The 288,358-nt window shown below is 39.4% G+C and overlaps 2 protein-coding genes, 1 long non-coding RNA gene and 1 pseudogene across 3 annotated transcripts; 1 reads left to right on the plus strand and 3 right to left on the minus strand.

The window, feature by feature from the left end:
- Positions 1–34,883: 34,883 nt before the first annotated feature.
- Positions 34,884–38,495, minus strand: ZIC3 (Zic family zinc finger 3). The gene is made up of 3 exons (XM_089684981.1): positions 37,339–38,495; positions 36,150–36,313; positions 34,884–35,631 (listed from the first exon to the last, which is right to left on the minus strand). Exons 1-3 carry the CDS (start codon positions 38,309–38,311, stop codon positions 35,443–35,445), a joined length of 1,326 nt encoding a protein of 441 aa, XP_089541107.1. The 5' UTR covers positions 38,312–38,495; the 3' UTR covers positions 34,884–35,442.
- A 783-nt stretch (positions 38,496–39,278) lies between these two features.
- On the plus strand, positions 39,279–227,114 carry LOC149456531 (uncharacterized). The gene is made up of 4 exons (XM_089684983.1): positions 39,279–39,977; positions 129,541–129,664; positions 219,465–219,521; positions 221,756–227,114. Exons 1-4 carry the CDS (start codon positions 39,907–39,909, stop codon positions 221,837–221,839), a joined length of 336 nt encoding a protein of 111 aa, XP_089541109.1. The 5' UTR covers positions 39,279–39,906; the 3' UTR covers positions 221,840–227,114.
- LOC149456532 (U2 spliceosomal RNA) lies at positions 55,623–55,784 on the minus strand (annotated as a pseudogene).
- Positions 159,669–230,583, minus strand: LOC149456533 (uncharacterized). Its single transcript, XR_016313874.1, has 2 exons — positions 230,305–230,583; positions 159,669–162,365 (listed from the first exon to the last, which is right to left on the minus strand). It is a non-coding gene; the product is annotated as an uncharacterized LOC149456533 (long non-coding RNA).
- Positions 230,584–288,358: the final 57,775 nt, after the last annotated feature.

Below are 288,358 nucleotides of genomic sequence, written 5' to 3' on the forward strand. Positions count from 1 at the left end.
ATGTGGCTTTGCTTGCTCATTAATGGTAAAGTGGTTTGAAAGGCAGAAGTTTGTTACCTTAATGTATTCTATGCATAAAGGTAAAAAAACTTTCTGCAAGCACCTCCTCCCAAATACTTACCTGAGCCCGATCTCGATCCAGTGATGTGCATGAGAGCAGAGGCTCTCTCGGCTCTCTCTCTCCATTGGCTCCCACAGCTGTCAATCACAAAAATGAGGGAGCTGGATGTGGGGCTGAACCATGCTCTTATGAACAGAGTCAGCTTGGGAGAAGGAGGCACAAGTGCTCCATATGGGGGCAATCTACAAGGGGGAGGAGCCAGAAGCATTGCGGGGTGACCCGAGAAAAAGAGGATCATGGATTCTCTGTGGAAAATTCTTGCACAGAGTGGGTAATAATAACATGTTTTTTATTTAAAAAAAAAAAAACACTGTGCCTTTACAATCACTTTAAATGGAATTTGTCATCATATGTCATCAGTGCACTTTTTCTTGTGCTTGAGTGCAGCATGGAAAGAGAGCGCGAGCCTGAGATTTAGCAGCTGGCTGGATCACAGGACCAAGTAGGGTGTTTTGGAGTGGTGGTACATGCAGAGATTGCCTTAGATCCAATGGTGTAATTTACTAAAGGAGTTGAGAACCTCAACTGAATAAACTAACTGTGTACACCTCATTCACAAAAGCAGCATATAACTGCATTATCGTAAAATGGTAATGAATACGGCTGGACATGGTTAACAACTTATGCCTTTACATGCAATGTGTTTTCCCACTGTATACAAAAAAACAAGTATGTGCACCTTAACCACTTGCACTCCTGAGGATTTACCCCCCTTAATGACCAGGCCTCATTTTGCTACTCGACGCTCCACTAATTTAACTGATAATTGCGCGGTCATGCAATGCTGCATCCATACGAAATTTACGTCCTTTTTTCACACAAATAGAGCTTTCTTTCGGTGGTATTTGATCACCTGTGCGCTTTTTATTTTTCACGCTATAAACAAAAAGAGACCAAAAAGTTTGAAGAAAAACAATATTTTTTTACTTTCAGCTAGAAAAAATATATAGTAAACTCAAAGTTAGTTATAAATTTAGGCCAAAATGTATTCTGCTACATGTTTTTGTTAAAAAAAATCCCAATAAGTGTATATTGATTGCTTTGTGTGAAAGTTATAACGTCTACAAACTATGGTATAGATACTGCAATTTATGCCATTTTTTTGCTATACAGCCCTGCACTAGTTTAATGGACAATTGCGCGGTCATGCAATACGGTACATAAATTAAATTTATGTCTTTTTTTCACAAAAATAGAGCTTTATTTTGGTGGTATTTGATCACCTGTGCACTTTTTATTTTTGGCGCTATAAACAAAAACATTTTTGAAGAAAAAAAAATATTAAAAAAAAACAATATTTTCTCATTTCGTTCAAAAAAGATCCAAAAAAAACTAAAATGTTGTCATAAATTTAGGCCAAAATGTATTCTGCTACATATTTTTGGTTAAAAAAATCCCAGTAAGTGTATATTGATTGCTTTGTGTGAAAGTTATAGCGTCAACAAACTATGGTATAGATCAGGGGTCCTCAAACTTTTTAAACAGGGGACCAGTTCACTGTCCCTCAGACCGTTGGAGGGCTGGACTACAGTTTTAAAAAAAAAATCTATGGTCATCTCCTGTACTGTGTCCGCATTTGTTCAGAGACTGCAGACATACAACGGCGGTGGGAATACTGGGCCGGCCGCTCTATAAGACGCACAGACATTTCCCCCCAAGTGTGTCTTATGGAGTGAAATAGTGTCCCATCATTGGTGTCAGTGGGAGGAATAGTGTCCCATCATTGGTGTCAGTGGGAGGAATAATGCCCCACCATTGGTGTCAGTGGGAAGAATAGTGCCACATCACTGGTGTCAGTGGGAGGAATAGTGCCCCATCACTGGTGTCAGTGGGAGGAATAGTGCTCCATCATTGGTGTCAGTTGCAAGAATCGTGCTCCATCATTGGTGTCAGTGGGAAGAATCGTGCCCCATCATTGGTGTCAGTGGGAGGAATAGTGCCTCATCATTGGTGTCAGTGGGAGGAATAGTGCCCTATCATTGGTGTCATTGGGAGGAATAGTGTCCCATCATTGGTATCAGTGGGAGGAATAGTGCCCCATCATTGGTGTCAGTGGGAGGAATAGTACGTCATTGGTGCCAGTGGGGGGGTGGAATAGTGCCCCATCGTTGGTGTCAGTGGGGGGAGGAATAGTGCCCCATCATTGGTATCAGTGGGAGGAATAGTGCCCCATCATTGGTGTCATTGGGAGGAATAGTGCCCCATCATTGGTGTCAGTGGGAGGAATAGTGCCCCATCAATGGTGTCAGTGTGAGGAATAGTGTCCCATCATTGGTGTCAGTGTGAGGAATAGTGTCCCATCATTGGTATCAGTGGGAGGAATAGTGCCCCATCATTGGTATCAGTGAGAGGAATAGTGTCCAGTCATTGGTATCAGCAGGAGGAATAGTGCCCCATCATTGGTGTCAATGGGAGGAATAGTGCCCCATCATTGGTATCAGTGGGAGGAATAGTGCCCCATCATTGGTGTCAGTGGGAAGAATTGTGCCCCATCATTGGTGTCATTGGGAGGAATAGTGTCCCATCATTGGTGTCAGTGTGAGCAATAGTGTCCCATCTTTGGTATTAGTGGGAGGAATAGTGCCCCATCATTGGTGTCAGTGGGAGGAATAGTGTCCCATAATTGGTATCAGTGGGAGGAATAGTGTCCAGTCATTGGTATCAGCGGGAGGAATAATGCCCCATCACTGGTATTAGTGGGAGGAATAGTGCCCCCTCATTGGTGTCATTGGGATGAATAGTGCCCCATCATTGGTGTCAGTGGGAGGAATAGTGTCCCATCATTGGTGTCAGTGGGAGGAATAGTGCCCATCATTGGTGTCAGTGGGAGGAATAGTATGTCATTGGTGCCAGTGGGGGGGGGGTTGGAATAGTGCCCCATCGTTGGTGTCAGTGCGGGGAGGAATAGTGCCCCATCGTTGGTGTCAGTGGGGGGAGGAATAGTGCCCCATCGTTGGTGTCAGTGGGGGGAGGAATAGTGCCCCATCGTTGGTGTCAGTGGGGGGAGGAATAGTGCCCCATCGTTGGTGTCAGTGGGGGGAGGAATAGTGCCCCATCGTTGGTGTCAGTGGGGGGAGGAATAGTGCCCCATCATTGGTGTCAGTGGGAGGAATAGTGCCCCATCACTGGTGTCAGTGAGAGTAATAGTGCCCCATCATTGGTGTCAGTGGGGGGGAGGAATTGTGCCCCATCGTTGATGTCAGTGGGGGGAGGAATAGTGCCCCATCATTGGTGTCAGTGGGAGGAATAATGCCCCATCATTATTATCAGTGACACCAATGATGGGGCACTATTCCTCCCACTGACAACAATGACACTTAATTAGCCGACCCTGTTCCAGCATGGTGCTGCTGCAGCCAGCATACCTGGTTGCAGCAGTACCATCTGCATGGCACACTTACCAGGCGGTCAGCTGTCCTCCTTCCTTCACTTCAACCTCTCCCTCCCTTGATTTTTGCGGGGCCGCTCGGCTCCGCCTCCTCATCGGTGATTGGCCACCTGTGTGCCTTTCCTGAGCTACAGTACTGGCGCCCAATCACCGGTGAGGAGGCGGAGCCGAGCGGCAGCTCGGACATCGAGTGAGGGAGCGGCCGGAGTGAAGGAGCTGCGCATCCTGGACTGGATCATCTTGGGACTGGAGCCAGGTAAGAGACAGCAGCCCTATATTTAGTGTCCCCTGCCGGCGGGCCGGATGAATGTGCTCGGCGGGCCGCATGTGGCCCGCGGGCCGTAGTTTGAGGACCCCTGGTATAGATAATGAAATTTACACAGCTTTTACTTTCTGACTGCTCATCACATTTCTTGAGGTGCTAAAATACCAGGATAGTACAAACACCCTCAAATGACCCCTTTTTGGAAAGTAGACACTCTAAGCTATCTGCTGAGAGGCATATTGAGTCCATGTAAGATTTATTTTTTTCCACAAGTTTCTGGAAAATGGCAAAAACATTTTCTTTTACACAAAGTTGTCATTTAAATGATTTATTTCTCACACAAGCCATGGGTATATGTGGGATTACACCCCAAAATACATTCTGCTACTTCTACCGAGTATGGGGATACCACATGTGTGAGACTTTTTGGGAGCCTAGCCACATGCAGGAGCCTGAAATCCAATGACCACTTTGAAAGCCTGAAGGTGCGTAACTTCCTCATTTCACTTCCTCAATACCTATCACAGTTTCTAAGGCCCTGACATTCCAGGATAGCACCAACCCCCCCCCCCCCCAAATGACCCCTTTCTGGAAAGTAGACACCCCAAGGAATTTAAAAAGAGGCATGGTGAGTATTTTGCAGATCTAATTTTTTCTTACAAGGTTTTGAAATATAAAAAAAGAATAGAAAAAATATGTTTTGGTTTTTTTCTTCATTTTCCAAAAACTTGTGGCAACAAATGAAATCTGCAAAATACTTACCATGCTTCTTTCCAGAAAGGGGTCATTTGGGGGATTAGGTGCTATCCTGGCATTTCAGGGCTTCCAAAACTGTGATAGGTAATCTGTAAGTGTAATGAGGAAATAAACCCCTTTAAAAGCCTGAAGGTGCTTATTGGATTTTGGGGTCTTGTACTTGGCTACACTGCCAAAACGTCTCTCACATGTGGTACCCCCATACTCAGGAGTAGTAGCAGAATGTATTTTGGGGAGTAATTCCACATATAGCCATGGCATGTGTGAGCAGTAAATAATTTAAGTGACAATTTTGTGTAGAAAAAAAAAATGTTATTTTCCAAAAACTTGTGGTAAAAAAATAAATTCTTCTATTGATTCAACATGCCTCTCAGCAAAAAGTTTGGTGTGTCTACTTTCCAAAAATGGGTCATTTGGGGGGGGGGGGGGCGTTTTATGCCCAGCATTAGAAGTTTATGCCACACATCACTCATTCTTCTAACCACCTGAAGATCAAGCCTTTTCTGACACTTTCTGTTCACATGAAAAAAATCTGTATTTTTTGCTAGGAAATTAATTTAAACCTCCAAACATTATATATTTTTTTTAAAGCAGACACCCTAGTGAATAAAATGGTGGGTACTACAATTTTTTATGGCACATAGTACTCACACAGCGATTTTTCAAAAGCAATTTTTACATTAAAAAAAATACACTTTTTTTACTTTTAATGCACAAAAACACAATATATTGGCCAATTATTTGGTAAGATATAAAAGATGATGGTATGCCGAGTAAATAGATACCAAACTTGTCATGATTTAAAACTGCGCATGCCCCGTGCAATGGCGACAAACTGCATACATTTTTAATATCCATAGGCAACACTTTAAAAGCCTTTAAAAGCTACCATTTTAGATTTACAGAGGTGGTCTAATGTTAGAATTACTGCCCTTGATCTGATGTTCACGGCGACACCTCACACCAGCACAGGGTCAATGCTTGTGCACACAGGTGTGCGTGCATGGGAGGGGCGAGTTTTTTTTTTTAAGTTATTTTGATTTTTTTAATTATTTTTACACTGTACCCTTCATTAATTTTTTTTAGCACTTTTAATGCTATCACAGGAAATGCAAATATTCCCTATAACTTCAATGGGCATTGTCATATATTCTTTTTTGAGAAATTTGGGCTCTATCAGGCTCTAGATATCTCCTCTGCCCTTACATTATCCAATCAAACCAAAAGCGGTGTGATCAGATGCTTTCCCAATTTACAAATGGCACTGTTTATATCCTGCAAAACTGAAGTGATGAAATGCTTGAAGCTTTCGAATTCTTAGACTATAGAGATGATTGGCACCACTCTGGTCTCCAATCAGCTCTATTGGTCAGCTGGCAGAAACACAGGCTGCATTCCCAGGTTCCCCCAATGGCACGGGACTGCCCGAGAAGGCCGTAGAAGGCAGCGGGGGAGGGGGGAGCATCATATCCTGCTGCTTTGAAAAGCAATCCTGCAGCTAATTGGCCACTAGGATTGCTTTTACATGAAAGCTGATCGCCGGCTGATAAAAACGATACCAGGATAATGCCTGCAGCTGTAGGCATCATCCTGGTATAACCATTCAAAGTCCAGTGATGTACCAGTACGTCGCTGGTCCTTGTTGGGTGTATATGCTATGTTCTTTTTTTTTTTTGTATGCAGCCTGTGGACTGAATGAAAAAAAGAGAAGAAATCTCTGCCAGAAAAATTGTGTGGTATGCCCACCATTAGAATATACCACCCTGCATCCACCCACTTCTAATGGCGGGCACACATTAGGTCACACTTTGCCACATGCACCAGTTCCAAGATTGTACAAATGTCTAAATAGTGGCACACTTGAATAAAAATTGACCACGTATAAGTGGTACCCCATATGGAAAAAGGATGACACCAAGTCCCAAACTATCTTGCCACTGCTCCCCATGTAGTCTGGGCATCTGGGGGGCTCCACGTGACTATCCTGCTTACGCTGCATTTTTGGGGACGCTCTACTAATGTGAACGCTGGTATAGTGCTGATCTGATCAAAGATATTGATACGTTCAGACACTATACTAGCAATGGAGATTTATTGTGCATGAGCGTCTTCCTGGCAATCAAGGGGTTAAACGTGATGACTGGTGTACTGAGGGGCAATCTGACGCTATCTGGGAGGGGCGTGAAAACCAGGGTAGCGCAAATCATGTATATATATGTGTGATTTTGTGCACCCATGCCGCCCTGTAGCAGTATTTCTGCTATAGGGCGGTCAGGAAGCCGTTACAGAAGCGGTTTGTGTTACGGAGCTGCATTACATTAACTGACAATTGCACCGTCATGCAACACTGCACCCAAATTAAATGTATGTCCTTTTTTTCTCATGAATTGAGCTTTCTTTTGGTGGTATTTGATCGCCTGTCCGTTTCTTATTTTTTGCACTGTAAAAAAAAAGGCTGACAATTTTGAGAAAAAAACAATATTTTGGATTTTATGCTATAAAACATGTCCAGTAAAAAAATGTAAACATCACATTTCCTCATAAATTTTGGCCAAAATGTATTCTGCTTTATGTCTTTGCTAAAAAAATCCCAATACGTGTAAATTAATTGGTTTACGTGAAAGTAGTGTCTACAAATGGCGGGAAAGATACTGGGATTTTTTTTTTTATACTAATAATGGCATCGATCAGCGACTTATGGTGGTGATCAGTGATTTATGACAGTGATCAGAGACTTATGGCGGGACTGCGGAGGACATTTTGACACTGGGGGGGAAATGACTTGGGGTCACTGACATCCCCAATGACACCAATACAGTGATCAGTGCAAAAAACATTTAACATTTTCATTCAATCAAAGGGTTAACTGTGTGAGGGAAATGTTTTACTAGTGGGTGGGGGGTGTGTACTTCACAGGAACACACTGATCCCGAGAGCTAAACTCTGCTCTCAGGAACAGTGTGTTGTGAACTGACAGGGAGCAGAGCTGCATTGTAAACAATGCAGCTGTGCTCTGTGTCACTGTTTGCCGGCAGTTGCCGGGACCCGGCGGGTAATGACCAGCCGGGACCCGGTGATTGACACCCACGGCTGCGATCGGCGGCACGGGTAGGGCGGTCACTCGCCCCTACTTGTTTTGCAATATCACGTTTTAAAATGTGATTTTGACCAGCGGTGCCACCTTGTGGCCGTTTTTCCACAGTGGCTGGACGGCAAGCAGTTAACCCCTTCACGCCTAAGGGTAAAACAAATCTAAATGCCTAAGCACAATTCTGCAACGTTGACGTGTTAGTAAAACCGTACATATCGTCACAACTACTTTGTACATCCAGGTGGATTATACCTTGTTTTTTTCAGGACAAATTGGGCTTTCATTTGGTGGTAAATGGTCATGGATAGCTCCTAATTTTTTTTTATTATTAAAGGAAAACTGGGCCAAAATAGTAAAAAAAATCATTTTTTTAAATTTAACTGTGTGTTTCTTGTTACGACCATAACCTACCACCAAAGAACAACTCAAAATACATTCTCCAGTTCTTGACGATCGCAGCGATACCATATATGTGTATGTTATTTGTTGTTTGTACCCGTAGTACAGTCCAGAAACAACAGTGCGCATTTTGTTTTTGTCTTTTTTTTTAAATATAAAACACACTGTCACTGACATTGACATTAACACTAACTGACACTGATACCAAATTTTTTTTTTAAATCCTGACCTTTGACCCTGACCTTTGCCCTTGACCCTGACATTTGACCCTGACCTTGACCCAAACACTAACCCTGGTACTGAACTAGATCAAACCTTGATCTAGGTATTTTTCTTTATTTTTTCTTTTATTTTTTAATATTTATTTATCTTTTTTTTTTTTTTTTTTTTTTACAAACTTTTTTTTCTCTCTCTGTGTCAGGAGTTCGAGAGATACAATGTATCTCTCTTCTCCATTCATAGAGAGAGAGAAAACAAGGGGGCCGGGCTGCACAGTGATTGATCACTGTGATAGCCAATCAGAGGCTATCACAGCGATCACGTGACCCGGAATCGGGAGTCCCGGGTCCCGATCGTTAGAACGGGACCCGGGGCTCTCAGTGACACCGCGGTCTTGGTGCTGGGAGCGCGCCGAGCGGCGCGCTCCCAGCACAAAGACAGGTACGCAAATATGCGGCCCCACGGAAAAAAGCCCAGGTCCGTGAGGCCGCATATTTGTGTTACGTCGGCGTCAAGGGGTTAAGTTACTTTACTTCTTATTGAAATGCATGTTACCTGAAGCTGACAGATGCTGAAGCATATAATGCATGCAAAAAAATAGAAAATAAAAATCAGAATGAAGGTTAAAAAAATGCAAAAATATTGGAAAAACACCATCTTTCAACTCGCTTTTACATGGTGCTATAAAGATCCACCATGTCCTATTTGTATGCAAGGCATTGCAAATGTAAATACAAATCAAAGTGAACACTGTTCTGTACAATTCAATGAAAAATTCAAACATTTCCATCACAGAAACAAAATACTAACCTTTTTGCTGCCAGGTCCATTTTTGCTTTTTTGCCTAGATGTTAAAAAGCACATTGTAGGCCTGAAGATTACTTAAACCCACCAAAATATTTTATATATTTCTGGAAGCAGAGATCCTGAACAATAAAATTATGCAGTTTTAATTTTGTATGTCACACAATATTAGCAACAGGTTATCAAACCCATATTTTCATTTAGAAAAATTACACTAAATATAATTGTATTGCACACAAATACAATATATCAGACTTTGTTTGTAAAGTATAAAAGAAAGCTGCATCAAGTAAACAAATGCCAAACATGTAAAGCCTAAAATTCTGTGTGTCTCTGAAACAGTGGCCAACTACGTTACCCAAGGTCATGCTTTAGAGTTAAAGCTGAACTCCAGGCAAAAAACGTTTTACCTTACAGTGGGGCTGTGCCCACATTGCAAGGGTTAATTGCTCATATTTGTTCAGGGAAATGATGAAGGGAGATATACTTACCTGATCCTCCCAGCACAAGACTGTTCCCTATAGCTCTTGCACCCCTGTATTCTAGCAGTCTTGAGTCCTGGCATCATGAATCCCAGAGCTGGCTCCATAAACCTGTACTGGACGTGAGAATACTAGGAAAGGTCCATCACTAGATCATAGGGGAGTGCCAATTACCGGTGGAGTGGAAGATCAGGTGAATATAAGGCTTTGTTCTCTCCCCTGGACAAAATGAGCACTTAACCTTTGCAGACACAGCCCCACTGCAAAGAATTTTTTTTTATTTTGGCAAGAGTTTGGCTTTAACCGTAAATGATGATTCATGAATAAATGCTCTCACTTCTGCATGTAGGGAAATGCCCAATATGTCTGGTACAATTTTTTTGAATTTTTGAATTGATTTTATTTAACTTTCATTTTTAATTTTTTAGCATTTTATTTCACTTACTTTTACTGCTGTCACAAGGGGGCTGACAAGCACATTATGTGGTAGCATGGAGCAGGTAACAGATTCATAGACATCAGAGATATATTATACCTCTAATGTTACCTCTGAACTTCATTGAAGCTAATGAAGCTCAGATTGTGCATCATTACCTTCTTCTATGTCCACAGTGACTGGAGAATGACAAGTGATGAAATTCTTAGGTATTATCAGCTGACACCTGCTGACAGCTGCCATGGATGTCCCCTGTGTCTCTTGTGCCATGGAGAAACAATGGAGCCTAAGATACAAAGCGGGGGGTGGGGGTAGGGCCACTACATCACTCATGGAAGTGATCGTGCAGCAGCCATTAGAAAGCAACAAGCCTACTGGAGAAAAGTAAGCTAACTTTGCATCACTGACAATGAAAGCATTAAGCAGAACTAAAGATAAAAATAAAAAAGCTCTAGTAGGCAGAGGTTTTTTTTTTGTTAGAAGATACTTTATACATTTCTTTTGCCAAAAAAAATCCTGATTTAAATATTGCGTTGACAGGCTTTTGTTCACATCAAATTAGTTTGCATTCTCATAGAAGCCTTTGGAAATGAAAAACTGGCTTGAAATAGGTCAAATGCAGATAAGAAGGAGGTCAACTGCAGGTCAAATTTACTTGTCAATTAAATTTAAATAATCTCAGAAGATCCCAAAGCTGATTCCATTTACATAAGCCCAAAACCTGTCAACACTGGTCATTACCCATCGTGCTATAGTTTTTTTTTTCTGTGTACACATTTTATGTACACTTCTGGCTCATTCCTGGCATCTGCAAGATGCCAAGAATGAAGCATGTGCCAGAAAGATGTAACTTAAACATGCATGTACAGGAGTTTCATCATCAGTGACCTCCCAATGGCAGAAATAAAAAGACACTAGACCCTGAAGAAGATACGGAGAAGATAGCCAGGTTGATAGAGTGATGAGGGGACAGACCTCAATTCATGGAGGAAGGCATAGTATGAGCAGGGTCACCATTAGAAATCATACAGCTTTGTATAGGGCCACCCTAGCAATACAGTCGAAAGGATGAGTGGAGAGAGGAGGTGCCAAGCTACTGACTGAACTCTCCTTTCTGAACAAAGCAGGAAGAGAATTATCATACAGAGATAAAATGTTCAATTGGCCTGATTTACTAAAGGAGTTGAGAAGCTTCAATCAAAAATTGTGTGAAGTTAGTTATTAAATCATGTGAACAGCATATGCACATGTGGATGTACTCATTATTAAGGGGTTTGGGTAATCCTCACTTGAACACAATGCTTTTGGATCTTGTAGTTATCTGGATGTTTCTGGGCCGAGCTTCTGCATATGAAGTCAAGAATCAATATGTGGCATGAAGGAGAAATATTCTGGATCTGAGGATGAAGGTGAAGTAGATCTTTAAAGAAACATAAAGAAGCATTTATAGTTTTAGTATTAATTATATTAAATACATTATAAATATATATTACTTATAGAAAAGTTACCTCTATTCTTTCCTTCTCAAGATACGGTGCAGTGAGTAGCCCACTGTGAGTGCAATGGTCCAGTCAGTCCATGTCCATTATTTAACTTAAAGTGGCTGTAAACCTAAAAAGCACAAATCAATTTAATCCTAGAACTGAATAGATTTTACCTTTACTAAGCATTTGAGATTAGTTTGGTATCTTGAAGCAATCCCCTTCTCCAGAAATCCTCCCTGCTCTTCTGAACAGAATAAATCCGACACAAGCAAAAAAATGGTGTCGCCACTCCTCTTCTTCTGTGAGTGACAGGCTGTGCTGAAGACGAGACCAGCATGAGCCTCCATGTAATACACTGCAAAGGGGCGGGGGAGTGGGTGTCCTCTCCCGACTGGTCTCTGCCTTCACAAGATCAAGAACTCATCACCGGTGATTGTTCTTGAGCTGAGGCTGGAGGGTATGTGTAACTGAGGGATTGTGTGACATCACATCTCTGCCTACTATTCTCTGGTCCTAAGCCACGCCCACAGACCAGCAGTTTTTGGAGGGGTGAGATAAGCTAAGGGAGTATTTTTCTGAGGTACACTCACAGCTGTATGTATGTTTACATTTAAAATATATTCAATTATGGCAAAAAGTATTTTTTTTTTATATTTGCATTTACAACCACTTTAAAGTAGTTGATGCTATTATGACAGGAAGGCAATTATGTTAGTTTGGAAATCAGAAAGGCCTCCTTCTTTAGACTGTTGGAAGAAACTAGTTAACTAGGTGATGCCTTTGTGAAAAATGACATATTTTTTCGTGAATGTCCTAAGAAATTTCATAATGTATGGGATTTGGGATGTTCTATGGGATTTCATAAAGCATGGGATTTATGGCCTGGGTCCCCCTCTATCACTAAAACTAGATTAAATACTGATAACACTGTTGTACCTTGACTGGGCTTGTTTTCTAGGGAAATGGTGGTGTGTGGGTGGTCCTCATTGGTCCTTCGCACACCTCTATCCCACCTACCTCTCTTCTCTTTCTCCTGTATGGGAATATATTTTGCACTTTACCATTAGCTGGCTTGTTTCTGATAACTGCTTATAGTGCCAATGTACTTACTTGAGCAGTTCTACTGTGATTGCTTCTCTAGCTGCTACATGTGCATATTTCTATATTGATTACTTTGACCTTGAGGTGTACCTGAGCTACTGTTGTTGGAATGTTTTGTTAACTGTTTATGTTGAGCCAGGGAATGCCCAGAGCCTCTGTTTTGTAACTTCTCATACAAACTTTGATAACCACAATTTGTAAAAAAAAAAAAATAGTTGGTGCTGTAGAAATTCTTTCTGAATAAATTAGATGTCTTCAAGTGCTACTGAAAGACTGGCAGACTGAATATTGCCATTGGTAGTTTAAACCAGCTATTTTCAGCTAGGATTCCATGCAACCCCAAGGTTACTGCAGCGGTAACTAGGGGTTCTTTGAGTTGTGGCTAATTGACTTCCACCTTTTGGCAGAGCTAGCTGCATGAAACTATTGATCTTTTTAGTGGTTTGTAAGGGGACCATCATTGTAAGGGGGCCCTCTTCCCACTAGCCACCGATGTACGGTACATTTTCCAACAATGAAACGTGTCAGAGGGCCAAATGCATCACTAGTCGGACACTCTGCCATCACTTTGGGCCATACCTATGGCTTTATAGGCTTTTTCATGTACTTCATTTTGTGAGTATTTTTTTTGTCTTTTTACATTTTTAAATAAACCTTGGATAATGTGCTAGGTGTTTGCACCACCTGTGTGCTTCTTTTACATTTTCCAACAGCCCCCCAAAGAATTGGTTTTTGCAGGGGTTCCCTGAAAACTGAGTTATTTAAGAGATCTGATGAGAAAGTCTGGTCTAAACTAACCTTTTTTGCCAGGAAGTTTTATCCACTGAATAACAATTATATTGTTTAAACTGTTATTGGGATTGTGTTATATAGCAAGTATAGACAAAAAACTGTGCTTAGCAGAGTTTCTTTTTAATTTTTTCATTATCAGTCAAAATATTTATGTCATCCCACAAATTGCTCTAACCACAACATTTTGAATATATCTCCCCTAAGACAGATTACCTTTTCTGTTTCATTTGTGATATATTTTTTATGTACCTAGCTATACACTAGACTGCTCATACACTTCATATGTGGTTATGGCTGATATACACTTTTGTTAGATCAAAAGCTCCTAATAATACCTCCTATTCCCAAATCCACTAGTATACAATCACAGTTGTTATAATAGAAGTTTGCCAGATTCTTGTGGTGGGAATGGTCTGACATGTGTCGAAGTACCTTCACGGACTGGAAGTAAATTTCGACCAAATGACATTAATACTTATCAGCCACAAAGAAAATGTAAAACCACATTCCCAGTGATGCAGTCCTTGTACCTGCCAAGGTGGCCAATCAGTGACACATACACACCACAAGGACCACAGAGATGGGCATTTATGGAGGGGTCACTCTGATGTAATGATGTCAAATGTCATTCACCTAGAATCATAATCCTGCCTCAAGACCCTCTCAAAGGAGTCAAATTGACATGACTAAAAAAATCCCACTTTTTTGTTTTTTATTTCCTGAAAGCAATAAATGGGTCAAATGTGAGCTGCTTGCACACAAAACTCTTAGACAGGTCAGTTGGTAGCTTCCAATACATATGATGTTTTCCAGCAGAGATGACCCAAATCAATCTTTCTTGATAATCTGGATATGTGTTGCACCTTAGCAAAAGAGTATAATGGCTTAGTATTTGGTTTGCAGCACAAGGGGCTTAGTTTGATCCCCTTTAGGGTACAGGAGGTTTAGGGTCCTCTCCTCATTTTTGTTCTATATCAATTTTATAACATATTAGTAAATTATTTCTACTTGTAAAGGACATCAGTGAGCATGTAACTGTTACAGAGATACCGGATGCTTTACTGCACTGACCACTGATACCAATACTTGTGCTTATTCTTTGCATTCTGCATAATATGTCTGCACTACATAAACAAACAAATGTGTGTACTCTTCATAAAATCAACCGTTAATTAAACATTGTATATCTATATGGTACAGTATATAAAATATACTGTATGTGGGCTCTATGCAGCATGCATGCCATTTTACTACATATTTATGTATGTATGTTTACACAGAACCAAGGCAGTTTCTACTCATTGTACTGTTTGAAGCAATACTGAAAAGCCACACCTCCAGCTCCCAGAGTAGGCCTCACCTTTTAATGCTCATCTACATTTCCAGACATTCCTAACACTATGTACATGGCCAGAACCATATAGAAATTCAGAGTCTACATTCCTGTGCTCTCTCTCCTTAGTGTCTACAGAAAGAGACCAAAATGAGAGGTAAAAACATTGTACTAAGCCAGCCTTAGACAGCTCTTCATGAGACATTCCCACCTTGCCTTATGAAAATCACTAATGAGTGTTCCACAGTACAGCCTTGTATGTTTGCCCACAACTCCATTTAGCACTATGTGATTGGAGTTCATTTGATGCCACATGTAGGGTTCATGGAGCCTTTGATGGAGCATGGTCGTAGAGCATATTGGTCATATCCTCATAAATCCCAAACTGTTGGGCTCTGTAACAAATAAACTCAATTCAAACCAGCCAATAAAATAAACTGATTGCAAAAGTGCAAAAATGTGTAGAATAACACAGTCAGAATATACAAAATAAACACCACGCTTTAGAGTTAAACAATGGTAATAAGTCCATTAATGCAACCTCTCATCTGAAGTGCAACCAGTGAATCCCTTCACCACTTCACACACAGCCTCTTTCCAGAAAGAAGACACCAAGTTGTAGGTGGTCTATACAAGCTCAGAGGTGTGTGGACCTTGCTGCAATGGATCTTCCAATCTGGAGAGCCACAGAGTGCACCAACAGGAGATATATCTCTGATGGTGATAAGCCGGCAAACAAAACAGATGACAGCCTCCAATAGTGTAAAACTGCTTACTTTATTTGGTGAAAAACTGTGTATCTACTTACAATATGTCCAACATAATGCGCAAGTCAATTAAGCATACAGCGCCACTAGTTCCAGCTCCAGTGCACTCGATGATGTCAGCACACTCTGGCGTATATAGGTTTTAATACAAGATGCAAATCATAAGGGTCCATATGAGACTAATAGATCATGCAAGAAGCACCAGTTCAGCTCTGTTTGCACTGAATAGAATGCATATAAAATCAAAATGACATGAACACATAGCAGAACTAATTTGTATACGTACCGTTCATTTGTTATTATTAATTTGATTCTTTAAGCAGCATTAACAAATACAGTCATTTTTTTCTACTAATTAAAATCAGGAAATAGTTGTAAAACTGGTTTCAATTAATGTTTTAAATAGTTGTTCTAATTCATTAAACTAGAGAAAAGGAAGAGAAAGGTTCTCAGCAAAGGAGATTGGTAAGTTCCCAGGTAGCTAAATCACACAATAGTTCCATCATTAGCAAAGACTCAAAGAAAGAGAATGTGCCTGGAGGGCATACAAGGCAATTTCTTGTGTTTTGTGTACAGGAACAATCATGATTTAGTATAAGCATTTGTAACTAGCCAACTAAGTGCCATTTAAATTGCTAACATCATTGTTACTGAACATTGAAAATTTCAGTTACATGTTCTTTAAATATGTGTTAGACATTTTTCACTTATTCCTAAGCATCCTTATTTTTGGAGCCTAATACTTGAACCAAACTTGGTCGCTGGTTGTCTTGTAGGCATTTGTAGTCAGCTAGAGTCTGCAACAGCCTCAAGTTGGCACAGTTTTGCAATCTAACAAAAATAAAGGAACAATCCAGATGTTTTGTTACTCTTATGATGCAATTAAATATCCGGTTTTGAACGTACAGCATTCTGGAAAATTCACAGTTTGAACAGGTTTCAATAACTTGAAAATATAAGAGTGTGCAAATTAATATACATAATTCATGAGGTTGAAATGGGTACAGCATCTGCATGTGTAAAAGTGTATTTTAAACCTCTTTTTCCGTGTTTTTATTGTGTGAGGAGTGGTTATAACCCTCATTTTTTTTGTTTGTTTTTTGTTTTTTTGTATTGCTATTAATGTCCCCTTTAGAAGATTCATTCTCTTTATTTGTCCTATTGACAATTGTTACCCAGTACTGAGATTGAGGGAAAAACAAACATTTGGAGTTGCCACCAGTACAAGAACGTAGGGAAATTTTCTATTATAGACACTTATTCCAGTGATAACTGTCTAAAAGGACATTTCTCTTTCTTTGGAGGTATTTCCTCTCAATTCCTGTTGTCTCTCTGAGATAGTGAATTAAATAAATTCCTCCAAATGGCATACACACAATCTAACACAAAAAAAAAAAGTTTTGGAAAGCTAATAGTGATTGTTTACTACTTTATAGGAAAGCTTGGATGGAGATTAAAGGCATTATTTTGTGAAGTATATAGAATTACAAAAAAGTTTACACAGTACAGAGTTATAATATGAAGGTAACCTTCATACCTCATACCTGATAACTGAAATATTTGGTGTTTTCACCTACAAAATTTTATAGTTGAAGCTTATGGGAATCGCTGGAGAGAGCCAGATATGAAAATGCAGGCTATTCCTATTTAATACTACATAGGGTAGCAAGTTTATGATGTTCTTTCCACAGCAACTCATCTGCTCTCTCAACTACCCATTGTTCTTTATTAAGACTGCCTGATACCATTTTGACCTAAACTATCATATCATCAATACACCAAAATCTGCAGTTTCAAATCTTGTAGTTGTATTATGCAATGATGCATCTTGGCATTAAGTGGATTGAAAGTGAATGATATTTCTGCTGTGACATTCTTTCCTAATGTCTATCCACCACTCAGTACATGTGGACAGGTTTATGACTGCAGAGTTGGTCACGTGTACACTCAGGTCAAACAGTTTAAGCATTTAATTTCACTCAAGGGACATAGCCTTCCTTAAGCTAGCTGCACATGTGTGGATTTCTCTCATTCAGCCAACAGTCACTACTGACAATTTTCCACCCAGTTCCTTTTGTAGAGCAACATGGTACCGACAGGGCCACTCATGGCTCAAATTTCAGCCAATTCAGCCGGATTTAGACAAAACTGAATTTAGTTGTAAGGGTATGAAAAAAATTCTTATTGAATGAAAATTTAATGGACATACTGAATTTAATGTAATGTAGTTTTCTAGACAGCATTAAAGTGATACTATTATTATTATTTTTTTTTTAAATAACGAACATGTTATACTTGCTTGCTCTGTGTGATGGTTTTGCACAGAGCAGCCCGATCCTCCTCCTCTCCAGCATTCCTGGCCCCTGTCTCCTGCCAAGTGCCCCCAGAGCAAGCAGCTTGCTATGGGGGCACCTAAGCAGGCTAGTTCCTAATCCACTGCTCTGATGGCCATTCATACACAGAGCCGCGGCTTGGTCCGACCCTGCCCCCTCTCTCCTTTCATTGGCACACTAGCAGTGATTGACAGCAGTGGAAGCAAATGGCTCCCGCTGCTCTCTCAGCCAATGAGGAGGTAAAGTCCCTGAAGAGACGAAACTCACCATCACTATGGTACACAATGGGTAAGTTTTAGGGGGCTGGGGGGGCAGCTGCACACAGGTTTTTTACCTTCATGCATAGAACGCATGAGGGTAAAAAACCTTGAGTCTTTACAACCACTTGATTATAGCCAGCCTAATAACCTTTTCAAACACAAGCTTAAAGCCTATTTGTAGGCTATCAACAAAAATGTGTTGCTTTAAGGTTTCTTCTATATTTAAATCATGTTATCCTGGGGAAGGGTAGTAAAGTTGCCCTATGTCCCAGGGTTGTGATGTAGCCAACCATCTCCTTTATTGTACTACAGAATTCTTACCACTGGCTCCCTATTGGAAGCAGTTATCAGGGTTGAGATTAGGGCAACGATGATGAATTACAGCCTCCCTTCACTGCCCAGAGGGTGTTACTGGGTAGAGGTCTTTAATACCTTACTTTTCTAACATCTGTTGCTGGAATGATGTATGTCTCGATTCAAAACCTTTATGCTTGACATACAAGGGGTGGGCTGCTGACCAGACTGGCTATTCTAAGGCTGCCACACCAAAAAAAGTCACCTGGGTGGAAGAACCCTTAAAATAATATCATCCTTGGAATAATAAAGTATGAACTAATGCAAAAGTGGGATCAAAGTATCTTACAGTGCTTCTACAGAAGTATGGATTCTGAAAAGATTAAACTCTTACTTTTATATTTTACTTTTATAAATTTCATGAAAATGGTAAGGAATAAATGGTAGCCTCCCTAGCGGTCTGATTATGTCAGTATTTCTGTGCTCAAAGCGGTACATTTTTTTGCATGGAAATATGTATTTTTTTTTATTGTAGGCCTGTAATTTTTAGGAATAACTCACTGAAATCTGTCCAAACAAGAGTCTAGTAAACATCCCGGGTATGTTAAAATTTGAAACACAAAATCATAAATTATAATTTAATAAATAATCCTAAAAAATAATAATATAATAAATGTAATTCAATAAAATAATCAAACCAAAAACACTGAAATTTGAAATATAGCGCCAAGTTTGCTCATCACTGAGCAAAGGCGCAAAATCGTTTCCAGTGTCTGATGACAAATTTCCCCACGAATCATTATCACTCAATTCTGCAAGTAGTTCTAATTTACTATCTCTGTTTTCTAGCTGGTTTAAATCCGCTTTTGACCTAAAGGGACGCTTTTTGGACGTCATGGACATTTCTCAGTTTCCAGGCAGAAAGAACAGTAAATATGTAGGCAGGGCACAGGACAAAGCACTAGGGACAAAATGTATGTGAAATGGTTTGATACAGTAATGTTTTACTATGTGATTTTAGTGCATTTAGTGAATGTCACTTTTTGACATTTTTAAATTTCCCGCCAGTTCCATCCCCGTACGTCCTGACTTCGCAGGGAATGGAACCCGGAAGACAGAAGCCGGCATCGGCCGGAGGACATTGCCGGGGATGCTGCAGTGGGGACATCACGGGAGCGAAGGACAAGGTAAGTGCAGAAGGAATCCTGGAGCAACGCTGCAGGATATTCCCGAGTGTAGCTCAGGGTTACCACTTGTGGTGCTGAAACTTTACCCCGAGCTACACTTGGGAATACCTCCAGGGAGGTTAAATGTTAGCCCAACATTTCATATTCCTTATATGTGCCTACTGGACCAGGTACTTGTATGAAAAAAGTATCCTGTTCTCTTTGCATTGCTTCATTTGTGTGAAATACCTGATGATCCTGTCAGTCCCTCTGCTTTCCTGACCACACTAGGACTGACAGCACAATGTGGTCAGTTTTCTGAGCTGGAACTCAGCCTGCTCTCCTCCAATGATTCAATTTGTGCTGATACCCCCATCCTTTGCACAGCCATTCACTGGGAAGACCAGTGTGCTGCTGTTTCTCCTCCCCCAGCTCTCTGAGCTCCTTATACAGCTGACAACAGAGAGTATGTGATCACTTAAAGTGGTTGTAAAGACACCAGGTTTTTTACCGTCATGCATTTTATGCATGAAGGTAAAGAAACCTTCTTTGTGCAGCTCCCCAGTGATGTGCACAAGAGCTTTGGCTGTCTAGGGAATTTCCTTCCTCATTGGCTGAGACAGCAGTGGAAGCCATTGACTCCTGCTGCTGCCAATCACAGCCAGTGAGCTAATGAGGAGAGAGAGGGGGCAGGTACAAGCCACGGCTCTATGTGTGAATGGACACGCAGAGCAGTGGCTCAGAAGCAAGCCTGATTGGCAACATGCTTGCTCTGAGGGCACTTGGAAGAAGGAGGGGCAAGGAGCAATCGGGGCTGCTCTGTGTAAAACCACTACAAAGAGCATTTAAGTATGACATGTTTTTGTTTGTTTTTTTTTTAAAGATTGCCATTAATATCACTTTAAGAAAAGGAAAATAGAAGTGTTGTTTTAATATGTATACACAAATGTTACCTTCTATTTTAAACTGGATTTTTTTTTTGTACAAGGTGACAGTTCACATATACTTTAACTATTCATATGTAGGACTTTTTTATTGACCACGTCTATATTTTTAGGATCTGTAACCTTGACAATTTTCAGTAACCTCATACTGCGCTCCTACTGTTGCCTTACTAAAATAATCTGTTAAAGAGAAACCAAAAACACTCAAGGCTTGGAAAATATATGTTGCTTTCTGGTGAACCCTGTCTGTGTCTTCATGCTGAGCAATAGTGGAACTTGGAGTAAGGGACTTTGTGTAGGCATTAGCCTCAAGGTTGGTTACGATGCCTTTTTTGACAAGCCAGTGTTTTTAGAGTGCCTACTGCTACTTTACTGGGGAAGTTCTTTGGTCTTTCTGTAAACAAAAGGGACAAAATGAGACTTAGTGATAAAAGAGCCCTTAAAGACGATCATTGTATTAGGGATACTGATTTCACGTGACTTGCACACCCATTAAACAGTTTGATGCTGAGTACATTTCACCGTAGCTGGTATGCTCTAAAGTAATGTGGAGTGTCTATTTTTAAATGTGGACTGGATAACTGAAGATAGTGTAGCCAGTATTGCTTCATTGTTAATTCAGCCGTTGCCAGTTTTGCAAATTTTACTTGCCTATCAATATATATATATATATATATATATATGTATATATTGGCTTGCAAGTGGTTTACCGGGGTTATGGCTGAATCTATCAGCCATAACCCTAGTATTTTTTTTTATACTGCGATTGTTTATCATGGTGTTTCTCAAAATTTTTCAGTTGGGGCACCCTTTAAAATTATGGACAATCTCAATGCACCCTTTAAAATTCTGCACAATCTTGAGGCACCCCATTCTTAAATGTAAAAAACTTGTTTACTAGTTTCACGTATTGCAGCAACATCCGCACACATAGTACACCCAATGTTAGCGGTGATTTATTCTTCCAAAGCATATATATCTTTGCACACTGATACTGACTAGTATTTCAATGTTTCTCAATTTCTCTCCCTCACTCAGCGTATGTGACCCCAGTGCTGATGGAGAGGGGCAGGGGAGGGAAAAAAAAGGATGCTGTGCAGGCACCCAACATACTTCTTATCAACTGATGATATCTTTGGGTGTTAGGATGACGGCTGTCAGAAGGTCATAAAAGTGCACAATGAAAACCTGTGGCTTTGTGTCCTTAAAGGCAGGCTTGATCCACCTGCTGGCTTGTATACAATTTTTAGGCAATTTTTAGGCATATTGTCAAGGCACTCCTGAAGAAGCCTAAAGGCACCCCAGGGTGCCTGGGCACCCTAGCTGAAAAATGCTGGTCTACAACATGAAAGCAGTCTCAGCAGCTAATTAGTAGCTTGATCACTTTCAAAAGTAGCAGGAGTGGTTGTCCCACCTCGCCAGTGTTTCTGGGGCTTACTGCTTTTACGTGCGAGCCAGAGAATCAATCTGACTGTTCTCAGGCAGGTGATCAGAGACCAGATCATTCTTATAGAACCCCAGATCTCTCCATAAAGAGGACCTGCCATCCCTTATTTAGAAATAAGGGATGGCAGGTCTTCTTTAGATTACAAAGGATGTTTACATTCCTTGTAATAATAATAATAATACATTTTTTTTACAGCACCTCATCTGTCTGTGCTTGCATGCAGAATGAAGTGGTACACACATATGTGAATGGTGTTCACACCACATATGTGAGGTATAGCCGCGAACGTTGGAGCAAGAGCAATATTTCTAGCACCAATATTTGTAATACATTGCCTATAGATTTTTTTAAGTATTGCAGTTTTCCACCATTCCACAAGAGTGCACAATTTTAAAGTGTGACATGTTAGGTATTTATTTAATCAGCATTAGATCATCTTTCATATTTTACAAATAATTTGGGTTAGCTATTGTTTTTTTTTAATACATTAACCACTTAAGGACTGCCCTATAGCAGATATACTGCTACAGGGCAGCCCATGTGCGCAAAGTCACATATATAAACGTCAATTTGCATTTCTGGGTAGGGGGCATGCATGCAAAACATGAGCGCCCTAGCCGTGCTGCCATTTGCGGCCGCGGGTGTCAATCACCGGGTACCGGCCAGTGATTACCCACCGGCACCCGGTGGTTACCGGCGATCACCGACAGGGAGGGGGGCTGCTTTGTTTAACAACAGTCCTCCCCCCTGTCAGTTTGGGCACACTGCTCTGGATGGCTGAGCAGAGCCATCCAGAGCAGAGTACTTACAGTAAAACACACACCCCTAGTAAAACACTCCCATCACACAGTTACCCTTTGATTGCCCCTCATTGTTAACCTCTTCCTGCCCAGTGCCATTAGTACAGTGTCAGTTTTTTTAGCACTGATCACTGTATTGGTGACACTGGGGATGTCAGTGCCACCAAGTCAGTTCCCCTAGTGTCAGAATGCCCACCGCAGTCCTGCTATAAGTCGCTGATCACCGCCATAAGTCGCTGATTGCCGCCATTATTAGTATAAAAAATATCCAGTATCTATACCACCATTTGCAAACGCTATAACTTTCACGTAAACCAATTAATTTACATGTGCTGGGATTTTTTCTCAAAAATTTTTTCTTTATAGCGCAAAAAATAAAAAATGCACAGGTGATCAAATACCACCAAAAAAAAGCTCAATTTGTGGGAAAAAAAGGACACAAATTTTATTTGGGTGTAGCGCTGCATGGCCGTGCAATTTTTAATTAATATAACGCAGCACCGTAATGCAAACGGCTTCTTTAACTGCTTGCTGACCGCTCTATAGCAGATATACTGCTACAGGGAGGCACGGATGCGCAAAATCAAGTATATATACGTTATTCTCGCTCCTGTGGTTTTCAGGTCCCTCCCAGATAGCGTCAGATTGCCGATCAGTACACCAGTAATCACATTTAACCCCTGATTGCCAGGAACACACTCATACACAATAAACCTCCACTGCTAGTATAGTGTCTGAACGAATCAATATCTTTGATCAGGTCAGTACTATACCAGCATTCACATTAGTATAGTGTCCCCAAAAACACAGCATTAGCAGGATCAGCCCTGACACCTGCCAGCACCTGTGTTTAGCCCCTATGCTTACCCCCCCTTCTCAACCAGCAAGTGCAGTGTCAGTATGTCACTGTCACTTGATACATTGCACACAAAACCGCAGTGTTGGCAGAATCAGGCCTGATCTCTGCTAGCACTTGCGGTAAATTTTGATGACTCTCATATACAGCAGAGTGCCAGTATTAGTGTTGCTCTACCTTTTGGTGAACTGGCGAGCACCAGAGGACTAATACATCCTGGTCTTTCACATACCAGCACTGCAGTATCACCTGGAATTCAGGTGGAAACAGCAAATTTAACAACTCCCCTTGATTTTTTTTTACGCTGTTTTTCACGGTTAACCACTTGCCCACAAGAGGATTTACCCCCCTTCCTGACCAGGCCATTTTTCGCGATACGGCACTGAGTTATTTTAACTGACAATTGCACGGTCATGCAACTCTGCACCCAAATAAAATTATGTCCTTTTTTCACACAAATAGAGCTTTCTTTCTGTGGTATTTGATCACCTGTGAGTTTTTTATTTTTTCTGCTATAAAAAAAAAGCAATTTTTAGAAAAAAACTATATTTTTGACTTTTTGCTATTAAACATATCCAGTAAAAAAAATTAAAAATCAAATTTTGTCATAAATGTATGCCAAAATGTATTCTGCCACATGTGTTTGCTGAAAAAAAAAATCTAAATTCATGTAAATTAATTGGTTTGTTAAAAGTTATAGCATTTACAAATGGCAGTATATATACTGGAAATTTTTTTTTTTCTAGTAATGAAGGCAATCAGCAACTTATAGCGGGACTGTGGTGGGCACTGTGGGGAACTGACTTGGTGTAATTTTTTACTTTTTGCTATTAAACATGTCCAGTAAAAAATTTTAAATTAAACTTTTGTCAAAAATTTAGGCCAAACTGTATTCTGTGACATGTCTTTGCTAAAAAAATCCCAGCATGTGTAAATTAATTGGTTTACGTGAAAGTTATAGCGTTTACAAATGGTGGTATAGATACTGGATTTTTTTATACTAATAATGGTGGCAATCAGTGACTTATGGCTGCGATCAGCGACTTATAGCGGGACTGCGGTGGGCATTCTGACACTAGGGAAACTGACTTGGTGGCACTGACATCCCCCTAGACATCAATACAGTGATCAATGCTAATCAAAAGCACTGATACTGTATTAATGACACTGGGCAGGAAGGGGTTAACATCTGAGGCGATCAAAGGGTTAACAGTGTGCTGTGTATGACTTGTGATTTTGGGCACGTGTGCCCAAAATCTGCTATAGGGCAGCGCAGAAAATGGTTAAAGTGTATTTTTTATAAAAAATTGCGTCTAAAAACCGCTACACAAATATCGTATGACATAAATAATTGCAACAATCTCCATTTTCTCTCTCTCTCTTTCTCTTCAAGTTGTTAAGTTTTGAATTATGTTTTGGATAAGACATGGAACAAAAATATAGGAATTATCTGAAACTTTACAAACAGCCTAACTGAGGTCCTTGTTGCTTGTGGTGGGTTATCTGTTGTAACTGTCCTGTTTCCATGCACAGGCAGACTGTAAAAGAATGGCTTTCAAATCTTGTATGTTCTTGCTCAATTGCAATCCTGGCTCCTATCATCTCTCTAAAGTGATTTTTGCTAATGAGCAGTATCAACCAATCTGAATTCTAAAATCACATAACCAAATGCCAAAGCCCTAGGTCACATAACTAACTGCAGTGGGATACAGAAGAAGCTGTTTCTACAGTATAGCTATAGGTATCTCAGGTCTACTTTTCCCTGTTTGCACTCTCAGGGAGGTATCATTGACAATGCTTCTGCTTTAAGGATGTAGCACTTATTATATTTAAATCAGATTTATAGCGTTTATATATATATACATTGCAGTTAGCAAGTGGTTTACTAGGGTTATGGCTATAGATATCAGCCATAACCCCAATTATTTTTTTCAACCGGTGGATGGCTTTCTGCTTAAAGTGGTCCAAGTAGCTCATTAGCCACTGAATTGCATTCAGCAGCATGGGAGGGGGCACCCCCCCCTCCCGCCACTTGTTGGTGTTTCTCGGACTTACCATTTTAACCGGCGCATCTGAGAAATAATCCAATGGTGCCGGCGGCTGGTTACAAAGGCGATGAGATACTCTATCATCTCTGATAACCTCTATGGCCTTGGAGGACCAGATCGACATCATGACTTCACATCCGGTCCGTGGCAATTTTTTAAGCATTTAAGATTTTTTTTTATTTTTTGCTTTGAAAGGTAAAAGAGAGATTTGGGGTTCTTTTGAACCCAGATCTCTACTTACAGAGAACCTGTCATCCCTTATTTCTATTACAAGGGATGCTTACATTTCTTGTAATAGGAATAAAAGTAAAAAAAAGGGACAGTGTAAAAATAAAAAATAAAATAAATAAGGGGAAAAAAATGAAAGTGTCCCTATCTCTCCATGCTCCTGCGCAGAAGTGAATGCATACATAAATCGCATGCGCATATGTAAATGGTGTTTGCAGCACAGGTGAGGTATCACCATGAACATTAGAGCAAAAGCAATAATTCTACTGCCAGACCTCCTCTGTAACTCTAAACAGGTAACCTGTTAAAATTATTAAAGCATCGCCTATGGACATTTTTAAGTACCATAGTTTTTCACCATTCCATGAGTGTGCGTAATTTTAAAGTATGACATGTTAGGTATCTATTTAATCACCGTAACATCCTATTTAATATTTTACAAAAAATGGGGTATATATTGTGGGGTTTTTTTATTAATTCATTAATTAAAGTGTATTTTTCCCCCAAAAAATTGTGTTTTAAAAACCACTGCGCAAATATCATGTGACATAAAAAATTGCTATTGCCATTTTATTTCCTAGGGTCTTTTCTAAAAAATATATAATGTTTGGGGGTTATAAGTAATTTTCTAGCAAAACATACTGATTTAAACTTGTGAACACAAAATGCCAGAAAATGCTTGGTCTTCAAGTGGTTAGGTAAATGAAGAAGTACGCTATATAAATGATTTTGGCTGAAAACTGCTTATCAGTTGTATCCAATTACAGCACAAAGTTCTGTGTTTACAAACACACAGAACTCTGTGTACATAGAACAGCGATCTGGCTGTTTCTACTCCCTGAAAAGCAAAGAGTAAAAACCAAATCTGTGAGTAAAAGCAGCACACGTTACACATTTTACACGTTAGGCACACAGTTAACCCCTTGATTGCCCCTTGATTTTAACCCCTTTCCAGCCAGTGTCATTATTACAGTTTACAGTATTATATCTGATAACTGTATTAGTGTCACTAGTGGTGTCATTGTCAGTTAATCAGTTAGTGTCCCTCCTAGATAGTGTCTGCCCACCACACTATCACAGTCCCACTATACGTTGCTGATCACCATCATCACCGGTATAGCATCATAGCTGCATAAATTCCAGTATATATACCATAGTTTGAAGACTCTTCTTTCACACACAAACCTTTTAATACACACAAACCAACTATCTTTCACACAAACCAATTAATATACATCTATTTTGATTTTTTGTTACCAAAGACATGTAGCAGAATACATTTGGCCCTAAATTTTTGAAGAAAAATAATATTTTGATATTTTTTATTGAATGTTTTATAACAGAAAGTAGAAAATATTGTTTTTTTTCTGTATTTTTTCCATTTATATAATAAAAAAATATTAAAAACCCAGTGGTGACCAAATAACACCAAAAGAAATCTCTATTTGTGTGAAAAAATTATATAAATTTAACTTGGGTACAGTGTTGCATGATGAATTGCCAGTTAAAGTAATATAGTACTGAACAACTAAAACAAAAAGCCCTGGTCATGAAGGGGGTAAAAACTTCTGGAGGTCAGATGGTTAAAACTAAATAATCAGCAATTAGCTTCTATTTCAGAGATGCAGGTAGGATCAATAATCTACTGATATAAATCTTTACCGCCTTTGAATACAGGACAATAACATATCTTTAGGTTCTCAGTGAAACACATTAAGATATGTCAAACCAACCCAGTATAGTTAGATGTGTCAGATAACAGTATACATTACATTTTTTACTTGACGCATGCAACAACAGTGTGTATATATACATACAGATATCATGCGTCCACTTCACTAGTCTGAATTAAATAGCTACAAGCTGATAACTGATTGGTTGTTACTTGTTATGGGCTACTGCAGACATGACTGTGTACAAATCTATGAGCAAAAGTTCATATATCGTTAAGGATACATTATTCACAAAATTGAGAACACCTATAGTGATTAAAACCCCACATTCAGTATGTTTATGTATTACATAGGGGTGAGGAATATACTGTACTGCAAGATCCCTTTTTCTTTTTTTTTACCGTATTAAATATTTCTATAAGCAACTGATGCTCTCACTCATATGTTTAGTAATTCTTTAAATGCCATCAAGGATAGGCCTAAAGCCCATACAGATTATCTGCTGGAAATGTATGTAGACTGCAGTTGGTTTTCATTTTAGCACAACATTGAACTGGGCAGGGGTATTATATTTGTAAGCCAGATTTACTGATGACCATCACACAGTACTGATTTGGCTCAGATCACGTAATATTTTCTGTTGCGTTCTAGCACTGTACCATTATTTCAGACAGTAGTGTAACAATAGCCATAGCAGCCCACGCAGCTGCTCTGGGGCCTGGGGGTGAACGAGTGCCTCATTAGGGGGGCTGTTGAAGTATTTTAAACATAGAAGAGCTGTGTGCATGCGAAGATAACCCGTATCCATCACTGTGTTTCCAAGGATTGCAGTGTTTGCTGTTGACACTGACCCTGTACCCCCTGTGACATATCCAGTCAAGAAAAACTGATATCAGATAGACTCCTTTGCAAGCCTTGAAGTAAGGAGCATTTTCTAGCTGCTTTAGTAGTGTAGATATATTGTCCTCAGAGCTTTTGTCATTTTGGACTGCACTGAAATTAACTTAAAAATCTCAGCATGCACCATCAGCTAAAAAAAATTCACATTGCAAAAGAAAATTTTAAAAAAACTATATTATTGCTTGCACATGGTTTGATTATGGAAGCCAGCAGGGCTTCACCTCATTGACTAAGCTAGAGGAAAATTCCCTTGAACAACCTATTTGCCATTAGTAAAACAACCCTTTGTTTGTATGTGGGACTACTAACAATTACGCCATAAAATAAAAATACTGTGCCAGTTATTATTGATACTACAATTCTCGATTTGTTCTTTATATTTCACCGCCTCTTTCAGCACTTGCTTGCTGAGACCCTGAGATCTGAGATGCTAAAAAATACTGAGTTACTGAAAACAGAGTGGTTAGTTGGAGATTAATGTTAAAAGTTAATTTCCTGCACTGATGCCTCCCTCTTCCCTAAAAATGTCACACCACATCTTTGGTCCATAGAAATGAATGCCTATGCTGACAGCTCTCCTGCTACTTGGTCTTGATTTTAATATAGTTTATCTGAAGATCAGTAACAGTAGGAAGGTAGCAAGAAAGAGCCTGTTCACAATTTTGCTATGAGGCCCCAGGATCTGCAGGTATATCCCTGATTTTAGCTGCCTCCACAATACCATTCTAAAGATATCCGCAACTGTGATTACCAACCCTGTTATTTCAACGCAGGCCAAAACATTGTGAACGTCTTTTATTCTTCTGTACTCTAAATACATTATAGTGCAAAACTGCCTTTCCACTACGAGTCCCACATTCAGTGCACTAGAAATCAAGTCACTTACTTACTCAAATTACCTTCTACAAAACATATAGTACACCCAGAATTCTTATAATACTGCAAAATAGATCTTTAGCTAAGTGTGTACGTGTGTGTGTGTGTGTGTGTGTGTACATTGGCTGTCAATCAACAGGGATGTTTTTGCTCCTGTTTTGTGCTCGTAATCCTAATGCTTCATAATTGCTTTTAGCTAGTCCTGTACATATTAATATAATTATATTTTAAAGAAATAGGAAAGTCAAAAATGTTATCTCTATTGTCCATAATTATTTTATCTGTATATACACACATGCATATGAACATGCACACATATGACAGAGCCTTCATTCATACTCGTGCTGTATCTGTCTAAAGAAAACATTTTCAATTACCTGACCTGATTTACTAGAAGAATAAACTTTACATTGGTCGAAACAACCTGTTTAGTTTAATGATCAAATCATGTGCAGCTGAATTTCCATGTTTTTAAAATTCTGCTGACATTGACTAAGTGATTGAAATGAATACTGGAACCAGTGTAAAGGTGGTTCGTTAGTAAATCAATCTCAATATCTTTAAATTAATAAATATAAATTGCTATTAATTCTGACAAATCATCCCAGAGAAGCAAAAAATGACCTTTTTACAATAGTTTCACATTAAGAACATCTGCTCTTACGTGGGGCATATTCATAAACATAGACATTTGAAAGGTTTACTGAGAAAAAGAAATAATATTTCTGCTTTGCAGAAGTTATGGATTTCAAATAAAAGAGGAATACTAAGATCATAACCAAGTTTGAAAACTGTACTAAAATCTTTGGAGACAGGAAAATAAGAGCCAATCGCATTTCCCTTCCGGTGCTGTGGAGATAAAAGGGTTCTGTGCAGTTTAAGCGTATTCAGAAGCAGGGAGGAGAGAGGCCCAGCGCCGCTATGAATCATCATGCTACGCAGCAACAGGGCGTGAGAGGAGCCTTTGAATGACAGCAGTATCAAGCAGATATTTAGGCCTGTTTGTAATATAAAAGCATCTAGCTGGAAAATGACCTTAACATAGCCCCAACCTGCAATATATTGTTATTGTCATTAATCTAGATTATTATATGTTCATATACAACATGTGCAAAGTTTTACATTTGAAAGTTTCATGTCACGATATCACTTTAGTTATATATAATTATAGACATGTTCTATTTCACAAAATGTAAACATTTCTAGCAATAAATGCACCTATCAGTAACTCCTACTATCTATCTATCTATCTATCTATCTATCTATCTATCTATCTATCTATTTTTCTATTGCTCTACGTATTTTTGTCTATAGAGGCAAACTTCCAAAAGCAAAGTATATTGTGCTTAATATACAAAGCTAAATATCCTTGTTTTAAATGACAGTTATTTTCAGTGGAGTCCAAAATTATGGTCACATTGCTGAAATTTGAGTTCTGTAGACTGGTGTTAAAGCTTTGAGATTTGAGTCTATTGTCAAATAATAATTGCCTTATTGTCCACTGACTAAACACTTATTTACTAATGTAGATATGAATATTTTTTATTCCAATAATTTTTCAAAGTATAAGCTCATGAAAGACTAAAAAACAGTAATGTAAAAGCAACAATATTCCTCCTCTTACTTCCCAAAACATCAAAAAGCATGGAACCATTGTGATCTTTTCATAGTTAGAACCCTGCTGTTCTTTGGAGCCACTATAGTCTTTATGTGTTAATGAGCCAATCATTTGAAATTTGCAACAATCTGGGAAAAATTAGAAAGTGAAATACAATTGTGTAAATGGGCATGTTTGATATACAGTTGTGACCAAAATTATTCAACCCCCAATGCTGTAAAGGGGTTTAGGGACTATAGTGTACATTTGGAATTGTATTCAGAATCAAATCCTACAAGGACGTTGTAACTACCCAAATGCAACTAAAATGACATCAATTGTTTATGTAATACAGTAGTAAATGGTTCTTATGTGGTTTCTTCATTGCCACAATTATTCAACCCCTTAAAGACTACCACTCTGAAGAACAGAGGTTCATACAGGTGCTTTCCATCAGGTATTGAAAACACCTGTGGATGTCACCGAGCAGCAATCAAGCATAATAAGCACCAATTAGGCAGCTTTAAAATGACTGTGATACTCAGCTCCTTCTAGACATTTACTGGTGTGGTTACAAACATGGTGAAGGCAAGAGAATGGTCCAGGAAGACAAGAGAAGAGGTGATTTCTCTTCACAGGAAGGGCAATGGCTATAAGAAGATTGCAAAGATGTTAAACATACCAAGAGACACCTTAGGAAGCATCATTCGCAAATTCAAGGCAAAGGGCACTGTTGAAACGCTACCTGGTCGTGGCAGAAAGAAGATGCTGACTTCGACTGCTGTGCGCTACCTGAAGCGTAGAGTGGAGAGAAGTCCCCGTGTGACTGCTGAGGAACTGAGAAAAGATTTGTCAGATGTGGGTACAGAAGTTTCAGCCCAGACAATAAGACGCACACTGCGTAATGAAGGCCTCCGTGCCAGAACTCCCAGGCGTACCCCCTTGCTGTCTCCAAAGAATAAGAAGAGTCGACTGCAGTATGCCAAAAGCCATGTGGACAAACCACAAAAGTTGTGGGATAGTGTTCTGTGGACTGATGAAACAAAATTAGAACTGTTTGGGCCCATGGATCAACGCTATGTTTGGAGGAGGAAGAACAAGGCCTATGATGAAAAGAACACCTTGCCTACTGTGAAGCATGGTGGAGGGTCAATCATGCTTTGGGGCTGTTTTGCTTCTGCAGGTACAGGGAAGCTTCAGCGTGTGCAAGGTACCATGAATTCTCTTCAGTACCAGGAGATATTGGATGGAAACGTGATGCAGTCCGTCACACACCTGAGGCTTGGGAGACGTTGGACCTTTCAACAGGACAATGATCCCAAGCATACCTCCAAGTCCACTAGAGCATGGTTGCAGAGGAAAGGCTGGAACATTTTGGAGTGGCCATCGCAGTCACCAGACTTAAATCCGATTGAGAACCTCTGGTGGGACTTAAAGAAAGCAGTTGCAGTGCGCAAGCCTAAGAATGTGACTGAACTGGAGGCCTTTGCCCATGAAGAATGGGCGAAGATACCCGTAGATCGCTGCAAGACACTTGTGTCAAGCTATGCTTCACGTTTAAAAGCTGTTATAACTGTAAAAGGATGCTGTACTAAGTACTAAGATTGAATGTCACTTGGGGGTTGAATAAAACTGATAATGCTGTGAGCACAGAAAAGACATTTGTGGTTATTTCATTATAACTGTTATGTTATATTTGTCTGACCTACAAGTGCCTCTTTAATGTAAATGTAAGCAAGATGACTGAATGATCAAAAGCAATGTCAAACTGGCCAAAACACTCAATTTCAGTGGGGGTTGAATAATTTTGGTCACAACTGTATTCCATGTATTCAGTTTAATTTACTGTAGGAATGAAATTTGAATTTTTTTTTCAAAATTTCTCTTGTGGCATACTTAATGGAGAGAAGAGAGTGAGAACAAGTATATATACGTATGTGTACATATATACACATGCACCTATATACACATACTGAATTTCAACCAGCCCCATACATTTGTGTTCAAATGTTCAATTTAGTTCTGGAAATAAACAGGTTTATTTAAAGCTGACTCTGAAAAATGTAGCTTCTGTATACGTATAGGTTTTGTTTAATTATATATTCACTTCAAATCAATTATATTCAGGGGTATTTGAAAGAATTATAAAATTCTCTTGCACACCATTTAATGTTGAATGAAGCAAGCACGGGTTCATTGGGCAAACATAAATTAAATAGTTTACCCCAAAGCTAGATTAACACCAATATTGTTGCAAAAAAAGCCCCATTAATCTAACTTTATGTACAGCAAGGAAAACCTTACTGCAAGACTGCACTTAAAGTTCCAGCAAAAGTAGCATTCATTTTTTTTCTGCTTCTCTGTTGAGAAAGCTAGACTCTAGCAGTTTTTTATATTATTTTCTATCTGCCTTTTTATTACACTTATGCAAAAGAGCTAGATATTTACAGAAACTACACATGGAACTACACATGGTAGCTCTCACATCTCTTTGAGTCTACTGGCTACTGGCTACTTACTTTTGTTTATAGTCATTTTGCTTATTTTTATCCATGTTTCCAGCACAGGATTGCTGTACCATTATACATAGCAGAAAAAAGATAGCCACCATCTTTCCAGATTACACGTGTTTTAAAAAAGATTCTGTTTTTTTGTCATGCCTTGTTTTGCACTAGTTCCAATTAAAACCATGCATACTGTTTGTTTACGTATAATCTCCATCTCTCCTGATATAGCAGTGTAAAGAGGTGGAGCCATGTGATGGCACGCACAGAAGCACAAGAATTACAGTTCAACGGCAAGACAAAGGTTAACATTTTACATGAGCAACAAATCAGAAGTGCCAATAACTGACCACTTACAAAAATCTGATCAGTGAATGTCAATGATGAGCCTACTTGATTTACTAAATCTCAAGAGTGCGAAATCTGGTGCAGGTCTGCACAGAAACCAATCAGCTTCCTTGTTTTTTTCGTCAAAGCTTATTTGAAGAAGCTGAAGTTAGAAGCTGATTGGCTACCATACACAGCTGCACCAGATTTTGCAGTTTCCAGCTTTAGTAAATCAAGCCCATAGTATTCTTATTTAAAAGCTAAGACATAGTTTGGCAAAGTAGCAATCTTCATCCTACCCTGTGATACTTTCAAATTAGGTGGTGGGAAATTATTACAAAAAAAACCCAAAACTTTTCCTGAACCAGCTCAGCATAAGTGAGAAAAACAATTACTCCATTAACCCAGTATATTTGAGAATGGTATATATTCCAGGATATAGTAATATAGTAAATTGGAAAACATGTATGTTTCACAGTTGTTTTAACCAGTGTCTCTTTTTATATATCAAAATGCTATGCAGCAAAAAAGCGTCTGAACAGCTTTTCAGAAAACATTCACCTGAAATTAATTATCTAACTACTGCTGTGATACAAGTTTTAAGATTTTCTTCAGAAAATAAATCTCTTTGCTTGAAGTGTTAAGGGCCTTTAATGTTAATGACATAACTAGCATTACTTCAAGTTTATTAAGACAGGCACAACTAGCATTCTTATGCAGGCAAGGTACAGAATATTTTGTTTAAGAAAAATGCTGAACCTATCAAACCTGCAGTATTTTGTTCTAGAGAATGGCAGCATGCACTTATTTGTTCTTTGATGCATCAGATAGAGATGTCATGGTGCCCAAGTGAATTGATTAGAAATGTTTGATTTTCCTGAAAGATTGTGAAGGGTAAATTTATTACACCTACCACTTAAAATACATTTTAGCTACCCTGACATATCTTTGATAAATATTTGAGTTGCCTAAACAGCTACAAAAAATAATATTAGTAATTTTTAAAGGAGCACCCTTAAGTAACATTTTTCACAACAATAGAAAAGAAGATTTTTTTTTTTTCAAAACAATAAATTTTAATGCTAAAGCAGTTATAACCAAAAGCTATACAGAGTTTTGTTAGAAAACTTTTTCATAAATATTGTTCAGTTCCCGGCACTTGTATCAATAATTAAATTACAAACGATAAATATGGCATCATGGATATATTTACAAAAGTTCTTACAAAAGGCAACTGTATACTAAATGGTCACAATCTGTGAATGAACACACATCCCATCCTGAAAATATACCCAACAACAGCTTTGACCCTATCAGACAAGGAATACATTCACAAGTGTAATGCTTTGAGAAAGTTCAAGACATAACAAGACTTTGGCACTGTTTAAGAATGTGAGATTATAACAATCACCATAAAGGTGTAAAGATTTTTTTTTTAGCTGTTAAATACACCATTTAAGAAACTTTCTATAGTTTATTTAAGAAAATAAAAATGTAATGTTGTTAAAATGAAAGAAAAGAGATAAGGAATGTAAATGCCAAAATATGTTTTCAGATCCTGAGAATAGGACAGAATTAGTCCACAGCCTTCTTTAGGAATAAAACAAATCTTCCAGGGTAAATTCAAATTACAAAACAAAGCCCTATACTGTTGTTTGTGTCGTAAATGTCATTACCATCCTGGAAGCTTGGTCACTAAGTTTGATTTGGTCCTTTTATTGAGCATGATTGTGCCTTTGTAAAAAATGTTTTCAGACATACCACTCGTTAAAATTAGGTGGAAGTAATCCTGGATTGTGAGTGTTGCTGTTAGTCTGAATTACTGCTGAAGTAGTTTTGGAAGTTTCCTCACTACTGGCTGATACCATTGCTGGTGGGGTGGCAGATTCATAACCTGAGCTGGCAGCTGGCGATGAATCAGACCCTTGAGATTCATGTACCTAAACAGAAACAAGAAAAAAATGATTACACTCATAATTCCTTTGAAGGTGTCAAAATGTTGTGGCCTAGTTAAAAAGAATTTACATAAATGTATACACAGTAAGGCCTTAGTATCAATTTGAGACCAGTACTGTTGAATTCATAACATAAGGTTGAGAGCTACTGTCAATAATGAGGAGAAGTTTTCCACAAACTCTTTTACTATTTGTATACGATATTAAATCATTTGTTAAAGTTTTATCATAAAATAACTAAGTAATATATTTTAAAGATTGTCAAAATAAAATATGCAGTATATGTAAAAATGCCCAAAGACCAAAATTTTATAATTTAAAAAAAATGTAGCTATGCTATTTTTTTTTTAGATTTTGCCAAATATATATTATATATCATTTTTCAAAAGCATATTTTAAAAATAATTAACGAGCAATCACTAAGTGAGAGATATAATTATATTATTATTAATAATAATAATAATAATTCATGTTAGTAATAATAATAACATCAATAATATTACCTTCATGTGTTTCCTTAGAGAGCTGGGATGTGTGTAGGACTTATCACATACTTTGCAGATGTATGGTTTGTCTGATGTATGCACATGCATATGCTTTTTCCTGTCACTGCTGTTTGCAAACCGTCGATCGCATCCTTCAAACTCACACTTGAAGGGCTTCTCACCTGATGGAAGGATATAGTGAATGTTATGTAGCTGTAGTTGCAGAATATAATTCCAGTCATCGCTGGTCTACATTTTACAGTTTCGCCCCTTTGGATTCCCCTTAATGAAATTCACATTGCTGGCCCAGACTGGACAATTTCCTTGCTAAATATTCCCATACGTTATCTGCATATCATGTTGAAATATTTAACAAGCCAAGCTGATGTTTAATAGGATGCAAAAAATAACATTGCAAGTATACAATTTTATATTTTAGCTTTATACAATAAAGCTAAACTACCATCTTTCAGCTATATTGAATGATCTTTACATAACAGCAGTTTAAGCAGGACGTATTAAGAATACAGTTACCCATAGTTTCTAGTCAAACCACATTGTCTATTAGGAAATAGAATCAGTTTTCAAAAGTCTAGGCAAGTATTTTCTTCCAGACATGTTATATGAAGGCAGAAATGGATGTTATTCTGCACTACCTAAACTCACTTTGCTTGCAAAGAGTTTAATTAAACACAGGATTCCAAATAAAAATACTTTGACAAAAGTATCACTGCTTTAATTAGGAGATGTGCCAATCAAGAGTAAAAAAAGAGCGGAAGTAAGTGAAAATGAGATTTAATTAGCATTTCTATAGTTTACTTAACAGTATGCAAGGAACCAAACTGCTTTGGAAGTGAATCATCACTCAACAAACTCTTATTTGTTCATTGCATGCAAGAGACAAGACAACAAAGAAGGAATAAATGCTAATAATATTGTCTTAAACTAATCAAGTCAGTGTTTATTGTCAAGGTTTGATTTTAAACAGCAGACCTTCACATTTAAATAACAATAAGAAAAGAAAGTATCAGTTTCAGTGTAAAAATCATAATGTTATACTGATTCACAGATGCAGGCCTAAAGCAAAAACACGTAAAAAATATATATAAATGTACACACAGGCACACACACTCAAACACATATATATGCTGCATATATTACACATAAATATTCTATAAATATATATGTATATATCTCAATCCCTTACCTGTGTGAGTTCTTTTGTGGATCTTTAGATTTTCAGATCGTGCAAATATTTTCCCACATCCAGGAAAGGGACATGGAAAAGGTTTTTCTCCAGTGTGAACCCTTATGTGATTAACCAGTTTGTACTTTGCCTTAAAGGATTTTCCTCCCCTAGGACATTCCTCCCAGTAGCAAATGTGATTAGTTTGTTCTGGTCCCCCAACATGTTCCATTGTCATATGTGTAACCAGCTCATGCATGCTGCTGAATGTCCTGTCGCAGGCTTTCTGCGGTCGGTTCATTGGTGATTCCTCTAGCCACTTACATGATAATTCTTGTTTGATAGGTTGCCTCATATATCTAAAAAATGCCCCTGGGCCATGATGAGCTGCTACATTCATGCCCATATTCATGTGGTTGTAGTTGTGGAACTGGGCAGCAGCATAATGATCTGTCCTGGGACTAGGCACAGCTCTGTAAGGATCTGGACGTCCAAAAATGTCTCCTCTAAGACCTAAATGCATTTGTCCATTTACCACATGTCCATTAGGTGAAGTGTGGCTGGAGCTTTGTTCGTGGAGTCCTGGAAAGATCAGGTGTCCTGGAGGTTCAGTGATTGCAGGGGGTCCATGGCTGGCAAAAAGTCCATGCTGACCCCCTGGTGAGGCAGCATCTCCAATTCCAGAATTCCGATTTCGGAAAAGAAAATCTCTAGTGGAGTTAAAGGCAGCACCTCCGTAAGATGGCACCTGCCCAGCATGGTGCCCGAGCGCGTTGGCATATCCAGATGCCTGCGGGGTAAAAGCTGAGCTCTGGCTTGAGGAGAGATCATGACTGGCTGGACTAAGCTTGAAAGCCGCAGCATGTGAAGGTTCAGCAAATGGATTAAGCCCCATGCCAGCATCTCGGCTGGACATTTCATGATGGCGAGATGTCCCAAACCCTCCAACTCCCAGGGTGGGAAATTGAGGTCCTCCATCTAGAAGCATTGTCATGAATGAGCCTGAGCAATGCAGACTTTCTGAATGGTCAACACAAGATGCAGTTCATGCAGAAGCACTGATAAGAAAAAAAAAAGTTTTGCTTTTATTCCTTTTGCTTGTAGAAATCCAGGAAACAGTTCACCCTCTCCAACAGAGTAATGTCCTTGGACTGATAAAGTCAATCACTCACTCCTCACACATAAACCAACTCAGGAGGCAGTCTGAACTGCACCAATAGAAACTCAGCTGGGGGAGTGTCATGCGAGCCCAGCCCCAGGCACCCATTTGCCTGTGAACTCTTGATTGACAGAGTTTAGCATTGAATATGGCAGCTTCACTAATATCTGTGCCCTGATTGGTCTGCTCAGGTTTAGTATTTGCAGGTAAGCTTAACCCTTCTGCTGCTGCAAGTGATATATGTATATATTTAGAAAATATATATGTGGCAGGCTTCTCCAGCACGGCATGTGTTAAAAGATTAGGAAATGCCCAAATATTTGTCTGCAAGATTCCTAATTTAAGGATGTCGCTAACCATCTTTCTAAGCATCACAAACGTGTGATCAGTCTGTAAACTGTTTCCTTTCAGTGATCCTGCTTAAGACACTCTGAAGCCACTCACTAGAAAAAATAACAGATACAAAATTATTTTTCATGATTTTGTATCTTGGAGTTTTTTCATGATTTTGTTTTCCTTGTACTGCAGCTTTCAAGGCTTATGTGCATTGTGTGTAGCTTATGTTATAACTGTCCTACTGCTTAAAATCGCATTCATAGCTGGAGAACTAAGGGGAAGTTTCTTCTTCTAATTATTATTATTATATGGTATTGTAATTTAAACTAAAATTACCTCATGCCATATTAATAATAGTATTTTATAGAAATGCAAAGCTAAATGTCCTTTGTTTTAATTTATTATTATTATTTTTATTATTATTATTATTTAAGAAATACATAGCGAAAGATTTGGTTTGATTTGCTGTTTATGACTCCTAATTTTTCCCTAGTGACAAAAAAAGAGTAAAGAGTTAACTGCCTGCTGAAGACAAAGAAGAGTGTGAGGATCCCTGTTGTGTTTGTTTTCTGAGTTAGGATTTTAAAACTTCACAGACCAGTTTTATGAGGGAAAAATGCATATGATCACACAATACCTTCATCATATAACCAGCACTAAGACACAGAGAAAAGGTTTTTTTAAAAAAAATACAGCATTTGTCTAGCAATGCTTATAAGCTTTAGACAGCTCTATAAATTCCATCCTTTTCTGTATGGGAAAGCATTTGCAAAGAACTATAGGGAGTAAGATTGAGAATAAAAGAGAGAGAGAAAGATGGCCGTAATTGTAATATCCTGAGATTTGCTGAGCCCAAAAGTCTGTCTATTGAGCCACTTTCACAGGATTGTCGCTGTCTCTCTGCAGGAAACATAAAATCTGATCAAGTTCAGAGACGCATTGAGAGACTGCTTCAAGCAGTGCTTTATAACTGCAGTCTTTTCACATCCTTCCCCCCAATCAGCCCCAGGAAAGAGTTCACATTCTTTATTTTAGAGTTTTGCAAAAAAAAAAAAGAAAAAACTCCACCCCTATAAAAATCAGCCTCACTACTAATGCCATGTCTCATCAAAACCAATCAAAATTCATGCTACACATCCAACAAGAACACACTAAAAGTTGAAAGGTGAGTCCCTCTTGTCTTAAATCATTGCATCTTAAACTGTGTTTAAGCCTAGTTTACTGTATGTTTGTTAGTCTTGGTGGTGGTATAGCATGTCTTCAAGGATGATGTAGAGATCTTATTTTTTGGACTGCACGAGAACCTGCATTTGTAGCTGGAATGCCTGGGAACTTGTTTTTTTTTTTTTTTTGATGGACGCAAAGCTTATCCCAATGCAGTTCTAGGCTTTGATGTTCCTTTGGTGAATGCAGTACATTTCAAATGCCCCCCTAGTCACAGAGACTCCTATAGAAAGCCGCAAAGGTTTATGGTGATTCTCTTGTTCTTTCATAGGTGTCAGCAAAGTTTTTCAAACATATCCCCTTTCAGTAGTTTATTGGCCTGTTCCAAAGCAAATTGCTGTTTTTTGTTACCTGTTTATGTGACTGAGTACACACTCAACATTGTTTTGATGAGATAATTCATTAGGTTAGGCATATGTTGTCTTGATTCTGTGACAGAAAAAGGACATAATTTAATTAGACCATCAAGTGAAAATGTATTGTCAAGGGTCTGTGAAGTTCTCCTCTTGCAACCAGTATGGATAAATGACCTTTACTGTTTTCGAAGCCTGAGTAGTAGTCCTAATGTCTCCTTCTTCGATTTTTGACACTCCATAATAGTATACTTTACTTTCAAGTTAAACAGAAAAAAAAACTGCAGCTGAATATGGTGGTATTTTGTGACACTGGTTTTACGTTCCAGTGTCTTCCCTTTCTGGGAGGTAAATTTATCCAGATGTGTGAAGACATTTTCTGTGAAAATAAACACTTGTTTAAATATAAAATGCATGCTCTGTCAATTAAGCTTTTATAAGATCTTTAAAGAGGTGCATTGCATATTCAGGAGCACCCACAGTGCTATAAACACTGCTACTAATGTAGATAGCTTTACGTTTTATATATATATATATATATATATATATATATGTGTGTGTGTGTGTGTGTGTGTGTGTGTGTGTGTGTGTGTATGCATGTGTGCAAGCTGCGTGTGGTATATATAGGTGTGTATTTGTGTGTGTGAGTTGTGTGTGTATGTGTGCAACTTTACTATAAAATAAGGGTTAAGTGATAAATCTAAACAAATGGATTACATGCTCTATCACCCATTCATGTAAATTCATATTATTATATCATACATACTGTAATGTGAAATGCCACCATTTATTCATAAAAAGTCACTACACTGCAATAACTTTACAGATGTAATATTATTTTTATGGTATATGATCTTATATTGTATGTATACATTTACAATGAATCATCAGGAAAGAATTACATGTAGCTAAATACATACATACATACATACAGACACCTATGTAATGTAGATGGTCACAATCAGATAGTCACAACATATGGAAGACACAAGTATATTATATTAAATTATATGTATCAGCTGTCTTTTTTTTCTTAACATGTTTAAAAAATAATGTTGACATGCCAAACATTGCAATGCAAACTCGGCCATGTATGTAAGCAGGGCCATAAAATGTCTATAACGTGTTTCCCCTACTCCAAAAAAAATAAAATAAATATATATATATATATATATATATATATATACACACATACACATGCATTCATTATATATATATATATATATATATATATATATATATATATATATATATATATATTTTAGCTTCATTATTATATTGTGTGTTATACTTTACATGACAATATTTATGGTTTATGTTAGCTATGTAGATGTTACCTTGTCGTCCTTCATAATTTTTTCTACTCATGATCCACATTAAAAGTTACTTCATATTTATTTATTCTAATGACTTATGTGTATATGACTTGTTCATCTGTATATGTATTGTAATTGTGAAATAATTTAAGGGAAACTAGAAGCAAATTAGACATTTTCATTGTTAGTGTCAATCAGTTCAGTCTAATCACATGTACACTTGAACTTCGAAGGGACATATTGAAGTAAACAGGGCCTTGGGTGACAAGAGAAAGTGAGAGGAATGACTGTTGACAAAAACTTTGTCTTACAAAGAAATCAGGACTTCCTAACAGAATCTAGACACTTACTCTTGATGCTTAACATTCACTCACTGTCTATGGGTCAATCTATAAAGAGAGAAGAGAAAGGCAGACATAGAAAAAAGTGAGAGAGGCAGAGGAGAGGTATTAGTCAACCACGAGACGAGCTCCAAAAAGGAAAGCCTGAGAAATGTCCATGTAAAACCACAGGATCTTTCAAGTAAAATAAATAACACTGATAAATATGTCAGTCAGTATAGCTGATCATTACATCCTTTGTGGTTGGTGCACTGTTGAGGTAAAAATGAGACAACCTCTTAGGCCTACTATAATGTACATGTATCAAATACCTGGTATTGTTTCTGAAAAAACACTGAGACATGACTGATGTACAATATATCTTATGAGTCAAACTTTAAAAGTGAAAAAAAATCTGCTTTGGTGAAAAAAACATGTAGGTAATTGAACATTATGGAAGAATGAATCTGATGGATTATGTAAAATCTTCAATCATAAGGTCGTCCATTGACGCTAAAAGGCTTACGTCAAATCCATGGCTAACATCTGGTGTGTGTTATGTAGTTATTTTGAAATATTATATCTGTATTCAAAGTACACAGGAAATGCGCATTGACTAATAAATACATGTATTGCCACAGAAAATAAACATTGCCTAGTACGTTTCGGTATTTTATTTTATTGATCTCTCTCAAACTCTTTTCTACCCAGTGTTGGTAATGGATACTAAGGTAGTATCTGAGTAAACAGCAGAGTCATTGGAAAATTAGCTGGAATATTAAAGGCTTACACTGATGTGCTAAACATTTTAAATCCATCTAATGTGCTTTGTCTTTTAGGCAGACAACAGTCTTCCTGTCTCAAAGCACATTCTATTCTTCATCTATATGAGTATGTTTCCAACATGCGACAGTGTCATAATCAGACACATTTTCTAATACCTTTAAAAGCATACAATATGGTCTGTAAACTGGTTGAAGCACTGACTGTTGATATCTGTGGTGCAGTTCTAAAACTGACATGGCTTCCGCTCACTCTCTTCCACACGTAAGCCCTGGCTCTAAGACTGGTCTGCTCTTGTTTAGGTGTTTCTTGTGTGTGGTATGTTTAGCAGAGAATAAAAGAAAGTTGAGAATATCTCAATCAGTGATGAGGTGACCTGTGACCTAGAGGGTGCTTTTTATTGTGCTAGTTCTTTTGAGGGGGACACACAGTTTATTGACCCTTTCAGTGGATGTTTGCCCTGAGGGGAATCCACAAGCACCAAGTTACTTATACATAGGACAGCTAAGCTTGCCGCCTGTACACCCACAGTATTTAGCGTTAGCAACAAACACTCTTCACAATATGGTGCATGTAAATGTGTGTGTGTGTGTATATATACATATATATATTATATCTAAACATTACATTTTAACATTATAATGATTATAAGAGCATGTAACCTTTTTCAATATCCATGCTCACATTACTTTAAATCAAGCATACAAACAGATTTCGAATTATATTTTTTCCTTAAAATATAATTTTCTTGAGGAAATAAACATGACTTTGCTAAAAAGTCATAAATCCCCTCCATCTTTTAACAAACAAGTCCATCAGTCTTTTTGATTTGTTACATTTATTACTCATGTGTTTTTATTTTTTTACTTAATATTCTATGTAAAATCTTTACAAACCATAGATATATAAATATGAGGATAAGTACGCATTTATAATTACATGTATATGTATCATATGTACTTCTAAGTGCTGAATCATGGGTGGATATCCCAAAAGTGTATAATCACTTGTAATAATCTTTCTGTACTCTAAACTTATACCATGATATATGTATTTATTTATGTGCATGTGGCACTACAATTGTGTGCCACATGAATGACTACATGCATATGTTTATAATACTGCATCGAATGTTTTCATAATTCATAAAAACACTTTTTTATTTAAAAATTAGGGTTCAAGAGAAATGAATAGGGCAGTAGATGCAAAATATTGTGCAAGTAAATTATATGTGCAAGAAGAGCTTGGCAACAATGCAACAGTTTAATTGTGCTCACGGTCCCTTTGCTCTTCTGCAGCTTACAGTTTAATAGTGACCATACACAGCCTTATATTTGCAAGCAACGGGACAGGACAAATTCGAGAAATGCTTGTGAGAGTTGGGGGCCTATTGACCCATGCACTGGTTACCTTAAAGAAGCAGGAACTATCGCACATAGATGTTTTCCAACACATCGTTTGTGAGTTCCATCCTATAAACAACTCTAGGCAGTCTAGGTGCTATTAAACATGTGAGTGCAATATTTAGATACGTACTAAATGTTAAATCTCTATGCAGCTGGATGGCAATCAATCCCTTTTCCACAGAGAAAAGAGAAAGATGTTTTCACTACATATGTGCCACATCAACATATTGGCTGAGATAGAGAAGATCACTGCTAGTCCCAGCAATGCACCTAAGGAAATCCAGATGTCTCAGTTTCCCATCACCTTACAGCTTGAAAAGGAAAGCAATATTAAAGAATAGGACATCACTTGTGACAGTCGGGTTATGTAGGAGGTTATAAACATTAAAGTACTTTTAGGAAAACTGCGGAACTTGCTATTGCTCCCAGAGATTTAAAGTACGCAGGTAAATCCTTACAACCTATGTCTTTCATTTCTTTATAGAAAGGCATCATGGATGATACCATGCATGTATTGCATTTATATATCAGCTGAGTCCAGGAGGAAGACTGTGGCAGATCCTGGCAGCCCAGAATCTAAGCAGTGACTGACAATTCACTCACTGCTTATCATACTTGATATGAGGTCTAACTGTTTATGGCCAACCAACATGGACACAACTGATTTTTTTAGGGGCCTATTCACACCATATGTCTGTACCAGGCAGTTTGAACAATGCAGTTTGAACATATAGACAAGGTAGTTTTCCTTGAGTCTTATGAGTTCAAAGCATTATACTGCAGTGGTGTGTGCTGATCACAAATGGACATGCATTACTGTTTTTCATCGTAGTGTTGCAACCAAAGGTTTAAAACTAGAAGAATGAAATGTTACCTTGTGACATTTCGATAAAATTAGTAAAAAAAAAAGTAAACAGTGGAATGTGTCACTTTTGACACATGGGCACCGCTCCCATCAGATCTCATGCTAGTGGTTGTGGTATTACATGGCTGCTGGTTTGAATAAGCCCTAACGGCCAAGAAGGAAACAAACAAGTTTCATTTTGTGGCTGTGTGTTATCTTTTTGCTTCTTTACAAAAGTAAGTAAAACTAAATAAAAGATTTAAGCTATGTAAAACTATGACATAAAGAACTAAATAAAAGAATAGCTCCATCACAACAGATTTATTTAACTCTTGCAGCTATGGCATGTGGAACAAACCTGATCCTAGAGCTGGGCCAGACTAAGTACAACAGTCAGGAATATAGTTTATTTTGAACTTCCTATAAGGCTGTACCATTATGTAACAACCATATAATTTGCTTCAAAACAACTTTTGTCATTCTTAGTGTTTTTTATAACACTTTTTTAGGCCAGCAAACAGGTCCACTTCAAACAGTGAAACAAGTTTTGAATTGAAACAAGAATGGTTGATAAGATGTACCTATAGCAAATCACCCCTTAAACATTTACATCTTGAGAAAAAAAAATTAACAATTTAAATATTGTGGCCAGTGTCTAATGTATTGCAAATATGTATTTCCATGTTACACATATGACACAAATTGATTTTTTACAGCCGTACACTGAGAGGCCACATGTATCTCTAAATTGAAGAGCTTGTAATCTTAATAAAGGTAAATAATTATGAGATTTAATCTTATAAAACATAACAACACATGTAGAAACATATATCCCTGTATATATGTATATATATTACACAAAGCCTAAATAAAGTGCAGTGTAGTGTATTTAGTCCTTGTCACTGTAGAGCATACAGTATAATGTCCCTACTACACTGTTACACATAGTTTAGATTGAAATCATTCGATATATCAACACAGGATCTGTGTGGCTGTGACAAGTGCAGCCAAAGATACCTATGCAAACACGGAGGAATATAAAAACAATATCATATTAGTGCCCTGGTTGGAACTGAAGGTATAGCTCCGATACTGCAAACAAGCAGTGTCAGACATTCCTACCCTGCGTAAATGTATATTCTGCAAGACTTCACAAAGCCCCAAGCTTAGTCCCTCCCCTTAACGGAAGTTGCAGTCCGGGAGCAATAAGACCCCTAAACATAAACATGCACGTAAAATTCATATATAAAATGACTGCAAGTGCAGCTGTGTTAATCGTTGCCATAGTTAGATTTGCGTCAAAAATAATTTTTTCATTGTATCATGTTAGATAAGCAAATATAAACCTATCAAACACCAAATTAGACAACCTTGTATTTATTTCTGGCATTGGAGCTGTTGAATTTTGCCGTAAAAATACATTTAAAATAGATTAGGGGAATTAATGCAATCAATCATAGTACCACCCACCTTCATAATCTAAGCATCCAGACATTGAAATAAGATTATACAACATATGGTATGTACCTTGTTGATCATACTTATGCCTACAGTTTTGATGTTTGCACTCATTTATTACAAATTCTTATGGTAATGGAAAAAACCAATAGGTGGTTTAATACAACAGCTATTTGTTTCTTCCATTACCATAAAAAGAATTATATTAAAAGAGAGGTGTAAGCTTCTCGAAACAAGAATGTGGAGAGTTTGGCATGCACAAATATTTTAATTTTTAACTTTAATGACCAAACACTGTAACAAAGCATAAAAATTAAATTAAAAAAGAAGACATATAAATCTGGAAAGAGAGAGGGTCAGACAGACAGGGAGGCAGAAAGTCTGATTTACAATACCTGCAGCAAGACAACCAGAACAAATATGCTTCTGAATACTCACCCATCAGATTTTGCATATCAGCCATAGAGTAATAAAGTGGGATAACAAGACAGAGAAAGACTTGAAGAGGAAAATAACAGTAGGGAAAACAAGAGGAGAAGGCACATTGGAAAGGAAAAAATATAAGGGAGGGAAGGAAGAAAGGAAAGGAAGGGAGGGGAAGAGAAGGGAAGGGAATAGAAGGGAAAGGAAAGGAAGGAAGGAAGGAAGGAAGGAAGGAAGGAAGGAAGGAAGAGAAGAAAGGGAGCTTATCTACTGACTATATACTTCGTGACTCACTGTAGTGCTTGTAATCACTTATATTCTGTCACAAAGATTTTTTGAATCAGACCAAACAATTAAAAAAACTGGTATGTTTGTTAAACAGAGTAATGCTTTCTAGCCAAAATATGTCAACTTAGATAGTAATTTTCCACTGTTGCAGCTCACTTCCACTTCATATGACCTGGGTTCTGGTAGAAAATTACACAGTCTCGTACATAAGCAATCAAAAGGGTCCCTTGAGCAATTGAGGTCTTCTTTGGACCATGTGGTAAGCCGCCTGATTGTGCGCATGAAAGGTTGAAATCCCCCAGGAAAACAGGCTAAGTCTCTCCATCAAGAGAAGTACAAGACTTGTGCCAGAGTCTTGGCTTTTGTGCTAGTAAAATCGGCGCTGTTCTTTCATGGGTGTGGAGATCCCCTAGGTCCATTGTCAGTTAAGAAACTTGTTTGTGTTCAAAAAAATTTAAGGAAGCCAGTAGGCAGATTAATCTAGTGTGCTATTCATTACTTGCCAACATTCTTTCTGAATACAACAAGGTTACACATTTTAGTGAAAATATTTCTGCATTTTCCTGTCTTCAGTCTCCTGTCTACTTGAAATTTCCAAAATCATTCTTGCCAAAAGCATACGTTTTTGTACATGTATAAAGGGTGTCCTTGTTGATATGTTGTAGTGCAGGTGTGCATCTATGTGTGTGCGAGTATAATCATTGTAGATATGAAGTTTAAATCTTTATCATTAGATAGAAATCCCTCTATCTAATATAGTTTCAAAGGAGAGGAATAATGGATGGATGAATTAATTTACTATAAGGATATTGCTATGTATGTCAACAAATTTATATTTCCTTTCAACAGCCAGTTAGGGAGAAATTTCAGGGTAAAAAAACATTATTAAGGTAAAAAAATGGTTTATGGTCTATTTAAACTTTTGCACTAAGTGCTCTCTACTACACTTTAAACTGTACCTGTAGTACAACAAGATATGCATACCATTCTCCTATGCATGTTTGTGCTACATTTCTAGCAAATCCTCCTTGTTGCACTTTAGCATGTTAGTTGTTTCCAGCAAGTGTATCTTCCGGAGGGATGAATGGCTTCATATGTAAAATGCGCTAAAGATGCTTTTAATGCATACAGCTACAAACAAAATGCAGAGAGTTCCCTCACCTTTGGATAATACATACAGAAATGTATATTAAAGTACACACAAAAACATATCACAAATTATAAAAAGAGTAATAAAATAGTCCTTCTATTTATTATAAAATGTAAACATTTCATCAGATCATCTCCTAATAAACACATACTCTACATATTTACATATTTTTAATTTCAGTTCATAACCTATTTTTTATTACCATAAAAGGCAATAAACTGAATATGCTATTTTCGCATACTTAAAATTAATAAAATTAGAAAACTCTTTTAGAATGTCTCTATATATTCTGGTATGTGAATAAAAAAAAAAAAAAAATATATATATATATATATATATATATATATACATATACACACATATATATATATATATATATATATATAATTATTTTTTTACACTGAAAATTAAAAGTGATTGTCAATATTTTATTTCTTTTAAAAATTATACTCAGTGTCAGGTAAATGTAAATACATAAAAACTATAAAAAAAATAAACATGGTACAACTATATTCTGTGGAAAAGCATACTATCCAAGCTTACTTCTTTAAGAAAACTTTTTTTTTTATACTGGTTGACTGACACCTTTGCCCTCTCCTAAATCAGAACAAAAGAAAACCAGCAAAGTGGGTAACAGCAGGTAGCTTCTGGAAACCACTGCATATAAATGAACCTACCTTGCTATTAGATTGTATACCTATTTAACCATTTGAAAGCTAACAATTCACCTTTTGACTGTGAATGCCTTGATGAGAACAAATTTAGTTAAGTCGTTAACATATGTTTATCTACCATGAAAGATACCTTTTCACATTTAAAGTTGCCTTAAGTTTTAATTAAAGTCCTAGCTATCAATCATGAACCTCTAATACACAAAGATTGCATTTTATAGCTGGAATTGTAATGCATTTGGCTACTAAACTCTAATAATGCTTGTTGAGTATTTTTATGCTATCCATATCATAAGTTTTTTTTTTTTTTTTTTACTTTTTAGTGGCAGTCATTAAACATGAATCCTTACAAAAAAAGCTGAAGTTGAAGGGCTTTAATTAGTCGCAACTCACAATGACAACACTGGTCAATTAGTATTTGTCTGACTTTAATCCTGTTAGTCCCGTTATTCTGTTGTTTAAATTTAGCCCAGATCATAAAACCTATTTCCTTTCAACACCTAAGACACTCTGACCTTCGCCTTGACCCAATGACCCCTTTAAAGAGATAGGGTGACATATTGGAAACTATCTTAGTACATCTGACATTTCTTTGTTTTTTTTTCATAATTTTTTTTAAAGCTTGCATTCAGTCTGCTGATTTCCCTCTCTTGTAAAAATTAACCTGATCACACTGTAAAACATTTTTTTCTATAATTTCTTAATTAAAAATTAAACAACTTATTATATCTAAAAATAACCACCACACATTTGAATTGATAATTTTATTGTATTGTGTTATTTTTTATTATTTTACACAAAATTGCTTTTACAAGTCACATGACCAGCAGCCTGTTCTGATGCAGAATAAAAATGGAGTAACAGAGTATGTGTGTTTATGTGTATTTGCAAGAAAACTGACAATGCACACATGTTTTTGGCAGAAAAATGAAATACTGTACTGATAAAAAATCATAATAATTGAAGACACACTTCTTTCCTTCATTCTCAAAGTAAACATAGCACATTTCTCTACAATATTCGACTCCAAGGATTAGCCAACAAGAAGAATCATTACTCTGAATTGGCTTCAAAGTTTCCCCTGAGATGGATTTTTGCAATATGTGCCTTATGCGAAAAATCCATTTTTTTAATGCATGACATTTTTTTGTAAAAATATTTATAAAAAAAAAAGGTAATTATTGCTATTTTTTGAAAATAACTATTTTTTTCTTCATTTAGTTTTGCCTTAATTTCAAGGGATAACAACAATTGATAAAGCAGGCTGTTGAATGTTATTTTCTTCTATCGTGCAGCACTTTTCAAAGGATAGTGTGATATATTTTAGAAAAGAGATCAAGCTGTGAAGGTTTGCGTGTCTTCCCTAAACTAAACTAAGCTCTTGTCAATCAAGAAAGCCCCAGTCCAATCATGGTGCCCCTTTCCTGAAAGCACATCATCCTGCTGTGCTTTTATACATCACACTGAAGCATGTTTTGATGCATTTTTGCTATCACTTTTAGGACTGTGAACTAGAAGAACATAATGCAGCAAACCATTCTCTCGAACAGTTTCTTGCTGAAATCTTGTCTGTGATTTTGCATGCATTGCTTCTAATACGTCCACTCCAAGTACAAACACTGACAAAAAATAAACATGTCAAAAATAAGTGAATTTGCTTTGAGTAATCTTACCTGGGTTTTGCCTTCTCCTGTTTTAGTGTGCACCCTGGTGGTGACAGGTATGAGTGCTCTGTTATCTTTTACTTACATTGTGTTCTTTGCAAACCCACTCATTTCACCATAAGGGCAAAGTGATTCACTTCTTTATTTGAATTTGCAGTGTATGCTTGTAAGATACTGTAACCAGCAAATCATAAATAAGTTAACTAAAAATCAGTTGCTTTCCATTGACACATTCTGCTGATGTTGCTATTCACTTTTCCAGTGCAGTTATTTCCCTCTCTGGCAAAAATTTCTTGTTGCATAGTGAGATGATCATGCACAAATATTTTGAGAAATATCAAATATTTGCTCCAAGGAATCAATGAGCAGCACATCGAGACAGAAAGGTACGTTCTCCATCTGCCACCATTTTCACAACTTTCATAAACAAAAACAGACATTTTCACTAAGGGAATGCAAAGTGCAGAAGCAACCAATCTGATCATTAATTTCAGGTTTGTTGCCATGAGTTACTGCTCATTAATCATTCTCATAGCTCTTTTCTTTTCTTTTTAATAGGGCTCAAAGTCTTAAACGTTAGTCATATCTAGACAGAAATTGTTGATTGATATGAACAAGTACTGTATGTTCCTTACACATGGTGGGAAAAAAATCACATCAGTACACATTGTCTTCATTACAAGAGAACAAATGGGTTGGAAAATATTGTCAAATGTTCCATTTATCTGTGCTGTTAAAGCTGAAATGAACAGAGTAAATCTGATGCCAAGTGTTATTGCTGCAGAGGCAATATTAGGGAAATATATAGATGCTGGGTGAACAGGGGTTGTGAGTGTCCCTAACCATTCACATTTCCAACTTTAAATTGATTGTAAAGTGTTACAGTTTTTTCTTTAAAATAACAAACTTGACATACTTACCTGCTCTGTGCAATGGTTTTGCACAGATCAACCCTGATCCTCCTTATCTGGGGTTCCCAGAAGCACTCCTGGCTCCTCCCCTCTGCAGAGTACCCTCATAGGAAGCTGCTTCCTATGGGGACAGTCATGCGTGCTTGATCCTGATCCGGGCTATTTACGCCTATTCAGACACACAGCCTGGTTCGGCCCCTGCTCATAGGCTTTGACTGACAACAGCATGAGCCGATGGCTCCTGCTGCTTTCAACCAAGCCTGTGAGACATGGAAGAGGGAATGTGCAGATGTGCACAGTGCTGGATCAAGATCAGGCTCAAGTGAGGATTTAGGTGGTGCTGCGAGGGGAGCTACTATCAAAAGATTTTTTACCTTAATGCAGAGGATGCAATTTAGGTAAAACACATTTTATTTTTTTAACCACTTGGGCTTGGCCTTGGGCTTTTGATACATGATGTGCATAGTTGCCACCACCTAAAAAGATGCCAAATAAATGTTTGATTCTAAAAATGAAGGCCGCTACATGAATAATTGTCACTATAAAAGATCATTAGCTCTACATATCCAATAAATATTAAATGTTTATGAAACTGAACTCATTGGTGTAGGAATATGGATTGCAGCAGCTGCAATGGCTATTGGGCCTTTGTTCTAGGGGGAGACCAATACTATTTACTGCCCATGCATCCACAGTTTCTTGTATCAGAGGAAGAAATGTACTGGCGATATAATCCAGACAAGAACTGGACAGGGAAACAGTGTTGAGATAGATAGAACAATGATATCTCCAATGTGTGCTTTTTGCGTTGTAAAGTTACTTGTGATGTCACATGACCAGGTTTAGAGGAGACACTGGACATCATGTCTGCATTGTGAACAAGCCCAATGCTGTTTTCCTCCGTAACTCTGTTCTTTATTATGTCATTGCAACTTCTCTGCTTGACACACTGATCATTACAAGTGAGGATAGATGTGACAGACAGCAAAGGTGTAATGGGTGCAAACTGGGAGTGACAATGAACAGGGCCTACCCCAAAACCTTCTTTGAGGGCTGCACCTCTGAGACTGCATCACTGTTTGAAATAAAAGCACTTTCACCTTTAAAACCCAGGTTATATAACGTGAATTCATCTAAAATGCAAAAAGGTATTTTCCCATTCTGAATGCTGAAGCCCAAAGGCGTTTCCAAGGACAACTCTCCAAAACTGTTTAAGAAACAAAGAAATCAGGGCCAGTGAAAAATTATGGACTTAGCCCACCAAAGAGGTTTAAAACAGACAAGTGACGTCCGACACACAAATTGGCCATTGTTTCAACAGGGATATGTGCAGCTGGGAATCAAGGTGTTTGCAGACAGCTGCAGCTAGGAAACCTGTACAAGTCAATGATGGGCTCAGTGGAGTTACAGCTCTCTGCCGCTGTAAACAAGTATCTACATATCAAGCACGTGTATGCGATTAGGGACAGATGATCTTCCCTGGATGCCAAAAGATTGTGTCCAGGTCCTATCACCTGTCCCTAACTACATGTAAATGCTCTATGTGCAGATATATGCATATACATGCTTACAGTGGCAGACAGCCGCAGCTTTTGTCAGCCTGTCATTAGCTTGTACAGGCTTTCTAGTCTCAGCTCTCCACAAACACTGGGGCTCCCATCCACAGATATTTGCAGTATACTTGCTGCACCATGGATGATTTGGCCATGTAAATGAAACCTTAGTTTCAAATATGTTTTCGCTTACCAAATAAAAGTTGTTTCTCTTCAATAATCTATTCACTGCATATAGGTTAACAGTGAAAAAAAATCAGCAATAAGTCAAGGATAACTTTGTAGCATGTTTGCTTAGGTGACAATAGATCATGGTTTGACGTTGTCACAATTGACTATACAATACCTCTGTTGGTATACTGATGCAATAGTAAAATTCAGCTTCTGGGGCTTTTTGTAAATGTGGTATTTATGTACACTTAGGCTCAATTTTGTATACGTAATCTCAGCCCAGCTTCTGCGAGGAAAACAAGTTTTCGAAACCCAAATAGAGTAAAACATTAATAGCAGAAGGGAGACCTTGCCACAGAGCAGTTATACAAATATCGAGTCTATATTTTACATTTGTTTGGGACCAAATTATTTGGATGTTCTTCTCTGCCCCACTGCTTCTGAAGACACATTTCTGGAAAGAAGGAAAGTTTAATAGTACTTGCATGAAATATAATCCCTAAAATAATAGGTTCTATTGATCTTGGAAATTGCCTGCTGCCTCCTGCTAACACGTTGTTATCATTCTTCTTAAATATTCGATCGCATCACTTGCTGTTTTGTGGGCAATTCGGTTTCTATACCAGGAGGGGAGGGAGGAAAAACAATTGAAGTTTGACTTCACTTGCTGAAATAGGAGATTTGCCAACAGTGATTACAGGGGAGAAAGCTGCAGCTCGCATGCTCTGAATCCTCAAACCATGCATTTGCAAACGGAAAAGACGGTGGCGACATATGCAACCTGCGGCCATCAGACAGTGACTAAATGTACATGCTTCTGCAAATATATAGCTCTGTATCTTTTCTGGTCTCTGGTTTTCCATTTTTCTTCTTAAAGAACAAAGAGAATAAAAACTAGTATCACTTGGTGTAAAATAAACCTTGGCCTGCAGGACTGATTTATGAATATTGCAGCAAAGAAAACTGGAGCAAAAACAAGGATGTTAGCCCACATATCTAACCAGGTTTTCTTTTTTCAAGTTCTGGGAAAATTGTGCAATAAGTCAAATGGAATTGGATAACCTTCTTTCTTACATTTAAAAAAATTAGCTCCAGTTCCTAGGGGTCCTGACAACTGAAAATGTTGATTTATTTAAAATTCGCCCAGTCAGGCCAACAAACCCATGTCCGTTTCAAAGAGCCAATCAGGTAAATAGGAACTTTCTATTTTTTTTCTTTTAAACCACCTTTGAAAAATCTGCATAACAGCCCATAAATAGAAATGGCCAGCGCACAAATTTCCGTTAGGGGTGAATTACCTAGTTAAAAATAGATAGAGAAGTATTTATTTTCCATGTAACTGCTGAAGACCATAAGGAGACAACAATGCATCCCCCCCCCAATATACTCATCATGACTAATGATTTAACCCTTGAATGTTGCTGCTGCTATGTGATTGCTGCTGCTGTTGCTAATGGTTCTGCAGCTTGTACCAGTCTTTTTTTTTAAGTCCACAAACATGCGAATAACAAAAAAACCCGTAAGTGAATCACAAAAAAAGTGCAAGTGTAAAACACCACACGAAAAAGTGCACTTAGGGGTGTGCTTTGTCCTTCCCCCGAAGGGGATGGACCTCTACCCTGATCCACCGGGGCACGAAGCTCCTGACAGGGACAAGGTTCCCATTTGGTCCACCTAGCCAAAAGGCCTGGAGGACCACCGTTCCTTGTGGCCAGCCGAAGCCAGCCACTCAGTACTTGACCAGGGGGTTCTCCCAAAGAGAAAACCCCCTAGGGACAGGGGAGGAAGGAACCAAAAGGCCACACATCCTCCCCCTAGACTTCAGGGCAGGCCCGAGGACCCACACCCTCCATCCTGTGAGGAAATAAAACACACACATAAGAGTGAAAGTGACAAAACGTGGGAGAGTAAAATAAATTAAATAAATAAATAAAAAATAAAAAAGTGGTCGTGCCAAATTGTGCACAGACCAGGCCCTGAGGCCTGTAGCAAAAATTGCCCCAAACTTAGCCAAAAGGCCTGGTCCTGAGGGCGCTGTGCAGAAAAAGTGGTAAACACAGTGGCCATGTGCCTTTTCACACTGTGGGGTCCCACACCCAGGTGTTACTAAGAGCACCCCTGAGGCAACCACTCAGGGGGCACTGGTTTGCGGACTCTCTGCCTTCCCGGCCTCTGGCCAGACAAGGTAGATCCGCTCAAATCAGGAGGTACTGGGCCCCTCTGGCGTTCCAAAGGGGAATTACTCCCGGGCCCCAACTCCAATGGGCACCACGGTTTCTGTTCCCCCCGTATTAACCATCAGGACCCCCATCATACCAGCAGGGGTACTATACAACCAGTCATTCCCGCAAAGCTAGAATGACCGTGGAGCACCCCTGCTGGACACTGATAAGAACAGATACTACACTTGATCTTAGCCAAAAGTCCGAGAAGCTTCCAGAGTTAATCTCAAAGTATGCAGCAAAAAACCCCACAACTTTCAGGAGTTTTGATCTCTATGGCCTACTGCAGCCCTTGCTCGTTCCTCCTCCACCTCACTGCTGTCTCCTCTAATGATGTGTCAATCAGCAGAAGGAACCATCAAGAGCTACAGAAGGTCCCTCAATACTCCCTGAGGTTTTGGTTTTCATTTGGACTTCATGGGAAAATTTCTCAGGATGAGAGTGGCAGTAGGAACCATGGCCAGTGAAAAAGGTGGGTAAGTATACTGTTCTTTATAGGTACGTCTGAAAGAAATGCACAAAACTAGTGAGAAGTTACACCCATGCACCTAGGCACCATGACCACTTTACTGAATTGCTAGAGCATACTCTCATGTTCATTGCATACAGCTTTGTACCAGTTTGCAGTGTACATAAAACATTCAAATAACTCTGCTTTTGTACTTTATATTCTAATAAAGTGAACTAAGGAATTTGCATAATTAAGACAGGCCATAGATGATGGAATTTTCTTTACCTCCACCACAGGTGGGAGGATAGAAAATTGTTCGATTCCCTCATCAACACAGCCAGCCTTGATGGGGCAATCCCTCCAGCAGCACTATTGTGTTCTGCCAGAAGGGAGCCTTCCCAGCAACACTAATCATTCACAAAACACCTGACAGGCTGGTTGTTCACACGTTTTTCAATAGATCCACTTGTGTACAACCAGGGTGCCCATGCATGTATCACAAATTCAGCTGGCCCCTGCTGAACCAGATAAATTTTGATCCATGCATGGCTGGTGTTAGCCCCACTTAAAGTTGCTGTCAAATTTACTTATAACCTGGCAAAGAATACTCAATCTTGTGAAAGAAAAATAAAAAAAAAACTAGATCTTTGCTTGCACAAGATTGGCTGATTACAGTCAGCATATGGTCATCTAATTCACTAAACTAAGTGAACATTCACTTTGCAAAGAGATAATTCACTTAGCTTAGTAAATGAGGTGTAGCGGTGCTACCTTAAATAATCCAATCATGTGCAGCAAAAAATCTAGTTTTTTTATTTTCCTTGTGCATGATTTTGTGTTTGTTTCAAAGTGTTTTTTTATTGTTTTCCCGCCTCATTTACTAAGATAAGTGGAAATTCACTTTGAAATGTACTCCTTTAGTAAATCATCCTGATTGATGCAACAACTTACACACATTTAGTTTAGTAAATCAGGCTGTAACAGGCATTGATAAAATGATTCATATGAATTATACCTAATATTCAATTACTTTCCAAATCAGAATGCGTGATGAAGGGAAAAAAAACCCTAAAGTCATGTCAATAAATTTATTCCAAATACTCTCCTGAATCTTTAATTGCTTCGGTCCTTTTTAAACCTTGTTACTCCCTTCAAATGTTTCTTTAAAAAAAAGGTTACAATAGTTCAATGGTTCAGTGAAACCAGAATTTAAAACTGATAACAATACATGACATAACAATGCTAATGGCCAGATAGAGCTCACAGAATAAAGCCCACATTGCTTGGCTATGCCCATGAAAATGCAGATTTTGGCAGACTTTGGTCTTGGTTTTCCCTTCCGTACATTGATTGGTCATGTTCAAGTTGGGTGCAATTCCCCTCTGCGGATGTTTAGTTGACTTTAACCCTGTCATGTCTGAATGTAAATCAAAACTTAATGCCTGAACCCAGTTTTGCAACTTTTGCATATATTAGTAAAACTGTAGTTATCACTGCAACTAATTAGTGTATCCAGTATCTAGTTGAATTATACCTTGATTTTTTTTCAGGAGAAATTGAGTCTGCATGAAGAATAATTGATTCTTCATGAAGGTGATAATGTACGTTCGGTTGTTTTCTTAGTTTTTTTTAATATCAACAGAGAACTGGGTCGAAATAGTTAAAAAAAAGTTTCTAAAATGTAGCTGTATATTTTTTGCAATTACTATAACTTACCACCAAAAAAATCTCTGAAATATATTCTTCCACCCCTGACGTCTCAGGCAATACCACATATGTGTATATTATTTGTTGTTTGTACCCATCATAAAGCAAAGAAATACTAGTGCACATTGTGCCTTATTATGCTACCCAAACACATTGATATCTAAAAAATCCTCTGGAAATGACATTTGACCCTGACTATAACCCTAAAACCAACTGTGATCAAACACTGACCTAATATATATAATTTTATCTTTATTATTTTTGGGGGCACACTTTTCTGCTTACATTGTTCCCCTCTGACTAGGAGAAAAAGATACAAAGAGGGGAATTTAGCAAAAATGGAGCAGCTAGAATCTGGAGCAACTGCGCATGGCAATCAGTCAGCTTCTATCTTTCATTTTAAGGTTTACTGAACAAGCTGAAGATAGAAGCTAGTTGGTTACAATGTCCAATTGTGGCAGATTGTTTCTTATCCAATTTTGATAAAGTCCTCTCAATTTATCTTTTTCACCATTCAGAGGAGAAAGAGAGTACAGAGGTGCATGTTAAGTGATCCCTGTGATAGCCATTCATAGGCTATCTCAGGGTTTATGTGATCAAGAGCTGATCCTCCTGGCTCCCAATAATTAGTATAAGACCAGGAGCTGTCTATCACAGCTCAGTCTCCATGTTAGGGCACACTATGAGTCAGTTTTCAGCACAAACACTGGAGTATATGCCTTGCCTCGAAAAAGGCCTAGAAAAAATCCACAACCCCAAATACACGTGTGAGCTCAGCATAAACTGGTTAAAATGAACCAAATATAATCAATGACTATGCTTTGCTTCACTTCTTCAATGTAAAAAGGATGTGCTTTCCTAAACTCAGCCACTGGCAGCTGATTAGAGATGTGTGCAACATTCTGTGGCCCTTTTGAAAAGGTGACCAGATTCTTCAGTTAGGCAAATGGCAGCAAAAATTACAGCATTCCCCCAATAATGACAGTTTCATTAAAACTCAGGGTAAAGGGTGCTTTAGCCCAGGTCCCTTATACCTTACTGGACACGGGAAGAACTGCATACCCTGCACCCATTGTAGTTCTAGCAATGGATAATGGGTATTTTTATAGATAATAACCAATAGTGAAGCCAAATTCCAAAGGAAAGACAAAAGCGTAAAACCCATAGTGTATTATACTGAGCAGAAAGCATTTATTGAATAAATAAAATAAACTCACAAAGATAGCATATGCTAGGCATAACAGTGTGGGTCAACTGGAACACAGACCGTCCAATGTAGCAGATGTTCACATGCACAGTAGGATACAGGGACATGTTTCCAAGCTTCAAGCTTCTACCTCAGCCCCTATTTTGGGATTGTGCATCGGTGACAAGGTTCCTCCAGTATCAGCAGCTTTATTCCATCACAAGCACATTCTCATCCCTTGCTGATGGCCAAGGCAGGGGTTCTGTTCTACACTCCATCACTCTTCCATCACAATGCTTTCTGTTCAATATACTGCACTATGGGGTTTGCGCTCTTGTCTTTCCTTTCGTTTTTCAGTGATTGAAGAGAGCACCCACTCTGGTCCACCCTCATAGCTAGATCATTGCAGATTCTTTTTTGGGCTACCCACATTACTTTCTTTTATTCTAGTGCTAGATCCTCAATTCATTAATCAATTAACCTCAGGATCTTGAGTAGCATATGGCAGTTATTGTCTTCTTTTATCATTGTGATTATTATTTTTAGTATAATCATTGATATTTTCTTTTAATCTACTTTATTTTTCTTGGTTTGGTCAGTTGCTGTGAGCTTTTGGATGCATTAGGAGCAGAGTAAATTAGACTGGTGTTGTGAGTTGTGGTTTTTTGGGGTCCTCTGTAGCCCAATTAATCCAGTTATAGTGAAGTTTGTTAATGATTCACCCTTTTTGACACTTTGAGCTGATTTGTAGGGGATGGAAATTTACTTTAAATTGGACACTTTTGTAATCTGAGAATTTATAAACTGGTTCTTTAAATGGAAACTGAAGAAACAAAGTTTCTTACTGACATCCCACACGTTTCAGTCTTTGTACTTGAATGCTTGCTTCATTTAATTGTTTTTCTGAGGTAGTAATTTTTTAGTGCATTTTTTTGGAATAATTGTTCAGTGTTACGTTAAGATTCAGTTCAGTGGTAACATATTTTAATTGTATGAGTTACAGTCCCTTTTGAGGTGAAAAACTATTGGTATTATTAGCAAAGGTTTAAAACGTAGCTAGCCAATAGTCATCTTTATGTTTACTAGGCATCACGCACTATAAACAAGCAAACATGCAGCTTGCCATGCGTTCCATGTGTCAGCACCTGTGGTAGTGAGCCCTTGTAGATAGTCAAATTGGGGTTCCCAAGGGCACGGAGTCTAAGCCCCAGCCTGTTTCTTCACCAGAGCCCCTGATGGTGGGGATGGACTTGCAGCAAGCTAGGACCAGGTCGGGGCTCCCGGGTACGCCCAGCTGAGGATGAGGAGACCGCTCGCAGTACAATGGGAGGAGACAAACGGAAATCCAATAGACTAGCCAAGGTCAGGACAGGCAGAAAACAAGCACAGTCAGAGAACGAAGCCAGGCTCTGTACATGAGTAGTCAATGCAGGATACAGGAGATAGTAACACACAGGAGCTCAGACAACTAGGAAGTTTCTCAGGCAAACTGGCCTAGTCTGAGTATGTCTTATATAGGCAGGCAAACAAGGAGGTGGGCCAGGAAGTGATGGAAGGGAAGGAAATAAAACCCAGAGAACAGCTGACGACGCCCTTAGGTGAGCACAGACAAACACACATGTGAAAGGGATCAGGAGCAGCACTGCAGCAAGAAGGTAAGAATACACAAAAAGAAACTACAGGCTAACATGTGACACCATGTTGTTCAAGCCGGAATACATCACTACTTTCTCCTCCATCCTCCACTGAAATCCTCCATTATCATTGGCCGAATATTTGTTAGCCAGGAATTTAGCCTTAATCACAAGCTGCTATGGTCATATTTCCCCTGCCTTAATGAAACATATTCCAGTTCCAAATAGCAACACAGTAGTAAGACACATCCTGAAACAGGTTTTCCTTGAGTTGTAGCATTAAAGTCTACATGTTACATGTTCCAGCAGCTACAGCCTCTCCCCCTCTCCCCCCTTCCCCCATGTCAGTGAGCAGGTGTTCTTCTCCCCGCACTTACTGTGTCTATATAACATGGGTGTGCGAGGCTCCGCCCACACAGCTGTGTCATCCATTCACAGTTTCCTGTGAATGCACAAACTACAACTACCGTCAGTCCTTGCGGCTGATGGCTTGTAGTTCTGAATGGACTGCAGGGCCACTGATGAGCTGCCTCATAGTTCATTCACAAGCCCTGCAGCTTGTAAACAGTCAGCCTGTGTGAAGGTAAGAGCTGAAAGCTGATTGATGAATCACGGTGCCATTCTACCACTTTGTGCATTACTTATATGTTTAATTACCTGCTTGATGGACTATCATTACGTGAAATCTATGAATATTGACCTGTGAAAGTTTTTGCAAGCCGAGTATAAGATCTAATAAAATGTGCAGATGAGACACACACACACACACACACACACACACACACACACACACACACCATCCATTTATAAGCCTAGTCATTTTTTTAAACCTTATTCACACCACTAAATTTAAAGCGTATGTATAGGCAAAATGTCTTTTTTGTTTTGGATAGATTAGGGAAAGATTAGAACTCCTATTAAGTTTGTTTCCACTATTCTGGTGACCATTTTCAAAAAAATTTAAATTGATGGGACATCCAAAATTTTGAATTTTTACTAGAACAGCAATCAAAGAGAAATATACCATTGGGAAAACTTGTTACAGTGACAACTATCTAAAGGGGGACTTATACCCACTTTAGAGAAATTTTCTTCCCTATCCTGTTGTGTCGACAGGACAAGAATGTGAAGGGAACTTTCCCTAACACAGGTAGCACAAAACAAACCAACAGGGGTTATAACCCTTCCTTACAACTTTTTTTATCTATACATTCTATTTAAGGCATGAACTATGCTTGTGCCATTTTCACCATATTTAGTGCAGTGATGATGTCTAGCTATGCCCAGTTGCAACTCTTTGGGTAAAAAATTGGCTGGAGTGTTGTTGATGTATGAATGCCAGAAACTCAACCTGTGTGTGACTTATTTCTCACGAGATGATAAGGTGCGATTTGGCATGGCTGCAATTCACTTTACTAATGAGAAGGAAAAGTGTTGTTGCCGATGGAGAAGATGAGCACTCCTCCCATAAGATAGTAAAATAGAACGGATGCCTGACATAAGAGTTTGTTTGGGTCATCAGTAGCAATGTTGCAAGATCCACTGTCATTGTTAACATAATAATGACTATTTATTAAAGGAATAGAAGCTATTCACCAAACAAAATAAAGGTCTATTTTGGAAATTGCAAGTTCACCTTGCAAAGTGAATGGTAGTAAATAAGGTGAAACTGTGTTCACTTTGAATACCCAGCAAGTGTTGACATATCTTTAATTTCACAAAGGGCCATTTCTCACCAAACTCAATTTTAAGTTAATGATGTTTCTTTTTTGTTTGTTTGTTTTCTGTGCTTTACTTTTATATAAATGTCCATTGGTAAGAGCATATCTGATTGACTAATAATATCACTACAGGAATAACCTTTTGTTCCTTTGTAGTCTAATATTTAGTGCATTTAGTACAAATAAAAAATAGTAAAATGATCTTTAGTGTCCAGGTTTATTGAATCACATAGAAGATGACCATAAAATTATTCCTGTTTATTTTTGCTTCCCTTTTCACTCTTTACTCCAACCCTTATGCCCCCTTAAATAAGTGTGTGTGTGTGTTTGTAAATGGTCTTGTCAAAACACTCAAGTCAATAAAAGAAATGAGTAGAAATGGTAGGAATCAGGAATGAGAATGAGCATTTTGGCTAGTGATGAGTGTACTGCTTTGTGAGCACCCAGAAAATGTTAAATGTATGGGCAGAAGGAAAGGCATAGGTAAGACCAACAGTAAAAAATTCACAAATATTCACCAAGGTCAAACTTGAAAACAGGCAAATTCAACTCTTTAAATATTAAAAATTTACATATGAAGTATGAATTGAAAAAACCATTCCAACCACCCTTTTAAGGTTTGATGACTATTCTTGTACCTTATGTTGTTACAAGTTATTGCAAGAAAATACATTATGCATTGATTTTTTTATAGTTTAAATGATGCATAAGACACCAGGATCAGTAAGGTTTTCAAGCCTAGGGTAGTAAATTTACAAAGAAGGGCATTTTGAGCTTTACTTCAATACCTTTAATATATGTTATTAGATACAGAAGACTCCATCTAGTCAATAAGGAGTTTGCAGGAGGAGAACAGGTGAATCTGTGTGTTAGAGACAACTCAGTAAGTAGTTTCCGTTTATTCCAGTAGCCATACCACCCTCAGTAGACATGTAGACCTATTCAGTGACCTATGCAGTTTGGGATTAGAGAGAAAGAGGATATTTGTGAGAAATGTGAGCCAATAGTCTGTTGCATCCAGCAAGTGGAAGCCAGCTACCAACACGTACTGTACATAGAAAGGTTATGTCTGATTTGAGCTGAGAAGCACTCTCCTGAGGAAGTGGAAGTTTAGGCCATGCAAAGAAGCTCAGGAAAAAGAGAGACTGGAAATAGACAAGAAAGGCAAACACTTATCACCTGAGCATAGATGTTAGATCACAGATGTTATACCACCCAGAGCACTTGATCCCTGATGTCTGTGAAAAAATGCTTGTGCTAAATGCACTTGAGGGGCACTGGAATTAGCATGTGTCAAAGGAGAAAGACCTCACCCTTCAAGCATGAAAGGGTGATGGGAGAAGAGGCAAAAACAGAAAATCACATCCAAAAAGTGGTGAACTATATAAAAGTCACCCTTCCTTTGATTCACCAGATACTCTTCATTGGGGTTTAGTTTTCTAACCCATGGGCATTCTTTCTCCCAGATATTTCTTTTTTTTATCATAATTAAAATGTGCCCCTCCTCCCACTGATACAAGTAAACTCTTGTTTATTTATTTCAACTGTAGTTGACCAGATAACTGAAGTGATTCTTCAGAATCATCACTCTTTTTTAATTTTCTCTAGAGCAAGGGGAGAGGTAAATCTTCCATTGGGGCACGCTCCTTACTTTGGGAAGATTTCAATTTGATTTCTGTCGCATTTCTGACACATTCCTCTTGCTACTGCTTGTCTGTGGAAAATGTTCAAAGCTGAGAAAAGCTGCACTTATGAACCATATAAAAATGTATCTTCACCAGAACACCTTGGTATATTGAAATATTGCTCTTTATTCACATATAGCAAGTATCACAGGCCTAAATTTCAGAGATCCTGTCAGTCTGTGATGCCTGTTGGGTTATGTGAATAAAGAACAAGATTATTTTCCTATGATTGCATGAGGGCACCATCCACTAGTTCACTGCAGCACCCTACACGAACTGCTGGTGAGCCTGTAAGGATGAAATACAACTTAACTGATGAATCAGCCATCTCCTTCAAAGCTGTTGTCAGATCAACTGCAGCAGGAGTGGAGGGTGCAAGTTAGACCTCATAATTATGGCTAGAAAGCACTTAGCAACATGGCACAAAGTACTTTGTGCCATAGGGGGGCAGGACTGTAACAAAAAAATCTAATGATAGATCTTCTTTAAGTGCAATATTTGATACTCTATTTCCTAATGAATTAATTATGTGATTAAGAATGACAGAGTGGGAATTGGAGCATGGAAATCTGCCAGAAACCCACCCTGCAGTTGCTACAATGATTCTCATGAGATTCATTTAATGCCAAAGATTAACCATGAGTCTCTACTAAAGAACATCATTCAACCCCCAGACACAAGATGGTTTTCTCCCCAAACCTTTTTTTTCTTTACTCAATAGGTTTCCTGGTGCTGAACAAGCATGGCAGAAGATGCATTTTGTTAAATTGTTTGTAATTATTTTTCAATATTTGCAAAACAGATAAGCAGCCCCTTACCAGGTCACTGAAGAGTGAGTAGCTACTCATATTGGGGAGCAAAAAAAAAGATCCCAGTGGCATCAGCCCCAAGCAGGCAATTTGAGAGGGTAACACTATTCTTGAAGGAGCTATCCAAACTGCTAGGTGTACAAGCCAGTATGAACACATCAGCAGCGAGGAATTATACAGTCATGTTACCATGGTGATACCAATTTGAAATCCATTTGTTATGGCTGATATTATTAGGGGAGAGTGACTATACTGTATATTAAAAAAAAAACATCAGACAGAATTAGGGCAGCACAGTGGCTAAATGGTTAGCACTTCCGCCTGGCAGTACTAGGGTCGTCGGTTGAAATCCCAGCCATGGCACCACCTGCCTGGAGTTTTCATGTTCTCCCTGTGCCTGCGTGGGTTTCCTCTGGGTACTCCAGTTTCCTCCTCACACTCCAAAGACATGCTGGTAGGTGAATTGGATCCTGTCTAAATTGGCCCTAGTATGTGTATGTATGAATGTGAGTTAGGGACCTTAGATTGTAGACCCCTTGAGGGTTAGGGACTGATGTGAATGTACAATATATATGTAAAGCGCTGCACAAATTGACAGAGCTATATAAGTACCTGAAATAAAAAATAAAACAAAATTCAATTGAACATTGAAATGGTCTAAAATAATTTTCTGAAATCCACCAAACACAAATAATATTCCAGTGTGGTCATCAGTCCTAGTAAATTTTCCCAAATTCACAATGCTGTGCTTGAGTTGTAATAAGTTGCTGTTTCTGTGCAATTTCTAATATTAGTAAAGTATTGTTTCCCAATATGTCCTAAAGGTTTCCAAACACTGGAAGATCTCTGTTAGTAGTGGTGGGCAATATGCAACTTACATACATATATGACCACCTCCAATGAAGAAAAAAAAACATCCAAGATATGCTGAGACTTTGAAGTTTTGAGTTCATACAAAACGGTAAAATAACAAAACAAATTGAGGAGCTCAATGGCTCAGGTCAGGCTGTTCACAACAGATAAGGTTACCCTCCAGTTGTTACCCCAGCAGATTATCAGAAAAAAAAACATGCACTAATGGAAGGAGCACCAGACCAAAGGATACCAAAGTCAAAATGTATTTATTAGTTCAAGATATCTTGGTTGCTCATGCAAATACTGCTGACCAGTAACTGTTACAATCCAGTAATTTGCTTCACTACACAGATTTACACAGTAAAGGTCTATTTTGAATCCATACAAGGTTCTTATCTTAACTGAAGACCTGATGAAGGGGGAGTATTTCCCCATCTCTGGCATGCTTGCTGAGGAGAAATTGTTTGAATGCAAGTTAGGCAGAAAAATTAATGAGGGACTCGTCAACGCAGATGTTTTGTTGGGGCATATACACATCTGCAAATTTCCGACTGCTGAAACATGTTGACTGTTTTTTTAGTATGAATTAGTAAATTGATTTAGACACCTGCATGCTTTGGTTCTTCCATTAGTGCATATATGAGCACCTGCCACGTCTGAGCTTCTATTGTGTCTGAGACTTTTTTGAGAATTATTAGTTTTTATTTTATGTAGTGTGAGGGGAGATTTTTATTCTGTTTCTAAATGCAAAACAGGAATTTTCTTTTAATGTAATAAAAATTGGATGCATTCATTTTTAGTGTAGTACATTCTTTCAGAGATTGATGCTAAAGGTTTATGCTTTCTGCTTTAAGTACAAATCAAGCAGTACAAAGCCAAATACAGAAGTAAACAGGTCCACTACCCTGATACTGTAAGTATCCTTTAACAGAATAAAAGTTGTTTTAGCATTGCCAATATACAGTGAACAGACAGTGAACCTTTTTAGCAAGTAGGTTAAACAAGATTTCTCATTAGGTTAGAAAAATGAAATACTGGTTCATAGATTCATCCAGAAATACCCACCCTTGTTTTTTTAAAGATACACTAAATGATTGTGCAGATAATCTCTTTATTAATGTGTTCCGGTCCTGTCTGTGTGCTTCTCTGTTGCCACAAGCCCGATTTGTGGGCATTTCCGTCTTTGAGCTTAGACAGAGCTAAGTTGCCATCACCACCAGTTCAGGTAGTATACCTGTTGTACTGTTATTGTAAAGCTCAGGCAGAACTCACCTTATTGCAACCCCATGTATACCTAATTGCCAGACTATATAGTTTCATGTAGAAAGTAGCATACTTCCTACCTGAGGTGTGAATAGATGTCAAGTTCTACCTGCTTCACCCCCATCTACACCCCCACCCCATCCCACCTCCATCTACTGTAAGCACATGTGAATGTTTATGTTGCTCTGATATGCTCCTTTCCTCTTTTTGAGCTGTGAATGCACTGGTCTTGGGCAAGCACCTGGTGCCCAAAACCAGCACTGTCAATCAATGCTAATTATGTATCTGTTTCCTGCTGAGCAATGTGGTCGGACAGTGGTGAGGGGAAAGGGTGTGCTGTTGACACACTCTAGCTCTGAATTTATTGCGCCAATAGAAATGAGACAAAATGCTAAATACATTTTGTCTCTAAGGGTACTGAATAAAAAAAAAAGTGACGAGTCTTCTTCTTTAAATGTAGGTCTAAAAAAAACTTCATGCTGTGTTTTCTGGGATAAAAAGTATAAAAAGTATAGGACTGCACTTTTCCAATAGGAAATGTGTTCTGGAGATTTTTGATGAGTTGTCTTTTATTCATTCACATGAATTCTTAGAAAAAAAATTTTGAATCTTGCAAATCACAGCAAGGACTCTAAGTGCATAAAACATTATATTGGAAAGAAATGAAGCATAGATCATTCCGTTCTTTCCAGTAACAGAGACTACTTTTTTAATCTAACAACTCGGAAATGATTTTAATAGTGTTCTGGTGATATGTCAATACCTGATAACCTTTTTCACTTCTACAAACATTACTAAAGCAATGCATACAATGAAAGATCTTCAGAATGATCTAGTAAAAACCAGTTGTTTGTCATTCTGCAAATGATTACAAAACACCTTCTGAATGCAGTTTTCTTTACTTGACAACTTTATAAAGAGATTTAAAGTTTCTCCATAAGTTGAATTGTATAAGAGGATATTTTTCACCTAGTGTTAGTAAACATATGTTTGATTTAAACATCCTGTCAGCGATTGCCATTTTTCAATTTCCTTGCATACACAAGTTACTTTACCTATGTGGCAATAAATAAACTCCCCCAAGTATTAACCCAGTGAAAATCATCTTGGTATAAAATTTATACTGTCATTTTCTACAAATGCTTTTTTTGTCAGATTATCATTGTTCATAAGGATGCCCATACATAATAGGCTTTTACAGTCTACTCTCCCAAGGATCACAGACCCAGCACTACTACTTCTATGAGGTTTTACTCTTGATTTAACATGTTGCATGGTTTTCTGTTTTGTTATATTTTCCAGTATGCTGGAACATTTCAGAATTGGCTTTTATTATTACCCCATGCTCTGCTGGAATGTTTCAATTGATGCTTAAATCACATAGTCAATGGCTAGTATTAAATATACAGGAGGTTATTTTTCAAAGGTTTGTAAGAACATTTAATTTTTGTTTTGTGTGAAAAAAATTAATCATTTGAAGGAAACTTACCCAACATACCCACTCCTATTTAGGAAAGTTAGCTAAATAGACAAAAGTATATCAAAAGGTCTCATGCTTAAACCTAGTTATCATTTGCAAAAAAACCCCAAAAAACAAAAAGCAGAAGAAATCAGAGCAGGCATCGTTAGTTTATCAGTTGGTTTTATTTAAATATAGCAAAAATACCAATCATTTTTCCTCATGTAACAATCTCTGAGCCATTTTTTTTCTAAAAGGAGGTTAATTGTCTATAAGCAATGATCTATAGCTAAATTATTTGCAACAAAGAAAAAGTATTGCATACCGACAATAAAATAATTTGTTTCCAAAATATCAGGTAAGGGACTTAATAACATTCCCAACCAACCATATATAACACATTCAGCTTTTTATTTTTTTTTATGTTTTTTTTTGCAATTAATGATATTAACAGTCTAACATTGTTAAATTAGACACATAGCAAAAGTAAATTTAATACTATTAAGAATTTTTAAGCTTATCATATTCTATTAATAATAATTTAAGAATAAAGTAATATTATTGTGTCTAATTTCTATAAGGAAACCTAAAATTTGACCAATAATTTATTAACAGGTCTATTTATGAGGCAGTGAATGTGAATTTCACCATATATTCTCTTGTGGAGAATAAAGTACTGTCACTTAAAACACATGGATCTAGGAGATTCCCTATCAGAAAATGTTATAGTCACTGCTTTATGAATATGCTGCATACGTTAAACACTGTAGTTATTTGCATTTCTATACCAATTAGCCCAAAATTAAATGAATGCTATTAATTATGTAAAATTATTTTGACATTTAATTTTTTTTGTTATTGCCATGAATTTCAGTTTATAGCATATGCTTTCACATGTGACACATTAACCCTGTGAGAATATATAGCTATTTTAAAAATCATTAATGTTGTAAGTGTTTTTTTATTGTAGTTAGTGTTTTAATGGAATTAAGAGTCCATTAAGCCTATAGTATTTATTATTGTCTCTTGATTGATTTAGTTTATTACCAATTATAGTTTTAAAATTCTCATACCATTGTGAGATTAATTTTTTTTATTTCAAGTGTATTTCTGCTGTAAATTCATGGATTTTTTTCAAATAACGATTATTTAAAAATAACAAAGAAAAAGCTTTGCATAGACTTTAAGATGAAAAATGTTCAAACAAAAAAACACAAAAGCATAATCATTTGTTCTTTTGTATAACATGAATACAGATACAAATAGCTCTTCTACAATAAAACATTCACATCAGTAATAGCCACAGATAATTACATAGCAAAATAAAATTTTTATCTGGTGGTTGAAAATATAAATGTATAGTAAATGTTATATTATTATCCAGCATGTAATTTAAAAATAAACATATATTCAATTAAATGCAATTAAATATGCTTTTAACCTTTTACCTGTCTCTATACATTTCTCCTTAATACGGTATATTCAATGCTGACTACTAAAGTTGTTTTTGTAAATATGTAAAACACAAAAGCTTACTCTTGAGGGTCTCAGTCTCTAGCAATAAAGCAGGCATGCCCTAAACTGATTTAATAATAAAAAAGGACTGAAGACTATATATACATGTACATCCCTTTAGTTCACAGACAGATGAGCAGAGATTTTGGAGTTTAATATTTCTGTATTTTTTACAGTTTTCTGTCATCATTCAGGAAAAATGCATTCACATGAGCAGTATGGAAATCCTTGTTCTAGTGAAATTAATTAATTAAGCAAGCAGCAAATCAATTAAGTTTAAAAAAAGGATTTCAAATGTATTTTATATAATGTTCATACCAAATAAAACTATTATTGTTAACCACTACAATTCACCATCATCATATCTGATTTTAAAAGTGTAAATATAGTAATTAAGGAATGTTAAAAAATGTATTTATGAAATGTAACTTTTACATATTTTCTGTATGTTCTACTTATAGTTTATTGAATATATTCCTATTTTCATAATTTGTGTTATAAATAAAAGTCTCATTCTGGAAATTAAATTCAATTACTACTGAGAACATTTATCAGGCTTCATCCCAGAGATTGCATACACCTATATATACTTATACATAGTCATGTGTACAGGGATACTTCAGCAAACCAAACATGGCTTTGCTGAATAGGAAGTCAGAACACCCTATAATATAAAATTGCAGTGAATAAAGCCTTGCATGTGTCTTTTTTTTTTTTTTTTACAAAGCCTGAAAACGGTGTGTTTAATTAATAAGATATCAAAGTGATACATTGAACACAGCTTTCTCGTGTCTAGCAATCTATTATATGAAAAGACATTTACCTACACAAAAAGTGCAATACTGTGGATGAAATTAGTTTGTAAAATATTTTTCTGTGTGTATAGAAGGTGCCATACAGCAGTGTCTGTGACATGCTGTAAACAAACACACTGAAGGAAAATAATAACAAGTCTTTTGCTCTTTAACTATTTTAGCAAAAGCCAAGAATTGTCTGTTCTATCTACGTGCATCTTACTGTCTGCAACAATATTGTGTATTCCTAACATCTTTGCCTTCACAGTACAGCAAATACTCTGCAGCGAGTCAAATGAATGAAAATATATATTAGCAGATTAAAAAGACATACACAGTTAGGAGATCAAACGTGTTATTCCAGGAATCAAAACCTGAAAAGGTGTTTCTATTTCATAGGTCCTTGTGAGACAAACATTCATTTAACTTGATTCTAATAAAAATAAAAAAAAACTCACTATGCTTTGATGTTTTAAATGTGGTACTATGTGACACATCCTTGATTCTACTCTGTAGCTAAATTCTTCTTCTCTACTTGAATGTGATTTCAGCGTCAGAGTATAGCATTGGAGTTTAATATTTGTACCAGTATTGCTCAAAACTGTCACATATTTCAACTTGTTACATGTGGCTGAATATAATTTAATTACTTGCTTTGTAAAATGTCTTTTTAGGTAAAACGCTCTAGGGTCATATTTCTTTAAAGGTTTATTAAATGTTTGCTGCAAACAGCTAATCAAGATAATGAAATTTTATTTCTTTAAACTTTCTCCTGACTTAACTAGCTATTCAAAGTAACCATAGATTCATTGGGTTTCTGACATTTATGGGAATGAAACACTTAACACCTCATTTTAGAAGGTTCTACATGGATAAGTGGTACTTAACTACATGTACAAATGTTCTCTTGGCTTTTCACATTTAAATAAATGAAGTGCTTAACATCTTGTCTTAAAGGTTATGTAATGGTAAGTGGTATGTTTTCAAAGTATATAAAGAAGAAGAGAAATAAAACAAATTAAAGAAATATGAAAACAAATCTCAAAATTGGTCTAAACAGTAAAAAAGGGAATGCAGGAAAAAAGAAGAAAGAAACAATTACAGGAGAGAGAGAGAGAGAGAGAGAGAGGGGGGGGGGGGAGAGAGAGAGAGAGAGAGAGAGAGAGAGAGAGGGATAGGGATCGATAGACAGATGTAAAAATAGATAGATAGATAGATAGATAGATAGATAGATAGATAGATAGATAGATTGATTTGCCGAACTTCTATACATATTTCTTGCTATAACTCAATGAATGTATAGTACATGTTGTCAACAATCCTATCCATATACATTTGATTAATCATTAGATCTAAATATATTTATATCTATATAATAATAGTCATATAGGCACCCCTGGATTTCCTTCAGATAATATACCACTTCGCCCAGAAAATTGTTGCAGTTACAAGACACAAAACAGTGGAAAGACAAAAAGCTACATCTGACACATTCCATGCAAAACCCAAGAAATGGACTGCACAAAACTCTTGGCACCCTCAATTTAATATTTGGTAGCACACCCCTTGGAAAAAATAACTAAAATCAGTCACTTCCTGTAACCATCAATGAGTTTCTTCCATGTTTCCTCTCTACTGGAATTTTGGACCACTCTTCTTTCGCCAACTGCTCCAGGTCTCTCAGATTGGAAGGGTTCCTTTTCCCGACTTCTGTTTTAAGATCTCTCCACAGGTGCTCTATAAGATTGCGATCTGGACGCATTGCTGGTCAGTTCAGTACTCTCCAGCACTTTGTCTTAAACCATTCCTGGGTGCTTTTTGATGTGTGCTTTGGGTCATTGTCCTGCTGTAAGACCCATGACCTCTGACAGAGACCAAACATTCTGACACTGGGCCCTACATTGCACCCCAAAATTCTTTGGTAGTCTTTCCATGCACACGGTCAAGATATTCAGTGCCTGAAGCAGCAAAGTAATCCCAAAACATCAGTGAACTTCCACCATGTTTGACTGTAGGGACTGTATTCTTTTCATTAAAGGTACATTTTTCAAACTGCAATCTGGCTTTTTTTATGTTTCTGTGTCAGCAGTAGGGTCTTCCTGGGTCTCCTACCATAGTGTCCCTTTTTATTGAGCTTGTGATGTATAGTGTGAGCTGGCACAATTGTACCCTGTGCCTGAAGGTCAGCCAGGATTTGTCTGAAAGTTGATTGAGGTTCTTTATCCACCATTTAAACAATCCTTTGTTGCAATCTTTGATCACATTTTTCTCTTTCGCCCACATCCAGGGAGATTAGCTACAGTGCCATGGGCTGTAAACTTCTTGACAATGTTGCACACAGTGGACACAGAAACATTAAAATTGACTAATTGATACAGGTGAGTTTAATTACAAATTACAGGAGCATCACAAACTTGGAATGCAATTATTTCTTACAATTTTGAGAAGGTGCCAGTAATTTTGTCAAGTCCATTTTTAGGGGTTTTGCATGGAATGTGTCATATTTGGCTTTTTGTTTCTCTGCTTTTTTGTGTTATACCAATACAAACAAAAGAAATAAACATGAGAATGCCTAAACATTTGTAATTGCAACAGTTTCCTGGGTGAAGTGGTCCATTATCTGACAGAATTGCAGGCGTGTCAACATTTTTGGACATGACTGTAACTGTTGTTTCTTTGGATTGGGTGCGGAAACACACTGGAAGTCATTAGCTTCCTACAAGGTGATGGTTGGGCATTTTGTATGTTGCTGTACCGGAATAGGTTACCTCCAAGTGAGCCTGCTTTCTGTTTTTGCTTTGCTATATATGTCCTATAGCTGTGAACTCATCTAGTTTGTAGTTGAAGTGGTAGCAAACTGTGTAAAAAACCAAACTGGTCCCCCGCAGACTCATGTCATAAATTGCTAGTATGCTGTCACTGCAGACAGGGATTCTATCTTCACCCAGTCTTCCTTTGAGGTCTGAAGGCTCCAGCCTTTTAAATGGCTGAGCCATGATGACATCACTCCCCCGCACATGTGCACAGGAGTCATGGCAGTGGCACAACTCTTTCAATGGATGGCATGCGTTCATTGAGAGAGCACTGCGCATGTACCGGTGACATCACCGGCTGCTACACATGTAAATATCTCCTAAACAGCGCACGTTCACTGTACCAACAAAAACTGCTCAGTGTGAAAGAGTCCTAACAATTTCATGTAATAACAGTTGGTTGTTTAACATTTATTCATTTTATCAGATTTCTCCACTACACTAGTAATATATGATAGCATTGGAGTTCCACTGCAAACACAGTGGTGCTGCAAGTGGCTATGTGATAGCAATAAAAGGGGAGATTTCTGCTTCACAGTCACTGCCCATGCAGTCGATAGACTAATTTTGCCTAAACTCCTAAGTGAATTCCAAACACTGTTTGTGTATGGGGGCTACGGAATCTTGGGAGATAAAAGTTCTGCAAGGTCTACCTATGTCATTAGGATAAGACCTAAGACTCTGCTTATCCCTCCTTTAGGGGGCTACAGACAGTGGATTATTAAAGAGGTATGACTAAGAATGAAAAATTGTGTCTGGGTCCAGCTTATGGGCCATTCATTGAAACCATAGTGAAGTCTAAAAACTGTAAACCTAAAACAGAATCCAACTGAATTTTATCAGGGGGAGGTGTCTTTAACCACCTTCTGCTTGGCCAAATGGAAAGTTCTAATCCTGGATGGACGTCATATGACGTCCTCCAGGAGCACTCCATAGGGGCCACACTACGGCACAATCTGTCACTCGCTGTGTCCACTGGACACAGCAGAAGACAGATCATTGTACCGGGCTGGTCTCATTACCATGTGATCACTGTAACCAATCACAGCAATCACATGTCAATGGTACAAAATGGCTTTCATTCATAGCTATTCATTGTGTACTAGTGTGATTACATGGTACAGACAATCACAGCACACCTGTACCATTAAACAAAAATCCTGATCACCTCCCCAGATACTCTGGTCATGTAAAAAAATAGGAAAAAAAAAAAGTTAAAAAATGAAAAACTAGTTTTTTTTTACATACTGTCACCAGTCAGTGTCCCTGATCACCACTACACCATATCCTAATGCTGTATTGCTCTAGTGACAAAAAAACAAGTTAAAAAAACTCATCATGCCTCTTACTAAACACCTTGTACTGTCTACTTTCCAAAAAGGGGTCTTTTTTAGGGAGGGAGGGAGGGAGGGGGGTATTTGTACTGTCCTGGCATTTTTTAGAGAGTCATTAAAATCATCAATTTTCAAATATATATATCATAATTTGTATAACCTTCACACAGAATAAATAATATGCACTGGTTTGGGTTATTTTTACTAAAGAAATGTAGAATACATTTCGGCCTAAATTTATTAAGAAAGATTATTCATTTGCAAAATCATATAACAGAAACAAATAAAAACATTTTTTTTCAAAATTTCCATATTCTTTTGTTTATGTAGCAAAAAAAACCCAAAACAGTGGTGAAACAGTCGTGAGTAAAGTGAATGTAAAGCCTTAAGGTTTTTTTTTTTACCATAATGCATTCTACACATTAAGGTAAAAAACCTTCTGTGCACGGGTTCCCCAAGCCTTCCCCCCTCCAATATTTACTTGAACCTATTCTGATCCTGCACTGTGCAGCAGAGCAGCGACTCTCCTGGCTCTGTCCCTCCTCACTGGGCAGATTGATAGCAGTAGGAGCTATTGAATTCCTTTGCTGTTAATCAAACTCTGCGACAAGGAAGTGGGAGGTGGGGCTGTGCCCCGCTGTCTGTGTCTATAGACGCAGGCAGTGGGGCTCAGGAGAAATCCCACATGAGTGCACCACAGAAACAGCTTCCTGTGGGGGCACTGGATGAAGAGGAGGAGCCAGGAGTGCTTGCAGGGGACCCGAGAAAAGGAGGATCAGGGCTGCTCTAAAAAAACCATTGCACAGAGCAGGTAAGTATGACATGTTTATTATTTTAATAAAAAACTTTATTAAAATATTAAAAATGTATTATGTCATTAAAGTGGTTGTAAACCTAAAAAACACAAATCAATCTAATCTTACAGTTGAATAGATGTTACCTTTACTAAGCATTTGAGCTTAGTTTGGTATCTTGAAGCAATCCCTGTGATGATTGTGTGAAATAGAGACATTGACACTGACAGCCATCTTGTTAGGTCGTGGCCATGTTGTCTCTCCTGTCCTCCCTCCTGCCTCCTCCCTGGGTGGACGGAGATCAAGAGTGCCTCTTGTCCTAGATAAACACAGCTACATGAGCAACATGGCTGTAAACCACTAATTAGTCTGGTTCCAGGGGGTCTGCTTGAAAACCACTTTCCTCTGCCCGATCGTAAAACAATAACTCAGTCAGTCATGACCTGTTAGGCCATTAGAGCTAGAGTGTGCCATAAAACGTACATTCCACATGAGTCATTTTTCATACAAATTCATACACTTCAGCAAGAACTGGGCACATTAATATGAAGTACATATTACTTCATATTAGGTCATTTTAATATGAGTCAAACGAGACCTTGCATGACTATATCCTTACCTACAAGAGAAAACAAAGCAGTCTCTTTTATCCGAAGTGGCAAAGATATGCTAAGTTTGGTATCTGTGCGTTTAGAATATAATTCTAAATACTAATATGCCAGTTGCTAGGATGCTACCTGTACCTATTAAAGGTTATTGACCGTAGTAGGAACTTGGAAGGGATTTGGTCATAACCTTGGTTACCGCCTAACACCCATCCTCAAATGGGATGATTGGCCATTTGTTCTCAGGAGACACCCCTTTGAGATGATAAAAAAGACTGATAGCCTGGATAAAAAAGAACTCTCCTTTTAACATCGATCAGGAACCACCTAAGAGACTTGAGAGCCAGAGCAGCCTTTGTTCGGACGATTGGACTCTGCTCAAACCAAGGACTTTTGCAAGTATTCTGCCTTCTGAACTTCTTTCTTTTATTTCTCTATTGTTTTATTGCTCTCTTTATATCTTTGTTACATCTTTTTCTGTAAATATTTTAATTGTACCATTTTGACCTTTTTAGTAATAAATCCTATTTTCTGAAAAGTGTTGAACTGTCTCCAAAGCTTTTAATGCAAACTAAAGAATCCCTGTCTCTGAAGAGTGCTACTGTATGTAATAATCCTCTGAATACATCTGTCTGTCGTGACAGTGTGTATTACAGACGCTTATACTAATATCATAGTGTTACTGCTAAGATTTGTGAGTTTCCTCCTTCTCTGTAAAAAGGTGGTGGTGGCAGTGTGAAGGGTTAATTGCCTAGTTAACCTGACCCAGTAACAATCGCACTCAGGCTGCTGGCACATCATAGATTGTGGTCCCGCGAGCTGGAAAGTCTTTGTGCAGGATGCAGCTGAGAGTGGTATTGTTACACAAGTGACAGCGCAGTGCGAGATTGGTTGGTCCTTCCGTCACGAGTTGGTGAGAAGGACTGGGGTCTAACGCTGCGTACCCCACAATCCCCTTCTCTGGAAACCCCCCCTCCTCTTCTGAACAGAATAAATCTGACACAAGCAGAAAAATGGTGTCGCCACTCCCCTTCTCTTGTGAGTGACAGGCTGTGCTGAAGATGAGACCAGCATGAGCCTCCATACAATACACTGCAAAAGGGATGGGGGAGCGGGTGTCCTCTCCCTGCTGGTCTCTCCCTTCACAAGTTCGAGAACTCAGCACCAGTGATTTATGACATAGATCGGCATCACTTCAGTAATGCTGTAGTTATCTAGGTAAGTCTGTTGACAGCTGATTATTGTCTTGCTCTATTCACAGCACCTAGCTTGTGAATTGCTGTTTACAGAGTTTTACATGAGAATGTTTCCTGGTCCACATTGCCACTTTAGGCTGCAGGATTCCTAGGATTTTTAACATTAATCCCTTCCTACCAGCTTTCTCCTGATTAACACAGATCCGGTTCTGTAAGCAGAGCTGACATAGTCACTGGCACCTGTGTATTCCCCTGAATGCACTCAGGAGACATGCTCGCAGGCATAGAGATGTCAGATAGCTGTACACATTCTTGAGCCGAGGCTGGAGGGTGTGTATAACTGAGGGTTTGTGTGACATCACATCTCCGCCTACTATTCTCTGGTCCTAAGCCATACCCACAGACCAGAAGTTTTTGGAGGGCTGAGACAAGCTAAGGGAGCATTTTTCTCAGGTACACTCACAGCTGTATGTATGTTTACATTTATGTGTATTCATTTTTTAATATTTGGGTTTACAACCACTTTAACCAGCTCCGCGCCCCCCTACAGCAGAAATACTGCTACAGGGCGGCACGGGTGCACAAAATCACATATGTATATGTCATTTTGCAGTTCCGGGTAGGGGGCGAGCTTCCTAACCGAGCCACCATTTATGGCCACGGCTGTCAATCACTGGGTCCCGGCCACTGATTACTCACCGACACCCAGTGATCGCAGAGTATCTCCAACGGAGGAGAGACCTGTGTAAACACACCACACAGATCTCTCCTCTGTCAGCTCCTTCTCACTGCTTTGTATGGTTCTGCATAGCAGAGCCATACAAAGCAGTATGCTTACAGTGAAGCACACACACAGCCCCCATAGTGAAACAGCACACAGTTAACCCTTTGATCGCCCCATATGTTAACCCCTTCCTAAGCACTGAGGACTGGGGATGTCAGTGGCACCAAGTTCCCCCCAGTATCAGAATGCTCTCTGCAGTCTTGCAGTCCTGCTACAAGTCACTGATTGCCACCTTTACTAGTGAAAAAAAATGACCAAAACATTCCAGTATATATACCACCATTTGTAAATGCTATAACTTTCACGTAAACCAATTAATTTACATGTATTGGGATTTTTTTTTTAGCAAAGACATATAGCAGTATACATTTTGGCCTAAATTTATGATGAAATTTGATTTTTAAAATATTTTTACTGGACATGTTTAATAGCAAAAAGTGAAAAATATTGTTTTTTTTCAAAAATTGTCAGTCTTTTTTGTTTATAGCACAAAAAATAAAAACTGCACAGGCAATCAAATACCACCGAAAGAAAGCTCAATTCATGGGAAAAAAAAAGGAAAATTTCATTTGGGTACAGTATTGAATGACCGTGCAATTGTCATTTAAAGTAATGCAGCGCCATATCGTAAAAAATGGCCTGGTCAGGGAGGGGAGTAAATTTTCTGGAGGGCAAGTGGTTAAGGGAAAACCACACCACATAACATAGAAAAAAACACCAATCCTTTCAATTAGATGCTTGGGAGATGCCTTTAAGCCATATCGTGTCAAGGAACAGTACAATTTTTATAGACTTGGTGTCAGGGACACCATATTCTGGTATCATATATTTTTTACATGTGTTCTTGATTTTTTAAATTTACATCATTGGCTAAAATATAGCAGCAGCACTCCAATGTAATTCAATACAACTTTAATAGCCACTTAAATGCCATTTAAGATAGTTTTGGCTGTGAAATCTAATTTTTAATACAGCTTTAGTAGACTGGTGAAAGTAGCATCCAAAACACATTTAAAAGCTATAGGAACGTGTATTCTTAAAATGTAAAGCTAAAGCCCTCACCTTTGCACCATTTTGCCACTGGCAAAACAAGCTTCATAGTATAGTTAGTGAGTTTTTCATCTGAATACAATACTTTATTTTCTTAGAAGTTTAATGAAATGTCAAAACAGTGCAAAAACATTACAAAACCAACAGCCAACATTTCACAACCCCCCCCCTATCCCTGTATTTCCAATAATTTTAATTAAACATTTTTAACAATCATTTAAAAACATTTTAAATATAGACTTCAGGTATGTGTTTGATAGAAACTGGCTAGCATCAATACAGGATGTAAGTGCTTGAATATGCAGAAATTGGCTGTATTATTTCAGAGACAATAACCACACATATTGTACAGTTGCTGGAAAGTATGTAAGTATCTTTATTAGGCTGCAATGTAAAAGGGAGCGATGAAGCAGGTTTTATCCCTAATTAAAAATGAGTGTACTATTCCAAAATAGTACACAATGAAGGAAATTACCTTCAAAATTAAGGGACTTTAATGGCATCGTACTGAAATCACAATTTAAGTGCAGTGCAGATAAAGTCCCTTAATTTTGAAGGTAATTTTCTTTATTGTGTACTATTCTGGTTCATTGGGATGTGGCCCTGTGCACCTATTCCCTGAGGTGTGGTTACTTTAAGTGTTAGAGTGTACTATTCCAGAGAAAATAACCACACACATTGTTCAGTTGCTAGAGTGTATGTAAGTAGCTTGATTAGAGTGCAACGTAGTAGGAAAAGATCATGCAGTTTTTATCCTGTAATAAAAACTGTAAGTGTATACTTTCAGAGACACATATATTGTACAGGGACTGGAGAGTACATATTCATATTATTTGGACCACAATGCAAGAGGAAAAGACAAGGTTGGGTTTATTCTTAATTAGAAATTAGAGGGTATTATTTTAGAGCCAATAGCCACAGATATTGTACAGTGGCTGGACAGTAAGATAGCATCTTGATTATGCTGCAATGTCAATGTAAAAAGAGATGAAGCAGATTTTACCCTTAATTAAAATTTAGAGCGCAATAGCCTCAAATATTATACAGTCACTGGACAGTATGTAAGCAGCTTAGTTAGGCTTCCATATAAGATGGAGAGACAATGCAGGTTTTATCTTGAAAGAGAGTTTAATATTTCAGAGGGAAAATAGCCACAACTACACCTGAATGCCAGGGCCCTGGAATAGACTGCAGACTTGGAGTCAGTGTATAATTATACTGCAGCTAACATCTGAAATTTTGCAGCTGAGGTACAGCTGCAAAAACATTAGGTATGACACCTTTACAGTGCTGGAACACTGAAATAGTTCAAAAACTTTAAGGTGCAGAAAACATTAGACATTTTTCAGTTAAGGTCCTGCTGCAGAAACATTATGTCTGTGCCAGAACACTGGAATAGGCCTGTAGAGGTGGATGAAGCTTGTAATGGTGGTGGTCCAGCAAGGGTGACAGAAGCTGGTAATGGTTGAAGGTAAACCATCCACAAATATACAGAGAAATATGGTCTTGACAAGCCACCACCACCGAGAGGTTTTTCGAGCCCATACCACAATGTATTTTTGTGATGGTTTGATTGTGTGTACCAAGGGATCCGAGTGTTAATAAGAATCTTTTTAGGATCTGGAAATAATTTGTTTCACTGTTGATAGAGAGTGTTATTGATAGAAGGTACTTTTTTTTTGGGGGGGGGGGAGTTGACAAAGGAAAAGTTATTAGCATCATCTGCATGGGTTTTGTAGTCATTGCTGATCCAGGACTGGTATATTTTCAAGTGAGCTGATCCCCAGTTTTAGGGAAAGGTGGATTTGTCTCGGTGAAAAAAAAAAAAAGCTACTGCTGGTTGCAGATAAAGCCAGAAGCTTCAGCATGTAATGGGCACTGTCCAAGCTGGACATCCAATGCGCACCCACTATTCAATGGGTATTCACTTTGAAGATACTTGTTGATGACCTGCTGCTGGTGCAGTCACTGAAACATGGTCAATGTTGAGTTTCAGCGTGTGGGTATATCGCTTATCAGGCATTTGGAAGACAGCATGTGGTGTCACTGCATTTTGACCAGATGAACGTCACGGGGTATGACAGCAAAAAGTGGCCTCCTCCAGCCTGTACCTAACCAGGAACCACTCCACCACCAGACTCATACATCAGTTTGGAAATATACTGTACATGTGTGAATGTTTCCTAGTGAACGGTAGCCACTGGGTTGGTGCTCTTGTCACACACTACTACTGGCTTGTCCCTAATGTGTCCAGTCTGTGCAGTGCACACACATGAGCCTCCGAAGGGCATGTGTGGTGTTGAGAATATTGCTAATCAAGTAAGCATATAATATGCATGACATCCAGACTAGTTCCTGTGGATGCATGACTTTTGTTCCCCAGATGATGTTTATAAAACTTAATAAAACCAAAAAATAGGATGTACAGTAGTCTAAATGTCTGAGAAATGAAGGGCACAGGTGTTTATTGGATGACATTCAATGGCCAGAGCTGGCACTGATCACATGTACTGTAATTTTCCAAAAGGGGAACTTATATATAATCAGCATCTCTGACCAAACCTGGACACAGAAGGTTTGCTTTCAAGGTCAATGGCTCTGGCTGATTACATTGTGGACATTGCTAACCTGGACACTGCACACACAGTATGTAATCTCTGCTAACAAGTATCAGCGTGGAGCAGTTATTTGCTGCCATAGAACTAAGGCCTTGTTCACCAGCAAGCCAGTTTGTGAGGCTATGACAGGATTAGGTGCACATTTGGAGCAGTTGCAGAAAACTGTCTGCTCTGTGCTTGAGAGGACGCAGAAGAGCAAGGCTTTGTGAGACACTCAGCCACTTCATTGACAAGCTTCTGCTGTAAAGCATAGTGATTCTGTGAAAGTAAAGACAGACATGTGCTGGCTTTCAGTGGTGTTGCCAAACTACCACCTTCTCACCCCTAATACCTCCACAAGCCTCTGCCTCTCCATTTAAGGATCCCAGACATTGTGAATACAGGGGATTGCCTAACTTTAATGCAAACACACGGTAATGGGGTGAATAAGACATGGTGCTTTGATTTCCAAAGATGTGGTGATTTGTTGTACAAATATGACATATCTATGCAGAAACATGGCAGCTTTACATGCATCAATCACAAGATCATTCTGCTGACCTTTAAATAAAAAAGACTCTTGCAAAATGTAATTAAACTAAAACATACCTTCTCCACTATAAATAAATCCTAAAACACAAAACACATTTTCTTAGTTTCTGTCATAAAATTTTGCAAACAAATAATTTGCCTTACAAAATGTAGGCCAAAATGTAGTTTGCTACATTTCGTTGATAAAAAATAAACCAAATCAGTGTATATTATTTAGTCTGTGTGAAGACTCTACATACTATGGTATATATATTTGAAAATTGATTAATCCTGATGTACTGACATTTCTTGGGGTCCTAAAATGTCAGGACAGTATCAATAACCCCTAACTACCCCTTTTTGAAATGTAGACAATCCAAGGTATTTGGTAAAAGGCTTAGTGAGTTTTTAAAGTTGTAATTTTTTTGGAAAATGAAGAAATTAAAAAAAAAAAAGGCACAGTTTTTTTTACATACTGTCATAAGTGCAGTACAGGATCATCATATGACAGGTGTGGCAGTGGACAGGGATACCAACTGATGACAGTATATAAAAAATAAATAAATACCATTTTTTATAATTTATTTATTCTTTTCTTAAACATTTTTTTTCTTTTTTTACTATTTTTACATACTTTCACCAGAGTGAAGCTGTACTACTCAGGGAGGGGGGTTGTCTGAATGACAGCTTGTTTACTATTGAAATGCTGTGATTGGCTACAGCTAATCACATGGTGCAGGGTACCAGATACCATGTGATAGCTGTGGGCCAGTCACAGCGTCACAACAGTAAGCAAGCTGTTCATGAATGAAAGCCATTCATGACAGTTTGCTTCCATAATATCATGTTTACATATTATCATATTTGCTTACATAATATCATAGCGATCACATGGTGCTGTATACAGCACTGTATAGTACAACTATCCCTCCTTAATCAAACACAATCTACTAATCATATCTACATCAACGCACACCAACACCTTCCTTCTGGGAACTGTGCCTTTTATAGTTAGGGGCTGGCACATTAGTTCGCAATGTCCACAAACTGCAAATTGGTTGGGTTTGCTGCAAACCAGACCCTAACACAAACCAAAGATCATCCCTTTTCATGAGGTCACTGGGGATAAAAATAAGAATCTCACTGCACAGAAGCAATGTACACAAATAATTCATAATAACTTCTGCATGGAGAAAGAGGGAGGTTTGGGGAAAAAAAGATATCATGCCCAGAGTACAGTTTTAAATGTTTGTAAAACAATGGTTATGTGTATATATACATATGTGTATACATACACATTATGTGTAATGGTTATGTGTATACATACAGTACACTTTATAGCAAGTGTGACATGCCTAGCATGGAACTAATAAATAGTAGCTTGAAACACCACTTTCACAAAGAGAAATAACACTGATTTGCTTATGTGAACTAACTAGGTAGCTATGAACTATCATTCTAATTAAATGGAGTCTCTCTTGCTACTCAGCAAGTGTTACATTGTTACTCTGTAAAGGGATTTCAGTACTGCTTCTAATAAAATTCTGTGAAGTCACTGTTTTCTCTCAGTCCATTCTTGTTTCATCCTGTGTTGAAGCCCTGGGGAAGGGCAAGTGGTGCTACCCCTACAATGTGTTGGATGACTTGTTTGCCAGTTATTTAAATTGTCTTGGTCTCTTTCATCTGGTTTTGAATTTGGCCTTCTTTCTGTATTTCTGTGGTTTGAGCTGCCCATAATTTATAGGCTACTTGACCCATATAATTGAGACATGCAAGTATTTGAATAGATAAGGTAACATCCCTCTATTGGATGTATTCTGTGGCAATTCAACTATTTGCACCTCAAACAGCACCTCAAAGAAATGTGCACAGGCTTCATGGGAAGGTTCAAAAGGTAGCTCCACTATGGACAAAATCTGCTATCATAGATATGCTGTGCAGCAGAAATAATACAAATAAAGTGTTATATGACACTTCACTGATACTTATGGAGTAATCCTTATGCATAGAAAGACTGGATTAACCTCTTACCGTTCAGCCCATGTATATAGTGTTTCTGACTGCTGCAACATGAGTCCCAATGTCACAAGACTAGTGTAAACCAGCAAGTGTTCCTGAATGCTGCCACACCAGTATCAGTGTCACCAGACCAGTGTAAACTAGAAACAGTGTCCCTGATCACTGCCACACCAGTCCCAGCATCATCAGACCAGTGTAAGTCATCAACAGTGTCTCTGATCACCTCCACACTAGTCCCAGTGTCACCAGACCAATGTAAGCCAGCAACAGTGTTCCTGATCAGTGCCACACTAGGGCCAGTGACACCAGACCAGTGTAAGTCAGTAACAGTGCCCCTATTCACTGCAATACCAGTCCCAGTGTCACCAGACTAGTGTAAGCCAGAAAGAGTGATCATGATTGCTACCACACTAGTCCCCAGTATTTCCAGACCAGTGGAAGCAAGCAACTGTGCTCCTGATTGCCACCACAGAATTTTGTGTAAAATATATATTTTCATTTTCTGACCTGTTTCAGAAGACTCACCCTGCCTCTCAGAAAATACATAGGGATGTTTCCTTTTCAAAATAGGTTATAATAATAATGTTGTGAGTATTTCTCTTGTCCTGGCCTCAGGGACTCTAGAAATATACAGGTGAAACTCAAAAAATTGACACCCTCCATAAGGAGGGAAAGCCTCAAAAGGTAATTGCAAAAGAAGTTGGATGTTCCCAAAGTGCTGTATCAAAGCACATTATTAGAAAGTTATGTGGAAGGGAAAAGTGTGGAAGAAAAGGGTGCACAAGCAGCAGGGATGACCGCAGCCTGGAGAGGATTGTCAGGAAAAGGCCATTCAAAAGTGTTGGGGACTTTCACAAGGAGTGGACTGAGGCTGGAGTCAGTGCATCAATATCCACCGCACACAGACGGATCCTGGACATGGGCTTCAAATGTCGTACTCCTCTTGTCGAGCCACTCCTGAATAACAAACAACGTCAGAAGTGTCTTACCTGGGCTAAAGAAAAACAGACCTGGTCTGTTGCTCAGTGGTCCAAAGTCCTCTTTTCTGATGAGAGCAACTTTTGCATCCCATTTGGAAACCAAGAACCCAGAGTATGAAGGAAGAATGGAGAGGCACACACTGCAAGATGTTTGAAGTCCAGTGTGAAGTTTCCACAGTTTGTATTGATTTGGGGAGCCATGTCATCTGCTGGTGTTGGTCCACTGTGCTTCATTAAGTCCAGGGTCAAAGCAGCCGTCTACCAGGAGATTTTGGAGCACTTCATGCTTCCTTCCGCAGATGAGCTTTATGGGGATGCTGACTTCATTTTCCAGCAGGACTTGGCACCTGCCCACGCTGCCAAAAAGCACCAAAACCTGGTTCAATGACTGTGGGATTACTGTGCTTGATTGGCCAGCAAACTCACCTGACCTGAACCCCATAGAGAATCTATGGGGCATTGCCAAAAGAAAGATGAGAGACATGAGACCGAACAATGCAGAAGAGCTGAAGGCCACTATTGAAGCATCCTGGTCTTCCATAACACCTCAGCAGTGCCACATGCTGATAGCTTCCATGCCATGCCGCATTGAGGCAGTAATTGCTGCAAAAGGGGCCCAAAGCAAGTACTGAGTACATATGCATGTTTATACTTTTCAGAGGTCTATGTTCTATGTACAATCCTTGTTTTATTGATTGCATGTATTATTCAAATTTTCTGAGATTGTGGATTTGAGGTTTTCATGAGCTGTAAGCCATAATCAGCACAGTTATGACAAATCACGGCTTGAACTATCTTGCTTTGCATGTAATGAGTCTATATCATATATTAGTTTCATCTTTTAAGTTGCATTTCAAGTTTCACCTGTATATATATATATATATATATAAAATTTATTTAGGTACAGTGATGCATGGGTACTTAGCATTCAAAGTGTGACAGTGCAGAAAACGGAAAATGGTCTAGATTGGAAGGGAATGAAACACTCTGGTCTTTAAGTTGTTAAAGATCCTTCACTTTCTGATATGCATGACAAAAAATGGTTACTGCCTCTCCTCATAGTATTTCCTATGATACTGTAGTATTTGTTCACCAAGAAAACTAAAATGTTTATACAAAAAATATGTTTACTGAAACTTAATTCATCATGACATTTTCTAACACTGTTAGTTAGGTGCAATCAACTTATAGAGAAATAAATTTGGCTCTTTTCTGAACTCTTTTTGGGTGTTTGAAAGGAATTGTTTGGATTTCCAAAGCTTTAGTAAATCACCCCTTACAACTAAATTCCTTGCTAAGCAAAGATTAAAGCTAGTGGCATAAACTGAACATTAACATATAGGCCTAGGTTGGTACAAGGGGTTTGAAATAAAAAAGACCATAAAATAATTCAGAGATCAGACTCTACGCTCCACAATCACATCTCTGGTTCTGGCTAGGCTAATCTCCACTGAAGTAATTATTTGTACCAGCAACAGGAATACTGCACACTGAGATGCAAAATAATGTTCTTCCTTTATTAAAATAAGTAGCAAGAACAAGTTTCATTTTGATATGTTTTGCACTAGGAACAGGGCTTTCTGCTCTATGAGAAACACTGTGCCTAGCGCAAAACATGTCAGAATAAAACTTGTTCTTGCTACTTATTCTAATAAAGGAAGAGCATTATTTTGGAATTTGTTATGCAGCATTCCTGTTGCTGGTACAATTGATTGCTTCAGTGGAGATGAACTGAGCCAGCACCAGAGAGATGTGATTGTGGAGCATGGAGCCTGATCTCACCTGGAGTGGCAAGTGAAATATTTAACATAATTTGAATAATCCAGCATAGGTTGAGAAGATCATTTTTGTACATAATACAATATCAGAAAACAAGCTTAATCATGAGTTGGGTATTATTTGTCCAGGACTTGACATCTGCTGACTTCTCTAATAGCCCTCCATATTCCTAGCCTACACACCAAAAAGGCATGTATATCCAATTTGGTCTCTGACTCGTAAGCACAAACCAACCCTGAAGCTCTATGTTGAGTTGAAATAATAGCACTGGTAAACTATATATTTAACTTTTTGCTATTAACCACTTGCTTAAAGGGCACTTATACCCCCTTTCGGCCAAGGCAATTTCCAGCTTTCAGCGCTGTTGCACTTTGAATGACAATTGCGCGGTCATGCAACACTGTACCCATATGAAATTTTTATCATTGTTTTATGACAGATATGGCTTTATTTTGGTGGTATTTAATCACCTCTGGGTTTTTTATTTTTTCTTAAAAAAACCAAAAACAATTGAAAATTTTGAAAAAAAAAGTTTTTTCTTAGTTTTTTGTTATAAAATTTTCTAAATAAGTGATTTTTCTCCTTCACTGATGTGCGCTAATGAGGCTGCACTGATGGGCATTGATAGGCTGCACTGATGGCACTGATAGGCTGCACTGATGCACACTGATAGTGTAGTGGATTGTGATAGACAGTCCACGTTTTATTAGATGATCAGTAAAATGACAATTTTATAGTCTTGCTACTGTATGTTTCTTGCTCTTTAAAAAAAATTCCTTACTCTCTTAAGTAAACAATCAGATATAGGTTGACAGAACAATGATGATAATTAAGATGGCGCCTTCATCCGGAGTCTCACCCTTGGTGACTCATTAGGAGAAAAGTATCTTTTAATGTAAACAACCCCCATAAAAGGGAATGAGTCTTTTTGGGGACAATGATTGGAAGATATCAACACGGATGGACGAACACGCAGAAACCCAGTGGACTTTTCACCCAATCAATGTATATGCTTTGCCTGCATCATAAGCCCTATAAATGATACTGTTAGTTCCTCAATAAAACAGAATTTTAGGAAGTTGGCAAACTGCGAAGTGTCAGTGTCTTACTTCCACGTGCACGTATTCTCATATTAATTTGGCTCACTGGTAGATCACGGTAAATGGTCTGTAAGTGACCGAGTCCAAGACATTTGGCGCCCAACGTGGGGCCCGGGTTCTGAATACCGGCTCAGCTGACCCAGGGTGGCACTTACTGGCACTGATAGGTGGCACTGATTGACAGCACTGATAGGTGGCACTGAATGGCATTGATAGGTGACACTGACTGGCACTGATGGGTGACACTGAAAGGCTGCTCATATGGGCACTGATATGTGGCATTGATGTGGCACTGATGGGCACTGAAATGTGGCACTGATGGGCATTGGCAGGTGGCATGGATGAGCACTGAGAGGTGGCGCTTCTGAGGCTACACAGATCATCAGGGCACACTGATCATCAGTGCTCTGATGATCTGTGCACATGTCCCCTCCAGGGAATGCCGATTACTGGCTCTCCTCTCCTCATGAGCTGTCAGCGTGACAGCTCTTGAGGAGAGAAATGTCGACAACTGCCATTTCCTTGTTTACATGTGATCAGCTGTGATTGGACACAGCTGATCACATGACCGAGCCGACATCTTCGGCTCTTTCTGTGGATCGGTGATCCGCTGTGTCTGAGGGACACAGCGCACCGCAGATTGCCACACTGTGCACTCCGGGAGCCGCGCATGCACGGTTAGAATGGGAGGACATCATATGACGTCCTCCCAGAACGAGAGAACCGCCTTGCATCCCTCATATTACTATATGGTGGGCGGGAGGCGGTTAAACATGTCCAGTAAAAAAAAATAAAAAATCTAATTTCCTCATAAATTTATGCCAAACTGTATTCTGCTACATGTCTTTGCTAAAAAAAATCCCAATATGTGTAAATTAATTGGTTTATGTGAAAGTTATAGCGTTTACAAATGGCTGTATATATATTGGGCTTTTTTTTTTTTTTTTACATTTTTGCTAGTAATGGCAGCAATCAGAGACTTATAGCAGGACTGCGGGCCTGCAGTGGGCATTCTGACACTGCGGGGAACTGACTTGGTGTCACTTCTATCCCCAGTGACACCAATACAGTGATCAGTGTTAATAAAAAGCACTGACACTGTACCAATGACATTGGGCAGGAAAGGGTTAACACGAGGGGAGATCAAAGGGTTAACTGTGTGCTGTTTTTAATGATGTTTTGTGTTTGTGCTTCACTGTAAGCACACTGCTTTGCATGGCTGTGCTGTGCACAGCCATGCAAAGCAGTGTGCTGGAGCTGACAAGGAGGAGAACTGTTTTGTTTACTAACAGTTCTCTTCCCATCAGAGATCCTCGGCGATCACCAAGCGCCGGCGAGTAATCACCACCTGGGACCTGGTGATTGACAGACGCGGCCACAAATGGCGCTCATGTAGGGCACATGCACACCTCAAGCACCCCCTACCTAGAAATGCAAAATCACGTATATATACATAATTTTGCACACAGCTGCGAGCCTGTAGCAGTATTTCTGCTATGGGGCTGAGCTGAAGTAATTCAGTTTAGAACAATATTTTGTTATACTGAAGAAAACTTTCAAAGTTGTTTTGGCGGTTTAGGTCACATTTTTATTTCATTTGGAACAGCCACAATATGTGAAAAGCCCAGGTGCACCCATTTTGAATATTTAGTTGGGTCAAAATCTGTGTTAAAGCATGTTGTATTATTTCCAAAAGGTTCCTTCTTTCATAGAAATGTGCTGCTCATCAGCTACTATGGAAAGCAATATGTCCTTTTTTTGCTCTCTTCCGTTCCACTCTCTAGCCTAGAAGAATTTTGTAAAGTAGCCATGGCAACAGCTTTACTTTGATAGGCACTATAAACAGCACTGAGAACTAAATTTACGGCACATACAGAGTTCCTTATTCTCTACTTAAATGCCATAGTCCTAAAATCATGTACACTGTATTTAAAGTGCAATAGTGTTTACATATAGAGCATTTTTAACTTACAGGGTCAACATTAAAGGAACACTGTACAGAGACAAATATATCCACTGCCATTGCTTACTTTTGTTTTTTTTAAATGCTATTTGCCTGGTTGTCATGCTGGTCTGATGCTTCAATACTTTCTAATTCCCTGACCTGAAAAATGAATGCAGGTCTAGAGTTCTGCCCTTACATATACTTGTTCTGAGTCAGTGACTCAGAAAGTATTGATGTTTGAGTCTGAAAGATAACTAGAATTTCAGGTGTCTGCAATGTCAGTCTGCATATATCTTTTTTTTACATCAGGTAGTATTTATTAAGGTTTTTTTTGGAAAAGTTTACAAATAAAAAAAACAAAAACACAGCGTAGTAGAACACTTAAATTAGCAGTGATACATATACCCACATTTATGCGTGGTGGCAGTGTACAAAGCATCTTAAAACACCCAATTGGCAGGACACACTGCAAATACAAAAGAGTACATTGTGCAGTGGACACAATATTTCCATGCATAATCAAACACCTGAGGGGCAGAGATGAGGGACAGTTTTATGTATGTAGCAAATAACAACATGCAAGCACAAATATAGGTGTTCTAGAGGGCTACAGTATATGGGTCCATTTAATAATGTAGTTGAGCAGGATTTCTAAACCAGGGTACCTCCAGAGCTTGCTAGGGGTTCCTTGAGCAATGGTTCCTTTCTACCTCTCAACACACATACTGTGGCTTTGCCCCACCCCCCAGTCCCTCCTCTCTGACTGTGATTGACAGCAGCAGGGACCAATGGCTCCCACTGCTTTCTCTGAGCCTATGAGGAGGGAGAGAGCCAAGAGAGTTACTTTTCTCATACATAACACTGGATCGAGATCAGGCTCAGGTAAATAGGGCTGGAGAGGGGAGCTGGATTCATAAAGGAAAAAAAACTTCAGCCTTTAGAACCACTTTAACCCTACAGCTTGCTATAAAGGGATTGAAATTCAGCCAGGTCAGCAGGAACAGACCAAACTTCAATCCATGTTTGGCCATCTCGTGTTCAATAGAAGTCAATTATTGAAGGCTAAGTTCACCTTTAAAATAAATAACTAAATAAATAAATACACATCTTTTTGCAAGTAAAAAAATTAACATTTATTATTTTTTTATTAGGAGCCTATAAAGCATTGCATCCTCAATAAGCAAATTGTGAATGCAATGCAAGGCTCCTGCAGACTGTCAATGTATCTGTCTGCTCATACCTCATAAGGGTAGTACATGTACTGCAGGCAAGCAGCACAGGCAGGCCAGGTGATGTACTGGAACATTGTGGCTGAATTTCCAGATTTGGTATGCGCATGCATGCACCCCTACCCAACCTGCACTGTGATTGGACACAGCATGAGTTTGGCAGCTAATTTCAGCCAATGATTTTGACTGAAATCAGCTGACTGGCTGTGTCCACTCACTCAGAGTTGTGTGTGTACAGGGAAGAACGAAAGCAAGGAGAATAAACAGCAATACTGTAAAGCAAAGGCAGCACATACTACTCATGTTACACATTGTTAGGCACATAATTAACCCCTTTATTGTCCCTAGATTTAATGCCTTCCCAGCCAGTTTCATTAATATAGTGACTGTGTACAGCATTTGCTCTGATCACTGTATTAGTGTCATTATTTATGTAAGTGTCAGTTAGTCAGCTAATATAACTTCCAAACAGCATTCAGCTAGCACCAGATTTCCACCCACATTATCACACTATCACAGTCACTGATCACCTCCATTACCAGTATAGCATCTAAGCTGCAATTCCAGTATATATACACCATAGTTTGTGTACTCTATAACTTTTGCACAAATTAAATTACATTTACTGGGATTTTTTTTACCAAAGACATGTAGCAGTATACATTTTGGTCTAATTTAATGAAAAAATAATTTTTTTTATTTTGTATTAGATATTATTTATAACAAAAAGTAGAAAATATTGTTTTTTTTCCCCAAAATGTTTGGTCTTTTTTAGTTTATATAATAAAATATTAAAATTCAATGGTGACCATATACCACCAAAAGAAAGCTTTATATGTGTGCGAAAAAATAGTATAAACTTCATTTGGGTGCAGCATTGCATTACTGAGCAATTGCCAGTTAAATTAGCGCAGTGCCAAATAGCAAAAAATAGCCTGGTCATGAAGGGGGTAAAACCATCCTGAGCTCAAGTGGTTAAATTGAATTATTCCAAACAGGAATTCTTAGATGTGATGGCTGTATTAGTTTATTTTTCAGGATTTCTTTCTTCTATTTTTTGTGGTAAACCAGTGAGCAAATCTGTTGTTTTTCACAGTGCAAACTCCCCAGCAGAATGTATCAGTTTACATAGATGAAACAAATCAGTCAACACTGGCAGGGGTGATTAAAATGATCAGCTTTTATTTATTCATGCAAAACCTTAATCCCAAAATAAAAAATATGTTACTGTAACTGCTTATAAAGTGTGAGCTGTAGTTTGAGTTAAATTTGTTATTGATTCTAAATCTGCTAGTACATCTAACACTCCCCTTCCCCTAGACTGACAATACTGCTGTGCCACCTATACCTATTCCTCCAGAGTTGTGTCTCACTAATACAGGAGGTGTGTTACTGGTCAGATCACCAAATGAAAATAGAGGGGAAAAGCCAAAGAAAGAAAACTAATGCAGCCAATACATCCAATGTTTGGTAAGCTGCAATGTAATACATTTTTGGTCTTGGGTGTAATACTGCTTTAATCCTAAACCCTTAGGGGTATAGGGGTATATTTTGAAAAAAACACTTTGCAAATGTCCCAACATTCTTGAAAACCAGTAATACCTGTAATATTTGTAATATGTGTGTAATAGTTTGCTTGTAGTTTTTCACTGGGCAAATGTAACATTCCCTATCATTTGATTCTAAGAGAAAAAAAGACCTAAGACCATCCAACCATGAGAGTTTACATTCACTAGTGGAGAAAATACACTATTGGCTATGAACATTCAGCCAGATAATATGATATGAGGGAGATCTCTGCACTGTGTACAGTCTATGGATTCCTGTGCAAATGGCCAAAGGAATGGGTTTTCGACTGAGTGAACTTTCAACTGCAGTATGAAATGAAACACTTAGCAGTGGAGTTATTACCACTACTACATGTGACAGCCTCCTCCTGGCTGATCGCCATCATTACTAGTAAATCTAAAAATAAAAAAAAAAATCCCAGTATATATACCACCATTTATAAACGCTATAACTTTCACATAAACCTATTTACACGTATTGGGATTTTTTTTTTTAGCAAAGACACGTAGCAGAATACACTTTGGCCTAAATTTATGATGAAATTATATTTTTGAAATTTTTTTACTGGACATGTTTAATCGCAAAAAGTCAAAAATATTGTTTTTTTTCTCAAAATTGTCAGTATACCACCGAAAGAAAGCTCTATTCGTGGGAAAAAAGGATGTAAATTTCATTTGGGTGCAGCATTGGATGATCACGCAATTGTCAGTTAACGTAACGCAGCTCCGTAACACAAAAAATGGTCTGGTCAGGAAGGGGGGGGGGGGGGTAAATCCTCTGGAGGGCAAGTGGTTAAAATAAGACAATGTTTTCTGAAAGGAACACCCAATTAGACCTCAACACAGATCAAGTCTGTTTGTACCATGATAGAGGTAATGGACACTGAGTCACATAGGACCCTAATGGAATACACTCCTCAGAGGATACAATACAACACTACCCCCCCCCCTAAAATAATATATATCATAAACAACTAATGGGTATGCAGATTTACTTTTGTAAATTTAAGAGAAATTACAGAATGGTCAGTATTCCCATACAGTTAAGGTGACAGTTCTCTTAGCCGGCAGATATATACTGTTGTAAGGTAATATGGAGCACCCCTCTATCTCTCAGTAGAATAAAGGTGCTTGCTAATGTCCCCCAAATTGCTAGCAATCAGTTCAAAATAATGTCCAGCTAAAATATGCTCGAATCGCTCCTTAATGTTTGACAAGTGAGTGAATATGGAATAATGCACTAATGTGCAGTGTCCCAATGCAGGCTGCAACCACGGATATACTTTGAGCAGAGAAGCTTGCTTGAAATAGTTGGCTGATGATTGCACAGCAAATACAAGGTAAAGTAAACTGCAGTTTCCAAATTAACACATGAGGAGTCCATAGGTGCTTGCAATCGCCAACACATGTATGGTGACAGATGAGGCGGCAAACATTGCAGCAGGACAGTAAATGGCAAAGTGCTTAGAGGGAGCAGCAGATAGGGAGAGGAAGGCAGATATTAGAGCATTAGAAGGGAGCCGAGTATTAAGCACAGAGCATGAACAATCCAGTTGGCTGATTGTATAACACCACCTCAGGCCACACATGGACTTTCTCACTCCAGCTTCGGGATGGATAGCCGTCCGATCACCATTGCCACTCCGACCCCTCCACAGCTCTCCACAGCTCTCGCAGGTCCCTTGTGTAGCTCAGGCCATGATAGCCACTAAGTACTCCGCAGTAGATACCGCCTAAACTTCGTTTGTCTCCCGTCTGTTTCCCACTGGGAGTAGCTTCCTGGGATGCCAACAGTGATCAGCTCTGCTGCCTCAATATGTGGAGACATGGCTGGGTGACGTCATTGTATCATAATATCAACGTGTTTCATTGTCACATGACAGCTTCTTCAGGACCAATAAATAAATAGAAGCTGATCATTGTAAGCACCCCTCTAAATGTTAAGCAATTTGGGGAGATTTACTAAAACTGGTGCAAACAAAATCTGGTGCATGGTAACCAATCAGCTTTTAATTTTAGCTTGTTCAATTAAGCTTTGACTATATCACCTCGAAGCTGATTGGTTAATATGCACACCTGCACTAAATTCTGTTTGCACCAGTTTTTGTAAATCTCTTTCATTGTCTCAACTCCCCTAACTGTTATATCTGTAGGGCAGCTTATTCAGTTGAAAAACAACAGACTTACTGGCAGGATCACCAAGTGAAAATAAAAGAAAGAAAGCCTAAAAAAGAAAACAAATTCAGCCATCAAAACTAAGAAATGGTAAGCTGCAATATAATAAATGTTTGCTTTTGGGTTTTATTCTGAACCTAACACTTACCCTTCCTCTCTACCTAGCACTAACACTGAAAATCACCCCTTAAGTGAAATGTGAAACAAACCATAACTCCTGTAACATTAAAAAAATAAAGTTACAATAAACCCTGGTTTTAAAAAATCTATTCAAGTATATATTCTTTATAAAAAAGTACCTTCTATTACTGTTAACCTCGTTTGAATCTCCAAATTACTTCCATTTCTGCTGCAATTCAACTTCCTGTTAAAGGGTGACTACGCAAATTTCCCAGGGTCCTTTAGTATGTAAGAAAGTAGCCACCCTTTTTGCTCACTCCTGAGATGGATTAGGGACTATGACTATGGCAGCAGTTACCATCCTCCCCGGTAACAGGGACTGTCCACACAGAAGTCAACTCCTCCACGGATTGGGGGGGGGGGAATGTGGATGGGGTGGTGGTACTTGCAGCCTGTCATCCCGGGATGGGGGGGAAAGGGCGCAGCCTGAGTCTCACCAGTGCTCCAGTGCTCCAGTGCTCTATGAGATTCTATAAATGTAGTAGTAGTAGATATATGGCATATATCTGTATCTTTAAGTGTTTACCTTTGGATAGTCCAAGTATAGCAGCTGATCTGTCCAGAAGCAACCAACAGAGTCCAGCATGAAAATGATACTCTGATGGTTTTAATCAAATGAAAGGAACGGAATAAGCAGAGGATAAAATGAAGACATAGAAGAGTAACATCAATACACCCGGAGGTATGGACAGATTGTAATTAAAAAATAATCAGCTAACTACTGAGTGACTTGTAAAGGTTAGCTCCTTGTCCAGGCTGGGAACCCAGTGGCTGCAAAAGAGAGAGCGGAAAGATAGGGGCGCCAGGCAGCAGTATAGTTTAGTAGTTTGTTTTATTGTGAAACAAACAGTTAAAAATACACTCACAAGCATTGTGTAAACAAAAGCATGTCACTATATATAGAAGATGTGCAGGATCCAGGGTCTGGAGCACAGAATAGATCAGTTCCTTGGTAAACCGCTGCAGCCGGAATTGCTTCACTGGAGCAGGTGTAAAGACTACTGGAGCCACTGCAGATTTTTTAGAACCACAGAGAAGAACTATTAGGAGCACCCTCTGGTGGTCGGAGACTGGCAGTGCAGGTTGTGCACTCTGTTCACTGCCAACCCCCACAATGTGGCCCGGCTCCTAGCAGGCCACGGACTGGAGCTGGTCTGCAGCCCAGATATGGGGCCCCAGGACTATGGGATTTGTAGTGTGCCTAGAGCAGTGCATATGAACATGAACTGCATGAAAAATAGAATAGATTACAGGGTGTTAAGTAATGTAAATGTATGGATTATTTTTGAGAATAAGATTTGGTGTTTGGTGTCACTTTAACTTTACCTAAAGCCCTAATCCTTGGCCCTAAATTTAGCCTAATCATTAGCCCAATCCTTAGTATTAATTAACTTCTAAAGGACTACGGTTATTCACTGGATGCCTTAACTGTCAATGCAAAAACAACACTAGTGTGCATAGTTCTCTCAGGATTGAGATCTCAGTGTTGAAATGGATTGAGATCTCAGTGTTGAAACACCCTGATATGAAGTCTACATTCAACTTTTAAAAACTCAGTAAAATATTTAAATCACCTTTGCTATGTGCTGGAGTTTACTTCTCTTCACTCTGTGCTGTTGAATTCAACTCAGCAGTGAGCATGTCAATCTAAGGATACTTGCACACTGTACTGATGTACGAATATCAGGTTACGACGTGAACCATTACATTTTTTACAAATCATCAAAAAATAAATCACAAGACACCCTGTGAATTAACACGTGCCAAATGTCTATAAACAAGTATTTGGTGTCTGAAAGCAATGAAGATTTATTAAAGAATGCTCTTACTGGTTGAAATGTGAAGTTAATTGAAGTCAACACAGAAGGAAGAAGTTGTATGTCACAATTTATGGACAATAAGAATGTTTAATGTGGACATTTATACATGTGTTAATTCATGGGGTATATCGTAATTTATTTATTGATAATTTGTTAAAAAAAAAAAAATTGAATGGTTTACAGCACTACCACAAATTGTAGAAAAGTACGTTTTTTTTTTAGCTGTATGGTCTATAATATATGGTGGCAGCAGTACCATATATAAAAATGCACAATTACTTTATTACTTATATTTTTTCTTGGTTCAAAATCAGGTTCCTGGCAGAAAATTCCTGCATAAAAACCCAAGGATGGGAAGTATAGAAAATGCATATTTTCACGCATATGTACACACACGCTTAAACATTCTTTTAGCTTTTGTTGGGATTTGTCTTCCATATGTATATGCATGTATTTATGCATGTAATACACTGTCCAGCACATGTTTACGCACCTGCATGTACAGGCACATCAACAGGCAACAAAGGGCTGCATTTACATGAGTAAAAATATATGCCTGTATACCTAGTCATTAGTGTGCAAGAGGCCTAAATGTCCTGGTCTGCTGATCATTTGATGTGTGGTGTCAGCATTCTTGACACATCTTTGCCTACGATCAGCTCTCTGTGTGTTGGAAACCTCCACACAGTATGAAGAAAAACAAATATGGCAGCTGCAAAGTATTTGCACAGTAAATTCAAACCATGTAATGATTTGAGAAAAAACATTTAATCATTTGTGTTTCTGAAGTACTTTGCTCCTTTGGGACTCAAAGCTGAGTTGAGCCAATTAACCTACCCGAAAGTCTTCTAGAGTGTGGGAAGAAACCAGAGTATCTGGAGGAAACCTACACAAACAGAGAAGGAATATGCAAACTCCATGCAGATAGTGTCCTGGTCAGTATTCAAACTTAGAAAGTAAAGTGATCCAACGTTCACTTTAAGAATCAAACTCCAGCTAAAAAAAAATAAAAGTCAGCAGCTACAAAAACTGTAGTTGCTGACTTTTAAAATACAGACACTTACCTGTTCCTCGGTCCAGTGGTGTCCTTACCATGGCTGGTTTCACCTCCCCATGGCTGTCTTCTCTCCCCAGCATCTTCAGTTTTGGCACCCAGCTGTGACAGCTTGCATCTTCACAGTCGGATGCCCACTGCGCATGCACGAGCAGCACTGCGCTTTGTGAATGGCCCCGTAGTCTTCTGTGACCTGTCACATGTCCCAGAAGACTACGGGGAGAGAGGGGGGAGGACAACTTCCACTTCCAATCACACAGCAGGTACCCGCTACCCCCCGCTCCCCAAAGATGCCAATCCTTAATGGGGAGCGGGGGACACAGGCTTAAAGTGAAACTTCCCCTTTTGGGTTGCGTTCCGCTTTAAAGTAATAGAAATTCTTCCGATACATAAATGGATGTTCAAAACAAGCAAGGGTCCACTTCACACTAGGAACTATGGCGTGCAATACTTAAAGCAGTATAAACCCCAAAAGCCATTTATTATATTGCAGCTTACCAATTCTTAGATTTGAAGGCTGCATTGATTTTTTTCTATTCTTTCTTTTATTTTTCACTAGGTGATCTAGCCAGTAAGTATGTTGTTTTTCAACAGAACAAGCTGTCCTGCAGGTGTAGCAGTTAGAGGGGTAAGACAAGTAATTTAACACTGACAGGGTGCTTACACAGATCAGCTTTTATTTATTTATATAAAACCTTTATTCTAGAAGGAACAAAAATGTTTGCTGTAACTGCTTACAAAGTGTTAGCTGGAGTTTGGCTTCAAATTGTTTAGTGTATCTAGATCAACTAGTGCATCTAACACTCCCCCCCCTACATTAACAATGCTGCTGTTCAAAGGTGTTTCTGTTGCTGAGGAGTCAGTTTTTTTGTTCAAACAGTGGGTTAAGGCTACTTTCACACTGAGGACTTTTTGAAGCGTTTTTGCGTTAAAATAAGCACCTGAAAAGCTCAAGAAAAATGCTTCCCTATGTATGTGAATGTATATCTATGTATGTTTTCACACTGAGGTGTTCTGCTTGCAGTGCAGCATAAAAACTCCTGCTTGCAGTATCTTTGGGGCATGATTGGGGAGTAAAAAAAAAACACCCCTAAAACACCTCTTCCCATTGAAATCAATGGAAAACGCCTGAAAAACGCCTCTGAGAAGCATTTTTGGTGCAGTTTTGCAGTCATGTGTCCTTTACATATGATCAGAAAGTGTGGTAAAAGTGTGGTAAAAATGCCTACGCATCCCTGCCATCAGAATACAGTATTCAATGCTGCAGGCTATAACCTGCTGTGCTGATTGAGAGGAAAATTTCCAGCAGTTCTCATTAGAGATGAGCGAATCGAACCTGGCGAAGTGGAATTCGTTTCGAATTTCAGGAAAAATTTGATTCGCATCGAATCCGAATTTTAGCAAACTTCGGGTGCACGAATCTAATTTTTCCCGATCAGCCGGTAAAAGTGTCACTGCAGAGAGCTCCGCTATTTCTGACAGTTCTGACAGTTCATTTACAGCGGTTGAAACATTGTATCTATTTGTTTCCATTTAGGATACAGATGTTTTTATTCGGAAATAAATAGATACAATGTTTCAACCGCTGTAAATGTGAAGGAACTGTCAGAGAACTGTCAGAAATAGCGGAGCTCTCTGCAGATACACTTTTTGCTGTACTGGAATACTTCTTCTTTTCATTCTTCTTCTTCTTTTCATTCTTCTTCTTCTTCTTCTTTTCATTCTTCTTTTCATTCTTCTTCTTCTTCTTTTCATTCTTCTTCTTCTTCTTTTCATTCTTCTTCTTTTCATTCTTCTTCTTCTTCTTTTCATTCTTCTTTTCATTCTTCTTCTTCTTTTCATTCTTCTTCTTCTTTTCATTCTTCTTCTTCTTCTTTTCATTCTTCTTTTCATTCTTCTTCTTCTTCTTTTCATTCTTCTTCTTCTTCTTTTCATTCTTCTTTTCATTCTTCTTCTTTTCATTCTTCTTCTTCTTCTTTTCATTCTTCTTTTCATTCTTCTTCTTCTTCTTCTTTTCATTCTTCTTCTTTTCATTCTTCTTTTCATTCTTCTTCTTCTTCTTTTCATTCTTCTTCTTCTTCTTTTCATTCTTCTTTTCATTCTTCTTCTTCTTCTTTTCATTCTTCTTCTTCTTTTCATTCTTCTTCTTCTTCTTTTCATTCTTCTTCTTTTCATTCTTCTTCTTCTTTTCATTCTTCTTCTTCTTTTCATTCTTCTTCTTTTCATTCTTCTTCTTCTTCTTCTTTTCATTCTTCTTTTCATTCTGCTTCTTCTTCTTTTCATTCTTCTTCTTCTTCTTTTCATTCTTCTTCTTCTTTTCATTCTTCTTCTTCTTCTTTTCATTCTACTTTTCATTCTTCTTCTTCTTCTTTTCATTCTTCTTCTTCTTTTCATTCTTCTTCTTCTTCTTTTCATTCTTCTTCTTCTTCTTTTCATTCTTCTTTTCATTCTTCTTCTTCTTCTTTTCATTCTTCTTCTTTTCATTCTTCTTTTCATTCTTCTTCTTCTTCTTTTCATTCTTCTTTTTCTTCTTTTCATTCTTCTTTTCATTCTTCTTCTTTTCATTCTTCTTCTTCTTCTTTTCATTCTTCTTTTCATTCTTCTCATTCTTCTTTTAATTCTTCTTTTCATTCTTCTTTTAATTCTTCTTTTCATTCTTTTTCTCATTCTTCTTTTCATTCTTCTTCTTCTTTTCATTCTTCTTCTTCTTCTTTTCATTCTTCTTCTTCTTTTCATTCTTCTTTTCATTCTTCTTCTTCTTCTTTTCATTCTTCTTCTTCTTCTTTTCATTCTTCTTTTCATTCTTCTTCTTCTTCTTTTCATTCTTCTTTTCATTCTTCTTCTTCTTCTTTTCATTCTTCTTCTTCTTCTTTTCATTCTTCTTCTTTTCATTCTTCTTTTCATTCTTCTTCTTTTCATTCTTCTTCTTCTTCTTTTCATTCTTCTTCTTCTTCTTCTTTTCATTCTTCTTCTTCTTTTCATTCTTCTTCTTTTCATTCTTCTTCTTCTTTTCATTCTTCTTCTTCTTCTTTTCATTCTTCCTTTCATTCTTCTTCTTCTTCTTTTCATTCTTCTTCTTCTTCTTTTCATTCTTCTTTTCATTCTTCTTCTTCTTCTTCTTTTCATTCTTCTTCTTCTTCTTGTCATTCTTCTTTTCATTCTTCTTCTTCTTCTTTTCATTCTTCTTCTTCTTCTTTTCATTCTTCTTTTCATTCTTCTTCTTCTTCTTCTTCTTCTTCTTTTCATTCTTCTTCTACTTCTTTTCATTCTTCTTCTTATTCTTTTCATTCTTCTTTTCATTCTTCTTCTTCTTCTTTTCATTCTTCTTCTTCTTCTTTTCATTCTTCTTTTCATTCTTCTTCTTCTTCTTTTCATTCTTCTTCTTCTTCTTTTCATTCTTCTTCTTCTTCTTTTCATTCTTCTTCTTTTCATTCTTCTTCTTCTTCTTTTCATTCTTCTTCTTCTTCTTTTCATTCTTCTTTTCATTCTTCTCATTCTTCTTTTAATTCTTCTTTTCATTCTTCTTTTAATTCTTCTTTTCATTCTTCTTCTCATTCTTCTTTTCATTCTTCTTCTTCTTCTTCTTTTCATTCTTCTTCTTCTTCTTTTCATTCTTCTTTTCATTCTTCTTCTTCTTTTCATTCTTCTTCTTCTTCTTTTCATTCTTCTTTTCATTCTTCTCATTCTTCTTTTCATTCTTCTTCTCATTCTTCTTTTCATTCTTCTTCTTCTTCTTTTCATTCTTCTTCTCATTCTTCTTTTCATTCTTCTTCTTCTTTTCATTCTTCTTCTTCTTCTTTTCATTCTTCTTTTCATTCTTCTTCTTCTTCTTTTCATTCTTCTTCTTCTTCTTTTCATTCTTCTTTTCATTCTTCTTCTTCTTCTTTTCATTCTTCTTCTTCTTCCTTTCATTCTTCTTTTCATTCTTCTCATTCTTCTTTTCATTCTTCTCATTCTTCCTTTCATTCTTCTTCTTCTTCTTTTCATTCTTCTTCTTCTTCTTTTCATTCTTCTTTTCATTCTTCTCATTCTTCTTTTCATTCTTCTTTTCATTCTTCTTCTCATTCTTCTTTTCATTCTTCTTCTTCTTCTTTTCATTCTTCTTCTTCTTCTTTTCATTCTTCTTCTTATTCTTTTCATTCTTCTTTTCATTCTTCTCATTCTTCTTTTCATTCTTCTTCTCATTCTTCTTTTCATTCTTCTTCTTCTTCTTTTCATTCTTCTTTTCATTCTTCTTCTCATTCTTCTTTTCATTATTCTTCTTCTTCTTTTCATTCTTCTTCTTCTTCTTCTTCTTTTCATTCTTCTTCTTATTCTTTTCATTCTTCTTTTCATTCTTCTTCTTCTTCTTTTCATTCTTCTTCTTCTTCTTCTTTTCATTCTTCTTTTCATTCTTCTTCTTCTTCTTTTCATTCTTCTTTTCATTCTTCTTCTTCTTCTTTTCATTCTTCTTCTTCTTCTTTTCATTCTTCTTCTTTTCATTCTTCTTTTCATTCTTCTTCTTCTTTTCATTCTTCTTCTTCTTCTTTTCATTCTTCTTTTCATTCTTCTTTTAATTCTTCTTTTCATTCTTCTTCTCATTCTTCTTTTCATTCTTCTTCTTCTTCTTTTCATTCTTCTTCTTCTTCTTTTCATTCTTCTTCTTCTTTTCATTCTTCTTCTTTTCATTCTTCTTTTCATTCTTCTTCTTCTTCTTTTCATTCTTCTTCTTCTTCTTTTCATTCTTCTTTTCATTCTTCTTCTTCTTCTTTTCATTCTTCTTCTTCTTCTTTTCATTCTTCTTTTCATTCTTCTTCTTCTTCTTCTTCGTCGTGCCCCGTGACTGCCCAAATGAGTGAAGTGTGCGGTGATTCTAAGATCGACGGCACTCATCTGCATGTCATACTGACTGACAGTATTATTTCTCTTCCCCAGCAGACTCCAAGGGCATTTAAATTAAAGGTACAGTGTTCTGCACTAATATAAAGGCTCTCTGAAGCCTAGAAACCCTTTAAATAAGTTAAATTCGCGGCGAATAAATTCGCATCTAATCGAATTTCTCCCGCAAATTCGGCGAATCAGCCGAATCGAATTTTTGAATAATTCGCTCATCTCTAGTTCTCATACATAGATTTAAATTCAGCAGTCCCTGCAGAACTAGCTGAATTTTGATCCATCTATGGTGCAGAAAGTATGCTTCTGGCCAGATCACCAAGTGAAAACTGAGGGAACTGCATAAAAAGGGAAAACTAGTGTAGCCACCACATCTAAGGATTGGTAAGCTGCAATATATTACATTTTCGGTTTGGGGTTTATTACCAATTTAATAATTAGTGGTTTTCATGTAATCATACTATATAGTCCAAAAGTGCATTTGAAACTCTAAAGTTAGGTCACCTTCTGGCTGATTAAGGCATTCTTGAAATCCATCCCTTCAGCTTAACCATATGACATTAATAATAAAGTAGCATTATTTTTTTAATCATGCTTATTGTGATCTACATATGGCAAAGTAAACGGCTGAACATTGTATTTTCTAATTTATAAAACTGTTTTTGTGATTTTTGATATGAAATGATGGAAAAGGTTGCAGGAAATGAAAATAAAACATTCAACCTTGTCTTCAGCTATCAGCAAATCATTCCTTACACCTTCTTATGCTGTTTCAATGTCTTGTCTCCTTTTGAACCCTGAACAGAATGTGTCATACTGCTGCTCTTTAAAACACTGGAAGGTTTGAGACAGGTCTGCAGTCTTCATTCATCCAAGGTCTTTCATGTGTTTTTGACACTGGAACTCGTATCCAACTGTTACCATTTCTCTCAGCTACAATAGTAGACCTATCAATTGATTTTTTTTTTGCCTTTTTATGAATAAGTCCAATTCTTTTTAATATTCTTCCAGTTATTACTTGATTCTTACTTTCTTCTAGCCCTATAGATTATTTCACAAACTTCATAAACTATATCTACTCCAGCATGATGTTTTGGTCATAGGAATATGTACTGTATAGTAGTGGGATCAACAGCATGCACTCTATATACAGATATTCCATGGATCACAAGAGGACCTCATGTATGTAAAATGGACTAGGCATTATGAGCTGAAAACAAAAATGTTACATGTAAAGAGTATTCCATATTTCATTAATACAATTATATGTCAGAGTTGGTCATTCATCAGTGTAATTTACATTTTATTTCCTTTTAATTTTTATCATGGAGTTGCTGGGTGTGAAGATCCAGAGCAACCTAAGAACTTGCTTCCTTGTTTCATATGTCTCTTGTCTCCCAAGCTTTGCTATACCCCAGAAAGTCAGAGATCAGTGCTGCAGTTTCTTCTCTGCCCTGGCTAGAAAGAAACATTGCAAACAGCATACATCACATGACCAGAAGACCAGGATGATGGTTAGAATGGTACTTAATGGTCTTAATAGTCCAGCAATTGCCAAACTCAATCAGCAGCATACAATAGGCAATGTAAATAATACATGAGTATTTTTACCATGCTTCAATTACTAGATGAAGTTGAGATGATGATGTAGTTTGTGCACTTTGATTTTTATTTTTTATGACCAAGGTAAGTTCACCTTTCATAACATGTTACATGTTACACCCATATTTAGGGTGTAACATATTACGAAAGAACCAGCCCCTGCTCCCCCATTGTGACAGCTAGCAGGGGATCTTTTCCCCCCACTAGCTGTCACAATAAGTCTGTGAATGGGAAAACCACAAACTCCAACAGCCTTTGTGGCTGTAGGCTTGTAGTTCTCAATGAACTACCATGGTGCTGTTGAGCATTGATGTAGTTCATTGATTCTTCCTGTCAGAGTGTATCTGCTTGCCCATATGAGACATGAGCACACAGATACACCAACATGTCCTACATGGCACCAGCGATCTGCTGATTACTGGTGCAATGCTTTCCAGGCTCCCAAAACAAAAAATAGTAAATGCACATTTTTTTTTTACGTGAAAAAAGTGCATTTATTATTTTTGTTAAAAGGTGAACTTGGGGGGGCGTGGTCTGCCGCGGCTGGAAGATGGCCGCATAGAGAGGGAGCTCCCGCCGGCCGGATCCCTCTGCATCGCCATACGACGGAGCGGGGTGAGAGGGTGCTGCCACATCATGGGGAAGACTGACCGGACCTCATCCGGTGCCCGATCGCGCTCCCCACGGAGCCAGGGTGTGCAGGGGAGACACATACAGGAGCTCTTCCGCTCCCAGCAGCAAAGGGAAGGGCCGCAGCCATCTCCTTCTCCTGCTACATCCCCCTCCCCCCCTCTCTACGGCTGCTGAAACAATTAACCCTTCCTGCTCTGACATGCAGGCAGCTCCAGACACAGTGCCTCAGCATGATGTCCCCTCTGCCTCACAATCTCTGTCCCTAAGGGATCTTCAGGCTGTGGCCACTGACATTAAGGCCACCCTGACAGCCACACTCACTGCAGCATTGGGGGATCTGCGCAATGATTTAAGGGCCATGGGTTCGTGATTGGACCACGTGGAATCCGCATCCAGGCAAACTGGATCCGCCATTATTGATTTACAACATCAGTCAACGATACATGCTTCAACTATCAGAGAACTACACAGGCATATTGAGGATTTAGATAACCGTAGCCGCAGGCGTAATATCAGAATCCGCGGTCTCCCAGAATCAGTAGAAAATACCGATATTCCCAAGGCAGCGATGGCCATATTCAATAACCTCCTTGTTCGCCCGCTAGCAACCCCGATTGACATCGAACGTGTGCACAGAGCGATCCGCCCCAGGAGGGGAGATGCAGACCCACCCAGGGATATCGTTTGCTGCCTAGTAAGTTTTCCGCTCAAAGAAGATGTCCTCCGATGTGCTAGAGACAGAGGGCGCCTTCTATATGAGGGGACAGAAATACAACTGTTTCAGGACTTATCCAGCACCACCCTGTGCCAACGGCGCGCTTTACGCCCTCTTCTGGATACGCTCCGATCGCGTAACATTCCGTACAGATGGAGGTTCCCCTTCTGTCTCTCTGTACAAATTAGTGGTCGTTCTTACAACCTGTGAACCCCTGAAGAACTGCCCTCTTTCTGTGCCTCCATAGACATCCCACTGATTGACCTGCCTGATTGGTTCAGCTCCATGAGACTACCGCTATCCCAGGATTTGGCAGCCGAGGACTATACTTGTGAGTGGGGGAAGGGGGAGGGGGGTTTCCTGTGTCTTATTTAGTCCTCTTGATACTTATATATTTGTGGGATTGATGACGGGCCTTGATCTTAGGGGGCTTCATTGGTAACTGATGAATAGGGGCTTATTGACATTTTATCTGTTTTTTGTCATGCACATTCATGTTTTGATATTGTTGACTTGTTATGTTTTTGCCTTCTGATGCGGTTTGCCTGTAATATGTGCGGGGTTCTTTCGCTATTCTCCGTTTAGTGCTATGCCCCTTTTATGTCTCGTGCTCACCTTGGCTTAGGCTGTCCTTCCCAATGCGTTCACTCTGTATGTGCCTTTACACTTCTTTAATACTAAGTGTAGCTAGACCCCTCGCTCGGCAACATTTCTCTTGTGTTACACCTACTAAAATCGCCCTGGTCTTCTTCCTCTGCATGTTACATAACACTTCATCCCCCACGGAAGACCGGTACCCAAATCCTCTATGTGCTCCACCCCTGCGGACTTCTGACACCACTTACCTCTCTCGAACCCCGCCCCCTTGTTCTTGCCTTTTTTTCTTATAATTTTTCATAGGGGGCTACCGGCCGGCGGCTGCGCACTTTCTGGTTTTACGCCAACCTCGTTCCCCACACAGTGAGCTCGGCGAGCTTCCACTGACCCTTTTTTTTCGGCTACTATCTTATCTTTTTTCTGAGCCTCTCTTCTATCTTTGTGCTCCTCTTCCTTTTCCCCGACCTTTTCCCCTCGTCCTGTTTCTCTTTCTCTCATGTTGAACAGCGGGTCTGTTCCTCAAGCCGTATATTATCTCTAATCCTCTTTTCCCCCCCCCTTTTTTTTTTTTTCTCTTTCCCCTCCCCCCTTCTTTTTCCCATCCCCCGGATCCTCGACATACCGAAGCTTCGGACTTAGGCTCCGCCTTCCAGTAGTCATGCTTTCTTCCGCCTCACAGACGGGACAACTGTCTCTGAAACTCCTTTCACTTAATGTCAAAGGTCTGAACGTACCCGAAAAGCGCTCCATGCTCCTCTCTTACTTACACAAACAGAAAGCGGATGTGGTCTTTTTACAAGAAACGCATTTTCGCCAAGAGTCCATTCCAAAGCTTTACAATTTCTGCTTCCCCACGGTCCTCCACGCCACCAACCCCCTGGCTAAGTCTAAGGGGGTTGCGATACTGTTCGCCAGACACTTTCAGTTCCATATAACAGATTCCTTGGTGGATCCTGAGGGTAGATACCTGTTTATAAAGGGAGTATTCGCTAACAGACCTATCACATTCGCCAATGTCTATGCCCCCAATGTTCAACAGGTCTCCTTCATGCGCTCACTCGTCTCTGCCCTAGCCGCTTTCCAGGAAGGGTTACTGGTACTTGGAGACGATCTGAATGTCCCTTTGAGCCCTCTGCTAGACTCCTCCTCGGGAAGTTCTTTTTTACCCTTCAAGGCTCTCAGGCAAATACATATACAATTACAGCTTCTACAATTACATGACACCTGGCGTACACTTTATCCCACTGTTAAAGATTATACTTTTTTTTCCCCACCACACAATAAGTATTCTAGGATAGACTATTTTTTTTTGTCGCAACCAGATCTCCCTCTCCTCCATGCTGCTACCATAGAACCGATGGTCCTTTCTGCTCATCATCCCATCACCATGATGCTATGGTTCCCCATCTCGCACCCGCACTCAAAATACTGGCGTCTGGATGCTTCCCTTCTTGTGGATGCCGCTATTGTTCAAGAGCTCCGCTCTAATATGGCTGAATATTTTTCCTTGAATAGCTCGTCAGACACCTCACCCATCACACAATGGGAGGCCCACAAGTGTGTCATTCGGGGCAGCCTCATAGCTATTGCGACGAGACGTAAGAAAGCCAAACAGGAGCGTCTGAAGCTCCTCTCAGATAAGATCCGCTCTTTGGAAAGAGTACACAAACAGACTCTGGCTGCGTCGACCCTTTTGGAACTCACGCATACACGCACACAACTTCTCACGGAACTGGGTAAGGTGGTTAGAAAAAGATACATTCTTTCACATAAGCTGTATTATGAATTCGCAAATAAGAGCGGGAAATTTCTAGCCAGAGCTCTTCGTGAGAAACGGGCTAGTATGACGGTACATAAAATCAGAGGCTCTGATGGCATTGAGGCTACATCCAACCCCGATATTGCCGCCCATTTTGAACGCTACTATAAATCTCTATACAACCTCCCTTCGGAACGTCCCCCTTTACATTCAGACAAATCTAGAACTGCCTTGATCTCTGAATTTCTCCATCTCTACGGTTCACCCGCCCTCTCCGAGGATCTGGTGCACGCTTTGGAAAATGATCTCACCTTGATTGAACTGCAATCCGCAGTAAAACAGATGAAACCGGGGAAGAGCCCGGGCCCTGATGGTTTTTCAGTAGCCTACTACAAATCCTTTTTAGATATACTGGGTATTCCATTTCTGGCTGCTTTTAACACTCTCGCTCAACCTTCAGGGCCGCCTAACCACCTGTTGGAGGCTCACATTACAGTTATCCCCAAAGATGGGAAGGACGATACCCAGGTCTCCAATTATAGACCCATTTCCTTGCTGAACGTGGACGTCAAACTATTCGCGAAGATCATTGCTAAACGTCTTCTTCCCTTGCTTCCCTCCCTGGTCGATTTGGACCAAGCAGGATTTATCCCTGGTAGAGAAGCAAGGGACAACACTATCAAGGCCCTTAATCTCCACCACTGGCTTCGCAGGTCTAACACTCCGGGTTTTTTCCTCTCCTTGGATGCAGAAAAGGCCTTTGACAGGATTGCCTGGGATTACTTGAATGCATCTTTAGTGGCACTGGGTTTGGGTGAGAAGATGCTTAACTTTATAATGGCCCTCTACTCTGCTCCTACTGCCCGGGTCCGGGTGAACGGCCATCTGTCAAACTCCTTTCATCTATGGAACGGCACACGTCAGGGATGCCCCCTCTCCCCGCTTTTGTTTGTCCTATCCCTTGAGCCCCTGTTGCGGAAAATTCGTTTAAACCCTGATGTTAAAGGAATCACGGTGGCTGACAAGGAATATAAGCTTGCAGCTTATGCGGATGATATTCTCTTGTTCCTGGCGGACCCTCACATCACCCTTCCGAACCTACTGAAAGACTTTGCCCTTTTCAGATATTTGTCGAATTTTAAAATTAATTTTTCCAAATCAACCGCCCTTACACATTACCTTGTCTGCTGAGCTAGTCTCTGCTTGTGAGGCCCAATTCCCATTTCACTGGGAAAGGGATTCCCTAACTTATCTCGGTATCCAGCTCGCCAGTAACCTTGATGACCTTTATGTGAAAAACTTTCTTCCCGCTCTTCGCTCTATGCAAGAAGACCTCAATAAATGGCACCGTCCTTGTTTCTCGTGGTTTGGAAGGGCAGCAATCATTAAAATGAATGTACTTCCCCGTCTCCTGTATCTCTTCCAAACATTACCAATTCACTTACCTCTTGCTTTCTTTGCTTCTTGCAAAAGACTGTGTTCACTGTTCCTTTGGAGCCACAAACGTCCGCATATTGCCTACTCCCAATTAACCCTCCCTAAACTTAAAGGGGGTATAGGATTTCCTGATCTTCACCGCTACTATTGGGCTTGTCATCTTTCCCGGATAGTTGATTGGCACGTTCACACTGCCTCTAAAGACTGGATATCTATAGAGAATGCTTGCTCGCCCTTCCCCCTGGCATCGATCCCTTGGCTTTCACCGAAACACACGCCACAGGCTCTTCTCACCCATCCTTTGGTGGGACCGACGTTAAAAAGTTTCCGTTCTGCATGTAGATCTGCAGCCATTTCTGACACACCCAACCCCCTGACCCCCATACGCCTCAACCCTGACTTCCCCTCTGGAATGCATAAAGACTTTTTAATGAAACACTGGCCACACAAACAGATCCTAGTGAAACATTTTCTCCACAAGGGCAAGGTGAAAACACTCCGAGAATTGCAGGAAAGCCTGGGTATTCGCGAATTCCCTTTCTGGGTATATTTCCAGATCAGACATTATCTGCTTTCTCATAAACCCCCTCATAACTGGCACCGCTCTCTTACCCCATTTGAATCTGCATGCGCGAAGGCTGAACCGCGAAAACATCTGATCTCGGAGATCTACCCACTTCTAGTGGAGAGCCGGTCTTATGACTCCCTCCCCGCGTGTCGGGCTTGGAAGAGAGATCTTAATGCTGAGCTGTCGGACTCAGACTGGGACCTGGTTTTCCAATACTCTCATAAATGTTCCCTCAATGTCTCGACACAAGAAAACAGCTACAAATTAGCCTCTAGATGGTACCGAACTCCCTCCAGAATTCATCATTTTAACCCCGCCTTTCCCAACAGCTGCTGGAGATGCGGGACCCCAGATGGGTCCTTTCTTCACATATGGTGGTCTTGCCCGATTCTTCAACCATTTTGGCAGGAGGTCCATAGGTTAGTAGTGTCTATAACTACCTTACCCTTAGCTCTCTCTCCCGCTCAATTCCTCCTCCACCACTCTTCCCTTCCCAGGGCTCAGTACTTTAAATCATTAGCCATGCACATGATCAACGCAGCCAGACTCTGTATTCCGGTTCTGTGGGGCTCCACACGCTCTCCCTCTATACGTGATTGGGTAAAACGGCGGACATGGAAGAACTGGTTGCGACCGCTCTCGACACTCCTACGAAATTCTCTCACATATGGGCCTGCTGGACCCATTTTCTGACTACCCCGGAGTATCGATCCCTCATGGACCAATCTGTCTGAACCTGATTTGGACTTTCTGATAGTGTTATTTAGTGGTATTTGACCTGAGGGTGTCATCATACTCCCCCCTGTGTTACACACGCTTTTTCTTTGATGCCGATGATAGCTTAGGTTCCACCCACTCCCGCTACTGTTTGTATTGAGGATAAGATATTTTTGACGGTTGTCCCCTTTCATATTTTACCCTCCCCATTTGTTTTTTTTTTTTTCTCTCTCTTCCTCTTTCTTTCCCTTTTTTTTTTTTCTCGCATTCTCTTTTCTTTTCTTTTCTTTTCTTTTCATATGCTTACACACGTTTCGGACATTTTTTCCAATAGAACACTGAGTATGCTGCCAGCATCACCTCCCGCAATCCGTTAGCGGTCCCCATGACAATTACTCCTACATTCGCACAATTCAACCATCGTATTCTGTGGTATTGACTCTAACCTAGGCATCGTATTTGCTCTTCTCCACCCTACAGATTTTTACCGCAAGACATTATGGTAGGAGGCCAGACGTCTCTTTATTTTTAGCACTTGACAAGCATACCTAAATATTACAGGCACAACCCTGTCGTGGCCTAGTTCATCCACACTGTTTGGTCTTGCGTTGGACCTCATTTGCCCTTGTATGATATATGCTTTGCTGTATGTCCTATGTACACTTCATCTGTACATTTTTGTGTGATAATTTGTATCTTGTTTTCAATAAACTTTGTTTTTTGGAAAAAAAAAAAAGGTGAACTTATTCTTTAAGGATAATCTAACAGTATAGGAAAAATACTGGGCTGGATGACATATACGTTTGAAACAGTGCTCCAATTTTAGATGGTTGATTCACTAAAGGCAAATAGGCTGGTTATTTTGCAAGGGAAATTGCACTTTACAAGATCATTTTCCCCAGAGAATTAATGTGGTGAAATTGCACTTCGCTAAGAATACTTCCAGTCTCCAAGAAGGAGAATACAAAACTTCATTTTTGCTTGCACATGATTGGATAATAGAATTCAGCAGAGTTTTGTCTCATTCATTGAGCTCTGGGCAAAGGGAAGTGCAACTTCTCTTACAGAGTAAGTAGTCTATTTGCTATTACCAAATCTACCCCATTGTCTGGATCAGGGAGGAGCAGAAAATCATTAATGAGATCATTTCTGCTCTCTCCTTCAACCAACAACTGCCAAGAACTCTAGCTGATGGTTATCAGCACAAGCACAGTGTCACTTTGCATGAGCATTGTGACCTAGAACTGCTATGACTTTAGTTGAGATAAACACAGCATAACCATGTGACAGACTTGTATTTGGACTTCTTGTGTTGGCATTCTATTTGCACTGTCATAGTACATTTTTCAACGTAAAAGACTGTCTTATTATGTTCCATTATAACTAATTGATTTCTTTATTGAAAAGATCAAATTGGCATTCACAGTTAAGTAAACTGTAATAATCAAATTTTTATCTTATATAGTCAGATCAGTTAAGAAGAAGCGGCTAATTGTAATTGTAATTGTAAAAGTACTGTGCATTGTTGCTCTTTGCACTTTGGTATTACAGACCAACTATACATAAAGTTGATGATTGTGTTGTGGGGTTTCTGGAATGTTGGTTATCCTGCTAGGACTAGTTCATAAATCTGGAAATAATGAAAACAAACCTTGAGATGGCAATGTCACTAACTCATCAGAATTATTTTTAATCATTCTACACTGCTTGAAAAAAAATAAAGGAACACTTTGAAAACACATCAGAACTCAATGTAGAATAATCTAATGCTGCATATGGACTGGATAATGTGTTAGGAACATAAGGATGCCCCATCGTTTGATGGAAACGAAAATTATCAACCTACAGAGGACTGAATTCAAAGACACCCCGAAAATCAAAGTGAAAAATTGATGCAACAGGCTAGTCCATTTTGCTGAAATTTTCTTGCAGCAACTCAAAATTGTAGTCAGTAGTTTGTATGGCCCCCACGTACTTGTATGCATGCCTGACAACATCAGGGCATGCTCCTAATGAGATGATGGATGGTGTCCTAGGGTATTTCCTCCCAGATGTGGAAAAGAGAATTACTGAGCTCCTGGACAGTCTTAGGTGCAACCTAGCTGCGTCGGATGGACCGAATCATGATATACCAGAGGTGTTCTATTGGATATAGGTCAGGCGAATGTGGGGGCCATTCATTGGTAACAATTCCTTCATCCTCCAGAAACTGCCTGCATACTCTCGCCACATGAGGCAGGGCATTGTCGTGCACCAGGAGGAACTCAGAACCCACTGCAACAGAGTAGGGTCTGGCAATGAGTCCAAGGATTTCTCCCTGATACCTAATGGCAGTCAGGGTGCCTGTAGAGGTCTGTGCATCCCTCCATGGATATGCCTCCGCAGACCATCACTGACCCACCATCAAACGATCATGCTGAATGATGTTACAGGCAGCATAACATTCTCCACGGCTTTTCCAGACCCTTTCACGTCTCTCACATGTGCTCAGGGTAAACTTTCTCTCATCTTTGAAAAGCACAGGGAGCCAGTGGCAGACCTGCCAATTCTGGTGTTCAATGGCAAATGCCAATCAAGCTCCGTGGTGCCAAGCAGTGAGCACAGGACCCAACAGAGGACATTGAGCCCTCATGCCACCCTCATGAAATCTGTTTCTGATTGTTTGCTCAGAGACATTCACACAACTGGCCTGCTGGAGGTAATTTTGTAGGGCTCTGGCAGTGCTCATCCTATTCCTCCTTGCACAAAGGAGCAGATACCGGTCCTGCTGATGGGTTAAGGACCTTCTATGGCCCAGTCCAGCTTTCCTAGAGTAACTTTCTGTCACCTGGAATCTCCTCCATGCTCTTGAGACTGTGCTGGGAGATACAGCAAACCTTCTGGCAATAACACGTATTGATGTGCCCTCCTGGAAGAGTTAGACTGCCTGTGCAACCTCTGTAGAGTCCAGGTATTGCCTCATGCTACCAGTAGTCACACTGACCCTAGCCAAATGCAAAACTAGTAAAAAACAGTCAAAAACAATGAGTAGGGGAAAAAATGTCAGTGGCCTCCACCTGTAAAACCATTCCTGTTTTGAGAGGTGTCTCATTGTTACCCATCTAGTGCACCTGCTGTTAATTTCATTAACACCAAAGCAGCTGAAACTGATTAACAACCCCCTCTACTTAACTGAACAAGTCAATATCCCAGGAGTTTAATTGACCTGATGCTATACTCTGATTAAATAGTGTTCCTTTAATTTTTTTGAGCAATGTCTAAAAGTAAGGCAAAACCTAACTGGTTTCTATTGAAAACAACTCCTCTGTTCTCCTATTCTGTGTTTTATTAAAGCAGACCTTCACTTCCCTTCTGTGTGTTTCAGCATCCCTCCCTTTAACACATTTGGAAACAATTTTTTATTTTTAAAGTAAAGGTACTTGTTCCCACTTCTTTATTGCTCACTTGACGACGACAATGACGTTTTTTGGGTATGCCTCCCCTCCTGCCTACAGCCACCTGAGATAAGTCACATATCCCAGGATGCTTTAAGACAGTCACCTCTAATCTACGCATCTTACACATGTGCAGCGAGGAGCTGGCTGGAACTGATCAAGGAGTCACAGTTTGCTTTCAAATCCAAAATGGCAACAAGGGAATGAAGACAGAGCTAAAGATTTTTAGCTGTAGGACAAAAGCGATGGACCTCATGAGCTGGTAAGCAACTATTGTGTAAAAGTCAGCAGCTACAGTACTTGTAGCCAATAACTTTTACTTTTTGCAGACCTGGTTGAAGTTCCTTTTTAATAAGCCACACCGACTTCCCAAAGCTGGCCATAGATATTTGAATCTCAGACAGTTCAGTAAAAACCGGCTGAGATGAGAACCATGTATGGGCAGGCCGAATTTACTCAAATTTAGTGATCGTTCAACTTTGGTACAACCTGCCTGTCAGATTTTACATGTGATTTTTGCTATTGGCTATTATAGCTGCTAGCAGTAATCACTGTGTTCTCCCGGAGGGGATGCCCCCCTCCTGGAGAACATAATAGCTCCACGGGAGAGATTCCCCCATCAACACTGATTGTGTTGATCGAAGAATTTAGTGATTTTCTATCGCTCCATCTATGGCCAGCTTAATTTTGTCAGGGATTCTAGGGGTAAGAAATCCCCACCAGTCCTGGCCAATTGCAATGGTCATTGTAAAGCCAAGCAATGGTGCCATAATGTAGAATAAAGAAATGCATGGAGAGTAAGCTTGAAAAGATTGACAGCTTTGGTACAGGTGAATGAAAAATCTCACCATTGTGCCTCTCATGTGAATTGTATCAATTTTGGACTTTGTTGGTTAGTTTAGGAGATCTTAAAATTTCCATATTTGGAGTCCCAACAACTTCAGAAGAGAAAATATGAATTGTTTAGTTTAATTTATCTAAACATAGTGTTCTGGACATTAATACTAAAAATTTTATAGATAGGCAACTCCTATCCTCATATTGATTAGTGGTTCCAAATTAATAATACCTACTGCAGTGGAGAATAGACACAAAAAGATACACTCAGCATCTTTCCAAATAACTGTTCTGTTTATTCGGCACATTTGAAGTTTTTTTTATAATATTACAATTGTACTTTTATGGTAACAAGGAGTGTTACACAGGCAGGCTAATTTCTAATCAGGACTTAAAGGAATGCAAACGTAATGAAAACATTATTAGTGACATATGCACAATGAGTGCAGTGTGCAATACATAGCAAAGCCTACAAAATAGAATACAATTTTATACAGAATTTACAAATTTCCTTTACAATAGTCGCTATATGAATCTATATCAATGTTTTGTTTAGGCCAAATTTTTTTCTTTTAGATCTAGGTACAGTGCTAACTATTCCTAATTGCAAAATAGTATGTGTAATTGATGCAGACAACAAGAGTGTCAGGGCTGTGTTTTAGTTACTTGCATGTGTATGGCTCTAAAGTGAAGTCTTTACTTATGTATTGAGCTGAATATCTATAATGATATCTGATCATTAGGTTGTGGGTGTTCAGCTGGGAGTAGATATGCTCTGCTTGACCTAAGCAGATCTAAAAACTCCCTTCTCTCTTCGGGACATGTGTAAATAAATGTATGCGCCTCAGCCTCTTGATTGATTAGTGTCTTTGAACACGTCTGTGAACCATTTTAATGGATCATAAGATCAATTCACATATTGCAAGCAATGCTTTACTTAGATGAATTAAAAAAAGACATTTTCAACACAAGCACAGATCTTTCTTTCCAGATTCTACTATACATTGTTGCTGATACTGAGAGTAAATGTATAGCTGTTGTGCAAAGCAACAATTTCCATCTTTTAGCCATCTTTAAGTACTTTTTTGGACAATGTAGGGAATGGCTATACATGGATCAAAATTTGGCCAGTTCAGCAGGGAGCAGCCGAATTCCGATCCATGTACAGGCAGGGAAGCTGTATAAAATTCGATCTACCAATCAACTTCTTTTGGATTTTCCTTGCTTGATCAGCGCCACTGATCCCTGTATTCAGACAGCGGGGAAGTCTCCCCGCTGTCAGAATACAATAGCTTATCAGGGAGGATTCTTCTATCAACATCAAGTGTGTGGATGGGGAAATCAAGTCATTTTTTTTTGTTCAACTCACTGGCTGTGCTAAAAATTATTAATTTATGGGCTGCCTTAGTTGTCGCCAGCACAAATGTCCCCGCCAGAAGTGTCCATTGAAACTAAAACAATCTATTGTTGTGCGGTAACACACAATATGATATGTGTATGCATTGCATTAAGGCAGCCTATTTAATGCACCACAACAGATGAGATAAAAAATGCATGACCCTTTTTACAAAATGCAGCACACCACAATGCTTAGTATGTGTGTTATGGTCTGCTGTTATGCATCATACATTGCTCTGTACTGTACAGTGTATTGGAGTGGCATTCACAATGAATGCACATAAAGCAGGAGCATTGCCATGTGTTGTGACAGCACATGTGAGCATGTAACACAGCAATAGAACCAAGGCCCTAAACCTGTGAAACCAATGTTAAACTTAGTCCTAATGGGCTTACTGCTTGGAATTCCTACATGAAGATGGATAGGAGAATCCAAAACAAACAACCAGGCCCAGACTGGTCATAGGGCACGCTGGGCATTTACTCTGTGGGCCTGGGCTACCTGGATAGAAGGGGCAGCATATAGAGGAACCCCCCCCCCCCCACACACACACACACACACACACACAACATCCTGTTAATGTCCTTGTCAATTGAACTGCTTGATTGTGTTGACCTATACTCTCAGTGAAGCTGTACTATGAAGCAATATTACTGTACATCATTGGAACAGTTAAATTACCATTACTCATCCTTGTGAAATGCTTTGTATATGTGAGACAATGCAAAGCTCAGTATAGAAAAAATGTTAAGCAATAGTATGTGTTCTGCTGTCCAGAATGCTGAAAGCCCATTAACCTGCTTAAAAAGTTGTTTACAGTTTGTCCAAAAAATCTTTGTTCCCACCTGTGGTCTACTGCAGCTTGATGCATTGGGCCTTGTTTCAGGTACAAAATACTGCCCTGCCACAATATACATATAGTGCAAGTGTAAAAATTAGCATTCCATCCTAAATCCTGTAAGCCAAATGGTCAATCAATAACCATATACAGTATATATTTAAAGCTCAAGTTTAAAGTAGTACTAAAGCCTCATCATTTTGATCATAGACACATCTGTATAGACCAATTTAGCACGTTAATTGATTATGTCTAAAAAAAGAGTCCCAAAAAAAACCTGATTTTTATCTTTTATCAGCCACATCCTCCTGCATTCTTTGAGATGCTTGCTTGACCTTCTGGGCAAGGACCACAAACTCATAACCCCATAACTAGTCACCTGATATTACACCTCTTGATTACATGTCCCAACATCCTTAGCACCGATGCACATGCATGCCCCTTGTTCCATAAAGTGAGGTGCCTTGGGAGCTGTTGTCATTCACTTTTCTTGGAGGAAGAGCAGAGGTGTGTCTTGTGTGTGTAGTCAGGGCTGCTTATGTGTAGTGACAGGGCAGTATCCTCATAATGTGTCGATGCCACCAGTTGACAGACTCTTTAGAGCAGTTTTACAAATATCAAAATGCTATGACAGGTGGATATCAGTTGGATATCTGGGGAAATGCTCACATGTGATGCCGAACCCCCAAGATTGAAAGAACTAAAATCAAATTAATGAAAGAGGTGGGCATCCTCCAACAAGGAAATGAGGTTGACCGTAACTTGCTTCAGCTTGTAGTACACATACTGAAAAGCTTGTGTGCAATGAAATCAGACTAAGCCTTTTCAGCCCAAGACAGAAGCCTCGAAAAATGTCAGTACAAATGTACATCATGGAAGATAATGTTGGAGTTGAGCTTTAAACTTTTTACCTTCCCCTTTGGGTTGATACTGGTAGGTATACATCAGCATGGATATATCAAAAGTTCACTTTCAGCTTGCAGTGTACACCACTACAGCCTAATACATCAGACTCAATGTTGTCTTAGGTACAAAACAGTGCCTGGTTACAATATATAAATGAAGCAAGAGTAGGAATTGACATTCCTGTGTCCCATAAGTAAAAATGCCAATCCAGAAATCCATGGCAGAGTCTTTCATCTTGCTGAACCCTCCTTTATTACAATATATGTATTTGGAAACCATCTAAGCTGTGCCTGCGTGGGTTTCCTCTAGGTACTCCGTTTTCCTCCCACACTCCAAAGACATGCTGGTAGGTTAATTGGATCCTGTCTAAATTGGCCCTTGTATATGAATGTGAGTGAGGAACCTTAGATTGTACGCCCCTTGAGGGTTAGGGACTGATGTGAATATACAATATATATGTAAAGTGCTGCGTAAATTTATGGCACTATATAAGTACCTGAAATAAATAAATAATAAAATGTGCCATGTGAATTTATTATTACAGGTCTAAGTATCATTATCAATAATGGCATAGTATGTAAGGCAAAATGACCAAAAAAAGCAGTTGTCTGAGATGATATCTCTCAGATTCAGTTTCAGACTATTTGGAGCATGCTTTAAACTCTTGGGATCAGTTTACGTAGATGGCATTTGTAGGAAAATGGTTTGTGTCTTTGTATTACTGGCCCTAGGTATTGAAGTGGATACTTAGCATAACTGGATACATGTAGCATAGACCCATTCTTTGTCCACACATACATCTGTTAGGAAGAGAACTAAGGACTACCCCCATGATGTATTGTCTGTGGTCTTCCTGCAGCTGATGTTTCCCCTATTACTAACTTACCATGCCTTGTTCTTTACTGTGTCTGCGTGGATGTAGCCATCTTGGGGGAGGTAATGCTTTAATTCTTCATGTTAGAGACTCTAGGAACTGTGTAACACAATTGTAAAATCATCCCATTTCACCCTAAAGCAGGGTATACACATACCAAAAGTCCTGATGAACTGACTGACTTTTGTATGTGTGTACTCCTCTCTGTTCATCAGTTACCAGTCTAATGACTGGGTTCTGTCAAACAGTCTGGCAGGAAAAAAAAATATGGAGGCACTAAAGATAGCAAAAGCCCTATAAACTGCAACTAAACCAAGTAAGTGGAATTTTATTTTTACTCTTTTATTTCACTGTCCTTTCAAATTTCAAATTTTTGGTATCCTGCACCCCCTTCAGATTTTATTTTGGTGCTGATTTACTGTATATACAGTATATATATATATATATATATATATATATATATATATATATAGATACATCTATATTTATTGTACAATGTTAGACAGCATTTGCATTTTCATTGTGAGATATGCTGTCTTTTCTTAAGGCTTTACTTTCATGTTTATAATGTTAGTTGTTGGTGCAAGAGAGTTTTTTTGTTTTTGATTTTTTTTTTTTTGCTTTTTGTGCAGTGTGCTGTTTTTAAATACCAGTAGAGCAACAATGGTTCATGATCATGTTGTTTTCTGAGTAGCAGTTTTGGATTTCAGCTCCTTTATAAAAAAAATATATGAAAAGAAAACAAATTTGGCAATCTGAGCATTATTGTTCTCTTTGCACTGATGAGGCACATTCACAAAATATTCCTTTCAAAATTACATGTTCCAGGCTGCAAGCCCCTAGTTTTTGTAGGATTCTGTTTTAAAAAAAAATCATACCTAAATACATCCTTCACCATTCATGTCAAGTCCAGGAAAATTATATTATTTAAGGTTCAAACCATTCCTACACAAGTAATTTCAAACTGATCAAGTGAAACTGGTAAGACTGTGAATAGGAGCAACTGTTTCTGTTCTACGTATAAACTTTTCTGAGATAGTATTCATGTCCTGTATTGTATGTGTGTGTACTTTTGTCTATTTGTGTGTACCATAGGCCTCACCTTCAATTTTTACAAATCTTTGCAAGATCAATGCAATCATGTACACTTTTCAGGTTAATCACATCCATAATCTGAAAACTGTTATGTTAGAAAATCATACAGTATAATACACACCAATCACTAAAATGGTGAAATGAATATCAAATCATCATCTATTTAGTGGGATGTAAGGAAACACTAACAAAGCCTGCCAGGCACAACCTCAGCTTAGAAAATAGAATGAAAATTTGGTCTCAAAGTCAGACTGCCCAAAAGTTCATACAACATTCTAAACAAATTGGTCTGATCTGGGTCAAATATTCAAACTTGATGGACCAATTCACTCATCCTTAGTTGAGAAGAATGGAATATGCATTGAATTTATGTACTGTGTGTGAATATGTAAATGTGTTTAGTTGTATATCTAGATATGCATACACAAGACTATCCCCAAGAATATAGCATTTTGTTTGAGAGAAGAAAATAGGAATAATCATGAGTCCATGAGATCATCAGTTTATCATCATCATTTTCTTTTATTATTTTTTCTTTATATTTATGTGTCAGCATAAGTCGATCAAACTACATTTTGTTGCCTTTTCATACAGCTTTTATTTTGTTCTTATTTGTTCTTAAAGCTTAGTATATTTGACTCAAAAGACATAGTGGTCACCCAATACAAATCTTACAGCCAAGCTTTGACTGTATAGCAGATCTTTACTGATCAGGAGTCAAAAAGCTTTGATGATGTCTGCTAATTTCCCAAAAGGGACTGAGGATGCATTTGAGTTTAAAGATTCATAATTCTGCTTCATTCAGATCTTTTAAACGGGCAATAGACCAGCAAATAATTAGGCTTAATGACCTTCAAAACAATGCTTTTTCCTCCAGTCAAGTGTTTGGGCATTCTTATCATACATAACAAAAGAAAGATCCTCATTTTGTCTGCACATTTCAATCAAGGTAATATGTAACCTAAGTTGTACTGAACTGTGTGTATTAATGTCTACATAGAAAAATCAATAACTTCCATCTCATAAAAACATTCAGTAATTTGGTAATGAATACTGAGTTTCTATGACAACGGGGTCCCTCATGAAGCTTGGGGGGTGGGCACAGAAATTTTTAATTTGCAATGCATAAAGTTGTAATACAGTTGTGGCCAAAATTATTCAACCCCCAATGCTGTAAAGGGGTTTAGGGACTATAGTGTACATTTGGAATTGTATTCAGAATCAAATCCTACAAGGACGTTGTAACTACCCAAATGCAACTAAAATGACATCAATTGTTTATGTAATACAGTAGTAAATGGTTCTTATGTGGTTTCTTCATTGCCACAATTATTCAACCCCTTAAAGACTACCACTCTGAAGAACAGAGGTTCATACAGGTGCTTTCCATCAGGTATTGAAAACACCTGTGGATGTCACCGAGCAGCAATCAAGCATAATAAGCACCAATTAGGCAGCTTTAAAATGACTGTGATACTCAGCTCCTTCTAGACATTTACTGGTGTGGTTACAAACATGGTGAAGGCAAGAGAATGGTCCAGGAAGACAAGAGAAGAGGTGATTTCTCTTCACAGGAAGGGCAATGGCTATAAGAAGATTGCAAAGATGTTAAACATACCAAGAGACACCTTAGGAAGCATCATTCGCAAATTCAAGGCAAAGGGCACTGTTGAAACGCTACCTGGTCGTGGCAGAAAGAAGATGCTGACTTCGACTGCTGTGCGCTACCTGAAGCGTAGAGTGGAGAGAAGTCCCCGTGTGACTGCTGAGGAACTGAGAAAAGATTTGTCAGATGTGGGTACAGAAGTTTCAGCCCAGACAATAAGACGCACACTGCGTAATGAAGGCCTCCGTGCCAGAACTCCCAGGCGTACCCCCTTGCTGTCTCCAAAGAATAAGAAGAGTCGACTGCAGTATGCCAAAAGCCATGTGGACAAACCACAAAAGTTGTGGGATAGTGTTCTGTGGACTGATGAAACAAAATTAGAACTGTTTGGGCCCATGGATCAACGCTATGTTTGGAGGAGGAAGAACAAGGCCTATGATGAAAAGAACACCTTGCCTACTGTGAAGCATGGTGGAGGGTCAATCATGCTTTGGGGCTGTTTTGCTTCTGCAGGTACAGGGAAGCTTCAGCGTGTGCAAGGTACCATGAATTCTCTTCAGTACCAGGAGATATTGGATGGAAACGTGATGCAGTCCGTCACACACCTGAGGCTTGGGAGACGTTGGACCTTTCAACAGGACAATGATCCCAAGCATACCTCCAAGTCCACTAGAGCATGGTTGCAGAGGAAAGGCTGGAACATTTTGGAGTGGCCATCGCAGTCACCAGACTTAAATCCGATTGAGAACCTCTGGTGGGACTTAAAGAAAGCAGTTGCAGTGCGCAAGCCTAAGAATGTGACTGAACTGGAGGCCTTTGCCCATGAAGAATGGGCGAAGATACCCGTAGATCGCTGCAAGACACTTGTGTCAAGCTATGCTTCACGTTTAAAAGCTGTTATAACTGTAAAAGGATGCTGTACTAAGTACTAAGATTGAATGTCACTTGGGGGTTGAATAAAACTGATAATGCTGTGAGCACAGAAAAGACATTTGTGGTTATTTCATTATAACTGTTATGTTATATTTGTCTGACCTACAAGTGCCTCTTTAATGTAAATGTAAGCAAGATGACTGAATGATCAAAAGCAATGTCAAACTGGCCAAAACACTCAATTTCAGTGGGGGTTGAATAATTTTGGCCACAACTGTACTTCTAGAAAATACAATAATGTGAAAGATAACAAATTACAATTCTACACCTTTATTTCTAGGGTTTTCTTTCATTATATGATTCATAACAAATTTAAAGAGGAGCTACAGTTATTTCTCAAAAAATTAAAAGTGAGGAACTATAGCTGCTGATTTTAATAAACAGACACCAGTTCAGGAGTCCAGTGCTATCCTCACCTAGCCAGTTCTTTTCCAGTCTTAAGGTACCCAGAGCTGCCACTGTGACTGTGGGAAGCCTCCTGTGACTTCTTGTTGTTTCACATGGAGGTCCCTATTGCACATGCATGAGAATCACTGCGCTGTGAAACTGGCCCTGCAGCCTCATGGGACATGTGAGGTTTCCCAGGAAGTTGCAATTGGGGTGGTGGGTGGATAGAATTTCTGTAGCTCTCAAATAGGTGAGAATTGCAGAAGAGGGAGTGAGTTCCTGTCAGAAATAGGGACCCGCTCTAAGAAAAAAAAGCATTTAAAAGAAAAACTACATATTTGTGGCAGTTTATCAGACTGTAGCTTTTGAGTCTCTCACACAGAAGTTTTTGTTTTTCTGGATTCCCTACCTAGTATAGTTGTATTATTTGTTGATCCTGCCAATAGATCTGTTATATTTCTCATCCTGTAACAAAGTAACTAACAAATTAAAGAAGAACTAAACCCTTACGTGGGATACACACTATGAGAAAATCAGATGATGAGTATGGAAATTCTCGAACAACAAAGGCAAACGTTCTTTCTTGCGTAGGATTTCTATGTTCATTGCCACCTTGTTCCGGATCATTCTTTGCTACTGATCATGCTAATTTTTTTTCTATTTGAATATTTCTGTATGATTACTGTACATATTGAGTGAAAATCAGATGTGGTGTTCATGTTCAACAAAATGTTTCCAGCTTATAACTTTGTTTTTTTTCTTCTGAACAGTTGGAGACAGCTGTTGAAAGCACTATATTAATGATCAGATAATTGACAGATCATTCTTTGTATGGATTCTTATTTTCTTAGAGTGTACCCAGCTTTAGTCTCTAGTTACACTGAGAATATGCTAGTAGGCAGAATGTAAATGAAAAGCACCATACATGATGCAATCTGACCATACAATCTTTGTACAATCAACTTTAGACTTACCAAATGTATGTAATATAAGGACCTACCTCATCTATCTATCCAATCAAGCTGTATCAAATCAGGCAGCCCCTTGCACTATATACTGTAACTTTTGGTAGATAAGAGTGTACAATCAGAGTACAATGTGCTTGGTGAGCTTTAAAGTAACACGTTTTTTTTAACCATATGAATAAAAACTGACCATCGTAAGCATCCTCAGCAGTAAAACAATTTGTCCCAACAGGTAATTTTACTGGACATCTTCACAGCCTGTATGTAAATGTAAAGAAAAAATAAATAAATGAAGGAAGGTGAGATAAAAAAGAAACCCAAATGCTGAATGATATCATTACAGATGTCAACCTCATACAGTTACCAGAATACAATATTTTTGTATATATTGGACCTTTTCACTTTGAACTTGACAATTGAAATGTGGTATGTTCCCCTTCTGATGAGAGCAGGGCTCTTTCAATTCCCAACCTCTACCATTAATTGTTTGAATAGCACCACTGAGCACGCCAAAGACTACCATATTTCAGAGCTTCTTGCACTTTTTCAGTGCATCAGTCATGCCCAGGAAACTAATTGTCCATCAGTGGATTTCTAAAATTCAAAAACAACAAGGATCCCCATGCAAGATACTGTGGATTTATTGTACAATTATCTATGTATACAATTAACATTGTTATTACAGCTCAAACGTTGACATGATCTGTGTCACTCAGCATTTAATTATATATGTTTTAGATAATAGACTATGTGCACTTCAGAAATTTTCATTTCGTTTTAGATACAGTCGTCATATTCCTTATGTTGAACTGATTCGTTTTCAGGATTCTTTTTGGATCTTTGGCAATCATTTCGTATATTCATTGGTCTGGGCAGATTCGAAAAAATGTTGCCGTTTTTCCAGAAGATTGCTATATATTTGAACCGAACCCACCAAGAGAAATGGCATAAGTTGTTTGGACACTATTGACTGGCTTCAGGTCCATCCGAATTAATGAATGGAATGAAATTCTGATGCATCCATTATCCAAATCTGACTTATCAAACGCATTTTAAAATTAGATTAATTTCTCCATGGGTCCAAACTACTATTGCATCATGTGACTTCATTCAGATGACACAAATAAAACTATTGCATCTGTTAATTTCGTTATAACTTTTTTTCCGGATTCATTGCTATTCATTTCTATGTCCATTTGGGGATTCATATACATCTGTATCTCTGAATATTACATTTTCATCTGAAAAACAAATCAAAACAATACAAATCACACGTCTATTAGATATGAGGTTATGTGAAATCTCCGTTAACAGATGTAAATAATATTGTAATTAGGTATATATTTTAGTTAGATGGGAATAAACCATTGACCGTGTTTCTCCATTATACTGCTCCTAGCTTCCCAGTTGGTGTTACTGTAAATATTGTTCTACTTCAAAGGGCTGGCCATTGTTTTTTCTTATCACATCTCACAAAGAGTCATTGAATCATTCAATCAGGCTGCATCCAGTATACATTTGCTAAATGTCAGATTTGGATAATGATCAAATAGGGAGCATTATATTAGCCACTGTACAGAAAGGAAAGGAGGATATAATGAACTGTTACCAAGCTGTACTTGCTGGGACATAAAAGCACTCAGTTTGAGGAGACATGAATTATCATGTAACCCCCTGCACTTATACTGTACATTGTGTTGTATATACTGTTTTGTGTGTTTTTGTAAATATCTTGTAATCCTATTAATAACTGTTACCTTTTGCAGTTTGAACAATTTTTTTGCCCAAGATTCTTCAGATCTAGTTGTGTGTATGTAAATACTCTTATAGTGACTGGAGTGTATTCACATATACAGTACATTTAATCTACAGGTGAAACTTGAAAAATTAGAATATCGTGCAAAAGTTCATTTATTTCAGTAATGCAACGTAAAAGGTGAAACTAATATATGAGATAGACTCATTACATGCAAAACAAGATAGTTCAAGCTGTGATTTGTCATAATTGTGATGATTATGGCTTACCGCTCATGAAAACCCCAAATCCACAATCTGAGAAAATTAGAATATTGTGAAAAGGTGCAATATTCTAGGCTCAAAGTGTCCCACTCTAATCAGCTAATTAAGCCATAACACCTGCAAAGGGTTCCTGAGCCTTTAAATGGTCTCTCAGTCTGGTTCAGTAGGAATCACAATCATGGGAAAGACTGCTGACCTGACAGTTATGCAGAAAACCATCATTGACACCCTCCATAAGGAGGGAAAGCCTCAAAAGGTAATTGCAAAAGAAGTTGGATGTTCCCAAAGTGCTGTATGAAAGCACATTAATAGAAAGTTATGTGGAAGGGAAAAGCGTAGAAGAAAAAGGTGCACAAGCAGCAGGGATGACCGCAGCCTGGAGAGTATTGTCAGGAAAAGGCTATTCAAAAGCGTTGGGGACTTTCACAAGGAGTGGACTGAGGCTGGAGTCAGTGCATCAAGAGCCACCGCACACAGACGGATCCTGGACATGGGCTTCAAATGTCGTATTCCTCTTGTCAAGCCACTCCTGAACAACAAACAACATCAGAAGTGTCTTACCTGGGCTAAAGAAAAACAGACCTGGTCTGTTGCTCAGTGGTCCAAAGTCCTCTTTTCTGATGAGAGCAACTTTTGCATCTCATTTGGAAACCAAGGACCCAGTGTATGGAGGAAGAATGGAGAGGCACACACTGCAAGATGCTTGAAGTCCAGTGTGAAGTTTCCACAGTTTGTGTTGATTTGGGGAGCCATGTCATCTGCTGGTGTTGGTCCACTGTACTTCATTAAGTCCAGGGTCAACGCAGCCATCTACCAGAAGATTTTGGATCACTTCATGCTTCCTTCCGCAGACGAGCTTTATGGGGATGCTGACTTCATTTTCCAGCAGGACTTGGCACCTGCCTACACTGCCAAAAGCACCAAAACCTGGTTCAATGACTGTGGGATTACTGTGCTTGATTGGCCAGCAAACTCACCTGACCTGAACCCCATAGAAAATCTATGGGGCATTGCGAAGAGAAAGATGAGAGACATGAGACTGAACAATGCAGAAGAGCTGAAGGCTGCTATTGAAGCATCCTGGTCTTCCATAACGCCTCAGCAGTGCCACAGGCTGATAGCTTCCATGCCACGCCGCATTGAGGCAGTAATAGCTGCAAAAGGGGCCCAAACCAAGTACTGAGTACATATGCATTCTTATACTTTTCAGAGGTCTGATATTGTTCTATGTACAATCCTTGTTTTATTGATTGCATGCAATATTCTAATTTTCTGAGATTGTGGATTTGGGGTTTTTATGAGCTGTAAGCCTTTTCATCACAATTATGACAAATCACAGCTTGAACTATCTTGCTTTGCATGTAATGAGTCTATCTCATATATTAGTTTCACCTTTTAAGTTGCATTATTGAAATAAATGAACTTTTGCAAGATATTCTAATTTTTCGAGTTTCACCTGTAGTTAACTAGTTGATTTTATGTTCTTTATAAATTAACATAACTACTGAAAGAGACCCATAGAGTCATACAGGCTTTTCAATACAGAGAAATGAAGGTTGACTTGATGTCTATGCAATTTTAGTGGGCAGGAAGGGATTGTTTTTAGGTTGTTGTTCAGTTGTTATTCATAGTATTTTTAATAAGCTCTTCAACTTCAGCTTTGGAGTAGACATTCAAGCCTATTCATATTGTCATGCTGTGGCATTGAATGCATTACTGTGATTCGAAGTAACATGTATTGGTGCAATGCAATTTTATTCATTCTGAATGGCACACCAACATACAGTCTCAACACACATGCATTGCAAAATGTTGCTCACCAAATATGCTGAATGCACTTATTTTGGGGCATTTTGGCACATTTGACAGCACATTCAAATTAATGTACTGCCTTAACACAATGCAAGTTAGCAAACAGCTCCTATTTTGAGAATTTAGGGGGCTTCAAACCAACTAGCATCCAAAAAATGCAAGGTTATGATTTTACGTGAATGTACAGTGACTAAAACCAGGTTACAGAATTAAAACCAGTTGGGGTACCTTGTAGGCATAAGCCAAAAGTATCTTGGTTTTGTTCGAGGCAGGTTCGGTGAGCATTACTGAGGTTCAGGTGCCTAATCCAAACCTCACTGAAGTCAATGAGCTGAATGTTAAAAAAAAAGTAGTGGCTATTTTCTAGGGCAATAGGCAAGGAGTTGTCAAACAAATAACATGCAGGACTGGGCACTGCCATGAAAAAAAAAATATATATATTTTTCAGCAGAAAGTTTATTAATTCTTAAAGGACAACATTAAAAATGCAAAATTTCTTTAAATATCATGCTCGGGGGAATACTCTATCTTTGAAGTGACACAACTGTATAATGTATACAATTTACTACAGCAAAACTGACATTTACATATAAAAACATCCATTTACTTGCATGACAGCTCCCAGCCACTCTCTTCAGTTCATAAACAATGCGACTGGGTATTCCCTTAATCTAAAGCAGATTCTTAACCTAGACGCAGATCAGGTGGAGATGTTAATGGGGGGACCCTACACAAAAAAAACAGGTGTTCTGCCCCCCAAAATACATACCAGACCCTTATTCTTGATGAGGGTCTGGTATGGATATCAAGAAGGACCCCACAGAAAAAAAAACAAAAAAAATGATGTTTGGCTCCCACCGAATTGAATGTGAACAAATTGTGAGCCCATCCCTGCTTCTCTGCACACTAAAGACAAATGTAGTACAAACAAATGTACAAAGATCTGAGACTATTTTCTGGATTTTGTCACAGAATTACAGATAAAATTGAGCATGGCTCCATTCTCCATTCTTTTAGAAAGGTCACATGTCAATGCATCTGTATCCCTACCACAAATTTGGGAAAATGGACTTGTTACCTATTCTTGAGCACTAGATTCAGGAGAATCTTTGCTGAGCTGTATACTTCTGTCAAGTGTAGCCAAGATCTTGCAGCATTCACAGAAAAAAACTATTCACAACCCATATATGTAAACAATACATTTCTTTGTCTACCTTTACTTGTGACAGTTAAATAGTATGATTGTTAAAAGGTAAGTTCACCCATAAATGTTATTTAAATTTTTGGTTGATGCCAAACCAATTGACTATTTTTATATCTCTTATTAAAACCAGGGGCAAGATCTCTAATTCCTGGGTTTGCTCCTGCTATGGACATTGCAGGATGTTTCCATTCTACCTGTTGGATTTGTTATTCATTTTATATTGTGGAGAATGCAACACGCTGGAACACGCAAAGGTGAGTGGGAGCAATCAAAACCACTGGGTAGATATGAGTTACAGATGTTGGAGCATCTAAAACATATAAAAAGCCAGGGGTTGACTCAGGCCACCAGTCTCCGCCTCTAGCTAAAATGTCACTTTTGAGTACAATAACCCCTTGACAACCACGACTAGAGGAGAAGCAAAAGTGCTTATTATCAGTCAAAGAAATTAGTCAAAATCCTTGCAACTGACATGCAATGTATTGTCATACAGCAAGGACTGAGCCCTTATCTTGAACTTAAATATTGCCTGCACTGTAGAGGAAAACTGTGGTGGGCATGGCTTATTTGCAGTTGGAAATACATCTATATATAGATTATACTGTACATAATGTGATATGTTGGAGGGTTGATGCTAAAGTGTAGTGTATCCCAGTGAGTTTAATCCCTGCCAGAAATACTGTTTTCTGGCTTAGTGCCCCACTTAATTTAAAATAAAAGATTAAGTTCAAATAAAACTGTTGACGGTACAGGGGTTTCTGCCATTGCTTCAAACATTAAATAAAACATTCTCTAGCCTTCTGGCTTTGTTTCACAGCACTGCTGCTCAGGCCTTAACCTTACACCTTTGGTAAGGTCTGGCAGACTGTCTTACACAGCACCATTGTGCTCTCCAGCAACCCTTGCACTTTATAGTCAACTTTCGCATTGTTTTCTCTGATGCTCTGGTCCTTAGGCATGGGACCGCCGTCTGTTCCATCACAGACTTTACCTACACTGTCCAGACATGCACACTCTTGCTGCTGCATGCAGTCACACAGACTCCTTGGGAGGGTGGAGTCCCAAATTACTGTCAGGTCCTAGATTACAACAGGTGTGCACCCATGCACACTCAGCCTGCTGATCTCCAGCAAGACCCGGACACAGGATTGGAGGCTTCTTCCCACTCAAAGCTCTTCATAGCCTCCAAGTGCCAGACCCTGATCTGGAAATTTAAAAACCCTGTTTAGTTTTCTCAGCTGGAGCTCCTCAATCTGCATCCGTGAGAACCCTGTGTACCTTTTAGCCCTTTTTCTACAGTGTCAGGGCCTACCAATATATATATATATATATATATATATATACAGTTGCAAGAAAAAGTATGTGAACCCCTTGGGATTACGTGGAGTTTTGCATGAATTGGGCATAAAATGTGCTCTGAACGTCATCTAAGTCACAACAATAGAAGAACACAGTCTGCTGAACATAATACTACACAAACATTAGATGTTGCCATGGTTTAATTGCACATAACATGTAAACATTCACAGTGCAGGGAGGAAAAAGTATGTGAGGCCCTAGCTTAATGACTTCTCCCAGAGCACATTGGAGCCAAGAGTGAGCCAACCTTGACTCCAATCAGTGTGATGATATTGGATGTGTTGCTGACAGCTGTCCTTCCTTAAAAAACACACACCTGTTTTGGGTTTACTGGTTTCAAGAAGCACTGTCTGATGTGAACCATGCCTCACAGAAAAGAGCTCTCAGAAGACCTACGATCAAGAATTGTTGACTTGCATGAAGCTGGAAAGGGTTACAAAAGTATCTCCAAAAGCCTTGATGTTCATGTGTCCATGGTAAGACAGACTGTCTACAAATGGAGAAAGTTTAGCACTGTTGCTACTCTCCCTAGGCGTGGTCGTCCTGTAAAAATGACTGCAAGAGCACAGCGCAGAATGCTGCATGAGGTAAAGAAGAATCCCAGAGTGTCAGCTAAAGACCTACAGAAATCTCTGGCACATGCTAACATTTTTGTTGACACATCTACAATAAAGAAAACATTAAACAAGAATGGAGTTCATGGGAGGACACCACGGAGGAAGCCATTGCTGTCCAAAAAGAAGATTTCAGCACGTTGGAAGTTTGCAAAAGAGCACCTGGATGTTCCACAGCACTACTGGCAAAATATACTGTGGACAGATGAAACCAAGATTGAGTTGTTTGGGAAGAACACACAACACTGTGTGGAGAAAAAAAGGCACAGCACACCAACATCAAAACCTCATCCCCACTGTAAAACATGGCGGAGGGAGCATCATGGTCTGGGGCTGCTTTGCTGCCTCAGGACCTGGATGGATTGTTGTCATTGATGGGAAAATGAATTCCAGAGTTTATCAAGACATTTTGCAGGAAAACGTACGACCATCTGTCCGCCAACTGAAGCTCCGCAGAGGATGGGTGAGGCAACAGGACAATGACCCAAAGCATACAAGTAATTCAACAAAACAATGGCTGCAACAGCACAGAATACGCCTTCTGGAGTGGCCCAGTCAGAGTCCTGACCTCAACCCGATTGAAATGCTGTGGCATGACCTTAAGAGAGCGATTCACACCAGACATCCCAAGAATATTGCTACACGGAAACAGTTTTGTGAAGAGGAGTGGTCCAAAATGACTCCAGATTGTGCAGGTCTAATCTGCAACTACAGGAAATGTTTGGTTGAGGTTACTGCTACCAAAGGAGGGACAACCAGTTATTAAGTCCAAAGGTTCACATACTTTTTCCTCCCTGCACTGTGAATGTTTACATGTTATGTGCAATTAAACCATTTCAACATCTAATGTTTGTGTAGTATTATGTTCAGCAGACTGCGTTCTTCTATTGTTGTGACTTAGATGACGTTCAGAGCACATTTTATGCCCAATTCATGCAAAACGCCACGGAATCCCAAGGGGTTCACATACTTTTTCTTGCAACTGTATATATATATATATATATATATATATATATATATATATATATATATATAATGTGATTTTTACTGGGTCTGGTGCGGTCCATGAGGAAATAGAGGAATTCATTCACTGCTTCCTCATCAGATTGGGGATTTTCTCCCTTCTCTGTCTCTCTCTCTGAGATGGAGAAGCAGAGATGGAATTATTTAATACAAATGGCCAGTGATTTCATCACACCTTATTATACTGTCCGTTTGTATTGAATTCAGTGGCCACTTCTCACTCAGCTGCCTGAAGAACCAGAGAACATCATCTCCGCCTCTCAGTACAGCTAGGTAAACTGCTGGATAGTAGAGATAAGCTGCTATCATCACTATCACAGCTTATCTTATTTTAATAAATATACAGCTCAGGGAGGTGCATTTTCATTGAGCTTAGTAAATAAGGTGAAACTACTCTTATTTTTCATCCAATTATGTGCAAGAAAAAAAAATGGTGTATTCTTAGTTATCATTACATATAATTGGGTATTTAATGCAAACACAGCTTCACTGTCTTTACTAAGTTCAATTTGCATTTACTTTGCTAATAGTACAGTCTCTACTCCTGAAGTAAGCCAACCACTACAATTTGCAAGTAGTAATTTAGTGAATAAGCGAGCATAAAAATAATTTGTCATAAGACTGTAACTTTTTTGTTGTACCCACCTCAGTAATACTAAATGTAGACATATTTGTTGTTGAGACTTTGATTTTGTAATAGGAGCAGGATCTGTAAATCCAACTGTTCCTTCTGCAAGATACAAGGCTTGAGTCTTGTGTGCTTTGTCTTCTTAAAATGTCACTGTATACAAAGCAGAGCAGATAACCCTACCATTGTTATCATGTCATACTCATTTTGTCAGTTGTATGTGTTGTGGTTGCCCAATACCACTCTGGCAGTTGCATCAACTCTTCTGTTATTTTTGCACAGGCAAATATTTCATGGCTATTACAGCTAACAGACGTTGTCACAGGGCCAGGGCCATTGACTTCTATAGAGTTATCCAGAGCTTCACTATCTGATGCTACAGTATATTTTTCTAATCTGTCTTAAAGTCATGAAGGCTTGCCTTTTGTCTTCTGTTCTACCTGCTTTAGCTCATGGTCCCTTTGAACAGGTATTTTGTTCATAATTGCTGTTTCATGTGGATTCTCCTTTTTATTTAATACAAGTGTAGGTTGAATAGAGAAAGATAAATAAAAGCCCAAAACATATGACTCTCTTTAGTGAGAAATCCTTTGGGATAAATAGAGGGAGGCTGCGTTTTCACTGTTGAATGTAAATTCTTCTGAAGTGGAACTAATCATTTAAAGGATAGTTTGGGTTGTCCTAACAACGCCGCAGAATTGAAAGGGCTCCTTTTTGTTGAAGATATGTTTTCTTTCTTTCAGTCAAAACTGATGATGATACCCCTTTCACACTCTGTCCTCCCATATCATAAATCTTAACTCACTGCTCCCAAAATCTCACTTTAAGATGCCAAGACCCAGCGGGTGAGAAACGTCCAGAGAGGGACACTGGAGAAGCTGTAATAAAGCAAGGAGAATTGAAATGGGAGTGTATGGGACAGGATATGAAGAGAGGCAGGCAGATAAAAATTAGACATATTGATAACAGAAAAACAGGTAAACAAACAAAATAGTGTTAAAATATATATAAATATAAACAAACATCAATATGTGGTTAATCTTAGGTATAAGATTACATTTTAATTGAAATATTATTTTATTTGAAGAAATGATATTGCAGTTTTAGGAAGGTGCCTGCAAGTTTAATGGCCTTGCAGATTCTGTTATCAGTCAGCTCTCCAACTATTACTGAATTTTCAATGGAAGGGAACTATAGCAGGAGGATAAAGACTTACAATAATGATTTGGAGTGCAGTGATGATGGTGGTGGTGTACATTATATTAATTTGACAACTGCATGTCAACTGTTAACTGCTTGCTAACCGTCCACAGTAATTTTTAACTGCAGGTGGCTCGTGCAGCCAAAATTCATGTGCTTGTACATCATTGTGACTGCTCCAGTTTAAGACCATGCTGCCCCCGCAACTGCTGTGTCCACAGGACACAGCGGATTGCAGTTCCCAGGACTGGGCTGCTTTGAGAGGCCTGAGGATCATGTAATCGCTATGCACTCACATGATCACAATGTCTACAAAGCTGTTATGAATGAACCTCATCCATAACAGCTCTGCTTCTTATGCACCATGTGATTAGCTAATCACAGATTGCTAGTAATCATGATTATTATGAATGAAACTTATTCATGCCAATTCAAATGATCATCCTTGTAACATCAATCAAAGTGTAAAAAAAAATCCCTAACACCCTTTCCCCCCCAAGAGTAGTACAGTGGTGCTATGGTGACATTGAACTACTCTGATAAAAGTATGTAAAAATAATTTAAAAATAAAGGTAAAAAAATACAAATTGTATAAAAAAATCACCAGTTTCCCTGATCACCACCACACCACTCATATGATGATGCTGTACTGGGCTGGTGACAGTATGTAAAAAAAAAAGTAATTTTCCAGAAAATTTGTGACAGAAATTATAACAATGGTGTATTTTGGGTGGTATTTGTACTGTTCTGGCATTTTAAGGGAATCAAGAAATAAAATAGACCATCAATACATCAGGATTGATCAATTTGCAAATATATACATATCATAGTTTGTAGACGCTATAACTTTCACACTGACTAAATAATATACACTTATTAAGATTTTTTTTATCAAAGGCATGTAGCAGAATACATTTTGGCCTAAATTTACAAAGAATTTTTTTATTGAATATTTTTTATAACAGAAAGTAGAAACTATTCAAAATTTTCAGTCCTTTTTCATTTATATAATAAAAAATAACAAAAAAAACCCAATGGTGATCAAAACAACCAAAAGAAAGTTCTATTTGTGTGAAAAATTAATATAAATTTAATTTGTGTATGATATTGTATGACTGTGCAATTGCCAGTTAAAATAGCTAAGTGCCAAATAGCAAACAATTTAACTGATGGCTGGACATTCTCCTTCAGGATTTTCTGGTAGGTTTCATCAATTATGGCAACTTGTCCAGATCCTGAAGCTGCAAAGCAGCCCCAGACCATCACACTACCAACACCATGTTTGGCTTTTGGTATGATGTTCTTTTTATTAAATACTGTTAGTTTTATGCCAGATGTAACAGGACGCACACCTTCCAAAACGTTCAACTTTTGTCTCATCAGTCCACAGAATATTTGCCCAAAGGTCTTGGGATAATCAATATGTTTTTGGCAAATATCAGATGAGCCTTTGTGTTCTTTTTAGTCAGCAGTGGCTTCCACCTTGGAACTCTCCTATGGATGCCATTTTTGTCCACTCTCTTTCTTATTGCTGAATCATGAACACTGACCTTAACTTGGGCAAGCGAGGCCTACAGTTCTTTAGCTGTTGTTCTGTGTTCTTTTATGACCTCCTGGATGAGTCGTTGTTGTGCTCTTGGAGTAATTTTGGTAGGCCAGCCTGGGAAGGTTAACCACTGTTCCAAGTTTTCTCAATTTGTGGATAATGACTCTCACCATAGTTTTCTGGAGTCCCAATGCCTTAGAAATGTCTTTGCAACCCTTTCCAGATTGATATATGCCAATTACTTTGTTTAGATCACAGCATGATGTGTTGCTTTTTGAGATCTTTTAGCATGCTTCACTTTGCCAGACAGTTTCTAGTAATTTCTTGATTCAACAGGTCTGACAGTAATCAAGCCTGGGTGTGGCAAGTGAAATTTAACTGAGCTTTACAAATACGTGGTTAATCACAGATCATTCAAGATTTAGTAAGGGGGAAGGCAATTACTTTTTTACTTAGGGCCAGGCAGGTGTGGACAGCTTTTTTCCCCTTAATAAATATAATCATAATTTAAAAACTGAATTTTGTATTTACTTGGGTTATCTTTGTGTAATATTAAAATTTGTTTGACAATCTGAATCATTGAAGTGTGACAAATATATCAGGAAGGGGGCAAATACTTTTTCACAGTACTGTATATAATGGGACATTATTGGTACCCTTGAGGTCATTATATTTCTCTATATCTATACATGATAATATACATAATGATTACATGAAAATAGCATTTTTTAACAAAAGTTCATTAAAACATTAAAAAATAATAACATCAGCAAATGTTTTTTGTACATAAAACCCCTACATTAATGACACCTCCTAGCCTGAGCCCACCATTTCCCTTTTCAATTTATCATTTGTATTATTTGTCAAATAATTAGTGTATTCATGTCAGTGGAAACCTTCTTTGCCACAGAAGAAAAGGAAGACAGTCCATAGCTATCTAGACATTTCTTGGATCAAATTCCATTTCTTTAGAAGATATGGAGGTATTTACAGGTGAAACTCGAAAAATTAGAATATCGTGCAAAAGTTCATTTATTTCAGTAATGCAACTTAAAAGGTGAAACTAATATATGAGATAGACTCATTACATGCAAAACAAGATAGTTCAAGCTGTGATTTGTCATAATTGTGATGATTATGGCTTACAGCTCATGAAAACCCCAAATCCACAATCTCAGAAAATTAGAATATTACATGCAATCAATAAAACAAGGATTGTACATAGAACAATATCAGACCTCTGAAAAGTATAAGCATGCATATGTACTCTATACTTGGTTTGGGCCCCTTTTGCAGCAATTACTGCCTCAATGCGGCGTGGCATGAAAGCTATCAGCCTGTGGCACTGCTGAGGTGTTATGGAAGACCAGGATGCTTCAATAGCATTGTTTGGTCTCATGTCTCTCATCTTTCTCTTGGCAATGCCCCATAGATTCTCTATGGGGTTCAGGTCAGGCGAGTTTGCTGGCCAATCAAGCACAGTAATCCCACGGTCATTGAACCAGGTTTTGATGCTTTTGGCAGTGTGGGCAGGTGCCAAGTTCTGCTGGAAAATGAAGTCAGCATCCCTATAAAGCTCGTCTGCGGAAGGAAGCATGAAGTGCTCCAAAATCTCCTGGTAGATGGCTGCGTTGACCCTTGACTTAATGAATCACAGTGGACCAACACCAGCAGATGACATGGCTCCCCAAATCAACACAGACTGTGGAAACTTCACACTGGACTTCAAGCATCTTGCAGTGTGTGGCTCTCCATTCTTCGTCCATACTCTGGGTCCTTGGTTTCCAAATGAGATGCAAAAGTTGCTCTCATCAGAAAAGAGGACTTTGGACTACTGAGCAACAGACCAGGTCTGTTTTTCTTTAGCCCAGGTAAGACGCTTCTGACGTTGTTTGTTGTTCAGGAGCGGCTTGACAAGAGGAATACGACATTTGAAGCCCATGTCCAGGATCCGTCTGTGTGTGGTGGCTCTTGATGCACTGACTCCAGCCTCAGTCCACTCCTTGTGAAAGTCCCCAACGCTTTTGAATAGCCTTTTCCTGACAATCCTCTCCAGGCTGCGGTCATCCCTGCTGCTTGTGCACCTTTTTCTTCCACACTTTTCCCTTCCACATAAGTTTCTATTAGTGCTGTGATATAGCACTTTGGGAACATCCAACTTCTTTTGCAATTACCTTTTGAGGCTTTCCCTCCTTATGGAGGGTGTCAATGATGGTTTTTTGCACAACTGTCAGGTCAGCAGTCTTTCCCATGATTGTGATTCCTACTGAACCAGACTGAGAGACCATTTAAAGGCTCAGGAACCCTTTGCAGGTGTTATGGCTTACTTAGCTGATTAGAGTGGGACACTTTGAGCCTAGAATATTGCACCTTTTCACAATATTCTAATTTTCTGAGATTGTGGATTTAGGGTTTTCATGAGCTGTAAGCCATAATCATTACAATTATGACAAATCATGGCTTGAACTATCTTTCTTTGCATGTAATGAGTCTATCTCATATGTTAGTTTCACCTTTTAAGTTGCATTACTGAAATAAATGAACTTTTGCACAATATTCAAATTTTTTGAGTTTCACCTGCATATACAGAACTCAGTGTATGGAGTTAGTTACAATCCAGATTTAAAAACCATAATCATTACAATTATGACAAATCATGGCTTGAACTATCTTTCTTTGCATGTAATGAGTCTATCTCATTAATTAGTTTCACCTTTTAAGTTGCATTACTGAAATAAATGAACTTTTGCACAATATTCAAATTTTTTGAGTTTCACCTGCATATACAGAAAGTGTATGGAGTTAGTTACAATCCAGATTTAAAAACCATACATGCTGTGGAAAGCTTTCTTTGGAAAGAGTAGGGGACCAAATAAGAGGTGTTTGCCACTACCAACTGCATCAAAAAGGGGAATATAGCAGTGGGTTACGCTTTGGGTAATACAGTGTTCCAATATAGACTATTTTAATGTTCTTATTTGGGGGATGGCATTTTAAACTGCCATTAGCTGTAATTTCTGATGACCACAAGATTGCAATAAAGCATATACAGGTCTAGCTGTATATCAGCCCATGATTTCCAATAGCTTGACAAATAGACCTATATCTACACAAGCTCAGGTGTTGCCAAGCATAAATAGTGCATATCCTTTTGATAGCAACAATTTCCTTATATTGGCAGTGACACCTACTCCTCCTCTTTCATAAGTAGGAAATGTAATAGCCATAGCTACAATAGCTCTGAGTGGCATGATCATATATATATATATATATATATATATACTGTATATATATAATCCTATATATTCTAATCATTATTTTAAGTCAAATGCATGTATATACAGTGTTAGTGAGCAGACATGCCACTGGTTTGCCTTCAATGTTTTTTGCCTTGACAGTTTCCTTATCGGAAATTGGTAGCAATTCTTTTTGAACCTGTCATAGCAATAGCAACATGTTAGTGTAAATCAGAACCAACTGAATTTGTTGCATGCGTTAGTAATGTGTATGAAAATGCTTTTTTGAATTCCCCTTACTTTACTGTTAAATACTTTACTGAAATATTTTGCATATACGTACTACATACAAAGAAATCTTGTCACAAGTTAACCTGCAGTTTCTTGTTTGTGTATTCTCACCTCCTTGCTGCATTGCTTTTCCTGATTCCCTTCACATGTGTGGTTTGTCTGTGCCCACCTATGGGCATTGCCTGCTATTCTCTGGGTTTTATTTCCTTCCCTTCCATCACATCCTGGCCCGCCTCCTAGTTTGCTTGTCTATATAAGACATGCTCAGTCTAGCCCACTTTGCCTGAGCAACTTCTTAGTTCTCTGAGCTCCTGTTTTTTGCTACTCTTGTATCCTGTATCTGACTACCTGTGTACTGACCTCGGCTTCATCCACTGACTGTGCTTGTTTTCCACCCATCCTGACCTTGGCTTGTCTATTGGATTTCCTGTTATCTCCTGCCATTGTACTCTGCTCATGCGATCAGTCTTCTCATTCTCAGCTGGGCGTACCTGGGGGCCATGACCTGGTTCTAGCTTGCTGCAAGTCCATCCTTACCATCAGGGGCTCTGGTGAAGAAGCAGACTGGGGCTTAAACTCTGTGCCCTGGCAAACCCCAAGTTGGAGATCCACAAGAGCTCAATACCACAAGCACATGACAAATCTAGTACCCACAGTGAAACCCTTTAGCACATTTTAAATATTTCCCCATCTTACACAAGCAATATTTACTAAGCATATAATAAATACAATAAAAGTAAAATGATTTAAATATTAATTGTAGACAATGAATTTAAAATACAGTTCAAAACATGAAGCACAAGGCATGTCCTTTAGTATATAAGAAGGAGAACATACAAATAATCTTTATTTTAGAAAAGTTAGTAAAAATAAAAATATGTAGGAATAATAGACCATGGGACCCACAACTGCTAGTGAATATTGTTGAAAAAATGGTCAAGTGGCAGAATAACTAGAGATGAGCGAATTATTCAAAAATTCGATTCGGCTGATTCGCCGAATTTGCGGGAGAAATTCGATTCGATGCGAATTTATTCGCCGCGAATTTAACTTATTTAAAGGGTTTCTAGGCTTCAGAGAGCCTTTATATTAGTGCAGAACACTGTACCTTTAATTTAAATGCCCTTGGAGTCTGCTGGGGAAGAGAAATAATACTGTCAGTCAGTATGACATGCAGATGAGTGCCGTCGATCTTAGAATCACCGCACACTTCACTCATTTGGGCAGTCACGGGGCACGACGAAGAAGAAGAAGAAGAAGAATGAAAAGAAGAATGAAAAGAAGAAGAAGAAGAATGAAAAGAAGAATGAAAAGAAGAAGAAGAAGAATGAAAAGAAGAATGAGAAGAAGAATGAAAAGAAGAATGAGAAGAAGAATGAAAAGAAGAAGAAGAAGAATGAAAAGAAGAATGAAAAGAAGAATGAAAAGAAGAATGAAAAGAAGAATGAGAAGAATGAAAAGAAGAATGAAAAGAAGAAGAAGAAGAATGAAAAGAAGAATGAGAAGAATGAAAAGAAGAATGAAAAGAAGAAGAAGAAGAAGAAGAATGAAAAGAAGAAGAAGCAGAATGAAAAGAAGAATGAAAAGAAGAAGAAGAAGAATGAAAAGAAGAACAATGAAAAGAAGAATGAAAAGAAGAAGAAGAAGAATGAAAAGAAGAAGAAGAATGAAAAGAAGAATGAAAAGAAGAAGAAGAAGAATGAAAAGAAGAAGAAGAAGAATGAAAAGAAGAATGAAAAGAAGAAGAAGAAGAATGAAAAGAAGAAGAAGAAGAATGAAAAGAAGAAGAAGAATGAAAAGAAGAAGAAGAATGAAAAGAAGAAGAAGAAGAAGAATGAAAAGAAGAATGAAAAGAAGAAGAAGAAGAATGAAAAGAAGAAGAAGAAGAATGAAAAGAAGAAGAAGAAGAATGAAAAGAAGAATGAAAAGAAGAAGAAGAAGAATGAAAAGAAGAATGAAAAGAAGAAGAAGAAGAATGAAAAGAAGAATGAAAAGAAGAAGAAGAATGAAAAGAAGCATGAAAAGAAGAAGAAGAAGAATGAAAAGAAGAAGAAGAAGAATGAAAAGAAGAAGAAGAAGAAGAATGAAAAGAAGAAGAAGAAGAATGAAAAGAAGAATGAAAAGAAGAAGAAGAAGAATGGAAAGAAGAAGAAGAAGAATGAAAAGAAGAAGAAGAAGAATGAAAAGAAGAAGAAGAATGAAAAGAAGAAGAAGAAGAATGAAAAGAAGAATGAAAAGAAGAAGAAGAAGAATGAAAAGAAGAAGAAGAATGAAAAGAAGAAGAAGAAGAATGAAAAGAAGAATGAAAAGAAGAAGAAGAAGAATGAAAAGAAGAAGAAGAATGAAAAGAAGAAGAAGAAGAATGAAAAGAAGAATGAAAAGAAGAAGAAGAAGAATGAAAAAAAGAAGAAGAATGAAAAGAAGAATGAAAAGAAGAAGAAGAAGAATGAAAAGAAGAAGAAGAATGAAAAGAAGAATGAAAAGAAGAAGAAGAAGAACAATGAAAAGAAGAAGAAGAATGAAAAGAAGAAGTATTCCAGTACAGCAAAAAGTGTATCTGCAGAGAGCTCCGCTATTTCTGACAGTTCTCTGACAGTTCCTTCACATTTACAGCGGTTGAAACATTGTATCTATTTATTTCCGAATAAAAACATCTGTATCCTAAATGGAAACAAATAGATACAATGTTTCAACTGCTGTAAATGAACTGTCAGAACTGTCAGAAATAGCGGAGCTCTCTGCAGTGACACTTTTGCCGGCTGATCGGGAAAAATTTGATTCGTGCACCCGAAGTTTGCTAAAATTCAGATTCGATGCGAATCGAATTTTTCCCGATATTCGAAACGAATTCCACTTCGTCTGGTTCGATTCGCTCATCTCTAAGAATAACCTATGCATTTAGAATCAGATGTGTCACTTACATGGGAGCTGAAAACTGCCTCAGGCCAGAAAGATAGGTCAATCCTAAAAGGTATATCACAAAGGACAGGAGAAGAGGTGTTGCTAAAATCATCATTAAAGCTATGGCAGTGGGTGGAATTTCTCTTGCAGCTTCCTGTTGATGACAACAGTGTGTCATGCCTATATAATGTACCACTTGTAGTGTCTACCAGAAAGGGCATGTAACGTAGGAGCATCACTGAAAACAGGTACAAAGCTGAGGTTCAATTTGAAAAGGATTCAGGGAACTGGAAGTTAGAGGTGACAAAATTGAAGCCCAAAAATTCATTAAGTGACATGCTTGCCTTAAAGCTGTGGTGTTACAAAACAGTATGATTTTCAAAGACAGTTTCACCAACAGCGTATACTGGCAACACTTATTTGGCTGTGGAATTAATTTTTTATTTTACAACTAGCTTGGCTTACATACAGCAATAGCAACCAAATCTGATTGATTTCAGCTTAAAATAAAAAATGTTCCCATGCACTATTAGCAGCAATGTCTGCTATTTTATCATGTGGTAATAGTCTTGCTTTGATAGTCAGATAGAAATTGGCCAGTAGTTTGCTGAGGCTGTCCCAGTTCCCATTGATGCAAAAGTATTCTGCCACTTTACAATTTCTATCAAGCTCTCATTAAGACTGCAGATGACACAGCAGTGCAAAATTGGCCAGCAGCATGCAGAGAATAAACTAAAATGTGCTAGAGAAAAAGCACAGGACATGTTTTACTACAGGAATTAAAACTGAACTCCAGGAAAAGGGGGTTTTGCAAATCCGGTAGGAAACCTGTGAATCCCAAATATAGCATTAAACCCCATTGATGGGGAATTTAATCTTGCTATTCTTCTGATCTTTTACATGGCTAAGTTGCAAGCTATTGCTAAAAATGTGACATGGAAAGCTGGGCACCATATTATACATGCTGTTTGAAGGGCAATATTAAAAATATAAAAATCCTTTATATAACGTGCTTGGGAAATACCTTAAAGACGCACATGAAGTTATGGATCAGTACAATGTAATGCTTTAAAAGTGACATGTAAATAGAGAAAAAAATGGCATGTGGTTCCCATAAAATTGAAACTAGATCCTTATCCAAGTATGCAGCCTGGGGGGTGGGGGGCTAAGAAAGGGAGGGCACTGAGTTTGCAGTCCCTCCTTCCAGAATCTTACCAGTCAGAGGACAGTGTCCTCTTATGGAGGGGTAGGAGTGACTTTTGTCTGCTGTTAGAAACCAAAGATCATCATTCACTCTTTTCCCATTGTGACTCAGGAACTGCCTTGAAATTTTGTCATTGAATACTAAGCCGGATTTAAATTGTTAAGTTGGAGATTTCACATCATCCACCCTTCCTATCTACCTCAGCCAATCAGAGCCTGCCTAATATTCACTGTCAAAAATACAAAAAGTTCCTGAATGGAAAGGAAAGACAAAGTGCACAATGCTCTTTGTTTACGGAAGCCGAAAGAAGTCACTCCTACCCTTCTGGAAGAAAACATTTCGTGGTAATGCTACTACAGTGAATTGCAATGTCCCTAGTTGCCATATAGTTATGGCATGTGTAACATTGGTTTTAAACAAGCTTGCCAACAGTAGGCCTGTCTTGTGAAAATATTCCTGGAGTCACACTTTAGGTTTACAGTGGAAACACTTGTAAATAAGATGGAAATATAAAATCATGAATTTATTTTTGTTTCTCACTCTATTTTTAACCTGTACCATAATGATCAAGAAAGGGTTAAAATTAAAACTTTACCAGCTTACTTGGGACATTACAAAAGCTAACCAGCCATTACAGAATGGAAAAGACCTTTATACTTGTATCTCTCCAGGAATGCGGATGCCAGCAAACTTACCTGCCTGCCTTGCTGGTCCTGGTATGCTTAGGTGATGTATTGATGAATCATGCATTTCCCTTACATTTTTATAATCAAAAAGATTATAAGAGAAGTACAGCCAAAACCCATTTATTCTGCACTTCTGTGACCCATTTTCATCCCCAACGGGCTAAAGCCTTTTGTCGGATGACGTCACAGAGATGGTCCAGACTTGGGAAAGATAGCAACCATATGGTTGGGATCCACCCAGGAGCCTGGACCAGACCTGCTTCAGCCTCTCAGTGAGCCACTGAGAGTGTGAGCCAGAATCTCCGACCCCCTGCATAGCCCAGTGCTCCAGTGAGCTTCAGTGACTGTTGGAGGGGCAGAGCAGACAGCTGGACACTGACAGTCCTGGCTGTCTGCTCAGAGTAGCGGGGAGAACTGAGTGATCAGTGATGTTTGATCACTCAGTTCTCAGCCTTAGAACCGGTGGGGAACTGATGGAGCATCGGATCGATGCTGCATCCACTTAGGTAAGTATGATTTTAAAAACAAAATCCAATACTTCTCTTTTAAGTACTAATGACTCAGTAGTAGGCCAGGTACTATTGGAAATAATGACCAATATATCAATTTGTCCAAACTAAGATTGGAACAATCTTCCAGTTGAATTGGTTCAAACCCTGGGTTCGCTTAGAGTACCCCAAATAGTGGCCCTTGGGGCAAAAAAAAGTTAAAATTGCAACCTCTCCAATTATTTTGTAGTAAGTTTTCTAGGTTGTCATATCTGCAGGAAGGTGGGGGGGATTGTACAGACACAATGAGGTTGATTTTCAAAAAATGGAGAGAGCAAAATCGGGTGTAGCTCTGCATAGAAACCAATCAGCTTCCAAGTTTTTTGTCAAAGCCTAATTGAACAAGCTGAAATTGATTAGCCACCATTCACAGTTGCACCAGATTTTGCACACTCCCATTCTATTAAACCAACCCCAAAAATTTGCTGTACAGGGACTAGAGGAGGATGATGCCAATTCACATTCTACCTATATTTCTTGGATTCTAATACATCAACAATTTTCTTATTTGGTTTCTTGGATTAAAACGTTTAAGGACTCCTTTCTTAGTCAACCAATGGAAGTGTTTACAATATGCAAGGCCTCATGGAGCAGAGTTTGCTTGTAAAGCTTTTAAAAATACAAGGGTGCATGTCTAAATAACACATACACTATATTGCCAACAGTATTGGGACACCCCTCCAAATCATTGGATTCAGGTGTTCTAATCACCTGAATGGCCACAGGTGTATAAAATCAAGCACCTAGGCATGCATGACTGCTTCTACAAACATTTGTGAAAGAATGGGTCGCTCTCAGGAGCTCAGTGGATTCAAGTGTGGAACTGTGATAGGTTGCCACCTGTATCTTAAGTCCATCCATGAAATTTCCTTGCTACCAAATATTCCATGGTCAACTGTTAGTGGTATTATAACAAAGTGCAAGCAACTGGGAACAACAGCCATGTAAAATGACTGAGAAGGGTCAGTGAATGCTGAAGAGCACAGTGAGCAGAAGTTGCCAACTGTCTGCAGAGTCAATAGCTAAAGACCTCCAAACTTTGTGTGGCCTGCAGATTAGCACAACAACAGTGCTTAGAGAGCTTCATGGAATGGTCTCTATGGATGAGCAACTGAATCCAAGCCTTACATCACCAAGTGCGATGCAGTGGTGTAAAGCACGCCACCACTGGACTCTAGAGCAGTGGAGACATGTTCTCTGGAGTGACAAATCATGTTTCTCTGTCTGAAAATCCAATGAATATGTCTGGGTTTGGCAATTGCCAGGAGAACGGTACTTTCCTAACTGCATTGTGTAAAGTTTGGTGGAGGGAGGATTATGGTGTGGGGTTGTTTTTCAGGGGTTGGGCTTGGCCCCTTAGTTCCAGTGAATGGAATTCTTAAGGCATCAGTATACCAAGGGATGGCCCCTTCCAGTTCCAACATGACTGCGCACCAGTGCACAAGGCAAGGTCCATAAAGACATGGATGAGTGAGTTTGGGGTGGAGGAACTTGACTGGCCTGCACAAAGTCCTGACCTCAACCCTATAGAACACCTTTGGAATGAATTAGAGCTGAAACTGTGAGCCAGGCCTTCTTGTCCGACATCAGTGCCTGACCTCACAAATGTGCTTCTGAAAGAATAGTAAAACATTCCCATAGACACACTCCTTAACCTTGTGGACAGCCTTCCCAGAAGAGTTAAAGCTGTTATAGCTGCAAAGAGTGGGCCAACTCAATATTGAACCCTATGGACTAAGATTGAGATGCCCTTAAAGTTCATGTGCGTGTAAAGGCAGGCGTCCCAATACTTTTGGCAATATAGTGTATGCTGCACTAAATTCATACAAAACCACTGTTTTATAGAAATGTTTAACAATATATTTCTAGAGGTCTTCCATATTCAGTCATGTAGCCATGTAGTCATGTTTGTTTTTTTTATGAAACTGAGGGTTGGTATGAACCAGGATCAAGGCTGCCCTATCTGGTTGAATATTTAGTTGTACATATCAAGGCTTCCTACATAACTGAGAAAAAGTGTATATCTTATTGGAACACTGCAAATTAATTAAACTGAAATAACTTCAAAGATTGACCTCTACCTTTTTGCTTTCTATTTAACTATATACAAGAAATTAAAGGGGAATAAAGGACTGCATATTTGGAATTCCACTAATGCTACACATATTCTGAAACCTAGAGACAAATAGCATTTCATAGCAACTGAGGGAGACCTAGCAAATTTTACTGGGGACTAATGAATCATGTTACCACAGTGTAGAAAAAAAGTAACTGTTATTAATTTATTTTTACTCATTTAAATATCAAAATCCTTCTCGCAATAAAAGGCACACACAAGAGTACTAATAATGGCTACAAGTGCGTTAACCTAGTAAAATGATTTTAGGTTTAGGGTGAAAACCCTATACAAGCATTGAAGTCTGTGGGAATTGTATCTAATTATTTTCATTTTTGTTAAGGTTATTGATAGCTGGGCACTGCAATGTGGAATGTGTACCAATGCAAAAAATTGTAAAAAAAAGTTGGGAAAGGGGCACTAAGAGCAACTGGGGGGGTGATTTACAGCTGCATGTAAAGTTACAAAGCAGTATGATCCAACCCCTTAAAAATGACTGGTTTGTTTACAACAGAAGCTGGGGATCTATCATTTAGTGGCAGTAGCCCAACTGCTGCTAAATGACAGATCCCCAGTTGGATTCTATTTGTAAACAAAAAAGCCATGGATCTCTTATTTAGGGGTGGTAGCGCTGCCATCACTAAGTGACATATCCCTGATGGTGGAGCAGCATAGTCAGGTTGTGCAGCGTGCAAACATCATCAGGCAACATTGTCAGGTGGAGGGTTTTCAAGACTGAGGTCTATATTGCTAGATGATTTGATTGACGTTGGATCTACAGTACACCTAGGGAGGTTTTTTGGTATGGCTGTATAAATTTAAAATTTTGGTGGAATGCTAACTATGGGTACCACAGACTCATTCCCCGGAGGAAGGGTTGGAAGATTATTGGGGGGGCTTATTCTAAAGGGAGCTCCAAAATTCTGATAACTCATCATAAGAACCACAGTGGGATAAGGTTCCTTGGAAAAGAGGGAGGTTTTACTGTCCCCCTTGCAATGGACCCTACCAGTGTTAACGGCATGTATCATGGTATGGTTCACGAAGAAGAAAGAGATGCATGCTCACTACCTTCATTTTCCTGGCCTCTCAGGCTGCATGCCTGGATAAGGGTCTCATTTAAATGTAAAGTCCCCTTTTGCAGGCATAGTTATGTAAAATATTGAAAATAAGTGCCTATACTGTTTAAAATCCAGTAATACACTGTTTCCCCTTGCTCTGCTCTCTATTTTCCAGCACTGTGCTGAAAATGTAGGAGCCAATCTGCTGACAGCTTAAAGATTTTCTGCTACATTGGGGCTCTGGCCTTCAGCAAAATGGAAGCCTTCAGCAAGAAGAAACAGTAACAATGCTGGAGACAATTTACAACACACAACAATTTGGTAGCATAATTATTAATGTGGAATGTATGTTCCTTACTAAGGAACATTATTTTAAAATTATCAAGCAAAGGACAAGGGGAACTGGACATTGGGACATGTATCAATGCAGAAAAACAAAATCCCATACAGCAGGATCCACTTTTTGATACAAATTTAAAGGCAGCATAGTAAAAAAAAAACATGCTTGAAATATGCCTTTAACCATCTTTTAGCCGCCATGGTAAGACAATAGTGGAAGAAAACTGCTTGCAGCTGGCCAGCTCAGTATTCCTTACATCAACTACATTCCCCACTCTGCTTAAAGTTCATGGTTCAATGACCATGAACGTATAACATAGGATCCTCTAGACCACGGGTCTCCAAAATTTTCAGTGTGAGGACCACATCATATATTTTACATATTTTAAAATAAATATTTTTGTCTTATAAATGAATGAATAATATACTGCACGGGTGTCAAACTGGCGGCCCTCCAGCTGTTGCCAAACTACAAGTCCCAAGAAGCTTTGCAAGATTGACAGTTACAAGCATGACTCTCAAAGGCAGAGGCATGATGGGACTTGTAGTTTCACACAGCTGGAGGGCTGTCGGTTTGCCACCCCTGATTTACTGTATGAATTAAAGTGTAAGTTTTACTTGGACCTTTTTGTAATGAGCATGATATAATTCAGAACAACAAAGGAAATGCTTTCATAAAACAAAGCAAACAATTTCCAAATACATTTTAGCCCATCAGAGTCCACTCTCACATCAGGGTCTCTATCAGAATCTCCTTTACATCAGAGTCACCACCAAAGTTTGTGCTTACATCAGAGTCCATTTTCATATTAGATTTCCCATCAGGTGGTAAGGGGGGGTTCTTGATGTTGGAGAAAAACAGGGACCATAGGTTTACCTGAAGATCTCTAAGAGACCTATGCGAGAGCCCACTGACCATAGCTGCTGACAAGACAAAATTCTGAAGAGCCCAGAATTTACTCCCCGGCTGTAGTTTGGAGACCCCCTGCTCTAGACTCTTTTTTACCAAAGAATAACTGCAGTCAATGGCAGAAAACCCTCTGATTGCTGACATTTATAACAACAGGTGCACATTGTACAGTTGCTACACAGTATTCAAGCAGCTTAATTAGGATGTAAAGCAGGTTTTATCCTGAAATAAAAATAAGAGTGTGTTATTTTAGAGACAATAGCCACAAATATTGTACAAAAATCATAAGATGAGGGCTGCACTTCTTCCAATGTTTGATCTTGGTAACAGATGGGTGCTCACTGTCTGTAGTGGATGACACAGTGCAAACCACAGTGAAACAATAAGACATCTCCAGCACTCTACTGCCAAAATATACACTCTTTTGAGTATCTAACTGATTTTTATAGTGATGGTTGCAGTTGCATTAGTTTTCCATTTTCCAAAACTGCAAACGAGCTGGGTTTTGCTACAGACCCATGCTCAACCTGAAGCTCTTCCTTATTGGAGGACAGAAACACTATACTGACCCTGCAATCTTCTTTGGTATGTACTTATATTTACAAAACTGTTGTGTAGGGTATTAGAATATGGAGTCTTTAAGCAGGTTCTCACCACACCAGTCAGTTGCATGGTAATCCATTAATAATAATAAAAATAACCATCTAATCTTGACCCCACCAAGAAGCACTTGCTACCTAGCATCCATCATTTGTGTTTATGTTTTGAGGCCCAAAAATCTTTTCCACTGGCTGCTCCTGTTTGGTAACTCTCTATAGACTTGAACAGGGCTGTAGACCATGACTAGAAATGCTGGGAACACAGCTTATGTCTGGTCTAAGGGAATTACTGTACAAGCCCAGAACTAGAGAATATCTTAGGCTTAATGATGTAAGCAGTGAGGTTGGGGGTACTAGTTAGATTAGGTTAAGATGATCTTTTTTTTTTTTTTAAATTGAAATTGCCCTTTAAACATTCTGATTTTGTAAAGGAGGTTTTCAGGAATTAACTCTAAAAAAAACAGCAGAAGTTAAGTATAATGTGTTAATTTCACTATCCTTTCTAAGATCTTCCAAGAGCATGGAAGTACCATTGTCTCAGTACTTCCAGTAAATGCACTCTCTATAGAATTAGTCACTGTAAATGGCAGACCAATAGGCTTTTTTTGCAGCAACTAATTCAATATATAGAAGGGACCAGAAGGGAAAGCATACAGACCAGAAGTAATACCACTGTGCTCTTAGTACAGTTTTTGGAGAGCTGTATCTTGGGAAGGACAAATAAAAAATGCCAGAAACCAATAGCAAATCTTTAAAATTGTAAATATAATAAAAAATGTACGTAGGTGGATACCAGCTAATTTCAGTAAGAAAATATAATACTTCACTCAATATATGATACTGTAGATCAAGAAGTAGGTGCATAGTACAATAGGCAAACCATCACATATAAGTATACTATTATACTAATACTAGTAATCAGAAGGTACATATTGGGGATAAACAATATACAAACACATGAGCTGCTTTGTCTACTGTTCGCTGCACTTCGTATGATTCCTTGTTCCTACATTATGCTGGTACAGATCTGGATCAGGAATATCCAGGAGGGAATACTTTATTCCTCTACTGGGATTTTCTGGTTTCTTTCTTTCTCTACTAGATACATTTACTTTATTACATTTACAGTCTAATAGGGGATTACATGCTTTTTCCTTGTTTTTTAAGTGTTTCTCTATCATTGTGTTGTTTATTTTTGTAATAAGGCAATCATTATTTGAAATATTGTTTTGGCCATACACTTACAGGATACTCAAACAGTTGATTTTGTCTAGTGTTGTTGGTGCTATGGTGTTGAAATATTTGACAGAAGCTGTGCCCTTAATGTTTTAAGCCCAAATCTATGGCATAGCTTCAGTGGGCAAGGTTCTGGTATTTGATAGTTAAATGATAAAGGTTAGGTTTGGCATCAGCAGGGGGTGGGGTGAACTTTATTAGATCTTTGGTAGAGGTCAAGAAATTATTTACAGCTAAGACATAAGACCCAAGGGGGCTCTATAGGTCCACAGGGATTTACTTGAACCCTAACACAGGTACATCAGGTTCTGGTATTTGATAGTTAAATGATAAAGGTTAGGTTTGGCATCAGCAGGGGGTGGGGTGAACTTTATTAGATCTTTGGTAGAGGTCAAGACATTATTTACAGCTAAGACATAAGACCCAAGGGGGCTCTATAGGTCCACAGGGATTTACTTGAACCCTAACACAGGTACATGCAGACGCATGAGCTTTGCTAAGCACGGTTCATCTTTAGTCTTGCAAAAATAATTGGAAAAGATGAAATGTGATAATGGTTGTGATAAAGTTGTGGGGTTTCATGCATCACAAGTTTTTCCTAGGTTAGACCCAAGTCAGCTTTATATTACTAGCCGCATATACAGTTTGTTAAACAAGCCATAAATATGGAAGCAATAAATTATTCAACTTACATCACTGCATTTGAACTTTCTGCTTGATCACTATCTATTTTTCCTGACATTGAAAGGGTTTGATTTTTGATTTTGCCCAAAAATAAAAGCTTTTTGTACATGCTGCCAGCACAAGTATGAGTATTCAATAAGGGTTCACTTTAGAGGCTTTGTTAAGTTTTAGTGTTTGTTTTAAATCTTAGGGTTAAGGGCTAAGTGTTAACTGTTAAACCATAGGTTGAGTGTTAAGGCAAAGCGTATTAGGTTAAGAGTTAAGACATGACTTTAGGATATAGGTTTAGTATTTGGACAGGGAGAGTGTTATGGTTTGCTCTAATATTAGGGGCACTTTGGTACATAGGAACATTTATTAGTGCTTGGGCAGTTAAATGTATTATATCAACACCAACAACTAACATACTACTTTGCTGCTGTTTAAAAGGGGAAAAGTCAGACGTATGCATTTCAAAATGGAGCCCCCCATACAAAAACTAATAAATACATACATAAAATATTGATATTTTATGGTTTGTACAAGCATGTATTATTGCTTAAAAATCATGTTAAAAAAGAGACTACTTATGCAAAAATTTTATTTAAAAAAATGCAAACAGAGTAAGAATTTGTAGCATAAAAGGGCAAAACACTGAGCTATACTTAATTGCGATGACCCAGTTCTATTATTTTGGGGAACAGACCTTCTGTCCTGCAGATGTGAACAATGCATTTGTGATATTCGCTTTGATCTGAGTATGTGACAACTGTTGTGTTTTTGTGATGCTTTAGGGATGTCTCTCTTTATTTGTCAGTGATCGAGCTGGTAGACTGTTAAAGACCCTTTGGCAGTGCTCCTGGCCATTAACCCCTTCAGGCCCCAAAAAAACTGCAGTGTTGTATAAAGCAATTTTTGTCCACTTCAACGAAAAAAGAGCTTCCATAATTATTTATCATTAATCATAAAATGCTATTTAATTTTTTTTATATTAACATACCATAATTTTACATTTATTTTTCTCATATATACTCATACTCATTATTTACTGTTAGAGTATTTTTATTTTTTCATAGAATGTTATATGCATTTAAGGATAGATAGTTATTTTCTTTGGTAGCATACGCCAATAAATATGTTCTAAATTTTAGAGGTTATACTATTTGCCATCTAAGCATCTTTTCAATGCTTTTGCAAATTTAATTCAACCCAACACACTTTTATAAAAGAAATTCAAACCTTGAGCTGAATACCTAATATACGGACTTTGATTGTTGTATGCATAATTTAGAACATAGCTGTTATTAAAATGTATGCATAAAATGTGTTTGTGTGGAGAGTGTCAGAAGAGGTTCGAAGGATACCAATATACCAAGTAACTATTCTCTCATACATAGCTGCCTATATTAGCTAAGACCATGTTCTGACACATTTACCTACTTCGAAGTAGGATCCCAATGTAACATAATATCTTTATCGATTGCTTTATGCCCTTGCAATTTGTCTATGACTGCAGTGAAGGAAAAAAGCAGCTATGGTCAAATTATCACTATAAAAATATAATAGCGCAAACTATTCTACACATTGTGGGGTTGATTAATTGAAATAAGATAGAAAAAAAATCACAAAAATGAATTGTTATCAGCATAGCAGCAGCAACCATTCAAGTTTTATTGTTTGTTTTCTAGAACAAATAAAGAAGATCTCTTATTCTTGAACTTGACATTCGTAACCTTTTTTTTCTCTGGTTTTACTAATTGAGACCATGTGCACTTAAAGATTAGGCCTCCTCCTTTGCCTGGCATTTTTGGAATATTCTGTACCTAAAATGCAGCTCCTCAACAGTCTTTTCCATGAGCTGCATAGCCTTTATCCAAAATCTTCCCAGTTCAGCAATTCACTTCCTGTGCAGGTACAGAGTGAAAAAACAGGTGGCGCACACACCTAGTGCATTATCCAAGGTTTATTGTAGGAGTGAAAGAATAATAAAAACATACTCACAGACGAAGCATGTATCTAAAAAGCATAGAAAAATGACAATGGCCACAACGGCAGGCAAGGTGTTCTCACTGTCAGTGCGGTCAAATGGCTGACGCTTTTCGGGGATGAATCTCTTTCCTCACAACTGATGACCAGCCTCTGATGCAGATGTATGATGAATGGAAAGTAGGAGCCTTGCTGTTGATGCCTGAGTGGGATGGTGTGGGAGTGTGCTTTATGCCTGTGGGGAAATAGCTGCTTTTTTTCTCTCTATCCAGTGGCTGATTTCCCCGTCTGAGGAGGGCTGCACCCCTGAAGCATTTCCTTTGTTTGTCGCTGTCCTGGTACCCTTGGCTTCCCTTTTGGCTGTGCATATCCTGAGGCGCTGGAGAGTACATATCCTGTGCAGGAACAGCCTGATATCTAATCATTTCAGTGGAAAGCATGTACCAAGTTCATCAAGCTGTTGATGCTTTTTTTCCATTGAAGATAGTGTTTGTCTGTTCTATACTTTTTCTGTTTCAATATATTTATTGAAAAGTTTCAGTATACAATCATGAGAAATGATGCAAAATTGTAAAGGTACAGGTGCAAGAAAAAGTATGTGAACCCCTTGGTATTATGTGGAGTTTTGCATGAATTGGGCATAAAATGTGCACTGAACCTCATCTAAGTCACAACAATAGAAGAACACAGTCTGCTGAACAGAATACTACACAAACATTAGATGTTGCCATGGTTTAATTGCACATAACATGTAAACATTCACAGTGCAGGGAGGAAAAAGTATGTGAGGCCCTAGCTTAATGACTTCTCCCAGAGATAATTGGAGCCAGGAGTGAGCCAACCTTGACTCCAATCAGTGTGATGATATTGGATGTGTTGCTGATAGCTGTCCTGCCCTTAAAAACACACACCTGTTTTGGGTTTACTGGTTTCAAAAAGCACTGTCTGATGTGAACCATGCCTCGCAGAAAAGAGCTCTCAGAAGACCTACGATCAAGAATTGTTGACTTGCATGAAGCTGGAAAGGGTTACAAAAGTATCTCCAAAAGCCTTGATGTTCATGTGTCCACGGTAAGACAGACTGTCTACAAATGGAGAAAGTTTAGCACTGTTGCTACTCTCCCTAGGCGCGGTCGTCCTGTAAAAATGACTGCAAGAGCACAGCGCAGAATGTTGCATGAGGTAAAGAAGAATCCCAGAGTGTCAGCTAAAGACCTACAGAAATCTCTGGCACATGCTAACATTTTTGTTGCAAATCTACAATAAGGAAAACATTAAACAAGAATGGAGTACATGGGAGGACACCACGGAGGAAGCCATTGCTGTCCAAAAAGAAGATTGCAGCACGTTTGAAGTTTGCAAAAGAGCACCTGGATGTTCCACAGCACTACTGGCAAAATATACTGTGGACAGATGAAACCAAGATTGAGTTGTTTGGGAAGAACACACAACACTATGTGTGGAGAAAAAAAGGCACAGCACACCAACATCAAAACCTCATCCCACTGTAAAACATGGCGGAGGGAGCATCATGGTTTGGGGCTGCTTTGCTGCCTCAGGGCCTGGACAGATTGTTGTCATTGATGGGAAAATGAATTCCAGAGTTTATCAAGACATTTTGCAGGAAAAGGTACGACCATCTGTCCACCAACTGAAGCTCCGCAGAGGATGGGTGATGCAACAGGACAATGACCCAAAGCATACAAGTAATTCAACAAAACAATGGCTGCAACAGAACAGAATACGCCTTCTGGAGTGGCCCAGTCAGAGTCCTGACCTCAACCCGATTGAAATGCTGTGGCATGACCTTAAGAGAGCAATTCACACCAGACATCCCAAGAATATTGCTACACTGAAACAGTTTTGTGAAGAGGAGTGGTCCAAAATGACTCCAGATCGTTGTGCAGGTCTGATCTGCAACTACAGGAAACGTTTGGTTGAGGTTATTGCTGCCAAAGGAGGGTCAACCAGTTATTAAGTCCAAAGGTTCACATACTTTTTCCTCCCTGCACTGTGAATGTTTACATGTTATGTGCAATTAAACCATGGCAACATCTAATGTTTGTGTAGTATTATGTTCAGCAGACTGTGTTCTTCTATTGTTGTGACTTAGATGACATTCAGAGCACATTTTATGCCCAATTCATGCAAAACTCCACGTAATCCCAAGGGGTTCACATACTTTTTCTTGCAACTGTATATCCAGATGGCATCAATAAAAAGGAGAAACACAATGCCATCTAATAAGAGAAACAGCATTGTCAGAAAGAGCCAACAGCAAATAGAGCTTGGATCTATCAAATAATACTGCATACATCCTTTATAAATAGCAAAAAAATTCCTGACACCTAAAGAGAAGGGAAAAAGAGGGGGAGAGGGAGAAATGGGAGAACCAATATTAAAGAGATTCTAAACACTTATTTTTTAAAAAAAATAACAAACAGGTCTATACTTACCTTCTCTATGATGTGGTTTTTTTTGCCAAAGCAGCCCGGATGCTCCTCTTCTTGGGTCCCCCACTGGCGCCCCAACCTCCTGTCGGCTTCCCCCACAGCAAACAGCTTGCTATGGGGCACCCGCTGATCCGTGTGTCCATTTACACACTGAGGTGTGGCTCAGCCCTTCCCCTCTCTCTTCTCACTGGCTCACTGGCTGTGATTGACAGCAGTGGGAGCCCATGTCTCCTGCTTCTGTTTCAGCCAATGAGAAGAGGGAGTCCCGGGGTAGCTGAGACTCCAGTGCACATTGCTGGATTGAGACGGAGCTTAGGTGAGTATTGAAGGGGGGCTGGGGGGGATGCTGCACACAGAAGGTTTTTTACCTTAATTTATAGATTGCATGAAGATAAAAAACCTTGAGCCTTTATGACCACTTTAAGAGTCAGGATGACCAACTAATAGTAACAAGGGGGCAAGGTAATATCATCCAGTACTGGTAATTGTAATAAGCCAAGGACTATACACACTGCTCAAATTAATTAAAGGAACCCTTTAAAAACACATCAGATCTCAATGGGGAAAAATATCATGCTGGATATCTATACTGAAATGGACTGGGTAATGTGTTAGAAGCGTAAGGATGTCCCATCATTTGATGGAATTGAAAATTATCAACCTACCGAGGACTGAATTTAAAGACACCCTAAAAATCAAAGTGAAAAACTGATGCAGCAGGCCAGTCAATTTTGCTGAAATTTCATTGCAGCAACTCAAACAGGTACTCAGTAGTTTGTATGGCCCCACGTGCTTGTATGCATGCCTGACAACATTGGGGCATGCTCCTACTGAGACGACGGATGGTGTCCTGGGGTATTTCCTCCCAGATCTGGACCAGAGCATCACTGAGCTCCTGAACAGTCTGAGGTGCAACCTGGCAGTGTTGGATGGACCAAAACATGATATCCCAGTGGTATTATATTGGATTTAGGTCAGGCAAGCGTGGGGGCCATTCAATGGTATCAATTCCTTCATCCTCCAGGAACTGCCTGCATACTCTCGCCACATGAGGTCAGGCATTTTCATGCACCCAGAGGAACCCAGGACCCACTGCTCCAAAATAGGGTTTGACAATGGGTCCAAGGATTTCACCCTGTTACCTAATAGCAGTCGGGGTGCCATTGTCTAGCCTGTAGAGGTCTGTGTGTCCCTCCATGGATATGCCTCCCCAGACCATCACTGACCCATCACAAAAACGTTCATGCTAAACGATGTTACAGTCTCCAGACTCTTTCACATCTGTCACATGTGCTCAGAATTAACCTGCTCGCATCTGTGAAAAGCACAGGGCGCTAAAGATGGACCTGCCAATTCTAGTGTTCAATGGCAAATGCCAATCGAGATCTATGGTGCTGGGCAGTGAGAACAGGGCCCACTAGAGGCTGTCAGGCCCTCAGGCCACCCTCATGAAGTCTGTTTCTGATTGTTTGGTCAGAGATATTCACACCAGTGGCCTGTTAATTTCATTAACACCAAAGCAGCTACTGTAAAACTGATTAACAACCCCCTCTGCTACTTAACTGACTTGATCAATATCTTAGAAATGTAATTGACTTGATGTTATACTCTGATTGAAAAGTGTTCCTTTAATTTTTTTTTAAGCACTGTATGATAGATGTAAGGCCAAAGCTTGTCACAATGGTCAGAGTGCTCTTTAAGGCATGTATAGTCAAGATCCAAATGACCATCTGCATAAATATTATGGAAGACAAATATTAAAAATTAAAGTCAAAAATAAGAGAAGAAAAAAAGGAGGGGGGTGGAAAAATGAACGAAAGTGAAAGAAGGAGAAAAGTGCCCGGCCACACTCCAGTCGACCCATACCTGCCCAGCCCCTTCCAGACTTCCTCCCTCTGTGGGTGACTGTAAATATTTGAGCACCACACCCTATCAAATTTAATTTGCTTGTACCTCAGGATGCTTACCAATTGTTCATGGAGCATAATCCACAATATTTTGTTTTTAGTGACCTGTTCTATACTTTTTATGTGTATTAATATAAAAGCTATTGCAGCTGTCAGTTGTTTATGTTATCTTTTACACACACACACACAAACACAAAATGGATGAGGTTTCATCCTCATCATCACCATCATCATCTCTTACTCTAAACTTTCACATCATGTATTTTGGTGCCAGCTGCAATGGAAGAAGAAGAGCTGAAAGGTTGAGTATCAACACTAATGCGGTGCGGTATATCGCATGTGATTCGCACGGGAACCGCATTGCATTCCTGTGCAAATTACATGCGATTTGTGTACGGTGCGAATGGAGCCATACATTATCTATGGCTCAAATCGCACCGCACCCACACCAAAAAGGTGCAGGACCCTTTTTTGGGTCCGCACTAGAATCGGATCGCAAGGGCATTCACACCTATGCAATCCGATTCTGCACATCGCACCACGTTTTACGGACTGATTTCGGGGAGTTGTTAACTTAACATGCACACCCGCATCGGTTCGCATGAACAGGGTGCGATTCTGATGCGGTGCAGAATTCGCACAGAAAATGCTGCAAATTCCACACCACACCAGTGTGAACCCAGCCTCAATATTTTATATTGCCCTGAGTATTGCTGTAATATAATATATGATATGCATGTGACATGCTAATTGCTGGGTGTGATTGCAATCAGTATTAAGTAATGAATCATTTTGATAGCAGATAAAAAAAAATTTCCTTACAATAGAAGTAAAGTCTTTTTTCTTTTAAATGTGCTGAAAGACAGGCTTCAAGAGTTTATTATGTAACAGATGCTTCAACCTGCCTGTCAACACTTTTACTTTTTTGTTCACACTGATCTACACATGCACAGCTCAGAATACACTCTTGACACAATTCTCTGTTAAGAAAAAGTTACTCCTGTGTGCAATCACAGGAGATATATCATCCAGGAATGGCCAATCAAGTAGCTTAAGACTCTGAACCCAAAAGGAGACTGGGATAAGATGGAAGCACAGACAGAAGGGACTGCTTACATTGCAGAAGAATTGCTTTGGTAGGTAAGTTTGCAATAATGCGCTAATACACTGTGCAGACTAGCATATTATGGCTTTATTTCTGGTGGTTTACTTCTACTTTAAGTTTAACATTTTGGCAGAAGTGCTGTAAGCTCAGTTCTTCACAAGCTTCTTCCTGTGGAGATCTTTCAAGCAAACTACATTAAATCTTCCATGACATATTTCAAATTAACTTTGTAAAGGGTAATTCAACCTGAACATGTCTTGTATGTATTCCTTATTATTTCATTGTTTGAAGTTTGCAAATCTGAAGAAAGCCATATGTGATGTGCTTTTATCAACAACAAACACCCCACCACTATCTAGACAGTCTGTAGGATTTGCATGAAAGAAAAGCAGCATTCTTAATGACAAAAATATACCTGAATCTGGCAAAGTAATAGCTTGAGATTTATTTGGGCACAGAGGGGTCACCTGCTACAAAACCCCACAAAGTGGCATAATATTCTTCTCTTCAAATGGATGATGCCACTTTTATTTCCTGTCCCCTCCAAGAAAAGCTAAAGTTTAAACATGACCTTCAGTGAAAGTAAAAGTTATTTTGTTACAGTTCAGAATATATTTCAGAAAAAAATTCAAATCATCACAGTAATATTATTTTAAATGTGCTGATTTTAATAAATGTACCAACTCAACTATTTCTGCATACATTCACATCTTTAGAGAATTGTTGCAAGTTTCACATATGCTGGCTATTAAATTATTGTCTAATTGTGAAAAAAATACTTTTTTTCTTGAATTACAATTGAGCTCAAGAGTTTGCATACCCTTGGAGAATTGGTATTATACAATATGTACGGTAAAGAAAACATGAGTGAGCATGCAAAACACATTTATTTTATTTCTTGTGGAATTCACATTCAACTGTAGTTCATAACAGAATGGCACAATCATAAAAGAAAACATGGCAACAAGTAAACAAATGAAATGACCCCTGTTCAAAAGTCTTCACACCCTTAGTTCTTAATACTGAATATTGCCCCCTTTAGCATCAATCACAGTGAGTAGTTTTTTATAATAGTTGTCTATGAGGCCCTGAATTATTGCAGGTGGTACAGCTGCCCATTCATTTTGGCAAAATGCCTCCTGGTCATGTAAAGTCTTTTGTTGTCTTGTATGAACCGCACAGATCTCCCCAGAGTGGCTTGATGTTATTAAGGTCAGGAGACTGTGATGGCCACTCCAGAACCTTCACCTTTTTCTGCTGTAACCACTGGAGGGTCAACGTGGCCTTGTGCTTAGGATCATTGTTGTACTGGAAAATAGACATCTTTTGTGCAGAAGCATGAAAATAGTCTGCAAGTATTTTCTGATAATATGCTGCATTCATATTGCCATCTGTTTTCATAAGATTCCCCATGCCTTTAGAGCTCATACAACCCCAAAACATCAATGAAGCACCACAATGTTTCACAGTGGGGATGGTATTTTTCTTGCTGTAGGCTTTGTTGACCCCTCTCTAAAGATAGAGTTTATGGTTGTTACCATAAAGCTCTATTTTGGTCTCATCACTCCCGATTACATTGTGCCAGAAGCTGTGAGGCATGTCAAGATGTTGCTGGACTTTTTTGTGACATTGGTGCAGTAAAGGCTTCTTTCTGGCAACTTGACCATGCAGTTCACTTTTGTTCAAGTATCGTCGTATTGTGCTCCTTGAAACAACCACACCATATTTTTACAGAGCAGCCTGTATTTCTCATGAGGTTACCTGTGTGCTTTTTTTGCATCTCAAACAATTCTTCCGGCATTTGTGGCTGCAATCTTTCTTGGTCCAGCTGGCATTGGCTTGGTATTAGAGCCACACATTTTCCCCTTCTTAGCAAGTGATTGAACAGTACTGACTGACATATTCAAGGCTTTGGATATCTTTTTATATCCTTGTCCATCTTTATAAAATTCCATTACCTTGTTACACAGGTCTTTTGACAGTTCATTTCTGCTCCCTATTTCTCTAACCTGCTCAGTGCATTCTAGTGAGAGCTAACAAACTCATTGACTATTTATTCACAGATACTAATTGAAATTTAAAAATCCACTGATGTGGGAAATTAACCCTTGTCATTTTAACCTGTGTGCCACCTTGTGTGCCTGTACCAAGGCTAAAAGTTCCAGGATATGTGAACTTTTCATCAGGGCCATTTGGGTGATTTCTGTTACCATTATGAATAAAAAGAAGCCAAAAAACTATGTGATAATAAATGGCTTCATATGATCACTATACTTAAAAAAATGGCAGAGTTTTTTTTGCATGATCAGTCATATTTTTAATATCAATGCCAAAATTTCACAATTTCTACCAGGGTATGCAAACTTTTTAGCACAACTGTATAATGCCTGCTTTAAAAGCAGCTTCAATAATATCAAATTACTTAGAACTTTTGGTCCAATGGTTGTTTCTGTGCAATGAACAAATTCAGCTTCACTAATGTATTATCAATTTTGTAGAACTAGTATACTGCTTGTCTGTACACTAACATGGGATAAAGAAAGCAGCCCCGAGACAGTTATCTTCATTGAATTGAAATTCCAGAATAAACTTAATTTTTACTTTCAAAAATTAGGTACTTCCGCTGCTAAATGATAGATCCCTGACTGTCTTCAGTTTGTAAAATTAGGGATCTGTCATTTAGCAGTGGTAATACTACTGCCACTAAATGAAAGATCACTGCTAGCTTCTGTTTGGGCCAGGGACGCTGGGTGACATCATTGACCAAATATGGTTAAAACTAAATTTGGTCAATGACATCACCTAATATTCCTTGCCCCTTTGTTTACATACAGAGGGCAGCTGGGAATCTTCCTTTTCTGATGGGAGTACCAGCTGTGGAGAGTCGTGGATGGTCATGTTATCCTGATTGATGTAGATCTACATTACTGGACAACATGATTGACTTTGAATTTAAAGTTTGAATTTAAATCAGGTGACCTTTTTTCTAATAAATACTTTTTTTTGGTGTGGGTGTTTTTTTTTTTTTTTACTAATGCTAGTGCTACTGTGATAACTAAGACTAGAGACAGATCCCTGGCTGGTTTATTTCTGTTTATAAATATATAAATGTAAATGTTTGTATGGTCAATATTTGTTCATTAGTGTCACCCAGGATTTTTGGCCAGATTGTTAACATACAGCAGCCATCTGGAGATCTGTCATTTGAGACGGGAGAAGTCGTTGATGAAAACAGTTGGCACAGCAGGTTGTCATGTGGCAGGTCAGCATCTTTGGTTGGCAGGCCATTGTGATTGACGTGGGTCTACATTGATAGTTGATGTGATTGATGTTGGATTTAAATCCTATATAAAATAAATCCAATATAAAATACTTGTTATTTATTTAATACAAAAATAAAAATACCTTTATGCATACGCATAGAGCAACATTTCCATAAACCATATGAAATCAATTAATTATAGGTTATTTACAGATAATAACAACATTGACTATTGGTGGTTCCTATTTATTATTTTGCCAGTCATATTTTATCCATATACTGATTCAACACGTTTCATGGTAACAAAACACTGCTTCTTCAGGACCTCATACTTGTTTGCATACACTGGAGATATTTAATTCCACCAGTTGTTAAGTGTAATTACCAACAAGATCTGTAATAAATCAATTCATAGGCATCAAATTAAACATTTATTTCAAGGTAAGTTTAGTATAATCACCAATATAGATTATAATCTTTCAATTTACAACATATCTGTCCTCCAGTCACTCTCATAGCATCACTGAGAAGACAGAATTTATCCCATAGAGGGGTGAACATATGCAGGCCACACTTGATCTAAGAAGAGACACAGAGCCCAATTAGCCTGCCAGATGAACAGAGTTTAGAAATGGCAAAGCAATCCTAATTTTAACCTTAAACAAAAAACATGAAAAGATAGAAGATGAAAACCAGTAAGATACATGTAATACTTCTTCTAATATCTCTTCTGTCTGTTCTACTTTTTTGGAAATCTTGTGGTAGCAAAATGAATAATCACACACATTGGTGGTGGTGGTGATGGTGATAACGGTATGTTTTAACACAATTTTTAAGCAAAAAGAAAAACATGCCTCCCAACACTGAAAACATGAGATAAATATTTAAACATGGAGGAACACAAGGCGGAAGTTTGGTAGTGGATGCTAATTTAACAATTGATGGATGTTGCAGTTATCCCTAACAAAAAAAATTAACAGACTTTTTAAGTCAAATGTACTAGATTTACAATGAAGCAAAAAAAAAAACAAATACTAGATCTTAGTTAAAAATTGTTATAAAATAAAAATATTGATAAAATTGTCATAAAACCGTTACATAAGGGTGGAAACATTGTAAAAGGGTAGAGATAGGAGGGAGGACATTAGGGGACTGGTGGGAGGAGGCACACTTTGTTAGCCCCATAAAAGTGATCTGCCAAGATCACTTTTATCAGAAAGCCCTTCTTCAGCTCATAGAGCCATTATCAAGCTCACAGCTGCAGCTTCATTTAACCTCTAGTTAACCAATTAGATTTTACTTAAGAACCCTTTCACAAGAGAGGACAATCTATTTATTTATCATCCATCCGTTGACAGATGACAAACAGACGGCAATGCATTCCTATGGACAAATGGGTATTAACGGATCAGCATCTGTTTACATCCACATCCATTCCGGTATTTTTTAAAAAATGTACCATGATTTAGAAAAATGCGAGCAGAATACTCAATTTTCCATTTTTAACTTTAATATTTAGTATTGATTTTTGGATTTGATTGGTTATTGCATTAATGTTGGGTGTAGGGGGAGTGGGTTTGATATAAACATAGCTGCAGTTTAAAACCTTTTTTTCTAATCAGATTCAAAAGTTGGTTATCAATATATTTATGCCTTTTTCTTTTAAATTTTAGCAGGCTTATGGAAACATTATCATTTTAGCTTTTGGTGGTCAGGTTGGCATGTGGTTCTGTGACACTGGATTTCTAAAGGGTTCACATGAAGTGTCTCTATTTTTATAAGAAGTGTCCACAGTGTAAAGTTTTGTTGTTAGGCTTTTTTTGATATCCTTCTTTGACTGATGGTCGTGTTCATGAATTCTATTTAAAAAAATATTCAAATGCCTTTTCTTTTTAATCCAATGTACTGTAATGTGAAATCCACAATTATACAATATAATTATATGAATATAAAAAAAAGCTCATTATTCCATATCAACCAGCCAAATGGGATACTTTTTGATTGGTTACTGCAGGTTATTTATTAAGTTGAGTATACACTAGAAGAACTTTGTTCAACATTTTTCACTGTAAGAATGTTCAATACATTTTTCTAATCATTAGTGGGGTCAAATCAACATTTTCGAGCTCAGTGATTAGAAAATTCAAAGAAGCAGGATGGAAAATTTTCTTGAATGTACAAATTTCTAATAGCGTGTGTTTTTCATTTGGTAAAGTCTACTCATTCTAAAGTTGGATGTTAAAAGCAAAGGAAATCTTGAGCTACTTTTGAAGAACATTCAAATGTTCTGAGAATTTTCTCACAAATGTTTTGTATGAAAGTCTACTAGAGTATACCCAGCTTTATGTAATTGTCATTGTGGGTCACACATTAAGGTTGATTTAATAAAAAGTTTGTTCACTTTGCAAAATTAATTTTACTTTACAGGAAAAATTTCCCTTAGCTTATCAAGGTGAAGCTTTGCTCACCTCAATAATTCAATCATGAGCAAGCAAACAAAAAAAAAAGTCCTTGCATGTGACTGGGTAGTCTTTCCAAAACTGGTTTTCACCAAATTCACTGAGCTAAGTGAAGATTACTTTTCAGTGACCATCTCCTTTGAGCATGCTCTGCTCTGCTCTGCATTCTGTGCCGGTTTCCCATTCTGCAGTTAAACACACCACCCTTCTGAGATAAACATGGGTGCCAATTAATTGTGAATGGAACCCCAAATGTATTTCGCAAATGCAATGCATTTGTGCCTACTAAGCTGCATAGTACCATGCTACCATATGGTTTGGTGCAGCATAAACTGAAAAAGTAGTGCTTGTACTACCTTTTCCACGTTCCGCTACATTTGGCAGCCTAAAATGAAATAAATGGGCTCTCAAATCCAGTGTGAAACAGCCCTTTAACCTACATTAAACTATATAATCCTCAATTTGCAATGATGTTTTAAATATTTTCAAAGCCCAGTCAGTGTTTGTTGGGTTATATGCATGTAGCTGACATTTACAAATACAAATATAAAAGATTCAACTGTTTGCCGATCCACCACAGTACATATACTGCGGTGGGGTGGTTCCTACAGGCACATCAACGTACCTGTACATTGCTGCCTATTTCGGGGTTCTGGTCATGTGCACACCTTTGCCTGTCTTTTCCCCTGTGATTTTACACAGTGGGAGTTTGTCAGCAGATCCCAGCCAATGATACATGGCCGGAACCTGCTGATTGGCTGTATCGAATCACAGCTCAGAGCCCTGTATTGACAAACAACACAGGGCTCTATGCAGAGGGAACTGTCACTTTGTTTCTTTTCCCTGCAAAGCAGGGAAAAGAAACAAATTGATCTGTAGCAAAAAGTAGCACATATTACACGCATTACGTATTTTTAGGCACACATTTAACCCCTTGATTGCCCCTAGATGTTAACCCCTTCCCAGCCAGTGTCATTAGCATGGTATATTATTAGTGTGAATGGAGATGTCAGTTAGTTAGTTCCCACAAAGTGTCAATTAGTGTCAGATTGACTGCCATGCTATCACAGTTCCACTATAAGTGACTGACCTCTGCCATTACTAGCATAAAAAAAATAATAAACAAAATTTCAGTATGTATACAGTAAAGGAAATAAGTATTTGATCCCCTGCTGATTTTGAATGTTTGCCCACTCACAAAGAAATGATCAGTCTAAAAATCAAATGGTCGGTGTATTGTAACACTGAGAGACAGAATAGCAACAAAACATTCAAAAGAAATGCATGTCTAACAAATTATGCACTGAATTCAAAGTTCATGAGGGAAATAAACATTTGATACCCTATCATTCAGCAGGATTTATGGCTACCAGGTGTCTTTCATACAGGTAACAAGCTGAGATTAGAAACAGTCTCTTAAAGGGAGTGCTTCTAATCACATTTTGTTACCTGGATAAAAGACACCTGTCCACAGGAGCAATCAAACAATCAGATTCCAAACTCTCCACCATGCCAAAGAGCTGTCCAAGGATGTCAGGGACAAGATTTTAGACCTACTCAAGGCTATACTGGGCTACCAAACTATCGCCAAGCAGCTTGGTGAGAAGGTGACAACAGTTGGTGCAATCATTCACAAATAGAAGAAACACAAAACAACTGTCAGTCTCCCTAGGTCTGGTGCACCATGCAAGATCTCACCTCTTGGAGTGTCAATGATAATGAGAACAGTGAGGAATCATCCCAGAACTACACGTGAGGATCTTGTCAATGATCTCCAGGCAGTTAGGACCACAGTCAGCAAGAAAACAATTGGTAACACACTACACCGACAAGAATTGAAATCCTGCAGTTCCCGGAAGGTCCCTCTGCTCAAGAAAGCACATGTCCAGGCCCATCTGAAATTTGCCACTGAACATCTGAATGATGCAGAGGAGGACTGGTTGAAAGTGTTGTGGTCAGATGAGACCAAAATCGAGCTCTTTGGCATCAACTCAAATTTGGAGGAGGAGGAATGATACCTATGACCCCAAGAACACCATCCCAACTGTCAAATATGGTGGTAGAAACATTCTGCTTTGGGGGTGTTTTTTTGCTCAGGGGACAAGACAACTGCACCGTATTAAAGGGACTGTCAAATCTTGGGTGAGAACCTTCTTCCCTCAGCCAGGGCATTGAAAATGGGTGGTGAATGGGTGTTCCAGCATGGCAATGACCCAAAACACATGGCCAAGGCAACAAAGAAGTGGCTCAAGAAGAAGCACATTAAGGTCCTGGAGTGGCCTAGCCAGTCTCCAGACCTTAATCCGATTGAAAATCTGTGGAGGGAGCTGAAAGTTTGAGTTGCCAAACATCAGCCATCAAACCTTAATGACTTGGAGAGGATCTGCCAAGAGGAGTGGGCCAAAATCCCTCCTGAGATGTGTGCAAACCTGGTGGCCAACTACAGGAAACGTCTGACCTCTGTGATTGTCAACAAGAGATTTGCCACCAAGTACTAAGTGATGTTTTTTGAAGGGGATCAAATACTTATTTCCCTCATGAACATGCAAATCAGTGCATAATTTGTTAGACATGCATTTCTTTTGAATTTTTGTTACTATTCTGTCTTTCAGTTTTACACCACACCTACCATTCGATTTTTAGACAAGTCATTTGTGAGTGGGCAAACATTCAAAATCAGCAGGGAATCAAATACTTATTTCCTTCACTGTACCATTGTTTGTAGATGCTATAACTTTAACGCAAATCAATTAATAGACACAGGATTTTTTAAATATTTTATTGAATATTTTTTATAGCATAAAGTAAAAAGTATTGTTTTTTTTCAAACTTTTCAGTCTTTTCCATTTATATAATAAAAAAGAAAAAAAAAACCACAGTGGTGATCAAATACCACCAAAAGAAAGTTCTATTTGTGTGAAAAAAATTATATAAATTTATTTTTGGTACAGTGTTGCATGACCGCCCAATTTCTAGTTAAAATAGCGCAGTGCCAAATACTAAAAAAATGGTCTGACCATGAAGGGGGTAAAATATTCCAGAGCTTAAATGGTTAAAGAGACTTTGTCACTAGTATAAAAAAAAAATCAAACTTCAATTTTTTGCAGAACTGTAGGCATTGCTGCTATTTAACACCTCCTGGTGTGTCAGATAGCATGTAAATGAAATGCCACCCGATAAAGCTGGAAGCAACATATGCACCCATAATTCTGTAATAGAGTTAAGCATGGATTTGCTACTTAAAAAGAATATCCAACATTTTCTTTTACATAGTGCTGTTGGTTTAAATGTTAATATACAGAGTGTGTCATTGCTGATTTGTTTATGAAAATACTAGCTTATTGCCTTTATTAATTTTTGAGTCACTGACCTGGACTAAGAATGCAGATCAGGAAAGTCAGAAAAGCATCAATTATATTATATACATACTTGATTAAGGTAAGTGACTCCAAGTATTGATGAGGTAGTAACAAGCTTGCCAACCAGGCAGCAATCATTTCAGGAAGAAAAACTCAGCAATGGTAGCCCCATGTTTCTCTTGGTTAGTTTATGTTAAAACATCTCCCTCAAAGAAGATAGTGGGTACTCACTTCTCCCACTGCTCAAGTCACTGGACCCCATTTAATTTTATTTAGGAGAAAATATCTCTGAAATTCTGCTCATAAACTGACACTTTCATTAAGATCAATTTCCTAGTCCTCCACTGTGTTCACTGGGTCCTCCCACCAGCCTTTATGTCCCTACAGGACACACCTGTGATGTATGGGTCAATGAAAGGAACTATCAGGTTCTGAAGATATTTTAAAGCCTAAGTTTAGTAAAAAAAAATAAAAAGTTTAAAAGAAATCAGCACAAGGGACATTACTTACAGTGGTGTGATGTACCCCTTGTGCTAATGACTGCTGCTTGATTGAAATCTTCTATTGTCTCAGCTACCCAGCTACTTAAGCTATCAGTACTGGGGGGTTAATAGACCCTTGGGACCTGTGAAAGGGCACTCATCAAGACTATACCCACTTTTTCTGCCCCTCCATTAATAAAGCTGTGCTATAGCTTCTATGAATGAAAAAGATATATGAATAGAGGACAGGTGGATGAATGAAAGGTCCTCCACTTCTATTCATAGATCGCTTTTTAATCATAAAAGCTGTAGTACAGCTTTATTAATAGAGGGGGCAGAAAGGGCAGGCATAGTTGTCACTCCTGAAGAGTGTATATTACAGGTCCCTAGGCTCTGTTAAGCCCCATGACATAGGAAGATTATAGCTGATGGGGTAGTTGGGGGATGAAAGGACAACTAAATCAGCAGGCAGCAGCACAAGGGGCACATAACACTGATGTCCCTTATGTTGATTTCTTAAAACAATTTTTTCCAAACGTGGATTTCAGAGGGTGATTTGTTGTCAATTGATCAGCATTCAGCAGTGGAAGAGCTGAGTATCCATTATCTTCTTTATTGGGAGATCTTCCCAGTAAGGGATAGTTTCCTTAGTTTCAGCAGATAGTTTAATGAAGCAAATATTGCTACATAATTCTGTAGATTATTTTGGGTTTTCATAAACCCTGCTCCACTGTTAACACATTTGATACTTTAAATAAAGGCAGTAGAATACTCTTCTTAAAACAGTGTTTATCACCTTGTTATTAATGCTTATGTTCCTTCACTACCTTAAAGGCCTTTGACCAATGGAAAATTAGGAATTTCTAGCAGCAATGTAAAAATATCTATGCTATTCTTTTGCTATGCTGTGCCCCAGTAGCAGGCCCAAAATCATGTAGAGTAGAACACTGAAATCCATTACTATCATCTTTGTTTAACATGCAAGTACCTCCTACAACAGCTTTAAAAATTATATTAAAAATGATGGTAATGGTAACTATGCATATGATTAATTCTTTATTACAAAGAAAAGTAATGATAACTTAATTATACAGTTGAATCATCATTTGAATTTTCCCTGGAGTCCTGTTAGTCTTTCCAGAATGTTTGAAATGTCATTGGCAGTTGTTTAATATTGATCTGCTTTATGGTATACCCATTATATAAGCAGGGCTAATCCTTTGGTGTGAACTGCATAAAAGTGACTATGGTCTCGGGGTCATCCTATTAGAATGATTATGAAACAACCATATCTGTCTTCTTTGTAATTGTGGGAATTAAAGTTTGCATGAGTTCTGTACATAAATGCATAACCATATGGATAAACTATTCATATATATATATATATATATATATATATATATATAACTACATAGGTATGCATATTATAGCTAATACGCTTGAATGCTATTAAAGTTGAGTTAACATTTATGACACTAATTAGCATAATAAACTATTGAAAACTGGCATATATATTTATGTTTTATGTTGGCATAAAATGCAGACCCTCTATCACAGAGAATTGTGCCCAGTTTATTCAGCCTTTCAGCTATTTGTTATTGATCTGGTATGCTTCAATTAAAATATTTATACATTTTACTGAAAGGGTATACAAAAATGTTACTTATGCTTATTGTAACAAAGGGGTACAATTTCCCATCATACCTGCCGTTCTGGCCATTTTGCAAGAATTTCACATATGCAGTACTCTACACTCAGTGGGGGATATTTACTAAAATGGGAGAGTGCAAACTCTGGTGCAGCTGTGCATAGAAACCAATCAGCTTCCAGGTTTTATTGTCAAAGTTTAATTGAACAAGCTGAAGTTTGATTGGCTACCTAGCACAGCTGATTGGCTTCCATGCACAGCTGCACCAGATTCTGAGCGCACCAGTTTTAGTAAATCTACCCAACTGTGTCTGTGCCAATGGTGCCAATTGTGATAATATGGGCAGTTTGAAAGTTAAAATTTTACAATTTATAGGCTATTTTCAAGATAAACTCTATGTTCTTCTATGTTTTGGGGTGTATGCCCACCCAATTAGGGGTAATGAGAAGCATTTATGTGGTTTATAATCTAGTATGAGTAATCATGTTATGGTTGTATTTGTCTTCACTTCATTACACAGCTTAGCACATTGTTGTTATACTTTATAGAGTCTTTCAGTTTCTTTAGCTGTAAGTGGGGTTATAAGCCCCAATAGAAAGCACGTGGAGGGTGAAGATTTGCAACAGTGTAAAATCCTGTTGAAGTTGATACAAAATCAAAAACACCTAACAAAAGTAGGAGACACATGTTGCTGAAGGGATGTTATGTTGTCAGATGGGTACAATGATGCCAGGAGTGCCATATTACCAGTAATTAGAGAAGTTCTCTCTGTCATCCTATAAAAGTCCAAAAGTTAATAATAAAAGCATCTTTGTATATGTTATCTAATGTTGTCTGTTGTGTTCTGTTGTTCTTTCACTGGCTCTTGCACAGTATGCCTGTCATAAGGGAAATTAAAAGTACAACTCTGTCTGCAAAATGTACAGTAGATGTACATGTATCTACTGTATATAGATTTATAGTGGTCCACCAGAAAACTGAAAAATGAGAGAGACTCATTTATTTTCCCTGTCTTAAAAAACAGATTAGCGCGATCATGGCAGAAAACAAGGCTCTAATTTCCTTATTATTAGCTTATACAATATTCAATACAAAGGTGGGCCTCGTGGCCATTTTTTCTAGTGGGCTCATGTTTCTCTAGTTTGGTGCTGTATCTTCAATTGGTGTTCAAAAGATTCCTTGTTTACAGTCATAGATGGAGTACCTGTAGAACACTCTGATTTTGTTTCTTCATGAGAATTATATTCTCTTAGTTGGATCCGACTAAAAAGGGACACTGTAGGCTTTTGTAGGCTTCATATTTATTGGCAACTGGTCATAGTTCTTTCTGTGTCATGAAACAAGTTCTCCAGAGGATTGAGAAATAATATATGGTCAATTTTTGGGAAGATAACAGAATGTGTTAAAGGTTATCTTGTATGCAGCACTACTGTTAATGTGTGTGGCTTCCATTCTTACCTTGACTAATTGTTTGATTTAATTGTGCTGACAAACTACCCTAACACATTGCAATCACTGTTATTAAGTAATATAATGGTGTAAAAACGCTTCTAACATTTATTTACTTTTTTTTACAGTATCTATCTCTTGTGACAAAAAAAAGTGTTCATTGATCGGTGTCAATAAATTTCCTTATTTTATTTCCTTAAGAGAAGTGGTATGGCTGAATTCCACAACATGAGCAGTTATATATATTATAAATACTCTACTGTACATATACTGTTATATACATTAAGCTATGTGTAATAAAATGGAATGACACAGATAAAAAGTATTGAACACATGAAGAAAGGGAGGTGCAAAAAAGGCATGGAAAGCCAAGACACCAGCTGAAATCTATCAGTAATTAGAAAGAAATCCTGCCCCTTATCAGTGCAAATTAATATCAGCTGGTTCAGTCTCAATTTATGGCCTATAAAAAGATGTCTGTTTATCAAGGTGTCACACAAAAAACATCTTATGATGGGTAAAAGCAAAGAGCTCTCAAGACCTTTGCAACCTTATTGTTGCAAAACATACTGATGGCATTGGTTACAGAAGGATTTCTAATCTAATGTTCCAGTGAGCACTGTTAGGGCCATAATCTGGAAGTGGAAAGGACATAATTTCTCCATAAACTGGCTATGACCAGGTGCTCCTCACAAGACTTATGACAGAGGAGTGAAAAGAATTATAATTATTATTATTATTGTTCAAGAGCTAAGGACCACTTGCAGAAAGCTTCAGAAAGAAAGAAAATAAAGCTGCTAGAATGGCCTACCCAATCACCTGACTTGAATCCAATAGAAAATCTATGGAAAGAACTAAAGATCAGAGTTCATAGAAGAGGTCCATGTAACCTTCAAGATTTGAAGACTGTTTGTGTGGAAGAACGGGCCAAAATCATACGTCTTGAAGCTGTCATTACCAACAAAGGATTTTGTGCAAAGTATTAAATAAATGTCAATTAGCGTATTCAATACTTTTTCCCTGTGTCATTACATTTTATAACACATAACTTAATTGTTGAACTTATTTTTTGTTTGTTTCCTTGTGTGTATGGATTTCATGGGTTGTCAGGGATGTGGCAAAAATGTCATGTCAATAGCACCTTTAGAAATACATTTACCTAGAAAAGAAAAATGGTCACCTGTTCATATATATATATACTGTATATAAATATACAGTATATATATATATATATATGTGTGTGTGAAAAGGCCAGATGCTGAATAGAAAAATTATCATTTTGGAAAACAGAATGAGCAAAAAGAGAACTTTAGTTCAGTTCTTAGATTACTTATCATGAATGCACTCAAACAATCATGAGATCCTTAGAGAGACTCAAGACCAGCGACGTACATTGCAAAAACATGAAAAATAAACAGCATACCAGCTGCATGTAGTACAATACATTTATTTAAAAAAATAAAAACATTGAACTTTTAATTGTGAGGCAAGAAGCAGAATATGACTGGTGTCAGTGATGTATTTATGTTTTGTGCTGCCCTAGGCAACACAAAAATCGCCGCCCCCCCCCCCCCCCAGTGCACCCCCACTGTCTCTAGTGCATCAAAGTTTGCTGGGCAGAACTTAGTGGTTGGCCACATCTTTCTGTGAAGGTGTCAGTTAGTGGTATGATCAGCGAGAAGGTGTCAGTTAGTAGTATGAGTGTAGAGAAGATGTCAGTGAGTGGTATGATTGGCGAGAAGTTGTCAGTTAGTGGTATGATTGGCTAGAAGGTGTCAGTTAGTGGTATGAGCGGCAAGAAGGTGTCAGTTAGTGGTATGAGCATCGAGAAGGTATCAGTTAGTAGTATGAGCATCGAGAAGGTGTCAGTTAGTGGTATGAGCGGTGTGAAGGTGTCAGTTAATGGTATTAGCGGTGCCTAGGTCTCAGTGGTATGAGTCAGCCACCTGGCAGTCTCTGGTCAGTTTCGGTCAGTCTCTGGTCAGTCTCGGTCAGTCTCTGGTCAGTCACCCGCTAGTCTCTGGTCAGTCTGGGTCAGTCTCTGGTCAGTCACCTGGCAGTCTCTGGTGAGTCTCAGTCAGTCTCAGTCAATCTCTGGTCAGTCACCTGGCAGTCTCTGGTCAGTCACCTGGCAGTCTCGGTCAGTCTCTGGTCAATCACCTGCCAGTCTCTGGTCAGTCTCTGGTTAGTCACCTGGCAGTCTCGGTCAGTCTCTTGTCAATCACCTGACAGTCTCTGGTCAGTCTCTGGTCAGTCACCTGGCAGTCTCGGTCAGTCTCTGGTCAGTCACCTGGCAGTCTCGGTCAGTCTCTGGTCAGCCACCTGGCAGTCTCTGGTCAGTCTCTGGTCAGTCACCTGGCAGTCTCGGTCAGTCTCTGGTCAGTCACCTGGCAGTCTCGGTCAGTCTCTGGTCAGCCACCTGGCAGTCTCTGGTTAGTCTCTGGTCAGTCACCTGGCAGTCTCGGTCAGTCTCTGGTCAGTCACCTGGCAGTCTCTGGTCAGTCTCTGGTCAGTCACTTGGCAGTCTCTGGTCAGCCCGTCAGCTCTCCCCCCCCTCCATAGTATACATGGTATACACAGCAGTAGGATGGAGATCACTCACCAAGCGGGGCGGAGACCAAGGGGGGGCATGTATTGCCCTCGCAGTTGCATTTCCCTTCCCTCTTCCACCTCTGTGACAGGGATCCTTGTCTTCCCTGGACACTACCTTCCCCTGGGATAATCTCTCAGACCTGGCTCCCCACCGCCATCCACTGAGGAGAGCTCCGACCCTCAGAGCAGCCTATAGCCTGGCCAGGCGCACTGGATGCTGGGACTTGTAGTCCTTCCCCTGCACAGCCTGCGGGCATTGTAGTTCAGGGCGGCAGGGAAAGTACTACAACTCCTAGCATGCAATGCGCCCAGCCAGGCTATAGGCTGCTCTGAGGGTCAGAGCTCCCGGAGCTCTCTGCAGTGGATGGTGGTGGGGAGCCAGGTCTTAGAGATGATCTCAGATGATGGCAGTGTCCAGGGGAGGCATGATACTCCCACTCCTCACTGTATTCCTCTGCTGTAGTGACATCAAAGACGTCCCTTCTTCCGAAGGCGCGGCGCCACCCCCCTGTAAAGTGCCGCTCTAGGCAAGTGCCTTGTTTGCCTCGTGGCAAATATGCCCATGACTGGTGTGACTGAACTTGAATACTGCAGGAGCTCCCCTTCACACTCCAAGCCAGGACCCCATACACATATCACAGCTTTATTCTGTGATGTTCGAATCCAACCAGTTCCTGATCTAACAGCAAAACAATAGCCATCAATTTATTCATTGATTTGATTATAATTTACACTGATTAATATATTGAAGTTTTTTATATAGTTTTTTTATTTCAGGTTATTACAGTATATTTAAACTTTATTTAATATATCACTGTATACATGTTTATAATTGTTTTCATATAATATGTTAGGTTTGTTTTTGGCATTGTATTTCCATGATATTTACCATTAATAATTTAGTTATCTAAAAGTCTCAGAGGTTGCTTTTTCTAAGCAGTAGAGACCATTCACTTTTGAAAGCAAGTATTCACTGTTTGCAAAATGAGGATTCACTTTGCTGATTAAACAGTCTCTAGACCTCTGTGTGTATGTGTGTGCTAATTAAACTAATTTCTAATTAGCCCCTAGGTGCCTGTACTTTATAGTTTTATTTTGTTTTTACAGCTTTTCATTAAATTGAACTCCAGGTGACTAATAAAAAAGTATTCTTTAACAATTTACATATATATTAATATATATAATATATATATATTAATATATATATATACTGTATATATATTTACTAAAACTGGAGCACTCAGTATCTGGTGCAGCTGTGCATAGTAACCAATCAGCTTCTAACTTCAGCTTGTTTAATTAAGCTTTAGCAATAAAACCTGGAAGCTGATTGGTTTCTATGCAGAGTTGCACCACATTTTGTACTATCCTGTTTTATTAAATAACCTCCAATGTGTGATTAGCATTGAAAAAGGGACTGTTCTCCACATGGACTACTAAATGGGTACAGCCACACAACACAGAGAGCGAGAGCAGGATGCTGTGTGAAGTCTTTTGGGTTCCAGCATGGAAAAGGGAAACCTTGCCTATGGCACAATTCAAGCAAAATATTCCTGCTGTTGTATATTTTTAAGTCTTATAACCATATGCATGTATACAAAATGGCTTTTTTGTTTCAATAAATTAAAATATAATGCACAACAATCAGGGGCGGACTGACAACTCATGGGGCCCCTGGGCAATAGGGGATCATGGGGCCCCTGTTTCCTTGCCCACACTCAAAGCACACCCACAAAATGCCTATAAAAGGAACCAGGGGCCTTTCATGGGACTCCATACTGACCCCGGACCCTTGGGCAGTGCCCAAGTGCTCAAATGGTCAGTCCACCCTGACAACAATATTTGTATGCACCTGTTGTTTCTTTTCATGAGTGGCCTAGCTATTCCCCATATGCAAGAAATATTTTATAAGGTACTGGTAAAAGGCATTGAGAAAATGGTTTATTTTTTCACCTTTTAAAGAAAGGTATATCTTAAATTAATACCCAAATGTTTATTTTGCATAATACGTCTTTGTGAATTAGTATTATATAGACAACAGTATGCGAAAAAGTAAAAAAACTTAAACCACCATACTGTCTTCCTTTCAGCGTTTTCTTTTACCTAATTACCACATCAGTACATTATCTTCCACTAATCAGGATATTACCCGTACTTACTTTCTATCTATCTCAATCCAGACTAGCTCACTCACACTGACTCAATACCCACTGATTAGCATAACACATACATCCATTGATCAGAATGTGCTCATTCATTGAAAAACACACAGATTATCCAGCATACAAACTAACACTTCTTAAGAGACATTTCAAGTAAAGAATGACAGACGCAGTTCTATTCTCTCTACCCTCTTTCCTTCCAGTGCAATAGTAATCTTAAAGAATGGCAAGCTGATGTTGTTTGTGTCTCTATTAATCTCCTCTATACCACAGTAAATCAGCAACGAAGACTATTTACCTTACTATATGAGGACAGATCTTGTGTTTATAACAACAAACAGTCATATAATTGCTCTTTCTCAAAATGTACACCATCACTGCCAGTGCTATTTTCCTCTTTCTAATTTCTAATACATTTTTCTTTATAGAACAACACAACAGAAGAAAGATAACTGAAGGAAAAGTGACTTTTTTTGACGAATGCACAAAAATGGAATACATTGCTAAAAGATTTGTTTGATTTATGTTGACAAGTATCATTAATTTATTCAATAGTAAAATGGTATAGGTGCCCCCACTTGGCCAGCTTTCTAGCAAATGTTAAATATAGCTTAAATGATGTAAATCATAACAAATATTAAAAAACTGCAATCTATTTTTATTTCAATTAAATTTCACATCTATAGTAGTGATTTTTCTAATAATATTTAGAGAAGGTAAATAAAGAATATGATAGACTGTAAACATGAAAAAAAAATATATATAAAGATAACATATATAATATAATATATATATATATATTTTATATATATATATATATATATATATATATACAGTCATGGCCGAAATTGTTGGCACCCTTGATATTTCTCCAGGAAATCATGTATTTCTCACGAAACGTATTGCATTAACACATGTTTTGCTATACACATGTTTATTCCCTTTGTGTGTATTGGGACAAAACAAAAAAAGGGAGGAAAGAAAGCAAATTCGACATAATGTCACACAAACCTCCAAAAATGGGCTGGACAAAAGTATTGGCACCCTTTCACAACTGCGGATAAATAAGAATGTTACAAGCATGTGATGCTCCTGTAAACTCACCTGGGGCAAGTAACAGGTGTGGGCAATATAGAAATCACACCTGAAAGCAGATAAAAAGGAGAGACGTTCACTTAACCTTTGCATTGTGTGTCTGTCTGTGCCACACTAAGCATGGACAACAGAAAGAGGAGACGAGAACTGTCTGAGGACCTGAGAACCAAAATTGTGGCAAAATATCAACAATCTCAAGGTTACAAGTCCATCTCCAGAGAACTAGATTTGCCTTTGTCCACAGTGCGCAACATTATCAAGAAGTTTGCAACCCATGGCACTGTAGCTAATCTCCCTGGTCGTGGACGGATGAGGAAAATTGATGAAAGATTGCAACGCAGAATAGTCCGGATGGTGGATAAGCAGCCCCAAACATGTTCCAAAGACATTCAAGCTGTCCTGCAGGCTCAGGGAGCATCAGTGTCAGCGCGAACTATCCGTCGACATTTAAATGAAATGAAACGCTATGGCAGGAGACCCAGGAGGACCCCACTGCTGACACAGAGACATAAAAAAGCAAGACTACAGTTTGCCAAAATGTACTTGAGTAAGCCAAAAGCCTTCTGGGAAAACGTCTTGTGGACAGATGAGACCAAGATAGAGCTTTTCGGTAAAGCACATCATTCTACTGTTTACCGAAAACGGAATGAGGCCTACAAAGAACAAAACACAGTACCTACGGTAAAATATGGTGGAGGTTCAATGATGTTTTGGGGTTGTTTTGCTGCCTCTGGCACTGGGTGCCTTGACTGTGTGCAAGGCATCATGAAATCTGAGGATTACCAAAGGATTTTGGGTCGCACTGTAGGGCCCAGTGTCAGAAAGCTGGGTTTGCGTCCAAGATCCTGGGTCTTCCAGCAGGACAATGACCCCAAACATACGTCAAAAAGCACTCAGAAATGGATGGCAAAGAAGCGCTGGAGAGTTCTGAAGTGGCCAGCAATGAGCCCAGATCTAAATCCCATTGAACACCTGTGGAGAGATCTTAAAATTGCTGTTGGGAAAAGGTGTCCTTCCAATAAGAGAGACCTGGAGCTGTTTGCAAAGGAAGAGTGGTCCAAAATTCCGGGTGAGAGGTGTCAGAAGCTTATTGATGGTTATAGGAAGCGACTGATTTCAGTTATGTTTTCCAAAGGGTGTGCAACCAAATATTAAGTTAAGGGTGCCAATACTTTTGTCCAGCCCATTTTTGGGGTTTTGTGTGACATTATGTCATATTTGCTTTTCTGCCTCTGTTTTATATTTGTTCCAATACATACAAAGGGAATAAACATGTGTATAGCAAAACATGTGTTAATGCAATACCTTTTTTGTGTGAAATACTTGATTTTCAGGAAAAATATCAAGGGTGCCAACAATTTCGGCCATGACTGTATATATATATACAGCCATGGCCAAATATATTGGCACCCCTGCATTTATGTCAGCTAATGCACTACTTCATCCAGAACATTGTTGCAATTACAAATGTTTAGGCATTCTCATGTTTATTTCTTTTGTTTGTATTGGTATAACACGGAAAAGTAGAGAAACAAAAAGTCAAGTCTCACGCATTCCACACAAAACCCCAAAAATGGACTGGACAAAATTATTGGTACCTTCTCAAAATTGTAAGAAATAATTACATTGCAAGTTTTTGGAGCTCCTGTAATTTGTAATTAAGCTCACCCGTATCAATGAACAGATTAATGCTCCTGTGTACACTGTGCGAAACATTGTCAAGAAGTTTATAGCCCATGGCACTGTAGCTAATCTCCCTGGATGTGGATGAAAGAGAAAAACTTGATCCAAGATTGCAACAAAGGATTTTTCAAATGGTGGATAAAGAACATCAATCAACATCCAGACAAATTCTAGCTGACCTTCAGGCACAAAGTACAACTGTGTCAGCTGGCATTATACATTGCCATCTAAATGAAAAGGTACACTATGATAGGAGACCCAGGCAGACCCCACTGCTGGCAAAGAAACATAAACAAGCCAGATTGGAGTATGTCAAAACTTACCTGAGGAAGTCAAAATCCTTTTGGGAGAATGTGCTGTGGATAGGCCTTTAAAAAAAAGAATATAGTCTCTACAGTCAAAAATGGTGGAGGTTCACTGATGTTTTTGGATTGCTTTGCTGCTTCAGGCACTAGATGTCTTGACCGTGTACATGGCATTATGAAATCTGAAGACTACCAAAGCATTCTGGGGTGCAATGTAGGCCCAGTGTCAGAAAGTTGGGTCTCCATCAGAGGTCATGGGTCTTACAGCAGGACAATGACCCAAAGCACACGTCAAAAACCACCTAGAAATGGTTTAAGACAAAGCGCTGGAGAGTACTGAACTAGCCAGCAATGAATCCAGATCTCATTCCCATAAAGCCCCTGCGGAGAGATCTCAAAACAGCAGTTGGGAAAATGAACTCTTCCAATCTGAAAGACCTGGAGCAGTTGGCGAAAGAAGAGTGGTCCAAAATTCCATTAGAGAGGTGTAAGAAACTCATTGATGGCTACAGGAAGTGATTGATTTCAGCTATTTTTTCCAAGGGGTGTGCTACCAAATAATCGATTGAGGATGCCAATAATTTTGTCCAGTCCATTCTTGGGGTTTTGCATGGAATGTGTCAGATTTGGCTTTTTGTTTCTCAACTTTTTTGTGTCAAACCAATACAAACAAAAGAAATAAACATGAGAATGCCTAAACATTTGTAAATGCAAGAATTTTCTGAGCGAAGTGGTGCATTATGTGACAGAAATGCAGGAATGCCAATATATTTGGCTATGTATCCCTCTCTCTCTCTCTCTCTCTCTCTCTCTCTCTCTGTATATATATATATATATATATATATATATATATATATATATATATATATATGTATACTGTAAGAGGCTGATTTAAAAAAGGAATTGAGAATCTTCAATAATAAAATTGTGTGAATATTCTCATCATGTGCAGATGAAATTTGCTTTTCACATGATTACATAAATGAAGTGAACATTAACACAATATATTCTGTGAATTCTCAACTCCTTTCACAAATTAGCCTGTACAGTGTATGTCAAACTTTCTAAGCAAATTGTATGTCTACCTCATTGATGGTAGAAATGTTAGCCTGTGATTTTTGTTCCTGGAAAGTAGTCATAACATGAAACTTAAAAAAGTAATAGAAATTGACTATTTTTATACAGCATGTCACATGTATATGATTAAAGAATAATCAGCCATTATAAATAGAGTGAGAACACACATGGCTTTTTAAAGGATGCCTAATAAGTAAAAAAGCCAGGTCACTCTATTCAGTGCACTCTGTCATACCATCCATGTGCTCCTGCACAGTTTATTTATTACAGGCACTTACTGTCAGTTTATGCAACGCTTTACATATACTGTACATTCATATCAGTCCCTGACCCTCAGGGAGTACACAATCTAAGGTCCCTAACTCACATTCATACATACACATACTAGATCCATTTTACCTACCAGCATGTCTTTGGAGTGTGGGAGGAAACCCATGCAGGCACAGGGAGAACATGCAATCTCCACGCAGGTAGTGGGATTGGAATTTGAACCAACGACCTTAGTGCTGCCCCAGTTCATAGACTTTCTCAAAATGATCAGCACATTCAAGGTGAAGATAAAAACTTGATTAGATTACTTGATTAAATTACAAATGTTTTCTCCTACTGGGTCATTTTCAAATCAGCAAATGGGTTTTTAGCAATGACTCTGTGGTCATTCCATCTTTTTAAAAATGTGGTACTTCATTGTTTATTTGCTTTGGTGGTAATTTTAATAAGATGGAATAAAAGTTCAGTTTTAGATTTAACCATAATTTGAAGAGGTCATTTTAAAAGATGTCGTTCACATCAAACATAGGCAATGTGATACATTTGTGGCCAAAGTTGAAATGTCACTCTTATGTAATAATAACGATTTATATCATATCATAATCAATATATAATATGTTTTTTCTGAGACTTTATATAAATTACTCCAACAAAGAAGCATTTGTAGATGTTGTCGCTATAGTTTTTGTTTATCCCCTGTGAGCCAAAGTCCCAGCACTGATTTTCACATACTTTTTGTGCTAGTATCTATACAGCATAACAGGTACGTGACTTCAATTAAAAAGGTGAACATTTATGCATACATGATTCACAAATCATGATTTTTGTTGATTTTTTTAAATTTTAGTTGGACCTGGAGCTATAAACTTAAAAGTGAAATGCTAAATGCTCACCCATCTACGCTTATAGCAGTATACCCTTGCTGAGCTAACCAGCAAGATGTTTCTCTGTTGCTGTTCTCTCAGTAAGGATAGAAGACCTGTAGTATTTTGGCCAATGATGAAGCAGCATCCAATAGGTAAAGTGACAGTTGCACCCCAGTGATTTTGCCACTGTTGAGATGTCTTTAACAGTAAAAATGTCAGTGTGACATAGCTCTAACTGTGCATAACAATGTGATCAAAAGGTTAACATGGCAGCAACAGTCAGAATTAATATACCCTTTGACCCTTGACTCTTCAGCTAAAGAATCAGACACAGAAAAATTAAGTAATACTAAATAATAGGGCAATGATAAATCTGTTATAAAAAAGACTGTGCAGTCAGAAGATTCAGTATCTTGCATCATTGCATGGGAGACTGATTCTTTTTTATGTCAAGATTTAGGCAACATTAGAAGCCCCCCTATGAACAAGAACAACATGCAGAGGTTGTCAGAGCAAGTTCATAATTACATCATCATGGTTATCATCAACATGTGACCACACTACATCTTCAATGACCCTATCACAGTGCTCAGACCCATGGGAGCAAAAACTAGCTTTTGAATGACCCCTAGGTAAGAATGATATACAGTATGTTGAAAAAAGAGTCACTTTTGTATTATGCTCTTACATGGACAAAGATCATATTTTTTTCTCAAGATTTGCAAATGAATGTGGAAAACTGTGTGATGTCTTATATCCTTTTATATTTTCAGCTCAAGACAGCAATAGATGTTTCCTTTTAGAAACTTCTTTTTAATGTGTGACATGGTAAAGAAAGACCCATAAAAAAAACTCTGAACCTATCTGATACCCAATGCAAATTATTTGCACAAGCAGGGGGCTTTCAATCTCCTTGAACTTTGATTCAGCATACAAAGCATATATGCTTAATTAAGACAAGATGAAATGTCTGTGCATTGATATTTTGCAGCCTTTACAACTGATTCTTTTATACCTTACCAGGAATACTGATGTCTAAGGTAGCATCTGTGATTGACCTTTTTTGGCGTTACATCTTTTAAGACTTACCCTTCTTATTTGCTACAAAAGAGTCAACAGGGAGCCTTTTACTTGAGCAATTTAGGGAGTTTAATAAGAACTTCATTACATCAATTACTTGGTGAACACATCACAATTTATTTGCAATTAGTATCAAAATGTCTTATATTTTAGCTAATATAATAGAGCAGATGTAGACACAGAAGGAACACTCTGTGTTCGTGAAACCCAACTCTTTGGACATATTAAATCTTAGAAAGGAATACCATAAATGCCAGAGATAAAGGGTAGCTAGCACTGTGGTAGGCTGCAGGTGCATGGATGGACTGTTTATTTAATTAGACTTAAAAGAAGTTATTTTGTTAATTAACTCTAACGAACATCTTAAGTTCTTACACTTTCAAAAACCACAACATTTTTCCAGCTGTTTTTTTTTTATATTTTTATTATATTATTAATATGTAATTCCCTTTGCTATTGGAAATAAGAAAAATCACAAATGCTTGTTTAAAGTCTTTTTAAATAAAAATCTGGTAAAATTCCAAAAACTCAATTTTTGCTTACGTTTTGATGCTAAGAAGGCTACCAATACATGTAAGCTCAGTTCCTAAAGATATACTAAATTACTTTGTGTTCATGTCCACCCTGTATAAGCACACTGATAATCTATAGAAGCCATGCTGTGTCTATGCCAGCCACCACCATAGTGTAATCATGGCTGAATAAGTAACATAGAACTTGAAACAGAGCAATATCAGTGAAAGTGAAACAATACAGTCCTGCTCAGCTATGATTTGCTGAGTAGAAAGTGTGACTTACACATAGATGCGTTTTGAATTCTTCTTTGTGTGTTAAAGCAAAGGGAACATGGTGAACGGTAATAGACAAATGAATATAAAACTGTGAAACTGGAGTCGGTATGTGAATACTAGTATTTCTAATGGACTTGGAAAACTGTTTGGCTTGGAACATTTACCTCCTGAATGGAGACTTATTTGCTAAGTGCTACCTAACAGATTACTATCAGTAACAGAGACACAGTGGTTATCTTAAAACCAACAGAGTTATCTGTAATACAAAACAGTGGGGTTATTTTTAAATGAGAATTATTTATCCCCAAAATATGATTAATATGTACTTTTCCTCAGGCTAACATTCACCAAGCCATTAAACCCGACTTAGAAGCATATTCAGCAGATAGCACTCACTCATATCAGCGGACAGACTGTTTTATTGCACATATATTTAGAGTTCCATTTCTTTACCTGTAGATTCCTCCAATTTCTTCTTGACACAGTTGATGATTAAAAGAAGTTCAGAATCCTGTAGTATTTAGGTTTTAATGCCATCCTTCACTTGAAAGAGGCCCCATGCTGTTGTTTATGTGTTCCCTGCATATTGGTGTTTGGGCAACTGAAACTTTGCTCCTATGCTCATTTTCAAAAGATTAGCTTTTAAACAAGCAACACAAGGTCTACTTATAATGCTATCTCCTACATACCAGCCTTGCATTACTAGTGCTGGTCTAGAGAAATTTTTTATAGGTTTGTAGTATGCCATGCTGGGAAACAAGGGGGTCTGTTTTAAGATTGCATATAAATATAACAGACAACTCTGCTGTATACTACATCTTATTTCAGTTTTAGTTGCTTAACCACTTCAATACCAGGCAATTTCATCCCCTTCCTACCCAGGCCAATTTTCAGCTTTCAGCACTGTCACACTTTGAATGACAATTGCACATTCATGCAACACTATACCCAAATTAAATATTTATCATTGTTTTCACACAAATAGAGCTTTCTTTTGGTGGTATTTAATCAGCACTGGGTTTTTCTGATAAATAAACAAAAAAAAAACCATAAAACAAAAATTTTGAAAATAACATGCTTTTCTCTGTTTCTGTTATAAAAATTTTGCAAAAAAATAATCTTTCTTCATAAATTTAGGCCAAGCTGTGTTCTGTTACATTTCCTTGGTGGAAATAACAAAATCAGTGTTTATTATTTAGTCTGTATGAAAGTTATAGAGTCCGCAAACTATGGTGTAAATATCCCATCCCGGTCTTAGTCCGTAGCGTTCAATATTGAGTTGGCCCACCCTTTGCAGCTATAACAGCGTTAACTCTTCTGGGAAGGATGTCCACAAGGTTTAGGAGTGTGTCTATGGGAATGTTTGACCATTTTTGCAGAAGCGCATTTGTGAGGTCAGGCACTGATGTCGGACGAGAAGGCCTGGCTCACAGTCTTCGCTCTAATTCATCACAAAGGTGTTCTGTCGGGGTGAGGTCAGGACTCTGTGCAGGCCAGTCAAGTTCCTCTACCCCAAATTTGCTCATCCATGTCTGTATGGACCTTGCTTTGTGTACTGGTGAGCAGTCATGTTGGAACAGGAAAGGGCCATCTCCAAACTTTTCCCACAAAGTTGGGAGCATGAAATTGTCCAAAAAGTTTAGGTATGCTGATGCCTTAACAGTTCCCTCCACTGGAACTAAGGGGCCAAACCCAGCTTCTGAAGATCAACCCCAGACAATAATTCCTCCTCGATCAAACTTTACACTTGGCACAATGCAGTTAGGCAAGTACTGTTTTCCTGGCAACTGCCAAACCCAGACACGTCCATCAGATTGCCAGACAGAGAAGCGTGATTCACCACTCCAAAGAACATGTCTCCACTGCTCTAGAGTCCAGTGGTGGCATGTTTTACACTACTGCTTTCGAAGCTCTTCATTGCACTTGGTGATGTAAGGCTTGGATATAGTTGCTGAGCCATGGAAACCCATTCCATGAAGCTCTCTGCGCACTGTTGTTGTGAAAATCTGAAGGCCACATGAAGTTTGGAGGTCTTTAGCTATTGACTGCAGACAGTTGGAGACTTCTGCACACTGTGCGTTTCAGCATGCGCTGATCCCTCTCTGTCATTTTGCATGACCTACCACTTTGTGTCTAAGTTGCTGCTGTTCCCAGTTGCTTCCACTTTGTTATAATACCACTAACAGTTGACTGTGGAATATTTAGTAGCAAGGAAATTTAATGGATGGACTTCTTGCACTGGTGGCAACCTATCACAGTACCATGCTTCAATTCACTGAGCTCCTGAAAGCGACCCATTTTTTCCAGAATATTTGTAGAAGTAGTCTGCATGCCTAGGTGCTTAATTTTATACACCTGTGGCCATGGAAGTGATTGGAACACTTGAATACAATGATTTGGAGGGGTGTCCCATTTCCCAAACACATTTCTTGAGGCTCGAAAATTCCAGGACAGTACAAATATCCCCCAAATGACCCCTTTTAGAAAGTAGACAGTCCAAGGTATTTAATGAGAGGCATGGCAAGTTTTTTGAAGTTGTAATTTTTTTTGGCACAATGTTGTGGAAACTTAAGAAATTAAAAACATTGTTTTTTTTCTCAATTGTTTATTTTTTTTCTTATATACTGTCACCAGTGTAGTACAGCGTCATCAGGGACACTGACAGTATGTAAAAAAATGATAATAATAAAACTTTTTTTAATTTTTCAAAAATGTTTTTCTTTTTTATTAAATGTTTTTATTTTATTCATGATTTTTTTAACACACTATGACCAAAGCAGTACAGTGTTAATACTCTGAGGAAGTGATCAGGATTTTTTTTTAATACATTAATTAATTCAGCATGCATTGTTATGATTAGCCATAGGCAATCACTTTGTACAAATGGGCTGTGATTGGTTCTGTCTGTACCATGTGATCACTGTGACCAGGCCTGGACTAGCCATAGGGCACATCGGGCACTTGCCCGGTGGGCCGGGGGCTGGGACCGCCGGTCTTAAGTTGATCACCAGGTTGCACAGCAGGAGGTAAGCTGTGACTGTGGCCTGGACAGAGCTAACACAGACAGGGCAGGATGTCTCTTTGCTGGATGACTGTCTCTTTGCTGGATGGGCTGTCTCTTTGCAGGACAAGCTGTCTTTTTGCTGGGCAAGAAGTCTCTTTGCTGGATGGCCTGTTTCATTGCTGGTGTCAGGGCTTGGACTTGAACCTGGGACCCCTACTGTGTCAGGCAATAACTCTTCTCACTCTTCTGATGAACCTTGAACTCCTTGCTCCTCCCATGAACTTCCTGATTTAAGCCATGTCTCTGCACTTCCTGGTTGCCAGATTATTGTGCCTTCTCCAGCCAGTATCTCGCTTTGTCTCTCCTGCTGCTGTCCATACCTTTGCTACTGACCTTTGGCTTGTTCCTTGGCTATGATTCTGCCTCATCCCAACCTGCTACCGCTTGTTACCAACCCTTGGCTTGTTTACTGACTCCGCTTCTGCTAGATCCCTACCTACCATATCTGCTACTGGATCCTGGCTTGCTCACTTCCTGGTGGGGTGATCCTTAGAACTGCGACCTGGTACTAACATGCAGCAAAATCCATCTCCACCATCAGGAGCTCTGGTGAATACCGATTAGTGCTTAGACCCCGCACCTCAGGTGAGCCTGCGTCATTTCCCAGGGTGACCTGCTTGTTTACCTATCCTGTTGGTTGGTCTGCTGCAATAGCTACTGGTCTCTGAATCTGACCTCACATCGTGACAGAATAATCTGGCCTAAACACGGAGGCCACTATAGCAAATGCCATTGCTCCTTTCAGGTAGCGAATTTCAGAGCTGCAAGAGTTTGGTGTTACCTACCAATAAAAAGTTTCCAAACTCCAAAGTGTAGTAAAGGGGCAACAGGAAGAAATCCATGCTCTGCAGAGACAATTGCTGGGCTTATGTTCCCGCGATGTTGCTAATACGCGGATGCTTCTGCCACTCAAGTTCAATGGAGACCGCCGCCATTACAGAGGTTCCCTTAAACAATGCCGCATTTATTTCCAGATGCAACCTGCTGCATTTAATTCTGAGAAACAGAAGGTATTGTTTGTTATAAACCTCTTGACTGAGGAAGCCCTATCTTGGGCCTCTCCTTATACAGAACAAGACAACGCAATTTTAAACAATTTTGATACTTTTGTGACTGCAATGAACCAGGTCTTTGATGATCCAAACCGCTACCACTGAAGCAAAGCTGCATAGTTTGTGGCAGGGTAGATGCTCTGTTGCTGAGTATACAGCAACAGAACAATTGCTGCTACTGATGTTTTACTGCCTGAACACATAAACTCAATTACCCAGTCTATCTCCCCATTGATCCATGAAGAAATTAAAGCTGGTTCTAAACAGTCTCATTTTGTCGTCCCCTATCAAACTTTTCACTGAGGGCCATGAAATTCCTTATTCTGCTATGCTGGACTCTGGGGCTGGGGGAAACTTTATGGACATAGAGTTTGCCCACAACAATATTATTCTCAGAAGAAACAAATCTGCGCATATTGATATGGAGACGGTTGATGGTTCACCTTTATCATCAGGACCAGTTACTGATGAAACAATTCCTCTGGTACTCAAATTTTAGGCTGACCAATATGAGACCATCAGCTTTCAGCTGATTACATTACCTAAATTTCCTGTCATCCTGGGCATTCCTTGGTTGTCTACCCATAATCCCTCCATCAACTGGGGAGCACGGACTATAAATTTTACATCCCCCCATTGCGAGGAACATTGTAAATCATGTTGTACAAATTCTCTACCAATCAGGGAATCACAAGTTGATATGGTAATTACACAGTCATATGACAACCTGCCTCCACAATACCATGAGTTTCGAGACATCTGTGATAAAAAGAATGCTGATCACGTACCTCCTCATCGTCCATGCGATTGTCCCATTGAACTGCTTCCAGGAGCAGAAATAACATTCAGCCGCCTTTTCAATTTATCAGAACCTGAAGTAAAGGTGCTCAGGGAGTGGCTTGATGAGAATTTGGAGAAGGGCTTTATCAGATCCTCAACATCTCCTGCAGGGGCAGCTCTGTTCTTTGTTGAGAAAAAGGACTCCACTTTGCTTCCATGCATTGATTTTAGGGGCTTGAATAAAATCACTGTTAAAAACTGTCACCCACTCCCTTTAATCGCTGAAATGTTGGAAAGACTCCGCTCTGCCAAAGTCTTCACAAAACTTGACTTACGGGGGGCACATAACCTTGTACGCATGCGTCAAGGAGATGAATGGAAAACTGCCTTTAGAACCAGATATGGACACGTTGAGTCCCTATTTATGCCTTTTGGCCTATGCAATGCTCCCGCTACTTTTTAGCACCTCATCAATGATGTTTTTCGAGATCTGTTGGACCAGTTTGTTATTGCATATCTGGAAGATATTCTCATCTTTTCAGACAACCTGGAGGAGCATCGCAAGCATGTCTGCACTGTATTCAAAAGGTTAAGGATGAACCGACTACATCAAACTGGAGAAATGTGAGTTTGAACAAACCCAGATCCAGTTCTTGGGATATATCATTTCTTCAGAAAGAATGAGCATGGATCCTGAAAAGATCAAGGCAGTGGTGGATCGGCCTGCCCCTGGAAACATTAAGGAAATACAACGATTTGTTGGATTTGCCAACTTTTATAGGAAATTCATAAGAAACTTCTCTAAAGTAATAGCACCAATTACACAGCTGACAAAGAAAGGAGTGCCCTTTGCATGGTCAACTGAGGCGCAAAATGCTTTTAGTAAGCTAAAGACTCTTTTCACTTCTGCACCAATATTGGTACATCCAGATCCTGAGCTATCTTTTATTGTGGAAGTGGATGCCTCAGACTCTGCCGTGGGAGCTATCATTTCTCAGCGATTGTGAAGAAAAAAATGCAGCTTCATCCCTGTGCATATTTTTCTCGCTTGATGTCATCAGCTAAAAAGAATTACGACATTGGGAATAAGGAATTGCTGGCAATTAAGGAAGCTTTTTCCGAATGGAGGCATCTGTTGGAAGGGGCTAAGCATCCTGTGAATGTCTTCACTGATCATAAAAATTTAGAATTCATCCGTTCTGCCAAGAGATTGTCTTCTAGACAAGCACGTTGGTCACTGTTCTTTTCCAGGTTTAATTTTATTATCTCATATCGACCTGGGTCAAGAAATGGTAAGGCTGATGCCTTATCACGGATGTCGTCTGGGTCTCTCCAGGAAAACAACTCTGAATGTACAATCCTGCCTCAAAAGAACTTTCTAGGGGCCACAAGTCCTAAGGCATTCTTGAATCTTCTTAAAGAGGGGTATGAGAATGACCCACTTCTCAATCATCCACCTAAGGACATTAACCTGGCTTATAAGAGTGGCTTTTGGATTCAAGGACATCATCTTTATGTACCTGAATCTGTGCAGGTGGAAGCTCTCAAGTTGGTTCATGATTCCAAACTTGCTGGGCATTTTGGAGATTCTAAGACTGAAGAACTTTTATCACATTCCTTTTGGTGGCTGGGTTTCAAGAAAGACGTCAAACGCTATGAGGCCTCATGACTGACCTGTGCACACAATAAAACTCCCCGAGCCTCTCCTTTGGATTTGCTTCAGCCACTCCCTGTTCCATCAAGACCATGGGGGTCTATTTCTATGGATTTTTGGTTGATTTAGCTCCCTCAAAAGGAATGACCACTATCTTGGTAGTTGTCGACTGTCTCACAAAAATGGCCCATTTTGTTACAGTTAAAGGGGTGCCCACTGCTGAACAAACTGCAGAACTGATGGTTCGAGAAGTCTTTAAACTGCATGGAATCCCTGATGATGTGGTGTCTGACAGAGGCATGCAGTTTACTTCAAAATTCTGGAAAAGCTTTTGCTCAGCCTTAGGTGTTACAATCAATCTGTTCTCTGCTTTTCATCCCCAGTCTAACGGTCAGACTGAGAGAACCAATCAAATAATGAAGCAGTATCTTCGATGCTTTGTCACTTATCTTCAGGATGACTGGGTGGACTGTCTTCCCACTGCAGAGTTTGCATACAACAATTCTAAACATAGTTCCACTTCTCAAAGTCCCTTTTACTTAAACACCAGTTATCATCCAGTTTTTATTCCTGATCTCCCTACCACAATTCCAATTCCTCCTGTTACCAACAGACTAACTACATTGAAGGAGATTCAGGAGAAATTGATTGAGACTTTGAGGGAAGCTCAGGAATTTACAAAAAGACTGCTGACAGACACCGGAGATCACTTCCTACATTTCATGTGGGTGACAAAGTTTGGTTATCAACAAAAAATTTGAAGGTTCATGTTCCATCTGCTAAGTTGGGTCTAAAGTTTGTGGGTCCTTTTCTGCCCAAATCAACCTGGTCACCTTTCGTTTAAAACTTCCAGACAGTATAAGGATTTACCCTGTTTTCCACATATTACTACTTAAACCATTTCATGAAAATCCTTTCTCTGGAAGAATTTTTCCACCTCCTCCACCCGTTGAGGTACAAGGTGAAGAAGAATTTGTGGTGGAGAAAATTGTTAATTCCAGGATCATTAGGAACAAATTACAATATCTGGTTCATTGGGAAGGATATGGGCCAGAAGAAAATTCTTGGGAGTCTGAGGAGAATGTTCACACCTCTAAATTAACAAGAGAATTCCACCAGAGGTTTCCTCACAAACCTGGCCCTAAGGTGTCCAGAGGATGTCCTGGGAGGGGGGGAGTATTGTCAGGGCCTGGACTTGAACCTGGGACCTCTACTGTGTCAAGCAGTAACTCTTCTCACTGAGCTACGTGGGATGCTGGGCAACACTCTGCCTGATCTACTGGACAATTCTGCCTTGTGCCTTGTTTTCTGATGAACCTTGAACTCCCATGAACTTCCTGATTTAAGCCATGTCTCTGCACTTCCTGGTTGCCAGATTATTGTGCCTTCTCCAGCCAGTATCTCGCTTTGTCTCTCCTGCTGCTGTCCATACCTTCGCTACCGACCATTGGCTTGTTCCTTGACTATGATTCTGCCTCATCCCAACCTGCTACCACTTGTTACCGACCCTTGGCTTGTTTACTGACTCTGCTTCTGCTAGATCCCTACCTGCCATATCTGCTACTGGAACCTGGTTTGCTCACTTCCTGGTGGGGTGATCCTGAGAACTGCAACCTGGTACTAACACGTTGCTATATGGGGATGTCTCTTTGAATATTTAGGGGGCACTGTGATTAGATCTCTAGGGGCACTGTAATGTAAAGGGGGCACTATGATAAAAAGGGGACTGCCCTGTAAAGGGGCACTGTAATCAATACAGTGCCCCTTTACAGTGCAGTCCCCTTTATATCACAGTGCTCCTTTACATTACAGTGCGGAGGACCGACTCCATGAATATTCCATCACTAACTGCCCCGTGAATGCTTCCCCACCCAGAAAAATTGGCTGCTCAGTCTAAAATGCCCGGGCATATTTTTTGTCCCAGTCTGGGCCTGACTGTAACCAATCACAGTTAGCAACAATATTGTACACAGTGAATGGCATGTATGGAAGCACATGCTAAATAATGGGTTTGTTTTTCAGGAGGTGCCATGTGGTGTCTAAACCAGCCATCCAGTCAATCCTTTGACTCCCTAATCCAACAATGGAGTGCCCAAAATGTCCTTTTCTAAAAGTCAAAAAACCTTCTCCCTGCCACAATGCAATAGTGCCCAGTCCTGAAGACAGACGTTGTTTGTCATGTGTCCTCCATACATGTGTGTGTGTATATATATATATATATATATATATATATATATATATATATTAATAGTGAGATATAGATAAGCATTTTGTTGAAGGTGCACATTTCTAACTGTGCTTTTGTTGTAATTTTTAAGGTACTGATTAAGTTTCTATTTTATAGATAGTATCCTTCCTCCTTCATAGATTTCATTTATCTGCATTTTTTTCATGATAACGTATATTGAAAATTTTCAATTACTGTTCTGCAATGGCATTGTGGGTACTAAAGTAGGGCACAAAGTTAGAATGAAAATATACATTTCAAATTGGAGCAGCATAGTAATACAAACAGTATAAAACTAGGTAGGGGCAGACTGATTGTTAGTAGGGGAGTATTCCACTGCGGATTATCAAGCTCTAATAAGGGTATCTTGACAGGTTGATCAACTCTCAGAGTCCATTTTCTCATGGAATAAATGGGCCACAAAATGTTAAGGACCGAGGGGGAAGTCGGCCTCAGTGCTTTTATAGTGTGATGATCAGTAAACATGTCATTATGTGTAACTAGAAGGGGATTCTGAGTTGGACCTCGGGACCTGCCAAGTAAACTTGGAGAAGATAGAATGGAGTGAAGAAATGGACAAGAAGACACAGCGAGGTGAAACGTTTGAGATGTAAATGGAGTTGGTAAAAGAATAAGTAGGTATTTGTGTTGTTCTCCATTGTGTGGCAATACACGTTCTAGATGCATTCACCATGTGCTTGGCCAGGAATTTTATGCAATGTTTCCTAGACAGGGATGTATGATGGAGAAGATATTAGGAAGGATATAACTCAAGAGTGTGGGTGGTCACCACCTTGATAATTTGATGACTGGAGCAAAGGGCATTGTCACCATAGATGTAAAAATGTCCTTTTTCTGTTGTACAGCTCCAATAATACTTCAAAAGAAGTTAGAAAGTATTTTTAATGAGATTGCATGCAGAACATAGCACAGCAGCCTTCCCAAAAAAGTAAGGTCTATTTCAAATCTTAAGGTCAGTTCGAAAGTCTTTGCAAAGTAGTAAGTAGTTACATAAGTCTGAAAGTTTGGCAAGCAGCTGTAACCCTAAGTAAGGGACTGCATCAAGTCTCAAGGTAAATGTAAAGAAGCATTTACAGAAATTTACCATCGTGTCCTGAAGGGCATGTGATTTGATGTAGTTAATTTTCAAGTTGGAAAGACATTCAAAGGGTTCAAGTTCCTTCAATATGTTTGGGAGAGTAGTGTGAGGCTCAGTGAGAAAAAGCAGCATGTCATCTGCAAAAGCAGGGACTTTGTACTCCTCTCCTTGTATTGTGAGGCCTTTCACATCTGTACATTTTTTAGGGTTCAAAAGGAAAACATTATGTATGTTTATCTGCTTTACCGTTGCATGCATGGCTTTTTATTAGTCATTTGGTAAACATTGTATGTTTTTATGTGTAATGAGTTGATTTGTATAGCAATGTATTCACCTGCAGTTCTAAATAACAAATACAGTCATGGCCGAAATTGTTGGCACCCTTGATATTTTTCCTGAAAATCAAGTATTTCACACAAAAAAGGTATTGCATTAACACATGTTTTGCTATACACATGTTTATTCCCTTTGTATGTATTGGAACAAATATAAAACAGAGGCAGAAAAGCAAATATGACATAATGTCACACAAAACCCCAAAAATGGGCTGGACAAAAGTATTGGCACCCTTAACTTAATATTTGGTTGCACACCCTTTGGAAAACATAACTGAAATCAGTCGCTTCCTATAACCATCAATAAGCTTCTGACACCCCTCACCCGGAATTTTGGACCACTCTTCCTTTGCAAACAGCTCCAGGTCTCTCTTATTGGAAGGACACCTTTTCCCAACAGCAATTTTAAGATCTCTCCACAGGTGTTCAATGGGATTTAGATCTGGGCTCATTGCTGGCCACTTCAGAACTCTCCAGCGCTTCTTTGCCATCCATTTCTGAGTGCTTTTTGACGTATGTTTGGGGTCATTGTCCTGCTGGAAGACCCAGGATCTTGGACGCAAACCCAGCTTTCTGACACTGGGCCCTACAGTGCGACCCAAAATCCTTTGGTAATCCTCAGATTTCATGATGCCTTGCACACAGTCAAGGCACCCAGTGCCAGAGGCAGCAAAACAACCCCAAAACATCATTGAACCTCCACCATATTTTACCGTAGGTACTGTGTTTTGTTCTTTGTAGGCCTCATTCCGTTTTCGGTAAACAGTAGAATGATGTGCTTTACCGAAAAGCTCTATCTTGGTCTCATCTGTCCACAAGACGTTTTCCCAGAAGGCTTTTGGCTTACTCAAGTACATTTTGGCAAACTGTAGTCTTGCTTTTTTATGTCTCTGTGTCAGCAGTGGGGTCCTCCTGGGTCTCCTGCCATAGCGTTTCATTTCATTTAAATGTCGACGGATAGTTCGCGCTGACACTGATGCTCCCTGAGCCTGCAGGACAGCTTGAATGTCTTTGGAACATGTTTGGGGCTGCTTATCCACCATCCGGACTATTCTGCGTTGCAATCTTTCATCAATTTTCCTCATCCGTCCACGACCAGGGAGATTAGCTACAGTGCCATGGGTTGCAAACTTCTTGATAATGTTGCGCACTGTGGACAAAGGCAAATCTAGTTCTCTGGAGATGGACTTGTAACCTTGAGATTGTTGATATTTTGCCACAATTTTGGTTCTCAGGTCCTCAGACAGTTCTCGTCTCCTCTTTCTGTTGTCCATGCTTAGTGTGGCACAGACAGACACACAATGCAAAGGTTAAGTGAACGTCTCTCCTTTTTATCTGCTTTCAGGTGTGATTTCTATATTGCCCACACCTGTTACTTGCCCCAGGTGAGTTTACAGGAGCATCACATGCTTGTAACATTCTTATTTATCCGCAGTTGTGAAAGGGTGCCAATACTTTTGTCCAGCCCATTTTTGGAGGTTTGTGTGACATTATGTCGAATTTGCTTTCTTTCCTCCCTTTTTTTGTTTTGTCCCAATACACACAAAGGGAATAAACATGTGTATAGCAAAACATGTGTTAATGCAATACGTTTCGTGAGAAATACATGATTTCCTGGAGAAATATCAAGGGTGCCAACAATTTCGGCCATGACTGTATGTGCAGTAAAAAGAAATACATACACGCTTGTAATGACAAGTGCAAGTTGTATAGTGTAAAACAATTAGCAAAAATGTGCACAACAGTAACAATATACAGGATGAGAGTGCCTTGCCATTACTAGAATATAAGAATATATTATTATATTATTATTTTCAGTAAACATATAAGTGGGTCCCATACCTTTTGAGCGGATGTAAAAGAAATCTAATTTTGTATTTGGGGGGGGCTAACGGAGGTGACGCTATAATGTACATTGAAACTCGGAAGTGGGCCATCACTGCACACTAGTGGAGGACCGATGTTCTGACATTCAATAGAAGCGGTAAAGTCCTATGTGATTTTTACTTCCTGTGAGTGTTTTTAACCATATATTAAACTATTTGCTGGTTTCTTACCATACTATGAGAGCATTTTTCTTCCTACTTTGGCTACATGATCCACTTATGGAGAGTGCGATATAGAAGCAAGATTGGAGACTTGGTGACATCCAGAGGGCATCCCAGTGTAGGCTGCTTTGCAACATTCCAATTCTGCTTCTCACCATTCCATTACTGATGGTCTTACCATCTGGTAAAGTTCATCTGCATACGCTGTGGTGGCTGGTGAAATTATCCCCTTCCTTTTTGGTGGAAGAATTCTTACAAAGGGTCCATTATTTTCTGATACATCACAGTGTTTGAAATATATGCACTTTGGGACTTTTCTTTGAATGAACTTTACATAATTTATGTTTTGTAACCACTAATTTATTACACATTGATATGTGGCTACTAGAGATGAGCGAAGAAATGAAAAATTCGATTCGACTGATTCGGCGAATTCGTGGACAATATTCGATTCGAGTCGAATAAATTCGCTGTGAATTTAACTTAAAAAAGGGTGTTTCTAGGCTTCAGAGAGACTTAATATTAGTGCAGAACACTGTACCTTTAATTTAAATGCCCTTGGAGTCTGCTGGGGAAGAGAAATAATACTGTCTGTCAGTATGACATGCAGATGAGTGCCGTCGATCTTAGAATCACCGCACACTTCACTCATTTGGGCAGTCATGGGGCCAAAACCAGTGTTTGGAGCCACAGTGTGGCGGTGGAGGCAGCAGCAATGGGAGGCCATACAGCAACCTATGACAAAATGGAAACCAGCAGGAGCGTGAGGAGACCTGAAAGTGGCACATGGCAGAGTGGGAGCAATGGGAGGCGGTACAGGGACCCAGGTCACACTGTGGGCCCAGCAGCAGCGTGACCAGGCGGTACGGGGGCCCATGGCCGATATGGGGCTTGGTGGCACCTATGGAAGGCCTGTAATCTGCCAGCAACCTATGACAAAATGGACAACCGCAGGAGTGTGAGGAGATTTCAAAGTGGCACATGGCAGAGTGGAAGCAATGGGAGGCCGTACAGGGACCCAGGTCACACTGTGGGCTCAGCAGCAGCGTGACCAGGAGGTACGGGGGCCCATGGTCGATATGGGGCCTGGCGGCACCTATGGAAGGCCGCTAATCTGCCAGCAACCTATGACAAAATGGACAACCGCAGGAGTGTGAGGAGATTTCAAAGAGGTACATGGCAGAGTGGAAGCAATGGGAGGCCGTACAGGGACCCAGGTCACACTGTGGGACCAGCATCAGCGTGAACAGGCGGTACGGGGGCCCATGGCCGATTTGACCTCATTCATCCCATAGTCCTGCCGACTCACGAATAGCGTGGCCTCCTCAAAGGGCCTGAGCAAGCGCAGGTGTCACACATGAGCTGACAATGGCTGACATCTAAGTTACACAGGGAGTACCTTTATCCGCTTTTAACATCAGGAAATCTGTGATGGCCTTTAGCTGTTCGTAAAGGCGGTCTAACATATGTAGGGTTGAATTACACCTTGTTGCAACGTCACAGCATGAGGAGTCGGTACGGGGGCCCATGGCAGATTACATGTCTGGCAGCAGCAATGGGAGGCCCGTAATCTGCCAGCACCCTATGTCAAAAAATTTAACACACCAGCAGTGTGAAGAGACCTGAAAGTGGCACATGGCAGCAGAGTGTGGCGATGGAGACAGCAGCAATGGGAGGCCGTACAGGGACCCATGAGAGACTCTGGACTTGGCAGCAGCATGAGGAGGCGGTATATAGGGGCCCATGGCAGATTAGGGGCCTGGCAGCAGCTATGTGAGGCCCGTAATCTGCCTGCACCCTATGTCAAAAAATTAAACACACCAGCAGTGTGAAGAGACCTGAAAGTGGCACATGGCAGCAGAGTGTGGCGATGGAGACAGCAGCAATGGGAGGCCGTACAGGGACCCATGAGAGACTCTAGACTTGGCAGCAGCATGAGGAGGCGGTATATAGGGGCCCATGGCAGATTAGGGGCCTGGCAGCAGCTATGTGAGGCCCGTAATCTGCCTGCACCCTATGTCAAAAAATTAAACACACCAGCAGTGTGAAGAGACCTGAAAGTGGCACATGGCAGCAGAGTGTGGCGATGGAGACAGCAGCAATGGGAGGCCGTACAGGGACCCATGAGAGACTCTAGACTTGGCAGCAGCATGAGGAGGCGGTATATAGGGGCCCATGGCAGATTAGGGGCCTGGCAGCAGCTATGTGAGGCCCGTAATCTGCCTGCACCCTATGTCAAAAAATTTAACACACCAGCAGTGTGAAGAGACCTGAAAGTGGCACATGGCAGCAGAGTGTGGCGATGGAGACAGCAGCAATGGGAGGCCGTACAGGGACCCATGAGAGACTCTGGACTTGGCAGCAGCATGAGGAGGCGGTATATAGGGGCCCATGGCAGATTAGGGGCCTGGCAGCAGCTATGTGAGGCCCGTAATCTGCCTGCACCCTATGTCAAAAAATTAAACACACCAGCAGTGTGAAGAGACCTGAAAGTGGCACATGGCAGCAGAGTGTGGCGATGGAGACAGCAGCAATGGGAGGCCGTACAGGGACCCATGAGAGACTCTGGACTTGGCAGCAGCATGAGGAGGCGGTATATAGGGGCCCATGGCAGATTAGGGGCCTGGCAGCAGCTATGTGAGGCCCGTAATCTGCCTGCACCCTATGTCAAAAAATTAAACACACCAGCAGTGTGAAGAGACCTGAAAGTGGCACATGGCAGAGTGTGGCGATGGAGACAGCAGCAATGGGAGGCCGTACAGGGACCCATGACAGACTCTAGACTTGGCAGCAGCATGAGGAGGCGGTATATAGGGGCCCATGGCAGATTAGGGGCCTGGCAGCAGCTATGTGAGGCCCGTAATCTGCCTGCACCCTATGTCAAAAAATTTAACACACCAGCAGTGTGAAGAGACCTGAAAGTGGCACATGGCAGCAGAGTGTGGCGATGGAGACAGCAGCAATGGGAGGCCGTACAGGGACCCATGAGAGACTCTGGACTTGGCAGCAGCATGAGGAGGCGGTATATAGGGGCCCATGGCAGATTAGGGGCCTGGCAGCAGCTATGTGAGGCCCGTAATCTGCCTGCACCCTATGTCAAAAAATTTAACACACCAGCAGTGTGAAGAGACCTGAAAGTGGCACATGGCAGCAGAGTGTGGCGATGGAGACAGCAGCAATGGGAGGCCGTACAGGGACCCATGAGAGACTCTGGACTTGGCAGCAGCATGAGGAGGCGGTATATAGGGGCCCATGGCAGATTAGGGGCCTGGCAGCAGCTATGTGAGGCCCGTTATCTTGCAGCACCCTATGTCAAAAAATTAAACACACCAGCAGTGTGAAGAGACCTGAAAGTGGCACATGGCAGCAGAGTGTGGCGATGGAGACAGCAGCAATGGGAGGCCGTACAGGGACCCATGAGAGACTCTAGACTTGGCAGCAGCATGAGGAGGCGGTATATAGGGGCCCATGGCAGATTAGGGGCCTGGCAGCAGCTATGTGAGGCCCGTAATCTGCCTGCACCCTATGTCAAAAAATTAAACACACCAGCAGTGTGAAGAGACCTGAAAGTGGCACATGGCAGCAGAGTGTGGCGATGGAGACAGCAGCAATGGGAGGCCGTACAGGGACCCATGAGAGACTCTGGACTTGGCAGCAGCATGAGGAGGCGGTATATAGGGGCCCATGGCAGATTAGGGGCCTGGCAGCAGCTATGTGAGGCCCGTAATCTGCCTGCACCCTATGTCAAAAAATTAAACACACCAGCAGTGTGAAGAGACCTGAAAGTGGCACATGGCAGCAGAGTGTGGCGATGGAGACAGCAGCAATGGGAGGCCGTACAGGGACCCATGAGAGACTCTAGACTTGGCAGCAGCATGAGGAGGCGGTATATAGGGGCCCATGGCAGATTAGGGGCCTGGCAGCAGCTATGTGAGGCCCGTAATCTGCCTGCACCCTATGTCAAAAAATTTAACACACCAGCAGTGTGAAGAGACCTGAAAGTGGCACATGGCAGCAGAGTGTGGCGATGGAGACAGCAGCAATGGGAGGCCGTACAGGGACCCATGAGAGACTCTAGACTTGGCAGCAGCATGAGGAGGCGGTTTATAGGGGCCCATGGCAGATTAGGGGCCTGGCAGCAGCTATGTGAGGCCCGTAATCTGCCTGCACCCTATGTCAAAAAATTTAACACACCAGCAGTGTGAAGAGACCTGAAAGTGGCACATGGCAGCAGAGTGTGGCGATGGAGACAGCAGCAATGGGAGGCCGTACAGGGACCCATGAGAGACTCTGGACTTGGCAGCAGCATGAGGAGGCGGTATATAGGGGCCCATGGCAGATTAGGGGCCTGGCAGCAGCTATGTGAGGCCCGTAATCTGCCTGCACCCTATGTCAAAAAATTAAACACACCAGCAGTGTGAAGAGACCTGAAAGTGGCACATGGCAGCAGAGTGTGGCGATGGAGACAGCAGCAATGGGAGGCCGTACAGGGACCCATGAGAGACTCTGGACCTAGCAGCAGCATGAGGAGGCGGTATATAGGGGCCTATGGCAGATTAGGGGCCTGGCAGCAGCTATAGGAGGCCCGTAATCTGCCAGCACCCTATGTCAAAAAATTAAACACACCAGCAGTGTGAGGAGACCTGAAAGTGGCACATGTTTGAGGCATGATTCATGGCGGATTTAGTCAGTTGTGTCAGGAACTGGTGGTTTGAAATCCAGACTAATCCACGCCTGATTCATTTTCACAAACGTGAGTCTCTCCACACTTTGGGTGGACAGTCGTGTCCTCCGCGGAGTTACAATACCTCCTGCCGCACTAAACACGCGCTCCGATGCCACGCTACTGGCCGGGCATGACAGCCTTTCAAGGGCAAATTCAGCTAGTTGGGGCCAAAGGTCAAGTTTCGTTGCCCAGTAGTCAAGGGGATTGTCTACCTCGGTTGGCAGGGTGCTGTCCAAGTAGGCCCAAGCCTGTTGTTTGAGCTCCTGCTCCAGGTCCACCTGATGCTGCTGCTGCTGCTGCGGCTGGTTAGTAGTTTCCTCACTGCGCTGGTGAAGAAAGCTACTCATCATCGACTGCAGACTGAGGCAGCCACTGCTGGTGGAGCTGCCACTGCTCCTACCACCCCACCCCTCCCCTGCTGCCATGCCAGCGGAACGCGAGCGCACAGGGCCCACAGTGTCTGAGGATGGACGTTGGCGCACAAAGGCAGAGACCAACTGACTACATAGGTGGTTTTTATAGTACGTAATTTTGGCCTCCCTCTCAGCAGGTGTGAAAAAGGCCACCATTTTGGACCGGTAGCGAGGGTCCAACAAGGTGGACAGCCAAAAGTCATCCCTCTGTCTGATGGTTATTATTCGGCTGTCGCTACGCAAGCAACCGAGCATGCTATGGGCCATTTGTGCCAAGGAATGCGAGGGACTCCCTGCCTCCATCTCCACAGCATACTGCCACGGTGCGTCTGGGTCCTCTGTCTCCTCCTCCTCCTCCTCTACCAGATGCTCCTGCTCCTCCACTCCTGTCCGCTGAGTGGAAAAACCACCCATTTCACTCAATAATTCCTGAGCACAAATGTCCTCCTCTACCTCCTCCTCTTCTTCCTGTCCTGCCCCCACAGGGGTCATGTGGCGTTGAGATCTGTGCGCCACGTCTACCGCACCCTGACCAGCCATTGTTAACAGCATTTGTTCCAGGACGTGCAACAGAGGAATGACGTCGTTCATCCCATAGTCCTGCCGACTCACGAATAGCGTGGCCTCCTCAAAGGGCCTGAGCAAGCGGCAGGTGTCACGCATGAGCTGCCAATGGCTGACATCTAAGTTACACAGGGGAGTACCTTTATCCGCTTGTAACATCAGGAAATCGGTGATGGCCTTTCGCTGCTCGTAAAGGCGGTCTAACATGTGTAGGGTTGAATTCCACCTTGTTGCAACGTCGCAGATCAGGCGATGCTGTGGAATTCCGTTCTGCCGCTGCAGCTCAATGAGGGTGTTCTTTGCGGTGTAGGAATGGCTGAAATGCATGCACAGTTTACGTGACATTTTAAGGATGTCTTGCAGTGGGATGGTGGATTTTAGGAACCGCTTGACAACCAGATTGAACACGTGAGCCATGCATGGCGCATGGCACAACCTTCCTTGACGCAGAGCAGACACCATGTTCTTTCCGTTGTCAGTCAACATGGTTCCGATTTTTAGTTTGCGCGGAGACAGCCATCTGTCGATTTCTCTGTTCATTACACTCAGCAGTTCCTCCCCTGTGTGACTACGTTCGCCAAGGCATACCAGGTGCAGCACAGCGTGACACCGTTGCGCCCTGCACATGTGATATGCCGGTCGGGTAATGGGACTTGGCACGGGGGTGGCGGCTGAGGACACGGCGGAAAAAGAGGTGGTAGAGGCGGACATGCTTGCTGGACCAAGGACGTGCAAACGTGGAGGCAAAAGCGTCGTGACCTGTCCAAGTTGCTGGTGCGGCTGTGCCGGCACCACGCTCACCCAGTGGGCCGTAAATGACATGTACTGTCCCTGACCGTAGTTACAGCTCCACACGTCGGCGCTGCCGTGCACTTTGGCAGAGACCGACATGCTCAAAGACTGGCCCACCATCTCTTCTACATGTGAATGCAGGGCTGGCACTGCCTTTTGGGCAAAGAAATGACGGCTTGGCACTCTCCACCGCGGCGCGGCACAAGCCATCATTTCTCGGAAAGGTGCTGAGTCCACCAGTTGGAAAGGGAGGGACTGCAGCACCAGCAACTTGGACAGGAGGACGTTCAGCTTTTGCACCGTCGGGTGCGTGCTCGCAAACTGTTGTCTCTTGGATACGGATTCCAAGAAAGACTGTTGACGGAATCCGAGAAGAGGAGTAGCAGGAGAAGGAGCATCTGAACGAGCGGAAGATGCCAACGAGCGACAACTCCCCTCAGCAGAGGTGTTGGAGCCTTGACTGGCTGATAGAGGGCGATTGACGACGTCGGGTGACGGAGCAAGTAACGGAGCGGGTGATGGAGCGGGGGCTGGGGCAGGCAGAACCGCCGTATGTTTATCACGGTTTTCCCAGGCCACCGAATGGTGACGCTGCATATGCTGACGCAACGCTGTAGTCCCAACATGTAACAATTCTCTGGCACTCAGTAACAATTCTGTCTGTCCCTGAGTAACAATTCTCTGGCACTCAGTAACAATTCTGTCTGTCCCTGAGTAACAATTCTCTGGCACTCAGTAACAATTCTGTCTGTCCCTGAGTAACAATTCTCTGGCACTCAGTAACAATTCTGTGTCTGTGCGAGTAACAATTCTGTGTCTGTGCAAGTAACAATTTTGTGTCTGTGCGAGTAACAATTCTCTGGCACTCAGTAACAATTCTGTCTGTCCCTGAGTAACAATTCTCTGGCACTCAGTAACAATTCTGTCTGTCCCTGAGTAACAATTCTCTGGCACTCAGTAACAATTCTGTCTGTCCCTGAGTATGAATTCTGTGGCCCTGAGTAACAATTCTGTGTCTGTGCGAGTAACAATTCTGTGTCTGTGCAAGTAACAATTTTGTGTCTGTGCGAGTAACAATTCTCTGGCACTCAGTAACAATTCTGTCTGTCCCTGAGTAACAATTCTCTGGCACTCAGTAACAATTCTGTCTGTCCCTGAGTAACAATTCTCTGGCACTCAGTAACAATTCTGTCTGTCCCTGAGTAACAATTCTCTGGCACTCAGTAACAATTCTGTCTGTCCCTGAGTAACAATTCTCTGGCACTCAGTAACAATTCTGTCTGTCCCTGAGTATGAATTCTGTGGCCCTGAGTAACAATTCTGTGTCTGTGCGAGTAACAATTCTGTGTCTGTGCAAGTAACAATTTTGTGTCTGTGCGAGTAACAATTCTCTGGCACTCAGTAACAATTCTGTCTGTCCCTGAGTAACAATTCTCTGGCACTCAGTAACAATTCTGTCTGTCCCTGAGTAACAATTCTCTGGCACTCAGTAACAATTCTGTCTGTCCCTGAGTAACAATTCTCTGGCACTCAGTAACAATTCTGTCTGTCCCTGAGTAACAATTCTCTGGCACTCAGTAACAATTCTGTCTGTCCCTGAGTAACAATTCTCTGGCACTCAGTAACAATTCTGTCTGTCCCTGAGTAACAATTCTGTCTGTCCCTGAGAATGAATTCTGTGGCCCTGAGTAAGAATTCTCTGGCACTCAGTAACAATTCTGTCTGTCCCTGAGTAACAATTCTCTGGCACTCAGTAACAATTCTGTCTGTCCCTGAGTAAAAATTCTGTGGCCCTAATAACGTTTCTGTGGCCCTAAGTAACAATTCTCTGGCACTGAGTGAAAATTCTGTCTGTCCCTGAGTATGAATTCTGTGGCCCTAACTAGCGTTTCTTTGTCCCTAAATAACGATTCTGTGGCCCTCATTAACAAGTCTGTGTCCCTGAGTAATGGTTCTCTGTCCCTAAGTAACTTCTCTCTGTCCCCAATTCTCGTTTCTGTGGCCCTAACTCTGTCCCTGTCCCTAGTACAGAGCGGTCTGCCTCTGTTCAATGACTGCAGGCAAATGAAGATTTCCAAAATGGCCGCTATATATACCTCGACCATTACACAGTGCTGGCTGGCTGGCTGCTGATTGGCTGATGCGATCACATGTCGTTGAGGAATGCATTATGGGGCAGCGCGCCTTGTCTGCGTGCCTTCCCCGACATCCCCGCTCCGTCGCCGCACATGTCAGCCGCCATTTTCGGAAAAATTTCGATTCGCGCGTCCGAATTAGGCTGTTTTTCGGATTCGGCACGAATCGAAATTTTTCCGATATTCGACTCGAATTCCACTTCGATACTTCGATTCGCTCATCTCTAGTGGCTACATTTGTTGATTTTATGATGCACTTTATTGTAGCCCTGTTATAGTTGTGTTTTAATTTTATTTTATAGTGCTACACTTTGTTTTACTATTGTCATTTGGATTAGTATCAAAATCCTTAGCGTTTAGCTGCTTTATAGTGTATGGACAACTAAGTGCAGGGTTTTCTTTTCTTTTTTGATTTCTATCTATAAACTAACTGCCCTCCCCAGTCCAACAGCATTAAAGAGTGCCCGGCTAAAAAATTCACACAATACCAGCAGGACAGATTTAATTTTTGTTTGCTTGAGTTTACTTCACAATTAATGAGGTATTTCTGGTGTTTGTTGCATGGTGTATGGTTTAAGAACCCCAAAAAGACAGCCCTGCTTGAGCTGACCAGACACCAAGCTTCAGGAATGTGGGGGGTTAGGGGGGCATCAGCTATATATGGTCATTACCATATTTGTCAATTTCTTAAGACCCAGATCCTTTGTTTAAATTCATCTGGGAACTATCAGTTATGACATGGAGTCTGTCAGGGTCAAATCGTCCAGAGTGGCCACCATTTTTCTTTTGATGTGTTGTAGGGATCATTGTTCATAGGATTTAAAAAAAAAAATGTAAAATGTTTGGTCTGTTTATTTGCACACAAACGTTTTGTGAAGGAGTAGCCAGGGGAATTATGTACCTTTCGCTTATTCATGTAAAGGGGCCTCCAGATTTCTAATAGTTCCCCCAGCTGCAAAATCCCACATCTACTGGACAGGGATGTGGGGAAGAGGCCCTTGTCGTCATTGACATAGGGATACTGTGCTTTGCTAAGGCCTCCCTGGCAAGGTACCCTTGTCCTTGTTGAGCGCATGTAACCTGGTAAGGTTCAGGAGTATTGGCTGCACTCTCCCCCCTCCCCCATTCCTGGCCAGCCATGCAGTATGATCAGAAAAGGGCCTGGTGTTGATTTAAATTTTTCATATCCATGTTAAAATCTGATTTTTTTGCTAGGAAATTACTTAGAACCCAAAACCATTCTACATTTTCTGAAAGCAGATGTTGTAGAGAATAAAATGTTGGTAGCTGCAATTTTATGTCACATAACATTTGCACAGCCATTTCAGAAAAAATACACTAAAATTACTTTTAGTGTGCACAAACACAATATAATATCCACTTTTTAGTTAGAATATAAAAGATGATGTTGCATTGCGTAAATAGATACCAAGCATGTCAAGACTTAAAATTGTGTGCACCCATGAAACGGCAAAAAACTATGGTACCTAACATTTTCAATAGGTGACTTCGTAAAAGCCTTTACAGATTACCAGTGTAGAGTTAATCATCAATGATGGCCCCAGAACTACCACTCTCACTCACATTCACAGCGATACTTCACATGTGGGGTGCAATTGCTGTTTAAATATGCATTATGCATATGGGTATCCAATCGGGGGCTTTTATATTTTTGTTTTACCTATTTGATTTTTTTTAATATACTTTTTACATTTTTTCTTCTTTTAACTTTATTGCTATAATAAAAGGGCTAGGAGGGAATCACGTACTTAGGAATCATACTACTAACCGATCTGGGAGATTTATATGAGAAATTTTGCTCCCTTGGTCAAAGATATTGTCCACAACCTACTACGTTGACAGTCCCAACCCCTCTCCAGGTTTGGTAGGGCAGCGGTGATAAAATGAATGTTTTGCCTCGCGTATTGTGTGTGATGCAGACCATTCAGATTTCTTTACCCAAATCCTTTTTTACACAGCTTCGGACACAATTTAGTAGATTCATTTGGAACAAAAAAGCTCCTCGTATAGCCTTGGATTACTTATCTCTGCCGAAAGCTAGGGGAGGGCTCAGGTTGCCTAATCTTCATAAATATTTTTGGGCCATCCACCTGGCTAGAAAAGTGGATTGGTCAGTTTATGGTCAGTCTACGAACTGGGTGGGATTGGAACAAGGGCAAGGGAACGAGATCTGAACTGTTCTTTTAGTGATGAAGAATGGGAACATATTCATTTGTTGGCGCATAAAAACTCCCTTAATGTCTTGGTACAAGAAAACACGTATAAATTGAAGTCTAGATGGTATAGGGTGCCTCAGACTATCCACAAATTTTCCCCATTGACAGCAGATAGGTGTTGGAGGTGTTTATCGGCGGTGGGTTCATTTCTCCATATATGGTGGTCCTGCCCCCTTCTTTCCACTTTCTGGTATATGGTATACGATATTATTGTACAAGTGACCGAAGAAGCAATAACATTCCCTGGCTCAATACCTCCTTCATGTGACTACTCATTTAATGGCTACAAGAGACCATTAGCATCACACATGATTAATGCTGCTCGAATGTGCAATCCTTTGCTTTGGAAGACTGGGAGAGTTCCAAGTCTGAGGGATTGGTTTGGTAGACTGAATAGGATAGCTGACCTGGAGGAATTGATTTATATTTCTCAGTATCGAATAACTTCTTATCACTCTACCTGGGCATGTTGGATCCATTTTCTGACCACTGATTTGTACAAACAAATTATGACCTGAATGTGTTGACCGGGTTCTCTTTTCTCTGTTTATTCTTTGCTGGTCTCCATGGGGTGCTCCTCATGTTGGACTTTGAAGTGATGGGGGTTTTGCTATGGGGGCAAATGTCATTATGGAAATACTTAGGGGACCCTGAGCAGGCGGAGCAAAATGTTGCTTTCCATATTACTGGGTTGTCTCAATTTATCCTTCTGGATAGTGGATAGCTCTGCGAATACATGGAGCTTGAGTGTATGAGGGAGCTGTCGATTCTGAGCTGACAGGATCTCCTCCCCCCCCCCCCCCCGTGTGACTGGGTTACCCCACTTATTTTTTTATTTTCCTTTTTTCCTTTTCTCCATTCCCCCCCCCCCTTTTTTTTGGCTCTCGCCTCCCCTTCCTCCCTTTTTTTTTTGGGCAGGTGACAGGTACTCTTTATGGAGACATCAGGGTTATATAAGACCAACATGTCTCCCCAGCCTTCCAAAGCAGCTAAACAAGCAAAGATCATGCTTGACTTATCAGCCATATGTTCCTCCATCTCTTCTGTGTGAAGCCATCCCAGCCATTTATTGTTGTCTCAGGCTCCCTGGAGGAACTGGAGATCACATGAACTACTGCAGGTGGGGGTGGGGAATCTTTCTCAGTACTGTTAAAGTGATCACTGGCTGTAAGAAATAATATCATGATCATAGCTGCAGCTGCAGCCATTATCTTGGTATAACCACTTGCTTACAACCCGTATATACAGTATACATACTACAGTCAGAAATTGGTCAGAATCGATACCAGACCCTTATTAAAGATAAGGGTGTGGCACAGGTTTTGGGGGTGCCACAATTATTGGGGTTACCTATTAAACCCATGCCAGACCCAGGATCCCCTGTGATGTCATTGAGTAATAATGATCATAATGAGGGGAGTCATGTTGCATGGGGTTTGCCCTTAAAGGTTTGTAACTCGACTTTTATGGGAAAACGTATTGGGAAAAATAATATAGTATATACAATTGCGACACAAGCCATATTGTAATATAACATTATCTGCAGCTCTGTAAGCATCTGTGCACAGATGGTATATGTAATGCCTCCCAAAATGTAGTTTCCTGCTTGTGTGATTGGGTCACTGATTTTCTCAGCAGTCTTCACTAAGATAAAAGTCAGATTTTGGGAATCCTCTGCAACAACGATTTCACTTTTGGTAAGATATTCCCAAAGGGTTAATCACATCTAAACAGATTCAGACCTTGCCACCTTCCTCATTGGAAGCCTGCAAGTGCAGCAGCTGATCAGCAATGAAAAGGTCACTCCCATTCACATTCAATTTGCACATGGACACCAACATACAAAGAGCTATTTTTTTAGACTAACAAAAGGTAGGAGTCTGCAGCAAAGTTTGTTAAAATCCCTGCAATGTATATAGATCACCCAGAGGGGAATGTTTTATCTCAACAAAAGAGTTACTTTTTAAAATCCTTACCAGATCCTCCCTGATCAAGGAAAGGGTATGGTATAGATGAAAGGAGTTCTAGAAACTGTCTACAACTGGAACAAACTGCCTGGGAAATGTTTTTTTACCAGAAATATAACTCTTTCATGCCTGAATGTAAAATAAATCTTAAGGCCTGAACCCAGTTTTGCAGCCTTGGCATTTGTTTGTAAACCTATGCATATAATTACAACTACTTGTCTATGCAGGTGAATTATAGCTTGTTTTTTCAGGGTAAATTGAACCATCATTTGGTGATAAATGGTAATGGATATCTTCTGATTTTTATAATCAAAGGAAAATAAATAAATAATTACTTTTAGCTGTACATTTCTTGCCGTTACTATAACCCACCACCAAAATAACCCTGAAATAATTTCTCTTATTCCTGACGTTGGTGATAACACATATGTATATACTAATTGTTGTTTGTACCTGTAGCAGAGCCAAGAAAGGCATTTCACTTAATTAAGCCTCCTTTACATACTAAAACTAACACTGACACAAAATAAAAAAAGTTTTTGCATCCCACCTAAAATACACTGATCCTGACTTTTCACCATTCAGTTGATCCTGCTCATGGCCCTTGACTCTGCCCATGACCTTTGGCCCTGTTCATGACCTAACACTAACCCTGTCACTAACCTAGATCAAGGAATGATTTAGCCATTTTATCTTTTTTTTTATTTATCCGACAGTACAAGGGAATGTTTTATTGAGTGATCACTGTGATAACCAATCCTTTTAGTCAATCATGTGATGGCATGGTCTTCCCAGCTCCCGATCATTAGTAGGAGAGAAGGCGCTGACTGTGACAGCCCAGGCTCCATGCTGAGAGCACACTATGGAGTGCATTTCCAGCACAAATGTCAAGTGCATACATGCAAAGCTTAGACAAAATTCACACTTCTGCAACACTGCATAAAGGTGTAAGCACAGTGTAAATGATTAAAACAATATTTTTTCTTTATCAATGTCAATATTGCTTTAGTAAATTGTATACAATTTACAGGTGTGTCACTTCACAAGCAGGTTAGGACATCCCTCTAGGATGTTGTTTATAGGAATTGTACATTTCTAGTGGTTCACTTTAAGCATTAATACATTTTTTTTTTTGGATTGGGACATGTCCCCTTGGGCAGTGCAAAGTTCCTTAAGCCCTTTGTTTGACAATTCTGTGCCTATTAGCCTTGAAAATAGTTAAAATTGATTTTGAAGACTCGGCTCCCATTGGCGTTAATATGGTTGAATTAAAACCCAAATACATTTCTCATCATTATTCTTGAACTAAGATTCTGGAGAGTTGTCTCCTGGGCACACTAACAATGAGATTTCTGCACTGAATTTCCAAGCTATACCCCAGCCCTGGATTGTTCCTTTCCATTGGCATATCCACAATGTGTGAAATGCTTTTAATGCGCTCGCAGTGGGGATATAGTGGGTGCAGTGCACACTGGATACTACCAGGGTGACCTGGTGCAATATACAATGCTGTGGAGGGTTCTTTTTATAGCCAGCCACTGAACACAAGAGTTCAGTGGACTTATTTTATTATTATTATTATTATTATACAGGATTTATATAGCGCCAATAGTTTGCTCAGAGCTGGCTTTTGTACAGCCAGCCACTTCTGACCACTAATACCTCTGACCACATTTTTTAACTGATTGATAAGTAGTTATTATTTTATGATGTTCTCATTTGAGGTAGACTGAAAAGCATAAGTAATGGAAGGGTTTTCATTTTTCAAACAACAGTGCCGAGTGTTGTACATGTCTGGGAGACTCAGATGTTATATCACCATGCTCCTTTACGACCCTCCTACTGTTAACACAATCTGGCCAAACCCAGCATCTGGTGTGACGTGGTGCTTTATTACTGAAAATAATTTTTTGTAGTGGGGGGGTGGTATTAAAACAATTACTCATGTAGGTCGCTGAAGTGCATTGCATGGATCGTTTTTGTTGCTCAAAAGGGACCCATCTTATGAATATATCCACAGGCCCACTGCTTTCACACATTTCCCCTTTCCAGCTGCCCATCTGTCAAATCCATCAATGGGCCCTAAATATTCCTATGCAAGCTTTGGCTTTCTGAAAGTTAAAACTTGCATAGTGTGAAGCATGCTCTCACTGCTCTCATATGACTGACTTTTGGCCTGGTGATTGGCTAGTTAGGTTTGGCACACTGAATTCTTGGGTAGAGGAAGTGTAGCATGTTCTCCATATCCATGGGCAGGCAGCTAATGGTATCTCCTGTGCAGGCTTTGATTCAGTTTAGTGTTGACTTTGATGGGTGTGTTTCAAACTTATTGCCCTGCTGAATAGGAGGCTATAGGAATGACAGGACCTCAGAACATAAGGTAGGATTTTGAAGTGTGAAGGGATTTGGAGGCAATAAACATTCTTTTTCGCTTTGGATAGAGTGTACAAGGTATAGAATGTCTGTTGGGTTTTAAATTGTGTCTGTCAACTGGATGAGATTTTGATGTCATGTTTACAGTATGTGAACCCTCACCATGGTAAACAACCCATTCAAATTAAAATAAGAAAACATTTATGAATATATTTAAAAAACTTATAAATACCTTTTTATTATTTTTTATAAGTGATCACATATTCTCTGTTCTCAGTTGCATAAGGAGCTTGGAGAGGTGGGGGTGGACGAAGAGAAGTACACTGATCTGTTCAGGGGGGCATCTCAGCAGAAGTCTTGGTCACTGGAGGACAGGAAGGCTGTTTTCCCAGCACAGCCAGAAAACTGACCACACTGAGATGGATGCCTAGTGTGGGTCAGTTTGAAATAGGAGAGCAGGGAAACTGGCAGGAACACCAGCACTTTCACACAAAGGAGACAATACAAAGAAAATAGAGAGCTCTTTAATACAAGTACATGGTACAACAGAGATTGTAAGCTCTAACGAGCAGGGCCTTCTATTTCCTCTTGTACCAAATTGTATTATAACTGTAATGTCTACCTTCATTTTCTAAAGCTCTGCGCAAACTGTTGGCGCTATGTAAATCCTGTATAATAATAATAATAATAATATAATGATAATATCAGGAATATGAAATGTTGGGGTAACATATTCTACTGTATAAGCAATGTCTGTTTCCTTGAAGGCAAGATTTCCCTTCATTCCTTGTTTTTTTTCCAGCTCCTACACAAGTTAGGAGAAACCTCCCCATTAGAAAAAAAACAGACAGCAAAAAACCTTGAGAGGTTCTAAACCTTCCACATTCTACTAGAAAAATTATCATTGTCTCCTTTGGGGCTTTCTGTTTTCCTGTCAACCATAAAGCAATTGTTTTCTATGTGCCCTGTGTTCACACCATACATGTGCAGTGGTGTGCAAAAAAGTGCTACTCAGCAACATGGTATGAACAAGTCCTAAAGCTATATTGCAGTCAAACATTAATGGCTTCTCAACTGCCCTATAGCAGAAGTGCAGGTCAGCAGGAATGCACAAAATCACATCGGAGCTGACAGGGGAGAGGTCTGTGTGTAAACAACACAGATCTCTCCCGTCAGCACGGACATTCTGCTTTGTATTGCTCTACACAGCAGAACAATACAAAGCAGCATGTCTACATAGTAAAACACACACAGCACACTATGTAAAACACAACACAGCCCTCTGTTAACTCTTTGATCACCCCAGATGTTAACTCCTTCCTGCCCAGTGTCATTAGTACAGTGACAGCGATTTTTATTAGCACTGATCACTGTTAGTGTCACTGAGCATGTCAATGGCAATTAGTCAGTTCCCACCCAGTGTCAGAATGCCCACCGCAGTCCCACAATAAGTTGCTGATCGCCGCCATTACTAGTAGAGAAAAATAAATTCCAGTATATATATCGCCATTTGTAGACGCTACAGTATAACTTTCACGTAAACCAATTAATTTACACATATTGGGATTTTTTTTATAGCAAAGACATGTAGTAGAATACATTTTGGCCTAAATTTATGAAGAAATTTGATTTTAAATTTTTTTTACTGGATATGTTTTATAGCAAAAAAGTCAACAATCTATTTTTTTTTCAAAATTGTCGGTCTTTTTTAGTTTATAGTGCAAAAAATAAAAACCGCAGGGGTGATCAAATACCACCAAAAGAAAGCTCTATTTGTGGGGAAAAAAATAACATACATTTAATTTATGTACAGCATTGCATGACCGCGCTATTATCAGTTAAAATAACGCAGTGAGCGTCTCATCGCAAAAAATGGCCTGGTCAGGAAGGGGGGTAAATCCTCTGGAGGGCAAGTGGTTAAAGTACAACATTTAAAAGATAAATATAGGTTAAGTAATATATATATATATATATATATATATATATTTGTACACACTATATTGTCAAATGTATTGGGACACCCCTCCAAATCATTGGATTCAGGTGTTCCAATCACCTCCATGGCCACAGATGTATAACATCAAGCACCTAGGCATGCAGACTGCTTCTACAAACATTTGTGAAAGAATGGGTCGCTCTCAGGAGCTCAGTGAATTTAAGTGTAGTACCGTTATAGGTTGCCACCTATGCAATAAGTCCATGTGTAAAATTTTCTTGCTACAGTCAAATGTTGTGGTATTATAACAAAGTGGAAGCAACTGGACACAACAGCAACTCAGAGACGAAGTGGTAGGCCACGTACAATGACAGAGCGGGATCAGCGCATGCTAAAGCACACAGTGCGCAGACATCACCAACTGTCTGCAGAGTTGAAAGCTAAAGATATCCAAACTTTGTGTGGCCTCAGTTTTGCACAACAACAGTGCGTAGAGAGCTTCATGGAATGGGTTTCCATGGCCGAGAAGCTGCATCCAAGCCTTACATCACCAAGAGCAATGCAAAGCGTCAGATCCAGTGGTGTAAAACACGCTGTCACTGGACTCTAGAGCAGTGGAGACGTGTTCTCTGGAGGGACAAATCACGCTTATCTGTTTGGCAATCCAATGGACATGTCTGGGTTTGGCAGTTGCCAGGAGAACAGTACTTGCTTGACTGCATTGCGCCAAGTGAAAAGTTTGGTGGAGGGGGGATTATGGTATGGGGTGGTTTTTCAGGGGTTGGGCTTGGCCTCTTAGTTCCAGTGAAGAGAACTCCTAAGGCGTCAGCATACCAAGACATTTTGGACAATTTCATGCTCTCAACTTTTTGGGAACAGTTTGGGGATGGCCCCTTCCTATTCCAACATGACTGCGCACCAGTGCACAAACCAAGGTCCATAAACACATGGATGAGCGAGTTTAGGGTGGAGGAACTTGACTGGCCTGCACAGTGCCCTGACCTCAACCTAATAGAACACCTTTGGGATGAATTAGAGTGGAGACTGAGAGCCAGGCCTTCTTGTCCAACATCAGTGCCTGAGCTAGCAAATGCACTTCTGGAAGAATGGTCAAACATTCCCATAGACACTTTCCTAATCCTTGTGGACAGTCTTCCCAGAAGAGTTGAAGCTGTTTTAGCTGCAAAGGGTGGGCCAACTCAATATTGAACCGTACGGACTGGGATGCTATTAAAGTTCATGTGTGTGTAAAGGCAGGCATCCTATTACTTTTGGCAATATATTGTATATATAGTGGATATAGCTTCAATCAGCTGTCTCTAAGACTGAGAACTGCTGATAGCTCAGTTCTCAGGGTTCCATGAGCAGAGAGCTGGTAACTGTCAGCCAGAGCTGTCTACTCTGCCCCTCCAGTGCTCATTGGAGTGCTGGGCTGTGGAGGAGACAGGAGCAGCTGGCTCAGACTCTCAATGGATTGCTTCAGCTGAAAACAGGTCAGAGAAGTGCAGATCAAACTGCACTCTTGTGATCCCCAGAAGAAGTATAGCTAAAAAAAAGTTTAACTATACTTCTCCTTTATAGCCCAATTCCAACCAAAATTGTTTTTCATTTTGCATAGAGTGAAGGAGGATTAAATCCTCTTTCAACTTTTTATTGCTCTTTGTCCCTGATTTGAAGCGTTTTCCTTGCACAAACAGAACATGATTTAAGGGACAATGGTGTGAAGAAATTCTTAGAGCATAAATTAGAACTAAATTGGGAAAACACTCATTTTATTTTGTAACATGGTATCACTCATATAGCATAGCTTAAAAAATTGCTAAAAAAATGACAAACTTCTTGGGTGATGATAATCAAAATGAAGTCTTGTAGCTTGTAAGGGCTATTGTCAAAGCTGCGCAATAAACCATTACTTTGGATAACATTGTCATCATCTTTGCCAATTTTTAATACTGAACTAGTCACTATGAATTTGGCTTTATACCAATAGCACTTAGTATCAGCTACTGTCTTAAAAATTGCTGCCTGCTTTTTACTAGCTCTTTTCTGAAAACACAAAAGCTGAAGTTCTTCTCTGATATGCAAAGGAGACTGGGGAGTTAATGTTAAACCCTAATTATTCCTGTCTGTTATTCCTGTCTGCACTGTGCTGGAAGAGCTCATTATCTGTTGTAAACTAGATTTGAATGCTGTCAATTGTCACTGTCACTAACAAAGGGTTAAAGATATAGATGCTCATCTTCTACATTATATTTTAAGAGAGGTGGTGTGTCCTTTTGTGTCAGTAGTGACAGATTGAGTTTTCTTTCATTTCAAATTGTTAAGAGCAGCTTGCAGGCTGTGCAGGGCCTGCTCAAAACAAACACCTAGAAAGGCAAGAAATATTATTTTTAAACTCTTTTTAGGTATGCTATGGGAATGGGAACACATTAAAAAAAAAATAAATATATATATATATATATATATATATATATATATATATAAATTATATATATATATATATATATATATATATATATATATATGCTTTTTTTAAAAAAAGTGTGACTGCAAAGTGGTTTAAATGGAATTATTTACTCATTTTACACACTCTACATGCTTTACATACTCAACAATCACATCAGTCCCTGCCCTCTAGGAACTTACAATCTAAGGTTCTTATGTCACATGCAAACATACACACACATACATACAAGAACCTGGAACCAATTACCTACCAGCATGTCTTCAGAGTTCCAGCCTTTTTGGTTTTTACCTTTATACATGCACCCGGAGAGAGCTATGTTTACTTATTACATGCTTTACTGCTCCTCTTCTTTAATTCAAGTCCATCGGTTTGCTCAGAATGACTGAAAATAATAGTCTCTTAGAGGCATATTTATAAAGAATCAAATGTGACTATTATCAAACATTCACTGGAAATGAATTATTCACAGTCAATAAAACGCATGCAGCTGGAAGATTCTCCAGCAGTAAATGTTTGGTAATAGTCAGATTCATTACTCATTATTATAAATATGCTTTTTAGTATTGCTTATCCTCTATTTCAGCAAAGATTCAGAAGGAAAGCTGACTGTATGCCTGACATACATGAAGCCACTAGAAGGAAAAGTTGAAGATTTGCATATTTAACAGCATAATAAAAATATAAGCCAAAAACATGCAAAACTGAAAAATGAAAGTCACATCAAAAGTTTATTGATAATCAGAAATTTGTACTTTAGTTTCTCTTTAGGTATTTATATTTTTGACTCCGACCTCTTTAATGAACACAGATATTATCGCTTTATTTACATTTAAAAAATGTTATTTATTAACTTTAATATTAATCAAAAAGAATAACTCTATTTGTTTAGTTGACATCTGCTGACATACTTTATTTTATCTTGCTTGAAAGATTAGAGGATTCAGATGTTTAATTAGAGTGACACATGCTTCTCCCTGTTTATAGACTGCAATACACTTTTTTAGGGAAGGAAGGTGGAGACAACTTACATATTCTCTCTAAATTTCAATATGCAGTACCCAATCCAGTTTTGAAGACTCAAAGGCTTATCCGAAAGCTTTTGAAATGTTAAACTTTATTTCTTCTTCTGAAGAACGTTTGATTTTAGTCTTTCAAGAATATTTAACCTTTTAAGTGCTGTCATTGAGGTAGTACATTATATTATGTTAATCATAATGAAAAAACAAATCTTTCAGAGCGGGTACCTGAAACAACAGATGATAAATATGATTTAAAATCCACCATTTCTTATCATGGTCTTTTCTTCTCATCACTGATCTACCCCACCTACCTTTTAAACTTAAAAGAAAGTAACACATCAGGAAGGCTTTGTGGCCAAACTTGCTTGTGAAATATGGCAGTAGGATATTGCACGGCAGGAAAAAAAGACTTGAACAGCTTTGAAGACATACACGTTTTCTATACTGAGGTAGCCAATAAAAAATATTATTTAACTGTATATTTTCCTGCTTCTATTGATGAATGCATTAAAAAGTACTCTGCTGCCAGGGGTATAGTGGTTGCATATTATATTGAAACTTCTAAGGTGATTCTGCATGCATCATTATACATAGTTTGGATACTGACATATCTAACGGTTGATGGCTATGCATGCTTGATCCAGTTATTTAAAAATAATTGCACAAACACGTGTTTTGCCTCCAGTGAACATGCATGTTTTTGGCCCATAGATGAAGGTAAGGGGAGCACCTGAGTCATATCCCAAGGAAAACAAAAACTTAGGGATCAGCCAGGGAAATCTCTCTTGTTTTTGATCACTTTGACCAGAGAATGCTTGGCCATGTTCAGCTGTAAGAGATTCTGAGGAGTGTACACAAACAAGCTGAATTACATATAGCCAGCCTTTACCCCACTACATGTTAAAATACTATGCTGAAAGAGATGCAGTGGTTTTATGTTGTTTTGAAACCTTTTATATTATTTTGGAACCTTTACAGTATAATTCACATGGATTAGTGATTACAGAGCTGAAGTGAAAACCTCCCAAAATTTGAGTATTCATTAACCTTTTCGATGCCAGGTCCGTACAGCGTACAGAACAAAAGCACTGCTTCCAGCTAGCCAGGTCCATACTCTGTACAGACCTGACATTCCTCCTTCTGCTATAAGCTCATGGTCACTTCAGTGACCCACCAGGTCAAACACAAGTAAGGGAGGGGAGGGAAATAACTGTCAGGATTGAGAGTGGGGGGGATGGTAAACATGTATTTACTAGCCCCCTTGCTTACCTGGATGAACATAGTGAGCGATCAGTACCAATCACTCCTATGTTCATTCATCACTGTGGCATAGTAAACAGTGTTTATTATGCCTCAGTTTATGAGGGAATAGGAGCATCTATATAGAGACCTGTATTCATCGATATGCATTGCATCTGAGTCTGTAGAGCTCTATCTTCAGTCCCTTTCTCTGTCCCAAAAAAAAAACATCAGGGGTCTGTTTAGACTTCTGATACACTATATTGCCAAAAGTATTGGGAAACCTGCCTTTACATGCACATGAACTTTAATGGCATCCCAATCTTAGTCCATAGGGTTCAATATTGAGCTGGCCCACCCTTTGCAGCTATAACAGCTTCAACTCTTCTGGGAAGGCTCCCCACAAGGTTTAGGAGTGTGTCTATGGGAATGTTTGAGCATTCTTGCAGAAGCACATTTGTGAGGCCAAGCACTGATGTCAGACAAGAAGGTCTGGCTCACAAGGATTGTTGACAAAGTCCGGAAGAGACGAAATGCGTCTAGGGCACGTGACGTTCCCGGAAGTGCTGCGGCAGCCATTTTGGATTCTGGAATCCCTGTGTGTTGGAGGTCTGGAGAGTAACGGTGCACTTCAGGTGTCCCCCAGAGCTACAAAGTGATAGTGCTGGATAGGAGTAGCAAGGGGGAATTACCTGGTGATTGGTGATTGGGAGACCCTCTACACACGGAAAGGGGATCGTATACTGGGCATGAGGAGTTTGATGCTGTCTTGCTGATCTTATCGTTTTTATATGTAAGTGGCTACAATAAATTTTATATATGATTATAATTCACATACTGATTCCTGGTCTGTTTGTGAGGTCCTGAGGAACAAGAGGATACCAATCTAAGGACACTCTGTACATATGTGGTTGATTACAAGCTGGAATCTGTTTGTTTTAGGGTAATTATGCACTTTATATATAGTTTGCAGTGATATTTATATATTTATTTATTTATTTTTTTTGCACATGAGTGCTGTGACACTGGAGTGTTTTTTTGCATGACATGATACACGTGTGGCACTTTATTTCTGGGATTTAAAAGGTAATATACTATGTTGAGATTTTGTTTTTTGAGGTATTTGAAGAGCACCTGTGATTGATTTGCATCTTCTTCAGTGGAGTAGGAAGCGTCTTCCTATCAAGAAATTGATCTTTGTTTGGACACATTATTTGGACACTTTGCATATTGGGACTTTATTTTATTTTTGTTCTTTTATATATATTTGATATTTTTTATTTTTGGGTAATCTCTTTGGGTCTTGATTTTTTCACTATAATTGTGGGTTTTTGGGTTTAGGTGTGCAGTCATGCTGGAACAGGAAGGGGCCATCCCCAAACTGTTCCCACAAAGTTGGAAGCATGAAATTGTTCAAAATGTCTTGGTATGCTGACGCCTTAAGATTTCTCTTCACTGGAACAAAGAAGCCAAGCCCAACCCCTGAAAAACAACCTAGATTAGAGTAAATTGTGTTTATTTACAGTTTTGCACACCTTCAGGTTTCACCATTTCATGAAAAATTTTAAATGGACAAATATTTGTTATGTACTAACTCAAACAATTTCATCTTTTATATTTAGTAGGAATTTAGCAGTAATTTTGTAAGTTTTGCTCTGTTAGCATCTGGGAATAAGGATTTTAGTGTATTTTTAGCAAAAATGCAAAATCATTAACACCTTCCTTTTATTTTACAGGTCATGCGCTTTCAGAAAATGTATGGTTTGGGGGGTCTTATTGAAACTTTGAAAGCTGTAAGTGAAAAATGATAACCTCAAATTTTTTTAGTAAATTGTGTTTATTTACAGTTTTGCCCACCTTTAGTTTTCACCATTTCACAAAAAGGCACAATTTAAAATGTAAACATAATTGTTATTTATTAACTCAATACAGTTTAGTCCAAATTTCAAACAGGGGGCTGGATCCCAAATGAAAATCTCTAAATACTAAACTACAAAATAAAACTCCCTGGTTAGATGACTACTGTTTAATATATTTATAAATCTGTTAAAGGGCATTCACATGTGATTTAATTCTCTGACCAATGTTTTGTGTGATAGTTTGAAGCTGGCCACCTGATATGTCAGTAAGACACAACAATATGTCTTGAATTATCAATACTTTAAACCACATATTAATGCATGTATGAATTTGAAACATTAATTAATTGATATTGAATTTACATATTATTTTGTCAATATGCACTTTATTTGCTGTGCCAGGAGGGCTTTTGGTCTAGTGTCCTTACAACAATAATACAAATCACAATACATTATTTTATATCACAACTTTTTGAGTATAAAATACAGAAGCAGGGGTGGACTGACCATTTGGAAACTCGGGCACTGCCCGAGGGCCCGGGGTCAGTAGGGGGCCCCATGAGATGCCCCTGGTACCTTTTTCATAGGCTTTTTTGAGTTTGGGCAAGGACACAGGGGCCCCATGATCCCCTATTGCCCGGGGGCCCCATGAGTTGTCAGTCCGCCCCTGTACAGAAGTATAAGAGATAAGTATTTGTGGTTAAATGAAAGTATAAAATGACTGAGGGATCCTTTGACCTATTAATGGGGGAGGGGAGGCAGAATAGTGAAATAGTGACTAGCACAGATGCCTTTCCTGACTTGGGTCCTTCTCATCAGGGAATTATCTGTGTTTTCTCCTAAAACCAAAAATATCAATACTTACTAGCACCTGACCAATCTAACCATACTGCATACTGTATGTGCTTTTATGATGGTGGAAGAAATTTCATAAAGTTAGTACCAACAATTACGTGAATGTCAATTTACTCTTTAAAGGACTAAAGGACAAGGTAAGATTATATAAATATGCAGTGTGTGTATATATATATATATATATATATATATATATATATACTGTATATATTTTATTACTAGGATTATTGAAAAGCCCTTAGCTCATTGGGGAAACCCAACTAAATCAGGAAGGCACTTATCACAGGGCTATAAGGGCTATTAAGCAATAGTTATCTGCACTTAGTTTGCTTTAACCCAGCTCACAGCTTTCTTTTGTATGAGTAGAAAAGGTCATTCAAAAAGATCCACTGACATTTGTTACACTAGCTCCCTCTCTTTCTCTGCAAAAATAACACGTTTAAAGTATATTTTTCTTCTACAACAAAAATGGTTTGCTGCTAGTGTAATAGTACTGTAGATCTGTTCTCGTCCCGTCCTCTGGTCTCAGTAATAACTGCCAAGTCAAGTGCAAGTATACACCACAAAACTCAGATATCAGCGTGCTCACTGTCAACAAATTTATTTTATGTGATTGGTGAAGGAGAAGGAGGTAGAATTGCTCTTTGTTTCACAGTGCTTAAGAATAGCTCTACCAAAGTATAAGTCACATGAAATAATGGAGAAATAAAAAATGCTGTAAGTGAAATAACTATTGAAAGCTTTGGAAATACTTTATAATAGATAGTTTAATGCTTTCCAGAACAGTTATTGTAAACCAATGACAAAGTTTCAGTTTAAGGATCTATCAATAGAAAAACATAGCTGAATACTTGCATTCGCATATATTATACTTTAGGTTACTCTGAACCCAGTACAATAAAGTATCAGTATGATCATGCAGAGGGGTAGTACAATTTGCACAAATATATTTAATACGTTACATGAATCATAGTAAAGAGATATTCAGAACAGGTTAAATGCCTATCTATTGTTGTGATAAATTTTTTGGGATCATTGCAGTGGCCATTCCATGAATTTATTGATAGTGTGTACTCACCAAAAGCTAATTATAGATCACCCATGATGCTACTTGTTCAGTTTGTTATCTAAATCCTGATTTCTCTCAGCAAGACCATCTTTATATTCTGCCATTTTAAAGGGACGTTTATACATGTTAGATAAAATGGTAGACCAAAGTCTCAGAAAGTAAACATTAAAATTGAGCATAAAAAGAACTTTGACATTTTTACTTGCTTGTTGTTTCATGTTTTGATCAGTGTTTTCCTATACAGAGCCTGGCCTCTACAGATATCCCCTGGCTGAGCATTCTCTGGGGAAGAATGAATCAAGAATCAATCAAATGGCCTGACCACTGACCTTTTCAGCCAATCACTGCAGTTTTCTTGCAGGATAACCTGGCAGCAGAAGGGTTCTACAGAGCTGCATTTACCTCCTCTAAATGTCTAGCCATGCTTATTTGGCCAATCTGAAGATGTATATTTGTGGAAAGATCTATGCCATTAACAGTATTCCTGTGCTTGTCTCATTGATATGCAATACCTGGAGATAGCTTTATACTTTAAACAGATATTTACTGCTTTTAATCAAGTTCTGAACCAAATACTTCAATTGAAAGACAGAACCGGGCAAAGCATGTATATAGTTAAAACTTTTTTTTTGTTTGGATTGGGAAGGGAAATGTTAAAAGTCCTGTCAGTTTATTTTTTGCTTTCTGTGTCCCAGAAATGCAACAAGACATAACAGGAAATTTCTACAAAGTGATGGGAACAAGGACACTCAAAAAATTATTTCCCCTGACCTTTTATTCTAACAACCGAACAATTTTGGATTTCAGAATCCAGAGAATCCAGAACAATTACAGAGGGTATGTAGTATGTAGGTTCCCTACCTAACAGGGACACACGCAGCAATAAAAACTTGACAGGGGTTCTTGCCCTCCCCCTACTCTGTCCACAATTATTTTGAAAAGTAGTGGCAATACATACAATTTAAGAGCAGCCATTTAGCAGGATGTAGAGATTGCATATGTAATGAGAAAATATGGCTGCCTCCAAGTACACGTACAGTATGATTACATACAAAACACAAAACCAGAGATCTTAAGAGACATTCAAAGATACGATTATTTTGATGAGGTTGATAGTATTCAGATACACATCTAAGGTCTGCTTCACACTATTGCAATTTCAGATGTGCATAGAATCACGTGACAAGAGAAATCACATTGTTTTCAATTAGAGTCCATTCACATCAATGCAACTCAGCACGGAGCAATTTTTAAATAGGTTCCTGTACTACTCTAGTATGATTCTTGTGTGATTTTGGCCCCACGAAATAAACAAACTTTATCAAAGTTGCATTCAAGTAGCACTACATAAGTGCAAAGAAAGTCAGAACAAAATCATATCACATCAGTGTGGACCTAGCCAAAACAAAAATACTATAAAATTACTAGTTTCCCTTTGTTGTTAAATAAAAGCTGAACCAAAATGATACATTTCGGTGGATTGCATTTCCACCAGGTACGGCATGTTAAAATTACCTAGTCCAGTTATAAAGATTCATGCCTTTAAAGTCCACCCCCATCTCTATGTTCCTACTTTGGATGCACTTCTGACAAGCACTGGCAGGGTGTGCAGAGATAGGAGGAGACTGCCAGAGAACAGAGAAGCATCACAGTGGTGGATCTTCAGAGAGTTGTAATGGAAATTCAATTTTTTTATACTATTATTCATATCACTCCAGTTAAAACTAAATTAATTTGGCACAATTTTGTCGGAGATTTTACAAACTTTATTTTCCAGTTTACATGACAAGGTTTAAGATACAAAATTAATGTATTTCAGGTTAGCATCTTTTCTGTTAAGACTGTATAGTAATTTCATTTGAACTATTTCATTACATAGTGAGGTTGAAAAAAGTCCATTGAGTTAAACCAGTGGAAAAAAAAAATAAGCAAATACATTGAAAATCTGCATATTCAGACCACTACACCTGCCACAGATGATCCAGAAGAAAAATAAAAATATTTATGCAGGTGCTATGGCCTGTAGGCTAAGCATCAAAATCAAATACTTTACGGCAAACACAACAAGAATGTTGGAAAAAGGTTTTGTAGGTTTTGGCAGATTGTACATGCAAAACAACATGAAAGATGACATATAACCTTTCCCCCTACAGATGGATCTCAGTGGTAGAAGTCATACTGAGATTTGTGATTGAAAATGTTTAGGCTGCACTTAGCATGGTAGTCTGTGGTCCTGAAACAGCATGGACAACAGGAGTTTAAGTAAAATGCTTGACTTTTCATTACATTCTGGCCAAAGAGAAGGCAATATATATAGACATACACAAATATACAGCATGTATATAGAAGATGGTCATATCTAAAAAATACTTCTAATGCCAATCTGTCTGATCCAAACCTGATGTATGCTTTATGAAACATGTTAAAGTCTACTTGGAATAAGCTGGCATAATGGAACCAAGAAAATAATATAGTGTATAGCAGACTACAGGGAATGAGAGGAGAGAATACATACTACAGTCAACTGTCATAGGGTAACACTAACTTTGTATAAAGATCAACATGTTTGTTCCCAAAACTAAATACAAAAATTAGCAATTAGACATTAATGTAACAATCAGTGGAATATAAAAGAAAGTGATGATGTTCTATTAAGGAGACAATGGGGTTGATTTACAAAAGGTAAATAGGCTGTGCACTGCAACTACACTCCAAGTGTACTACAAGTGCACTAAAAGTGCAGTTGCTCTAGATTAGAGGGGAACATGCAAAGAAAATAAAAAAAAACTGCATTTTTGCTTTCACATGATTGGATGACGGAAATCAGCAGAGCTTTGGTTCATTTCAGAGCTTCCCCTCGGATCGAAAGCAACTGCACTTACAGTGTACAGCCTATTTACCTTTAGTAAATCAACCCTAATGTATGGCTCCTAAATGCAAGAACAGAAAATAAAATTTTATTATTTTAAAATGTCAGGTTTTAACAGTGTTTTCTCTATTAAAGCTACATTTGAACCCAGTTATGTTCTTTATTCCACCCCCCCGAAATCAACATGCTGATGATACTTTTAAATTCAAGCCTTTCTGTTTTTATACTTTTTTTTTTTTTAGACCAGGTGACATGATCTCTGTGCTTCTCTATACAATGCAGGCAGATCAAGGCTGGTGGGTGGAGCCGTCAAGGTGCTGTACATAGTTTTCTGAAAACATCACAGCACCCTGCCTTAGAACTTCTCCCAAAAGCTCTACTCCTGATGCAAGCAGTGGGCTGGCTCCTTGGGGGAGTTATTCAAATGACAAAATTCCTTAATCAGCAGATGTCAATCAGAAGAAAGGCTTTATTTGCATGCATACCACCCTAGGTAAAGCCAACATGTGATGATGAGCCACCATGATTGAAAGGACGAAAGTCCATAAAATGAAAGTAGAGGGCAAGAGACAATAAGATCAGGAGGGGGGAGGGGAGGATGGCTAGATTATACAGAATGTCTTCCGGCTGAGAAATGAGGCAGGCCCTATATGATTTGCTTCAGTTTTTAATGCACACTGTGAGAAGCTGACTGTGCAGTGAAATCAGAGAAAGCAATTTCAGTGCAGGAGAAGAACCTGTACAACTGTCCTAGAATGAAAGTAAGGCTGGAGTTCATATTTCAATTATAGGACAAAGCCTTGAGAAAGCAGGCTATCATGCTAGACTGATGATGTAATTAGTAGTGGCAGTCCCACTGTTCACCTTGAATTTAAATCTCTGAAATCTCTATGTCTGAGTGTTAGAGGATCCAAAATGGATCAAAATCAATCTATATTTTATATAATCAGCTTTAACTTTGGCAATATTTTCATGTGAGATATACAAATAACCAATGATTCTATAATTAAAGGACATCTGCGGTATCTATCTATCTATCTATCTATCTATCTATCTATCTATCTACTTTTATATAGTCAAATATTCAACAGAGAGGGTGTCAGAATGGATGCAACATTTTCAACCTTTTTTGGAAAGCTAGCCACCTCTAAACTGAAGGTGCCTTCTAAAAAGCCTGAATCTACACTTCTGCAGCCTAGCCATACAATAAACAAATAATAGTGCAGCAACTCCCAATTGCTACAATGCCCCTTATGACAATACGTAAATCAATATATCATAACATGAGTGTAAAAAAAGTCCCTTATATTATAATGTTTCTTGATGATCTTCCAATTTTACACCGATTCACAATTCTAGTCAACCGAACTCTTCATATTCATTTAGGGCTCATGTACACAGGGTGTCTGATAAACTTTTCTGGATGCTGGAAACTGACTGCTAGAAAACGTCAGTTTAGCCACATTTACCTACCGTGTCTATGTGCATTTTCGTTTAGAAGCGTTTTTCAAAAATAACTTCAGGAGACCCTCCCAAATACCCAGAATGCACTGAAAAATAGTAAATAATTACCGTAACTATTTCAGACGTTTTGTGAAAAATAGAGAGAGCAGAAGCAGACAGAGCACTACTTTCTGATGGGTGTTGCAACTGTAGCAAAAGTGGCTCGTGAAACATGCTTGGCACTGTGGGAGGAGCTACATAGTGCTGTAATGCCTGTAATGCCTTTGGATGCATTCTGGAGTGCACACAACACTCCTTGTGCGTTTTTGCTGTGTTTCGATGTGTTCCAGTCAGGGGTGGACTGACCATTTGGAAACTTGGGCACTGCCCGAGGGCCCGGGGTCAGTAGGGGGCCCCATGAGATGCCCCTGGTACCTTTTTCATAGGATTTTTTGAGTTTGGGCAAGGACACAGGGGCCCCATGATCCCTTATTGCCTGGGGGCTCCATGAGTTGTCAGTCCGCCCCTGGTTCCAGTACAGTTCTGTGCAGAAATAATGCAGCACATTCTACCATTTTTTTCCTGCACGCGAAACCTGGAACTGACTGCACTGGTGTACTAGGTCCATTTGAATACAGGGAAAATGCCGTGCATGCATTTTTGATGAAGAAAAAAGGCACTGGACAGCATCTGGATATGGACCAGCCCAAAAATGCTTCTAAATGCAAACGCGCATAAACGCGGTTACAAGTGTTTGGCGTTTGAAACACCAGTAAACTCTACTCCTGAATTCGATTTTTGTGCTTTAAAAAAAAAGCCTGTAACCTCAACTGCCTGTAAACTACTGTAGACGACTATATGTAAATGGACACATAGGAAAACATAAAGAAGAGTTCAGGGGCAGCTGAAAAAAACTGCACAACTGCTCCTAAACTTCAGTTTAGCAGCTGCAGTGTACATGAGTCCATATTGTGCTCCTCCACCATCACCCAAGATGTGCTCTCACCTGGAGCTTTTTGACCTGATATTCTATAATGTTTGGTCATAAAGCGCTTGTGTCCTCCTAGTGGGACTAATAGGTTGATGACTCCTAGATGGATCTCCGTCTTCTTATAACAATCTCTAGTGCTTCTATCATACCTCCTTCTCCTTTAATCGCTCCGTAAAAAAAAACAAAATAGGCAAATCAGTGTTTTATCCTTTAAATCGTGTTATTGCTTAAAAACACCAGCCATGAAAATGTTTAGAGACTAGTTTTGTAACATGCCAACAGATGGCAGCACAAGGCTGCATGCACAGTCACAGGGATCACCGACCTTCATAAGTCAGTGTGCCAAAAGACATTGTCCTGTGTACAAAGGTCATTATTTTGACAACATTTCAGAGATCCATCATGCAGAATTTAACATTTGCTCTTTGTTCTAACTTGCTGTCCATGATAAAATAGCAGATGTGGTAATGCATGTGGTGAGATTAGCACCAGTTGCACAGTTCCCGATGTACACAGGATGATTTTTTTTAGGCACACTGACTTATGAAGGTCGGTGCAACCTATGATTGTGCATGCAGCCTTGTGCTGCCATCTGTTGGCTTGTTACAAAACTAGTCTCAAACTTTTTGATACCACCTTGTAGCTCAGTGGGAGTGGATTGTGTGGATGGGTGAGTGATTACTGTATGTGGAGAGGAATATGTGGATGAGGGAATCAGATCATTTTTTTTTTCACACAACCCTCTGGTTCAACAAAAAAAAAATTATTAATGTATGGCCAGCCTTAAGCCTTAGACGTTAAAACATATGAGTGATATATGTGTACAATGCTAATAAATGGAGTTAACCCACACATGGTTTGATTACAATAAATTTAAAATTGGTGCCATCATTTGTAAATTTAAAAACACACACATGGTTACCCTTAGATAAAGCTCTATATGAAGCCAGTTTTCTGAGAAAAAAAAAATAATTTATTTAGGGCCTCAAAGTGTCATTAATAAGAACTAGAGGTATTTTCCCACAACCACCAATCCAATTCAAATTTGTTTTTAAAAGTCTGAATCTGATTGGCAGCTGTAGGCAGACATCCTCTATATATTCAGAACTACCCAACTTAACTTTAATGTGATGTACAATTATATATTCTATATGTGTGCAGCACAGTGGCTAAATGGTTAGCACTTCCCCCTGGCAGTACTAGGATCATTGGTTTGAATCCCATGCATGGCACCTCCTGCCTGGAGTTTGCATGTTCTCCCTGTGCCTGCGTAAGTTTCCTCTGGGTACTCTGGTTTCCTCCCACACTCCAAAGACATGCTGGTAGGTGAATTGGATCCTGTCTAAATTGGCCCTTGTATATGAATGTGAGTTAGGGACCTTAGATTGTACGCACCTTGAGGGTTAGGGACTGATGTGAATGTACAATATATATGTAAAGCGCTGTGTAAATTGACTGAGCTATATAAGTACCTGAAATAAATAAATAAATATGCCCTAGGTAACTTAGCACTACGACACCCAAACTAAATCAGACTTGGAAGCAGGCAGCCACATCTACAGTATATAGAAATAGCTAAACCATACAGGTTTACATGTTTAGCATATCCACTCAACTTCCAGTTTGGGAAGGGGATAGTATAAATGATAGCACACAAATGTATGCGCAAAGTTGTCTGAACATTTTTCATGATATATGCATCTTTTAAGGTGAACGTTTTTAGCTGATATAATAAAAAAAATAGATAGAAAGATAGATAGATAGATAGATAGATAGATAGATAGATAGATAGATAGATAGATTGGTAGATAGATACTATATGCGATATACTGTGTTCTTGAAAATAAAGGCATAGGAGACTTTATGCATAAAATTATTGTTAGCAATTTTGAAACCGTTACTAAGATTTTGAGATAGCAGGATAATAAAATTAGATCAGATATTAAATTTAGTGTTAAATGATGGAATATAACAAAATTGCTTTCAAATTATTAAATCAATAACAGGTTCTTCATACATCTTAGGGTTATTGAGACTGATTTACCAGAGAAATTGAAAATAACTTATTTTATCCAATGGCATGCAGATAAAATAAGTAAACAGAGATTTGCTTTTCACATGATTGAAAAATGTTAGTTAATTAACTCTGTGAACATTCTCAACTCCTTTAGAAAACCAACCTCATTGCTACAGATATTTTAACTTAATTTTGCATTGTTTTGTAAAATAGCAAATGTTCAGTAAAATAAAAAAAATTTTCACTCAACATCCCTTTTAGAGTATTTTCACTTTTTACTGTCTATAGCCCTTTACATCCTATATAATTATTTTAAAAACATTGAAAATAATTATATGTGCACTCGTACTGATACTGATATTTTGTAAATATTAATATTGTCCTCTGTTTATCATATAAATAAAACATTCTAGTGGCATTAAAATCTGAATCCTCAAATCAAAAATGCAACTGTTTCATTCCTTATTTAAATGTACTTTTAATGAATTTGTAACTCTAATTTCTTTTAATCAAGGTCTAAATAATTTTTTTTTGTTAAAGTTATTTTTTATAACAGTGGGAAGATTTGTTAGCTATTTAATTCACACAAAAAAAGAAAATCAAACTAAGACTGTATTAAAAATGTCTATTTTTGTTAATGCTGTCACTTGTTTTGTTTAGCTACCAGTAGAAATATATTGTTTTTGTATTATTCTTTTAGCTTAGAAACAACAATCTTCTAAAACAGAAAATAAGGAAGTCATCATGTTAGGAGAACTTTTCTAGCACCACTGTTCATGCTCTATGAAGATTCCTCATAAACAGTATTTTAAAGGGTTTAATTGCATAATTTAGGATAACAATTAGTCATTATTTCTTATAAGACAATAAGAAGTGTCTTGTAATGAACTGTTCTTCATAACTAATTCTAAGCCATTCCTGAATTATTCACTTATTTTTAAGTTAACCCTTTATCTTCCAGCTATTACCCCCTGGAATGCCTTCCAAAGTATCATAGCAATTATGAAAAATGCCATTTCTCTTTATGGATTACAGCTATTATAAAACCATCTGCCACTTCTTGGCTACCGTATGTAAAAAAAGAGCTCTGTAACTATATTATCTTCTTCTAGTGTTCATGTTTAAAGTAGATACACTGTTCTTGCTACAGGAAATCTCAGACAGCACTGTTAATAGGCATTTTATTATGCTATTTTCTTTTTTTCCAGGTGTAAATGAACACATCATTAAAAACCTAGAATCAGCAGCAAAGAGAGAGAGCATCTCACACTAAGCATAGTAAGCCCAACCTCCTGACTCACATTTTGCATATGCAATCACATCACAAGCAACACACACGCTGTGCACAATGGGACAAAAAGCAAGCAAGAGATGGAGGCTGAGAGGGGGAGAGGGAGAGGGAGAGAGAGAGTGAGAGAGGGAAAGAGATGGAGAGAGAGAGAGAGAATAGACAGAGAAAGCAAGAGATGCAACCTGCAGTATGTTGATGGGGGCTATCCGGGCTCAGTTACATGTCTTCGCTTGCAGCCTCTGACAATCCCACTGTAGATGAGGGGGAGATGTCCTCACCATCTCTGTTATTGTTCCCTCTCAGTAATGTGAATGTCAATTCTGTATCCAGTTCTAAAGCACCAGTGTAAATAAGGAGCTGTATTCAGCTTACACTGCACTTGGGATATGTGGATCACGCCTTTTTTTCTTTGCTGCTGCTTCATGCAAACTTTAATCCACAGGGGTCTAATCCTCGAAAAGCAGACATTTCAGACTGAAAGAGCGAAGCTCCATTAATTAGAAAGTGCGCCAGTTGTAGCCAAATGCCATTATATTAGTATGCAAAGCTCACAGTCAGTTAATCTCTACAAATCGTTTGTTTCCTTAATTGCCCTCTAAGGGCAAAAGTGAAAAACAGAAGAACAGTAATATATATATATATATATATATATATATATATATATATGTAGTTAGTTAGTTAGTTAGTTAGTTAGTTAGTTTGTTTGCTTTTAAGTGAAGCAACTCCTTAAGATAATTTTTCATTTGGTAGAGCATCATGAGATTTATTTTAAGCATAAGAAATTATTACTTTTTGCTGCATTTAGGTTCGCTTGGGTGTGCTACATACATAAATAAAAAACTGGACACATACAGTATAGAGATAGATAGATAGATAGATAGATAGATAGATAGATAGATAGATTATATCGATAGAATAGATAGATTGGATAGATAGATAGATAGATAGATAGATAGATAGATAGATAGATTATATCAATAGAATAGATAGATTGGATAGACAGATAGATAGATAGATAGATAGATAGATAGATAGATACTCTTGTTTGTGACAATACTAATTTTATTGGCAGCAGGACAAGCAAGAGAGAGAGAGCAAAAGACAGATATCATATAAAATTATATGTAACATCTGGAGTAACTACATAAAAACTGCATGAACATAGTTTTATGTTGCATGTAGTACAAATGCTTAAAAATTCATTAGCATATCCAGATAAACATAATAATAATGTAAAAAATTAGATTTTTCGATATATAATTTAATTCTTTTATCATCCATTTGACAGACCTTGTGCCACAGCTTATGCTGTGAAGAACCTCATTAAATGGTATATTGGAGCTATGGGACATCACTTAATTACAATCTGTAATAATGAACATGTTCATAAACCTAACGCAATGTGTGTCATTTTCTTGATTGCTCTTTAACATGTGTAATAAAGATTACTTGTGGTTTTCTCCATTGTGTATTAGAGACATTTCTATTTAATGCATCAACAATTCTGAAGTACTGAATGAAATTATTTTAATGCTCTTTATTGCTTAAAATATTGAGGCATGATGTAAAAACAAAATGTGCAGTATGTTTGATTTACTAAAGGCAAATAAGGTGTTCACTTTTCAAGGGAATTTTCCCTTAGTTTAGTGAATGTAGTGAGGTTCTGCTGATTTCCAACATTCAGTCATGTGCAAACAAAAATAAAGTTTTTTTTGTTTTGTTTTTTCTTGCATATGACTTTGTGTTCTTAGTATAGTGAGTTTTTACCATGTTCATGAAGCTAAGGGAAATTTCCCTTCAAAGTGGACAGCTGATTTTCCTTTAATAAACCTGATAGAGCTACAAATAGAATTAATATATTAATAAGATTAATCCAATAACCAACATTTTTGCCTGATATTACCCAAAGGCCCATTTGCAGTATAAGAACAATGGTCAGGACAATGCAAGTCTGTGGACTTCAAGGTGTTAGGCATGTGTAAACTGATGCAAAGCAGGGACTATCACCAATGACTACTGTTATCTTTTAACAGGTGGAAACCTGAGGTGATAGGAATTTGTAAGTTTAATGTAGAATTCTCTAGTTGAAATAAAGATATAACCAATGAAATTAGCCTGGCCTTACATAGGTTTTGGAATACATATTCTCTTGACGAACGTTTTCCTTTAGCATCAAGAAATAGCAGAACTTAATTTTTTTTTATTTGTTACAGGGGCATGTTTACTTTTCATATTCAGAACAAATTTATTTTTTTGCTTTGCTTACCTTGAGCCTGACTGAATATTTAAAGTGAATATTGATAAATCTAAAAATTATTCAGTGAAGTTGATTTACTTAAGGAGTAGAGAATATTCACTGTGCTTAGTAGAAAATAAAAATGAAGATGTATTAACTTTCAATATAATTTCACATGCAAAAAAATTGTTAAAAGAAAAACAGAATTTTGTCTCGCACATAATTGGTTAATTGGTGTGAACACAGTTATACCTTATTTACTAAGTTCAGCAAAGATTCACTTTACTAACTAGTCTCTATTAATTAAGTAAAAACTCAGGCTCCTAAATTGTCAGTGCTGCACATTAAACTTTGTCAATTTTTATACATAATTTACTACTATCTTAGAAACAGTACGGTGAATATGTAACAAACTATAAAGGGTGTATTTTTTATGTAACTAAAATATAAAATGATGGATGTATTACTTTGTAAGTTTTGAACTTAAGAAACACTTTAAATATTTGCAATTCATAATAATAATTGCAATATGTTCTTCCAAATGATCCTAATAATACATGTTTATTGCAACAAATTACAGAGGATTTCTTGGTCTCAAAGTACATTTGTATAATGTATCCACAAGAAGTAAAATACTTTTGTTTGCCTCTTATTATATTTGTTTAATGTTAAATTGTTATGTGTATACTGTATATTTTTCCTTTATAATTTTCAGTAAAATAAACATTTCTTAAAAGTTTATCAGTTTTAAATAAATGGAGAGATTTGGATAAAATGAATAGTGAAATTGAAACAAATGTTAATGATAGTGGTACAATTCACTGTGCAATTGTTTAAATGTCCCAGCTTTTCACTTATTCATAATCTGTTATCCAGAAACTGGAGCCATCACAGTTGGCTTTTAAGCATTGGAATGCACGCTGCAGTGTTTAAAATTTAAACGGTTTTCCAGCATTGTGATCATGGTTAATACTCAGTTACACTTATTTAGAAAAGATTTTGGAGTTCTTTATTTCAATCTTTCTATTACAGATTTCCATAAATTATTCTTTTGTGTGTACCTAATAAATATTCAACAATTTCCATATGTATTTATTTATTTTCAGAGATTGCATGTTTTGGATATCATGCTTGAGAAAGGTTTTCTCTGAATACTCACCTGATCCATATAATATATATATAAATATATATATATATATATATATATAGAGAGAGAGAGAGAGAGAGAGATATGCATGGCTGTTTTACCTGTGCTTTTCTCTTTGTCTACATATCCTTGAGAGTGAGACTATTGATTTTTATCTAGTTTTGCAAGCACTGAATTGCCACACAATCAAAAGATTGAAGCACATCAACTTAGCAGTTAACACTTTTGCCCTCTTCAAGTTTAATATCTACTAAAAACATTAATTGCAGGTAATTCATGCGTAGTTGTAGTCTGTTTTTTTCAAACATAAAGAAACAAAAAACAACTTGGCTTTCATTTAGAATCTACTTTGTTGCTATGACTTTGATAAGAAAATTGGCCTTTAAACTGTTTTCAGAAGACTGAGGCAAAAAGTTTCGATTTTTTTTTAACAGGCTACATAATATTAAAATTATATGTCATAATAAATGAAATAATTCATTTTAACAGTGACAAAGATATTTATAGATACAGATGATCTTGAAATGTAAAACAAATTGTGAACAGAAGACAGGAAACATCAAGAACGTTCAGTAGGTAACAGCTTGATAATCAAAACAGTTTCAGCTTGACAAGGTATATGTCCTGCAATAAGAGAAAGAATTGGGAAGGCAAACATATGATGCCTGTATAGGCTTTGAACTATTAAAGTGCAGACCTGGCATCACAAGGTAGCCCTAACATTTACATCATCATCCCACATCTGTGCTATCAACCTAACCTCCCTGTTGAACTATTATAAAATAATATTTTGTGACACAAAACCATGTATATCTAATAAAATGCAGAAGCATATGTTCATATAAAAATAGCTTGATTAAAGGAATACAAGGACATTTATATAGCAAATTAAATTTATTGTTGATGAATGTAAAAGTTAAGCATATAGATCATTGCAATACCATTGCTCAATATGCATTTACGAAATGCAAGTGGACAAAACAGAGATGGATTAGGATTTGGAAATACTGTAGTAAGTTTAGCATCACTATTCAATCCCATGTATTTGCAGCTATAGCAACCAGAATCATGACATGTATAAAAATAGAGATAAAATGCTAGTATAGTATTGCCCTTGTAAGGGCACACTGAGAACAGAGTACATGTTTGGTCACTGTTTTAGAAAAACTAAATAGGTGTTCTGCAGAGCTATCAAAGACTGTTAGGCTCACCTCAGTCATGTGAACTATTTTAACAATGAGCACTGGAAAAAATTCAAAATTACTCCTGAAGTGGAGCTACTCCTGTACTGCAAGGGCTAAATGCCTGTTTTTTATGGAACCTTTAAATGCTTTTTTACTTATTTACTTCTGTAGGCTTGCTCCTCTCTAACTGGTCATATTTCTTGGGTGTTCCTTTCATCCATTTCACTTACATCATAACATACTTTGCAGGACCAGCAATCCTGCATTGCAAGTAAGGACACCAAGGGCACCCACAACCCTAAGCATCAATGGGAAAATTTCCAGCTGGCAGAGGTAGGGGGGTGTTTAGGGGTAAGGCAAGCAAAACTGTTTTTTATTAACAGTGCTCTATACAAAAATGAACATTTCATCTATGGAATGTGGCAAGAGCCCTGGAGTTCCGCTTTACAGTAAATGCTATGTTTAGGTAGCACTACTTTAAGCTATTGATAGCTGGTATAAATGCTACAAGCACAATTTAGCCTACATTAGGTAAAGTCAATTGTCCTGGACAGAAGAGGAGACCAACTGCTTCTTATTTCTTAGATGAACCATTCCTATGCAAGGATAAACGCATGAAAATCATTTTAATTGAAATAAATTAATTAAATAATAAATAATGATATTATGGAGTATATTTACTAAAACTGGTGCACTCAGAATCTGAAGCAGCTGTGCATGGTAGCCAATCAGCTTCTAACTTCAGCTCGTTCAATTAAGCTTTAACAATATAACCCAGAAGCTGATTGGTTTCTTACAGAGCTGCACCAGATTTTGCATGATCCAGTTTTATTAAACCCCCCTCCCCCATGTTTGATCTGACTTATGCATCTATGTGTTATGCCATAATTGTCATTAGGACAGCATTCTAAATCAATCTGTGTATTAGATTGAACCTGTATGCACATCCATCATTACTCTGTCCAGTTATAGCACTCTTATTATATACTGAAGCACTCTCATTAGACTAAGGGAGTGAAAGATGGTAGGAGTTTTTTCCAAAATCAGGAAAGTCAAGCCCCTGTAAAACCATTTTAGAGTAGCATGCAAACATGTGATTACTACCTAAAAAATAAAAAAAAGAAGAAGTTTGGGGTTACAAAAAAGTAAACATACATACTCACCTCTCTGTTGTGGGTTTGGTGTGACGCTGACGCTGGCTCACGTCGGTTCTAAGACCGAGAACTGAGTGATAAACACACTAAATTATTGGTCTTCTTGGAGCGGAAAGCAGTGACTGTTGATCACCGCTCTCCACTCTGCCTCTTCAGTGCTCACTGCTGCACCGGGCTGGAGAGGAGGTGGGCACAGCTGGATGCTGAGAGCTGCAGACAACAGTCAATCAAGCAGCTGGGTGGATCCTGACAAATGGTCAGGGACCTTCCAGAGACTGAAGTTGCTCTTTAGCCTGCTGTCAGCTGATTATGGGTCACAGGAAAAGTAGTTTAACTACTGTGGCCCAGACAAGACATATGGCCAAGCTTTGACCGTACTTCTCTTTTAACTGCAGGAACCTTATGGCGTCTCATCTTAAAAGTTAAAAATGGCCTACAGGTTTGAGGTAACAAATTGTTATACTTTGTTTTAGACCATATATAATGTTATAAGCTACACAAGGTCAATCATCTGAGAAACAAAAACAAATCTATTAATGCCTACATAGCTTTTTAATATAAAAGACTAGGAAACTGTCAAATCCTTCACTTCAGTTGTAATAAGGCTACATTACCCTTACACTTTCTAAACACTTCTATACAATATGAACACATTTACTGTATCTACATAAGATGTAGATCTGCTATGCAGAGCCATACAAAGCAGTGTGCAGGAGCTGACAGGAGAGAGATCTGTGTTGTTTATACACAGGTCTCTCCCCTTTCAGAAATCCTTGGAGATTGCTGGGTGCCGACGGGGAATTGATAGCCAAAGCTGCACGCCCCCTACCTGGAACTGCAAAATCACATATATATATACATGATTTTGCACACCCGTGCCGCCCTGTAGCAGTATTTCTGAAACACCCAACAAAAAAGGTGGATAAAAATGTAAACAAGGCATGGTCACTGATTAAAACATACAGCTTGTGCTCATGCAGCACAGTGCTTAAGTGGTTAGCACTTCTGCCTAGCAGCACTATGGTTGTTGGTTTGAATTCCAACCATGGTACCACCTGCTTGGAGTTTGCATGGTTTCCCTGTTCCTCTGTGGGTTTCCTCCAGCACTCCAAAGATATGCTGTAAGGTTACTTTGCTCCTGTTTAAACCGGCCCTAGTATGTATATGTATGAATGTGAATTAGAGAACTTAGACTGTACATGCCTTGAGGGCAGGGGCTGAAGTGAATGTACAATATACAGTATGTAAAATGCTGTGTAAATTGAAGGAGCTATACAATTACCTGTAATTAATATAACTCTACTATATAAGTTATACACATGCTTGTGTAAACCTGTTAACCTGGCCCGCTGTCACAGGGAGAGAGGACAGCATACCACGGCTGCAGCAGTGGGAACATGTTACTAAAATCTGGTGGAACATATAACATTTTCCCAAAGGTGAACTTTTCCTTTAACAAACACTTGTGCAAGTCAAGAATGGCAAAGACAATGACAACTCATTAGAGGCAGTATTTCTATCCACTAATGTAATAATTAAATACTAAAGTTTTGGTGCTTATGTAAACCTGGCACACATATTTTATGTGTTTACATGCACTTAAAGCAGGCCCATTTTGACCTTTAAAGCAGTATTAAAACCCCAAACCAAAAATGCAATACTGTATATTGCAGCTTGCCAATCATTTTAGGCTTTTTTCCCTCTGTTTTTAGTTGGTGATCTGGCCAGTAACACACCTCCTGTATTAGAATGCCTACAATCAAATACAAGTTGGAATTGCAGCACAAAGACACTTTTGGACAACAGCATTGTTAATCTGGGAGGAGGGGAGTCTTAGATGTACTAGTGATTTATATACACTAACAAACTGAAGCCAAACTCAAGCTAACACTTTTTTTTTTACATTTTTAACCCACAAGCAATAGTTTTGTTCATTTTGTGTTAAAGTGTTACTAAACCCAGGACCCTGCATTCACTCTATCTGGTCTCCCACAGTACACAGAACATGGAAGTGCAATTATTTTAGTAAATATAAACTGCTAAATACCTTTTTTCATCAGTAGTTAGATCAGTCTTGTGACTTCTATCAGTGTTCAGTAGAGCACTGGTTAAAGCTTGTAGGAAGAGTTTTCTTTCTGCTCTAGGAGGATGGAAAACCCCTGACCTCTGTCTGGACAGTGCTGATTGGCCCTGTGCTGATCACATGCACTCTCCCAAGAAAAAAAACTCTCTAGCAATACACACCAAACTGAGCATGTGCAGAATGGAGATAAGACGTGGACATCTGAACAAGAGAAGGAGCAGAGAAGTCAGGATCAAATGGTCTTTTTACACAATGCAGAGGATTAACTCCTTAGGTTCCACAGTGAGTATAACAAGCATGCTTTACTGCATATACAGACTGATTTTACTGTTGTGGATTTAGTAACACTTTAAAGGATTTACATAAATAAAAAAAGCTGACCATTATAAACAAACTTGTTAGTGTTAAATGGATTGTGTCTACCCTCCAACTGCTACATCTGTAAGACAGCTGTTGAATAACAACAACTGTGCTGTTGAATAACAACAGACTTACAGGCTAGATCACCAGTCAAACATAATGGGAAAAAGGGCTAAAAAGAAAACTAATGCAGCCACCACATCTAAGAATTGATCATCTGCAATATAGTAAACTTTTGATTTTGGGTTTAATACCATTTTAAGTGTTTTGCTTATCAATCAACTGATTAAAATAATGAATGTGAATAAAATAACACAATTCTTAATCCTACAGAAGTTAGTCCTATGGACGGCTATAAAAGGACTTTTGGTGTTGATTATAAATTCTGCCATGTATGTATTGTTGAATGTGTCTTTATCACTGCCATTAACATCACCAGGGATGGAAACAAAGCAAAACTACCCCAGTGGAGAACAAACAACAATAAAATACCACCTTCTTTCTATTCAAAGTTAAGAGTTTATCTACCAGTGTCTAAGTTTTCATTAATAACGGAATGGCCCAGTAAAACTGTTACGTAGTCCTTTTGGCTCAATCCACAGCTGATAAGAAGGAAAGACAAAGCAACATATCCCTACCATTTCCCGGCTAAGGCCACAGTCTCCAGGTGGGTCAAGTCTACATTCTTCCTAAGGGACTATGCCAATTTTTTAACTAACTAATTACCACAATCAGAACATGAAGGAGACCCTCACAGTATACTTTCCAGCACCTTCGACTCCACTTAACTGACCTAAAGGCTCATTTCCCAATCTTTTGAAAGCATTTCTAACAATATATTGAATGGTAATATTTCCAGTAAATAATTTGTAAACTGCTTTAAGGACTCGTTCAAAGTGGAATGTCTTTATATAATACAAAATAATTGTCTTCTACATGCAACAGATGAACAGTGAACATATTACAAAAGAATCTCAGGAGACCAACGTAAAAAGAAAAATAAGTTGGGTGGATTGAAATTTACTCAGTTTTCTTCATATACAGTGAAGATATGGCCTTGCATGCTTGAATTACGATTTACTGCTGGCAGGGTTCTCACCTAACACCCACTGAACAATGTTCTTGAATGCATGCTGAAAAATACACTGTATTGCCATAGTTTGAAATCCCTAGGAAGTGATCATAAAGCATCCTTCTAATGATAGTTAGAGATGTGGGGCTGGTGTACTAAACGAGTAGAATATGTTCACTGTGCAAGGTGAAATTTTACTTTGCATGGGAATTTTTTCTTAGTTTCCCAATCATGTGCAAGAAAAAAATGGATTTTTGATTGCAAATGATTGAATGAACAAAGGTAGCAGACCTTCAACTCTACTAAGTTAGGCAAAAATTTTCTTTGAAAAGTTGAAATTCACTACTAACTAAACCACCCATAGTAAACCAACTCCTGTCAGTTAAATTTAGCTGGTTACACATTTATCACTTATAAAAACAATGGTTGTAAATATAAAAATATACACTCACCGTCCACTTTATTAGGTACACCTGTTCAATTATGTGGGCGTAATGTGAGAAAGGACGCTGCTCTAACCGCTTGTGGAGTCCTATGTGAAGATGGCCTCAGCCTTCACTCTGGCCTCAGCCATTGCTCCAGCCACGTGGTTAGAGCGGCATCCTTCCTCACATTATTCCCACATGACTGGAGACACTTGAGGACACCGTTTTCCCTTTCATACTGCTGAGGTGATCATTGAGTTCCAGCTTGGAGTGGCGCCATCACGCTACACACATCGGTTTAACACCTGTTCAATTGCTTGGTAACAGAAATTACTAATCAGCCAATCGCATGGCAGCAACTTAATGCATTTAAGCATGTAGACGTGGTGAAGACGACTTGATGAAGTTCAAACCGAGCATCAGAATGAATAATAAAGGAGATTTAAGTGACTTTGAATGTGACATGGTTGTTGGTGTCAGACAAGCTGGTATGAGTATTTCAAAAACTGCTGAACTATTGGGCGTTTGACGCACAACCATCTCTAGGGTTTACAGAGAATGGTCCAAAAAATAGAAAATATTCAGTGAGCGGCAGTAGTCGTGTGGACAAAAATGCCTTGTTGATGTCATAAGTCAGAGGAGAATGGACAGACTGGTTGCTGCGACACTCAGATGGTACTGTCAGAATTTAGTATAAACAAAATGAAAGCATGAATCCATCCTGCTTTCTATCAATGGTTCAAGCTGGAGAATGGTGGCGTAATGGTGTGGGGAATATTTCCTTGGCAGTAGTAAGGTGTTACCTAATAAAGTGGCTGCTAAGTGTATATACTGTAGATTTATATATATATATATATATATATATATATATATATATATATATATATAAACTGATTAGGTTAAAAACAGAGGCTTTTGTTGCATACAATTTTGAAACCACACGTCCATGCCAACCAGCTTTGTTTTTTTGTATATGGTGGACACACATATTGGAAGTCTTGAGCTGCAAGGCAATGTTGCTGTACCTTTAAGGAGGAATGGGCTGCCTCCAGGTGAGCCTGCTCTTTGTGTGTGCACTACCTATACATGCCTCATTTTGGGAATAATTTTTAGTTAGGGACCACACTCCTATAAAGGCAAGTAAGGAGCAGCATCTGGCCCACATCTATTAAAAAGTCACTGTTTTTACCCAGGGTAGCTTAGAGAGTTTAGGTAGATTTTTTTTTGCTGGCTAGTTTACAAGTGTGGTGGGACCCCCTTTGTATTGCTATACATATATATATATATATATACTTACAGTATATATTCTACCGCAAATGCTACAATTTGTTTGATAATAAGAACACTTGCAGCAAATTTCACTGTGCTCGCATCTCACATTCAAACATTTGGACTTTCTAGAAATCATTAAATTATGTAAAGATGATGGTGTAGTATGTATATTTAAAAAAAAATCATTAGAGGTGCACAGTTATTCTACAAGACATCATTATTGTCAGAATACGGAATAAACTCACCAGGAGGTTTTAACAAAAGGGTATTTACATAGGAAGGAAATATCTGAATGATTTTCTGTCACTGAAGTCTTCAAAAGAAGAATTTTCCACACAAAGCTCATCTTTTTTATGACGTGAGAGAGTAAATTAGCAGAAACAGGAATAGAGTGGGCATTTATTTTTGTAATTGTTACACATTATTTTTATTATTATTATCATTTAACTCATATGCAACTACAGACCTGCTGCAATGCATTTAATCTGGAGAATTTTAAAAGCAGTAGTAATATCTTAGAAAATATAATGTGGATGTATAGTTAGATACCTAATACATATACCATGTTACTTCTTTAAAATTGCACCAAGCAATTCAGTATGAATTAGCTTATGAAGTGTTAAAAATAATAAAAATCCAGATATTCCTCTTGCTTTGACAAAATTGTTGCATTATGGGTGTTTTTGTAACTATGCTTTCAAAAATAATAACGGATGTGCAGGATAAGTAGATGGATAGATTAAGTACTTATTTCTTCTTTTGTTAGAGAATTTTTTTTAATAAGTTTTCATTTACTCTTGCAAGATACAATTCTAATTAATATCATATATGATTTAAATGTATCTTGCATTTCAGAATTCAAATTAACCATTTTTTTAAATATACTGAACAAAATGAATTGGTTTTCATCAAACAACTGTTTTTTTTTTACTAAATCATTAGTTGCAAATATAAAATTATACAGTAAAAAACTGAGCAGTCTTCAAACATCAATTGTGCTTTCCAAGTAGTTTATCAAAGCAGGTAGAAAAAAAACCCTAAAAAACAAAGAGACTCCAAAAACAACACAGTTTGCATTCATTTGCATCTCTGTATGACATCACACTCATACCCTTCCTATAATTTGCATGAAAGATTTTCATATCTAAAGTGGGGGCTGTATTTAGAGACCACATTGTTCTGGCTTATTTGAATACTAGCACACTTTGGTACAGGATCCTCACCATCTGGTACTAACCATAATAGGCCTTTACCATGAAAACATAATTTTGTATGCGGACCTACCTTTGGCATGCACAGTTTGCCAAGAGTGTGATGAAAAATGGCTATATATTACATGAGCTATACAGCAGTTCCTCTACCCTTGACTTCCATGGTTGTGTAAAGAAATGCATTATCAGGAGAATAACCACCAAAATTTTAACATAATAGATGGATTTAAAGAGGGCAGGGTTCCTATAAATATTAAAAGAAATACAGTTATAATGGTGCTTATACGATAATCTGCATGTCAATTCTTACATTTGATCATTATTTAGACCTATAAAACTTCACAGTCTTATATCTATAAAATAGTCAAAGTCTTTTTTCTACCATTACTAACTTTTCCTAAGACTGACTATTGGCTCTGAAAGTTAAGGTCAGAGGTCACATGATGTGTGACATTCACTGCTCTCTTCATTACTTGACCTCATGCTGATAGTACTATTACTCCTAGATTGTAAGCTTGAAAGAGCAGGGCCCTCGATCCCCTCATGTTTTGCATTGTATTGGTATTGTTCTGTCACATGTTCTGTCCCCCTTTGTAATGTACAGCGCTGAGCGAACTATTGGCGCTTTATAAATACTGTATAATAATAATAATTATTTGTTACTTGTCAGGAGTTAGCCTCTTAAAGGAAGGAACTATCAGAATTTTTATGACTTCTGACTCCTAATTCTAGACAAAAAAAAAGCTTCACAAATGCATGTCTGCAGTAGACCACAAATACCCATGTACAGAAGCCCTTACACTTTAGCATGCAAAATGGATGTCTTGCACAGGCATAGACTGGGTTCACACTGTGACCAAAGCAATATGGTTTAAAGTTGATATAAACCTACTGACATTCAATTTTCTTACCCACCTTAGTCCCGTGCCATAGCCAAAAGAATGCTACAATCCTTGGAGGGGGTCTGTGGACGTCCTCTCAGAATGCACCTCCCATGTACGCCCTGTGATCACTGTATCATTTTGACACAGCTGGTCACAGAATGACTTAAAGGGCTAATCACAGTGGCCCATTACCATGTGATCAGCTGAATCCAATTACAGCTGATCCCATGTAAACAAACTTGTTGGTTATTGGAATTTTGGAGAGCCTATAATTGGCGAGGCTGACAGGGGAAATTTACACTGATAATCAGGGCACTGATCGTCATTGCCCTGATTATTGGTGCAGCCCCATCAGAGCCCATCAGTGCAGCTTATCATTACTCATCAGTGCTGCCTCATCAGTGCAACCTTGCCAGTGCCTCCTCATCAGTGCCCATCGGTGCAGCCACATCAGTGTCCATCAGTACTGACTCATCAGTGCCGCCTCATCAGTGCCCATCATTGCAGCCTCACCATTGCTCATCAGTGCAGCCTCATCAGTACACATCAGTGCAGCTTCATCAGTGCCCATCAGTGCAGCCTCATTAGCGCACATCAGTAAAGAAGAAAAATTACTTATTTGCAAAATTTTATAACAGAAACTAAGAAAAAACATTTTTTTCAAAATTTTAAATCTTTTTTGTTTATCAAAAAATAAAAAAAATGATAATGATTAAATACCACCAAAAGAAATCTCTATCTGTCTAAAAAAATGATAAAAATGTCATATAGGTACAGTGTTGCATGACTGTGCAATTGTTATTCAAAGTGCGACAGTGCTAAAAGCTGAAAATTGGCCTGAGCAGGAAGGGGGTGGAAGTGCCCAGTATTGAAGTGGTAAACACTGTGTATCATCTACAGTTAGTTTCTGATGCATTGCACAGACCTGTTCTTGTAACACTGGAAGCTTTCTGACAATAAAAGGGAGAAAATGGCTACCTCATTTATGTTCTACTGCTCCTTTATTGCCCAATCACAGAATGGGGTAGATCCAAGACCAGGCTGCGTTAATTAATAGTAGTCTGTAGTGACCTCACAAGGGTAAGGGACTTAGCTTTGTTGTGCAGCATTCAGGGTACCAGATCACTGGAATAGCTGAAGAGAATTACAAATCTTTTTGCAGGTACGTCAGTTACTATTAATGAAGGTAACCATAATGAATACAACTTTGGAATAAAGAGCAGCTTTTATATTTGCTTACAGAACGTTGTAGCCCTTCAATATTTAACCAAGTTCTCATGATCCCCTTAGAGTAGACAGGCAGCAATCTTGCTGGTAAAAGGCAGCAACGGATTTGGTAATTTGGCAAAGGACTCTATGGCAAAAGTCAACAGTCTTTGATAACATGTTAACATACTAGCAGTATCTCTGTTTAAAGTTGATCTGTTATCGCCCCAATGATGTTATATTTGTATATATGATGACTAGTTTTGCTATGAACTGCATTTATTACTTGTGAATTCCAAGGCTTTATATCTGAATATACTTGCAATTTCCTCTATTGATAACCTAGGCAGGGTAGCAAGAAAATGTCAGTGTTATCTGTGTGGAGAAGTCTGTAGGTTAGGAGAGTGCAGTCACCCACATGCCCCATCCTTTAGCCACAGCAATATTTTATTTGAACAACATGTAGTAGGCATTACAGAGTGGGAGGAGCATGACCTGTGTGGTTCACCTGAATCCTTCCCCCAAGACCACTCCTGTTTTACTCTTCAGCAAGACAGTGTTTTGGCACAAGCCATTTCTTAAGTAGAAACTAACACCAGTGAAAGTTAAAGAATTAGCATAAGGATTCCATTTTCAGAAAAAAACCTTAGCCCAATTGCATTACATGGCATTTTCTAGATTACCGCATTTCAGCTTTAATTTTACTAAGATAGTGTTCTAAATATCATGTTAGGGCTCCTGCACACATAGTTAAATAGTTAAGCTGGCTGAAAAAAGACATAAGTCCATCCAGTTCAACCATTAAAAAAAAAGAGTTATAATCCTATACCCACAGTTGATCCTGAGGAAGGCAAAAAAACCCAGCAAAGCATGATCCAATTTGCTCCTGCAGGGAAAAAGATTCCTTCCTGATCCCCCGAGAGGCAATCGGATATTCCCTGAATTAACTTTACCTATAAATGTTAGTATCCAGTTATATTCTGTGTATCTTGTAAAGAATCCAGGCCTTTTTTAAAGCAATCCACTAAGCTGGCATCGTTGCATACGTGCATAGAAATGAATGGTAAAATCATGCAGATTTCACGAGTTTACATCAGTTTTCATTTCAGTCAGTTTTTATGCATGTTGACATCAGCTTTCATGCACAGACTGAGATCACATCCTGTGTCCTCACATCCTGTGTCATGACTCCCTCATCAGTGTCCCCTTCATCTGTCCCCCACCATTAGTGACCGCTCATCTGTCCCCCACCATTAGTGCCCTTTTGTCTGCCCCCCATCATCAGTGTCCCCTGCCATCTGTGCCCCCTTACCTGTCCCCCATCATCAGTGTCCCCCACTATCAGTGTCCTCTCACCTGTCCCACACTATCACCATCAGTGTTCTTTCATTTGTCACCACCATCAGTGTCAGCAACATTCCCCCCTTCCATCATCTCAGACCCAGTGGCAGAATGATCCCAGCCAGAATTCCAACAGGAGGGAAGGTAGGCGGGAAGTACAGACACAGAGCACTGCTCTGCTTCGCCTCCCACTTCCTGTCACATGGGGTGAATGCAGAGCAGTAGTGTCTATATTGCCTGCGTTTCAGTGCAGAGCTGTGAGTAAAACTGCAGATATGCTGCATAATTCCAGAAATCATGCCTATGTTTTGGTGTGAACAAGACACATAGGAAACCATTGTTTCCTGGATGTCTAGCAGAGACCTGTGGATTTCTTGTGCAGAAAAACACAGGTCTCAGCAGATGGATTGAACAAGCCCTTACTAAAAACAGGATAAAAACTTTTGTTTAACCTCTTCATGCCGGCCGAATGCAAATGTGCTGCCTCCCGGCGTCTGGACCTAGACGCTGAGCAGCAGCACATTTGCGTTCTATTAAAAAAATACATATGTGCTGAGAGCGCGCTCTGCGCTCTCCCAGCACACATGTTCGGTACTCACGGAAAGGTCCCGATCTCTTTCGATCGGGACCTTTCCCGATCATGTGACCGTCATGACGGCATGTCACGGCGGTCACATGACCCTAAACCCTGCCCTGCCTTCCGGCTTCTGAAACCCTTAAAGGGCCGGGAGGTGCAGGCATGAAGGGGTTAAACAAAAATGTGCAGTTTTTCTGAAAATGTCGCATATTATCCCCTAACACTATTTACACAGGGCTCTATGAGTGCTGTATCTGATTTTTGAAGCTGAGTGGAAGGGTTAGTGTAAGTTTAGCGGATATGTAGAAGATCTATAATAAGTGAAACAGAGGAAAGTAACATAGGTCAAAAGCATTAGATTCTGAATAAGGTATCCTAATAGCTCTACATCTTTCTAATGTCTTTAGTGAACAATCCACTCAGGAAATGTATTTATTCTTCATAAATCCTTTTCTATATGTCATAAAAATGCTGTTAATGATAAAAAAAAAAACAGAGAGCACAGTATCACTAAATAATTTCAGCTTTGCTATTAGAAAGTCTTTGGCAGCCATTTCTTCACCCTTTTAAAACTTGTGACATCTGTGCTCTGCAATAAGTTCTCTATGATAAGTAGACCTTTACTGGAAGCCTTTTAGGTTTAATAATGCCAAGGTGCACAGAATTTGAGGGTGTGAAAAATCATTAGAGCAGAACAGTTATTTCAAAAGCATCACTATTGTCAGAATATGGGGTTTGCTCTGCAGGAGGTTCAGCAGAAAATTATTTACATAGCTGCCATTATCCAAATGATTTTCTGTCAGTTGAGTCTTCAAAAGAAAAAGTTGCAACACTAGATCTGAATGTGTGTATTAAGTGAAGAATGATTGGTAAATAATCATGGGAAATCTGGTTCTTTGGTGAAATATCAGCGGAGTGACAGCAATGGAGAGGAAAGCTTTAGCTTACGGGGAAGGTAATATGATATAATTTAATTTGGATACAATTTAAAAATAACAATCAAATCACATTAAAATCATCCCCAGGCTAATGAAAATAATTAAAATGTGCTACCTGCTAATGTTATACAGGAGATACTGCAAATATGCACATGCGTTAAAGTGTACTCCCATTAAAGTGGGCTTTATGTAAACCACTGCAACAGATTGAGCAAGCGTTTCAGTCTATTTCAGAATGGGACTGCAGTCTCTCTTTATGACTCCATACTGTTCAACCCTCCTGTCTGAGAGCTGCAGAAGGTGATGCTAGGTATTATATTATGTTACATACTAGTTTGTGGATGCATGGAGCTGTAAACATTGTATGGGATATTGGGGTTGATTTATAACAGGCAGGCTGTTCACTTTGCAAGGGAATGAAAGGGAACTTTCCCTTTTCCTAATGAAAGAGGTATAGCTCTGCTGACTGTTCATATCCAATCACATACAAGCAAAAATATTGTCTTTTTATATCATTTGCATGGATATGGGTATCCTTTGCAAAGTGGATTTTAACTACATTCACTAAACTAAGGGAAAATCCCTTGCAAAGTGAACAGCCTTTTTTCCTTTAGTAAATGAACCCCATTCAATCTACTTTGTAAGAGATGGAGAGCGTATGCACTGGATCAAAATGAAGATCAATCCAACAGTCAATATATAAACTGTTTTGAAGAATATAAGAGCTCTAATTTGACGTTCACAGACACAGGGATGCCTCCTGTGAGAGCTTCACGATAAACTCAAAAGGTAGAGGAAAAATAGGAGCACCAGACCAATTGTTAAGAGACAGTGAAAAGCCTATTTCCTCATAAAACATTAAAGGACAAACCGACCCTTTTTAGAAGTTCTAACAAGCTCCTTTATTAGGATTATAGGAGAATAAATACAAATAATAAATATTTATTCAGTAATTAAAAACTGCTAAACATGATACTTTCATCCATGTGTTTGGACTAAGGTTTAAAATTATCCACAATATTACAAAAGGATGAAAAATTGAAGCTTACAATAAAATGTAAAATTTTAACACACACACACCTACTCCTTCTCATAATGCAAATTTTTGGGTCAGCTGATTGCAAACGGAAAATGGTCTGTTCCTCAACAAATTCTCATTACAATCTTTTATTTCTATGGATCAACTACATAATGATCATTCTAGAATAATATGAATGTGAACTTTGTGTTGTTAACTTGATTGAATACATGTTGACTAGTCTGTTAAAGCAGTAGGACCGTTGACACTCAAAGTTAACAAAGGATATATTGATATTGTATTTGATTTATTAACCTCTGTACACAGTTTTTAGCTGGTCTCAGATGTGAGATGAGACAAATGTCCATTTTTGATTTGATGACTGCTGTGACCTGTCTCAGTTTTCTCCCTGAGTTAGCTGTAGGACTATGCACTACATGCAGGAAAAGCTTTGTTCCTTTGTCTTTTTAGAAAAGGGATTGTTCAGAGGTAGCACACACTGAGATTTTCCAATGTATTTGAAAATCCCCACATACAGCAATAACAAGAGCTTTACATGATTAGAAGTAATCATTATTATTCTTTTGTTAGCCACTTCCTGAGTCAATTGTTGTAAGTGATTCTTGCTTGTTGAGCTGTGTATGGCTGCCGCTAGCAGCTATAGCAGAACGTGAGCTGGCAGTACAATATCTTTAAATATCCCTTTATTTATACCTCTAAACACAAATGCTTCTATAAATATGCAAGACAGGTTTTGACTCTTTAAAACATACACAGACACACACACACACATATATATATATATATATATATATATATATATATATATATATATATATATATAAAATGTATTTTTTTGTCTCTTTGTCTCAATTTCTTTCTCAACAGAAGAGCATCCAATCAGCTTGGAAATTGTAATTTTTGAAGTGTGGAAAAATTAAACCTGACTGCTATAGGCCAGCCTTTCTCAACCAGGGTGCCCAGGCACCCTGTGGTGCCTTGAGGTTTCTTCAGAATGGCACATTAGCTGAGTGAGGGAGAAAAACTGAGGAAGAAAAGAAACACTGGAATACTACTCAGTACTAATGTTGGGTGTCCTACATGTGTGGACGTTGCTACATTATATAAAACTGTTAGAATAGTTTTTCACATTTTTGAATGGGGTGCCTTGGGACTGTCCATAACTTTAAAGGGTGCCTTGGGACTGTCCATAACTTTAAAGGGTGCCTTGACTGAAAAAAGGTTGAGACACAATGCTATAGGCAATGGAACCAGTTGCGATAGAGCTTGTCTTAGACACTTTTTATTTGTTCCTCCAATTGCTGTGCTTGCACTTCCATTAAAACACCCCCCTGCCTTCACTAGCCAGAAAGAAAGCAATGCATCTAGTATCCTTGCCAAAGTTATAGCATGTCAATAAAACGGTCAGTCTGAAAACGCTCATAAAATACATTAGTAGTTGAAATTAGAAAGCAGGAAATTTCTGTGACTGCACACTCTTGTGGTCATTATTTGAGAGTGTGCATCCTGACTAGATGCAGTACTGGATGGAAGAACTGTAAATCACAAGGCTGTTCACATGACAGGCCCTTGCTGTTGTTTCACAGATGAAAAAGTCATCACCAGCTTCTTAATCAGTTAAAGTTTTAGGGGAAAAATGCACAACCCATGAGGGGGGGGGAGAAATGGCACAACAAATAGAAAAAACCTAGGCAGCTTAAAATATGCAAAGGCATAAGTTCACCTTTGAAGATAAAATATGAAACATAATAATGACTGTGCCTTAAAGGAAGAGGTAGACACCAGTCTGAAACACACCTACCATACTCTTGCTGCCCAACACATTAAAGGATAAGCTCACCTTTGGGAACATGTTACATTTTCCACACATTTTTAGGATGGAACATATGACATGTTCCCAATGCTGCAGCCCCCGCCTGATTCCCCCCTTATTGTTGGTTAAAAGATGAACTTATCTTTTAACTAGTTGCAGTGGTTATATTAGCATCTTGACTTCTCAAAGTTAAGAAAGAAACATTAAACACAGCCCTTGAGTCAGCCTAGAAGTGTTCCCATCCATAACACTGTTTTGCATTGGTTAAAAAAAAAATATATAGTTGCTTTTAGCTTCACATCAAAAAGTAATAAACCAGTATTTTTACACTGTTTTGTTTAGCTGTTTTGCTCTTCAAAACATTTCAGAGTGATATGGAAAACTACTTGTTATCGTATTCCACACGGGACTGCTAGGTTATTGCATGTCTTCTGTAGAATATCTTCAAAACATTTAATTGTATAGTGATTTATGTCAAAACCTTTTGAAATTTTAATGGTAAAAAAGGGTGTTTGAAAAAGAGTTGGGAACTAGTGGACTAACAGATAAATGTACAAAGTTTTCATTTAAAAATATAAAACTTCATTATTTGGACAACATCAAGGGCCTTCTGCTTCTGATCTGATACCTGTCTCATTTTGTGATAGGACACCTCCAAGTGCCTTCTGCACCACTCTTGCACACTGCCACAACTCAAGGTAAATCGCTATGACAAAGTACATCACTATGACAAGGTGCTCCTAAGGTGCAAAGTCTTTCCTGATGGTGGCAGGAATGCTGCTTCTACCTATTTTATCTTCACTACCTATAGAGAACAATAAGGCATGACCTCCACCAGCTGAGGACATCTAAGAGAGTTGTTGCAAATATTCTTGAGGGAACAGCAGCAGACAGGCCTGGCCCCAGGTAAGGGTCCTTTCACACAGACCTTCCATTTTTTTTCATCAGTTCAGTCATGTTTTTTCCAAGAAAAACCAGATCAGTTCACATCAGTTTACATCCCTTTTCATCAGTTTACATCTGCTTTTTTTACATTCTTCACCAATGCAAAACAGACCGTACGTCCTTTTACATTTATTTACATCCATTTTTTGTCCATTTGCATCTATTTACATTCGTTTTTCATCTGTTCCGGGTTTTATTATGGAAGAAAAATTGGGGTTTTTTCCTTTAAAAAAACAGATGTTAACGGATGCAGGCATTAACGCATGTAAATGGATGATCATCCATCCATAGAAATACATGGGTGTCCGTTTTTCATCCATAAGCGGACAGATGAAAAACGGACAGACGGTACGCCCATATGAAAGAGCCCTAACACTCACAGGCATAGCTTGTCAGTGATGGTCAATGAGTATGTTGACTCGAGTTCAGACAACAAAAACCTCAGACGTGAACAGAGACCCCAAGGCTACTGAGTGTCTATGATAGACCAGTGGCAGGGCTTGCAGAACGTGTTCTATAGATCCTGTCCTGCTTTACTGCAAATGTAGTACACAGGCAATGGTGACTGCCCGAACTTTATCAAAATGACCCAGGTTTGGATCTCAGATGCTTTCCACATTCCCTGGTGAATTCCACCAATTTGATGCTGCATGCAATCGAGTATCTTTGTCTGTGATTGGGCATATATATACAAACGTAAAAGTACACACTGTTTCTGTCTGCTACGATGCTGATGCTGCCTCCATATGCATCCCACTACAGCTTATCTGTAATAATTCTGATTTCTAAATGACTGCTGGCAAACCAGTGCCAACCAAGTCAATTCCTGGCAAAGTCTTCTTTCAACACTACACCCTCTCTGCCCCCCCCCCCAAAAAAAAATCTATAAATATATAGATATTAAAAAAAAACATTTTACAACTCTGAATTGTAAAACGTTTAAAAATGTAATGGGGTGCCATATGTTACTTTTTAACCAAAAATCCAAGAAAGCTAAAGCTCTAATTTCCAGTTTCTGTGACAGATGCCTACTGTGAAGTCTATTTTTGCCTATAGCTTGCTGTTCTTCCCACAGGTACTAAGAAAGAAAACCTTTTTTGCTCACTGACAATGTTGAACAGGTTTTTTGGGGAAAAACCAATGCATGGATAATACTATAAGAAGAAATCTTTTTTGATTAATAGTTCTTTAAAAATGTTTTTGGGGTGCTGCTGGTGTTCTGTGCCAATGCACTCTGTTGCTGTTGAGAGTCCCTGAAATGAGAGGCCTGAAATGGCCCTTAGTGAATCTATATCAGCATGTACAGTATTAGGAATCCCACAAGGCCATAAATTGGATCTGCATCCTTTCCATGTTGCCCTTAAAGCCACATAAAATGGCCTCTGCACACATTTCCCCTTTCACTAAATAGCAACATATGGTGGGTTTCTTATTCCATTTTGATGCATTTGGCTGCACGTACTTATACGTACCATTCATAAACCCAAAACCACCACATTTCTTTTCTCTATTGACTTCAGTGTGGTTCTAGTTCAATATCTTCTGAATCATATACATTTTAACCTGTTCTGTCAAACAGCGGCAAACTCTCAAGTAGGTATTCAGAGTGCAAATGCATCTTTGTGTTATGACTTTTCTTATTGCCGGAATGTGATGTCCTGCCCTTTATCTCTTTATCTCTGGGATGTGGGTTGATAAACCACCAAGGTTACAATCTGCATGTTATACCTATGTGTGGGTTTTCTGTAGGTGCTCTGGCCTCCTCCTGCAATCCAGATACAACATTAATAGATTATAAAAACTAGTGCAGTGCTAAAAAATGAAATAATAGATCAAATAAATTCAGAAAAACATCCATAAAGTCTATTAATAGTGGCTGGTGAATATACTGGATAATGGTGGTGCTCCGTGGGAAATTATAAAAATGTGCACTCACCAGAAAAAAAATGAATATCAGCATTGTATAAAATTCCTCCTCAGAGGTCTGGTCAGAGGTCTGGTCACCTTGGGCAATCCTCCCTTCTGCGTGATGACAGGACTCAGTAAAGATGAATAAGATCCAGGTAAACAGAGGTTTCCTCAAAAGGGGCTGGTTGGAAGGAACTACCTGTTAACAGGGGATCTTCCACATCTTGGTATGATGCCTGGATCCTTGCACAGGGTTTCTGAAAATAAGTACTCCTTTGAATCTTGGTGTGCTTTGTGTATTTGTTCCATATCTGTGCAGTAATCCAGTGTGAGACTTTACCACGGTGCAGGCGCTTCCTGTATAAAATGGTATCCAAGTTCCTGACAGCTGCAGCCCAGCCACTATGCACTCCGTACAGAGGAAGAAGAGAACAGCACCTGATCCGTGGTTGCTTTAAGTGCATAGCTGCTTATGGATTAAGCGCTCGCTATATACCTTTTCTGTTTGTTATAACATTAATAGATTGTTTGCAGATTATGGTTGGGATATCAGAATATCAACTATAAATAATTTTCAAATGATTCTATGTAACATGTTGGTGCTGTTAAAATATAAAAAATGAAAATGGAATGGAATACTGTTTTCCCAGGATCTTGCCTAAAGGACCATGACATCACCCTTGTTTGCATGTACAGAAGCAGGGTGTAAGATATGTATATCTTCTCCACAGGTAAGTTTTTTCTACCAGTATAATGCAGTGTTTTAGAGGGGTGTGGTTCAGTATGCAAAAGTTGGTCTTGCATTTTAGAATCACCTTCACTTTAAGGTTCTGAATTCAGTACTTACAATTTAAAACTTTTACAGTCATCTGTGTAGACAGTCCAAGTAATATAACAATGATTAATGCCACTATGTCCAATAAGGGCACACAATTGTGGACTTTTTATTTAATTAAGTTCCAGCATCAGTGAGTCAGTGACTAAGCTACTTTTAGGCTTAGGCACATATTAAGAAATGCATGAACTGCTAATTCACTTAATTAATTTGGCTGTCTGAAGATAAACACTTAGTAAACAGATCCTGACTATAGATTCAAATACTACATTTTAGAAAATGTACTACAGTTGTATGTCCGGCAAACCAGTGAAAGCTAATTTCCAGTTGATTGTCACCTAGTTTTAGCGGTATTTATACAATTTGTGAACTATGTATGTACAGAAGCAGTAGAAAGGTGTCCCTGGAAATTATTTGAAAAAATAAATATATAAATGTGTCCTATGCAAAACACATGACATGCAAACAAAACATTGATTCCTATTGAATTTCTTCATTCATTGCTTTGCGATGCAGTCACTTTTTAACAGCATAAAGCATGCAGCTTTTTGTTGCAGTGATAGAGAATAAATATCAATGATATCATGATATTTGAACATCTGTACCGTACAGACTCTCCCTCTTTAAAAAGTTCCTTTCTTAATTTGCAGCACAGTGGCTAAGTGGTTAGCACTTCTGCCTGGTGGTACTAGGGTCGTTGGTTCGAATCCCAACCGCAGCACCACCTTCTTGGAGTTTGCATGTTCTCCCTGTGCCTGCATGGGTTTCCTCCGGGTACTCCGGTTTCCTCCCACACTCCAAAGACATGCTGGTAGGTTAATTGGTTCCTGTCTAAATTTGCCCTAGTATGTGTATGTATTAATTGGAGTTAGGGACCTTAGACTGTACACCCCTTGAGGGTTAGGGACTGATGTGAATGTAGAGAAGAGAAGAAGTGCCTCTAAGTGCAGTATAAGTAACTTTAATGGGTAACAAATGTAAAACAACTCACATATATCATGTATAAAGCAGGCTCGTGTAAAGCAGGCTCAAGAAGATGGGAGAATGGCTGTGTCCTTGCTTTGATAGCCTCGTCTGCGTTCAGAGGATCGTGGATTTAGGAGAGAAGCTGGCAGGCGCGTGGAGTCTCCTAAAGATGGCATCTGAAACGCACATTGAGGCGCGATGTTATGATGACATACATGGACCAGCATGCATAGCGATGTGTTTCGGAGCATGCGCTAGACCTCTTACACACACTACTCTCTCCGCTCTGCTGCAGCTTCCGGCCACTCGCTGCTCCCTCACTGCTCCCTAACAGCCTCTTCCTCATGTGAATGTACAATATATATATGTAAAGCGCTGTGTAAATTGACGGCACTATATAAGTACCTGAAATAAATTAATAAATAATAACACAGGAATAAACACAAGGTATGCTACAGTATGCATATGCCAGAAAATATATACAAGAGTATAAAAACCATATTATATATTTGATGCTACATAAACATAATGTAAAGCTGTTATAAATCATGTCAAGCAATACAGTAAGTGAATTGCAATTATATACACGTATACTGCCTGGCCATCAATATTCTTTTGTTTTTTTGGCATGCCCAGAAAAAGAAGAAAAAAGTTCATACAGACTTGCTGATTTTTCTTTTTATAATTTTTGGACACTGTCCATAAGTATGCATGTATTTTCTAATCTTCAATAATCCTTTTTTTTCTTCAGCTTTCTAGTGCAGTGATTAGGGGTTGCAACCCTGCAGGAAGTACGGGTTACCTAGGCAACACAAAATAGCTGCTCCCAGCTTAGCGGAATTCCTCTCAGAACAGAAAACAGCATTGGTATATCCTAAGCTTTGATTAACTAGATTATTTGTTTTGGAAGGCTTCCACCTGCGAGGTACCAATAATTTATCACTACAACATGCTACTTCTAACTAGCATAAATATTGCACTATGCAACCTTCAGAGTATTTTTTATTCATTACAAGCCTGTCTACTTGTAAATATTTTCTCCAAAGTTAGAAAATGAGTATTTCTACAAATAGGAGGATAATTTATACCTTTTTTTTTCAAAATCTACATAAAGCCGTTCCCTCGTACTTCTGTAATGTAATAATGAATACCTGTAGAGTTCATAAATATGGTAGATCACCAAAGCATGTCATTGGAACACAAAACCTCATAGTACATAGCTGCAACTCTTGAATATGTTCCTGCAGTTCTTGCAGTTTCTATTTAGTAACATACACATATTATTTCAGTTTGTGAGAATGAAAGGTTAACATATAGTAAGTGTCGCAAACAGAACTCATGCATGCCCCAAATGCACCTCAAAGCAAGCTATCTTTCACATGAAGCATGTTGTACTTGTCTTTTCTAAATCTAAAAAGTTTATAGTTCATGTCCATAAACCCTAAATCATACTGGAAATAGCAGATGTAATTAATACTATAATAATCTGATTTTGCGCTCAGTGCAAAAAACTTGAAAACTATATATATATCTATATATAAATCTAAACTATATACTGTATATAAAAGATGTAGAAAATATTTCCAAATTCTGCTGTACTATCTCTTTGACTCATAAAAATAGTATTACATGTAAATCATGTATATATTATTTTCATGATCAATGTGCAAAATTTCGTAAGTGTCAAAAATTGTCTTTTTGCTAAAATTCCTAATTTTGCATGATGTTGGAGTGGAAATCACATAGGAGTCACTAAGTGAATATTTGAAGGATTCATTATATTGGTACATCTTCATTAATTTTTGTGACATTTTAGGCTTTGTGATGAAAATATCTTTAACACTTATCGAATTTTGTTTGTTGATCATGTAAATGCATGAACTATGTTTTTCACATGAAGAACTGCTTATGATGTTATATTACACATGTAAAAAGATGTAATAACTGCCCCTTACCCTGCATCTACAAGGAGTGGGAGAACCTTTCTGTTATTATGTAGACTAATCAGAAACAAAATAAGGTATAGCTGCAGTATAAATATCTATTTATGACAATATGTATACATGGTGTATATAATATACTATATATATATATATATATATATATATATATATATATATACAGTTGTGTCCAAAATTATTCAACCCCCAATGCTGTAAAGGGGTTTAGGGACTATAGTGTACATTTGGAATTGTATTCAGAATCAAATCCTACAAGGACGTTGTAACTACCCAAATGCAACTAAAATGACATCAATTGTTTATGTAATACAGTAGTAAATGGTTCTTATGTGGTTTCTTCATTGCCACAATTATTCAACCCCTTAAAGACTACCACTCTGAAGAACAGAGGTTCATACAGGTGCTTTCCATCAGGTATTGAAAACACCTGTGGATGTCACCGAGCAGCAATCAAGCATAATAAGCACCAATTAGGCAGCTTTAAAATGACTGTGATACTCAGCTCCTTCTAGACATTTACTGGTGTGGTTACAAACATGGTGAAGGCAAGAGAATGGTCCAGGAAGACAAGAGAAGAGGTGATTTCTCTTCACAGGAAGGGCAATGGCTATAAGAAGATTGCAAAGATGTTAAACATACCAAGAGACACCTTAGGAAGCATCATTCGCAAATTCAAGGCAAAGGGCACTGTTGAAACGCTACCTGGTCGTGGCAGAAAGAAGATGCTGACTTCGACTGCTGTGCGCTACCTGAAGCGTAGAGTGGAGAGAAGTCCCCGTGTGACTGCTGAGGAACTGAGAAAAGATTTGTCAGATGTGGGTACAGAAGTTTCAGCCCAGACAATAAGACGCACACTGCGTAATGAAGGCCTCCGTGCCAGAACTCCCAGGCGTACCCCCTTGCTGTCTCCAAAGAATAAGAAGAGTCGACTGCAGTATGCCAAAAGCCATGTGGACAAACCACAAAAGTTGTGGGATAGTGTTCTGTGGACTGATGAAACAAAATTAGAACTGTTTGGGCCCATGGATCAACGCTATGTTTGGAGGAGGAAGAACAAGGCCTATGATGAAAAGAACACCTTGCCTACTGTGAAGCATGGTGGAGGGTCAATCATGCTTTGGGGCTGTTTTGCTTCTGCAGGTACAGGGAAGCTTCAGCGTGTGCAAGGTACCATGAATTCTCTTCAGTACCAGGAGATATTGGATGGAAACGTGATGCAGTCCGTCACACACCTGAGGCTTGGGAGACGTTGGACCTTTCAACAGGACAATGATCCCAAGCATACCTCCAAGTCCACTAGAGCATGGTTGCAGAGGAAAGGCTGGAACATTTTGGAGTGGCCATCGCAGTCACCAGACTTAAATCCGATTGAGAACCTCTGGTGGGACTTAAAGAAAGCAGTTGCAGTGCGCAAGCCTAAGAATGTGACTGAACTGGAGGCCTTTGCCCATGAAGAATGGGCGAAGATACCCGTAGATCGCTGCAAGACACTTGTGTCAAGCTATGCTTCACGTTTAAAAGCTGTTATAACTGTAAAAGGATGCTGTACTAAGTACTAAGATTGAATGTCACTTGGGGGTTGAATAAAACTGATAATGCTGTGAGCACAGAAAAGACATTTGTGGTTATTTCATTATAACTGTTATGTTATATTTGTCTGACCTACAAGTGCCTCTTTAATGTAAATGTAAGCAAGATGACTGAATGATCAAAAGCAATGTCAAACTGGCCAAAACACTCAATTTCAGTGGGGGTTGAATAATTTTGGACACAACTGTATATATACATACACCTTCCTTCACCTTGAAATAAATCCACTGTGGTTTTGCATAAGGAGTGAAGTGACAGTATAAACAGTATAAACATGAGATACTGTCAAATTATTGTGCTGTACTCTGACACTGCATGCAGACACCTTCACACCTGTCAGGAGATATTTGCTCTTAGCAGTACCACAGCCTATCTGTTCAACCACTTGCCCTCCAGAGGATTTACCCCCCTTCCTGACCAGGACATTTTTTGCAAAAAGGCTCTGAGTTACTTTAACAGACAATTACGCGGTCATGCAACACTGTACATTAATGAAATTTATGTCCTTTTTTTCCCCACAAACAGAGCTTTCTTTTGGTGGTATTTGGTCACCTTTGTGGGGGTTTTTTGTGCTATAAACCAAAAAAAAACTATTTTTACTTTTTGGTATAAAAACGTATCCATTACAAAAATTTAAAAAATAAAATTTCTTCATAAATTTAGGCCAAAATGTATTCTGCTACGTCTTTGCTAAAGAAAAATCCCAATATGTGTAAATTAATGGTTTACATTAAAGTTATAGCGTCTACAAATGGAGGTATATATATCAGCGACTTATTGCAGGACAGCGGCGGGCATTTTGGCACTAGGTGGGAACTGACTAACTGCCACTGACATCCCAATGACACTAACACAGTGATCAGTGCTAATAAAAAGCTCTGTCACTGTACTAATGACACTGGGCAGGAAGGGGTTAACATCTAGGATGATCAAAGGGTTAACTGTGTGCTATGTTTTACATAATGTGCTGTGTGTGTTTTACTATGTACACAAGCTGCTTTGTATTGCTGTGCTATGCAGAGCAATACAAAGCAGCATGTTCATGCTGACAGGAGAGAGATCTTTGTTGTCTACACATAATCCTCTCCCCTGTCAGCTCTGCTGACAACCACCGAGTCCCAACCGAGAATCGGCAACCGGGACCCAGTGATTGACATGCCAAGATTAATAGCGGCACTGGAAGGGAGCGCGCACGCACACCCCCTGCCAGGAAATGCAAATCATGTATATATAGGTGATTTTGCGCATCCCTGCCGCCCTGTAGCAGTACTTCTGCTATAGGGCGGTTGGGAAGTGGTTAACTTCATTGAATTACCAGTATTCACTACGGTTTATGGGCTCTACCATTGCTAGCAGAAGATAACAGACACTACCCTATCAGGAACTTTAAACATCACAGGACTCAAGCAAACTCTAGTTAAAGGGACATCTTTTCTTATAAAGCCATTAATATTCAAATTAGAATACTTATATGTTGGAGTATACATTTACATAATTATCTGCATCCACCATCGTACTCTTGTTACAGTTTGGCAGTTGAAGCTTACTACTCATGACTGTATAATTTGGTAAACATTGCTAACTGATTAATCCTATTTTACCAGTGTTCTATTTTTATGTTTTAACTGAGGTTGTATATCCTAAACCCATTATTCTTGTTGTCTACTCTTTTGAACAAGACTAATATAGAGGTGTTACTAAAGAATTGTGTCTCTTGCATTATTATCCTATACTGTTGAGTTATGTCTGAACTCAGAGTGTTAGAGGTGTCGGGAGGCTTGCAAGGCAACCACTGGGGACAAGCATTATCAAGCGGCCCCTTCAGGGGTAGCACTGCACATATGAAAATTACTGTATAATATATTAGGAAACAAGAGAAAAAACAGAGTATGATTGCCCTTATTATCACACCAAGCAATACAGAAAGTCTTGAATCATACAGCTACCAATCAAAAATGTTCCAATAAATAAATAATTTGCGCTAGTAAATGTGTATAAAAAGAAATCATCAAATCATAAGTCCAGAAAAAAATATATATATGCCAATACCACAAAAAAAAAAAAAATAAATAAAATAAAAAAACTTTTAAGTGCAAAAACTTTTGTGCAAAAAAAGTGTCTAAATATGAAAAATTTTCACCAAAAAACCTTGATAATATAATGGCAGATCATCCATAAATATATCTTCAGAAACGGAAACTCTGCAACACACCGATCCTCATCGATCGAAATAACAGGATGAAAAACTTTGTAGTTAATCGAAAATCCACTTCTTCAATAGATAAAGGACCACCTTCAAACGTATCCATGGGGGAAAATGTCAAGCACTCGAGAGAAACAGAAAGACTTCATGGTGCAATATTATAAAAACCAATTCCTTTATTAGGTACTCATTGCACTTACTCAAGAGGTGTCCCAGCCGACACCAGCATCAACAGCATAACAGCAATCACATAAACGAGCCTGGCTACTCAGCACATGCGCAGTAGCTGGCAGCTAAAAATGTAATGATGTCACATCAATCAAGCTCCGCCCTACGCGTTTCGTCATCGACGTCCTCACGGAGCGGATGCAATCCGCCCCGTGAGGACGTCGATGACGAAACGCGTAGGGCGGAGCTTGATTGATGTGACGTCATTACATTTTTAGCTGCCAGCTACTGCGCATGTGCTGAGTAGCCAGGCTCGTTTATGTGATTGCTGTTATGCTGTTGATGCTGGTGTCGGCTGGGACACCTCTTGAGTAAGTGCAATGAGTACCTAATAAAGGAATTGGTTTTTATAATATTGCACCATGAAGTCTTTCTGTTTCTCTCGAGTGCTTGGCATTTCCCCCCATGGATACGTTTGAAGGTGGTCCTTTATCTATTGGAGAAGTGGATTTTCGATTAACTACAAAGTTTTTCATCCTGTTATTTCGATCGATGAGGATCGGTGTGTTGCAGAGTTTCCGTTTCTGAAGATATATTTATGGATGATCTGCCATTATATTATCAAGGTTTTTTGGTGAAAATTTTTCATATTTAGACACTTTTTTTGCACAAAAGTTTTTTGCACTTAAAAGTTTTTTATTTTATTTATTTATTTTTTTTGTGGTATTGGCATATATATATTTTTTTCTGGACTTATGATTTGATGATTTCTTTTTATACACATTTACTAGCGCAAATTATTTATTTATTGGTACACTCTATATATGGTGATTTTTTGCAGCTGGTACACTATTAGTAAGTTATATAATTTTGACCATAGGCGCTATTATTAATTTTTCCAATCAAAAATGTTATTTAATTTTTCTGACAATTCTAAACTGGTTACAGATAAAATATCATTGGTTGTTATGGGTATTTTATATTGCAATAATAAATAGGTATTATTACATAAACTGTATTAATCTGAAAATTAAGGAAGAGCTAGCAATGAATAACATATTAAGGGAAAAGACCCTTTTAGAAGTTCATGACCTTTTAACTGAACACTCTCCCTTCATTTGTTTAGTATAACCATATAACTAGCATCAAGCATGTAAATAAATGTAAACGTTTTCTAATGAAGGATTTGACTTAATGTCAGATGTGAATCATCAGATGCCCCCTGTGGCATTTATTTGCCTATATATTATAACCTGTATGGTTCCTTCACTTGAAGTGAAATACCAGTACTGAAATATCTTAATAATTAAAACTGTGGCATTTATGAAAGATTTATTTCCCAGATATGAAGCTTCCTAGTGGGGACTGCCAATTTAAAAATGCTTATTAATAGATACTGCGTTGCATATAGGTTGCTTTTTTTCTCACAACATTTGTGTGTTGTTATTTTTATGATGCCATTTACCAAGATCTATAAAAAAGAGCAGTAATTAAAGAGAGGTAGAAAGAAATTTTCCACTCTTATCAAGAAGCTAAACCACTTTCAACCTTGTGTAAATTCCAGATCTTTCAACCTGGACTACAAATATATGGAGCTGCAGCAGACATAACAACATAAATAAAGTAGTATGAATTGTATATATATATATATAATCTGTCATGCAACTGGACCTCTAACTACCTGTGGGCTGTCGGGTGCCTAACCTGGCTCTAGCCTATGCTGGTTATTGAGCCCTGAGCTAACATTAGCTATAGAATCCCATACCAGAAAGGACAGGATCAACTAGATAACAGAAGTTACATATAAACTCTTTTGCAATAAACAGGCTTACCTACTAACATACAGCAAGGTGACCACTACACACGCACTCTATATCACAGATTTAACTCTCTGATATAGTGCACATATCATAACAACAAGAGGACATATATAATTGTGTCACCAGTCTTTAAATATATATGTATATACACGAGCTATGGGCAACAATAGTAAAGTAATAAACATAGGAACATGTACCAAATAATCCCTGATTCTGGCCTGAATTAGTGGAGATAGTAGCAGGACACATGGTATTAGACTCTCTCTATATATGCTTTCTCCCTCTAGGGTTTGCAACCCAGTCACACAGAGCCAAGAAGTGATGTACATAAATAACTCTGTGATATTACGCAGCACAGCCACCTAAGGGCCACAGCAGACTAAAAAAGTTTTGAAACGGAGACATCATACTTTACCAGCACTCTAAGCTCAGCTGGGCTTGAGTTGGTGTCGGGAAGGACACGTTCTACAGACAAGCAGCATCAAGTGTAATGCAGAGAGAGGGGGACATATCAGGGTCTGCATTATTTTTGTACCTGCTTGTTTGTGGAATCTGTTCAGATCTGAGACAAGCTGCACTTACAAATCAGCCATCTCCTTTAAGGCTGTTGTCGGATCAACCTTGGCATTAAAGGAAATGGGCAGGTTGGACCTCATAACTATGGTTAGAAAGCACATAGCTACAAGTGACAAAGTACCTCCTGTACTTTGTCCCATAGCAGGCAGAATTGTAACAAAAAAGTATAATGATATAGCTTCTTTAGGACCTGCTGTAAGAGGGTAGGATTTGGGTTTCTAGAGCACTGGACAGACTTCTCAATGGGGTGCAACCTATATGCTAAAGATGGTTTTCGCCTAAATGGAAGGGGGTCTACTGTGCTATGGGAGAGGTTTATGGAACGGATGTAGCAGTATTTAAACTTATGCAGGCCATAGATGGGTCGAAAATCGGCAGATTTTTCGGCCGATTTTCGGATCGTTAGTGGGCTATTTGTTCGGCCGTTTTTCGGTATTTTGGCCGTTTTTTTTAATCGGGAAAGTTGGAAAAAAAATCGGCCGATTTTGCCGATCGGCCGATTTTCGCAGCAATAATGGGCTAATCGGCCGATTTTTTACCGATAAAAAATCTGTGCATGAGAAGTGACCTGCAAGAGGAAGACAAAAAGAAGAAAAAGAAGAAGAGGAAGAAGAAGAGGATGAAGATGATGATGAAGAAGAAGAAGAGGATGATGATGATGAAGAAGAAGAGGATGATGATGATGAAGAAGAAGAAGAAGAGGACGATGATGATGAAGAAGTAGAAGAAGAAGAGGATGATGATGATGAAGAAGTAGAAGAAGATGAAGAAGAGGATGATGATGAAGAAGAAGAAGAAGAAGAAGAAGAAGAGGATGATGATGACGAAGAAGAAGTAGAAGAAGAAGAGGATGATGATGAAGAAGAGGATGATGATGATGAAGAAGTAGAAGAAGAAGATGAAGAAGAGGATGATGATGAAGAAGTAGAAGAAGAGGATGATGATGACGAAGAAGAAGAAGAGGATGATGATGAAGAAAAAGAAGAAGAAGAGGAGGAGGAGGATGATGAAGAAGTAGAAGAAGAGGATGATGATGAAGTAGAAGATGAAGAAGAGGATGATGATGACAAAGAGGAAGAGGATGATGATGATGAAGAAAAAGAAGAAGAAGAGGATGATGATGAAGAAGAAGTAGAAGAAGAAGAAGAAGAAGAGGATGATGATGATGATGATGATGATGAAGAAGTAGAAGAAGAAGAAGAAGAGGATGATGATGAAGAAGAAGAAGAAGAAGAAGAGGATGATGATGAAGAAGGAGAAGAAGAAGGATGAAAAATAAAAGGAATTCCAGTCCAGCAAAAAGTGTCTCTGCAGAGAGCTCCGCTATTTCTTTGACAGTTCCTTGACATTTACAGCGGTTGCAACATTGTATCTATTTGTTTCCAAATAAAAACATCTGTATCCTAAATGGATACAAATAGATACATTGTCGCAACCTCTGTAAATGTCAAGGAACTGTCAAAGAAATAGCGGAGCTCTCTGCAGGGACACTTTTTGCCGGCTGTAGACGGGATGAAAATCGGCTGATTTTTTTTTACCATTGGTGGTAACGTCGGCCGCTTGAACGACCGATTTTTCGTTTTTTAAAAGAAAAATCGGCCGTTTTTCTCCCCGTCTATGGCTTGCATTAGAGACATGGAATATAATGGGGAGGATAAGTCAGACAGGGGTCAGACACGGGTCAGACACAAATGGAAGTTGCAGTGGGGAAAGACGGGTGGTGACTACAGTAAGTGATAACAAGATTACCATGTTACAAGCAAACATTGGCATTGAAAATACTATTTGAGCTACAAAAAATATATGGTAAATACAAGTGCAAAATGGATGGAACAAAGTATAACTAAAGGCAAAACTTTTTTGTGAGTTTTGGATAGAGTGAAGAGGGATTAGAACCTTTGTTACATTTTATTACTGTCTGTGCCCCCATTAGGGAGATTCACCCTCCCTATTTGTCCTGTTATTTTTTTCTTATTGAAAGTTAATAAAAAGTTTCCCCAGAACAGAAATAGAAGAGGTGTGTTTCAATGGGGACAATAGTTCTGGTAACCTTGGTGACAACCAGGGATTCCATGCATTTAGAGAGATTTCCTCTCACTTCATGTTTGAGAAATGGGACAAGAAGTGAAAGGAAATCTTCCCAATGGGACACACATGGCAAAAAAAAAAACCTGACAGGGGTCCCCTACTCCTTTCCCCTACTATAATCTAATATGTAAAAAAAAGGTTTTACCTATAGTTCTACTTTAAAGTGTTTGTTCACCAATGCCAAAAGTCTTCTATTGGCATTGGCGAACAAACACTTTAAAATAGAACTACTACCTGCCAAAACTCTTCACTGAATTGGGAAGTTAACAAGAATGGTGTGAACCTCCTGCGCTACTGAAAAAATATTATGAACTAACAGGGATGGTGTGAACCTCCCACACTACTAAACCCCCAAACAATAATATTCAATCAACTTAAGAGAGAAGCCGCCAACACTACATCATATACCCATGATCAAAAGAAATAAAAATCAAAAAATGTGGTGCTACTCATAAAACTTAAAAATTACTAATCAAAAAGAAAAAGAATATATATAACACATACAATACACCTCGTGAAATAAATATCCAGAGCCCTGAGGAAGTCACATGATATTGTGATGCAACGCGTCAGCCTGACGTGGTGACGCACTTCCGGCGTGGTGGCCATCTTGGTGCACCTTTTCTTGATTCCTGTACACCCATGCAGATTACACCCAAAAGCATAGGGTTGTAAAGCTGTCATCTTTGAGGACGGATGTGAGTTGTCTCCGTATGTTTATGGTTTGATTCTCATTAAATTTACCTGCTACACTATGGGAGATTGTGTTTATTTTCTTGGCACATACCCATATCCCATAAGAGGAGCCACTGCTTGATCATCGACCCCTAGAGAAGGATATCTATGGATGGGGAAAGTGGATCAGTGGATATCAGTAGATGCTGAGAGGATTTGAGGGTTTGATCCCACTATACGCTTTGACCTTCACGGGTCGAAGCCTGGAGGTGAGAGGCTAATCTAGCCGTGTGTTGGAGTTTCTGCACCTGGAGTCACTTTATGATCACGTGTGTTTGCAATTGCAATAGTGGTGTCATCCACCCATTGGACTTTTGTCTACACATTTTTTATTTTTTGTTTGTGTTTTAGTGTGACATTTTTTGCACTTTATTTGCATGATTGATCACAGTTTAATTATCATTATTTATTGCTCTCATGTGCTAGAAACTGTCACAAAGATTGTTAATACACGATATTTATACACTGTTTTTTATGATATTAGTTTAATATATATTTTCTGATCACTATGACCACTTGATTATTATATGTATATTTATTTCACGAGGTGTATTGTATGTGTTATATATATTCTTTTTCTTTTTGATTAGTAATTTTTAAGTTTTATGAGTAGCGCCACATTTTTTGATTTTTATTAATTGGGAAGTTAATGTTCTAAAGTTTAGAACGTAAAGATTATAGATGTTCCAAATAGATATGATGATGCTCCAGCTCCCCTCTGTTCAGTGAGCAGCCACTACAGGGGAGAGGAGAGAGCTCTGATGACAGCTGGGCTATGGGAGACTATTGGTGACATCAAGACTCCCAGAATTCAGAGCTGTGGTCAAGCGCTCCCTTACACAGAGCTGCAGGATCAAGTGACCAGACTGCAGCTGATTAAAATAGGTAAACATAGATTGCTTATACAGGTTAGACAGTATAAATTGGAGGAAGGGGACAAACATTTTTAAAAATAGATGTGGTTAATAATTTATTCCACTTTCATTTTAAGAGAACAAATTTTCCAGTGCTGAGGGCTGCTTACCGAGGCTCAGACTGAGAGGGAATGCTGTCATCAAAGAGCACAAATCAGAAATAGGAATGTTGCAGATTGACTGTATGCAAATATATTGTTAAATATATTCCCGTGGGCAATACATTTAAAAGGATAAAATTAAAACCTACGTGGCTCACATCCAATATTTAAACAGCCATAAAAATGGTCTCAAATTAACCACAATGGCTCAAATTGATATGGTCTAGACTCAGTTTGATAAAATAAAGGTGAATAAAGCACCTGGACCAGATGGCTTACATCCACATTTCCTGAAATTGCTGAGCTATGTTATTTTGAAGCCATTGTTTCTAATCTTTAGAGATCCCTAATGAATGGTTTGGTACCAACAGATTGGCACAAGGCTAATGCAGTACCTATCTTTAAAAAGGGATCAAAGACGCTGCCAAGCAGCTATACATCTGTTAATTTGATTTCTACAATCAGGAAGATGCTTGAAAGTGTGATTAAAAAAAATTCATAAAAGTTGTCAAACAAATGTGCTTTCTTTTAATGAGGAAGTAGACAAAACGTAAACAAAGGGGTGACTCTGTATATAATATACTTGGACTTTGACACAGGTCCCCACACATGGGAAATTAAAGTCTATAGACTCTGAATGGTCTAAGGTTTATTACAAATGTACTCCAAGGTTCAATATTGGGACCCTTACTTTTTAACTATTTATAAAATGATAACAATTTTGGCATTAAAAGTACACCAAAATATGTATTGGAATAAAGACTTGACAGGATGTCTCTAACTTACAAGCAAACCTTAATGCACTGTTTGATTGGGCAGCTATGTGGTTATTAAGGTTAAACGATGATGAATGTAAAATTATGCATTTGGGGTTTTGCATCATACATTCTATGGAAGTATGACTGAGGGAGTCAATGATCAAGAAGGAGCTTGGTGCTGTGGAAGATCATAGACTTAATAACTGAATATAATGCCAAGCTGCAGTTTCTAAAGCAAGCAAAATACTTCCTTGTATTAAAAGAGGTATGGACTTCAGAGAGAGACATAATCACATCCCAGTACAAAGCATTAGTAACACCGCATTTGAAATATGTAGTTTAGTTTTGGCCAGCAGTTCACAAAGAAGATATTGGGGAACTAGAGAACGTGCAAAGAAGGGAAAATCAATAAGAGGCATTGAGGATTTCAGCTTTGGAAAAAGATTAGCTGAAGTGAACTTATTCTCCCTTGAGGTGTTTCAGAGAGATGTGATCATTTTGTACGCAAATGGTTAATATAGTGAACTTGGTGCAAAGCTATTAATTTAAAGTGGCTGTGAAGGCTGAAGGTTTTTTTCCTTCATGCATTCTATGCATGAAGATAAAAATACTTTCTGTCTGTTGCTCCCCCCACAGCCCTTCCAATACTCATCTGAGCCCCCTCTCAATCCAGCAATGTGCACTGGAGCCTCGGCTGTCCCGATACTCCCTCTCCTCAATGGCTGAGACATTGGCTCCCACTGCTGTCAATCACAGTCAGTGAGCCAATGAGGAGAGAGCTGGGGGCTGGACACAGCAGTGGCTCTATGTGTCTTATGGATGCATAGAACAGGGCTTGGGAACGAGCATTACCTATACCCCATTACAAGCAGCTTGCTATTAAGGACACTGGTCAAGGGGGGGAGCCAGGAGCACTGTAAGGGGACCAGAGAAGACGAGGATTGGGGTAAAACCATTGCATAGAGCAGGTAAGTATGACATGTTTGTTATTAAAAAAAAAAGCCGAAACTTTAATACCCCTTTAAGGGTCATCACAAAGTACAAGGGGGGCACTCTTTGTGTCTGGAGGAAACGAGGTTTAACTTTTGCATATAGAAAGGCTTTTTCACAGAATGAGCTGTGAAAATGTAGAAAAGGTTCCCTCAAGAACTAGGGCTCATCAACTCAAATTACCATTTATAAGTACAACGAAATAACACCAGGGATTGTTGATCCAGGGAATAACCAATTTCCTAAGGGGATCAGGAATGATTTTTTTTTGGCGGAGCAAATTGGACCATTTCTTGAGAGTTTTTTTTTCTTGCCTTTTTCTGAATCAACTATGTGTATGGGGTTCTGTATATGGAGATTTTCTATTTATTTATTTATTTTTCTAATGGTTAAACTAAATGGACACATGTCTTTTTTCAACCTGACTATGTACTACTACGTAACTTACGTATTTTTAGATCACTGTTCTCAAAGCAGAACTCCACTCTTACCTTCAGTCTCATACAATTGTACCAGGATCCTCTTCTGCACTGAATACTTAGCCTGAATTTGCTGAAAACTGTGACCATCTCACGGTGTGCATTAAAAGCTAAAGTAAGTCAGATGGAGCCCACTCCTGTTACCACCCAAAGTCCAGGATGTCATATGATGTCCTACGGTCGCAAGTGATTAAACTATAGCTCTGCTTTAGAACTTTAAACTGTTTAGGCCTGTCCACCATCATTTAGGTTTTGCTTAAAAATAAAACAGACCAGGTCTTGAGCCTAGCTTACATGCAAGCCATTGCCTTCAATTATTCCTATGTCTGTGGCTGGGTCCCCCATTTTGGAGTATCTGCCATCCATAGGAGTAAGGACCCAGCCACAATAAAGAACAAGGACCCTGGCATGCATGTGTGGTATATGCAGGGCCAGGCAAGCCTATTTTCATGCAAATGCTGTGCAGTATGCAGTTCAGCAGGTCTTAAGTATTGAATATTTACCCATGTGCACTACACTGAGCGTTTTTGGGGGGCTGTAGAGGATGGCCAAATAAAAAGTGAAGTTGTTCTTTAAAGAAACACAAGGCTGCCATTGCTTACCTCCCCATTTAGAAATGTCAGTTCACTTCCTGTAATTCTGACCATCTTAATTAAACACACTGAAACACTGGCTCCGGAAAAATATGCAGATAAGAAATTCCCACTTTATCTGCTTTTCCTAATCCGTATGCTTGTATTAGCATGCAGATTAGGAAATTGTTGGTGCTAGATTGCCTTGATCTGATCAATTGTTTTTGCATTCACAAGCAAGTAGAAAGCGGTTAAATTGGTATAAAACTGCCATATGTAGGTCTCGTACATATAGTAGATGAGCTGCATTTACCATTCAAAGCTCTAGTTTCTGTAGATTTGGAAAAACATTGTAACTAATTTATACTTATAGACAAGGAGCAACAATAACTTGGATACTGCTATGGTGAAGCAGCTAACACATCATCCAAGTTGCATGGCAATTTCAGCACTGTTATTGAAAATTTTGAACAGGAAAGCATCAAGGCATTTGCAGTCAACTTTTACAAAAATGGACAGAAGTGCTTTCAGATCCATGATCTCCTGGGGTCTCCCACTTGTGTTGACAAGCAATTCTCAGAGTCATCCCACCAGGTTCAGCTTCTGATGGTAACACCTGGATTATTAGGTGACAGTGTAATCTGAATTTTGGATATGGCATCTCATACATACACCCATCTTCTGCAGCCCTGATAGAGACCAAAGTCCCAACTTCCAATGTCTGCTTTAAAAATCCACTTGTAAGACAAGCTCTGTTCTTTAGGGGTGAAAACCTAAAATTTCCCTTTAAGAATCAGAAGGTGTAGTGCTCAACTGTTTTTAACTGTTCAGTGGTTATGATATTAATGACCATTAATTTATAATTTTTTTATCTTTCAGGAAGCTTTCTGGCATAACCATGGGATCCCTGGTAACTGGAAAATATGTAAACCATAACAGAAGGAACAATGGGAAGGAAACCAAAGTGTAACACAGCAGTCAAAAAGGATGAACCTCAAAACATGAAACTGGGCAGCTGGAACATTCCAGGCTCTCAAGCTCCATGCTGTCAGCCGCTTTGAAGTGTTTCTTCTTTTAAGAAAATGAAGATGTTCCTTTTACAACTTCAGAGAGCACAAAATCTGATTTGCATGAAAGTAAAATCCATAAATAATAGCATCACTGGCAACTTACAGGCTAGTTCTACAAGAACAAAATCTAACTTTATTTTACATCAAAGCGGTCATATTAATTTTAGTTCTCTTAGGATATGTTGAGCTAGGTCACAAAAATGATTAAAATAACCTGAGTTCTAAGCTGTAGCAATGGCCACAAGCAGGCATGTGAGAGCATGAATAAATATTGATTTGTTGTTTATACTGATGTGTAGCATAATCTCAAGTCAGGTATATGCGGATGATTCAATAATCATTCACAATACATGCAGGTCTTGTAGAGATTTCTTCATTGAGCTTGAAAACTACCTTCACTTTTTTTATTCACCTTTTTTGACAAATTTGTTTCTGTAAAACAGTACAGCAAAATACACAAATTTGTATTTTTTTTCTTTCCATACTTTTTTCACAGTTTAATATTAATTTATGTGATGATGAATGGATAATAGTCCAGGCCTGGATTCTACAGGCCAGATCAAGACTGTAATCTGACTCTAAAGATTTGCAATAAATGACTTCCATTTAATACGGTTATGCATCCATTATAATTTAGGATATAAGTGATGAGACAAACTGCCCAGGGTTTGGTTCAAGCAGGGCTTGGTGAACTTCAAAGAAGTTTGGATGTGGAACCCAAACCCCAGTGAAATCAATGGGAACCAAATCTGTCAATTCAAAAATGCCCATTGCCTGAGGCAAGGAGCAGTAATTAAAATATCATGTGCTGGGGGGAGCACTATCCACCAGAACATGTATCAATGCAAAAAATAACCCATGCCGGGTAGGGGAGTGTACTATCACATCTCAGTAATGTACAGAAAATGCTGCAGCTGCACTGATATTTACAAAGGAAAACATATTTTAAATTGGCAACAATTTTACAGTTGTCATTGACAGCACCTTTGGGGAATCTATACAGTGACCTGTGTTCTGTTTTTAAATAAAAAAGCTCCCAGCTTGGAGAAGATTGACGCACCTTGGGATCAGGTCCAAATCAGACCAGAAACATGTCAACTGTAGGTCATATGTACCTGTCAATAAACTGTGAATGATATCAGAATCATCTTAAACGAACTATAAATGTAAGCAGAATTCACCTTAAAGCAAGCTGTTTTTGCCTTTGGACACAAGCTCAAAGCCCATCAACACAGGCCACTGTGATTAAAATGATTGTAAACCCTTTTTTTTTATAAAATAAAAAAGATGTTATAATTGCCTGCTCTGTGCATTGGTGTTGAACAGTCCCTTATCTCCTCTTCTGGAGTCCCTAGCAGGCTCTGTTCATTCCTCCCCTCTCCTGTATGTGACTCCATAGCAAACTGGATGCTATGTGGGCACACATGCAGGCGAGCTCCTAAGCTGGGCAGTATGTGTCTGTAGACACAGACAGTGTGGCTCAGCCACACACCCTGCTCCCTCCTCACAAGATTTTTCTGACAAGAGCATAAACCAATGGCTCACACTGCTGCCTGAGTCTCCTGTGAGACCAGGAAATGGGAAGAGATGCAGCTGGGCACAGCACTGGATTAAGTGAGGACTCCGATAAGTAGGAAAAGCAATAAGGTGAAAACATTTAAACTTTAGTGCCACTTTAAGTACAGCTTTTACTAGGGTTCACTTCTAACTTTACATTGGCTTTTTGTAATCCCATGTACACCAGGCTTTAGATTGAGAGTGTGCAGGAGCACTGTGAGCCAATCAGACTATACTGCATTGCATAATCTGTCTTACATGAAGAGCTTGCTAACTGGTGAGTGAGAAGATGGAAAGGTAAGCTTGAAAGGATTTGGGCCCCTGATGATCACTTGATGTAGGTGTAGACAACATCTGCAGGAATTTGGAGGTAAAATGTCCTCGAGGCAGTATGGTGCTTGTAGATACAAATTACTATAAACCTCTGCGCATAGTGCAAACAAAATTCACTCAAATTATTGAAACAAACGCAAACTAGTGTCTCCACCTCAATATAGAAAGCTACAAAATGTCAAGTGTGTGAATACTCAAATGCAATTTATTCAGAAGGTAAAACAGATGCGCTATCTGTTATGAAGTGTAATATTGAATATCACAACTTAAAATCATGCATATAACTATAAAACAATACCTAATGCAGGCTATAGACGGGTCGTTTATAGGCCGAATTTTCATCCACATGAAAAATTGGCCGATAATCACGCTGATAGTGGGGCCAGCCCGTCGGCCGTTTTTCGTGGATCTCCTCGTTTATTTTTATCGGTCATGCTGGAAAATCTGCGCAAAACGGCTGTTTTTCGTGGACATGGGTGGCAGCATCGGCAATGGGGCTGACCGATTTTTCATTTATCGGCCGAAAATTCGGCCGATATACAGCCCGTCTATGGCCTGCCTAAGTGCATAAATATATTCATACATACACAAATATATTGAGTTATCAGTAAACATGTTACAATTACAAAAGTAAATAAACATGCCCAATGTGTAAGCACACCACTTCATCAACAACCACCAGTGTCAATTTATTCAAATATCTAAAAAGTCCAAAGAAAATTCATCTGGATATCTAGATTGATGTATATCTTCTGCTATTTATTGACAGCCACAGCAGTGCACCTCCACTAGACTAGTGAGCACACAAGTCGCTTACCAAAGGTTGCGGTCACATATTATAGGCCCATATCCGAGGGTTAGGCACTGATGTGAATGTACAACATATACGTAAAGCGCTGCATAAATTGACAGAGCTATATTAGTACCTGGAATGAATATTCTTCTGGCAACACCACACTACTCAGCTCAGCTTCCAAGGTAAACAGAGATGCACTACAAAATGCAGATCAAATATCTCCTGCACCGCTTGTCACTCAATGTTGATCCGCAGTCCTTGATTGTGGTGGCTGCGTCCATTTTCTTTTTTCAGGTTATGCACATTTTCTTTTGAAAATCTGTCATTCTATACTATAGCTCACATGGGACAGACTTCAACTGATGGCAAACAGAACTGCAAAACTTAACTAGGTCCGGATCCCGGGTGGCCCCTTTTCTCTCCTCACTGCCTGGGCTCCGCACAGCACTCTAAAGGACTGAGTGCTGCTCTCTGAACTTGCCAACTTTCACTGGTTGCAACTACATTGTCTCTTTAACAATTTGTATATTGCTGTTTGCAATATGTGGGGAGTTTTCACCATGTATGTTTGGTTGGGTGATCCGCTGTCTTTTTACAAGTCATAAAACACCATATTCCTTTAAATGGCTTTGCATACCTAAATTATGTCATGCATGTGTAGATGTCAGCACGGATGCTGAATTTCTATGAATATCGGTAAGCAAAAACATTTAGTAATAGTAACACTTGCTTGTGTTACTATTGGACATGTGCTCATTTTATTGGCAGTTCACTCACTGTGGATTCTGAGGTGTTAGATGGCTGTTTCTGTTTGAGAATTGAAGTGCTAATTTGCTCTATGCTGTGCTCCTTTATCACTTACATGTGAAAATATATGTTTTGCTATTTCTAGGTAACATAAATGTAACGTGAGGTCGCAACTTGACAACAGGCACCATAAGGTGCTTTATTGTACCTTTATGGTTAAAATAACCTTTAAGTTAAAAGTCCTCAGAACCTTTTGGAACTCAAAACCAACCCAAATATACAAATATGAGAAAACCTGAGACATATTGTTGGGCACTGCTATGCTATAGACTGGGATACACCCAGACAAAAACTGACTATCAGAAGGTCTAAATTTGCATTGAGAATTAAGGGAGCTTCAATGGCACTTTAAGGACCTTTAAATTTCATTGAACCTGCTTAAAGAAAACCATTACTAAGAGATGAAAGGAGAGTAGCACTGTTAATCTTCTTCTGAAAATGCTAGTTGCCTGGCTGTCTTTAGCTTATTTAGCTAGCCGAGTCACTAACGTTAACATGTTACTAAACCCAGGACCCTGCATCAGCTATATCTGGTCTCCCACAGTACACAGAACATGGAAATGCAATTATTTTAGTAAATATAAACTGCTAAATATCTTTTCTCATCAGCAGTTAGAGCAGTCTTGTGACTTGTATCAGTGTTCAGCAGAGCACTGGTTAAAGCTTGTAGGAAAAGTTTTCTTTCTGCTCTAGGAGGATGCAAAACCCCTGACCTCTGTCTGGACAGTGCTGATTGGCCCTGTGCTGATCACATGCACTTTCCCAAGAGAAAAAGCAACAGGATCAATATGAAAGCTGGGAAACAAGCATTTTAAGTTAACAATGACATTCTCTATGCTGCTGCATAGAGGTTTTTTAAATAGGTTTTCTTAAAGGATACACCAGCAGTCTAAGACTGACTGAGCCATTAGGTTAAACTCAGCACTGTGAGAAGTGGACAAAGAGCAACCTCTCCCCAAATGTTTCCATTAGAGTGTATTGAAAGCTGTAAGCACACTAGTGTACACATGTGCTTGGTTCTTTTGCTAAGTAGAGTGGAAAGGATCTGAATAGGACCATGTTCCAACTGAGATGTTTTGAAATGCAGTTAGAAAATAGTTAGGCCTCATTTATACAGGTGAGCTTAAGCACATGTAGGTAGGTGGAGAAATGCAAAGGTCTCATTCAGGGTTGCTCCTCCTATTGGTGGAGTGCATTGTCGGTATCCCTATTTAAGATTGATGGAGCTGAGGCTCTGGGCTTGTTCTGACAGGATTCAAAGAGAGAAGCAAGGTCTGCTACCAGTGATCATGCACTACCCTTCATGGGAAGGTCTGGAAAAGAGTCTTTCAGCTAGGCTAAAGATATAGGAAGATTCTGAAAGTGGTGTAGAGCCTTGGTGTGTCCCCTTGTTCACTCCTCTGGAGGAACTAGACAGTGAAGGAGACTGCAGCACTGGGAGTGCAAGAGAAAGGACAAGTAACATCTGCTGAGAGCCACAAGTAACATCATGCCTGCATATCTATTCTAAAGCCAATATTTAGAGACTGATATGCCATTATATGAACTGTTCTGTTATATTTAGGATATCAGGCAAGTAAAAGAAGTTTATTATCCACTTGCCTCTGTATGAATATTTTAAAAGAGGAAGGTCCTAAACAGCCAATATCTGGGAAATGGAGACAGAGGTGTGTTATACTGATGTAAACCTGGCCGTATGGGCCCTGGAAGCTGGAGTGGGGACTACTCCCAGGGCAGAGGGGGATTGCCTTCACAAAGGCCAGGAGGATGGGAAGTATAGGCCCCAGCCACCATCCATGCATGGGACAGTATTGGTTTGGGCTGAACAGCCCTGGCACCCTTAGACCTGCACCTATGGGCTGGCACCTGGCTGCATGCAAGCTTCCCACCCTACACTTGGCACAATCAGCAGAATTGGCTATTACAACTTCAAAAAGCTGACCTCTGGCCAAGGAATCACATTAGAGGAGGGCCTCTGGCCAGAAGTGACTGCTCAATTCATTGAAGAGTAAGAGGAAGGCATGTCAAGGTGGGACCACAAATTTGTGAAAAGTGAGGCTTTACCTAAGTGGTGACACCATCTTGAGAAAGGCATGTGTGATGCTGTGTCAGTTGATATGGAGAGGGCTGGAGTTGTATCCCTCAAGCTGTATACCAGTCTCAAGTTCCAGCCAGTAATGGAGCAAGCACTGTACCACAGCTCTGGAGTAGACTTGCTGCTTTCTCTATGCAGTCTATGCAAGACCATCTCTGAAAAGATAAAGCCATGAGTGAGGTGTTCAGTGTGTGGGACTTACTATTTGAATTGATGCTTGTGAGACTGTCCAGGATGCCTCCAACACCCAGTCTGAAGAGTCCTTGTGTACCAAATAGCCAAAACGGTAATGTTTACAATACTTGACTGTTCCACTGGTTTGTGCATGTTCTGCTACATCTGACATGTCGAGAGCCATGGAGAGATGGGTGCAATCCGGGCTGCTTTTCCCACAGCTGCTAGTGTTGAGGCTGACCTGGGAAAGCTGAAGATCAATGTAACTGATTGCCCATGTGAATCCAAACAGGAAATCATGGTCCTGGAGAATGTTTTGGGGACTGCTGAATTTGAGGAGCCCTGCCATGCCCCTTTAGGAGAGGTGAGCAAACTGGAGGGTGCATGAGTATGATGCCTGTCAAGCACATATTTTCCAGCACACCATGGATCAAAGGTGAATAAGTGCATTGATCTGTGATGATTACAGTTTCCAGCTGGTAATTGCTCAAGGGCCCGCTATTGCTGAGCCTTTTTCCAGGAACGTTTGATGAGAATATTGCCAATGCAATAGTATTGGGCCTGTGGCATAGTCAAGGGATGTTACAGAGATTGGCATGGAGGAGTTTTATGGTGGTCACTCTGGTCACACTGCAGAGACCTCAGGGTATGTATGGTTGACCCCTGTGCCCCATTATGCAGACAATATTACCTGTGTGGACTATGAACCCTCTGTTTCCGATATTCAGGCCAGTAGCCTATTCTAGCAACTGGGTGAAGCTGACAAACGGAGGTTAACCAGGATGTCCCAGTTACAAAGGTTTCTCGTTGCCTATGTCAGGAGTATGGTTTCTGTATTTGTCCAAGTGTCCAAGGAAATGTTTGATGCCCTTGACAGAGAATGTGTACGGAACTATACAACAACTTAGTTTGGAACTTTCTATTGTTCCTTTGGCTGTTTTGTGTCACTAAGGAGTTGAATAAAAATTTCAAGGCTTGTTATAGGGACTTAAATATGGGGCGACACATATTTAAGGACTGAGTAGTAGTAAAAGAAGTTTATTATTCACTGCAAGTGTCTGTGTAACTATCTTATAGAAGAAGTGCCTTACACAGCCTGGAGAATGGAGCAAGAGTTGTGTGTTACAGGTGCAAACCTGGCCATCTGGGCCATGGAAGCTGCCATGGGGACTAAGTGTGTGAGTACTCCCAGGGCAGAGGGGGATTACTTGTACAAGGGCCCAGAGGATGGGAAGTGTAGACCTCCAGCCACCATCCATGCATGGAAAAATATTGGTTTGGGATGAACAACCAGGGTACACTGTAGCATACAACAAGGGACTATCTCCAGGCTTCATGCAAGCTTCATGTGAGGATGGCGCTGTTCCTGACCTACACGTGTACCCATGTGAGCAGGGCTGGGACAAGGGGTGGGTGGGTGGGAGGGGCAGCTGCTCTGCGTGCAATGGTTTGCTGCAGGGATGGGGGCGCCATTCTCTTATTATGACAGGCTGACAGGAATAGTGACAGCAGCAGTGATTTTGGCAAGCAAAAGACTGCTGGGTGAAGGATCCCCTAAGCTTGCACATCATGAACTGAGGGAAGGGGGGCACAGTTTGGCATCTATGTCCTTGGCACTGGATGACCTTGTCCCAGCACTACATATGAGGGTTGTGTTTGTCTAAACAGGATGCAGAGTCCCATTCATGTCAATTGGATCATTGGTGGATATATGTCCCCGAATGCAGACAGCATGAGTTTGGGGACTTGCACCCACACAGATGTCATATTGGGAGCAGTAGCTGTGTCTCTGCAGCCAATGCATCCCAACTGACATAAATGGAACTGCCTGTACACGGATGCTTAGAACACCTGTCCTCACATGGGTGAGCACTTACAGTATGTACACCCATTATTATTATTATTTATTATTATACAGTATTTATAAAGCGCCAACAGTTCGCTCAGCGCTGTACGTTACAATAGGAGACATAACATGCGACAGTACAATAACAATACAATGTGATACACGAGGGGTTCGAGGGCCCTGCTCCTTGGAGCTTACAATCTAGGAGGGAGGGGATAGTGGTACAGGAGGAAATAGCTGTGGGGGATGGAGTGGTAGGAAGAGTGGAGGAGGTCCCATGCATTCACCCATGTGAACAGGGCCTTCAGTGCAAGTGGAGGAAGTACTGCTCATAGTGTTTAACACCTTCCCGTCCCCTCTTGGCAGTCCTTTAAGTGAGTCTTAACACTGAGAAAAGGATGGACTTTCCAGTCATGTGACCATTGTGATTGGTGTCACAGAGGTCACATGAACCAAAGTCCACCCCACCAGCTCTCGATCATAAACAGAGACTGGGAGCTGTCAGAAACCTTGGTCTCCATAAGGCTCACTTTCCTTTCTACCTCACATATGCATTACATGCTCCACAAATGGTAAAATTATTATGCAGGTGGGGATCATGCAGGAATTTTTACAAAAATGCACTGAAGCACAAGAATGTCTATTAAATATTTTTTATTCTCCAATTGCATTTTACATTTACACTGATTGCTTTATAAAATATGCTTAATGATTTATTAATAAATACCTACTTGTATTAATTTGTGCTTTTTGTATATATCTGTACTTCAGTTTTCAGTATGATAATGACTAGAAAATACATATAATTGTCTACATTTACATGTTAAATTTAAATACATTAAAGTATATCATAACTCTTTCAACAGTTCAACATAGCAGTACTATGCACTTTTGTGAGTTATGGTAAACTTATAAAATAACCAATGGACAGCTGCCTTTTACATAAACATACCAATAATTGTTGGTATGTAAATAGCAAATAGCAGTCACTCAATGGCAGCACTCCACCACACCTTAGAGGAAGTGGTAATGATGAAATGTGGCAGGGGGGGACCATAGGGAGACCTGAAGTGATGTCAGGTCATGAACTGGAAGTGACAACAGCTCACTATGTGGAAGTGACACAGATAAGGGACATTTGGTGGGACAATAATTACGCTAGTCATACAGTTACAGGCTGACTCCTGACGATTATGCAGTTATGATATGATTGTTATGTTGGATTTTTGTGAGTGTATTTTTACCGAGGAGGTGATTATTTAATAAATTATTTGAATGGGATTAAGCTTTCTGGATCATTTTTTTCCACTTTTTGAGTTTTAGTGGTTTATGATTGCTGCTGTGGGGAATGCTAACCAATGATCGCAAGAATTATGCCAATTAAGCCGATCAGTCAAATGAGAGGCAAATTTTTTTTTAAGTGTGGTGTTTGGAGGGGAATGAGGCTAACCAGTTACACTGTGGTGATTAAAGCAGAAAACCTCAAGTGGATATCAACACTTTAATATTTAATAAAATGACGTTTACTGGTGGACTGGTGGTCATGCACTTTATCACCTGGTGCTGGAAACTGGAAAATTATTTATGTGAATGCAGTGGAGTGCTGCCATTGAGTGATTGAGTAATGTATTTCATCTGTGTTTGCCCAGATTTTAGCTGTAATCTTTTCACTAGACATACATTTCATTGTGTAACAAATCAATTTTCAGACGAAAATTTGATTTTTGGAGATTTGGATGTATACGACTCTCCGAATGGGCATAGTGATGAATGTCAATGAATCAAAAAAAAAAAAGGAAATGAACTAATGCATTTGTGTCATTCATTTCATTTCTATGATATCACATGATGCAATAGTAGTTCGGGCCCATAAGGAAATGAATTCAATTTTCAAATGTGTTCGATAATTCTTTGAGGAAATGTGTGATTTAAATTGAATTTATAATTGTCACAGTCAGTCTGTTCAGTTCCACAGTCTAATGAAATTCTTAGGTTTGAAATTCTGCCTGATTTATGCCATTACATTCGATAATGTTGAATCCTTCCAAATACAGTAGTTTTGATACATGAATAGTGAATCCACCCAAAATATCGAAAACTAATATATAGTAATCTTTTGAAAAACCTGCAAGATGTTTTCAATCCACTTGTACCAACGAATATACAAAACGAATGCCAAAGATACTAAACAAATTCTGAAAACAAATCAGTTCAACATAACAAATATGACAAAATTAAATTCTTCAATGAATGTGTATTCGGTGAGTATGATGAGTAGAGATGAGCGAAGTATTCAAAAATTCGATTCGACTGATTCGGCGAATTCGTGGAAAAATTTAGATTCGAGTCGAATATATTCGCTGTGAATTTAACTTAAAAAAGGGTGTTTCTAGGCTTCAGAGAGATTTAATATTAGTACAGAACACTGTACCTTTAATTTAAATGCCCTTGGAGTCTGCTGGGGAAGAGAAATAATACTGTCAGTCAGTATGACATGCAGATGAGTGCCGTCGATCTTAGAATCACCGCACACTTCACTCATTTGGGCAGTCACGGGGCCAAAACCAGAGTGTGGAGCCACAGTGTGGCGGTGGAGGCAGCAGCAATGGGAGGCCATACAGCACCCTATGACAAAAATGGAAACCACCAGCAGTGTGAGGAGACCTGAAAGTGGCACATGGCAGAGTGTGGCGATAGAGACAGCAGCAATGGGAGGCCGTACAGGGACCCATGACACACTCTGGACCTGGCAGCAGCATGAGGAGGCGGGACAGGGGCCCATGACAGATTACGGGCCTGGCAGCAGCATGAGGAGTCGGTACGGGGGCCCATGGCAGATTACGGGCCTGGCAGCAGCAATGGGAGGCCGTACAGGGACCCATGACACACTCTGGACCTGGCAGCAGCATGGGGAGGCGGTACAGGGGCCCATGACAGATTACGGGCCTGGCAGCAGCATGAGGAGTCGGTACGGGGGCCCATGACACACTCTGGACCTGGCAGCAGCATGAGGAGGCGGTACAGGGGCGCATGACAGATTACGAGCCTGGCAGCAGCAACTTGGACAGGAGGACGTTCAGCTTCTGCACCGTCGGGTGCGTGCTCGCAAACTGTTGTCTCTTGGAAACGGATTCCAAGAAAGACTGCTGACAGAATCCGTGAAGAGGAGTAGCAGGAGAAGGAGCATCTGAACGAGCGGAATATGCCAACAAGCGACAACAGGGGCCCATGACAGATTACGGGCCTGGCAGCAGCATGAGGAGTCGGTACGGGGGCCCATGGCAGATTAGGGGCCTGGCAGCAGCTATGGGAGGCCCGTAATCTGCCAGCACCCTATGACTAAAAATGGAACCCACCAGCAGTGTGAGGAGACCTGAAAGTGGCACATGGCAGAGTGTGGCGATGGAGACAGCAGCAATGGGAGGCCGTACAGGGACCCATGACAGACTCTGGACCTGGCAGCAGCATGAGGAGGCGGTATATAGGGGCCTATGGCAGATTAGGGGCCTGGCAGAAGCTATAGGAGGCCCGTAATCTGCCAGCACCCTATGTCAAAAAATTCAACACACCAGCAGTGTGTGAGGAGACCTGAAAGTGGCACATGGCAGAGTGTGGCGATGGAGACAGCAGCAATGGGAGGCCGTACAGGGACCCATGACAGACTCTGGACTTGGCAGCAGCATGAGGAGGCGGTATATAGGGGCCTATGGCAGATTAGGGGCCTGGCAGCAGCTATAGGAGGCCCGTAATCTGCCAGCACCCTGTGTCAAAAAATTCAACACACCAGCAGTGTGAGGAGACCTGAAAGTGGCACATGGCAGAGTGTGGCGATGGAGACAGCAGCAATGGGAGGCCGTACAGGGACCCATGACAGACTCTGGACTTGGCAGCAGCATGAGGAGGCGGTATATAGGGGCCTATGGCAGATTAGGGGCCTGGCAGCAGCTATAGGAGGCCCGTAATCTGCCAGCACCCTGTGTCAAAAAATTCAACACACCAGCAGTGTGAGGAGACCTGAAAGTGGCACATGGCAGAGTGTGGCGATGGAGACAGCAGCAATGGGAGGCCGTACAGGGACCCATGACAGACTCTGGACTTGGCAGCAGCATGAGGAGGCGGTATATAGGGGCCCATGGCAGATTAGGGGCCTGGCAGCAGCTATAGGAGGCCCGTAATCTGCCAGCACCCTATGTCAAAAAATTCAACACACCAGCAGTGTGTGAGGAGACCTGAAAGTGGCACATGGCAGAGTGTGGCGATGGAGACAGCAGCAATGGGAGGCCGTACAGGGACCCATGACAGACTCTGGACTTGGCAGCAGCATGAGGAGGCGGTATATAGGGGCCTATGGCAGATTAGGGGCCTGGCAGCAGCTATAGGAGGCCCGTAATCTGCCAGCACCCTATGTCAAAAAATTCAACACACCAGCAGTGTGAGGAGACCTGAAAGTGGCACATGGCAGAGTGTGGCGATGGAGACAGCAGCAATGGGAGGCCGTACAGGGACCCATGACAGACTCTGGACTTGGCAGCAGCATGAGGAGGCGGTATATAGGGGCCTATGGCAGATTAGGGGCCTGGCAGCAGCTATAGGAGGCCCGTAATCTGCCAGCACCCTATGTCAAAAAATTCAACACACCAGCAGTGTGAGGAGACCTGAAAGTGGCACATGGCAGAGTGTGGCGATGGAGACAGCAGCAATGGGAGGCCGTACAGGGACCCATGACAGACTCTGGACTTGGCAGCAGCATGAGGAGGCGGTATATAGGGGCCCATGGCAGATTAGGGGCCTGGCAGCAGCTATAGGAGGCCCGTAATCTGCCAGCACCCTATGTCAAAAAATTCAACACACCAGCAGTGTGTGAGGAGACCTGAAAGTGGCACATGGCAGAGTGTGGCGATGGAGACAGCAGCAATGGGAGGCCGTACAGGGACCCATGACAGACTCTGGACTTGGCAGCAGCATGAGGAGGCGGTATATAGGGGCCTATGGCAGATTAGGGGCCTGGCAGCAGCTATAGGAGGCCCGTAATCTGCCAGCACCCTATGTCAAAAAATTCAACACACCAGCAGTGTGTGAGGAGACCTGAAAGTGGCACATGGCAGAGTGTGGCGATGGAGACAGCAGCAATGGGAGGCCGTACAGGGACCCATGACAGACTCTGGACTTGGCAGCAGCATGAGGAGGCGGTATATAGGGGCCTATGGCAGATTAGGGGCCTGGCAGCAGCTATAGGAGGCCCGTAATCTGCCAGCACCCTATGTCAAAAAATTCAACACACCAGCAGTGTGAGGAGACCTGAAAGTGGCACATGGCAGAGTGTGGCGATGGAGACAGCAGCAATGGGAGGCCGTACAGGGACCCATGACAGACTCTGGACTTGGCAGCAGCATGAGGAGGCGGTATATAGGGGCCCATGGCAGATTAGGGGCCTGGCAGCAGCTATGGGAGGCCCGTAATCTGCCAGCACCCTATGTCAAAAAATTCAACACACCAGCAGTGTGTGAGGAGACCTGAAAGTGGCACATGGCAGAGTGTGGCGATGGAGACAGCAGCAATGGGAGGCCGTACAGGGACCCATGACAGACTCTGGACTTGGCAGCAGCATGAGGAGGCGGTATATAGGGGCCCATGGCAGATTAGGGGCCTGGCAGCAGCTATAGGAGGCCCGTAATCTGCCAGCACCCTATGTCAAAAAATTCAACACACCAGCAGTGTGTGAGGAGACCTGAAAGTGGCACATGGCAGAGTGTGGCGATGGAGACAGCAGCAATGGGAGGCCGTACAGGGACCCATGACAGACTCTGGACTTGGCAGCAGCATGAGGAGGCGGAATATAGGGGCCTATGGCAGATTAGGGGCCTGGCAGCAGCTATAGGAGGCCCGTAATCTGCCAGCACCCTATGTCAAAAAATTCAACACACCAGCAGTGTGAGGAGACCTGAAAGTGGCACATGGCAGAGTGTGGCGATGGAGACAGCAGCAATGGGAGGCCGTACAGGGACCCATGACAGACTCTGGACTTGGCAGCAGCATGAGGAGGCGGTATATAGGGGCCTATGGCAGATTAGGGGCCTGGCAGAAGCTATAGGAGGCCCGTAATCTGCCAGCAACCTATGTCAAAAAATTCAACACACCAGCAGTGTGTGAGGAGACCTGAAAGTGGCACATGGCAGAGTGTGGCGATGGAGACAGCAGCAATGGGAGGCCGTACAGGGACCCATGACAGACTCTGGACTTGGCAGCAGCATGAGGAGGCGGTATATAGGGGCCTATGGCAGATTAGGGGCCTGGCAGCAGCTATAGGAGGCCCGTAATCTGCCAGCACCCTATGTCAAAAAATTCAACACACCAGCAGTGTGAGGAGACCTGAAAGTGGCACATGGCAGAGTGTGGCGATGGAGACAGCAGCAATGGGAGGCCGTACAGGGACCCATGACAGACTCTGGACTTGGCAGCAGCATGAGGAGGCGGTATATAGGGGCCCATGGCAGATTAGGGGCCTGGCAGCAGCTATGGGAGGCCCGTAATCTGCCAGCACCCTATGTCAAAAAATTCAACACACCAGCAGTGTGTGAGGAGACCTGAAAGTGGCACATGGCAGAGTGTGGCGATGGAGACAGCAGCAATGGGAGGCCGTACAGGGACCCATGACAGACTCTGGACTTGGCAGCAGCATGAGGAGGCGGTATATAGGGGCCCATGGCAGATTACGGGCCTGGCAGCAGCTATGGGAGGCCCGTAATCTGCCAGCACCCTATGTCAAAAAATTGAACACACCAGCAGTGTGAGGAGACCTGAAAGTGGCACATGGCATAAGAGACTGTGGACCTGGCAGCAGCATGAGGAGGCGGTATAGGGGCCCATGGCAGATTAGGGGCCTGGCAGCAGCTATGGGAGGCCCATAATCTGCCAGCACCCTTTGACAAAAAATGGAACACACCAGCAGTGTGTGAGGAGACCTGAAAGTGGCACATGTTTGAGGCATGATTCATGGCGGATTTAGTCAGTTGTGTCAGGAACTGGTGGTTTGAAATCCAGACTAATCCACGCCTGATTCATTTTCACAAACGTGAGTCTCTCCACACTTTGGGTGGACAGTCGTGTCCTCCGCGGAGTTACAATACCTCCTGCCGCACTAAACACGCGCTCCGATGCCACGCTACTGGCCGGGCATGACAGCCTTTCAAGGGCAAATTCAGCTAGTTGGGGCCAAAGGTCAAGTCTCGTTGCCCAGTAGTCAAGGGGATTGTCTACCTCGGTTGGCAGGGTGCTGTCCAAGTAGGCCCAAGCCTGTTGTTTGAGGTCCTGCTCCAGGTCCACCTGATGCTGCTGCTGCTGCTGCTGCGGCTGGTTAGTAGTTTCCTCACTGCGCTGGTGAAGAAAGCTACTCATCATCGACTGCAGACTGAGGCAGCCGCTGCTGGTGGAGCTGCCACTGCTCCTACCACCCCACCCCTCCCCTGCTGCCATGGCAGCGGAACGCGAGCGCACAGGGCCCACAGTGTCTGAGGATGGACGTTGGCGCACAAAGGCAGAGACCAACTGACTACATAGGTGGTTTTTATAGTACGTTATTTTGGCCTCCCTCTCAGCAGGTGTGAAAAAGGCCACCATTTTTGAACGGTAGCGAGGGTCCAACAAGGTGGACAGCCAAAAGTCATCCCTCTGTCTGATGGTTATTATTCGGCTGTCGCTACGCAAGCAAGCGAGCATGCTATGGGCCATTTGTGCCAAGGAATGCGAGGGACTCCCTGCCTCCATCTCCACAGCATACTGCCACGGTGCGTCTGGGTCCTCTGTCTCCTCCTCCTCCTCCTCTACCAGATGCTCCTGCTCCTCCACTCCTGTCCGCTGAGTGGAAAAACCACCCATTTCACTCAATAATTCCTGAGCACAAATGTCCTCCTCTACCTCCTCCTCTTCTTCCTGTCCTGCCCCCACAGGGGTCATGTGGCGTTGAGATCTGTGTGCCACGTCTACCGCACCCTGACCAGCCATTGTTAACAGCATTTGTTCCAGGACGTGCAACAGAGGAATGACGTCGTTCATCCCATAGTCCTGCCGACTCACGAATAGCGTGGCCTCCTCAAAGGGCCTGAGCAAGCGGCAGGTGTCACGCATGAGCTGCCAATGGCTGACATCAAAGTTACACAGGGGAGTACCTTTATCCGCTTGTAACATCAGGAAATCGGTGATGGCCTTTCGCTGTTCGTAAAGGCGGTCTAACATGTGTAGGGTTGAATTCCACCTTGTTGCAACGTCGCAGATCAGGCGATGCTGTGCAATTCCGTTCTGCAGTTGCAGCTCAAGGAGGGTGTGCTTTGCGGTGTAGGAATGGCTGAAATGCATGCAAAGTTTACGTGACATTTTAAGGATGTCTTGCAGTGGGATGGTGGATTTTAGGAACCGCTTGACAACCAGATTGAACACGTGAGCCATGCATGGCGCATGGCACAACCTTCCTTGACGCAGAGCAGACAACATGTTCTTTCCGTTGTCGGTCAACATGGTTCCGATTTTGAGTTTGCGCGGAGACAGCCATCTGTCGATTTCTCTGTTCATTACACTGAGAAGTTCCTCCCCTGTGTGACTACGTTCGCCAAGGCATACCAGGTGCAGCACAGCGTGACACCGTTGCGCCCTGCACATGTGATATGCCGGTCGGGTAATGGGACTTGGCACGGGGGTGGCGGCTGAGGACACGGCGGAAGAAGAGGTCGTAGAGGCGGACATCTTTGCCGGACCAAGGACGTGCAAACGTGGAGGCAAAAGCGGCGTGACCTGTCCAAGTTGCTGGTGCGGCTGTGACGGCACCACGTTCACCCAGTGGGCCGTAAATGACATGTACTGTCCCTGACCGTAGTTACAGCTCCACACGTCGGCGCTGCCGTGCACTTTGGCAGAGACCGACATGCTCAAAGACTGGCCCACCATCTCTTCTACATGTGAATGCAGGGCTGGCACTGCCTTTTTGGCAAAGAAATGACGGCTTGGCACTCTCCGGCGCGGCACAAGCCATCATTTCTCGGAAAGGTGCTGAGTCCACCACTTGGAAAGGGAGGGACTGCAGCACCAGCAACTTGGACAGGAGGACGTTCAGCTTTTGCACCGTCGGGTGCGTGCTCGCAAACTGTTGTCTCTTGGAAACGGATTCCAAGAAAGACTGCTGACGGAATCCGTGAAGAGGAGTAGCAGGAGAAGGAGCATCTGAACGAGCGGAAGATGCCAACGAGCGACAACTCCCCTCAGCAGAGGTGTTGGAGCCTTGACTGGCTGATGGAGGGCGATTGACGTCAGGTGACGGAGCAAGTAACGGAGCGGGTGATGGAGCGGGGGCTGGGGCGGGCAGAACCGCCGTATCTTTATCACGGTTTTCCCAGGCCACCAAATGGCGACGCTGCATATGCTGCCGCAACGCTGTAGTCCCAACATGGGCCCCCTGGCCACGCTTGACTTTCTGGCCACATAGTCGACATACGGCTACGTTTACTTCCTCGGGCGGCTTGACAAAAAATTGCCACACCGCCGAGTAGGAAACTTTGCCCCCGATACTCCTCACTGGCTGACTGCTGCTTCCTCCGTGCACACCGGCACCACTACTGGCCGTGGTGGTAGGCTGCAGTGGAGCTGGTGCTCTACTCCGTGGCCGTTTGGCTCCACTGACACTGCTGCGACCCTGCTGCTGTCTCCTGGGCAACCCATCGACTGTTTTGCTCGCTGCCAAGCTGCCACCCTCTTCTCCTGATGATGCGGAAGAAATTGCCTGATGACGACGAGGCTGCCAAGTGCGATCAACCTCCTCATCATCAAGTAGGGTCTCCGCCTCACTACTAGCCCCCTCGGCTGCGTCTGGGTCAGGAGACAGACCTGTCTCTAGACCGGCTACCGAGCCACTCTCCTCGCCACTACTTCTTCGCCTGGCTGCTGAAAAGGCGGATGTCTCCCCCCGTTCCTGACCGCCCTCTGTTAGCTCTTCCTCACTGTACAGTGGGGCTGAGCCCACA

This window comes from Staurois parvus, unplaced genomic scaffold (genome assembly GCF_062004578.1).
Source record: "Staurois parvus isolate SC_StPar_1 unplaced genomic scaffold, SC_StPar_1.0 ptg000361l, whole genome shotgun sequence".
Taxonomy (NCBI): domain Eukaryota; kingdom Metazoa; phylum Chordata; class Amphibia; order Anura; family Ranidae; genus Staurois; species Staurois parvus.

Coding starts and splice junctions, on each gene's coding strand:
- ZIC3 (XM_089684981.1), bottom strand. CDS start 38,311: ATGACAATGCTTCTAGATGGAGGACCTCAATTTCCCACCCTGGGAGTT. Junction 36,314..37,338: donor CCACAAAAGAACTCACACAG/GTAAGGGATTGA, acceptor TCCTTCCATCAG/GTGAGAAGCCCTTCAAGTGT. Junction 35,632..36,149: donor CTCTAAGGAAACACATGAAG/GTAATATTATTG, acceptor GTTTCTGTTTAG/GTACATGAATCTCAAGGGTC.
- LOC149456531 (XM_089684983.1), top strand. CDS start 39,907: ATGCCATGTCTCATCAAAACCAATCAAAATTCATGCTACACATCCAAC. Junction 129,665..219,464: donor ACACGCTGGAACACGCAAAG/GTGAGTGGGAGC, acceptor TTTATTTTACAG/GTCATGCGCTTTCAGAAAAT. Junction 219,522..221,755: donor TTATTGAAACTTTGAAAGCT/GTAAGTGAAAAA, acceptor TTTCCTATACAG/AGCCTGGCCTCTACAGATAT.